The following is a 255,850-nucleotide window of genomic DNA, read 5'->3' on the forward strand; positions in this document are numbered from 1 at the left end:
CTGGTGTCCCGGCCACGGCCGATGGTGCTATAAATGTAGTGACGATGCCCACTGCTCAGTGCCCATCTCCACTTATAAGCACAGCCCTTAACACAGGGCTCGCGCCCATAAAAGTGACTCAAGTCGATCGCGCGCACTGCATAGTAAACGTGCCCACTCCTCAGTGCCCACAATCACTATGTCACACGCGTCATGTGGTTTCTGTAAAAACGAAACCCGTGCACGTTCGTCCGGCCACAGCCGATGGTGCTATAAATGTAGTGACGATGCCCACTGCTCAGTGCCCATGTCCACATATAAGCACAGCCCTTCACACAGGGCTCGCGCCCATAAAAGCGACTCAAGTTGATCGCGCGCACTGCATAGTAAACGTGCCCACTCCTCAGTGCCCACAATCACTATGTCACACGCGTCATGTGGTTTCTGTAAAAACGAAACCCGTGCACGTTCGTCCGGCCACGGCCGATGGTGCTATAAATGTAATGACGATGCCCACTCCTCAGTGCCCATCTCCACATGTAAGCACAGCCCTGCACACAGGGCTCGCGCCTATAAGATAGACTCAGATCGGTCACGCGCTCCACATAGTAAACGTCCCCACTCCTCAGTGCCCACAAACACTATGTCACACACGGCGCATGGTTTTCTGTAAAAACGAAACCCGTGCACGTACGCTCTGCCCAGGCAGACAGCGAATCGAAAGCAGTAAATGTGCACACTTGCAACCCACAGTTACTCGCAGACATCACGAGTCCCACGGGACCCGCTCAGCCCTCCCTCAATCGGTTAAGCACCGGGACGGCGTCGAGGAGGAGCGATCTGCCCGCTGTGATCAGCGCGCTCCCCACCTCAAATGCCACAGCCGTAACGCCCATGTTACAGCACACTGAAGCGCCGCCGTTGCTCAGTCAACAGAGCGTGCTTCGCATCCAGCCCTTAGCCATTCATGCAGATGCATGTTCAGCGCTTCCAGGGGTTTCGGATTGGGTGCTAGGCATTATAAGAAGAGGCTACTCGCTACAGTTTTTTCGACGCCCTCGGCGCTTTTTAGCGCGCGTCGAAACCACGGTCAAAACAGAAGTAGCACGCATACTTCGGGCCGAAATATCAAAACTGTTGAGCAGAGGGGCTGTAGAGCCTGTGTCTCAAGCTCAAAGCGAGGGGGAGCTGTACAGCAGATACTTTCTAGTGCCCAAGAGAGACGGGGGTCTCAGGCCCATACTGGATCTAAGACAGCTGAACAAGGCATTGGTGAAACGCAGTTTCAGAATGCTTACGACCAGGAAGCTCCTCGCGCATATTCGCAGAGGGGACTGGTTCATGTCAATAGATCTGAAGGATGCGTATTTTCAAATACAGATGGCGTCAAGTCACAGGCGTTTGCAGTCCTGCCGTTGCCGAGGATGCTGGGTCTCATGGCCTCAGCATCTCCGGTTCTGCAGTTGGGCCTGCTCCGCATGCGCCCCTGCAGTTCTGGCTGAAAGCGCGGGTATCTGGTCGACTGCGTCTCAAGGTCAATCAGGGCTGCGTTACAGCCCAGAAACCCTGGACAGCAAACGACTGGTACCAATCAGGTGTAAGCCTGGGGACTTCCTCGAAAGTGAAGATGGTGTCGACGGACGCCTCCACTTCGGGATGGGGAGCGCTGCTCGAGGGCAGACCGTCCTTTGGCCTGTGGTCAGAACGGGAAAGGCTCCAACATATCAACTGTCTGGAAATGCTGGCAGTGGAGAACGCGCTGACGCGATTTTGTCCCCGAATCAAGGGACACCACATCTTATTCCGTTCGGACGACATGTCTGTGGTGTCCTACAGAAATCGCCAGGGCGGTCTCGGGTCCCGAAACCTGTGCAGGTTGGCAGAACGCCTCCTGGTTTGGGCTCAGCGCAACTTGCGCTCGCTGAGGGCAGTTCATGTGCCTGGGCTACAGAATCTGGGTCCAGACAGGCTGTCCAGAAGCAACATTCCCACGGGCAAATGGTCTCTACACCCGCAAACAGTCCGGCTGTTGTGGGAGAGATTTGGCAGGGCGGAGGTGGACCTCTTCACGTCCCACGAAAACGCTCACTGCCCAGCGTTCTTTTCCAAGGACGAAAGCGCGCTGTCACGGAGATGGCCGTGCTGCCCGCTTTATGCTTTCCCTCCCGTCTCCCTCCTTCCGCAGGTGATAGAACGGGTGAGAGAAATGAGATGTTCAATACTGCTTGTAGCACCTTTTTGGAAGAACCAACCATGGTTCCCAGATTTGATGCAGTTAGCAGACATCGCCCCGTGGCCAGTGCCGTTGAGAAGGGACCTCCTCTCGCAGGCCAGGGGCTTGATTTGGCACCCTCAACCGGAGTTGTGGTCCCTCCATGTGTGGGCGCTCAACGGTTACCCGCTGATCTCTCAGTGGGAGTGCTAAATACCATCAGTCAGGCTTGAGCTCCGTCGACACGACGGCTGTATGCCTCGAAGTGGTCGGTGTTCTCCAGCTGGTGCACGGCTCGGGGATGTTCACCCCTTAGTTGTGAGGTGACGGAGGTTCTCTCCTTCCTACAGGAGCTGTTGGATAAGGGCAGAGCCCCATCCACGCTCAAAGTTTATGTGGCGACCATCACAGCGTTTTCTGAAACAGTGCTCGGTCAGTCAATAGGAAGGAGCGATTTGGTCATCCGCTTCCTTAGAGGAGCTAGGAGGCTGAATCCTCCCAGACCTCCGTCAGTCCCTATATGGGACCTCGCGGCGGTTTTGGAGGCCATGAAGGGTCCCCCTTTTGAGCCTATCCAATCGATTAGCCTCCAGCATCTGTCGTTCAAGACAGTATTCTTGTTGGCTCTCGCTTCAGGGAAGCGTGTGGGTGACCTGCACGCACTCTCGGTGAGCCTGTCGTGCTTGGAGTTTGGGCCTAATGACTCAAGGGTCATACTCAACCCTAGGCACGGTTATGTGCGGAAGTCCCTCAACACGCCGTTTCGGGCTCAGGTTATTGCCCTGTCTGCCCTGTCGGTGTCAGGAGAGGATGGAGACTCGAGTCTTTGCCCTGTTAGGGTTTTAAGAGCTTATGTGTCTCGCTCCGCTGTCTTTCGACAAACTGAGCAGCTGTTTGTCTCGTTCAGTGGACGTTCCAAGGGAATGGCTGTTTCGAGGCAGACTCTATCCAGATGAATAGTTGATGCCATAGCGTTAGCTTACGCTTCCAGGGGCCTTCAGTGCCCACTGGGCGTCAGAGCACACTCCACAAGGGGCGTCGCCTCATCGTGGGCGTGGTCTACTGGGATCTCCTTGCAGGATATATGTATGGCGGCAGGTTGGGCCTCGCCGTCTGCATTTATCAGGTTCTATAACTTATCAGGTTCTATAACTTGGAGGTTCCCACCTTGCAAGCAAGGCTGCTGTCGGTATAGCCGAATCAGGGCCCTGATGGGAATTCTGAGTTCGTGAGCATTATGCGCTGCCGACTGTTATATGGGCAGTATTGCGTAAGAATCGCATTGCCACATTGGTCAGGCCTTGCCTCGACTGTGTGATGTTATATTGCCGCATCTACGGGTGCTGCTAGGTATGGGACGGAGGGCTCCCCCCCTCTCCTGTCCTGGACTCTCTGTGAGTCCCTCGGGTGACTGTGCACTGTAAATCCTGGGCGTTGCTTCAGGTTTATTGGTGTGTGATCCCTGCGCGCACGGCGTTTTACATGGGGTTCCCGTAGCGTTTTAGCTAAGACGCAGTACGAGAGAACTCTCGTAAGAGAACGTACTCGGTTACTAACGTAACCTCGGTTCTCTCTAGAAGAGGGAACGAGTACTGCGTTCTCTGCCGTGCGTACGATTCACTCTGGTTCGCTTCGGCGATGAAATAAATCAGGTGAGTCAGCCTTTTCAAGCTCCTTTTATAGGGTTGGGCCACACCCGTTTCGGCGGGAAGTGGCATGAAGGGCGCGAAGCGCCCTTGTTGGTCTGATATTGCATCAGCTTGCGCTCGATAGGCTGTGCACTTGCCGCAGAGCAGCCAATGAGCGAGCGAGCCATCTCGCCTATGGCTGTGTACTGCTGCAAATGCGCTTTACAAAAATTCAAAATTAAGGATAATTTTTTGCTTCAGTATTTCGTGAAAAGAGACTTTTCCCGTAGCGTCTTAGCTAAGACGCAGTACTCGTTCCCTCTTCTAGAGAGAACCGAGGTTACGTTAGTAACCGAGTACGTTTTCCATCTTTCTAATCACATTTGGGAAGTCTTGTCAAGCAAAATGCTTTTTATGACTTACTTGATTTGCATAAACACACCTTTTCCTTAGAAAAAGTGCTGTGCAATGCAAATCTCCCAAATACTGATGGATATTTTCTGCTAAAACACAGAAAACTGTTCTGCAGTTATGACCCAGTGTTCTTTCCTAAATGCTGGCGTGTAAATTCGAACACCAGCAGGGCGGCGCCTACGTGCACAATGAGGGAGCGGGTGACTGAGGAATCTCCACACACACACGTCCACCAGCTGCAGCAGGTTTGAAGGAATGCCTTCTCTTTCATTAATGTTCAGAGACAAACAGACACAAGCACCAGAGTCATGCTAACAATTTGGCTAATCTGATTATTCTACTAACAAAAAGAATACAGCAGTAACATTTGACCATGTTTAAAAGCCGGCACTTGTTTCAACAGAAATATGGAACACTTTAACCATGAAAATTTAGAATACAACTCTGTGGACAAGATGAGTCAACAGTATTTTTGGTTCCATTTTCATTTTCCTGGAAGAAAAATATTAACATTTAGAATTACTCTAGCATAAAATAAAAATTTCCTGTAAGAACAGGACTGTATATTTGAATATGTATATATAAAAGCATTTTGTTTACTTTTAACATATTTACACTAGCATATGGATGACCAAAAAAAGCTTAAAAATGGCTAAACATTTAATATTATTAAAACAATTCTAATATTATATAATTTGTTTATTTATATACAATTATTATTAAAAATTATTACACATATATATACACATTTTAATGGGCTCTAAAATGGATTCTGTACATAAAAAAGGCAGAAAATGTTACAAAAATGTTAAATAAGTCTAACTATCACTCATCCTGGAAGAGACAGACTAATACATCTACTAAAACTTACTTTTGTTAACTGTTATACGTACACTAGTATATAGCTGACATAGTTCAAATTAAAAAACAAAATAAATTCAAGTAAAAATAAAATAAAACAGTGCTGGAAAGTACAGGGTCTTAAAATATATTCTGTAAAAATGCAGAAAATGTGGAAGTCAGTAGTGCTGTTTAGGCCTGCTGCTCGGTGCAGGGGTGCAGACTAAACTAATAAACCAAACTTTTAAATAATAAGTCTGGTTTAAACTGCTGCTCAATAGCTTTGAATCAGTGGGATAATCAGGCATAATAATGCAGTGATTCACACACCTGCTGCGAACAAAACATCAGGTGGCTTTACTGCCTCGAAGTCAAATGACTCAGCAAGAACAATGATGTAAACTACACAGACACACACACACACGCTTTCAAACACACCTTAATTGTGATTTATATACTGAATCAGTGCTGTTTCATAACAAACTGTATGACAAGTTGATTATGAACACAACATGGTCAACAAAACAGCTCTCCTTGAGAAAGCTAATGTTAAATTTAGCTTTTTTTATAACGTAATAAAAAAGAAACCATTTCAAAGTAGCTCGGCATTAAATATTCAAGTATTCACTGCATCAACAGCTACTGCAAAATGTGAGATTCTGCTCCTTTATTGCTCGCTTGTGATGATCACTGCAAAAGCATCAATGATCTTAGACTGACTAATGGTTGATGCTTGCTATATTGTGCAAAACAAAAGAAAAATCAAACAATCAAATCAAATAACATAGAAGCTGCTACATCACTGCTCTCAGACTGAATGATGGTTGATAGTTGTAGGTGTAAATTGTGCATTATGTTGGGAGGTTTTGCTGATGAGCGCTCAGCATGTCAGGACATGCACATCTCTATCCTCCAGCAGTATTCTGAGGTGAGGAAATCTCACGGGGAGAGACACACCAATTAACCTCATATCGTTAAACTGCACTGCCAACCTCCACTGAGAAGCTTCTATTTTCACATCCCTTCACAAAGACTATCCCTATGCCCTTCAAAACAAGTCATCAAATCAAAGACCACTTGTTTGTGTGCTGTTCTAGTGTTCATTGCATTAACAAAAACTATGATGACAAATGTTCGTTGACAAGCTTTTTCCCCCTGACTAAGATGAGATGACAATTAGGTCAATAAACAAAAACTAAGGCTATATCAACATACAATTTAATTCACAAAATAAAACGAGACAAAAAATGCATGAAAAATGTAAACTTTACTAAAACTACTTGATCAACTGGCCGCTAGAGGGCTGGCTCCTAAAGAGAGTCACTCCCATAGACCTCCACGTTAAAATGGCAAACTTTACAGCAGAATAAAATGTGTTTACAGCCTGGTACAAAAAGTGGTTTTGGTCTATATAGCTAATTTTCCCTTCATTACAAATGTGCGGGGAGTGAATTTTTTTTTTTTTTTTTTTTTTGTAACTCATCTGATTAAATTATTTTAAGCCCGAAAGCTCTACATAATTAAGGGTGTGGCCACTTGAGTGACAGGTGGTTTACCACTACTGTCACCATCGTCGAACTAGGTGGGCATGGTTCCGCCTCTTTGCCCTTAAAAAAAAAAAACAGAACAAAAAAATAACAAAAACCAGAAGAAAAACCAATCCAGGATTATTGTAGTAAAATAGGGCTGAGGTTACTTGAAGTAAAATAAACATTATCAGAAATAAAGATTTTAAATTCAGCTAGTTACCAAAGCAACACTTGTCATTTACATTTTTAAGGGCAGTCATGGCCTAATGGTTAGAGAGTCAGACTTGTTGTAACCCAGGTTGTGGGTTCGAGTCTCATGTCCGGCAGGAATTGCTGGTGGGGGGAGTGAATGTACAGCACTCTCTTCCACCTTTAATACCACTACAGGTGGATTTCTGCTGTTGTCACCACTGTCGAGCTCGGTGGGCGTGGTTTCAGCAACCAGGTTACACATCTTTGCCCTTAAAAAAAAAAAAAAAAAAAAGCAATCCAGGTTTATTGTAGTAGCTAAGGTTAATTGAATTAAAATAAATGTTATTGAAAAATGAATAATTATTGGCTGCCCACTTCTCCAGGTGTGTGTTTGTGTGTGTGTTCACTACATTTACATTTTGGTTTAACCTAGTAGTAGTAGGAGGCTTTTCTCAGCAAAAGTGTGATCCTGTAAACTCTGGCTGTTGGATGTTTGCTCCAAGCCTATTACCTAGCATCCATCTCTCTTCTTCAGCTGCAGGAAATCTGACAACTCAGCCGGCTTCACCTGGAAAATGAAAGCATATAATGTGAAATTTCTGACCGGCTTCATTAATCTTGACAGATTCAATCAATGTACTGCTCATATTCTATATCTCGCTCCACAAAACCGGGCTAGAGCTTTTGACGGTTCTGTGTAGTGTGTATATGGCTGATTTAATGCACGATTATGATAAAAAACATCTCTAGGCTTGTTTCAGCCCACACTCAGGATATATGAGTATGAGTATTCCAAGTATTCCAAATGGAATTGCAATCTGTTTGTTTATGCAACATGAATTTATGAAGTCAGTTTGTGGGAAGAGTTGGCAAACAATGTATAGCACTGAAACTTGTATGAAGGAAGTCACTATTTTTTGCAATTCTGATTGGTGTCAGATCAGTCAGATTTTAAGCAACAGATATATTCGTTAGGTCATAAATGCACACACACCTCCAGCATCGGCAGCCACAATTCTGAAGACACACTAAGGGCCTGGAACTGTTTGTCATTAACATGTCGCCGACTTTCCAGAACCAGAGCTTTGGGCCCAAAGATCTCACACAGAGATCTGGAACAGACACACAAACACTTGTAGTTAACAGTAACATATATTAAATTCATATAAAAATGGATGCCTTAAATTGATAAAAAGTGACAGCCAAGACATTCATATGCTGTTCTTTTCAACTTTCCATTCAGCAAAGAATCATGGTTTCCACAAAAATTTTAAGCAGCACAACTGTTTTCAACTTTGATCAGAAGAAATGTTTCATAAGCAGCAAATGAGCACATTAGAATGATTTCTGAAGTTATCATCATGTAAAATTAAAGTAAAGGCTGCTGAAAATTCAGCTTTTCAATCACAGGAATAAATTACATTATAAAATATTTAAATTGCAACAATATTTACCGTATTTTTGATCACACACACACACACACACACACACACACACACACACACACACACTAAATAAAAAAATAAGACCAAACTTAAATTAGATCACAGATTGATACACCGTAAAATCCATCTCAGAAAGGAGAATGAAGGCCATCACAGGATGTGTTCTTGTGTTGAAAATCAGTGGATGGAGCACAATGCAACTGAACAAAAGTGCAAAGATAGGCAAGTCCAGCACATGTACATGGAACAACAATAAAAGCGACTGTGATAAAACGGCCAATCATTTTTATTGAAAGGGATAATAACAGTAACAATACTACTATTGCTACTATGTTAAAAATAGGAATTTATTAATATGACTTCCAATAATAATAATATATGTGCATTTTAATGTTATTTCATTTTTGTGGCATTCAATGAAAGCCAACAATTCATTTTGTTTATAATTTGATTATGGTTTATTGATCATAAAACAGCTTGACTGATAACTCCCTTCAACTATATAATACTACAATACTACTAGTCCTTTGTCTTACCACCCATATTAGTGGGTTTGTCAATGAGAGATGCGACCACCAGAAGTAGGTTGCTGGTGAGTTTGCCCAGGCGTGCTGCTCTCTGCTGGGCAATGAGCTCAGGCTCCTGCTCCTGGAAACTCAGCTTCCACTGGGTGATTTTCAACTGAACTTCTGCCCAGTGTTCTTCCTGCTCCAAATCACCTGTCAGACATAAAACTTTTGTGTTTGCTTAAATTTCAAATATTGTATTGCTCTCTCTCTTCTCTTAACAAACTGAACATGAGAACTGACAAGACAGAGAAGATGGTCTTGTTCAGCCCCATCTCACCAATGTTTATGGAAACAAGGAGAACAACTAGATTTTTTCACAGTTTCCCACTGTGATGTGGTTCCAGTGCTCTGCTGCCCTCATGTGGTGATTACCTTTGTCCTGCTGGATCCAATCATCAGCAAGGCACCAAAACTCTCAAATGTCTATAGTGGAAGCCAATCATTTTCCACAGGTTCTGGATCTGAGACGGGTTCTGGTGGAGGGCCAGGATCAGGGTCCACTCTATCAGATACTTGAAAGATGCTTGGATGCTGCAGAACCCAGCCTGACACACGTGACTCAACACCCACTCTGACACAAACACCTGTGACATAATGTCAAAATAGACTTCTGAACTCGACATTGTGTACATAGAAAAGTGCATTTACCATAAATGCAGGGACAAACTGTATTACTATTTCTATTTCTATTTAAATTAATTCTAATGATTTAATCTATTTCAATATATTTAATAATTCATTAAATAAATGCATCATATTATATTTTACCAACAATGACATTTTAACAACCAATATTTATCTTATTAAGACTAAGAACCATAAAGCTCAAACATCACTGCTGGTGAGAACATGCAATAATAATAATTTATTATTATTATTATTATTATTATTATTAAATATTTTTTAATGGAGCTTTGGTGTACCAACTGTTTCCCTTTTGTGATTGGTTTTTGTGGTTGAACAGGCATATAGGGCTTTTTGCCTCCTGGAGGTTCATAGTTTTTATTGATGCTTTGTTGAATAGGCAATATTTTGGCTGTGTCAAGTAGCAAGATTTGTATTTAGGTTTTGTATATGTAACATTCTATCACAACTAGTAAAAACATAAATCATTTAACATTTAGAAGTAAAAACATTTTAGCAGCACAAATATAACAACCACTGTAAAGTCATATTAGATCACATAAAATGTTTATTTAATTATTATTAATTATTTATTAATAATATTAATTATTATTATTGTTTGCCTTTTTATGGCATGTCTTACAATGCAGGCCCCTGCATCCAACAGATGATCTAAATTTTTCCTTTCTCTTTGGAGTGTTACAAGCTCTTGGTGCATGAAGAAGATCTGTTAAGATGCAAAGAGTAAAGTCTCAAATCCAAAGAGATGCTCTTTATCAAAGTTAAGACTCTGCCACACCGACCAAAACAGCTCATTCAAACGAGCCCCCACATGCAACGATGTGGAATTAAATATTTGCGTGATGCCGCCCAAATGTTCATACAAAGAAAGAAGGTGTGGTTTCGTAACCGCAGTTAGTGTTGAAGCAGCCATGTCAGGGAGATGCTGTGTGTAACTGGGCGAATGCAAAAGCACTTTATTTGGCCTTCTGAAAGTAGATGCATTTAGGAATCTTTAAGATTAATTACAACAGAACAGCAACGCATTTTATGGATGAGTGTTTCTTGAACTTAGGAGAGGGGATAATTCTGACTTTGCTACGACAACCTGGTGCTTCTGAATCAGCTACTGTAAGTATGTTTTTCTATTAGTTTAAGTATTTGCTATTGAATATTCACATTTTTTACATTTATACAGAATTTTGCGCATCGCATATGTGTGTGTGAGATAGGCAGGGCATAGAGGACCTACAATAATGTACAGTATTTGAAAAATAATGTGTTTTTTGAACATTAAAGCATGTCAACATATTCTGTTACACCAAATGGTGTTTTAAAAAAGCATCATATGACCACTTTAATATAACTACCTCTATAAAATAGTCATATTAGATTCATGTTTATTTATTTAATTATTATTTACTACTAATAATAATTATTATTGTTATTTGTTTACAATTTTGGCCTGTTACACAGATTCAAATCTAGGGATATTCCGGTATCAAATTTTCCTGTTGCGGTTAATTGCTAATAGTATACAGTATTATCACGGTATTGAAATTTTGTTTCAAAAAAGTATTCATAACACTGTAGAACAGGTTAAATGACTTTTTTCTTATAACAAAAATAACTGAACATTTAAATACAATACAGCAATACAGAAAAATATATAAAGTTAAAAGTTTTAAAGTGCAAAAGAACTATAAAGAAAATCGGTATCACTTTACAATAAGACCTCATTAGTTAACCATTAACATTCACAATGAGCAATAGCTACATTTGCTACAGAAGTTATTAATCTTTGTTAAAAAAATACAAGTCTTAGTTCATGTTTGCTCATTAACACAGCTGCAACTTTCAATTTTAACAGTGTGTTATTAAATATTGGAATACCTAAGATTAATGAATGTTCAAAATATTTTAAAAATTGGCAGTTTATGTTAACTAATGAGTTAACTAATGTTAACTAATGAAGCCCTAAGTACTGGGTCAATATAAATATGTCTATAAAATAGTCATATTAGATTAATGTTTATGTAATAATTATTCATTATTTATACATAATAATTATTAGTGGTGGGTATAGATTATTTTTATTACTGTAATCTTGGAATTAATCTAGATTAAAATGGCTCATTTGAATTCTGCCGAAGGCATTCAGAATGTGTTTGCTACCCAAAAAAAATAATGACTAAAAGTAACGTTAAGTCTTTTAGAACGGGTTTCTCAAGACAGGTGGTGCATTAGACCAGGGTCTCATCTCCTGTTTCCAAAATGCATCACAAACTGCTTGAGAAAGCTGTAAACTAATTCCACCTTGCACAAGGTGCAAACAACCTTACGCCTGTTTCACACATACTCCGTCTGCAGTGCATATGTGTTTCGTATTTTTTTTTATGCACCCATGTTAACGGATTCCAGCGTTCACGCGTTTGCGGTCTGTCAGTGCGTTCCAGGAGCGTTGCGTCTGCAGCAGTGCAGCGATCATTTATGTACCGAGTAGCGGACTGCAAACGCGTCCTGTGTGAAAGCACAATGAGTATGAGTCCATGCTGCTTCAGCACCACATACGAAATGCACACGGACTGCATACGCACTGCAGACGGAGTAACGTTATGTGTGAAACAGGCATGCGTCTTGTCGAGGTTTTCATTTTTAAAGCTTCTTTAAAAAAAAAAATTCCCTAAAGCAAACCCGGGAGCATCTTAGCTGCATCCATGTTAGCACGTCACGTTTGATGTGGTAATTTCACAGTAGGCATACACACAGGTTTATAGACTTGTTCTCGCCCCCTACAGATTCGGCTAGGTATACATCCGTGCTAAAATATCAAGGTGAAAGTCATCATAGCTCGCCTAGTATAGACCCAGCTCTTAACCCAACTTTGAGAATAAATTAACGGCGATATTTTTTTTAATTGCCCGATAAGAGTCTCGCGTTAACGCAGCACGTTAATGCCGATAACGTCCCACCACTAATAATTATTCATTTCCATCATTGCACGTTTTACAATTTAGGCCTGTTACACATCCAACATATTCAAATCAGTACCATTCAGTGGAAACAAGTTAATATAACTACCTCTTTGTAGGGATGTAATCACACAGTGTTTATTTAAAAGCATAATTCAGAAGCAACACAGTCATCTGACAATATCAGAATTTCAAACGGACCAAAAACCCTGAAATCAAAGCATCTCTAGTAGTAAAGTGGATTAATATGCATGCATGTGTCTAACCGGTCTGAGTTTATGCAGTAACAGTAGCAGCGTCTGCCACGCACGGTTCTTCACTTTGTGCCGGATGGAGTTGCTATAGTAACGCACTTTGGATTTCGAAATCTTGACATCCTAAGGGATAGGAAAAGAGACAAAGGAGGGAACTTCAATCTAAAACACATGCAAAAACCATGAGATGGGACATTCAAAACAAAATCAATTTCAAACACGCTCATTGTTTTCAGGAAGTGCTTTCGTTAAGAATTAAACACCCAGTTTCCAGTAAGAGCTGTAGTTAAGAATTGAACACAAACCATCCTCAGTAGGCGGCGCACGAGCTCTTCCATCAGATGCTGGTGGAGCTGATTAGATGGATTCAAGCGGCAGAGGAAGGCCAGGAAACTAATCATCCCTGTTATCACTAGAAACAAGATTCCAAATAATACATGTATTTGAACACGCTGTGAGTAAAACATATTCTGATTCAAGTAGTTTTGTAGCACAAAAATAGTCCATTTGCAAAAGTCCACTATGCTTAGTCAATAGCTATGTTTCCATCCACATATTTTTACACGCATTTTGGGAAATCGCATAAAAAAGGCTGGATAGAAATGCCAAGATGCGCATAAATTATATTATTATTATTATATTTTTAATAACCCTGTTTAGGAAAGGGACATCATAACTTTCAAAAAATATAATTTGCATCTTAATTTTGCAATGAAAATGTATTTAACAGTAATATATATTTCCATGACAGGGTGAACATAATGTGTGGTAGGATCTCAGCTAATATGTGTCTATAGTACTTGACTGTCTACTATTTATTTTATCTTTCAGGCGTTTTCCCTGACCTCTTGTGTGCAGGCTGTGATTCTAGGGTTCAGTTCCTCCATGAGCTGCAGAAGGCTCTGGTGTAAAGCTAAGCTCACAAATCCCTGCAGTGTGGACCAGAAGTCCTGAGGGTTTGTGCTCAGAGCCTGAACCACCTTCCATGAGGCACTTATGGCCTCAGTGCACAGAGATTCATCACTCTGCACCATCTGGTGGAGAAAATAGACCCTACAACTAAACACAAGCTCACGTCACACACACACACACACACACACACATATATATATACAGTACAGACCAAAAGTTTGGACACACCTTCTCATTTAAAGAGTTTTGTTTATTTTCATGACTATGAAAATTGTAGATTCACACTGAAGACATCAAAACTATGAATTAACACATGTGGAATTATATATGGAATTATATAAATAACAAAAAAAATGTGAAACAACTGAAAATATGTCATATTCTAGGTTCTTCAAAGTAGCCACCTTTTGCTTTGATTACTGCTTTGCACACTCTTGGCATTCTCTTGATGAGCTTCAAGAGGTAGTCACCTGAAATGGTCGTCCAACAGTCTTGAAGGAGTTCCCCGAGAGATGCTTAGCACTTGTTGGCCCTTTTGCCATCTGTCTGCGGTCCAGCTCACCCCTAAACCATCTCGATTGGGTTCAGGTCCGGTGACTGTGGAGGCCAGGTCATCTGGCGCAGCACCCCATCACTCTCCTTCTTGGTCAAATAGCACTTGATGCCTTCAGTGTGACTCTACAATTTTCATAGTCATGAAAATAAAGAAAACTCTTTGAATGAGAAGGTGTGTCCAAACTTTTGGTCTGTACTGTATATATATATATATAAATCCAGCACCGGCAGAACAAGAGGACCTGGCAGTAACACCAGAGCATCCACAGCAGCCCTCAGCACCTCAGCACCTCAGGACCTCAGGAGCTTCAGCAGCCTGAAGGGTCCCAGCTGACTTCTGCAGGAAACTCAGACACGTCCACTGATCTCGAATAAACTGGCCCACAATTCACCCCAAGTCCTTCAGAATGAGACTGTCCACTGAATCACTGGAATAAACACATATAACTCAGAAATCAATATGAAAGGAAAACTTATTTTGAACAAATATATAGATTTTAAATTCCAAGACAATTAATTACAGCAACCAGTTGTTTTTTTAAGAGCTCGAACAGACCTGACTGTCACAGTTGTGGGCTTCAGTAAGGTACGGTTGGGATGCTGAGATGATGAAGGTGATGAAGGGTAGAAGTAGTTGGTCAGTGAGTGACCATTTCTTTTTTTTTTTACTATTATTTCATATGACTGGCTTTACAGTGGTAGCTACCACATCTGTCAGGCAGAGAGCAGCATGGAGCAGAAATCACTGTGAAGCTTCTCTCAGAAGAACCTGCTTAGTGATGATCTTAGTGCAGCGTAGAGCTTCTCTGAGAACAAAAACATGAGCAGATTATGTGTATTACGAAAACATTTATTATTGCAACAAATAACAAATGCACTCTCACCAAGTGACTTATCGTTACAGATGCCAGCTTTATAAAATCAGTTTGCGTCACAGGCTGCTTTTTTAAACAGCACTGAAGGAGCTCAAATGTATGCTGGACACTTTTTGGCTGCTTTTCTTTCACTATTTGATTCAACTAATATAAAACAAATTACATGTATTTCCTTTTTTCAATTTATATTTGTCACTGCAGAAGTATTTAGTAAGGATAATGCAAAACAAAATGATGTAAAAGACTATATGCTTTATTATAGATAAGTGAGTATCTCTTCTTTAATTTGCTATTAATACTCACTACATTTCTCCAAATGTGGGATCATTTGAATCAGCTATTAGTTTGTACCTGAATGCATGAAGTCCATCAGATCCTAGTAAAGGACAGGGGGACCGACAGGACAGGGCCTGGGACAGAAAGAGCAGTGGGACTGCGCACCAGTGCCATGATCCTATCTGCTGAATGAGCTGCAGCAACACTGAACCTGATCGCAACAACAAAAACAACAGTATGAATTCTGCTGTGAAACGACACATTACAGACCAGTATAGCAGTGTACCAGTATCTTTATAACAGTATAGCAGACAACTTTTCATTCATTCATAGAAATATCAGTTGTCTGTGCGTTGTTAGATAGTTTGCAATTCTAAAAGAAATTTCTCGGTTTTGTGAATCTGAAACAAAAGGAACATGACTTACCTTCTCAGCTGCATCATGATTCTGACAAGTACTACAAAGAGTCCACAGACAGCACTGAGCAGATCTTTACCTCCATCATCTGCACTGGAAATCGTTTGCATTAGCAGCATGCATTGATTCCATATCACTAACTGCACTTTACAAATAAAGCGCTCTTCTTGTGATTTATTAGAAAGCACTTAGATCAAAACACTTAGAGCTTAGCTCTTATCTATATGTCGTGGTGTGTTGTGCTTGACCAGTACAAAGTATTGAACAAATTCTCAGGAATGGGACAGTGGGACAAAAGGATGTGTATCAAAAAATTAGACATTTCCTGACTAGCCCTTTTAAGTTAAAAACATCCACAGCTTTAAAATAGCTAAAAATTTTGTTCAATGCTTTTGCCTGCTACACACACACATGTGAACCGGTTTGTCTACTTCCTGAAATATAATGTGACCGACTGACACATGCACCGAGTGAGATGAGGCTGCTTAGGCCTATGTGGTTTTAAAAAAAATGTATATTAATTTTCAGGGCTTGCTTGGGTTGTTTTATGGACAGGTTGTATATGGATGCCAGTAAGAGACCATTAACTACTCCTCATCCCTTTAATTACACAAATGCCTCGTTAAAAATGTCAGCAGACTAAGATACAATAATTCTAGTCAATAATACACAGTAAAGGGTTAAAATGTATTTCTATGTAATGAAAAACACATACACATATTGTACTATTGAATTTAACACCAGCTATGTTTATTCATACTATACATTTTTCCTTTCACTGAAAGGAACACATATATGGGCATACTTTTAATAGGATGTGTGTTTACAATACATAGATAAAGAAATTACACCCACCATTATGTACACAACCTTTGACGGCTTGATGTGTGTTTTGTAATTATTGAATTTTAAAGAGCTCCATGTATCCTGAACAAACAAACATGATCTGTCTTTGTACTTATTGTTCTTTTAAAAGATCATCACAGTTCAACATTACTTGTGTAGTAAAGAACTATGTGATTTCAAGATTTCAAGATTTCAAGATTTCAAACATTAAATGGAACTCCAAGTTTTGTTTAAAGGAACGTTTGGCATGTTTTTGTCTTCTTAGTGGACTTCCTGCTAGCTTCTATCTGTATTCATAATGTAATTCAGGGAGTGTTCCTCGAAGTTTGACATTCTCAAGCCATTTTAGAGCAAATGTGAAATTTTAAATTTAAATGTTTACTTCCTTAAACAAACTTGGACGTTACAGCATGTCCTAACTACAGTAGGTGTGAACCAACAGGTAATTTGTCTGGCCACAAAGAATGTGAAAATGTTTCGTTTTGATGTTTAATATACAGTTCAGCCACGCAGAAAAGGATTTGGACCAATGAAAGTTTACTGTGGGCGGGGCCTCTTGTTGCTCATTGTATTCAAAGGTGGCTAGAATTTAATTGAGAGAGAAGGTTTTATAACTCATTTTATCAAGGACACGGTTTTAGCAAGGTAATGCCCGATTCTTCTAAGATTATTTATTAACACATTCTGTAAAAAGTTCTAAATGTTGTAGAATCTGTAAAACAACCCAAAATTGTTCATAGTGTCTTGTTATTGATCAGCATAGAAACACATCTGAGCGTTGATTGAGTGTGGACAAAATTCCTGATGAAAATGTGTCCTGTTCAGACAACAGGAAGCTGTAGTCTTTCTCAGTTCCTTAAAGGACAAGCTCAAGTGGCTGATTATCATCCAGCAGGTCCAGAGATAGGCAGTTCGTGGAGCGCTGGACACAAAATGATGTATTGTCTGGACACAGGCTGGTTGGGGAATGTGGAAGCCCAAACGTGTAGCTGACAGAGGTGTCTGGAACCGATTGCGTTCCCAAAGGGAGAAGAGGGGAATACAGTCGCACGTCATCCAGACTCAGACTGTAGCGGTCAGCGGGGTTACGAGACTTCTGATTTGAAACCTGTAATGGATAATGAGCAATTAGTGACATGATGAAGGAATGAAAAGGGAAAGATTGGAGAAGACAGAGACGGCAAACCTGTTTCATGCTGTCTGGATCACAATGGTCCACTTGATCGTTGACTGTAACTGAACTCATTTGTAAACCTAGAAACAGACGTTACAGTAAACAGGAGCAGATTTATATTCTCATCAATGATTGATTTACTGTATTTCAAATTTTTCCAAAAAAATTAGTCCTAATGCAGTAATAAGCAAATATGCATTAAAGTGATCAAAAGTGACAGTTTAGACTTTTAAATTTTTAACAATAAATAAATGAAAATAATGCAAAAATCGTAAAAAAAATTAAAATTAACGACAAGTTTTCCACAAAAATATTAAGCAGCACACTTAGTTTCAATAAAAATGTACCGTAATTAATTTCTTCATTAATCGGAATATTAGAATGACTTCTGTAGGATCACGTGACACTTAACACTTGAAGACTGAAGAAAATTCAGCTTTGCGATCACAGGAATAGATTACATTTTAAATATATTAAAATAGAAAACAACTGTTTTGAATTGTAATGTAATTTTTCCCAACATTCGTATTTTTTCTGTATTTCTGATTAGATACATTCAGCCTCGCTAAGCACTTGTTTTAGAAGTATTTTTTTTTTTTAAACAAATAAACATTAATTGCATGGCAATTGCTAAAAAAAATATAATAATATATCAATCTATAATTAAAATAAATAATATAATAATACAACATAAATATAATAATCACCATGATCATAATAAATATTAATACCAGTGGTATCCGTTCTCCATGTTTTACACATTTAGTAATGTTATTTTTTTTTTTTAACAAATGAATCGGAAACAAATTAAATAATGTAGATAAGGTTTGAAAGTGCCCTAAATCAGATTTTTTTGAAAAATCGTCATCACCTTTGAATTCAGTGTCTGATTGGATGGTGGGACAGTCGACGGACATGCCCTCCAGCAGCTCAGCCAATCGTAAGATATCCAAAGGATCATCCACAGAGACCTCCCCAGGTTCCTTCACCACATCCTGCAAATCTACATTCAGATTTCATCACAATCTGTGCTTAAACTTATCGTAAATCTAATGTGTTGTGACACTCTTTCACCGTCAGTGCGAACGTGACATTTTGAATGTCAAGCTGGCAGAGCAAATAGACTAAATAACTTCAGAATAACCTTTACAGCTTCATCTATGTCTTTTCACCACTACATATGCAAGGAATCCTAGCAATGCCTATCTGTCAGCAGACCATGTCAAATTGTTGCAAAACAACTGCACAAGTATTCAAGCCCAGCAAATGATATGCGATTCTAAAGCTGGCAGATGAGTTTAGAAAAATGTTGATTATAAATATAGTTGTATATATTTTTTAATACTGATCATGACTAAAGTTGTTTGACCCTCACCTTCCTCCTGCCACTCATCTTCATCCATCCGAGCTTTGCTGCTAATGTCGATGCCAGAGGTGTGTGAGGAGCCGTGACTGACAGCAGAGATGAAGGACTTTTCCTTCTCCTCCATGGAAACCATCTCTACAGAGACACTGTTTTGCCTGGTGTCCGCTTCAATGCCAGAGCTGCTGGTGGAGTGTCGAGACAGACGAGGACTGCCCTCGCTGCACGGATGATCCAGGTCCAGCTCATCACTGATGTACGATTCACGGTACCTCTTCTTTTCTGGATCCAAAAAAACATGACATGGCAGAAAATTTATTTTACTAATAAGGGTGATTCTCACAAATGCTTTAACGTATTTAAGTCTTACTTCAAAAAATAAATTATATTTTTAAACTTGGCAACCAGACATCAATGTTTTCAGGTCAAAACAGGGTGTCTAAAAAGTAGTAATTTCTGTATACAACATATTCACAGTTCACAGGAAATATTAAATTCAATAAGAAAATATATGTTCGATACAATTTTATCTCATTTATTTATTTTTCTTGTGATGTGAAAGTCAGAATTTTGTTACAGAATTTTTTTGAACGGTTTGCTCTTTGAAAGGGTTAATGTTTACTGTTTTTCATTGTTTGATTTGCCAAATTATATTCATTAATGTGCTATAATAGAACCAACTCCACTGAGAAGAAAACAAAAACCAAAATCATACTATAAAAGCAAGCATGAGGTACATGTAAATGAATATCATTTGGACACACACCGTCTGTCTCCTCCAGCTGTCGCAGGTGTTTGAGCGCAGGTTGCAAACTGAGGTACAATCGGTGACAGGAACTTAAATGCAGCAGAAGATGTCGGGAACGAAAAGCAGAACCCGTGTAGTATACCAGCTTCCTCGCTGAGGGTAAACCATCCGGCTGGATCTCAAACTTCTTGCCCTGTGCAGAGAGCAGACATTTTTAAAAAATTAAATACCTTTAATGTTAGAGCACCACAATTCAAATCACATCACAAACTGAGGTCTGGTGTGATCTGATAATGTAACAGGCAATAACATTAAATATTACCAGGAAGGTGAGTCGTCCCACATGAAACCAGGGGAAGTCGTACAGCAGATCACGCACATTGTTCAGCTCCTGCAAATAAAAGAAACATGGCCTCTATCACATGAAAAGGGTCAAATCAGAAGAATGGGATTTGTTAGAAAATTTAATGACTCAGATTCTGATTCCACTAAATGGGTCAGGTTCCATTATGATTCAAGTACTGATTCTTTTCTTTCTTTTAAAAAAGCCAAATAATTGGTCCTATGGTCCTTGGTTTATATTTCATAAAACTTGTTTTTTAAATAGAGCATTTAGATTTTTTTTTAAATAGGTTTTATATTAATATTACAATAATATTTGTATTAGATAACAAATATTATAAGAAGTTCATTCCAAGCCCAAATTATTCAGTTGAAGTAGTTTCCTGAAAATGGAACGAATATTTTGATCTCCTAACCCTACTTGCTACAAAACCCACTTCCACAGATCATTTGTTAATATAAGTTTTAATTGCAGTGTGAGAAAGGAGTAATATATAAATCCTGTTCTTTATAAAAGTAGAAAAGGGATCCCCATTTAAGGTTGGGGTTAGGGCCTCGCCACATATGGTCTTTGATCTCTTAGACACAGGGCCCTTAGTTTAATCCAACCCAGACGCTTTAATGGGCAGACCAGAGGACTCAAGGGAAAGGCATGCACTCCCAAACAAATCCCTGTTTATGGACTGAACCGTCTAATATATGCATTCCAGTCAGGCCTGTCTGGAGAGCTCTATCGTTGTGATTGGCAATATCAAAGAGGAAACACAGAACTGCGCTGAATCATAGAATGATGCAAAATGAAGTAGGCCATTACATATGCTTTGCAGTGAAAAGCAACCAAAAGTCTGTCATTTTCAATGAGGGCTGGTGATTTCAGATAATGTGCAACAACTACTGTTCCGATGTTGCTGTGTCCGATTTTTGCACTGCTGCAATTTATATACAAAAAGTATTTTTCCCTATTTTTAATGGCAAGAAAAACACCTCATGCATTCACAAACACACACCTGATACACTTGCATTCCTCGTAAAGTGAGTCCAAGGAGCGCTGAACCTTTTTCTTCTTTCTTGTCCTACAGGAAAGAGGCACAGGCTTATTAACATTAATGTACAGTGTATAGCATATATATATATATATATATATATATATATATATATATATATATATATATATATATAAAAACTTTAAAATATTATTAATATTACATATTAATACAATTATTCAAATCTATATATGTATATAGTATTATATTACATGCACATATAAAACTGAAAGTTTAGGGTCCGAAGAATTGTGTATTCCTTTTTTAAAGAGGTCTGCTATGCTCACAAAGGGTGCATTAATTTGATCAAATACAAAGTAGAACAGTAATATTGAAATATTATTACAATGAATGTATCCTGTTATGGTACAGCTACATTTCCAGCAGCTATTACTCTAGTCTTCAGTGTCACATGATCCTTCAGAGATCATTCTAGCACTGGCTGAGCTGCTGTTGTAATATGACTCAGTCAAGCACACTGCACTTCCATAATGTGCCACAAGTAGTGAAGAAATGACTTCACCTTTAACTTCTACTTTGATGAAAACATTTTCAAAAGCTCCCTACATTCCACAGAGAGAATGTCTTGACCTACAGCAAGACATGCTGATAACCGTGCGTGACCTCTGACCTTCTGTAGGCGATAAAAGGTGACTGGGACATCCTCCAGACGGCAGGATTCTCTGATAAAGAGCAGGACAGCGTCACACGAAGACATCCCCCACAGCTCTTTATGAACCTTGGGCCCGTGACACAGCAGGTAGTCAATTCCACGTTTCGCAATTATCTATAAGAGAGCAGACACGGGTCATGCGTGATTATGAAAGGAGTATGGGCACTCACCATGCTTTATTAGACTTTAATTAAACTTTAATCAAACCTCTACTGTAAAAACACAACAAGAATTTGCTGGTTTGATGCTTTTCAAATAATGCTAGTCAATGCTAGTTGTCCAAAAAGTCTTGATAGTTAAAAACGCTGGGGAGGCCATTAGCATACGCACATCCAAATACCACAAATACTGGACTTTACAATTTAAACCCAATCTTACTATGATTGAAAACAAAGTAAGCACTTCTTGCTTGGATGCAAATCTATGTGATTGTATTTTATAAACTCGAATGAGGATTTACCCAGGGTGGAAAGTATTCTTTGGGTTGGAAATACGCAGCGTGTCCCTGACTGTGGCTGTCTGAGGGGTGGTCAGAGTGATCGGCCTGTAGGGCGTATCCTGCTAGCTGGAAATACACTTCCTCCTGCTGTCGGCATTCTGAGCGCAGGACACGTTCCCGCAGATCATAGTAGTACAGTTTTCTCGCTTTACGCTCACTGAGAACACAGAAGAAAAAAAAATAAGGAAAACCTGCATGATAATTTTTTTTTAGCAAGAATGATTTTTTTATTTATAATCCTATTTCCAATAAATCCTGTTCTTTTGAACTGTCTATTTATTTAAGGTTTAGTTCACTTTGATCAAATCCGAGAGCTTTCTGACCCTCCATAGAGAGCAGTGCAACTGAAATGTTCCCAGACCCATAAACTTAGTAAGGACATTTGCAAAATAGTCCAAGGAGGGTCAGAAAGCTCTCAGATTTCATTAAAAATATCTTAATTTGTGTTCAGAAGAAGAACAAAGGGGTATGGAATGGCATGAGGGTGAGTAATTAATGACAAAATTTTCATTTTTAGGTTAACTAACACTAAAGAATACTGACACAGAAGACTGGAGTAATTATGCTGAAAATTCAGCTTTATCATCACAAAAAATAAATTACATTAAAAAAAATATTAAAATAGAACGTGTTATTTTATATAGTTATAATATTTAACATTACTGTTAAATAAATGCAGCCTTGGTGAGTGTGAGACTTCTTTCAAAAGCATTAAAACGGTCCCTAAACTGAAAAATGTAATGTTTGAAATTAAATGTTTCTAAGGAATTCACATCAAGCCTAATTTAAAACTTCAAAATAGAACAAAATAAATTCTGCCATCATTTTCTAATTTAACTATATTAATCCTGCAAAACTAAATATGACATAAATTAATTTTAAAATACATTTAATGAAAGACTCTCCTCGGGCTCTCTGCAAAATACTCCACTCATTTCCCACATTCAATAAAATCTAAAATTAGGCTGAGTTTCATTAAGCAGTTTTTATTTATACACTCAAACTGGCCTCAGACCCTGGTGGATTAAAACTAGTGAAGGAAAGAGGCCAAGGAGAGCATTCCTCCCTTCAAACATTTGGGAATCTCTGGCCTGTTTCTTACCAGATGAGTCTGCCATTCTCCACATAATACTGGACCTTCAGACAGAGCAGGGGAGGAATCGACCTCCTCTGTGAACCCTGCCGAGAGAAAGAACAGGCTTGACTAGGTTACTGTGGCAAACCCCCTCATTATGACGTCACTCCCACATCCCAACCGGCTTACTAGTGTTTATCTTTACTATCATACTGTAACCGCCCTGATGACCACAGGGAACACAGAGCACATGGTACAGTGATACTGTCATGGAATCAGTAGAATCACAACACATATTTATATGACTATAACATTGATGAACCATGGTATTTTACAGATATGTAAAAGAACACCATGGAACTACTGATAACGATGGAGGACCGTGTTAGCTCACCTTCCCCGAGTCCTGTTTCCACTCCTTAGGAAAGTACTTAGCAAGTTTCTCTTCCAAGTCCAGAAAAATGTGCTCATTGTCTAAAATAGCCCAGAAAGGACACACAGGAAACAAGCGTAAATGCTTTCGGCATGCAAACAATGGCATCATGAATTCATGCATGAAATCTGCCCAACAATGACCTCAATTAGGAAGACGGCTGGAATGAAAAGACCCGTTGAGCCATTGGTGAACGCAGGGCCCAGTATGCAACAACCCCAACTGCAGACAATACTTACCCCAGTAAAAACTTGAAGTTTCATGCCAGAGCGATTGTGATTGCAAAAGAATTCTAGCGCTTTGAGTAAATCGTGTAAACACTTCTAAAAAGGAGCTTGTGCAAGAATGGAATTAAGATGGTTTAAATAAATGTCAAAATAGAAAATGAAAGAAGATTTAGCTAAGACCAATAAATAGATGTTAAATGTTTCAAGCACATTCTTTTCATTCAAGTGATCCATGTGATTTATTTCATTTGCCAACGTGACCTCTTAAGTATTTGTATGCAATACACATAAATTATCATATGCTTGAATAGGCACTGCCATGCACAATAGCAATTAATTTAGATTATTTTTTCTTCATTTTATCTTTTCAAGTCATTTTATTTTTAAAATATGCAAACATAAGACATCATTCATATTTTTACTCTATTATATTCATATATAAAGTCTATATACACTACTCGTCAAAAGTCTTGAATGAATAAGATTTTTTTATGTTTTTAAAAGAAGTCTCTTATTATGATCGGACAATATTTGGCCAAGATACAACTATTTGAACATCTGGAATCTGAGGGTGAAAAAAAAAAACACCTAAATACTGAGAAAATCGCTTTTAAAGTTGTCCAAATGAATTATTAGCTATGTATATTACTAATCAAACATTAAGTTTTTATATATTTCCAGTAGGAAATTTACCAAATATCTTCATGGAACATTATCTTTACCTAATATCCTAATGATTTTTTGACCCATACAATGTTTTTTTTGCCTATTGCTAAAAATATACCCAAGTGGCTTAAGACTGGTTTTGTGGTCCAGGGTCACAAATATCATTGCAGTATTGTACTTGAATATATTTTATAATGTAACTTATTTCAGTGATAGCAAAGTTTTGAGCATCATTACTCCAGTTTACAGTTTCACATGATCCTTCAGAAATCATTCTAATATGCTGATTTGTGGCTCAAGAAACACTGCTTTTCATAAGAAACTTATTTTTTATATTAATGTTGAAAACAGTTGTGCTGCTTAATATTTTTGTGGAAACTAAGATACATTTTTTTTCAGGGTTAATTTAATGAATAGAAAGTTCAAAAGAACAGAATTTATTTTTGAATTTATATATATATATATTATATAATATATATTTATATAATATATATATATTACATTGGTTTGATTACTTTTGATCAATTTAATGTACTGCTGGATAAAAGTTTTTAAAAAAAGAAATCAAATTCAACTTCTGAATAGTAGTGTATCACAGTTTACACAAAAATATTAAGCAGCAAAAACTCTTTTCATCTGTTTTATACACAGGGTAATTCATATTAAGTTTTAGATTCTGTCAGAAAGTTTATATTGTGTGTTATATTGTGTGTTATTGTGTGTTTTAGTATCTATACAAACAGAAAAATGAATGTGAACACTTTATGTTTTGTTTTTACAAGCGCAGGTTCACATTCCATTCAGTTTATCCATCCTTTATCACTGCTAACTTCGCATCACTACCTCCCTCACTAAATGACTCAAACTCTTTCTGACTCATTGTCTCTTTATCTGAGGTTCATGACGAGAAGGTTGTGACCCTGCTAAATGCTAAGCCAATATCAATTGCTCTCTCCTGCTGCCTCTCTGCAGTGAAGTGGTGAATCATGGTGAATTCCAGGCTTAAAGTTAATATAGCTTGATTCCAAAGCCTCAGGGGTCACCAACCCTCAAATACACAAAAACAAAGATGCTCTTGTCCAAGAGAAGAGTGATGCAAAATATCGTAAAAAGGTATTGAAGGGAAGAAGAAGCTGGAATGAGGCTTTTGAATGATAGGTTCAAAATTAGAGCAAAAAGGGAACAAACTCATCTCAATAGAGAGACCCTGATTGGAATGGCAAAAGACAAGTATTAGATGCCACATTAGTTTTAAATGGATTGTGCAGTTCATACATTGCTTGAATTGGCAAACAACTTGAATGCCTTGAGCTGTAAGTATTTGGATTTGAAAGTCTTCAGTGAACGACAAATAAAACAACTTAAATGTGGTTACAATTTTCATTTACAGTAGATACAAAAACACACGTCCTTTAAGATTCACATACACTCTAAAAATAAAGGTTCTTTTGCATCTATGGTTCCATGAAGAACCTTTAACATTAATGGAACCATTCCATTGCACAAAAGGTTTTTAATAATGGAAAAAGTTCTACAGATTATTATAATGCTCTTTACACTAAGAAAACAATGGTTCTTTTAAGAACTGTTCACTGAAAGATTCTCTGGTGAACTAAAAAAGATTCTACTATGACATCACTGCAAATCCCCCTGTTGCAACCTTTAAATGAGTACAGTGTAATTGGGAAAAATAAATTCTTACTTTTGACTAAAGTCAATCCAAAGTAGTGCAGCTCTTTAACCCCAAGAAGCTCACAGACACGATGAAACACATCTTGACCCGTTGCTTTTAGCTTGGAGGAAAAGAAAAACAGATTTGACAATTAATCAGGTACAAAAACATGATTTTAAAATGCATTCTGATTCTAAATGCTAGCATTCAGCTCAATAAACACACATCTGCACATTTTATATACTGTATATTACAATATAAAGTGCAGCCTTCCTCAGGTTATTACTTTTTTGTCATTTGTCATTGCTGCATATCAAAATATGAAATATTACAAGAGCTGAATATTTACCCCCACTGTGATGTCCAATGTCTCCTTGGTGGGCAATAGGACACAGACTGTCCTCTTTAGTTTGGTGGGGACAGACATGGCCTATGAAATCTCATCCACATACACTCATGTGTACACACACATACACTCACACACTAACACTGGCCTCTTTCTCTTCAAGATGCTTTGCCTACAGGTATTGGCTCCTTCATTTTGAATATCTGCAAAAGAACACAAACAACCAGACTCTGCTTCAGTGTAAGTCTATAGAATTGTATGCCCATTTTATTGTCTTCCAGGAGGAAATCATATTCTTGAAAAGTAATAGGACACCTCTCCTCAACAAACTTTATGATATGAGATACCAATATACAGGTGCATCTCAATAAATTAGAATGTTGTGGAAAAGTTTATTTATTTAAGTAATTCAACTCAAATTGTGAAACTCGTGTATTAAATAAGTTCAACGCACACAGACTGAAGTAGTTTAAGTCTTTGGTTCTTTTAATTGTGATGATTTTGGCTCACATTTAACAAAAAAAACACCATATCACTATCTCAACAAATTAGAAAATGGTGACACGCCAATCAACTAATCAACTCAAAACACCTGCAAAGGTTTCCTGAGCCTTAAAAATGGTCTCTCAGTTTGGTTCAATAGGCTACACAATCATGGGGAAGACTGCTGATCTGATTCTGTTGTCCAGAAGACAATCATTGACACCCTTCACAAGGAGAATAAGCCACAAACATTCATTACCAAAGAAGCTGGCTTTTCACAGAGTGCTGTATCTAAGCATGTTAACAGAAAGTTGAGTGGAAGGAAAAAGTGTAGAAGAAAAAGATGCACAACCCACCGAGAGAATCTCAGACTTATGAGGATTGTCAAGCAAAATCAACTTAAGAATTTAAGTGAACTTCACAAGGAATGGACTGAGGCTGGGCTCAAGGCATCAATAGCAACCACACAACTGGCTAAAGTTGTTGTATTTCTCTTGTTAAGCCACTCTTGAACCACAGACAACCTCAGAGGTGTCTTACCTGAGCTATGGAGAGGAAGAACTGGACTGTTGCCAGTGGTCCAAAGTCCTCTTTTCAGATGAGAGCAGGTTTTGTATTTGATTTGGAAACCAAGGTCCTAGAGTTTGGAGGAAGGGTGGAGAAGCTCATAGCCCAAGTTGCTTGAAGTCCAGTGTTAAGTTTCCACAGTCTGTGTGGATTTGGGGTGCAATGTCATCTGGTGTTGGTCCATTGTGTTTTTTGAGAACCAAAGTCACTGCACCCGTTTACCAAGACATTTTGGAGCACTTATGCTTCCTTCTGCTGACCAGCTTTTTGAAGATGCTGATTTCATTTTCCAGCAGGATTTGGCACCTGCCCACACTGCCAAAAGCACCAAAAGTTGATTAAATGACCATGGTGTTGGTGTGCTTGACTGGCCAGCAAACTCACCAGACCTGAACCCCATAGAAAATCTATGGGTTATTGTCAAGAGGAAAATGAGAAACAAGAAACCAAAAAATGCAGATGAGCTGAAGGCCACTGTCAAAGAGACCTGGGCTTCCATACCACCTCAGCAGTGCCACAAACTGATCACCTCCATGCCACGCCGAATTGAGGCAGTAATTAAAGCAAAAGGAGCCTCTACCAAGTAATGAGTACATGTACAGTAAATGAACATACTTTCCAGAATGCCAACTAAGCACTAAAAAGGTTTTTTTTTATTTTATTTTTTTTTTTGGTCTTATAAAGTATTCTAATTTTTTTAGATGAATTGGTGGGTTTTTGTGAAATGCGAGCCAAATCCTCACAATTAAAAGAACCAAAGAATTTAAACTACTTCAGTCTGTGTGCATTGAATTTAATACACAAGTTTCACAATTTGAGTTGAATCACTGAAATAAAGGAGCTTTTCCATGACATTCTAATTTATTGAGATGCACCTGTAGTAACTGAAGAATGAAGAATGATTAGTTCTATGTTGAAGTATCTGCCGATATCTTTTTTTATATCTCTTTTCTCATATTTTAAAACAAGGCAAAAAAAAAAGAAACACTGGGGTAATTAAAATGTCTAGACTTTCCAGTAATGTTGATGACGTCTGTGGTGGAATATGAGGTTTTATCCTGCTCTCATATTTCATGCAAACTCGCATGTTTAATCACTCACTCAGTTTAATCACGCAATCAAAGCTCATTACATTGCATAATCTGCCCATTTGAGTGTGTCAGATTATGTAAACATCTAATTATGTAATGATGAAATTAATGCTAAACAATGATTCTAGCAGATCGTGTGGTAAATTTTATTAGGTGATCTTATCGTGTTTGTGGAACTTCACTTTTCCTATAATGTAGATAAGCTCACCTGTGAAAATATCACAGGCAGCAGATGCATTCCCCACATGTTTTGGCTAATTCCACCTGCTGTATGTTTTCACTGAACTGACATACCTCAACATTGTCCTGTTGATACAAAACTAACCCTATAATTTGTCCTTTTGCATCCGTTCTATAATGCTGTGCAATAAATGTATTTGGACACTTAAGTCACAATTAAAAATATATTTTTTTTAACCAAAAATTATTTTCACACAGGTGTCCTATCAAAGTACCCTCTCCCTCAGGCTATCCAAGATGGTAACATATCTGGCATATTTTAGAAATTCATAATTTGTTTACCAATGGATCCTCTGCAGTAAATGGGTACCATCAGAATGAGAGTCCAAACAGCTGATAAAAACATTGTTTGTAATAAACAACGTTTTTAACTTTAAATAATTGCCTCCAGGAAAAAACTACAGGTCATCTATCTATAATATTGCTTTCTCCAGTGAAAAAGTCTTCTCTGGTTGACAAATATGCACAGATCATGCAATGTTTTATTTCAAAATAGTTCTAAACAAATATGTTTGTGGATTTCGATGTGAGAGGCCAACAGAAAACGGATACTTTTTCACTGGAGGAATATTATAGATTTTGGACAGTATATGGACAGTGTTTTGTTCAGAAGCAATGGTTTAAAATTAAAAAATTTACTAATGATGGATTTGTTTTTTACAAACATGCAGCTTTACACTTCATAAGAAGTTAATTGATGGACTGGAGTCATGTGAATTATTTGTGGATTATTGTGATTTTTTATCAGCTGTCTGGTCTCTCATTAACGGCATTCATTCTTCACAGCAGAGGATCCACTGATGAGTATAATGCATTCTTTACGATAAAGAAATATACTCATCTACATTTTGAATAGCCAGATTGGGAGTGAACTATTTTGGATAAACAATTCCTTTAACATTTAACAACCACAAAGTGGTGGATTTAATCCATTACAACATGTAATGCTTTTCTTAGAGTCTGAACCTACAAATGGTACTTACGTTCAAATACCATATGTATTTTAAATGTTTAAATAAAGCTCTGTATATTAATTAGCTATTGGCTGTAATTATGCTGTTTCTCTCTCACATTGAGTTTACAGGGGTGTGTTTAATTTCAGGTGATTCAGAGCCACAGTGATGTCAGTCCATACCTGTGAATCAAGACAATATATATACTGTTAACCGCTACAGCCTCAGGGGAATCCAGCTGGCAGCTGCTAGTTGAAGACTGAGATATGGTGATAAAGGTATAGGCCTAGATAACCCCCAAAAAAATGAAGATTCTGTCATGTTGTTCCAAACCTGTTTGACTAAGTTTCTTCTATGGAAAACTACGGGAGATGTACGTTAATGACAGTCACATTTCAATGAAGGTTGACCAAAGTTGTCTTTCTGCCTTTTATGCTCCACAGAAGAATCATCACTTACAGACAAGACCAACATCCAAGTCAGCAATTCAGCCAGTGTCTGGTCGTTTTGAGGTTATTGTGATCAATTAACATCAGCATTATTTCTCCCTTCATACACACTTCTGTTGGATGGCATGCAGTGCAAAACATTACTTAGGCTTATTTGTTTGATGCTTCCGAGACTATTACAACTATTACAACTCTTCTCACATTTTTGAAAAAGCCCAATCTAAACTAGCAAACAAACAGCTTGTTAACCATGGTGCCATTATAAAATCACTGCAAAAACAATGTCTGATACTTCAAACAAAACCAATTGTATAAGTCTATGAATGCCTTAAAACCCAAGCACTAAGCAGTCAACAGTTTTAAGTTGTAACAGTTGAAACTTAAATGTTTTTGCCCAAATCATCTGAGCATGCTTATTTTTGAGCCCTCGCATATTTATTTACATCCCTGTAATGAATTAAACCTTGCTAATCATCGGGAAGAAGGAGGCGGGAACCGGCGGACAATCCAACAACATTTTAATAAAGCAAAATAAACACAAAACAGCGCACCAGCCCCTCACGGACGACTGGTGCGCAAATAAAAACCAAAACACAACTAAAAGCCCAGGCCTGGTCCTCTCTCGTCCTTCACTGTCGTCGCTCCAGTTTTATATCCTTCCATCTCCTCCATGGGCCTCGAGACCGGTGGGTCGAACAGGTGTAGCTCATCTCCAATCACTCCACCGGCCTCGCTCCCATGTCCCTCGGCCCCGCCCCACTCGTCACAATCCCATTTGCTATAATTAAATTCTATTGTCAATATCATACATACCAGCATTAAATCGGCACCAAATATTGTCAAACTGCTGATAATGCTTTTAGAGAGATATCAGGAAACTTATAAACAACAAGAATTGAAAGAAATTTATTGGCAGTTTAAAACTTTACACCAACTCAAAGCCCACAGTCCTGTTTGTTCAACCTGTAAGTGAATGAGACATGAACGCCTCCACACAGTCCCAGGAGGAAGAGTGTGAGGTCAGAGAGAGACTTTGCCAGTGACCACATCTCCCGACAGAGCTCCAGGTGGTACAACTCTCTGCCGGGTGGGATTTATGGGGGTTTATCTTTAAATCGATTAATCAGATTAAATCTGACCCGTCTGGAGACCTCTGCTCTGAACCAGTTTAGAGCTGAGGGGGCAAGTGCAAGACCTCTTATAGAAATAGATCAGAAAAATGACATTTCTGTCATCATTTACTTTACATACCCTCGTGTTGGGCAAAACCAAGGTTATTATCACAACTAAAACTAAAACTATTAAAAAACATTTTTGGTAAATGAAATCAAGCAATAAATGAAAAACTTAAACTAAATGAAAATTAGAAATGCCTTGGCAGCTAACTGAAATAAGTTTAAACTGAAGCACTAAAAATTATTAGATAGAAATAAAAAAAACTGAAATTTAAGTAATACAAAACTAATAAAAATGCCAAATTACTAAAAAGAAAAAGAAAACTGAAAAACACGTCTAAAAAATAAATTGTAACACAAAAGCGGAAATTATAAGTACTGCTTTTCACTGTTTTCAATTTATTTTTACATTACATTTACATTAAGTCATTTAGCAGACGCTTTTATCTAAAGTGACTTACAAATGATGACAACAGTAGCAATCAATCGAAGCTAATCCTAACCCCAACAAATTTAATTACAAGCTTCAATTTCAGTATTCATAAAAGCATTTCATTCATATCATTTCAACTAAAGTATCGATTTTGTGTAAGAAACAGAATATTAAGTCATTATGCACTGATAAATTTCCACTCCAGTGCTGTTAGCCACAAATCAAATGACTAAATCAATGAGCTGAATACAAGAACCAAATCCATCAGTTTGTGAATTAAATCATTCAGACACGGAAGAAACAAATTCAAAAGATTAACTGAAAATATCCAACTCAAAAGTATGATTGGTACCTGTCCATCACACAAAGATATTTTAAGGCTTACATTAAAGCCAACAAGTCATTTAGGCTTTATTTATAATCATTTTGCATCCTTGCAATTAAGCTTAGTTGTAGCTGCAAGAAAAAATACTTGAACAGTCTTGGAACAAATGGGTGAATAAATGAAGACAGAATTTTCTCTAACTTTGATTTAATTCATTTTTTTTTTTTTTTTTTTTGGTTTGGCGGAAAAGTGTTACTCTAAAACAAATCAAACTTTCAGGCACACAAGCCTCTCTGAGAACAACAACTGTAAATCAATCTTCTTCTAGTATGCATCCTTCAGACTGGAAAAGCCACTTACTCTGCAAGGACAGATAAAGGAGGATCACTCGAGCCTCGAAGCAACAACAACACCAACAGACTGCGGCTATGTGCTTAAGGAGTTTTCCTTCCTATGTCACGATCCCAACACCTCCGAAGACATGCAAATAAGCACTGTGTGTGCCAATTATAGGACAATTCCAGTGAAAATAGATTCAGATAAGCCTCAGGGCAACAGGTACATGATGAGCTTGTTTGTTAAGGAAAAAATTTGACCAGTGATGGTGCAATGGTGCATCCAAGCATAAAGCAGGCACTTCAAGTGAAATGAGGTTCCTACAGGACAGCACCTTGAGTTATTGCACAATGCCAATCACAAAGCTTTACCAACTACTAAGATCTGAGAACAAGTCAAAAGCCGGTTTTCCACCTTCCCGTGGCTCTGAAAAAACACTCATCATCTTGTCATGAACCATCATACCTCTCTGCCCGTTGAATGTGCATTCATGTTTAGACCTGTCAGAGGGTGAGTCTGTTATATCCAATTGCTTTCCTTTCTGTACCGTTCACACAGCCAAGAAGTTCAATTCAGCTATGTTTAATATGATCAAAGACTATATATTTTTTTCATCTATGATCCATATTTTGTAGTCTTGTGCATTAAATCCAATGAATTACAATGTATTTATATAGCACAATTAATTACAACTTCAGCTGACCAATGTGCTTTCCAGCAAGTCATCAAAAACAGAAAAAAACATAACAAACAAACTGAAAAGTTATAAAATCATACAAATATCCCACCAACCATATTCTTTAGAAAATAAAAATGTCTTTAGTCTGGACTTAAATATATTAAGAAAAGAAGCTTGTATAAGGAATAGTGGCAAGGCGTTCCAAATCCAGTTCATTGTCTGAACTGGTGTCCCCATACACCATTATCTCACTATTTAAGAAACAACCTGCAGAACAACTTCATGGGTGGTAAAGTGTAGAAGTTTCAGTATCACTCAAGAAATCACAGATAAGTTAAAATAGTTAAGACAGTTAAAATAGATATCAATCTTAAATCTGTTAATGACCAATGAAAAGTTAACCAAAGGTTTTGCACTAGTTTTATATCGTCAACAACAGTGTAGTGGCAGTTCAATTCTCAATATATGCAAAACAATTATGAAAGAATTAAGGTTAAAGGTGGAATATTTCTAAAAAACAAAATTGGGAATAATAATAATAAAAAATGCTTAATTGTATTATTTGTAAAATTGACTATGAAGAGAAAAGAATTGCAAAACGACCATTCATTAATTAATTACTTGGCAAATATTGCAGAAGGAAAACAACAGCAACAAACAAACAAACCAATTACAGGACTCCATAGGAATTAAGGAACCGAAGTGTGATTTGTTCTTATAACTGTAGCTAAAATTATTATGTACACATACTGAACTAACTACAGTACCACTGTCCACAACATAATAACGCAACTACTAGTGCATTAGACTTTCATATATAAATAAATGCTCTTAAAAGGTAACAAATGAACTTACCGCTAATTAAAATCCCGGGTGTGAGTTTGTTTTGAGGGTTTGATGCTGTTGTGGTAAAACTCAATTCACATTAAGACAGCCTCGCGCTCACTGACTGACTGACTGATGAGAGTCTCGTAGCTGTGGATCGGACTGAACCAAATTATCACCGTGAGGGGGGAGGATTCATCACATCGCACTAACAACCAATACATTACACTGATTTAAATAGGTAGGATTTTTCAGCGAGAACAATCAATGCACAATAAAAATGAAATAGTGAGGGAAAACTGTAAAATTATTGCTGTTCGTAGTAAAAACCTACATAAACAAACCCCCCCTGCACAAAATTCTTTAAAACCGATACACCCTCCTTTAAACCGATACACAACAATGACAGTCTGTGTGCGTGTGTGAGAGAGATGTTTAACTGTATGCGCTGCATTTTGTCGCGGTGATGAAAGAATCCAGTAAAGATCTGTATAAAGTGTAAAATGCATTAATTACTCTAGGTTTCTCTAGAAACTTGTTTACTTGTGATGCAGGCCTTGTAAAAACACGATGCTGAACTACAAAAAAATGTATCATGAATAAAACTGCTTTCGCCTAAAAATGTAGTTAATCCTCGGAATTATTTTTATTTGGTGAAACTGTGGGAACAAAGCCCTTACTGTCAAAGAAACAGTTTCATAAAATATTTACAAGGACCATGAAACCTTTTCATAATTATTATAGAAAGAAAGAAAGAAAAGAATGAGAGCTAACAATGATTTTGTAGCCTTATTATAGTCATAAAAATAATGAATGTTTATGGCTATAATAAGATTTTATGACTATATTATGGCTGTAATCAGAACAAGTTACAACCTGACAAGGATCCTCAAACCTTTCTAAAGTAATAAAAAATAATAATAAAAAATAAAAATAATTTCAAAGAACAAGAAACCTTCTCAAATAAAAATATAAATAAAAAGTTAACACAGATCTCGTAGCCATCTTATTGTTGTTAGTTGTCTTTTCATAAAATAATATGAAAAAAATGTGTTCATGACTGTAATAAGCTGACAATTCTGAAACCTTCTTACCACAGTCATAAAAAATAAATAATATCAAAGACCATGAAACCTCTAACCATAATAAATACAATTATGAAACTTTACACTGATTTAAGGAAAGCTCATGTTTTTAAAACAGTAACAATATCTGTAGTAACAAAGGTCACAGAAATTAGTAGGGATGTTAGGGACATGTCCCTACCATGTTCATAGATTTTTGTTGGATGAATGAAAATATTTACATTTACATTTCTTCATTTAGCAGACGCTTTTATCCAAAGCCACCTACAATTGAGGAATACAATAAGTGATTCATGATAAAGAGGCAAATAAACACAGGAAGTGCTTGCAATACAAAGTTTCAGGCATTGTTCAGATTAATACAAGATAGACAAGGAGAGATTAAGGAAAGAGAAAGAATTTTTTTTTTCTAAGATTAAGTCAAATGGTAAAGGAAGAGATGAGTTTTCAGGTGTTGTTTGAATATTGTCTGTGATTCAGCATTCTGGATAGGGGTGGGAAGTTACAGTAATTCCACAAGCCAGGAACGGTGAACAAAAAGGTTCTGGAAAATTTGCCTCTCTGTGATGGTACCACGAGGTGTCGCTCACTAGCGGATCTCAGACTTCTGGAGGGGATGGAAGTAGGCAGGAGCTGAGCCTGTGGCTGTTCTATATGCAAGCATCAATGTCTTGAACTTAATGCAAGCCGCAACTGAGAGCCAGTACAGGGAGATAAAGAGAGGTGTGACATGGGCCCTTTTGGGTTTGCTGAAGACCAGCCATGCTGCTGCATTCTGAATCACTTGTAAAGGTTTGATAGTGCATGATGGAAGTCCAGCCAGAAGAGCATTGCAGTAGTCCAGTCTAGAAATGACAAGGGCCTGGACAAGAAGTTGTGCAGCATGCTCTGTTAGGAAGGGAAGGGCCTGATCTTTCTGATGTTGTGTAATGCAAACCTGCAACCTGAGCAATTTTTGCAATGTGATCTTTGAAAGTCAGCTGGTCATCAAAGATTATACCAAGATTTCTGACTGAACTTTTAGATGAACCTAGCTGGATGGTGAAATCATGCTGTAGATTTGGAGTTGCAGGGAAGACACAAAGCTCAGTCTTTTTCAGGTTGAAATGTAGGTGATGTTCTTTCATCCATGCTGAGATGTCTGCCAGGCAGCTGAGATCTGTGCATCTACAGTTGGATCATCTGGTTGAAATGAGAGATACAGCTGTGTGTCATCAGCATAGCAATGGTAGGGGAAGCCATGTGTCTGTATGATGCGACCCAGTGATGTAGTGCAGTGGTTCCCAACCACATTCCAAGAGGCCTCCCAAAACTGTACATTTTGCAAGTCTCCTTAATCAAGCACGCCTGATTCAGATCATCGGCTCATTAGCTGAGACTCCGAGACCAGAAATGGGAGTGTCAGATAAAGGAGACATGGAAAATGTGCAGTGTTGTGGGGGCCTCCAGGAACGTGGTTGGGAACCACTGATGTAGTGTATATAGAGAAGAGGAGGGGTCCAAGAACAGATCCCTGAGGAACCCCAGTGAGCAGTTGATGTGCTTTGGAAACCTCCCCTCCCCAGGTCACCTTGAAAGACCTACAAGGGAGATAGGATTCAAACCAGTGAAGTGGAATCCCTGTGATGCCCAGTGAGAAGAGGACGTACAGGAGGATTTGATGATTGACAGTGTCAAAAGCGGCAGATATATCCAGCAGAATGAGAACTGATGATCTAATAAGCTTTTACAATATGCAAGGCTTCAGTGACTGACATTAATGCCGTCTCAGTTGAATGTCCACTTATGAAACCTGATTGGTTAGCAAAAAATGACGATAAGGATATTTTATTTGTAAACATCATTCTTGTTTTTACTTATTTCTGTTAATGACATTAGTTAGTCACTAGTGAGTTAAGCCAGTATTAGTACCAACAGTGTTGTGTAAATGTTGCTGAATGGGCAAAAAGTGAGGAACAGACTGGTACCAGTCTGACTGATTCAAATTCATGACTTCAATCATTCAGTTAAAATGATTCATTAGCAAAAAACAAATCAAAATATTTAATTTTCAGATTTTGACATCACTGAATGATTTTAAAAAGCACTTAAAGTGATGGGTGAAACTGAGCTTTTCGAAACTCTGAATCAATTAAACCATCATAAAATGATTAACTGTTTCAAAGCGCTCCAACTGGATAGCATATAGCGAAAAAAATGATTAAGATTGGGACTTCGAAGTGGATTTGTGAATCATTCAATTTTGGAACTTTGCGTTTAGTGATTTAGAACTTCGGAGCGAGTTCATGAATTTTTTGATTCAGATCAGAACTTCAGAGCTCAAAGAATGAATCATTTGATTCCGATTGGGACTTCGGAGTGAGTTCACAAATCTTTCGTTCATGAACAGGACTTCAGTGCGGGCAGAGGCGTCGTGCCCATTCGAAGTGATTTTAAATGCAGCTTCCAAAAAAATTGCAGAATAATATTTTTTATATATTTGATACAATCACAGCGGTGTGATTAGATCGTTCAGTGCACAGCATCAGCTGCTAAATTCAAATATGCTTTCGCTGGCTGGCGCTGAGCCAGAGACAGACGCGTTCGCATAGACATGTATAGAAAGGCCTTTCTATACATGTCTATGCGCGTTCGTACAACGCTTCATGATAACCAATCAGAAACTATTCTGTTGCGCTTATGGATGCAATGGCCAATCAGAGACGTCCAGAAGAGTCATCACTGAAACGCAGTGTTTTGTTCACTTGCTCGCTGACTGAATTATTTAGGGAATACTCTCATCAGAAACAACAAAAAGTGCAGATGTGCGTACGAATATAAGTAAGATATTCGTTTCATAATGTAAAGTGCTTCAGTGATTTTAATGGGAGTTTTTGAGAGTGCCTGAACTCTGGCTAGACTGAATGAAAATGTTTTTTGATAATGTAAATGTTCTTTACTCTCTGTAAAATGAAAGTGTTAAAATAAGTATCTTACAATATTATTATTAAAATTTATATTAAATGCAAATTCAGTTGTATTAAAAATATTTTATGGCATGATATGGCACTTAAGTAAAAAGTCAGGTTTTTATGTGTAGTTAATAGATTACACTACATTTCCATATATTGATCAAATAGCAATCTATAAAGGTGCAAAACGCGTTTACCTACACATATTTGAGAAACTAGATATTTCCTGATATATTAAGCATGTTTGGAATTGTTTTGAATAAAAAGGAAAAAAAATAATAAAAAAATAGCCTATATCAGTTATACAATGCTTTCGTAGAATGACTTATACCCCCGACACCCCCCCCCCCCCCCCCAAAAAAAATGTGCCCCCTCAAAAATCATGAATGCATGACGCCCCTGAGTGCGGGTTCATAAATCATTGGTTTTAGATCAGATCATTTATCGCGAATCATTTGATGCAGATCAGGACTTCGTAGTGTGCATGGCAAATCTTTTTTTCAAATTTCCTTTTTTTATGGTTTTATGATAGTAAATGTGTAGGAACCATTTCGTTTTTTTGTTGTTGTTGTTGTTGTTGTTTTTACAATTTTAATGGTTAAACTATGTTTACTGGGTACAAAACCAAATTTGGTTATTTTGTTACCATTGTTTAGTAACCAAGGGTTTTTTTTTTTTTACCTTAAGAGGACATAAGATGGAGATGCAGTTTTTACTGCTTTTGGATTAACAGAACTTTAGATAGTTTCAATATACTTGTTTTGATTAGTTGATTAGTTTCAGGAGAGACTCTGTTGACCTTCCCTCACTGACCATCGACAGCTCGACTGTGGAGAGAGTCCTGGGGGTGCACATCACAGAGGATCTCACCTGGACCACCAACACCATGTCAATCTCCAAGAAGGCACAACAGCACCTACACTTTCTCCACCACCTGAAAAGAGCAAGTCTCCCTCCACCCATCCTCACCACATTCTGCAGAGGAACCATAGAGAGCATACTGACCAGCTGCATCACTGTCTGCTATGGGAACTGTAATGCAGCAGACTGCAAGATCCTCCAGTGGACAGCACAACTGCAAAGATCATTGGTGCCCCTCTCCCCTCTATCCTGGACATTTTCCTAACACAATGCTCCAGCAAAGCCAACAGTATCATGACAGACCCCACCCATCCCTCCCACAGTCTTTTCCAGTTCCTATTATCAGGAAGACGGTACCGGAACATAAGAGCCTGCTCCGCCAGACTGCTCAACAGCTTTTCCCCCAGGCTGTGAGAGCCCTGAACTCAAATCACCCCGCCCTCCTCTGAACAGAAATACAGGAACTTTTGGAAACACGAAGACATAAAAACATACGATTGCAACAATATATAAAGAGTTCAGATGCAAAAGCCTCTAAGTGCCATCTGAGATTGTCATCTAAAATTAGGATTTTTATCAAGCTCCTATGCTTAGGTTGAGTCATTTTACTTTAATGGCAATGTGCAGGTCCTTTTCCAGGCTATTAAAGTGAAATAACTGAACATAAATATAGTAGCCTGATAAAAATCCAAATTTTAGATGAAAATCTCAGATGCCACTTAGAGGCTTTTGCATCTGATCTCTTCATATGGTTTTTCAAGTCATCTCCAGCAGGTGATAAATAAAGTATATGAACAATGCAGTGCTAATTGACATAGAATTTTTTACAGATTAGATTAGATAAAATTAGATTAAATTAGATTAGATCAGATTAGATTCAACTTTATTGTCATTGCACATGTTAGGTACAAGGCAATGAAATGCAGTTAGCATCTAACCAGAAGTGCAATAAGCAGTAGTACAGGATACAAATGTACAATAAATATACAGATAAGGCTATGGACATCATTTACAGATTTTTAAATACTATCTGCATGATATACAGATAGGTGTACTATGAACATACTATACAGATGGATTATGTAATAAGTGTATCTATAAGCAGAAACTATGAACATATGAACATCATTTACACTACTCCAATGGACAGTAAAACAGTGCATAGAAAAATATTCCAGTGAGTATTCAGTATTCTGGATAAACAGACAGTGCAAGTAATAACAAGTGAACTGTTTGTTTGTTTATATAGAAACTATTATTATTGTAGATTTCTAAACCAGTTAAAAGCTAGAAATTAAATTTGCCTATAGTATCCACTACCAGTCAAAAGTTTTTGAACAGTAAGCTTGTTAATGTTTTTAAAGAAGTCTCTTCTGTTCACCAAGCCTGCATTTATTTGATCCAAAGTACAGCAAAACAGTATAATTATGAAATTGAAATTAAAATATTTCAAAATGTAATATATTGAGATTTCAAAGCTGAATTTTTAGCATCATTACTTAAAAAAACACTTATGATAATGTTGAAAACAGCTAAGTAGAATTTTTCAGGTTTCTTTGATGAATAAAAAGTTCAGAAGAACAGCATTTATCTGAAATAGGAAATTATATCTTTTGATCAATTTAAAGAATCCTTTCTAATTAAAAGTATTCATTTCTATAATTTATTTTCCAAAAAAATAAAAATTATGCTGATTCTAAGCTTTTGAATGATATAGTGTATAATGTTGCAAAAGCTTTTTATTTCAAATAAATGCTGATTTTTGGATCCTTCTATTCATCAAAGAATACTGAAAACATTTTACTCATTCATAAATGTACTGTTTTAAATATTGATAATCAGTAAATCAGCATATTAGAATTATTTCTGAAGGATGTGACACTGAAGACTGGAGAAATGATCCTGAAAATTCACCTTTGATCACAGGAATAAATTACATTTTGAAAATATATTCAAATAGAAAACAGTTATTTTAAATAGTAAAAATATTTCAGAATATTACTGCATTTGCTGTACTTTGGATCAAATAAATGCAGGCCTGGTGAGCAGAAGAGACTTCTTTGAAAACATTAATAATCTTACTGTTCAAAAATGTTGACTAGTAGGCTATATAGATTACAGAAATGTTATATTGTAATGTTTTATATTATATTGTATTGTTATATTGTAATGTTTTATATTATATTGAAATGTTATATATATATATATATATATATATATATATGTATATATATATATGTGTGTGTGTGTGTGTGTGTGTGTGTGTGTATGTATGTATGTGTAATTTCTGTCCCCCTCACTTCTGAAAAGTTGGCTATGCCCTTGCCCCAAACACTCCCCACCACATCACAGAAAAAAAACGTCTGAAACAATTTTGTTGTTGTTGTTGTGCAATTCAAATCTATTTTTTGCAATTATCCTCTATGCGCAATAGACACTTTTCACACACATCGCTGTATGTACATAATCCCACAAAAGACTCAGTAAAATGTGTTTACATGTTCATGCACTACAAATCATCTTGCACTGTTTCCCAGCCAGCTGCTTGACTTACGATGTTTCTCTTTGCACATGTAGGCTACAGTATTATGTGAAGCATTAGTCTATATATTTTTCTTTTTCAGTCTATGTATCGGTAAACATTTACATATAAATAAATGCACAGACACTATTTAACTTAACAGAGATGACATCAATGAATTCAATGATGAACTGCCTTTAACTATCATTTTGCATTATTGACACACTGTTTTCCTAATGAATGTTGTTCAGTTGCTTTGACGCAATGTATTTTGTTTAAAGCGCTATATAAATAAAGGTGACTTGACTTTACATATAGTATATTTAAAGCCAAAATCTGTCAGTAGGTTAGTTGTGTATAAGTTTATACTGTTTTACTTCATTGTTGTATGTCTGTATTTATGTAGGACCGTGGTCCTGTGAAGGACGATATTTCGTTCGACTGTATGTCCACACATGTAGCGGAATGACAACAAAGCTCAACTTGAACTTGAAAATGTAAAATTAAGCAAGGACAAAACAAATTAGTTACTTGTTTTAATTTCTTATATTTATCTGTTACATTCAAATAATCATATATATATATATATATATATATCCTCACATTTATTCTGTATTCTTTTTTCTTCACTTCTACAGGGCTTCTTCTTCTTTGGGCAAAAACAATGAATTCTCTGGAACTGCCTGGGTCCGACTAAATCCATAACAATCAGATTACTGATCAAGATCAGCATTAACCTGTCTGAGATTACACTAATTCAGTGCAGTGGAGACCATTGCCATTCCACAATTAACCTAGTGTGATCAGAATGCAAAATTATCAAATCAAACAATATTTAAATCAAATGGTGATTTGGCAAATAAAAGGAGTAAAAAATGACTGTTATTTCAGCAAGAAAACAGGTGTGTATGTTGAGCGTGCTGTTTGTGTGGGGTGATTAAGGATCGGTTAGGGGGCATGACAGGCCATTAGGTATTATCTTCTGCTTCCATTGTGCCAAAAAGATGTCCGCTGTCTTGCCAATTTCAGCCTCTTAAGTCTCCAGGAAAATAGCTGTGTGCTATTTTCAACCCCTGGCCCCTGCTGTGATCATATTCACATGACCTTCGATCCCTGGCTTTTCCTCATGGCATCATCCCGCATCACCGTCCGGCACTCTGAAAGGGAGTCTGGAGATCTGGGGGTGGTGCTGCTCAACAGGCTGCTTTTATTCAGGTCTTTAAGGTTTCCATGGTGACCCCACATTCCAAAGATCAGCTGGTTTCAAGAGGCCACATGCAGCAAAACACTAGGAGCTAAATAGAGGGGGAAACCATTTTTATTATACAGGATCATTCCATGCACACACACACACACACACACACACACACACATTATTTGTTAGACTAAAACAAATAGGATTTAATAATTCACGATAAAATGTTGTAGTAGCAATGAAATTCCAACTTTTTCATTCCAAAATAAAAAACTAAGTACCAGTTTTTAAGTTATAGTTATCTAAAGGAAAATAAGAAAAATAAAATAAACATCTTATTTAAGCTAATTGCCAAGGCAACATTTCTCATTTTCATTTAGAAAATTTAAATTTATATTTAGTAAACATTACATAGACAAAAACACTAAAACAAATTAAAAAAGAACAAAATTATTATAACTAAAAAACCCATTAAAATAATTTCAATAAAACATAAAAAATAGAACATATAAAAAAGTAAAATGAATGCAAAATATTAAAAACTATAATAGTATCTCAAATGATACAAACAATAACACTAAGTACAATATGAAATGCATCAAAAGTTTACCAGCAATAAGATGTCTTTCATTCCGAGATCTAGTAAACAGTGCCATCTAGAGAAGAAAATGTGTCAATGAGCTAACGTTCAACTTTTTTTTTTTCATACAAGGACAGCTTATAGAAAGACCAAAAATACAATAAAAGTACCATAAAAGTGGTATGTTTTATAAGAAGTATTATATTACCTTGTATTAATGTGCCTTACACAATGCTTTTGTATGACTTTAGAATACTCATGATAAAACACACAAGTCATCTCTTGAAATCAAGTCACAAGTGGAAGACATAAAATTACAAAACTAAATTTACAACTGTGAGATTGTAATGACCTATCATTATGGAAATAGCCTTCCACAGGTTTGGAACTATTCCTTTAATTTAAAATAAATACAGTAGTCCATGAAAACAAAGCTTCTATAAAAAAAAAAAAAAAAGAGGACAAAAAGATTTATTGCGAATACATTTAATGAAATGTGGAGTTCATGTTACAAAACCATTTTAACAAAAACAGGATAATTCCAATGTTTTATTTAAAGTATTTTGCACACAAGCATCAACAAATTCCTCCATAGGAAACCGAACATAAATACTTTCCCACAACTATGTGATCCTATTACTAGTATTTGTGCTGTTTTAAACTGACTAACCCTCTAGCCCATACACCTGGCCCACTGTTCATTTGTTAGCTGTATCCCCTGTAATAAAAAGTAAATACTAACATGCTAAGCATGCATTTTCTCCACCCAACTCCAGGCTGGGGTTGAGACTGTGCATGAGAATGCAATGGGCATCAGAGACATCATATAAAACCAACACGCGGTCCAAAGCTGCTTCGTTTCAGCTACAATCATGTTCGTCTAGGTTAAGGAAGCCTTTGACGTTGTAAAAAAAAAAAAAAAAAAAATTTTTTTTAAAATTGTGTAGTCAAATGGCAATTTCTTAATAGAAAATATGTTTTATGCAGTTCAACAAGCCAAACCTAGATACCAAAGTGTTCAAGTGAACATGCTTTTACCATGAAAACGACCTGGATTTCCACCCCGAATAAATAGTTCATTCTTTTTTAGCAGCTACACTTCCAGTTCAGCATAAGATCGTTTCATAGAATGAATTGTTAAATGAAATGGTAAAAATTTAAGTTGTACATAAATAACAATGAAAAAAATAATACCACAAGGAGGGTTGATTTTCTTAATAATGAATAGACGATAAAAAAAAAAATGGCAGTTGAAAAATAAAAATGATAAGTTCCACATTCACAACAGACTAAATAAAAAACAAAACCAACAACAAAAATAACACTGATATATTTTGCTTTACCTCCAAGAGCATACTAAAACCGTGAGTAAAAAAAAAAAAACGTCGTTTGAAGTGAGGTATTCGCTTCCGATCTAGCAAGGCTACTGAAAAAACTTGAGCCCTGCCACCAGGAAGAACTTCTCCAGGAAAATCTCAGAGTCCAGGACGGCGATGTGGGCTGCCCGGCCAATCAGGGAGTTAGCGGTGTTGGGCAGCGCATGGATGACATCGTAACGCACCAGGTTGCAGTCTTTGTTCTGAAGCACAGGGAGAAGAAGGTTCTCGATCATCTCAGCATACACTGGACCTGATCACACAAGAAGATAAAGGAGAGAAATATATTGTTAGAAGCAGTAAAACAATCTTAAAACCTAAGATCTTTATCCTTGCCAAGTATTAACTTCAATTTAATTGACCTAAAACCTTTAGTAGTAAAAGTTAAATGGGTTTGGAATGACATGAGGGTAAATAAATGCAATTTATTAATAAACTCTTCCTGTAATTCTCACCAGTCTGTTTGTCCTTTAAGGCTGTTTTACACATCTCGATTCGAGCAGAGTGATAGGGGACGTATCTGTCCTGAAGAGACCCCACCAGCACCACGTTCTTAAAGAACTGAAGACCTGAAAAAGAGTTTGAGAGTTTGTATATGGAGAAAATCGAACTAACATCAACATGCTGGTCCCAAAATAACATCACACTCACCTGCTTTCTTGCTTAGCTTATAGAGGAAGGTCTGGCGTGGGTCAGAGTGATCGCGACAGGTCAGCTGCAGCAGAGAGCCAGATTTCTTCCACTTCTGCATAAACCACAGCCCTGACACAGAGAAAAACGAGAGAAACAGTTTAAAAATGAATGGCTCGTAAACGACTGTCTTCAGAAAACTTCATGAGGAGGGTTTACCGGTATTGACGAGGGCTGAGCTGTTGTACAGCGTGCCAAGATGTGGTCCAGACAGAGATAGAAACGTGTGTAGTCTGCTGAGATAACACTTAAACCTGGGCCTCGTCAGCACCGAGCGCACGATCAGATTTCCCAGAGAGTGACCCACAAAACTGAGAAAGACAACATAGTGATTCTGTCATCCTAAGGCTAGATGCGTTTTACTTTTGACAAGCTCATATTTTCAAACCAGGTCAAATTAAAATTCAATTTAAGATCCAGTGCAAACTGGCATACTTGGATTGACCTCCATTTGCACATCTGTAAAATTCATTTTAAATTCAATTTATTTGTCTTTTTATAGTGCAAAATGGTGCTCATGTGCGCCCCCTATGAGGCCCGAATGTACCACGATGCACTTTGGTTAAGACCTCATAGTCTTGGAAGAGAGGGAAGGGGTGAGGGATTCTTTTGGGACAAAGTCGGGGTCAAAAGTTTACCAAAGGTGAGGGCAAAACAGCCTCAGTATTTCAAATGTCCCTGTGGTGAATTTGTGTATGTTTTTTAGTCTAATGTTTTGAAACCACAACGATATTTAATTTATTTAATAGGAATATGCAAGCCCTCAAAATCAACTGTTGTGAAATGTCACACTAGACAGGGCCACTAAATATGTTGTGTGAAATAACACTGTGATGATTTCTCATATCTGAGTTTTACTTTCTCATTTATTTGAGTTTGATGAAAAGATCTTACCTTATCTTGGAAACTGTGAGGTTGAAGATTTGTATGTACTGCACAATTTCATCCAAAAGTCTGTCAGTCATGGATTCAAAATCAGCAAATGTGTCATTCTTGAATAACAACCAAATATAAAGAAGGTTAATATTTTAAAATATATCACATTTTATATCACATTTATCTTCCAAGCCTATTGGATTTTTATCAGCGATTTTACGCATACTTTATACCTTTCAGAAGCACTTATTATTTATTTTTTTACATTTGTATAATACACAATTTATTCATTCTAGAAACAGCCAAAACCCAGTGCTTGTTCTGCAGTTTACCTGATTGCGTTCTGACATTAGGAAATCTATACGAGCTCCAGGCAAACCGAGCTCCAAATAAGTCTTCACTAGACGCAAATCTGCACTGTTACCTAAAGAAATGGTTTTTATTTTAAGAAACATTGATCTGAATCTGTACATGTAGACTCAGGGTTATATATATATAAGATTTAACAACGTTAAGACTGTGACTGCTTACCATCCAGACCATGTACACAAACTATTAAGTGTATGCCCTCATCAGTGTTTTCATCCTCATCCATGCTGAAATATGGCACAGTGGAGGCCAGATGCGCCACCTCGCTGTACAGGAAGCCTGGCAACTTTAGTTGCTTCAACTCCTCTTTTGCTTGGGCAAACCTAAAGATTGAAACACTCCATCAAACAGTGACACAAAAAAGGAACCTACTATCAGGTATAAGTTCATGCATCTGCAGTCTGCAGCAACATGAACTCATTTAATGCTTCTCCTTTTTATGTACTTCTAATAAATGTCTTAATGCAGAACCAGAATCCCAGCTAACAGTCAATGTGAAGCAGCATTTGAAACATTTTTATCTACAGTTATTTGCTGTAACATTTATTATAATAATTTGCATTAAATTGCTGCAAAACATTTTGCAAAGATTATTTAAAGATGGCATTACCTAGAAAAGTAGCCTAAAATAATGCCTTAATAGCTAGCTGGTTATCATTACAATTCACATTAACATATTAATATAATATGCCTTGTGTGACCTAGATGATCTCAGGCAAAAAGGCAAGATATTTAAGTTTATTAAAAGACTATGAAGGCAAAGACACTTCATTGTTTGAAATAGCATACACTGGTGTTCAAAGGTTAGGGGCCAGTACTTTTATTGAGGAGGGATGCATTAAATTAATCAAAAGAGGCATTAAAAACATTTATAATGTAAATTTTAAAAATTTATATTTACAAAAAGCAGTTCTTTTGAATTTTCTATTCAAACAATCCTGATAAATTGTCTCACAGTTTAAAAACCTTGACCTCAATATACATATTTTTTTTTGTGCATGAAAAACTCCAAAACTAAAGGGCAATGGCAAGAAACATAAAAAAAAGAACACTCACGCCGTCATCTGAGCAGTGGGGGCGCTCTTGTACCAGCATAGGTCGTTGCTGGTTGGTGCTGGTCCAGAAGGCCGTGTCTCCTGGCCAGCTGAGGGGAGGTATGTTTCCTGGAGCTGTTCCAAACCCAGGTGATCATAAAAAGGGGTCCTTCCCTCTGCTCCCTCATCCTCACACTTTACTTCATCCCCTGGGAGTCCATTAACATAAACCAGCCCATCTGTCTCCTCGTAGTAACCGTTCTCAATCATCTCATGTTCCTGTTCTTCCTCCTCGTCCTCTTCATCATTAGCATTAGTCTGAATCCCCAGCGTGACAGCTGCAGTCTCCAATGGGCTGATCTCAGATACATCAGTGCTGGAACGGGAGCCAAAGTAGTTCTCCACAAAGCCTTTCTTCACCAGATCCGTGCTGCTTGTGACCGATGTACTGGAGTGGGCAGCCGTCTGAGGCTCACTACATGCTTCTGGCCCCAAAGGTGCACCACCTGGAACATCGGTCTCATTAGATCCCGCCAGCCTGTCAGGATCATTCGTTTCACAGCGGGGCTGAAGAGCAGGGTCCTCATTGTAAGAGACCAGCCTTTCTCCATGACTGATAGAGGCTTTTTGCTGAGCTAATACTCTAAAGCTCGATAACGGGAGGCTATGATATTCTCCCGAAAATATGAGGCTCTGTTCCTGCACCAGGATGCTGGACTTTCTGCTAGTGACTTCCGTCTCTACCTCATCATCCGAGGGGAGCGAATTAATGGAGGTGAGGGAAGACTGGACTCCACTGATGCCGCTGGTGCTCTCTGGATTGAGACCCTCCAAGGTGGTGGCTCCTCTGGAGGCAGGGCTAAGCGGAAATGGTCTCTGGTTGGCACTCTGTTGAATGGGCTCTGTAGGTGCCTCCAGGCAAGTATTAGCAAAAGGAGATGGAGAAACTGGTGCTAACTGTGTTGCAGAGCTGGGCTCGCTCTCGATTCCGGAATCTGAAAGCCTGGAGGAAGCTTGAGGAACACATTCACTTCTCAAAGCGGCTCCACAAGCTCTGATGAACGTGGCACCTTCCCCAACTCGACTCTTGAACTCAGAGAAATCGGTCTGTGTGATCTCTGGAACATCCCTCTTGGCAGTCGGATCTGAGTGGTGCCGTAAGAGAATGGTGACCTTATCGCCCTGGTAGGGGTCCTTGTCGCTCGGTTTGACATCAATATGTCTGAGCCCAGCGGGTGGATGTGTCGAATCAATTCTGCCAGCTGCGCTTTCTCCGGCTTCTGCTCCAGTACCTGCCTGGGGCCTAGCCTGCATTTGCAAACTCAAAAGACTGGAAAAGCTGTCACTCTGGATACCGGCGTTGCCTTGAATGTCGCTTGTTGTGCAGTGTTTAGCATTCGGAGCACAATGCATGGTTGCAGTTTCATTCTGGTGGATGTATTTGCCTACATCATCTAGCTCGTCTTTCGGATTGCACTGAGTGTCAACTTCTTTGGACTTGGTGGTCGGTTCACCATGAGGAACCTTCAAGTTCTTGTAGCCTGTGAGGACCACAGAGTCTTTTGAGCTCTGCCTGATAAGCTTCTTTGAATTTTCAGTCTTGGCATTCTTCTTTAGCTTGATAGATTTGGCTTTGGATTTGAGGGGAGGCTCATTCTGTTCAGGCCAAGCCGTGGCAAGGGCAGCTTGCTGCTTATCTGGGTACGGGCCAAGGCCTCCCAGTCCACTAGCAATGCAGTCCTTTGAGTTGGACCTGTCTGATTTAGTGGACACAGAGCTGCTCCTGGTGTTGTGAAGACCAAGCCATGGACCATCACGATCTTCAGGGCAGAAGAAATATGTTAAGTAGTAGTTTAGCAGACTATTTATCCTAAGTGATTAGTCACTTAACTACAGGGACTGTTTCCATAGTGCAATCTAACATTAAAGGGATAGTTCACCCAAAAATAAAAAATATGTATGTGATACCAAAATGGCACCAAAGAGACCTAAAGGAGATTGATTATTGAATAAAGTTATTTTTGTCTTCTCTGCGCTTAGGATCCTTGCTGCCTATGGGACGAGCAGAAAGCTCTTGGAATTCATAAAAAATATCTTAATTTGTGTTCCAAAGATGTACGAAGGTCTTACAGGTTTGGAATGACATGAGGATGAGTAATTAATGGCAGAATTAAAATTTTTGGGAAATAATGGTGAATTGCCTCATAAAGGGTCTGAACCTTTAAGTGTTTTATAACCAAACCACTAAGCCACACCTAGTTTATCTTAAAGAGTATGAACTAGCACAAAATCTGACATTTCAAAGGTCTTGTTCCTTTTCACTACATTTAGTTCAGGTGTGTCCAGTCCTGCTCCTGGAGGGCCAAAGTCCTGCAGAGTTAGGCTTGAACCCTTATAAAAAAACATAACTGAACCAGATAGGTTGGAGTTAAACTATCTGTGAGGGTGGTCCTGTTTTTTTTTTTTAAAACAAACTTTAAATCTTGCACAAACCTTGAACACTTTCAAAATCTAATTATATATATATATATACATATATATGAGCTGATGGTTGAAATGATAATCAAACATTACCTTCAGTAACTGATTCCAAATATCTATCCTCAAAGATGATTGGTAGGGAGTTCACATCCCCATCAAGATCAGCACATTCAACAGGAAGAGGTGGCAAGCACAAGAAGTAGGAGGAGTTCTTGATAGCTGTGGTCATCTGTTGGTGACTGTGAGCACTGTTGAATAAAGTAGTTCATTTGAATTATCATGATAATTCAAATCTTTTCCGTGTGCTAAATAACTACATTACAGTAAAGATATTTGAAGCCGTACTGCAGTTCCTGGTAGGCTAGTGCACTCTGTCTTGGGTGTTCAAGACAAAAGAAAGCTTCTGCAAATCTTTGCACCTAAAAATTGTAAATACAACACAAGTAAAGCCAGAAATGTACTGTGCACAAACACTCCTAACTATGCAACATCAATTTCATGCATTTTTGTGATACAAAATCTTTCAGAATGCAATGCATAACACAATGAAAGTATGCGGTTAGAATATGCATATAATACAAATCTCAAAACTCACCCGTAGTGTATGGTGCTCCTGGACCAAGAGGGCAGAGACCCGCTCATTCAGGGACACCACTTCCAGGAAAGTCCCCCACAATGCCATGAGCAGAGAGCACAGCTGTGCCAAATTCATGTTCACCAGTTCTGCCAACTCATCTGGGCTTTCTGCCCTTTGCTACAAGATACATACACACCATCATAGATATAAAAGAGTGTAGTACAGCATCATGATACCAGCCAATCAACAACCAGAGTGGTGGGAGGTATGACCTTAACTTATGAATTGAGAAATGTTACATTACAATAATGATATATCTCACAGTATTTATTTTAGCCCCAAATTCAACAAAAATGATTTATAAATCAAATTATCAAGTTGTAATGCCTATTTTTGTACAATTCAGTGAGTTAAGTCATTGAAAATTGATGGATGCAAACTAAAACATACCATCATTATTCAAATTCATTTTATTTTACATTCATCTGATTTGTTGATTCAAATTTCAACCTTTTGGCCTATAACTTATAAATGAGCAACATTGCTCATAAACTGTAAAATAACCAAATTCTGCTTTACAGATGTAGTCAGATGGTAACAAGACCCTTCAATAAAGTTCTATAATATTCTTTAAAGTTGAATAAAGATATTGACTTGTTTGGGACACATCCTTCTCTGTATTTTTTGTATTAAATGGTACTAACTTCCATTGACATACCTTGACTTGTTCACAAAGCTCATTAAGTCGTGCCTCCACATCAAGTTCCTCTACAAAAAAAAAAAAAAAAGACAGCAGAGTGAAAATGTTGGTCCTGTAGCAGCAGTATGGAGTGAATAAGAGAGAAGGGTCTGTCTGAAGAGCCTGTGATTGACAGCACATGAGAGGGATCTAGAGGATCAACAGCACAGGAAGTAGGAGTCAAAGGACAGAGAATACCAGCAACCTCCAAGCAATAAGACTGATCCCAAGTCAGCCTGAGATCTGAGATACTACTAAAGGAAAGGAGGACTAAGTTGAGTTAAAAACTCCTTCACTGAAGGGCACTTGCCAAACAAGTGACAAATGTCCAAGGTACAGGGAACGAAAGAAAGAAAGCTAAAAAGACAAGAATGAAAGGCAAGAGGCATGTGGAGCAATTTTGAGGGTCGGTTTTGGAGGGACATACCTATGTAGACGTGCCTTTGGCCTCGAGGGTAAGGTCTTCTGAGAACTCGTTCATAAAGGACCTGCATGCTGGGATTGGCTAGTGGTGGGATTGCACATATAGGCACGTTTAAAACTTTCACTCTACACTTTTGCTGTTTGAGCTTAATATGAACCCGTAAATACATGCAATTTCAGTCACTGTCAGAAGCGGAAAGGGGTGAGTAGTTTAGCTTTGACTGAGTGAGTGAGTGAGTGAGTGAGTGAGGGTGAATGTTCTGGAGGGAAAGACTTGTTATAGACTAGTTCTGAGGTCCAAACACACAAAAATAGCTGATTTAAGCATCCACATGCGGACTCATACATAAGAGAGGGCAGAGGCATACACTATGCAGTTAAATAAACATTAACACGTAAATGTCCAGAACAGCAGTCCTTAAAAAGTCACTAAATAGATCTTCAAGTAAATGGTTGCATTAGTGTAAGTGAGTATTCAGTGATCTGATGGGCTCTGATGAGATTAAAACATATATATTAATATGTGAACGCAAAAGATCCAAAGCATATACAACAAAACAGATATACAGACATATATAACATACATATATACATATGCAATAAGCAAAAATTTTTATTTTATAAAACTTATATAAAATAAACATTTATATATAAAAGTTTAAATGTAAGAAATATTATCACTTAAAAAAAAACACTGAAAACTAATATATATATATATATATATATATATATATATATAATTTTTATTTTTTTCCCAACAAGATCTTTTAATTATTCTCCCTACAATTTTAATTTCTACCACACTAATTTCTTATGGTCTTCTGTTCAAAATGTTTTGGATTTTTCCAAATTTTTTCTCTTTTGCTCAACAAGGATGCATTTATTTGGTCAAAATTAAGTAATTATTGTAATATTGTGAAATGTAAAACTGTAATATATTTTAAAATACAATTTGTTCATGTGATGGCAAATTTTCTGTAATAATTACTCCAGTCATCTGTGTTACATGATTCTTCAGAAATCATTCTAATTTGCTTATTTAGTGCTCAAGAAACGTCTTTTTTTCTGTTCTTTTTTTTAAATCAATGTTAAAGACATTTGTGCAGCTTAATATTTTTTGTGGAAACCATGATACATTGTTGGATTAATATGAAATATAAAGTATATTTAAAATATTTAAAACATGTTTTTGGTCACGTTTATGATCAATTTCTTAAATCCTTTCTGATAACAATGCATTACAATTTTACAGTCCCCAAATTTTTGGACAGTAGTGTATATTGCTCACCCCTAGAACACATACACACACTGAAGCTCAGCGATTAAACTGGCTTTAGTAATCAAAGTTTGTTAAAATTACACTCTGCAAAGCAAATTAAACCAAAACTTCATGACAACCAGCCACAAAAAAAGCTTTATACAAGGTCAAAGACTGAAGTGCAGTGTAAAAATGTTTTAAAATAAATCATTTCAGTCATCCAACTCAGGTTGGAAACAAGACTTTTATTCTCTCAGCTCTGACAGACTACATACCTAGCTCTATGCGCTGAGATGCGGGAAGATTCTTGGTTAGGGAGGTTAAATAGAAGAACAGGCCCTGATATGCCTGCAGCAAGCTAGCACACATGCTCTGGTGCAGGCTGATGGCGTGCTGTAGGCACTGTTCCGACACCAGGAAGGTTTTGCCCTGCAAATCATGAAAGAGAACTTCATGTTTCACTGATTCTACATCAACAGCAGGAGCATTAAAAGTTTTTGCATTACTATAATACCCAATTCCCTTTAGTGATACAATCTTTTGCATTTGAGAGAAAAAAAAAAGAGCATTTAATGTGAATGAAACTTGTGAAATTAATACCTAATAGGGAAGTGTCTAGACATCTTCTCTTTTGCACATTTGGTTGAGTAAGGATATGTGTGTTTGTGTGTGTGTGCACGCGTTTGTATTCTTACATCTGGGGACAGCTGCTTGACGTAGGTGGTGCCGAACACCACAGACTCTAGTGTTGGGATGAGAGAGTCTTTGCTCTGTGCCGGAGCGTTACGATTCAACCAGGTGCTTTTGACTGGCCGTGGGAAACTGAGGGGACAAACACTGCAAGTCAAATACAGTATTACACATTTCTACTGCTTTTAAAATAAAGCCACAATTTTGATAGATCATATTTACCCCCCCACACACACTGTAAGTTTATTTTATGTCCTGAGAAGCACAGCAGTCTACAGTCTCCACTTGTGACATATTCAAAATGACTACTAGTCCAGTTCTCAGTGTACTGCTGACCTGATTAGAGGCTGATGCAGGGCCACCAGTGATGCATGGATTGTGGCAGAGATGACAGACAGGTGGAAGTAGTCAAACATGATGTTGACGTGCTGGTGGATGCCTCGGTGAAGGCTAAAGTGCAAACGCAGTGTTCGACTGCTTATGCTCTGGAGAGAACTTGGCTCCTCGGGCCTGAACACAGACAAAAACAAACACTTTTATATTTGAAACCACTCTTTTACATTTAGTCTTTTAGCAGACGCTTTTAAAGTAACAGTATAATGATTTTAGGTAATAGTGTTGTTCAAATCCCTAACTCAAAATATAAGCAACAGTTAATTTTTTTTTCTTTCTGTTATTCTACATACGAGTAGTCGCCATCGGTAAAGAACAGGTCCAAAGACAGCTGAAAGTCCATTTCATTTAAGGAATCTTCCACCTGCAGGGGAAAAAAAGACTATCACCACCCACTAGTGATGCATACAGAGGCAGATTTTATCACTGAACCCTTAGTGTGCGTGTTGTTTGAGTCATGAGATTTGCTTACCTTCTTTGCATCTAGCAGCATCATCACTTTGAATACGAGGGCATCGTTGACTACAATCTCCTCGTTTTTATAAAGTATCTGAAAGGTTTTGCTGCAGACCACATCATCTTGAACTGATGCTGGAAAAGCCAGATCTGAACCTGTGCGAAAACACACATTAGCAGGGCTTTACAAAGCTTAGAGATACTTGCTATTCTTCCCCATAAAAAAAACCCATAAAAAACAGCCAATTAATTTATCGGAAATAAATATCTGCTGTTATTTTTTCCAGTTTATACCCTTCTGTTCTCTGAAAATCTTTCCGCCTTATTTGTGTACATGCAAATATGACGTGACAAAGTGCACCAACACAAGTTTGACCAATGGAGTCAATGTCAAATTTATTTAGTGTGCATCTGACTGTTACCCATGTTTATCAACATTACACATGCTTTTCAAACACAAAGCTAAAAGACTGCCCTCATACTTGTATTAGGAAAGAATTTGAGGAATCACTGGACAGATAATGATGCTTCTCACCACATTTCACCACAGGGTGCAAGACATTACACACTCCAACAGACACAGAGCCTGTTAGAGCACAGGCAAAGATTCTTTCAACCCACTGTGTCAATCACTGTAAGCCTTGAGGTGAATGTTGATGTAATCTTAAGAGAGCCGAAGGCTAAAGCTGTGAGAACTGTTAGAAAGGGAAGGTAGGACATTTAACCCTCATAACTGAAGATAAGCTGCATTCCTTTGAAATATGCAGCCTAAAGAAATCTCTGTAGAGATAAGACTGATAATTTACCAGGCTGAAACATTTTATTTGTCTTTAGAAAATACAGCCTCAACACATACTGATATCTCATTCCAATGGCAAATTGGAATGAGATATCAGTAAAAATAAATTCTCCCAAACAATGATACAGAAATCATATGATAGCATTTTATGCATTGCAGCATGTGTGCAGTTGAACAGATTGTATGCACAACAAGTTTCATACTCAATTAATCTTTTTCTTAAATTAATACATTTACATATTGTAAATTAATATTATAAATAAATAGTAACTTTTTAAAACTATTATTATATTTGTAATATGTTATAAAATAAATTTTGTTACTAAATAACCAAAATCTCAAATGTCAGCTTTAGGGGCTGGTCACATATTGCGTCTTTGCGTGCTCAAGTTTGTTATTTTAAATGTAGTCGCGTGGCAGGCGCGCCCTTTTAGGAAGAGACGCAGCTGCGAAGCGGACGCGGTGGTGCGACGCACTCATTTTTTCCAGGCGTGTCCACACCGCATCGAGATAAAAACATTTCATCATGTGACAAGAACCAACCAATCACTGAAAGCTCAGCCAAGATGAAGGAACAGCTGATCATAGCTTTACAGGGATAGCCAGTTTGGAATTAATTTAGTAGCAGAGCTACTGCAAGCGATTTTTAGTGCTGCAACTGAAACTTCTGCTCTTCATGGAGAGCACAGGTCATGGTTGCTTAGCAATGGCAGATGCCTCCGGAGCGCAAGCGCCCGAACGCTTTGGAAAAAAAAACAGAAAGTGGCACACCTAGCATTTTTCATGCGTCTTTAGGCCATTAAACAACACCTAGACATTTTTAGACAAAAAATAAAGCAAGCACATATATAACATTTTATGAAGGTTAAATACTAAAAAACTGTTTTGTACGAACTAAGGAATTGTTTTGGTTCCTTGATTTATATTTCTGTGGTATCGTGACATGACAGGACATGTTCATTTGAGATGTAGAAGTGTTTTTACCTATGGGATGCAGCAGACTGGCTTCCAGCCTCTGCGGGATCCGTGGTGGCACTTTCATACTGGCTCGGATCTGATAGAACCTGTCATAACATACAAGAAAACAAGAGTGTTCATAAGCATAAGAATTCAAGACAAGCATTATACTTCTTACAGCTGTAAAAATGTATGCCTGCTTTATTACTAAATCAGTTGAATTTTCAGTTTGTTGAATCAATTTTAACCTTTGCTATGATCTGCTGGTTTGGCTATTTGAGCGTAACTAACAAAAATAGATTGGGGAAAAATGTAAGCATATGTCGGAAAATAATTGGCATTGATCTTAACAGCATTGAGCATATATATGAGGCCAGAGCTACACAGAGGGCAATGGCCATTTTGGTTGACATCACTCACCCACTACACTCTGAATTTTGCCTCCTACCATCAGGAAGGAGGTATACCTACCGAAAACGTGCCAGATCCAACAGATATTTGAAATCATTTGTACCATTAGCTGTTGGGTTTCTCAACAAACTATAGGTACATGTGTATTTATGTTTTTATTTACCTATTCCTTATGGTTTTATGTGTTTTTGTGCGAATGTGTACGTGTTGGCTACTTGTTGTGAACCAAATTGCCCCTTGGGGACATTAAAGATATTTCAACTTCAACTACTATAAAAGCCAACACCAGATTTTATTATGGACCGCTATCTAAACGACCCTTTTTGATGATATTTTTCTTCTTACTGTGTGTAGTCCATGTAAGAAAAGCCTGAAGCCCAGTTCAAAGACTTACTTTATGTAAAGGTATAGTAAGGGATTATAATCTCAAATAATTTAACTATACAGAGTCTAATTCTATTTAATTATTATTTTTTAGAGAGTTACATTACAAAAGTCTTGTATTTCAAATAAATGCTGTTCCACTGTACTTTCTAAAAGTAATTTATTACTTTATCCCAGTTTCCTTAAAAACACAGCTTCATAACTGTCAGACACTAACAATAAATTTTCTTGAGCAGCAGAGAGATAGTAAGTAACAACATTTACTGTTTTTAACGTATTTTTAAACATGAGAATGCAGCCTTGGGGAGTAAAAAAAACACAAAAAAAAAAACTTAGAACAAGAAAAAATAATGAATCAAAACAGACTGATTTATGTAGTGATTCAGTGAGTCATTTTAACCAGTGAGTTTGTTTGGTGAGTCACTTTGGGCGATACAAAATTATTCAGAACACATCATAACATTATCTTTTTTTTTTTTTTATTAATATCGCAGTGCCTGTTTTTCCCCTCATAACGATACATTCAGACTACAACTCAGCTAAAGCGTCATTTCTTTTGACCCCACAGATTTAACAATGCAGAAAAGGCTGTCAGAATAAAATAATTCCATATTCAGCAGAGAAAAATTCAGAAAACACAACCAAACTTCTTGAAAAAAATTTTTTTTTTTTTTTTTTTTTTTTATAAAGAAACTGGTCAGCTTTTCTCCTTACTGCAGTTCTTAGAAAGGAAGAAGCTGCTGTGACATTCAAATACATTTCACAAACCACTCAGTTCCTCATTTCTACTCATCAGAGCTCGGCTGAATAACCCGGACACACTGATCTCATCACAGAGCTCCAGCACATGGCTGTATCCAAACAGCTCATATTTATATCCTGTGCTTCATCCTCTCGTGCATTTGCAATGAAAGACGACGTTCAGGCAACCAAAATAGAGCTGCAATTTTCCTTCTGATAAGAATATCATGACATCAAAAGCACACAGAGGCACTTATGTGGGAGCGAGAAGATATGCAAGAATATAACCGGCTGGCCGGAACACAGATCTGGGAACAGGAACAAACGACTAGTCCCCCTGCAGGACCTGAAGAGGAGAATGACGGTTGCGTTGTGCTTCCTGTCACACAGCTGAGCAAACTCAATGGCTCTGTGTTTTAGTTAGACCCGTGGCGACAATGTCAGCAGATGTGGAATGTTAACCTGAGAATGCATACTGCTGTGTTGACACCAAACAACCCTACTGAGCACTGACCAAAACGTAGTGTTTCTTCCTTTGCTTTGAAAACGGACTCTTTACATTGCAACATAGAAAGTGTAACGCTGCATAAACGTATGACTACCTTAAAGGGATAGATCATCTAAAAATGAAAACCCTATCATTATTTACTAAACTGTATAATCTTCCACGGAACATAAAACACATTTTAAAGAATGTTGGCATCCAAACAGTTTCAGTTCCCACTGACTTCCATTTTATTTTCTATCCACATAACAGAAGTAAGTAGTAACTGAGGCCATTTGATCACCGACATACTTCGATATATATATATTTTTTATGTTCTGCAGAAGAATTTGTGTAATGTAGTTCCCTGTGGCTCAGTCATAGAGCATTGCGTTAGCAGCGCAAAAGGTCATGGATTCAATTCTCAGGGAACACGCATACTGATTAAAAAAATAAATAAAAAATGTATAGCCTTAGTGCACTGTAAGTCGCTTTGGATAAAAGTGTCTGCTAAATGCGTAAATGTAAATGTAAGAATTTAAGTTAATTTAAGTTTGGAATGACATAGGGTGAATAAATGATGACGGAACATTTCGTTTGTGGTAGACTATCCCTTTACACAACATATTTTACCACAAAACAATTTGGATATCCAGCAAAAAAAACTTTAAATGCTAGCAACGTCCTGTTTTATACTTATACCACCCACCTCTAGTTATATCTAGTGACTGGTTTTGAAATGTGGGCAGCACTTGTAACTTAACTCATACCTGTGCCGAATAAAACTGTGGCTCTTCATAGTGCACAATGGCCTCTATAGATCACATAACAGGAATGGGCCATTAGCAGAGGTGGGTAGTAACGAGTTACATTTACTTCGTTACATTTACTTGAGTAATTTTTTGGGGTAACTAATACTTTTCGGAGTATATTTAAAGATGTGTACTTTATAATTTTACTTGAGTAAATGTTTGGGGAAAAATCTGTACTTTTACCTCCTTACTGTGGGCGACGCTCCTCTCGTTACTTTATCTTAATGCAATAAATGTTATAAATGCTTCAGTTTATTCCAAACGCGCCGTCTACTTTTCTCTGGGCAATGAGCGATGCCCATTCGTGAACGATTCATTCTTTTGAGTCAATTCTGTTCAAAGGCTTGATCAAACCAATTGGCAAACGAGTGAACTGGTTCATGAATCAGTTTGAATGATTCGTTCAGTTCCCTGCCACGCGCGCTGAGCGTCTGAAGTGGTTCACTCGGAGTTGTAACGTTTAACATCAGCAGCGTTGAAAACGTGGCTGGAACTGCATTGAATTGAAAGCAAATCTGCAAAGGCTATTATTTGCTAGCGATGGAGATCCTTATTAGATGAACACCGCGTGTGCTGTCTACTGTTTAACAGGTAATAACTTGGGCTACATTCGATTACAGTACACGATACCACTGTGACATTAGTTTGTTGTACGTGTGTGGCTTATAACAGAGGGGAGTCAAGTTGAATGCAGCTTCCAAAAAAAATCATGTGTGTGCATTATTCACACATGATTCTTTTGAGCTTATTAAAGCATTGGCCAATCAGAGGTGTTCCGATGAGTCATCGCTAAAATGCCGGTGCTTCCTTCACTCACTCACTGACTGAATACCTCTTTCTGGCGAATTCTCTCGTCAGAAACAACAAAGTGCAGATGTTTGTACGAATCTTTAATTAAGATATTGATTTCAGAGTGTTAACAGTTTCAGTGATATTAATGGGAGTTTCTGAGAGTGATTGAAATCTAGACTGTCAGTGAAAATGATCTTTAATAATGTAAATGTTATTTGCTCTCTTTCTGAACAATGAAAGATTAGTAGCAATATTTATATCACATTAACTTTCAATGTTAAATTCACATTTAATATAAAGTCAGTCGTATTAAAAATATGTTATGGAATGACACCTATATCTGTTACTTAAGTAAACAGACAGGGTTTTATAATAAATTACATAAATTGGAGTAAAGGCTGATGAAATATATACATTTATACACGCACACATACATTACATACATTTTATCTATATATCTAAATAAAAACAGGCTCAGTATATATGACCCAAAGTAACTAGTAACTAACTACTTGAGTAGATTTTTTATCCGATACTCTTTTACTCTTACTCAAGTAACTATTCAAGACTAGTACTTTTACTTTTACTTGAGTAAATATTTCTAGAAGTACTTTTACTTTTACTTGAGTACAGTTTTTGGGTACTCTACCCACCTCTGGCCATTAGGCTCTAGTGTGTTGAAATGCCTATGTTTCCATGCTTAGATAAGACTAGGTATGGAGTGTTCAAATACCTGTACCATATGCTGGGTCATTTCAGGTTTATGGCACATACTGAAACTGGTGCAATCTGGAGTTAACCTCAATTGTATTCTGAGATTGTCTGCTAATAGAAATGGCATCCTCATGTTAAATATGGAAACGCATTTATTTTGTCGACATCTATGACCTATGCTAACTTTGTGTCCTGCACCATTTGTGCTATAGACATGACTGAAAACTCAAACTCTACAGGCTGGTAAAGGGACAGTTCACCCTAAAATGAAAATTCTATCATTAATTACTCACCCTCATGTCATGTCAAACCCATAAGACCTTTGTTCATCTTTAGAACGCAAATTAAGATATTTTTGATGAAATCCATGAGCTCTCTGACCCTGCATTGGCAGCAATGCAACTGAAATGTTCCCAGGCCCAGAAACATAGTAAGGATATTGATAAAAGTCCATGTGACATCAGTTTTTCAACCGTAATTTTGCAACGCTATGAAAATACTTTGTACTTTGTTCACAAAAATAAATAAATAAATAAAAATAAAAAACAACATTCAACAATTCTTCTCCAAATCATTATTGAAAGTTCCACAAGCATGCGCATTGCTTTCCTTTGCACATAAAGACAGAGAAACAGCGATGTATTTTGAGGTGTCCCTCTCTGCTAGCCAACTCCGGGAACAACATTAAACAACCGTACAAGCAGACATGTGTGACATGCCTGAACAAAAATAATTGTGAGAAGACTCCTAAATTATGAATTCTAAGAAAAGATGGTGCACATTTAGATTAAGAAGCTGAGACTTGTGCCAGCAAGCAATGGCAGGAAGGACAACGAGACTATAAAGACTATAAAAGAGCACTACATGTTATTAATATCAGTGAAGATGATCTCATATAGATTGCACGAATGAAGACGAGAGCTGCAGGCTACAGGTTTCTGTATTGAATTTTACTGTAAAGAAAACAGCTTTATAACGAAACAGACGTCAAGAACAAAACAGGGTTTACCAGTTAGGCTCAAAATTAATACAAAAACTAAGACCAAAAAAGCGATATACAAAAGGAATGTGAAACATTTATACCCTTGCATGAATATCATTTAACTATTAACTTCCTTATGTATCTTACTACAAACACATACCACAATTTGTCTACATAATCTAGACAAACTTTGTCCATCCTACAGAAAAAGATTCATCTTGTTGAGGAGCAGGAGCTTGATAAAACCTTGCCACACTTATTCAAAGGTTTCAAAATGCAATTCATTCCTATTCCTGTTGTTTTAGTCATGGCTTCTAACCAAGATCAACCTTGAAAATATTTTATTTGTGTATGCAACCCAACCTGGAATGACACTTTATCCGGGATAAGAACATGTTCTTACCCTCTTTGGAAGAGATCCACATTATAGAACTTGTGGAGCTCCACAGAGAACTCCACTGTGGCCTGGACCTCCGTCATGCTGGATTCAGGGCTGGAGGAGGGCCTGTCTCAAACGATCGGCAGCAAAACTGTGGAAAAACAGATAAATGGATTGAACCGTCATGTCGTAACACGTTGAAGAACCGGAGAAGAAGTGGGAACATTTCTACACTGAAATATAATAAATTTTTTTTTTAAATATTTAAGAAAATATATGCATACATGTGCAACCAAATGTTACTAACAGAATAACATACTAACTTTTCCAGTTTTGTATGAGAAACATATCAAATATACATTACATGTTCAAAGTTTTTGGGTCAGTTAAAATGTTCATGTTTTTAAAAGTTTTTTATGTTTTTATTTGATCAGAAACACAATAAAAGACAGAAATATTGTGAAATATTACCACAATTTTAAATATTTTATTGACAGCAAAGCTGAATAATATTCTAATAAGCTGATTTACTGCTCAAGAAACATTTCTTATTATCAATGTTGAAAACAGTTGTGCTGCTTAATATTTTTGTGGAAATCATGACACATTTTCAGGATTCTCTAAATAATGGAAAGTAAAAAAAAAACAAAAAAAAATCTGTTATATCATATGTTCGTCATCATCATTTTATCAATTTAAAGATTTAATTTCTTAAAAAGAAAAAAAAATTCTACCGACCCCGAACCCTAACAGGTTTTATTATTTTTATTTATTTATTGCATATACCAACTATACCTATGTAATGACTTGAACACAAAACTGAACAATTTCTAAAATGCACAACTTTTAACAAATCTCAGAAGAGAACAGAATCAGAAAGTGGCTTGTAAGATTACCATTAAGGCGGCAGAATTTTTTTTTTCCAAAAGACACCTCATGCACTCCCACTTCACTAAGCAACTCTGACCCAAGTTCATAAGATGAGTCTCACTACCTCTTGACATTTAAACCCCACAAATATAGCAATGACATTCACATCTATTCCTACAGTTTATTCTCAATGCTCTTCACCATAATATCTTTAACCACCTATGCTTGTTTTGAATTACCACAGAATGCTTTCACACACCCCACAGGTTTTCAGAATGATTCACCCTTATTTGCAAGTCACAGTAACAGTACTGAGGTGTGATGCAAGATCCTGACAAGTCCAGCACACTTCGATGCAAATACGGTTCTTCCACTAATGCTGGCTACTAGTCTGCCCCGCGGGGGTCTCTGGAGGATTTATTGAGCTTTGTGGCATCATCGGGGGTTTTAGCTTTCATTAATACAGATTAGATACCTCAAATGAGAGGCAAGCTGCAGTCGTCTATCACATGTAAACCACAAAGTCAAATCAGATCCACCACCACAGTAAGATTTTCCTTCCAAACATGTGTTAAGCTGGCGATAAGGGCACAAGAGCCCCGTCCCACTGTCTAGGCACAAATACAACTAACAGAAAACAGGCATTATTTGTTTAAGGGCAGCTACTTTCCTTCCTCTGAGCAGTGCCTGTAAAAATTAAGTTGGGATATCAGTGTTGCCCTATACTGCTTGGCATATGTTCATGTCCTTGAATGTCCTACTGTTTTTTGTGTTCTTCTGCTCACTCTCTCAGATTCAATGACACACGGGTCAAGATCTGAAGTTACCATTAATTTCCTTCAAAGTGAAATAGTTTTTAGCAATAACAACTATTTCGAGATCTACCATGAGCTTCTTCTGCTCACTCTCTCTCAGATTCAATGACACATGGGTCAAGATCTGAAGTTAGCATTCATTTCCTTCAAAGTGAAATAGTTTTTAGCAATAACAACTATTTCGAGATCTACCATGAGCTTAGTGTGCCATATGTTTCTGTACAATCCAAAAGTCTGTTATTTCATCCTAAATATTGTGCTTATCTGCCAAATCCTTAAGATCACAATTCATAGAAATCATTTATGTACATTCTATTGTACCTTTTTCAGACTTTTTGGTCTCCAAACCAAATGGCTTCATTTTAATCTATATGATTTAATAAAACGTTTTCAAGCAATCAAAACAATGAAAGTTCAATGAAAGCCTCTATGTTTTTCTCAAACATTAGAATGTGTCCTGTTTAATTTACATTTTTTTCCAAGCAAAAGAATTATGACTGTCATACATTTTACCAAGACTTATAGAAAAAAAAGTTGTCTTGTATAACAATATAACAAGATATATTGTCAGGCATATTTAGAACAAGAATCATTAGATGACAGTAAAAAGATCACAGTGAAGCCCTAAAAAAACTACCGGTAATTTGAAATCTTTACCAAACTTTGCTTTATCCTTCAAACAACTAGGTTGTACACATTTGTCAGTAAGAATGTGTGAGTCATTTGAAATATACTAAAATGTTGTATACAAGTACAGGGCATAATAAGTATATTGTTTCATTTTTATATAAATATATTTGTCACACAGTGATGTGAGACCGTTATTTCACCCATACTTTTGCGTTTTATTTTCACAACTTGTTTTATATAACGTTAGCTTATACACACATTATTACATATTATTATAAGTGATTTGATAACATTATTAGTGCAAACGACTCACCCGTCCTTACTCGGTTTTGTATCTTCTCTCCTCATGTCAACTGATAAACACAACCCTATATAAAAAGACATAAAAACAGAATAACAATTAAATAAAGTTTCTCAAATAACACATTCATACATGCATTCGATTACATTTGATAATGCAACTAAACGTTACTAACGTTAACGTTACCCGTTTTAATTTACTATAAATTATATTAATGATCACATTTAAACATTATGTGTTGACACAGCTTTTGTTTTTACTTAATGTCGTGTGAATGTACGTCCTAAAGAGCAGTTAGCTCTAGCGTTAGCTTGTTTTGCTTGTCAAATGACCAGCCTTCACAAACATCACACTATTTGCGTAGGTTAACGGATGTGTTATTAAACCTACAATATGAAATGCAGAAAGAAAGAAAAACCGTTATAGTTTAACAAATATCTGGCTGGTATATAATTTTAAAATACGTACATGTATCCGCTCGGGAATTTAGGCCTTAATCCGCGGGTTCGATTTCAGAGCAATCCAGCCCTCGATGCTCAGATCACCAGGCTACTTAATTCCCCGGCATGCCGTTGAAAAATTCGCTTACGCCCCGTCTTCACAGCAGACTTAAAACAACAGATCGGTCAGACTGGATGGGGGGAAATGAATCACATCTCCACACGGTCAGCGGTGAGAGTCGTAGATCGTAAATATTGTCCAAACTTGTGTTTTGTGTGTTGTAAGAGAGCGTTCAAGGGAGGCGCTCACACAAGCCGGTACAACACCGGCTCCTAGTAGGCTGTATGATTCCTGCACTTATTATTTATTGAAAATGTTATTCACTTCCTTCCTTATCAAAATGATTCACTTAAGACATTTTAGTTTTCTGAAGGTGCAGGAGAAGACAGATATGTCAAATAAAAATATTATATAAGAAACGATTGTGTTATAAAAGAAAACAGCAAAAAATTGTTATAATTTTATTTTATTTTATTTTTTTGGTCCCTTGCTGGTCTTGTGCTGGTCTGGACAGTTGGGACCTGGTTTAAAGTAGTTTTGGCACATTTCAGCTGACCAGACTAATAATGACCATAGCCTACGGGAAGACCATAAACCATACTTAGACTAGCAGACCATAACTGGCTGTTTATTGATTGATTGATTGATTAATTGAAGACTTGAAACTCTTTTTTTCTATATCATTATATTGTCAAATAAATATTAATAATTAGTCGTGGTGTTCTAAACAATAGATAAAACAAGATAACAACAAACTAACCCAATGCATTCACCCAGAATATTTTAAAAGTATCAATATTATGTGCATTTCTTATTGTATATTAAGACTGAATCTGAAGTCTGAGTCTTTGTCCAGTTTTAAACCACAGACAGGACACACACATTGCATTATTTGAAGTCTTGGGGATATAGTTTCACCGCAGTTCCTCTGCAGGGGTATTCAAATATCACCAACTGGTTTATCTGGTTTTAATTTAACATCATGCACAGCTAACTCTTAGCACAAAGCTGATTCTCATAGCAATGCAAATATTACATTTACAGGTGGCTAAACATACTAGTATAAACTAAATTAGCAGCTGGTTAAAAAGACCGTCATTAGGAGTGAGACAATCCTGTACTTTCTGTTGTGTTCTTTCAAACCTTTTATTCACACGCACATTTAGCAGATGATTTTACTGATCTGCTATCCCACATAAGAAGGAAGCAAATGTCATGAAACTGCCAAAAAAAGAAAAGTCATAAGTTCTTGAAGGAGCCTGTGGGTACACCATATGTGCTGCCATATGACTCTCCCTCTCTCTCTCTCTCTCTCTCTCTCTCTCTCTCTCTCTCTCTCTCTCTCACTCTCACAATGCAATAAGAACATTTCTATAAGCACAGTCAGGTTTAATTTAAAAAATGCTGAAATGGAGCAAATCCTGTCAAATTGTGATCCTCCTAGTTTGTTTTGCATATTGTTTACGTCTGTGGTGGCAATTACCAGCAACACTTGTGGGCAAACTTTCAGTTATGTATCCTGTAAAAGATGTTCTTTGGATGCCAGAGCAAAATAGGGATCCCAGTGCAATATTAATATTTAATTTTGTGGTCATAAATTATTGCACAGATCTCCTATTTTGCAAGTCATCAATTATGCATATTATTTAAAGTATTTATTGTTATTGCAATGTAGTGTTTCGAACCAGAAGAAGACACAACATTTACTGGATAATAGAACACAAACAGCCAGTCAGGTGTGGCGACCATTTGTGTACCTCTGCAGGCAATTTGTGAAACTAGACCAATATGAAAATTTTCCATCCTCATCTGAGACATCTGTGACATTCTATTCAGCCTGGATGTTACCAAGGGAACTGCTGTGTTTTAAAGCAATTGATTGTCAACAGGATTTTCACAGTTAAAATTCAAATAGCTAATCTGGTCTCAACCATCAGACGTTCATCAATAATTCTAAAAGTACAAGATGTCACACTTTATCTTTGATCATCATTAATTGAAATAAAGGACCAGTTCCCTCCTCTAGGACTAATGAGTAGCAGCATCATGTTTGGGGTTGTCAGCTGGTCCTCACCTTACTGGACAGCTGCAGATCATGTTCAGTTAGTTGGTTTGGTGACATCTGGGAGGGCTCTTCAGATCAGAAGCCTCCTGTGTGAGACCAACATCTGTGGGAATCCGGAAAAATGATCTGGAGGTAATGCACAACATGCTTCTTTAATTTTTGCATGTATTGGATATTTCAAGAGGTTCATTCAAATAACTTTAGTTATAATTGGATACCTAAATGCACAAATGTATTTATTTACATTATATTTATATGTTTGATACATACTTAAAAAAAGTTATTGCTGAATCACAGACAATTCATATACTTTTATTTTCTAGGGAAGTTTGTCTCTACCTTTTGTGTAATGTGATCAAACGATGCTTCTGCACTGGTCTTCATGCACACAGTAAGTACCTTCAATATAAATGATTTAGAGCTAGACGTGATTTTGGTGGGTTTCTGGTTTGGTATAAAATAAGATTTCAGAACATTAAGATTTTAGCCAGACTTGGGGGAAAAATGTGAAAACAATAAAATGCGAGAACTCAAAGGAGACAAGGTGGCTCAGCTTTTCAAACACAGGGTGATTGTATTGCTCACACAGTCAACACAGATCTCCCACAAGCAATGTGTGTTCATCAAACTCACAAACACAGGGAGGAGGAGTGAAGAAACAAAGGGAAAGACTGAGCAAAGCAATAAAGGTTTCATTTGTTATTTAACAATAATGCAATTTTTTCAAAGTCATGCCATTTTCCAGTATGAGTCACCTGCAGATGGACCAAACTCTGTGTCCTCAAAATAAAGATGAGAATGGCCAATTTCCAGGTAAACATCTAAAAAACATTACATAAATTTGGACGAACTATTAATGTTGTTCCTAACTTATAATATCCCATAGGATTTTACATAATGACTCAGTTCAACATTGCGGAGTTGGCCAGGAGAGGGACGGTGAAGAAGGTGCCTGGAACAACATCTCAGCATATTGCATATAAGATTGGCCCAGAGTTCAACTTCAGGATAAACACCAGGTAAACACCTCTAACAGAGACCCTCCACCGGGGGGAACAGTGAGATATCCCAAAAGGGAAACTAGAAGCTGTTTAACCTGAATGGTGATTTTGTGTGGTAACAGTAGCGTTTGCATGACATATTCATTTTGGATAAAGCTATATTTAAAGTCAGCTTCCAAGAATATATGTGCTTTATAAGAAAAGCCAATTAAATATTGCAAAAGGTTTGATTAATATAAGGACTTGGAACAGCTTCAAATATGACTGCGAGTGTGATTTTGATTTACTTACAATAGTGCAATAGACAAGAAGTTAATTTATATAAAATATTGCCAGTTACACTACAATCAAAGTCAAAGAATAATCAATATGAGTGTCTCTGAACATCACAATTGCTTTCCTGAATTAATAAGTGATTTTGAATGGATGAGCAAATGATTACTCAATCATAGACATTATATCAGGACTCTATGAACAACTGCCTTGCTAATTACATTTGAGAAATAGAATTGGTGTGGTAGACATGGAATAGTAAATATATATATATATATATATATATATATATATATATATATATATATATATATATATATATATATATATATATATATATATATATATATATATATATATATATATATATATATATATATATATATTATTATTTTTTAGACATTTGGTGTGTTCAGGTTTACAGCACAGCCAGCAGTCAGAGTAGCTTATAAGACTCACCAAACTGACGGTTTAGTGCAGTGGTCCACAACCTTTTTAGCTCCAAGGATCCTCACTGGAGTGGCAATACAGTAAAATAATTATATAAAAATATTGTAAGTAATTTAAATAAATTAATTCCACAATTCCAATAAATAAATGTCCTGCATGGTTTACAATTTTTATTACCAATGACTTTACATTACTTTTCTAGTCTGTGATAACATTATTATTTACTCACACATAGCAATTTCTTACCTAATAAAATATTAGAGAGCTTGACTACATTTATATAAATACTTAAAAACGTGTCATTAATTATGACAGAAATATGATTCCTGTTCAAATTTTAATTTTAGTTGTGTTAGCTTATTTTAAACCTGATGTTGTCTTTAAATAATTTTAATTTCTGTGGAAGTGTGCTGAGGCCCCCTAGCGGGCCTTAGGCCCCTGATTGAGAGCCACTGTTCTATTGCTTTCCCCAGTGATACAGACTCGGTGTTTGCAATTTCTCCCTTATCAAAAAATCTCTAACCCAGTCACCAGGGCAACGCTTGCAAATGACTTGTACTGTTGACATGTGGCGACATCTACTGGGCATTGATGGAACCTCCTCTGTCCATGGTGCTGAATTAGAAAACAAAATAATTGGCATAATTATTATTATAATATTTTAAATGAATAACAAACCAATACAAAAATATTGCATCATTCCATGGATCATTGCAGCAGTATTTTAAAAATTTCACATTTTTTGAAGACTGAGACATAATATGGTACATGATTACAATAATCATTCAGTGCCATGGTGTGGTATTGCAATATCACAATTCCATTAGAACCACTACAGTGCTTTTTGTAGATAGTAACCATGCTAATAATGTTCAGCTTGGTATGTTTCAATGTCATCTAAATATTGTAAAATATGTTATTGACGATAAGTCCAGATATCATTTCTGTTCGTAATCTGGTTTGATTTATTCAGAATGAGCTTTATTGCCAGGTATGTTCACACATACGAGGAATTTGTTTTCGTGACAGAGCTCCGCAGTGCAACATAACAGCGACAGAACAAAAAACACAATAAGGAATAAAAATACAAAAAAATACAAATAAGTGGGTAAGGATTGACAATATACAAATTGACAATGTATGGCAGGTATATTAAAATGAGCATTTATGTATGTACATGTATATTATGTGGAAAAGTTTTAACTGTACGCTAAGTATGTGTGTTGGATAAATAAGTGTATGTGTATATAAATATAAATATAAGTAGTGTAGTGTGTTCCATGTATGTACATGTATATTATGTGCAAAAGATTTAAGTGTACGCTAAGTATGTGTGTTGGATAAAAAGTGTAGTGTACATAAATATAAATAGTGTAGTGTGTCCCACAGTTATTATCAGCTGTTCATAAGATTATCAGCTGTCCATTCTTGATATTGTTCCTTCAATCAGATCTGCATTTCCCATGGGGCTGCCTGAGGAATTTGCATTTTCTGCAACCTATCGAATGAGTGGAAATACACAGAGTAAGAGTTGGAATTTGTGGCAACTGCAAGATCTGAATGGAAACGAACAGCTTGCAGTCAGACTCAACGGGGAGGCCCTGTCTGTGGAGTTCTCCTACAGAACCCAAGAGAACAGACAGATGACGGCTTTATTCCCTTACCAAACCCTCCTCTTCAATTCTCAGTGGCACGAGATTTTATTGCTTGTCAAAAAAGGTTCTGTGAGCCTGATAACAGACTGTACAGCAACAGATTCACAGCAGCTGGCACCTAGAAGACAAGTAAACCTAGATGGATTCACGCATATTGGAAAACTGAGGGACAATTCAGCAGTAGCTGTACCGGTAAACTTTTCTTTCTTATCCATATTTACACATTTACAAGTATATTTATGTGTTTCCATAAGGCCTTCCATTACTGATTTAGTACCCTGATATTTAAATCTTCCTCATAGCCCTTTAAAATATACAATATGTCCAAAACATCATGTTATAGGCACATTTTCTTCTTGAGGTCACAAGGCTCAGTAGCAGACTGTCTCTTTAAATGGATTTGGATTTTGCCGAATACATTTCAGCAGATACGTGGGAATTCTAGCAGTGAGGTTCTAGTCGGACAACTGGCCTGCTTAAAAAGTCAGATTTTTTCCTCACAGCAATATAATTTGCAACGTCTAGTTAGATGGGAACAAAACATCTGCACTTCTCTTTCTTTTAGCCTTATTAGAACTTGTATGTCATAAAATCAACAGTCTTTAAGGTCAATATTTTTAGAAATATACATTTTGCTCTATATTTTTGGTAGAATTATTTATGTAGCTGTTTAGAAACTTCATTGGATATAATTTGCAAGTTTGCGGGTAACTGGTGCATTAAAGCATATTTTGGCCACAATTTTTTTATTTATTATTTTCAATGTACACTGCCATTCAAACATTTGATTCCTATAAGTGTTTTTGAAAGAGTAAAGACTTCCATCAAGGCTGCATTCGATCTAAAATACACTAAAAACAGTATTATTGTGAAATATTCCTTATTATCCTATTATCCTAATTCCATATTCCTATGCTGGCAAAGCTGAATTTTCAGCAGCCATTACACCAGTCTTCAGTGACATTTGATCCTTCAGAAATCCTTTTAATTTACATTTATTCTTATTGTCAATGTTGAAAACAGCCTTGCAGCTTAATATTTTTGTAGAAACCATGATACATTTTTCTCAGGATTCTTTAATGAACAGGAAGTTGAAGAGAACAGCATTTATTTGTGAAACAGAAATCATTTGTTACATTATAAATGTTTTTACTGCCACTTTTGATCAATTTAATTCTTCCTTGCTGAATGAAAGAAAACTTGAAAAAAAAAAAAAAAAACTTTCTGACCCCAATTTTTTAAACGGTAGTGTAAAAACTTAGCATGTATATTCATATTGACAGGCACAAGGTTTGTGTCTTCCTTAAAGTAATGATCTCAGTAACTTTTGTGTAACTTTTGAATTAACTGTCACTGAATGATATATTCACATATTATGAGCTCAATCTACCACTACCATCAACAAGAAAACTCATTTAAATTCATTGTTCTGCAAAAATAATTTTCAACTAAAAGAACAAACATTAAAAAAAAACATTATTTTTTTTAACAAAAAAATTAATCAATCTCTTTTTGAACATTACGCATTTTTGAACATAATAAGCCAATGATAAACAAGTCAATATACCCCACAGGCTCACATTATCATGATGCTTTTTGATGGTTGTTTCAGTTTGAGCTGCAGTCGATGCTGATACACTGCGACTTATTAAACATCCCGCAGAGAGACACATGCGGCGACCTTCCTGCAAGGAGGGAGGTGAGACATGTCTAACATCACAATTTTAATCAAAGAAACTACAGCTCTACTATTTCCCAGCATTCCCACTCTGTCTCCCAAAGACCAGTTAATGTTTGTTAACAAAGGTCAAATGTCACCGTCTAGTAAAATTTCCCGCTGTCTATTCGAATGTCTGCCGGACTCCTCCTCTTATTGTGCCACTGTCCTCCAATAACAGACCCAGAACAAACCACCTCATGCATATGTAAAAGCACTCTGTGGTTATGGTCTCCCTTGAGTTCAGATAGCTGAAAGGGGATTTAGTTGGGTTTCTTGGTCGGGGGATCTGTCAGCCCAACTGATCCCAGAAAACAGTCTTCAGGGAAATTATGGCTCACGCTGCAGGAGTGCGCGGGCCCCTTTTACTGATTTTGTTGGAGATAACCATCATTTGCACGGCACAGGTAAATGCAACCCTTCTTTGTTCTTTTTCTTTTAGATATCTGAAGCAGAGTTTCAGGTAAGCACTTGTATTTTCAGCATATGTGAGAGAAAGAAACTATATGCATTCATGAATAGAATCACAAATGTAGTAAGATACTGTAGGCTGCACTGCATTTTTGCTTCTGTATGACTCATATGTTGTAAGATGCAAATGCACACCTGTTGCACGGCAGGTGTTTGAACTGTTTTCTAAAACTTTTTTTGCATGCTTAAACTTAAAATGATTTGTGGTATATTTTTACATTTTAGTTTTCATATTGCATGAATTTGTATTAATGCATGTAAAACATGTGACCTTACTGTAGGAATATGACAGCATTGTTTACTTACTGTTTTTGAACAGAGGGCTGGAGCCGGCCCTCCTGGTCCTCCCGGTGTGCCAGGAGTAGATGGTATTGATGTGAGTTGAATTTTTTAAAATGTGAATATAATTTAAAATATAAAGCAATTCAGTGACCAAAACATTATGCATTATGGAACATGTTTTTCTTGCAGGGCGAGAGAGGTGACCCCGGTGAAGATGGTTCGGCTGTAAATATCAGTGTTCTTGTGTCATACATTGATATTATAATTTGCTACATTTAGGATATTGTTGCCTCTTACACACTGTCATTTGAAACCAAAGGGTCCTGATGGAGATCTTGGAAAACCAGGTTCTGCTGGACTTCCTGGACTACCTGGAGCAGATGTAAGAAAACGCATTAAAACATCTTTTGGATTCTCTTTATAACGTTAAAATTGACATAGCATTCTATGGGAAAACAAACCTCAGTTGCGCAGAGTTCAGTCAATAGTGGGCGGCACTCATAGACGGGTCAAAAATGCAGGGAATTTCTCATGCTGGACTGAAGCAAAGTCCAACATACAACAGGGTTTTTGTCTAAGCACGGACACCCGAAGCCTGGATTTAATTAAAGTGGATTACCTATGAAAATGGAAGTAGGGGTCAAGAAAATATCCACACTGGTTTGAGACGAAAGGTCTTCTAAAGGTGTTGAATGACAGGTGTTTTTGTTTTGGCATCAAATTCTGTGCCTAATTAAGTAGTCACTGGTTAATGGTCAATTTTTGAAACTTCAGCTTGCAAAGTGACCAAACAAAGTTTCATGCATCAAACCCTGCCCTAAAACATCCTTTTCAATTAAAATCTGTTCTCGTTTGCTGTTGTAAGAGGTAATAATGTAACATTTCCCCTCTGTGTTCTTCAGGGATTGACTGGCCCCATAGGAGAACTAGGCCCCGATGGCCTCCCAGGACAAAAGGTGAGCGTTTAATGAGCTTCTCAGTTTTCTGCTTCAGTAGGGACCAGAGCTCAAATCAGTGTTCTACTGACTGGCCTAGCAGAGGGAATTATAAGTATTTTCCCATGACCACTAGATCCTAATCCTGTCTGTGTGCTCAATGATCTGTGCAGCCAGAAGTCAGATTCACTCACTCAACGATGCTCAAACATAGTACCTAACTCTGCCTGTGAAGATTCTCTTTATGTGAGGCTTTATGTGACTTTCAGAACAGTAATTGTGCAGCAATGTGATTTTCTGAGACTTTCAGAACAGTAATTATATATATATATATACAAGTTGTGTCCCAAATTATGCAATATGCACTTTGTACTCAACTGTCTAGTGTTTGAATTATATAAGGTTATTTTGTCATCCAACATTGGAGTCTGATAGCTCCTCCACCTCCAGTACATAATTAAAGATACGAGTGCATTAAGTGTCCAACATTTTACACGTCGTTTTTTTGGTTTATTAAGTGCATCATTGTTGCATTGAAGTGCACTTTGTCTTTTTGCCTGAACACACTAATCACACTGTTTATACTAAAAACAACATAGAATAGTGTGAATTGGGACACACTTTTATACAGTATATAAAATGTAATTATGTATAATTAAATGATGTTTAAGTCTAAAAAGTGACTTTGTGTAATTATAACAGGGAGAACCTGGCAATCCGGGACCCAGAGGAGGGGCGGTAAGCCTAATCTTGCTATCTTTCGAAGTCTTTGAAGCCCTTGTATTTAATAAAAACACAATTGAGCAGATAAGTAGTTGTAAACAGACTTAAAGCTGATATGTACCCAACACTGCATTGTTGCCTTAATGCTGATAGCTGCTAATGAATCAAAAGAAACCTACTTTTTGTATGTTACATATTACATATATATAAATTATTTTTGCATAAACATAACTCAGAAATGGGAAAACAATATAATTAGATACATCTTTTCTGTCTTTTTAGGGTGTTGGACCTGATGGACCGATTGTAAGTGACTTTTGTTTTGATATGATAACTAAAAAAGCAGTGTGTGGAGTTGGATTTTTGTTGGGTGGTGGAAACAAAGGTTTAAATCTGATACTTGTTTGCACAGGGACCACCAGGACCAGGAGGACTTCCGGGTGAGCAGGGAAAAGTGGGACCCCCTGTAAGTGACTCCTCTGATTGGTCTCTGGGTTTTTCCTTGTTATTTGTTAATGATGTAAACAAGCAGCAACAAGTAGTCTTTCCTTTATTTTTATACTTGATTTTACTGATTTCTAGGTGAAATACAAATCAAATGGGTTCTTCACCATGTTCACTCAAATAGTGCCATTGCAAGAAATAGATTTTATGATATATATATATATATATATATATATATATATACACACAAAAACTATAAAAAAAACTTAAACAAATAAATAATACTTAAAAATCAACCTTTTTTCAATAAAAATACCCATTTATTTTGTATTAATGATGTATAGTTTTAAATATTTAAATATGCATTTTTCAAATTTCACACTGTCCATAAAAAAAGAAAAGAAAAACGATGTAGTTAATTGTGAAGGCACAGAGCTGAACCTTGAACCTACTTCCTCTCATGCCAGGCAAAGTTATGAGATATTTTAGTTTCATAAAGAACTTAAAGTTTCATTTTAGTTTCATTTTATTTAGCTATTTATTTTGTGGTGAACTTTTACTGTAGTATTTCTCTCAAACTTGGTATTTTGTAATTTTATTTAAAAAGTGAGCAATCTAAATTCTTACAGTTAAAGATTATTCTTACATCAATTAAAGTGCTTTTCTCTGTATAACAGGGAGCCATGGGAGTGAGAGGGCCACAGGGACCCCGTGGACCAACAGGCCCCCGTGTGAGTATTGCTGTGATGTTTCAAGAGTTACACAAGGGCAGAGACTTTTCATCCGTTTCTTATCTTGGGAGAAAAATATGAATCATGACTTATCATGAATTATCCTGACTTGATTATGTTACACAAACAAAAAGTCATTTAAAAAAGTCTGATAATAGTAGAAATAAATATTATGTTAGATAATATGATTATAAGGTAGATAATATAAGGTAAAAACTGTACATTTTCAGTTTTAAATGTATGACTGAGACATCAGTATACACAGACTAATTAGGAACATCATGCAGAGCAGCAGTTATAATTATGGAACAACAGGGTGTCCAAATTGCTTCCTTAATCAACTAATTGCCCTTTATTTCCTTCAAAATGGGTGCAAACGGTTCTAAAGTGAATCTGTTTACAGGGTGCTGCAGGGATGCTGGGTGGAACAATGGAACTGGTAAGAGGAAATTTGACTAGTGCTCCATCAAACCATTTGTTGCAAACCATATGAAAGCCATATTGTTTTCAACATCCACATTGACATATGTTGTGATAAACAATGTGTTTTAGTATTGTTCTCCAAGACGACTATTAGATATGGCTGGACTGAGTGACATAAAATGACCCTAAATTGTTTTTCTGATGTTAAGTGCTCTGACGCATGTCCACATGGTGCTCCTGGTCATCCTGGTTTGCCTGGAATGAAGGTGAGTTTTCCTGTAAATAGTATTTCAAAAGGAATTGATATAAATCAACATATAGTAAAATGTAATGGTTATTAATTATAATAAGTTAAAGTAAATACAATATAAATTATACAGTAAAAATATACATTTTAAAATATTACAATTTTTTTTTCTTCTTCTTAAATAATATGTTTTATAAACTGTCCTTCTACTGTCAGGGTCATAAAGGGGTGAAAGGAGAAGCAGGAGAGCCTGGTAAACAAGGACACAAAGTAAGAACTTTGTACAAAAATTGTACAAAATGTTTCATAAACTTTACAAAGCAGGAACGAGAAGCATCTGGGTTTTGTGTGCATGTGTGTTTGAATGCATGTGTTTGAGGTCAGCATGTGTCATGAAGTTCTGCAGAGTGAATTTGAAAATGAATTAAGCAATAGGTCTGTTGTAATGGGAAAACATTGCGTTCAAGACATTTTTTCTCCAACTGTGACATTTTCAAGATTATTACGGAGCTTCATTTTTAATTAAGGACTGATGTTTGGGCTGTATTAAGGCGCAGGATGTATTTAAATACTGTCTATTAAAGTCGCGTATAAGAATTACACTCCACTGGTGCATGAAGAATAATGAGGGATTTGAGTGTTGTAAGAATAAGTTAGTGTGGTGACATTTAATTCACTATTGTCCTCCAGAATCAGCATTTTTACACATCATTTACCTCAATCAAAACTTTGCAGTTCATTTTACAGTATTAAGCTGTCTGTCTGTTCATCGATCTACTCATTGTGTATTTTGAGTATTTCAGTGTCTTAAATAGCTTTCTTTCTCTTTTTAGGGAGAGGAGGGAGATCAGGGGGCATCTGGAGAGGTCGGAGCTCAAGGCCCAATTGTATGTGCTTTTCCTGTTTATTTGAGCAATCCACACTAAATGACTAAACTGATCTAGTATCTATATCTTGGTCTGGTATTAAAGTCTTGTTTTGATTATGTGCTCTCAGGGATCGCAGGGAATTCGAGGTGCTACTGGTATGATTGGCTCCAAAGGAGAAACGGTAAGATTACGATTAAACAGTCGAGGAATATAATATTTTGCCTGTACTTTTTCAAATATTCAGGTAGCTCTAGTTTATGTCACCACATAGTAAAAGCATGTTGCATAAGGGAGAGGGACATTCTCATTCTAGCGAGCATTTGATTGGACATATATTAATATACAGCATAGTGCATACAATATGAGAAATAATTTTTGTCCATTTCCATGGAAAGGAAAGATTAAATTTGTAAATGCATTTATAGAATCTAAAACGTATAATCAATTTTTTTTATTTTATGGGTTTACTATTTAGATACTCAAAATGCTACTAATTAAAGAAACAGTTCACCCGAGCATGTTGTTCCAAACCTGCATGAGTTTCTTTATGTTAAACATAAAATATATTTTGAAGAACCAAACAGTTGTTGGTCCCTACTGATTTTGGGAAAGAAATACTATGGAACTCAATAGGGACCATTAACTGTTTGATTACCAGCATTCTTCAAAATATATATTTTTTATGTTCAACATAAGAAAGAAACTCATGATGACAAAATGTTCATTTTTGGGAGAACTATCCCTTTTTTATACAAAAAAAAGAAACGTAGAGTAGCATTAGATGGTACGCTGCAGCACTGCAACCAACATAAAAAGCTGATAATGGAGAAAAAAATATATAATACAAAACACAGAAAATAAATAAATCTGAAAATAAGTAATATGTTGTTATTTTTTACAGGGGCCTCGAGGTGTTGATGGGGACCCTGGACCTCAGGGTGTTGCAGGAGCCACGGTAAGTTCTTTAATCTTCTAATCTAAAGCTGTAAACAATCATGAAACAGGAAAGCAGTCTGTTTCAGCAGTGGGCATGACTTGAAGTTGATGTCCTGAGCCTTGGGTGTAAATAAACAAATCAATATTAGCAGACATCTGTGATGTGTGCTTCTTTTTATCAAGGGTGATCGAGGCCAAAGAGGATTAATGGGAGAAACTGGCCCTAAAGGCGAACAGGTATGTGCATAATTATAATTATAACAACAAAAATCACACAAGAGGTTTTTGTTTATTAAATTAGCATTTGAGAAGTTGCCCATGATAAAATAGATCCTAAATGGGATTTAGGCAAGTAGGATATGATGCAGGATCAGCATCCTTGTTAGTCCTGGAATAATATTCAAACACCCGACCAACGTTAATCCAAGAACATGCCCTATTTGGCTATATGGTAATATGCATCGATTTATATTAATCAGATTTAATGTAATGATATCTTTCTGCAGGGACCTCCAGGGACAAGAGGCAACACTGGTCTTCCAGGGTCAAAAGGAGACAGTGTATGTGGTTTACCATACAAATAAACTTTCGCTTTAATGAAAATGTGGGAAAATGTGGCTGGTACCAAGATACGGTGATGGTGTCAGATGGTAACAACATGAAAAATATGGCATTATGGTACTTTTTGTCAGAGTAGATAAAAGGATTTACTTAAAGACTTGCTTGTATGCATCCAAACAGCACCAATCTGTGTCTTTCTCCAGGGTTTGCCAGGTGTGGATGGACGTGAGGGAATTCCTGGCATGCCAGGTGCCAAGGTATTTCAAAATCTGGCTTTCGTCATTCAAACATGGCCATGTAAAAAGAGTGACAGTGGTAATAATGGCGTTTTTAAATAACTTATTACAGGGTGCTGCTGGAAAACCTGGAAGCCCTGGGGAAGTTGGCCTTCAAGGACTACCTGTAAGTCTTAATGTAGAAATAAAGAAATGCATTCAATATATGAAAACCCATAATGACTGTGAAGAAGGTCAAGAACAAGGGAACCAAATTGCCAGGGAATAATAAAGTTTAAATACAGCGTGCAAATGTTCAAAGGTTTGAGCTCAGTAAGGTTTTTATGTGCTTATTTAAATATTTCACCTTATTACTGCATTTTTGATCAAATAAATGCAGACTTGGTTAGCATTCTTTCAAAACCTTAAAAAGTTCACTTTAAATGGTAATGTATTCTAACTTTCATCTTCGTTCTACAGGATGCAGCACAATGAGTCACTTTTATTTTATCCTCATCAGACATGCATAATTGAATTCTGAATTTTTTGTTACAATCTCATGTTCAACCTGTCTCCTTTAAAGCTATTAGGCAGATCAAAATGTCAATAATTTATTTTGATTTCAAATTTGTGCTGCATTTCATGGCAGGGCAAGATTATAAAAGACTTCAGACTTTATCCAGCATGATGTCAGGTTTTCATGACTAATTCACATCATCATTAATTTTCAGACTGTTCAAATCAATCCCTTGGATTTGTCTTTGACCTAACAAAACAAAGACAAGGCATTTTACTTCCTTCAGGAGGTGTAGCCTTGACAACTGCATTTTGATATTTAGTGACTTTTATTTCATGTCTGCAGGGTTTACCAGGAAGCCCAGGACCAAAAGGTGGAGGTGGAGAGAAGGTGAGAGAAGTTTGTTAAATTTATCTGTGCTCGGTGCAAAGTCATCACATTTTTAACACCCTGAACTGAAGTACAAATTTTCCATATGTCTCAGAACCACATGCTGTTAAAGCTGAAGCTGCTATTTTTATTTTAAGATGTTTTCTCCCATCTCAGGCTTTATATTTAAAGAAAAATTGTAGGTTGGTATTAGCATTATGCCAATATTAACATTCTGGCTGATACAGAGACTCTGATAATTATTTAAAAGTTATGGCTGATAACTGAAAAATGGCTGATATTAAAATACTTTTTGTCTAAAAACATTAATAAAACACTTAAATCTAAAATCAACCATTTGAAGTGCAAAAGTGGATTTTGGCATCACAAAGTTATAATATATGGTATATAATCATTTTGAAATTTGTTAAGGATTACATTTAAGTGTTATTTTATCATTTAAAATATTAGTTTTTTTAAAGATTTTAAAGATTAGTGTGATTAAGACAACAGATTTTTAAATAGGCATAAATTAGCGTGGAAAACAAAATATCCAATATCAGCTTATCCAACATTTGCCAATAAAAAAATAAAAAAATTGTATTATCAGCCAATAACTGATATAATAGCAATGTATTGCACATCCCAAGTTGTTTTTTTTTCCTGAAATGTGTGACACTGTGGCTCATTTAGCATTGTTTGTTTCAGTGGCCCAAAACAGAAACATTATTTTTTTTTCATTATTTTAGCAATTTTCAATTTGATGCCATTTTAAGCTACTTTAAAACTTTAAGCTACTATGTCACACACAATCCTACTCTGCCTGTAGGTTATTATGAACACTATATGATATACTTGCTCTAATTACAGGGTAATGCAGGACAACCGGGCCTCATCGGTACTATGGGATCTGTAGGTAAACAGGTAGGTAAACCATCCAATGACTGTGCCATTAGTGTGCAGGAATAGATTATCTGACACTAAATGTCTCTGTTCAGGGAGAACGTGGAGAACAAGGAGAATTTGGACCCATTGGGCCTATTGGACAACCTGTGAGTACCTAATGCAGTATGAATAACAGCTAATGTACAGGCTGGATGTGTCTGTATTTACTCACTCAGGAATATTTCCCAAATGATGATTGTTTCCTTCTGTTTAGGGAGACCGAGGAGAGCAGGGGCCACCTGGGCCGTTGGGAAAACCAGGAGCCAGAGTAAGTGCAGAATCTGTTTAATGATATGGTTGTGATTTCAAAGCAAGCATCTTCCGTACTTTACTTTCATCATGCAAATTACTGAACAAAGTAAAAGAGCTTGCCTGTAGAGACATGGGGGTCCTAAAGTTGCCTTTGTTGCTCAGAGGTTTCTCATTGAGGCTCAGCATAACACCCAGTTTTAGATGTTTCTCCTTAAAAAGAAATAAAAAGAGACACAAATTATATCAAATATTTGTTAGCTGTACAATTGATGTGGATAGTTTAGTTCAAATGATTTGCTTCTGAAAAAGTTTGAGAAATGTTGGAGTTCAAATTGAAAGGTCAGATTTTATGTCCAAGAAGTAGTAGACATGTTCCACATGGTTATATATGTCTTAACGTTTTATCTACACTGCAAAAATTATTGATCTCAATCAGTATTGTTTGCCTTTTGTCTTTTTATCATAACATCCATAAATCAAATTCATTTTGACTGCGAAGTGAAATATTATTATTATTATTTTATTTTTAGCATCATTGGTAAATTGTTGTTTCTTGTTTTAAGCATGAAATATACTAAACTTATTTATTTCTAAAAAGTTTTGCTTGTCAAGTAAATTCCTCTTGTATTAAGAATGTTTAGATATTTAGTTACTGGAAAATGAGACAAACATACTGAATAAGAAAATGATTTTGTGCTGTGTTAGAGAAACTACTTACATTAAAGAGATCTCATTTACAGTTTTTCTTTCCTGAAAGCTGGCAGCAAACCCAAGGTTCAAAACAAGTCCTAGGCAGTACTGCATTTAAATGAGTCTATTATCCCTGTGTTCAAAGAGAAAGCAAGTCGTTTTGACATCCACTAAACTCAATCGCTTTTACTTATTTAGAAGGTTTGGTGCGCAGTGAATTAAAAAAACTTCTCAATAATAGTCTTTTAGGGGGATTCATGACTTTTATATTATGCTGATTTGAGGGTCAAACCAAGGCAAATATTCATAGTACAGAAATGCAGACACTGCGGGTAAGAAGGGAAACATCATGCTGTGGCCCATGGAAGAGATTGGAGCCAGCGGTCTCTCTCTTGAATGGGATTTCACAGTAAAGAGTAAACAGACAAAAGAATGTCTCACAGCAGTGTCTCTCAAATGGCCTTCTGTTCCCCTGCCATTCCCATGAGCACACACTTATCTACACACACAAACACTCACCATCACACCTCAAATATTTAAACATGATTAGGTCAATATTTTAAATAATTTGTTACTTTAGAATATTAAAAAAAAAAACACACACAGGGTTTCAGCATTTTTTACAAAGTTAAAAAGGGAAAATGAAATTGAACACACAATGTCTTTTAGTAGCAACAGCTCAAAGTTTGAAAATACAACTTTCTATAGATCTCCTATACAAAAAAAACAACAACAAAAAAGTGCATAAAGTGATGTTTTTCATGTTTATATATATATATATATATATATATATATATATATATATATATATATATATATATATATATATATATATATATATGTGTCTTGTTTTCCATTTGCATTTACATGAGAAAATGACATGGAATAAGCAGTCTTGTCTCATGAGAAATTGATCAAAATGAAGTGAGTTTATGATTATAAGAAAAACAAATATTTTCCAGTGGGCTCATTGCATAACCATTTCCAATAACAATTGTTACATTTCTTAGAAAACAAGACTTTATTTATTCCTTTTGTATCCCAAGTAAATGTATCTTGATTTAAGCATGTTTAGATATTTGGTAACGAAACATTTTAGATAACAAAAATACAGAGGAAGAATATTTAATGCCACAACTTGAATTTGACACTTTCTACTTAAGGCCTTAAAGCTGCAGTAGGTAACTTTTGTAAAAATGTATTTTTTTTTTTACATATTTGTTAAACCTGTCATTAAGTCCTGACAGTAGAATATGAGACAGATAATCTGTGAAAAAAATCAAGGTCCTCTGGTCCATCCCAGTGGTCATATTGCCATTTGCAGAAATACACCGCTCCCGGTAAGAAACAACCAATCAGAGCTGCCGTCCGTAACTTTTTTGTGCTCAAAATTTTCAAAATATACATAATAAGCGAGTACACCATGAATCCATTTTCCAAACCGTGTTTGTAGCTTGTCCTGAATCACTAGGGTGGACCTATAATAAGTGTTTATATTCGGACTATTTTAGATTGCTTCGGGGGTACTGCGGCGGAGTAACCTGGTACCTTTGTGATTCTTCACAGACATAAACAGAAAGAACTAGCTCCGGCTACAATCTTCTTCCGCAAGACGCAAGCAGTTCTATTTATTAACCGCTAGAGCGCCAAAAGTTACCGACTGCAGCTTTAATTGGTGGAATTAAGACTTTTTAATAATCTCAGAAACCGTGAAATATCATCTCATGACACAACTTTAAAATGTGGCATTTACAAACATGTATTCAAATGTACAAATATATATCGAAATGCTACTGTAGGTTGAATCAGCCGTGCAGGAAACACTGGTGTACATCCACATACCACATTTATCAGCATTTGCCACTTTGTCCTGACCTTGCTTTTTCTCAGACCGCACTCTCTTTTTAAAAATGTATGAGAGTGTTTTTGCAGGCGAACTAAAGGATTCTGTGGTCTTTGCTCTTTATTGACAAAGGTATTTGAACCTTTCCCATCTGTTTGGAAATCCTGCAGTGGGTCAGGATGGAATAAAAAAAGACATCAACTAGAATTTTATAATAAATCCCAGACTCAGACTGCATGTCATGTTACATTGCTTGTCTTTTCAGGGTCCTAAAGGTGACTTGGGCTTGCCTGGACTTCCTGGACCACCGGGCCTGCCAGGAATAAAAGGAGATAGGGTGAGGATGTCCCTGCCTACCACATTTGAAGAGATTTTTTGCTATTTCAAAATATCCCAAAATAATCTCTTTAAATTGCTCTTAACTTTTTTTAACTTGATTTTGTTCCATGGTGAATTGATAAAAACCTGTGCACCCTGAGCAGTCAGGAAATCTGATAGGTGTTTGTATCCCCAATTTAATATTTATTAAGGAACAGCAAAGTGTACTTTGAGTTCTGCTACATAAATATCCATGTAACCATTACAAAACAAATCTTAAAAAAAACAGCTAACCTCTTTATATTCTCTGTTCTTGCTCAATTAGACAGTGAGGGGTACTTTTCTAGCCTTTAAGGCACTGCAATTAGTATGTGCTCCCATTGGTGTTTTAAAGTTTAAAAAGCTTTGAAATTACAATGAGGCTTTTGAAAATCAAATTAGACCATTTTGGACTCAATGACTTCCTTAGAGCATTAAAAAAAAGGAACTTGAGCACCTCTAACAGATGTAGGATTTATAGAAAGAGCAAAATGCTGAACATACATTATTGGAAGACACATACTTTCAGTTAAATATTCAAGGGAATTAATTTCTGAATGTGATATTACACAGGGTGAAGCAGGAGAACCTGGACCAAAGGGAGAACAGGTAAGAGCATGATCCACATTATCAGCAGATACTGCATTGCAGAACTAAACTGAATACATCGGATACCTTAAAAACTAACTTAAGAAAGACTCAATTTATAACCAAAACTATCCATTCAAGATGCTTTACAATAACAACCTATACATATGAATTGATCTCCCTCACTGTGATGTGTTATTATTTTAGGGCGCTCAAGGTGACGAGGGATCACCAGGAGACAAGGGAGATGTTGTGAGTAGCTCTGAACTGCATAGCTAAAAAAAAAATAAGAAGAAGAATGCAGAAAGCTGATGTACACTGAGATTTTTGAGATATTGTAGTGCACTTTATTTCTCTGGCTGTTTCTACACTTAGGGTGACCCTGGCCAACCAGGAGCTAAAGGCGAAGTGAGTTTTTGATCAGTATTCTTTCTTGAATATTTATTAATTTTTGATGACGTTCTATTAGGCGGTTGGCTCTGATTTCAGATATGCGTGAAAATATTCTTTGGCTTTATCTCAGCTCACTCTAGCCCTCAGATATGACACTGTATTGAAACACTATATGAAGACACTAGTATTACATCTATATATGTACACTTACATCTCTGGTGTAAATTCAGGTTGGTAACCAGGGGGATCCGGGTAATAGAGGACCAGAGGGTGCCCGTGGGCAGCCCGGCATTGAGGGGCCTCCTGGTAGTGCTGGACCACGTGGCATGCAGGGGAACAGAGGAGCTCCAGGACCTCGTGGCACTCAGGGACCAGCGGTATGTTATCAACCTTTCTAAGACAGAGGGATTAGCAATTACAATTCATAAGCCAAGACTGTCTATGGTTATATAAAAAAAAATCACCCAAATCTCAACTTTTCAATCGACATGGTTATATTGCTATTCTCTTAGCTTATTCAATGTGTTTTTATTATGACATTTTTAAATCTATATTATTCACATGTTCACATTTTGACACCATGATCAGAGAAAAAAATATTTGTATAGGTACAGGGTTCATACAGTCACTGGAAACTTTTAAACATCATGAAATTTAAAAATATTCTGTAGGTGTCTATATTGACTATAATTTTATTCGGTTATGCTCAAGTCAAAACCTTTTTTTTTAATTTGCTAAAAATGCTGTTTGTGAGTGCAATCATTAAATTAATATCATTACCGGTAATCCTTATCCAGTAATCATGAATGACAGGAAAGTTTTAATAACTAAAAATGTAGTTGCCAAAAACCCTGTGGAAACCCTGTAGTTTTTTTTTTTTTAGCATTTTTGTTGTACATATTACATTCAGAAAGGTATATCAAGAAAACAGTACAGCATTTAAAAACGCTTAATTCCAATTAAAAAAAAAAATTTCTTTGTTATTTTCTGAGGCAGAGCTAATTAGTGGTCTGAAATGAGATGAAATTATCAGAATACAGTCAGAATTTGTGTGATTTTCTTCCAAAAAACTCCTGTGTTTACAGGGTAAAGAACCAAGTGATCAACACATCAGACAAGTGTGCATGCGCGTTATGCAGGGTAAGTCTGGAAGCAAAGATTTTTATCATTTCAGAAATAAAAGTAATTTCCCTTTTAAGCATGCAGAGCTGCGCTTTTGCCATCAGAGAATCTGAACTTTCCAGGCAGAAGAACACAGGCACGAATCACTGAAGTAAAGAGTGAGATGAATAGAAGGAAAATTTGTGTTTTGTTTCAAAGATTCTTTTTGATTCCACTCTGATGAGCAGAGACACTTTACTGAAGTTAGCCATCAGTTCAGCGTCTCTAAGTCCTCTGGAGCGCACGCCGCCGATTCCCTCATGACTTTTTCATTCACATTTCACTGAAAGATTCATTTTCGTTTCAGCTGATCTGCACTTTTGCCTCATGGTGATGAGTTTCCTCCTTCAGCCTCTGCTTTCCTCCACCGAACCCTCCCTGAAAAAGCTCAGTCAAGCATCATGCTGCATACATTTTTGGGATGTTTTCTAACTGAAAGTTGAAATTTACTGTACCCATGCTCTTGATCAATGGCTCAGGGTCTGGGATTGGATTCTTTGCATCATGAATAAATCGTTCTGCCCTTTTATCCCTTCACACAATGGAAAAGGAAGTTATAAAAATGGCAGCAATGCTCTTCCTTTATGCTCAATTTCCTATAGCAAATTGAAAACGTACTAGAACACCATTCAAAGGATGAATGAGGACAAATGAAAGGAGTGGGCTTTAACAGCATTCGGCGACACAGCTTTTAGTGAATGTTGAAAGCTGGTGAATTATCTGCTTATTCACATCAAAATATTAGAGCTATGAGAGCTAAAATAAAATTAGTCTAGGGTCTCATTTTTTTTCCAAAACATAAAGCAACTTACAATGTGTGCAAAAAAAAAAGTTAGAAATGTGGCTTCTTTAGTATTGCACCTGATTTGACACATTTACACTTTCAGCACTGATCCAAAGTGATATACATAAGGTACACATTTTAGCCTAAATTACAGTACTGAAGGTGTTAAGTATGAAACAACTGCAGTGCTATAATGTTAAGGGCAAAAGAATTAAGTCATGAACAATCTTAATAATTAATTAGGCCTAATCACGCGCTTTGTAGGCTACTACATACTAGTGTCTAGATTCGTAAAAAAAAAATCACAAATCGTTTGTTTTCAGTCAGTGCTTCAGAGCGCTTATAATTAACGACAAGTCAAGCAATTTCATGAAACGAGGCTTATGTCATATCGTTTATTACTTACGTTAATAAAAACATTTTATTTACGCACAGCAGATGTCATCAGTGGGCCGAGTTTCTTACCACAAATATAGTGGATCTACGTAGCGACATTTCCACAGTAATGAATGCTATTAATGCTTGTTTGTTGAATCTGACACTCAAGTGATCCTCCAAAAAAAAAAAAAAAAAAATTCTTACCCTCATATCGTTTCAAAACCATATCACTTTCTTTTTGTCTGTGGAAAAAATATACATTTAAAAAAATAAAATCAGGATTTATTTATGTTTGGTCTACACGATGGACTTCGATGATAATCAAAACTGTTTGGTTATAAATGCTCAAAATATCTTTATGTATATAATACCTATATGTTACACACATAACCATGGGTTTACAACTGTACCGTGTGAAATATATATAACATAGCATAATGTAATGTAGCATAATTTCCAAATAACGTTGAGGCTGTAAAAAGCACATGAATGAGGCAAGCAGTGAAGCACTTACATTTCTCATTGGTTGTTTACTGTTAAACAACTGGTCATAACATTTCAGCATTTCATGGATTTCTAATAAACCAGGATTAAAAAGATCTTAATTATTATTTAAATGAAGATTCACCTTATATTCTAAATGCATGTTTTAGATCTTATTTTGAACAATTTGTTGGTACATGAATTGAACTCGTAATGTTTTGTTCAAATATCATAACTGGATCTTCCAGTGAAATTACAGATTTCTCTCTGGTGATGTATGCAGGATTTATCCAATCATATAATCCGTTTAAACCCCACCCCTGTAACCTCACAGTCGTCTGCCCCATTTGGGAGTGCAATTCCTTTTTTTACTTCCAATTAGCAACCGATGCATAGAACAGTCCCTGGCCTGCATTTTTTCTGTTTTTGATAATCCATTTCCCATAAATGTACATCATAATAATGGAAGAAAAGATCTGTGGCTATTTATGTTTCACTGTCTCTTTAAGTGTATTGTAAAGTGAAGGAATCATGAAAACAGAACAGGAAGTCCTCAAGGGGGCGCCCTTACATTAGTACAGAAACACAGTAGACAAAACCACAAAACGGTTGTTGTGCAGTGGTAGATGACTCTAATAAGTGAGTGCAACTGCAAAATCAATGGATAAATGAAATAAAAATGAGCAAGGGGCTGTTCACACTCATTAGTGCATTTGGTCTTTGGTTTTTCAGAGCAGCTGGCCCAGTTGGCTGCCAGTCTGAGGAGACCAGAGTCTGGAGCGGTCGGACTGCCAGGCAGACCAGGTCCCCCTGGTCCTCCCGGACCCCAAGGCGACAGCGGCTTCCCTGGGCATGCTGGTGCAAGAGGTCTCCCGGGACTCAAAGGGCCTCTGGGACTGTTGGGTGTCAAGGGGCTAAAAGGTGAGTCATTATGGGACTGTGTGTTCAGACTGCTTTACTAGAGCAGGGTATCCCAAATGGGAGTTCATGAATTGATGAAAAGCTAATAATTCAATTGAATGCAAATGTAAAATAAATATGAATAAAAACTTAATAAAAAATATCAAATATTTGTTTACTTGCATGTGATAATTAACCAACATCAGAGCAGTGATATTTAAGTTTCATTCAGAAACTAATAGCTTTTTATCAATATTTTGAATCACTGTTTTTTAGTTTTAGGTCCAGTTTAAGTTTTAGTTATAACCCTGCATGCAGAAAACATGTGTGAAGTTAACTTATTTATTTTTTTTATATTAACTTAAATTTTGGGGTGTACAAATAAAGTTTGGAACCCCCTGAACCAGAGTCATGGGTGTATAGGCAAAGCCATGTCAGTATTTCTATTACTGAACTAATGTGTGTGTGTTGCAGGTGAGATGGGAGACAGAGGGGACAGGGGACCTACAAGTCGGGGACCCAAAGGCATGCCAGGACCTCCTGGACTACCAGGTCAGTTCTGACTCAATCTCATATCCTACTTCCTCTTGTCAAAGAAAATCATAGTATTATTGCATAAATGGAAGGGGCGTTAATGAATATCATCTGCAAACCAATTTAGTCTGAAACAACTCAATTTATTTCTAAAATGATGTTAGAGATATATTTAGCTCCATCCTGGTAATAGACTTTTGAAAGCAAAGTTAAATTGGTGTTAAATGAAGCTGTCAGATGTCTGATGAATTGGAGGTATATGAAGTCTTCTGTTGTCTTTGTATCTGTGTCATTGGCACTTACTGTCATTTGAATGGAGCTGTCTGAAACAGGAGTTTTTCAGCTTTATATTTGTAAGCCTTTATTTCTATGGCAAAAAACAAGCATTCATATAATTCAGTTAAATGTGACAAGACAATGAAAAATACAAAAAAAAAAAAAAAAGCCATAACAGTGGTTATTTGACTTCTATGACTCTCAAATCTCATTCCCATTTTTGTCCATGTGGAAATGCAAATGATTATGACCTTTAGCTTTGGCCTTTTGCAGTCTAAATGAGAGATTTTAATGGGAAACGTAGTGAGCTTGAAGATGACTGACCCGTTTCTGTCTTTCAGGTGAACCTGGAAAACCAGGCTACGGTCAAGATGGGCGTGATGGAGAACGGGGTCCACCTGGTACCCCGGGTCAGCCGGGCGTTCCTGGACCACCTGGTTCAGCCGGACCACCCGGTTACTGCGATCCTTCAGCCTGTAATCTGAGCGCAGGTGCCGCCCACCAGTCCCTCAAAGACTCAAGCATGAAGGGACCAGGCGGAAACTAAGAACCTCACTGCATAGACATTCAGAGAGACTCCGTTACAGCTCGAAGAAGAGCACAAAACGTCATCGCCTTTGCAGATAGTTTTACAGCTGTAATGCCTAAAACACTTTACCAATTCCTGTGTACAGAAAATGGCAACATTTCTCAAATCCCAAATAAATGATAATTTTCTTTTTTTGCCCACCTCAACCTGCTGGTGCAAATGAACTTTCACAGAACTTATTGTCCATCTAATGTTCTCCTGAAAGCCATTTCCTGTAGACTTTAGAAATGTGTTTTTTCTCAGCTCATACTAAATCTGCTCTAGGAAGTAAACCAGCATCAACGTAGACTTCAGACCAGAGGCCTTTTTAATTTCTGTGTGCCAAAGATAAACCTGCCAGAAATATTGACGGTGCTGGAAGTTCATAACCAAAACCGCTGCAAAATACCTGCTGTCAGAAACAAAAACAAAAAAGAGAGAGGATATATATATATAGACCTGCTGCAATGTATTATTTACATCTATGTAAATGATTTAAATGTGGTTTTGCAAGAAATTCACTTCCCCTGCTAAATAACATTGGTGTGACTTATTGTTCCAGGATTGTAGATGCATGACCCTTTTGTGACATTTACACACAAGAGAAATGCAGATGTGTCGTTTCATGGTATTTCTATTTATTTTACATAGGTGTTCAATGACGATGAAGTTTGTACAGAGATCCAAGGGAAACACATTTAAATAAAAATGTGATGTGTTTATAGGAATTCAAAATAAATGTAGGTCTCAAACATTCTTATGCCTTTTTCCCTTTCAAGTAACACTTCCTTGTTGAATAGCCCGGCTGCACTTATCACAGCTTTTTCCACACTCTTTCTCACTTGAAGAACTCATTACATGCCAGAGCATAAATGTTGGCACAAAGACATTTTGATTGCCCTTTTAGATACTAATTCAGAGATGCAGGCAAACCGAAGTCAGCAATAATCAGAAGCGAAATCAAATGAGGGAGATAAGTGAGAATTACGTACATAAAATGCAATTCACTTCAAATTAAAAATTAAAACATCAGTACAGCCAGACAATGGTTAAGCATTAAGTTAATGCATGTTGAATTAATTTGAATGTTAATTAAAAAAAAGAAATTTAATTAATATATAAAGTGGCCTCAAAGAGCAGTTGGACACTATAGGCATGCCATTGAATTAGAAAACAAACATTTCACAAAACAAAGTTATGTTTTAAACAATAATTAATTTAAAGGAACAGTTGAGCCAACAATGAAAAAGTGCTTAAAATGTACTTATCCATGACATAGATGAGTTTTTCTTCATCAGAACAAATTTGGAGAAGTTTAGCATTATATCGCTTCCTCACCAATGAATCCTCTGCAGTGAATGGGTGCCGTCATAATGAGAGTCCAAACAGCTGATAAATACATCCCAATAATCTACAAGTAATTAACATCTTGTGAAGTGAAAAGCTGTGTGTTCTTAAATACATTAAGGCATTTTAACTTTAAATCAACGCTTCTGGCCAAAGCAAGTCATTCCCCTGTTGTCGAAACACATTTTATAACAGTTTTAGACTGTTCTTGCCTGTAAACAATGCTTGATCTCTGCATATTTCTCTCCTGATTCAGATAAGATGGCTTTTTTCCCTGAAGAAAGCAATATTATGATAGAGGACTTGTATTTTAACTGGAAGCAACAGTTTGATGTAAAAAAAAAAAAAAACTCATAATGATGGATTTGTTTATAACAAACATTCATCTTTTCATTTCACAAGACATTAATTGAAGGACTGGAGTCATGTGGATTACACTGTGGTGTTTTTATCAGCTGTTTGTACTCTCATTCTGACGGCACCCATTCACTGCAAAGGATTCACTGGTGAGCAGGTGTTGCTAATTTTCTCAAAATCTGTTCTGATGACGAAAAACATCTACAGTATATCTTGGATGCCTTGAAAGTCAACCCTTTTATTTATTTATTTTAAGCAAATGTTTATTTTTGGGTGCACTATTTCTTTAAGTGCCAAAATTCTTTCTGAGGCCACTGGTCATATTCATATACAATGCACTCAACATTCTAAACAATAGCAATGTAAGTGGAATGCTGAAAGACTGAACTTGAGCATCTTAAACAATCTAATGCATACAGTTAACAAAATAGCAAATCTTTGTCCAGTACATAATCTAAGCTAAAAATTAAAGGTATTGCGATTTGGCATAAAGTCACACAAGCATGAAAAATACTCAATACAGCTCAATTAATATTAACAAATATTATACATTACACAACAACAACAACAAAAAAAACAAAATACAAACATTTCTCAAATCAGGCATCTACCTCTAAAATAATAGTAATGAACCAAACATGTTAGTACATTCATAGTTTAATCTACAACAGTCTCCAATGGCAATAGTTCTCAACTTTTGCCTACCATTTAAACCGAACTGATTGACCACATTTCACAATGGATTGTCATTAAGTCAGAATAATACAGTTGCATATTGAGACACGTAAGACACTACTGTTTCCCAATGAATGTTAAATTAAACATTTATTAAAACAATGTACAATTATATAAATATGCAAACCAAATTCATTTGCAAAAGCACAAAAAGGCAAAGCAACTGAAAGGATGTGTGATACTATATCTGCCCACAATGAGAAAAGAAATAAATTGAAAAAGAATCATCTTCCAGATATTCCATCAGGTGATGCAATGCATATCAGGTAGATGTGGAGTTTTGTCTTAAGACTGTCCTTCAAGTAAGTCCACAGGTTTAGCCCTTGAGAAGAATATTGTATCCATGCTACATGTAATTAATAGACCATTTCTGTAAATTAAACATCTGTGGTTAACGGAAAAACAACACCTATATCTCATGATAAATAAAACAGATAAAACAAGTTAATATAAAGGAGACAAAAGATGCTTACTTGGAAGGATTCTCTCTAATGTGTGTTAAACATGCAGTTCAACAATCTCTCACAAGAGTCTTATGTCCTGAACCATCCAAAAAAAAAAAAAAAAAGTGTTTAACTCTCAGCAGAGGTAATCTGGTACATTACATAAAAATAAGAAGCATAAAAAGAATGAATAAAACGGCAAAAAAAAAACACTTAAGAGTTTGCTTTGTCACACTTAACTGTTGGTGCAGTAGAAAGAAAGAAAGATATCTGCAGTTCTTAAAAGTCTTAGTTTGACCTTCCATAAACTGAGGCCTAAAAAGGTCTTAAATCGGAGCTTAAATCATCAAGTCATGGCTTTAAAATTTGACACGCTTAAAAAAAATCTATATCTTCCTCAGAATTTCTGTTTAGATTTCCAATCCAATTATTTAAGCATCCTTAAATCAAGATGGATTACTTTGGAATCAGACTGAACATATCAAGTCTTGTCTCCTGAGAAACTGAACAAAAATCTTGATGTTATGCTTAAAACTAGAACAAACATCTGTCACTGGGGTGTGAAAACTTGTTTTTCCCATTCAATTAAGTTTGTCTGAGCCCACTAGCAGTTATTTTTCTTGTTTTAATCATTAATTAAATTCTTCTGATCAATGTCTCATAAAACAAGACTTCTTATTTGATGTAATTTCGCTTGTCAAGTACTGTAAATGACCTTTAGACATTTGCACAGGAAATCCCTACACCCCCCCCCCCCCCAAAAAAAAAACTGAAACCTTTCTGCAGTGTGATCAGAAGATAAAGTCAAATATTCAGTAGCATAGGTATTCAAGCCATAAGCTATTGTTTGTTTGCTTGTTTTTGTAAAATGAATTTAAAAATCATGGGGATCTATTAAAAGTTGTATTACAAGAAAATATTGACATACTGTGTTCCGTTCGATTTATTTGGTTTTCTTCTATACTTGGTCTTAAATGTACCTTCATAAAAACTCTGGGGGAAAGGAAGGAAAGAGAGAGTTCAAGAAAGCTGTAATGGAGGAGGACTGGGAAGACTGAGATGAAAAAGAAAGCAGCAGAAATGCACCAAAAGCAGAACGTCACAAACTGTCATCCGCCCACATGACTCCAGCAACCTTCATCTTCACAACAGAGCCAGAAGGATGAAGTCAAAAGATTCAACGACTCGTATGCGCCTTCAGTTGATGCTGGATCAAGACATTACAGATATCTATAAAATAAATAAAAACTCAATCCAGACTGCAATCCTAAACTTGTACACAAATAAATAAATGAACTCAATTACACAGAAACATGGTCTTAAGACACATCGCTGCCCATGAAAAGTAAAACATACAAAGTTTGATGTGAACTGGCTTGCCATTTGTTAAACTGTTGAATATGAAATTGACAAAGACGTCATCTTATAAAAAATATTCAAGTAACATGGAAGGACGCTTTCCATACAAAGCAAAAGAAACTAGAGATAAATATATTCAAATGCAAATAAAAAGCACAAAAACAAACCAGGTACACAAAAAAATATACATACAACACCAGTATGAAGGTGTTCTTACATACATCTTATTGTATTAATGTCTTATTTTCCTGTAAACAATTAAAGCTTATTAATATCATGAACCGTTTTCACCTCACCAGCACTGACCAACACCGCAAAATCAATACAATTATTTCATCATTCTTTGCTGTGTTTGTTTTTGAATTATGATACCACTTTGAATATCTGGGATTCAAAATCTATAGAACATTTACTACTTGAGTTATGCTGATTACATAATTTGTAATTACAAATATTTGTGAATATATTTATTTATAATTCTTAAATAAATAATGGAATACTACAGTACAAAACAAAATTAATTCAAATTTAAGAAATTCAAATTTATCATTATTATTTGATAATTTACTGTGAAATATTACATTGAACATTTTTATGGTTTCTAATTTTACTAGTGGTCTCACGTTTCAATATGCATCTGAGGTGATAATCATGATGATAACTTCCTTCTCAAGCAATGTTCCTCACACAGGGCTGGAAAGTACACTTATTGAAATATTTTTCAAAATGACATGTTTAAAAAACAATTGCAATGTCTGTTATTTACAGTAGCTTAATATTTGTTATCATACTCTATTTTAGATTGCATAGAGCCATCACAAATGAATCAAAACTCAACTTCACAACAAACTGAAGAAAATAAGCAAATGTAAATTCTCATTCCACCTGCATTCGCCATCAACTTGTCCGGTGTGATTAGTGTAATGATGAGATTTGAATTCTCACGTCATACCCACAAAACATGGGAAATGAGTGCATTGGTCACAAATATGGGAAATGAAACGGAGATAAATGATGAAATGACATCACCAGTAATGGCTGCTCTGTGTGGATGACGTTTGCGTGTTTCTTCTCCTCCAGCAGTGATCCTATGTTTGTTTCAATAGGATTTAATGCTTGTGTAGATGAGCTGGTTCACAGGTTTCCAGGATCGAATCGGGTTTTGATGAGGATGCGTCAGATCCTACCCGTCCCGCCTGGCGTATGGATGGAAGCAGTCGCTGGGGTTACATCTTCCCTCTGGCCCTGGATCACCTTTGGGACCCTGGAGTCCTCTTCCGGGTGAGCCTGTATAATCAAGATTTCTATGAGCAGTAATAATAGTGATCATTTGTAAAAAAAAAAAAAAACCTGTTATTTAAAGGCACTTTTACTGTACAGTGATCATGACAAAACAGTGCAGTATATAAACACAATAAAACTTCTTTTTATGGGCTCGTTACCCTTTAACTGCAGAGGATGAGAGAAATAGGGAAATCAGAGCTTGCGCTGATAACAGTGTGCTGTGCAATTATAAAGAACCCCCAGTCTCTTTTGTATTTTTTCATTTGAAGAAAAATCAGTGAGCACTTTGTACCTTTATAAAAGAGCAGTTCATTAAAGAATGCCGTAGTCATTAGTTTGGTGCCATTATCTCCCTGTGCTTTTTTAAAAGTAAAACATTAAAGCACCAATTTGAATAATTGCTTCTGTCTGTATGTTGCAGATTTTAAGAGTGTCAAAATTCCAAAGAACGGCCATCACAGAAATGTATTTACAAGCCTTTCTGGCCCCCAACAAAAACACAAAGCAAGGTTTTTTCTTTCTTTCTATAGTTCTACATGAGTTTGAACTAGCCTGTCCATCTTTACAATTCAAAAAACACATGCTATTATATAACAGATAATGTACTTCTCACTCTTAAAAGCAATAACCAACAACAAGATCCTTAGTTTTTTATTTTATTATTATTATCTTTACTCATTACGTGGTGTCACGGCTCATGTATTAAAGGAATGTTCTGAGTTAAAATACATCTTAAGGTCCAATGGTAGTATCTGAGGCATGTGGTCCAAGAATTATTCAATTTACTCAAAGCAATTCTATGGAAACCTACAGCCAAAGACACCATGAAACGTTTAGAGCAGAAATACAAAGGACTTAAAGTACAATTTGTATAATTTGTAAGATTTTTGCAGTAAAATATCCAAAAACCACTAGGCTAGTGTTACATATTTTGTCCAGCTGATTACTAACAGTATCTCTAATGTTTACAACTACTTGTAAATCATGAGATAATTCCCATTCTAAACAGTGACACGGGGCAGTGCAGTCGCCTGTCAATGACGTTAGTTACCCTTTATGACCGCCTTTACTGACAGAAACCACATGACAACAGTGTCGTGGACAAATGCGGAAGTAGCTTCGTGACAAATTTCAACTGGAAAGAGATGCCGATCTCGCTTGTGTTTTACTCGACAGGTGAGTTGTTTTGATACGTATCTTTACAGAAAACGTTTGCTATTATAACGATCAACAAGATTAGTATTATGGGGCATACACACCAAACGCGGGACATCGCGTCTCTAGATCTGCGCGAGGACACATCTGATCCATAGTCTTATCGTGTCTTTGCATTGACTTTGTATGTATTCTACTCGCGCAAATCGTTGAACTCGTGTTAAATCCATGATTTATCTTTCCGTCTGATTGATGGACATCAGCTTGGTGCCATCATTCCACGCTCCTTCTTAGCGTCATCAAACCACGCGATTGTTATTGTTTTGGTAGTGCGCCCTCTCATGGCAGGTCCTACAACCTGTACCTTTAAGAATAAAGTTTGGGGTCGATAAGATTTTTAAAAATGTTTTTGAAATTCTCTTCTGCTCACCAAGACTGTATTAATTTACAAAAGTACAATAAAAACACTTGATACTGTGAAATATTATTATAATTTAAAAAGCTGTTTTTTATCTGATTATATTATAAAATGTAATTTATTCTTGTGATAGCAAAGCTGAATATTCAGCTGCCATTACCCTAGTCTTTAATGTCACATGATTCTTCAGAAATCATTTTAATGTAATGATTCAGAACTTAAGATTCAATTATATCAATGTTGAAAACAGTTGTGCTGAGTAATAGTCTTTCTGTCATCTTTTATCAATTTAATTTATTTGTATTAACAACAACAACAACAAATCATACATAAATTCGAAAAATATTTTTCTGCGGTAAATAAAAAGCAACGTCACAGATAGAAAGTCAACTTTAAAATGTTCATCCAGAATTACCTGGTGGGCCAGTGGGGCCTGGAGCTCCTGGAAGTCCTAACCCCATTTGACCTCGTTCTCCTTTCTGCCCTCGATACCCTGCAGGGGTAAAACACATAAAAATGCAATTTCAGATATACAGAACATATAAAATCCTTTATACAATCTATGCAGGCAGGAGTAATTATGAGAAGGGAGAGTAATTGTCATAATGATTTTATTATAATTGTTTGTACTGTATTCCATTATTACCACCTTTTACTAACAGGCAGAATTTAGCATCACTACACTATTTAATTAGTACTTTGTTAAATGATTAAATCACTGGCATACTTTAACGTAACAGTTCAGCAAAAGTGCTAGGTGGAAACTTTACATAAGGCCCTGTCCAAATCTCCCATATTAAACAACAAGACTCAGATCCTTCAGTTTTCTAAGCCCTTCAGGAGTAATGACAAATCTATCTATCAGAAACACGCTTTTAAAGTATTTAAGGAGCACCACAAATGCTGACAGTGCTGGACGGCATGTCACACACAGCGGGCAGGCAAACGAACAAACAAAAACACATTAGCTGATGCTGATCTTTTAGTCTTGTTTTCACACACTCAGTAAGAAACCAATCTTTATAATGGCATGCAGAAGACTGCCTCCAGTCAAAATACACATGCATTAGTGATGTGTTTCCTCTGAGGCAGACCGAGTCTAGCCTGAAAGAGAAACACTGTAGCAGTTAATAAACAAGAAAATACCCAAGAGATGCCAAATAATGCAGTAATTGAGAGTGTCACCAGTACCAGTTTTTGCATGTGCAACTTACACAAGCAAACACACTAACTGACAAACTAACTAAAGTGTGTCTGGACACCTTCAGATGCATTCATCCAATGCAATGACATTCCACGGACGGACTGCACTCTACCTGCAGCATCATATCACATCATGGCTTCCCGTGGCCGCTCACAATCGCTGCATTTCCACCCCTGCTTGAGGGGGAGTTCATACTGCACATTTATTACAGGAAAAAAAAAGCGGCAGGGGGAGCTGCAATACAATACTAGCCAAATGCAGCCTGCTGCAGCAACATCTAAGATCTTTCTAAGATCTTAAATTTAAAATAGTTTTTCATACTCAGAAAAAAAGACTAAACCTTGTGGAGGAAGAAAAATGAGAATGAAAACATGAAATATTACATAGAAATAAATGTTCATTTAATTAATCTTAAAACGGCTTTGCACTTCCATAAAATTTGCATTTTTGCTCATAGAAACCAGTAGCAAATGTAAAAAAAATCTTAAAAAATGTTGTATTGAGATTATTTAAATCCTGGTACATTTCTCTGCATAAAATTACATTATTTGACATTCATATAATATTGCACACACAGCATAATAAGTATAACTGGGTATGTTCTTGGCATGCAGGAAAATATAGTTTAAAATATAAATTAGATACATTTGACTGAAACCAAGTTAGAGGATTTCATCACCCTAGAAGATTTAAATACAAAAAGTTACAAAGGGATTAAAAAAATGCTATCCCCAAAAAATTGTTACAGAAAAGCATGGCTGATTACACTGCGAAAAAATAGTTGCATAAGTAGTTGTTGCATAAGATGTTATGATGTTATATGACTCTCAAATTGCACGAGAAACATCAAACTTGATACAGTAAATCATTTAATTTTAAGAACATTTTCAAAAAATTAATAAGCAAAGATAAAAGGCACAAAAATCACATAAGGCAAAAGCATTTAAATTCAAGACCAGCATTTAGAAGCGTTTGAGGAAACCACCTCTTTCGGGTCACAAGAGAGGATACAAAGATGTATTAACGTTGCCAATTCTTATTTAGTTTAACTCCAAAGAAAACTGACCCGAGTGGAATTAATGTGACTCAGATGTGTAAAGCGACCGAGATTGCACAGATATTTTTCTTCATTTTAGCACATCACGTGAAAAAAAAGTGTATAAATTGAGGATTCCAAAGGAGGACAGACTCCAGCAGAGGATGACGAAAAATAATGAGGAAATATTACCCACAAACTTCGTCATCAACATCTGACAAAAAAAAAAAAAAAAAAACCTGCTGATTTTCTGACTAAGCAGGGTTTAAAAGTCCTGTTTTTAATTTCTTCCTGATACCACGCATTGTGGATAAATGTTCCTTCTCCATCAATCTCCAAAACAACACAACACAAAAACACTGTAAAGTAATACAAAGTGGCTTTTCAGAAATTTGCCTGCTGTTAAAAATGCATCGACACAATCTGGATATCAATAATACAATGTACACAACATAACATATGTATATACACTCAAAGTATGTTTTCTTTGCATGGACGTCACTTATTAGAGTTCAAATGTACACAACAGTCTTATATCTTGAAAAACATCACAAGAACTCAGACAGAAGCAGCAGAACCAAACTGCAAGTCATTACTGATGAGAAACGTTAGAGGAGAAGCACATTAGTTGCCAGTCTTTGATGAATGCTCAGAATTGCTTATTTTCTCACTCCCCTTCGTTTTTTTTGGCTGGGCTTAATCCAACAAAGTGAGATATTGCGTGGCTTTTTCCATCTGCTCACTTCTTCTCTTTATCTTTCTTGCTCTCACAAGTCTGTCCAGGGCGATATTACATTCTCCTATTCTGGGTCGGTTCTTCATCCGTCTTCATATGTCCCGCCAGGCTCTCGGCACCATATGCTACTTTGTCATGCAGCTATCTGCTTTCCTTCTTGTCTGACGTAGCTAGCAAGATTCCTGTGAACGCCTTACACCCGATATCACAGTCAACGGCCATTTTTGCATGCATTTAGTGAGGACTTTCTTGCTCATTTGCTAGGTTACTTTGAACTTGAGGTTCAAAGTTTGACTTGGCCTAAAGAGCAAAATAACCTCAACCTACTCAGTTCAGAGTAACTCAATTAACAAGAAGCAATTGACGCAGTACAGCTAACTAAAAAACACACACACATAAACACTATTTTCCACCAAGAGAGAGAGAGAGAGAAAAACAAAACTGGAATCCTTGAGAAGAAAGCAAAAAAAACTTAATACTGGGGAAACAGGAGTCATATAAATAATCACAGTCTTGTGCTTCTGGGTTTTTGTGTGAGATGAAACCATCATAGGAGCAGCGTAAAGAGGTACGTAACATGTTTAGTCTTTTGGGTTTTGACTCCTACCTTGGGGACCTGGAGGTCCTGGCTCTCCCGGGGGTCCTGGGGAGCCATCATTACCAGGTGGCCCTGGAGGGCCTTGTCGATCCGGTGCGGCTAATATAGCTGCTGGTGTCTTCTGTAGCAAAGCATAACTGTCTGAAAATAACAGATTTAAGAATATGAATTACACTATTGTATATATAACTGTTAGTTAACAAAATTCCAATTTATCCCACAGTTTGCAAAAAAAACATTAGATAGATGGGAAAATAATATCAGAACAGAGCTGTCAGTTAACAAAATTTTGATTTGTCCCTTAGTTTGTTAATAAAATAAAAATGTTCAGATTTTCGGAGCCCTTTGGTAAAGAGATAATTTGCAATACTGTTAATGTCGATAACTAATTTTATCTATCCATTCATCTTAAATTAATGAAAAAAACTGAATAACAAAATAATACAAATAATATTACAAATTGTAAAAAGTGTACGTTTTTTGTGTGTGGTAGTGGACAATAAAACACAAGCTGGGTACACATTATAAGTCACTAAACTTAATATTAAACTGTTGTTATTTTTGAAGTCCCCTGGTAAAGAGCGTATTTGCAATATACTTAAGTGTTGATTGTCGTCTTTTAAATGTCTTACAAAGTTCCCGTCACACATGCACGGAAAAAAACTTAAAGCCAAAAAAAAATCCTCATCCACCGGTGGAGACCACAACAAAACACCTCAGCAGTGGCAGATGATGTACCTTTAAATACACGCAATACTTCATTTCGGATGAATGTTTTAATTTCCTCCAAGGCAGCTGTATCACCCTGCAAGAAGAAATGAAAGGAGAAAAAAGAAGGCAGAAAGGGAAAACAAACATCAGCACAACATGATTTGAAGATTAAAAAGTGCAGCTACAAAATTGCAGCAATTCATGTTTTATTCATGCTGAGAAATGTTGGCGTTCTCAGAGATAAAGGGATGGATGACACATAATGGCGTAATCACCATCTCTGCTCAAAGCATCTTGCCGTTCATGATCACTGCTCCGCACAGGAGGAGGCCGGAATTTTGAAGAACATCTCGTAGGAAAACAAACACTTCCTTCTATTCAAAAACATACCTTTCACAGTTCAAGGTCATTCTTTCAAACGCTCAGAGGCCCCTGTGACACTCAGGCTGCAAGCGCAGCATCCTCACATCCCTCACCTGAACGCTTGTGGAGGGTTAAAAGGAATTGGGCTAATGCATATTCAGAGTTTGGAGATTCAGCGATCAGTCTAAAAGCCCTTAATGTGACTCATGTCAGGGCCTTAACATACCTAATAACACAAGCGTCTTTCGCCAATTTGACATCCACATGAAAAGCTTGCAGACAGTGTCACAGAAGGGCGACTTTACAAGGTTGCTAGGTAGCAACAGTGAAAAATTTAAAGAAAAAGTGAAAGTGAATGATTGCATGCATTTAACCCTCGGAGGTAGATAAACGAATCAGTTTGTTTTTTAAAATCCCCTAAAGGGACTTGGATTACTTTGTCAGTTTTGATAGTACAGATAAGAGCAATACATCAATTGAATTTGTAAAGGGTCTACTTTTATTTGTATACAAACATAACAAGCACCTTGTGCTTTTGTAAAATAAAGAAAACCAACAGGGTGTGCTTTCTGCCGCCTTGATCTCTGTGATCTTCATTTAGAAATGCGTCAGCGCAGGGGCTTGGTCACATTAGATATAATGAAGGGAGACATGAAAAACAGACATAGCGTTGTTTTCATATGGATTACTTTATCAAAGAAATTCTGTTTTCGGCGGCACTTGTGTAGTTTAAAAGTAGACATGTCAAGCTTTCTATATTTATCTCTCTCGTGTCTCTTCGTTGAGTATTCACGGAGTTACAGTTCATTTTAATGACGTGTTTGTAAATAAAGATCAGCGCAGACAAAGGCTGAAGACAGCACACCTTGTTTGTTATCTTTATTTTATAAGTGCACAACGTTTTGTTGTTATTATGTCTGTATCCAAAAAAAAGTAGACCCTTTACAGATTCGATTGATGTATTGCTCTTATCTGTACGATTAAAACTGAAAGTGTAATTTAAGTTCTTTTCGGGGTTATCAGGAGAAAATGACTCAAAACGCGTATCCGCGTTAATCGACTTCAAAGGGTTAAGCTTGGAACAAAAAGTCCTAATAGTTGCTTTGAGATGGTCTTGGTGAGTCTAGCATCAATTTCTGTTTGTAAACTATTAAAGTTGTTATTCACTGAGAGAAATAAAATCTCATCTTGGCACTTTCATAAAACTTTGAGGAAGCGGTGATGTTTGATTCATGAAATAAAAGGTACTTTTATACAGATCTTTTCAATGATTCAGTTTATCCACTTCACAAAATAATTAATGACCATGGCTCAAAATTTAGTCTGCTCCTCACAGAAAGTTGTCATACACTACTTTTAAAAGTTTAGTGTTGACAAGATTTGTTAACATAAAAATAACAATACTGGCTGCACTTTATTTGTTCAAAAACAAATAAGACATTATGAATGTCTTTTCTGTCACTTTTGATCAATTTAATGCATCCTTGGTGAATAAAAGTGAGTGTTTAATTAATTTTTACTGACCCTTAACTCATGAATAGAAGCATACAGTAATTAACTTTATGCAATTTTTATTGTGCTTTTGTGTTTTTTTGAAGCTTAGCAGCCCTAGTTCTCATTAACTTTCAATATATAAAAATCAACTAGGATATTATTCATAAATTCAGCTACTGTGTCCAACAGAAAAAAAAGTCTGTCATACTGGAACATGACTTCATTTTTGAGTGAAATATCCCTTTTAAACTATAACCCCTATCATCCTTTAAAGAGCATTAAGGGCTAGTTCACCCAAACAGTTGATGATAACCAATGACTTTCATACTAAAAAAAGAATGGATATCATCAACTGTTTGGTTACCAACATTCTTCAAAAATATGACCTTTAAAAAAAAAAAAAAGAAAAAAAAAGAAAGAAATAGTTTTACGTTTGGAACAACTTGAGGGTTCGTAAATGGTAATGTTCATTTTTGAGTGAACTATCCCTTTAATGTTTGTAGTTGTGGTTTAGAGGTGGAGTTGCGTAGAGCTCCTGCCACTACTATATCCTTCCACCCCTGCGACACACACAATACACTCTTAATGGTCCCTTCCTGAGTGACATGGCTGTGAGTTTGTTTGATTGGGAGCGAGAGCGTTGGATATAGGCCTCGCAGCGGGCGGCTCATTGCTGCAGACTGTGCTTTTCAGAGGCTAATGGGTTTGCCAACACATGTGGGTAATTATTGTTATGCAGAGATCCTAATGATTTATTCTGAAGTGTTCATGGGTGTGTTATGCACAACAAAGCAATCAATGATGGTTGCCCTCTGAATAGTGTGGGGTGACCTGCGGTTATGGATCCAGGACGGGGGCCAGGAGGCTGGTGCAGATTGGGAGAAAGCCAGCAACTGGATCTTTTACGGAGGTCAAAGATGTACTCCACCTCCAGAGGACTATGCAGTCACTGTAATCTGGAAAGGGTTCACGCTGACAGTGATTTTATTGCTGGAGGTTATCGAGTGGCTGTACAGTTGATTGTAGTGGGTGTTCATGCTGCTGAAGGCCCTATACGGTTTATTTGATTGGCTGTGCCTCTGGCTGTGCTCCTGAAAATCTCAAATGGGCTGTATTGTTTGACACTGAAACCCCTTTCTTGACAGAAATATTATGTAGTATAAATATAGTACTAATGTAATAGTATATTATGCTCATGTACTGGTGATGTTGCTTCAAATTCCTTTAACCGTCAACTGGCATTGCAAACCAATGATTGTTGGTTGCTTTATTGCTGTAAATCTCTGTTGGTGTGAACATTCTTTAACCCTGTAAAGCCTGACACATGAAAGTTGTCAGTAAGAGTTTTTGAACAAAGTCTCTTATTCTCACCAAGACTGCATTTATTTGATAAAAAATACAGTAAAACTGCACAAGATTTTTTAAATATGATCATTACTTAAAATAACTGTTTTCTATTTTAATATATTAGAAAAGGTAATTTATTCCTAAAATTGTGAGGTGAATTTTCAGCAGCCATTACTCCAGTTTTTAGTGTCACATGATCCTTCCGAATTCATAGAAGAACAAATCTGTATGCTTATCTGGTGCTCAAGTAACATCATATTTTCTATATTGAAAATTATTGTGTTGCTTAATATTTTTGGATATTTTTCTGGATTCTTTAATGAACAAAAAAAACAATTGAATTAGTACAAATATATATTACAAATTATTTCTGTCACTTTTGATCATTTAATTTTTCCTACAATTTTTTTAAAAATACCAAAAAAATAAATAAATAAACCTTTCAAATGGTAGTGTACATATGTTGGTCTCAGTATTAGCAGGCCTGAAGAAACCAATCCAACTTCAGAATTTTCTGAATGTGTGGTGAAGTCGAAATGGAAAGCCTTTTAGAACAGTGATTTAACATACTACATCCTCTCTTTATGGCTTGTTTCTGTAGGATTATTTACATACCAACAGACTGACAGTCCCTGGTGTTGTTAAAGATCCAGGTGTGCCTGGTTCTCCTTTCTGTCCAGGCTGTCCCTGAGGACCAATGCCCCCTCTTTCTCCAGGTTTGCCTCTTTCTCCCTGTACTCCTCTCTCTCCTGGAATCCCTGTATCTCCCTGCAAAGCCAACACCAGAATATAAATAACAGAATCTAAACAACACAAGCTGACTATTGTGAGCTCCCGCAACTTCAACTGATAATAGCATATGGCTATATTACATTCAATGCACCATATAAATAATCAAAACCGCTACCTGGAGATTAGAGATTTGTAGTCATTAGTGCAACATATTTTAATATTATTATTTTTAATTATTGATATGTTTAATGATATGCTTTCTTCTTTGTATTTCTCCTTTTATAGCTTTCTTGTCACAATGAAGAAATGGTTTCTTTCATGCCATTTACACAACAGTGACATTGATTATCACACTGACCCTTTTATAGTGTATGCAATCCATCATAACGAAATATGAAATCTCACCCGTTCTCCTTTAGTACCTCTGTCTCCAGGTCTGCCTGTGGCTCCCTATGAAAATACATAAGAGGAATCTGAGAAATGAAGGAAAAAAAGCATAAAAGTATATACACATGTGTGTGTGTGTGTGTGTGTGTGTGTGTGTGTGTGTGTGTGTGTGTGTGTGTATGTATGTATGTATGTATGTATGTATGTATGTATGTGTATATATATATATATATATATATATATATATATATATATATATATATATATATATATACAAAACCATATTTTATTATTTTTTTATATTTTACATTTATTTTATTATTTTTAAGGAATAATTTTTGGAATAATTAAAAAGCCCTCTGTATGTCTCCAAAGGTTGGTTTTGTCAGATCTAGCAAATGTCTAGGCACTTTTTTTGGGGGGGTCCCTGAAGTAAACCCTCATACATACAGATGGCTAAACTGCGCTATTTTTCATAGACCGCTCCCAAGCCGCATTAGAGGAATAAAATTATTTGGCTGCTTTAATGGGCAAACTTTTCCAGTTATTCAGTCTAGAGCAGAGCGAAAAACCTCGGTGGATTTACAAATGACCATTTTTTCCCCAAACTCATCAAAGCCGTGAACCTATGTATCTCTCTTTGTCGTCTTCCTCTCTCTCCCTCTCCTCTGAGACCGCTATGTAGAGAAACACCTCTCATTGTACTCCAAAACCACTCTTGCATTCCTCCCTCCCCTCGCTTTCCCATCTATCTCTGCTCCTCTCTCGCATCAGGGCTCCCACTAGTTCCTCGGGGAACATCTCGGTATCAAATTCTCCTGTTGGATTACAGCAGCCGAGCAAAAAAGAAATGCAATCTAGCCTGCGTTTCTAAAGCGGGCGGCACTTTGTGAAAGCATCCTCAACCATCTGCTTTCATCCACACCCCCATCAATGTCTAACAATCTCTCTCCTCCTCTCTATTCCCAGGCTCCTGATGAGGAGAGCTTAAAGCCATCACTGTGCCCACTGAATTGTGTTTCCCTCAGCCCCTGCCATAAAAGAGATGGAAAAGAAAAAAGAGAGGACCGAAAAACTCCCTTCCTGCTAGATGGCACTGTTACACCACCGAAAGAGACAGACGGCCATCCATGAACGAAACAAGGAGGGGGAAAAGAAAAGAAAATAGAGGAAATCTGTGTGTTAGAGTGGTGCAACACCCCGCAAACACGCAGTCGTGCCATTTGAGAAGATGGTGACGTGAATGAAAGTGAAAATAAGGCCAGTGAACTTCCTCCAGATGATCCAAACCCATTTGAACCTTGACTTATCTAGGAGAAAGTATAAATGGGGGAAAAGGTGAAGCGCTTGTTGAAAAATCATGGTTTCAAATCCAGCTTCTTGCTGCTCCGTTCTGCTTGAGCCAATCAAGTTAAACAAATACAATGCAAGTTAAATAAAAATAAAGCTAACAACAACAACAACAAAAAAAGTGTTATTTGAGCTATACTATTATAGTTTGTTAATATTTTGAATTAGATTTTATTTTTTATATTTTTAGCTTTCACTTTAGTTTTAAAGTAGTATTTTTGTGCATTTTACATATTTTTTATTATGTCTATAAAGGTTTATTTATTTTGAGTTATTTATTTCAGTACTTCAAGATAAACAACAACAACAACAAAAAAGATGCCTTGGCCACTAGCTGAAATAAAATACATTGACATATCTAAAATAAGTTACATTTTATTTTTATTTTCATTTAACATTTATTGTAAGTAAAGCAATTGTTTAAATGGGGTTTAGTTTTAGTTTAACCATAATAACTCTGAATTGAAAACAATCTGAAATAATAGACTCTTGTTGCCATGTCAGATAACAAATAAAGTTTGTGCTAAAATTACTAAAACTGTGGTTCACTTTAGAGATTGAAATAAATCTGAAATAATATAATATAAATAATATAATAAAACTTATGAAATTGAATTACTAAATTAGATTAAAATACTTAAAATATATATAAAAAATTATATATATATATATATATATATATATATATATATAGATTAAAATAGTCAAAAAATAGAAACATTTAAATTAGCAATTAAAATGTCACCATGTCAGACAGCAAATAAAATTAATACTAATATTACTAAAACTATAGTTACTATAATAACTAGATTCAGATTAAATTACTAAAACATTATAAAAAAATTAAAATGAGATATTAGAATATTAAAATTAGAAATGTTACAATGTAAATAAATAAAATGACAAACTAAAAGAAATTAATAAATGGAAGCTTTAAAAAAGAAAAGCAAAAAAAAACACTAAAGTAATATTCAAATGAAAAGTGAATATTGCAAAAATCTATTTCAAAATATTATTAAATACTATAACAGTTATATAAATAATACTAAAATAAAATTGGTCATAATTATTACTGCCTGATGTTGCAGTTATAACATTGACCAGTAGAGGCAAACTGGATCAAGTTAATCAGCTAAACCTCAAAACCTTGTCTTACTCCGATACAAAATAGCTGACCTGGGCGTTAGCAAGATGGTCAACGAGCAAACTGACTTCTGACTCATCCTCTGCTCCATCTCGCTCACCTCATTAAAATCTGCAGATGCATGTTGCATTTACAGTGTTCCTCTGTCTGTGACTGAGGCGTATATTTGTGAGCTTTGTGTTGGAGGCTCTCTGATGTGTCTGCTCGCTGCTGTAAAGTGCAAGTGCGATATGTCACAGTTCTGCTGAAGATATGCATTCTGTTGTGACAAGGCATCAGAGAACAGAACATTTTTTGTTTGACGTGACAAGGCTTCGAAACTACAAACTCTGTTTGTAGGGGACATTTAATTAGTGATCGCATGCATTATTCATGATTTAATGGCTCATGAGCAGGATTTTATCCACACTGGAGAGCATTAGCAGTGAGTAAGCGGTCCTATTATTGAAAACTTTACAAGACTAATGACTGGTGTTGGGTTTTTATTTGCTCGGGAAAGAGAGAAATGAAGTGAGACAGAGATAAATGTAGAACAGCACGGATCCGAGTCTAACCGCTATCCACTACTCGCTGGCACAAGTTATTAGATGCTGCAGGTATGAAAGTAAAAGCATTAATTTTCTGCTAACATTACCATATTAGGGATACAGTACAGCTGAAGCCAAAGCTCTGTCATGCATATACTGTACACACATACCGTATAGCCTGGAATTCCATCTTTTCCCGGCCTTCCCTGTGGAGGAGACAGAACATTCCCATCAATCTTTGCAATCAAAACAACTCTGCATTGTTTATAATATCCATACATAACTAGATGGGGTCCAATGTGCACAAATGGTTTGAGATGCTATTACAAAACTACTTTCATAATGTTCTTTTAGAAGTGAAAATGGAAGAAAATTTATTCCATCCATCCATTTTAAAGTGTATCAAAAGTATCCACACTCTTCTGGGTGCTACTCGTCATCACATTACACAAGTAAAATGTGTTGCAAACACTGGCAACTTTGATGTAGTTTAGTTCGTACTTGTAGTTAGTTAAGTGCACCTTGTTCTACTAAGGTTAAGTGTGAACAATTAGGACTCAAGCTACATAAACTAGGAATAAATCGCAAAATAATACCTGAAAGAAACAGGAATTCCCAAGGGGAATTCTGTGTATTCAGCGGAGGTTCTGAAGGCATTACGGCTGTGAATAACGAAGCAATTATATGAGACCCGTACAGCCACTGTACTCCTTCACTGAGACAGCCAATCAAACGTTTACCCCAGTGACTGCACTCATTACCACAGCACAAACCAGCCGGGTTTAACACCACAGTACAGAGAAGAGAAGTACGAGGAGATTACTCTGTGCTATGAAGTGAGATATTACAGCCAAAAACATTTGCTCTGGTTTGTAGAGAACAATCTGACACAGAGCTCTGCTTTATGCTGCTATATCACACTATATTTGTGTCAATCATAGTAATTCAGCCAATCTAAACCTCTATGATTCCAATTGTGTAATATATCTGACGCTTGTTTACAGTGATTTTTAGCATTCTGAGATCTCTAATTAGAAACAGCCCAGACTCAATCAATCATGAATCATGAATCAAACTACAGGCCAGTGAGCAGAAATCAAGAACTGAAGAAAAATAAACTCCAACAGAATGTTTGTGCCAGGACTCTGAATTCACAGCGAGTCAAACTGTGAATCAATCAGCAGACTAATCAGTTAATTAAATCTGGTCTGCAATTCAAGGATGGATCAAACGTTGGATCAATCTGTTATAAGATCACAGAGTTGAGAACAGAAGACAGAAACTAATGAGAACTAAATATTACTATTTAGGGTGTAGATCACAGACAGGTGCAGCATAAAAGGTAGATTAAAGGTAGATCCAGTGACCCCCGGGGCCACAAAGGGGACCACAGAAGATCTTAATTATAAAAAAAAAAAAAAAAAAATGCATTTGTACTATTTATATGGACAGCCTCAGTAATAAATAAATAAAAAATAAAGAAAGAAAATAAAATGCATACAGTTATATTAATATCAAAAATTATTTTAATAATTTGAAATCATTTGTAATTATAAGTAGCATTTATTAATATCAATATTAAAAACAAACAATACTACTCATAATAGTATTAATACTAATAATTATAAATAGTGCTGGACAATGATTAATCGCTTTCAAAATAAAAGTTTTTGTGCACATAATATGTGTGTGCACGGTGTATATTTATTATGTATACAAACGCACACACATGCATTTATATATTTAAGAAAAATGTTATGTTTATATATTAAGTATGTTTATATATATATATATATATATATATAATATAAATTAAACGAGTATAAATATATACACATACACGTAAATACATTGTAAATAAACATTAAATATATCATATCATAAATAACAATAATTATGTACACAAAAATGTTTATTTTGGTTATGATTAATTGTTGCCCAGCGCTAATTATAAATAACTATATTTTCTGAATATATTTTAATAACAAATCTGTAAATAAATAAATAATGTGATTCTGAAAATATAAATAATAAATATTATTATTATTAAATATAATTTTTCCTTGCATAGTATATATTGGTTTATATAGAGATATAAATATATATATATAAAATATAGAGAGGCTTTTATATTTTTTTAAGATGACCCTCACAAGAAGTTTCAAATTTTTGTGGGTCTAATCATAAAGACATCTGAAAACCGCTGCTGAAGTTTACAGACAGGTGTTCATTAGTGTACACTGCAGATTACAGGTGTAATGAATGCTACGATTGCTCACAGGGGATCCAGGAGGCCCTTCAGGTCCAGGGAAGCCAGTCTCTCCCACAGGCCCTCGTTCTCCCTGTGTGGAAAGACAAAAGAGGGAAAATGGGACATCATCAGTCTCGCATGATTCTGTTGCCAAAACCTGCCGTATGATTGACAGCTGCTAACAAGCAAGAAAGCAAATCTCACCGGCTCTCCAGGGATCCCTGGCTCACCACGTGGACCAGGCTTTCCCTATCAGTTACAGGAACGACAAGAAGGAGTTAAACCTCAAACCTGGTGTCCATCTAAACCACCCGTAGGCTGAGAACATGGCTTAAACATCCACTACTTTTATCTAAAAATCCATACATGATATGAAACCTTTATCTTGTGACAGACCACTAAACCGTCACAGCTTCAATGTAAGAAAATCCCATAGGAACTGTGGCATTAAATATGCTTATCCAACACAACTAAATAGATGATATCAGTTATTTTACAGTCCAGTATTGTACATGTCAGAGACAGAAGTATATCTTCTAGCTTATAATATAGGGTTGCACCAATACAAGTAAACATGAATTAATGAATGTATTTGATTCTAAATAAAATTAAACGTTAGAAATACTGGAAACACTGGAAAACACAAAACACTAGAAAATAAATTACTAAAAAATAGTAAAAAAACAAAAAAAACTTAAAATACTTTAAATGCTACAAGTGAATTTTGGCATTACAAAACTATAATGCATAGAATGGAAATTGGACATTTATTTTGAGATTTATATTATTAGTAGTTTTATTAAATTATTAGTATTTAATTATATTTATTGAATAATATAAAACTCAATATAAAAATAAGGGAAACAAGCAAGAGCAATATTCAACATTGCTCGATGGGTTAGACTTCAATTTTACAATCAAACATTATATACTAACTGAATACTAACTGAAAATCTTTATTCTATGCAAAGTATGGCACTTCATGAATTTACTTAACAAAATAGTGCTTTCATGAACATTTTTGCCATTCATATTGTGAATACTGACTATAGTAAATTCTTAAGGGGTTGCAGGTTGTGTATTGTGCCATTCACTTATTAACTCTCTTATTTCTTGTAGCTTATTTCCTAAATAATATTTAATTGTATGTGTAGTACAGTGATTTGAAAGCAGGAAAATAACAACAGAATAACTTACAGTAGGACCAGGAACACCAGGTGGACCAGATAGGCCAGGATCACCCTTGCAACACACAAACACACACATGTAAGACGACGAATCTACTGCAAAACCACCTGAGAACATATTGTCAGAAAGACACAATGATTGCGTTTCTTTCTGTTCTCAAAACCAACTGTGCTTGACAAGTCCTCCAGAATCATTCTTTCAGTTTCTCTGGGTGAGTGTGTGAGCTGCTCTCTTAACTCCATATGTGCTCTGCTGGCTTCAGGAATTAATGAGCTGCTTTTAAGTTTTGGGGCACAGCATGCAAATAAACAGCTTGAGATCAGGCAGCCTTGTGGCTGTTGTGGAGTCGGCAAGCACGCAAAATGCTAAGACTACATCTTGACAAGTCCTTTCTGGGAAGAGTGGGCGAGTTTGATGCCGCTCAAAGGAGGAAGCTGCTCTGGCAGACAGACGGAAGAGAGTCTCCATGCACCACACTTTGATACGTGCAGTTCGGGGGGGTCTGGAGCATTCTGTGGGCTCGATTTAATGAAGCCTATTATTTCTACCCTCTCTAGTATTCTGGTATTCATGGTCTTTCTCTTGAATTCTCGAGTGCTTTGACTAAGCACTGCGGTGAAATTAGAATACTAACAATGCTTGAATCAATTATGAATGGCTGTGCACCACCCTCCATCTCTGTGTCTGTCAAACACACACACTCATACACAACAAAACTGCAATGTCATGTCAAATCGTGAAGGCACAGAGTGGAATGGCTGGTTGAGCTGTTGAAAGCTGTGTGTAATCTGGGACACTCAGACAGGGTGAGAGAGCGTCCAGTGACACGATTCATTCAAATGCGCTTACCTTAGCACCTGGCAGCCCCTCTAGACCTGGTAATCCCATCAGCCCCGGCTCACCCTGGAATAAAGGAAACATATTCCAGCTCAGCACGGACACCTTCATGCATGAAAGTCTGTGTGTGTGTGTGTGTCTCTCAGAGTTGGGAAGTGAAAAGTAAAAGTGACAACGCAACTAACTTCACTACATTTTTTCAGAAAACTAATACCCTTTTATTCTCTAATGAAAATTGAAGAATTTTAGATTGGAAGTCACTATTCTGTGTTTAAACAGAAATGCACAGATGGCGACTGAAAATGGTTCACCACAAAAACATTTGTGATATTGAAAATGAGACTATGTTTAATAGCATTACATTTTTTTTTATTAGGGGTGTGACGGTACATGTATTCATACTTTTGGTTTGGTACGCATGTGTATCGAATGAACAGTTTTGTTTTGTTAACTGGAAATTCAAATAATAAATGGTGTTTTGACCCTCTTTAATGTGACATGACAGATCGCTGTATAAACGCCTCGGAGAGCTGCTTCTGGGATGGTTCAGAAACATGCTGGTTTAATCCCAACACAAGCACTGACTAGAGCGGTCACAATCAGCTCTGGATCTGATGTCTGAGACGTGACGCCCCGCAGATTTGTGTGGAGCACGAGTGAACGCGATCATTCCTTTCTCTGTACTACTAGTTTTAATGCGAATAAACATGACTGAACATCTCATGCCTCATGTAATTGCTCAACCAGTGTTTAAACCATGGAAAGACATCAGCAATACAGCGTGGAAATAAAATGTCACATAGCATTTAATTTACCTCAGCAAATTTTTAAGGAGGTTTTTTCAGCTTCTGAGTCCAGTTGTGACCGCCATAGATAATAGTTCAGTGGTCAATGGGGTGGTACCTAGTAATTTCAAACATGCTACAGTACAGCCGTTGCTAAAAAAAAAAAAACTCACTTATATCAGAATGACTTGAACAACTATAGACCCATCTCTTAACTGTCTTTCATTTCCAAAGTTCTGGAAAAAGTTGTTTTCCATCAGATATCTTCATACTTGAGTGCTTTTAGTATTTTTGACAAATTTCAGTCTGGTTTCAGGGAGCTACATATTACTGAATCAGCTTTGTTGAAGGTTTTAAATTAAATCTTACTTACTCTAATTGGAGGTTCTGGCTGTCTTCTTGTCCTGTACAATGCTTCAAGATCCTTACGTTCTTCCAATCAACTACTTTTCTCACGTTACAAAACTAAAGGTGACTCCAAGCATTCTCAGTGGCTGCTCCCAGACTGTGGAACAGTCTCCCTTCTCTATATTAGATCCTCCCCTCCCGTTTTTACTTTTAAATCTTAATTAAAAACTTATCTGTATTCTTTATGTTTTGAATGACAGTGTTTATATTTTTACATGTTTTCTAGGTGTTAATTCTGTTTTAGTATTGTTTTAATACCTCTGTACAGCACTTTGGTTGCAACTTCTGTTGTTTTGAAATGTGCTCTATAAATTAATAAACTAAACTTAACTAAATCAGTGTCCACAGCTTGTTAGTTCACTAGAGAAATGAAGTCTAGAGAGGAGCATTTTGCGAAATATTACACCATATACTCATATTTTAATAAACCTGCTATTCTTAATTATTAAGTGTGTTTAAATTAATATGTTATGAAACATTCTATGACAGCCATTGGGTTAATTTAAACATGTTAATTTAAAAACTGCATTATGTGCAATTTACATGTTTGCACACAATTTATTTATTTACATTTTTTTGAGTGTTGATCATCTATTTTAAAAGAAATAATAATTACATTTAAGTTTGGGTGAAGCTGTTAGTCCTAACTGTAACCTATAATGTAAAAGGGCTCCCAACAGTTTGAAACAAACTAAGGTAGATTTTTATCACTAAGTAAATTTGAACTGTAACTGAATGTATTTAAAGAAAGAGCAACTTGTTCAGTTAGCTAGAGAAATGTGCACTGTTTAAATGTGTGTGAGGAGTGTGGAAGCTGAACAGTAGCTCACTGTAGGACAGATGGAGGTGCCGGTGTGCTCACTTTCTCTTAAAATACTCAATTTTTGGTCATGCAGATAAGAGTAATACATCTTTCAAATGTGTAAAGTCTCTACGTTTATTTGTGTGTAACAACAACAAAAACACGCTTTTGTAAAATAATGAAAGCAAACAGGATGTGCTTTATGCCGTCTTGGTCTCTTTGAATCTGAGCACGAAACTCTGTTTATATCTTTGCCTTACAAACATAAGAAATCCAATCCCATCCCAAAGAAATCCAAAATTACAGGACTAAATGACTACAGGCCTGTAGCTTTAACGTCTGTGGTCATGAAGTCATTTGAAAAAATTGTGTGTGTGTGTGTGTGTGTGTGTGTGTGTGTGTGTGTGTGTGTATATATATATATATATATATATATATATATATTGTGTGTATGCACAATTTGTGTGTGTATGCACAATTTGTGTGTGTATGCACAATTTTATCAGATTAAAGATGGATTGCAAATGAGGCAGAATGTAAATAAATGAAACTATCAGGTGGGTGTGTTGGGGTCGAAATGTTGGCATAAATAATTGCTATTATACAATAACTCCTTCACATAATACTTTTATATAATATATTTCCATTTTAAATTAAGTCTCTTATGCTGACCAAGGCTGCATTTATTTGATTGAAAATACAGAAAATATTAAAATAAATCATAAATTAATCTGTAATATTGTGAGATATTTTTTAAATGAAAAATAACTGTTCTCTTTTTTAATATAGTAATTTATTTTTTATATGACAAAACAATTTTCAGCAGCCATTACACCATGTTGCATGATCCAACATTTTCACACAAATATTGAACAAGTTTATTTCTACTTTTATTTTATAATCGTTTTAAAATATATTGTAATTTTTATTCATTTTATGATGGATTAGCTGGATATTCTGGCTCTGGGACATAAGTAAAACAAGCAAATTTATACATAACGGCATTGAAAAGTAGTACAACTACATCGTGAAGGCATGGTAAAAAGTTTCCAAATCAAATTTAATATTACCTTCATATATATATATATATATATATATATATATATATATGTATAAATATGTATATTGTTTATATATGTATAAAACAATTAAATACATACATGCATACATACATACAGTACAGACCAAAAGTTTGGAAACATTACTATTTTTATGTTCACAATAGAACATAGATAACGTAGCAAATGTTTAAACTGAGAAATTTTACACCTTTATCCACTTAATTAGCTCATTTAAAATTTAATGCTTGCTACAGGTCTCAAAAAAGTTGGCACGGGGGCAACAAATGTCTAAAAAAGCAAGCAGTTTTGAAAAGATTCAGCTGGGAGAACATCTAGTGATTAATTAAGTTAATTGATATCAGGTCTGTAACATGATTAGCTATAAAAGCTTTGTCTTCGAGAAGCAGAGTCTCTCAGAAGTAAAGATGGGCAGAGGCTCTCCAATCTGTGAAAGACTGTGTAAAAAAATTGTGGAAAACTTTAAAAACAATGTTCCTCAACGTCAAATTGCAAAGGCTTTGCAAATCTCATCATCTACAGTGCATAACATCATCAAAAGATTCAGAGAAACTGGAGAAATCTCTGTGTGTAAGGGACAAGGCCGGAGACCTTTATTGGATGCCCGTGGTCTTCGGGCTCTCAGACGACACTGCATCACTCATCGGCATGATTGTGTCAATGACTGTAATGATATCACCTTTCATATTCATCCGGAAGAAGGAGGCGGGAACCGGCGGACAATCAAAAACATTTTAATAACAAAATAAACACAAAACAGCGCACCAGCCCCTCACGGACGACTGGTGCGCACAAAATGAAACCAAAACCTAAAATAACGCCCCCAGGCCTGGTCCTCTCGTCCTTCACTGTCGTCGCTCCAGTTTTATATCCTTCCATCTCCTCCATGGGCCTCGAGACCGGTGGGTCGAACAGGTGTAGTTCATCTCCAATCACTCCACCGGCCTCGCTCCCATGTCCCTCGGCCCCACCCCACTCGTCACATACCCCCATCGCCCCTCGCAGGCCGGGGGGTACTCCCGAGACTGCGCTCTACTCCCCCCCCCCCCTCCCTCCGGGGGGGCCGCTCACGGGGACCTGCGGGAACCTGGGGGTAGGACAGACGAGGCGAGAGAAAAGGAGGAGCGACAGAGATGAGAGAGGGGAGAGAGGAAAAGCGAGCTCGCTACCGGCCGCCCACGATGTGGAGAGACGGCTGCCGTCCGTGAGGGAGCGGAGGAGTCGGCGCCGTTCGCCAGGTGGCCGGAGCCTGCTGCCATCCGCCGGAACGGGGAGGAGCAGGGAACGGGGGACTCCTGCCGGCTGCCCAAAACCGGAGGAGCCGTCGCCGTCCACCGGGCGGCGGAGGAGTGTCGTGCCGTCCGCCGAGGGCCGTCCAGTGCCACCGCCAGGCACCGCGGAGGAGATCGCCTCCGCAAAAAAAAAAAAAAAAATTCCGGTTCCCAGACGCACCGCTGCTCGGCCCTCCACCAGCTGGGCGATCTCCTCCGCGGTGCCTGGCGGTGGCACTGGACGGCCCTCGGCGGACGGCACGACACTCCTCCGCCGCCCGGTGGACGGCGACGGCTCCTCCAGTTTTGGGCAGCCGGCAGGAGTCCCCCGTTCCCTGCTCCTCCCCGTTCCGGCGGATGGCAGCAGGCTCCGGCCACCTGGCGAACGGCGCCGACTCCTCCGCTCCCTCACGGACGGCAGCCGTCTCTCCACATCGTGGGCGGCCGGTAGCGAGCTCGCCCGTCCCCGGCAACTCGCTCCAGCCCACCGCCTCGAGCGTCCATGGCGGCACACTCCTCGCCAGCTCGATGGCACCGCGGATTCACCACAGCGGCGAGGGATCTTCAGCAGCGCGTCCCTCCTTCTCCCGGGCTTCGGCACCACTGTAACGATATCACCTTTCATATTCATCCGGAAGAAGGAGGCGGGAACCGGCGGACAATCAAAAACATTTTAATAACAAAATAAACACAAAACAGCGCACCAGCCCCTCACGGACGACTGGTGCGCACAAAATGAAACCAAAACCTAAAATAACGCCCAGGCCTGGTCCTCTCTCGTCCTTCACTGTCATCGCTCCAGTTTTATATCCTTCCATCTCCTCCATGGGCCTCGAGACCGGTGGGTCGAACAGGTGTAGTTCATCTCCAATCACTCCACCGGCCTCGCTCCCATGTCCCTCGGCCCCGCCCCACTCGTCACAATGACATTACTAAATGGGCCCAGGAATACTTTCAGAAACCACTGTCGGTAAACACAATCCGCCGTGCCATCAGCAGATGCCAACTAAAGCTCTATCATGCAAAAAGGAAGCCATATGTGAACATGGTCCAGAAGCGCCGTTGTGTCCTGTGGGCCAAGGCTCATTTAAAATGGACTATCTCAAACTGGAATAGTGTTTTATGGTCAGACGAGTCCAAATTTGACATTCTTGTTGGAAATCACGGACGCAGTGTCCTCCGGGCTAAAGAGGAGGGAGACCTTCCAGCATGTTATCAGCGTTCAGTTCAAAAGCCAGCATCTCTGATGGTATGGGGGTGCATAAGTGCATACGGTATGGGCAGCTTGCATGTTTTGGAAGGCTCTGTGAATGCTGAAAGGTATATAAAGGTTTTAGAGCAACATATGCTTCCCTCCAAACAACGTCTATTTCAGGGAAGGCCTTGTTTATTTCAGCAGGACAATGCAAAACCACATACTGCAGCTATAACAACAGCATGGCTTCGTCGTAGAAGAGTCCGGGTGCTAACCTGGCCTGCCTGCAGTCCAGATCTTTCACCTATAGAGAACATTTGGCGCATCATTAAACGAAAAATACGTCAAAGACGACCACGAACTCTTCAGCAGCTGGAAATCTATATAAGGCAAGAATGGGACCAAATTCCAACAGCAAAACTCCAGCAACTCATAGCCTCAATGCCCAGACGTCTTCAAACTGTTTTGAAAAGAAAAGGAGATGCTACACCATGGTAAACATGCCCCGTCCCAACTATTTTGAGACCTGTAGCAGAAATCAAAATTGAAATGAGCTCATTTTGTGCATAAAATTGTAAACTTTCTCAGTTTAAACATTTGCTATGTTATCTATGTTCTATTGTGAATAAAATATTGGCTCATGTGATTTGAAAGTCTTTTAGTTTTCATTTTATTCAAATTTAAAAAAACGTCCCAACTTTTCCGGAATTCGGGTTGTATATATTATTATAATTTTTATTTTATTTTGAACAAATGCAGTTCTTTTTAACCTTTTGTTCATCAAATATATTAGACAGCAGAACTGTTTCCAACACTCATAATTAATCAGAATATTAGAATGATTTCTAAATGATCATGTGATAGACTGGATGTTACATGTGACACTGAAGGCTGGAGTAATGATGCTGAAAATTCAGCTTTGCATCACAGGAATAAATTTTTTTTTTAAGTATATTCAAATAGAAAACTATTATTTTAAATTGTAATAATATTTCACAATATTACTGTTTTTTCTGTAATTTTGATCAAATGAATGCAGGCTTGATGAGCAGAAGAAACTTCTTTCAAAAACATTAAAAATAGTAATGTTTCCAAACTTTTGGTCTGTAATGTATATATATGTCATGCTGGGACATTTTCAGGAAATTCAAAAAATAGGTTGTATGTAAATTTTTTGTGAAAATTAGGGTTTCATTCAATTATTATTTTATAACATCTTGTCTATCATCTCTATAAATATTTTTGCAAAAATCACTTGTTTAGTGCAGAAAAATAACGATATAATGCAGCAAGCAGAAAAGGCTTTGTCTTTCTCTCATGTTAAGAACACGCTATGGAGGTGCTTTCTCTTAACACCACAAAAATCTAAATAAACCATGTATCAATGCACATTTCTCACCAGTCCTGTTTAAACTATTGCATGCAAAGCTTTATTTATTTATTTTTTAATATGGTGAGATGGCGGAGCACAAGAAAACAACGCAGTCTGAAGCTGCTCACTTTTTAGACGATCTTGTTCATCTCAGTCTACTCAATCATGGTGATATCAGTGCCCTATAAGATATTATAATGGACTATTTCACAACCAGAGATGAAGAATCAGATGATGATGTTACTAAAGAGGAGTAGTACGATGACAGTATGCTATATGCAAAGGTGCGCTCACTTTTCTAACTACAAGGTAGGCCTACACTATTCGTGCTATCCAAACATATAAGGGGTGATCAAAAGTTCAGAGACTATGCCCATCATGATAAACAACAGAAAACTGTCTTTTTCAGTGTAACATTAGTCTGTTTGTGTAATGAATAGCACTCCTGAAACCCATCTCACTTTAAACCCGTTTTTCTCAAAATTCTATTCAACTTCAGATAGCCATAACTTTTATTATGTTTTGGAAAAGGGCTTGAACGCAGCTTTTCTTATGGTATCAATGGTATTACATATATTTATATATAATAAAAGTCAACCCCTGAGCCATAAAAGTGCCAGAAGTTAAAAAAATATATTTCACAGCAATAGTTTGAAATGGAAAAAATAACTTCTTTAGAAAGCTGTAACTTTCCGGTTTCCTTCAGTGGAAACTCAAAATGTATTTCCAGGTCAAAGCAACTGATGAAGCAGATCACAACAGTGTAGCTAGCTAGCAAACTGGTTGTGTAATGTTTTTTAGCAACTCAACAAACACCAGACAACATTTTTCAAGGCATGTCACTGATTATTTCAATTAAAACCCACATATTTATCTTCGCCCTGACAAGTGCGTCGAGTTAACTCTAATTCTGTCGCATTACCATCCTGACAAAGCATTTACTTTACTCCTTCCATTCTCATTTAGCCTGCCGTGTTAATAAATCACATGTACTCTGCTGCAAAAAGAGCAGCTCGTAATTCACCCCAAGTGATTGGCCGCTTCCCCACACCGAACCCATCCACGGAGTGCTGAAAAATCTGCGCACAAGCATCGTATATCACGTTCGTCTCACGGCTCAGTCGCTATTGACGGACAGCAGCAGGCGCCACATTAACGGGCCTCGCCACCGAGGCAGATTGCAAAAGTAATTGTCGCACGTGTAGACTGCCATGTATAACAGAGCACAGACCTACATGGGACCAGAAAGAGGATCGACTGGAGACAGATGGGGGCAATTCTAGCACGGTGCCGGAGACTGCTGGGGACCATTTATTCAAATGTCAAATTACCATGCTGCTAAAAAATGGTTTTGCAAAAAAAAGAAACCACAACAAATATCAAAATTGCACCCGTGAGAACAGGAAGTGCCAGCTTTTTGGCTGCCGGAGCTGCATTGTTGCTATTGTAGGGCTCTGTCGCTGTCGTGCATGTGCTTTTGTTTGGGGGCTGCGCATGTACCGCGTTTACAACATCTCCCACAGGCAGAGAAATATGCAGCGACAATTTGATTTAGGCGCCGTTCCTGATCACTCCTTTTGTTGTTGAGAATGCTGTGTGACTAAACTGTCATGCTCGGCTGCTCTCGGGCTACATTTGAGCCAGGAGCTGTGATTAATGGAGACTAGCCAGAAAGCCAGTGCTGGCTAGAATGGTTTCTCGCAAACCAGAGGCATAGAAGGGCAGAGGACCATTAAATACAAATCAAAGTGAAGCAACACTCACCATCCTTCCTTCATCTCCTTTGGGCCCCTGGAAAAGAAAAGCACAGAATTATCCTGTGAAACTGACCTTATGGCTTTGTGTGCTATCAGTTAATCAAATCTGTGTAATAAGCTGGATGACGTCTGCCTAGATTTGCTGTCAAACAGTTACACAATCAGGTGTCTGTCATAAAAAAGAGCCACGAGGGAATTATGCTGAGAGAATTCTGTTCCAAAGCCTAGTGAGCTATCCATCTAACCGGGTAGAGCACAATTCAGAATTTAAGAATCAGCTATTTTGCATTTCATTAGTGTGAATTTTGAATTGTTCCGGCAACGAACCCCAGGAAGTTTAATTTGTATGATCGGAAGTAGAATTTATTGATATTCCTTGTGTGTGTAAGAACACTTGGCAACAAAGCACCTTCTGATTCTAAATTAATATATAAATTGAATGTATAACATATATTTTAATTTGAATTCAAGGAACTAGAACTAAAAGGAAGCATAATTAAACTTAAAGTGTTGCTTTAAGCAAAAAATTTAAAACTTAACTGATATTATTATTATTATTATTAACATTAATTTTAATTGATTATTTTTAATGTAGTAACACTAAAATGCATAAATGTATTATTCACACATAAAAGCTGCACTTAAACACTGAATTTTGCTTATATTTATTTGCAACGCCGCTTCCACTGCAACTCCACTGTCACATATCTTCTTTTAAATGAGTCTACAATTAGGCATGTAATGCAAAGGCTTCATTAACTAAGGTTAACAAGTTAAATTCAAATTATAACTTGAACTAAAACTAAAATTCTGAATTCCCATTTCCTTAATTTAAATACAGTAATTAAATACGATTTTTAAGAATCCTTAAATTAATTCTGAATGGTGCATAGCTCTATGTATCTAACAATTAAAGGGGTGGTTCGGGATTTTTGACATCGGACCTCATTTTTAAGTCAGCCTGGTTGTTATTCATCAGTGGAGACATTTTTTTTTTTTTAATTATCCAGTCTTTATATTTGGATAGATAGCCGGTGCTAGGCTAGCGCGAGTCAATGGGTATATGTTAGCCAGCCATTAAAAAACGTTTTACCCGCTCCACAGTGCACCAAACGCAAATCAATTATAACACTAGACTATCGATGCAAATGTCCGTTGATAGAATAATGTTAGAAATCAAACTTACCTTTCATCACATTGCATTAGTTATAATTTGTTCCCTGTAATCATAAGCCTTGTCGACAGCAGCAGCGGAGTGATATTGATTACCTAGGCAACCGAGTGAGCTGGTTAGCTGGATGTAACGACTGTAGTGCGCTTCTGTTCTGTGTTTACTTTTTGCCGCATTACTAACCGGAGCAAAGTAAAATTCCGCAGCGGCTGAGAAACTAGTTCCTTTAGGATCATTGAGATGAAAGGTAAGTTTGATTTCTAACATTATTCTCTCAACGGACATTTGCATCGATAGTCTAGTGTTATAATTGATTTGCGTTTGGTGCACTGTGGAGTGGGTAAAACGTTTTTTAATGGCTGGCTAACATATACCCATTGACTCGCGCTAGCCTAGCATCGGCCAACTATCCAAATATAAGGACTGGATAATTTAAAAAAAAAAATGTCTCCACTGATGAATAACAACCAGGCTGACCTAAAAATGAGGTCCGATGTCAAAAATCCCGAACCACCCCTTTAAAGGCATCATGTGGGCTGTGCATGACTTACTGTTTATGCCTATGTAGCATTTTAAAAGGGGTCATGAACTGATATAAAAATTCTCTTGAAAATTTGATATAAATAAAAACATTTTGTAAGTTTCAGAACTCAAAACTTTTAAATTAGTATAAAAACAGCTTTTATTGAATCCGAAAACGACAGGCTGTGAAATGTGCCACTTTCTGACATAATATTGTGGCTAAACATCATCTCCCTAGAAGATCATCAACGCCTGATTCTACATCGCTGCCTGTTTTGCCCTGCCCACTGATTCGTGCAAATAGTATGTAAATGACAAGAGTCAATAAAGTTTTCAACACACACATATATATATATATATATATATATATATATATATATATATATATATATTAGTCATATATTTCTTTTTTATATATATTTATGTAAAAATATTGATGACATAAGCTGACCTCAGAGAACAGAACAATATAAAAAACAAATACAGTTCACAACCCCTTTAAATCATTCACTTATGAGGTACCATGATGCCTAGGATGCTGAGTTTGTAGACCACACACAGTGACAAAGCATGCTAGGCTTGGGAAAACAGCCTAAACAGAGCTGCATTGGACATAAAATATAAACACCAATTCACAAGTGAATTGAGGTAAATTGAACCACTTTTTGAAATGACAGTCAAGACGTCAAGAGTGCCTCTAATTTATCCTATTTCAAGACCGAATATTACATTCGAAAGCTAATTTACCCTTTAGCACAAAAGTGAGCTAATATATCATGACTCTGCAGGCTAACACAATCCCGTCACATCAAACGTTCTCCCAATCACAAGCATATTGACTGTTCAAATGAAGTTTAATCAAAGTTTAAATTTGTTTCGTCTAAGTGTGGTCTCCTCCAGCTGAGGCACGTCAACAGGAAGTGTCATGTCCCACTTAGAACAGGTTCAGCTGAGGATAAACTGAAATAAAGCACCCTGGGGGACTTGTACGCAGCTCCTTGAGTCAATTGCAGTGAAGAGGGAGATTGGAGAGAGTCCTCTTTCAGACCTGCTGATAAGGCTTTAGCATTTTCAGAGTTCTGCGCGGTCTGGTAAAGATGGCCCAGGAGGGAATATACTCTTGTTTTTCATGGAAAGGAAGGACACATTACATACAGACTAGATAAGTGTGCGTGTCACTGTGTTGATAAGCTAATCGGATGATTCCGGTAGGGCAGAAAAGCTCTTTTATATGTATTTCTCTTTTTTTCCTATTAAAGCCCTGCATTTCAATTACCTCTTCTTTACAAACAGCTACTTTGTTGACTATGTGTAACAGGTTTGTTTTGCCCTTCTCCCTTTGGGCTGCTGTCATTGTCTGAGTTTCAGATTTGTGTCTGTGTGGCCATGAGCCGTCCTTCAATTCATGCTGTGTAAAACTCTTGAAATCAGTGGCGGACATCAGCGAAACCGAATACAGATTCCCAAATCAATGTAGCTTCTTTGTGTATTGACATTTAAACTTCATTAAAAGTGCAACAACCAATTCCCTGTGGTGGGTTACGTTCAAAGAACTATTTATTTTATGTGGGATATAATAAAAAAATATGACACATACCGGGGGCCCTGGTGGTCCGGGCTGACCTGTGGGCTGACCTGTATTAGCCGCTCCATTCTGTCAATAATATTAAGGACAGTTTAAAAAGTTATAAACAATATGACCAATATAATTACAATGTAAAATATTGTGTGTTTTAGTATCAGGTGAAAGTTTTACCTGAAGCTTATAGAGACTGCTCATTCCATTTCCCTCTGCATATGGGACACCCTACAAAAATCAGATTTTAGCATGTTGCTAGGTGGCTGCTGATAAGCTAAAGTCAAACTAACCTGCACAAAGCAATATGATATTCTAAATTCCAGATATGTCACAGGTTCTGCCTTCAAATACACTTCAATGAGATCTTTCTCCTTATTTATGACTCACCAGGCTATAAAATATATGGGAAACAAACTAAATTTTAGTCTAAAATTGCAGTTTTAATTTTATTTCTGGGGCCACTGATGTGGTAAATGAAATTATGGCTGTCTATTTAATGTATTAGAGCACTGTGTACTGTATAAATTTTTCATTCCATTATGCTTGTTTGAAATGAGTTGGAGTCTTGAAGAAAATTGATTTTGCTGGCTTGAACCTGTGCTGTTTCCTTATTGAACTTTTCTAAAGCCTGACATTTGGAATCCAAATGTCAGAGAAATCAAATCTTCTTTTTAAAAAAGTATATATATATAGCATACCGGACTGTTTCGGTACAGGGCTTTCGATATGGTGCACGTGTGTACCGAATGACCGAATGCAATATTTTGTGTGCGGAACATAGGTACATTTTCGTGTTTCCAAACGAACATTAAGTGGCGGAAGTCTCCGTGTTCAGCGCAAATCACGCCCTGCAGCTGATTTTTAAGGCCGGTGACACACTGGCTGCGTGGTGTGAGTGTGGCGTTTCTGCTGCGTGACGGCTGCTTTGCGTTTTCTGTGTCTTTACACACCAGAATCGTGCCTGACGCTGGCGCGCTGCTGCTACTGTAGGTGACATAGAGGGAGGATTACATTTACATTTTAAAATTATTATTTATTTATTTTTCCACAAAATTATGTATGGGCAAGTTGCTTCAGTCCAGAAAATGTTAATCTTGAAATATTACTAAGAATATAAAAGTTATTCTGAAATCAAAAGTTACTATGAATACTTTATTTAAAAAAATAAATAAAAATAAATAGTAATTCCACATATACAAACACCTGAAGAGGAACTTTTGAATTATACTAAAAAGTATTTTACATTCTAAAAAACATGAACTATCAATCAGACGACAGAAGGCATGAAGAAAATTGTGTGCAACAGGTTTTTCAGTTCTGATCAAGTTAATAATTAAGAGGCCTTAGAAGTTGATGTATCATGCAGGCTTTATAGGATTAATTGCATTAAATCGTTTGGGAGTACGAAGAATTTGCTATTAAAATATCAAAATTCCAAATCTGTAAGAAACTGCAAAAACAAGTTTTCAAAAGAGTCTACCTGATATAGTACATAGATCTATAAATATATATATATATATTTTTTATCAAATATGAATCTCACTTGTGCTTATATCATTATCCAATTTATATATACAATTTATGTAAGATAATTTTTCCCCATTCCATCTAATATGCAGAGATAACTATGAGACAACTATAACTAATAAACCACATGTACAGTCATGGCCAAAAGTTTTGAGAATTACATAAATATTGGAAATTGGAAAAGTTGCTGCTTTAGTTTTTATAATAGCAATTTGCATATACTCCAGAATGTTATGAAGAGTGATCAGATGAATTGCATAGTCCTCCTTTGCCATGAAAATTAACTTAATCCCAAAAAAACCTTTCCACTGCATTTCATTGCTGTCATTAAAGGACCTGCTGAGATCATTTCAGTAATCGTCTTGTTAACTCATGTGAGAATGTTGACGAGCACAAGGCTGGAGATCATTATGTCAGGCTGATTGGGTTAGAATGGCAGACTTGACATGTTAAAAGGAGGGTGATGCTTGAAATCATTGTTCTTCCATTGTTAACCATGGTGACCTGCAAAGAAACGCGTACAGCCATCATTGCGTTGCATAAAAATGGCTTCACAGGCAAGGATATTGTGGCTACTAAGATTGCACCTAAATCAACAATTTATAGGATCATCAAGAACTTCAAGGAAAGAGGTTCAATTCTTGTAAAGAAGGCTTCAGGGCGTCCAAAAAAGTCCAGCAAGCGCCAGGATCGTCTCCTAAAGAGGATTCAGCTGCGGGATCGGAGTGCCACCAGTGCAGAGCTTGCTCAGGAATGGCAGCAGGCAGGTGTGAGCACATCTGCACGCACAGTGAGGCCAAGACTTTTGGAAGATGGCCTGGTGTCAAGAAGGGCAGCAAAGAAGCCACTTCTCTCCAAAAAAAACATCAGGGACAGATTGATCTTCTGCAGAAAGTATAGTGAATGGACTGCTGAGGACTGGGGCAAAGTCATATTCTCCGATGAAGCCCCTTTCCGATTGTTTGGGGCATCTGGAAAAAGGCTTGTCCGGAGAAGAAAAGGTGAGCGCTACCATCAGTCCTGTGTCATGCCAACAGTAAAGCATCCTGACACCATTCATGTGTGGGGTTGCTTCTCATCCAAGGGAGTGGGCTCACTCACAATTCTGCCCCAAAACACAGCCATGAATAAAGAATGGAACCAAAACACCCTCCAACAGCAACTTCGTCCAACAATCCAACAACAGTTTTGTGAAGAACAATGCATTTTCCAGCACGATGGAGCACTGTGCCATAAGGCAAAAGTGATAACTAAGTGGCTCGGGGACCAGAATGTTGAAATTTTGGGTCCATGGCCTGGAAACTCCCCAGATCTTAATCCCATTGAGAACTTGTGGTCAATCCTCAAGAGGCGGGTGGACAAACAAAAACCCACCAATTCTGACAAACTCCAAGAAGTGATTATTAAAGAATGGGTTGCTATCAGTCAGGATTTGGCCCATAAGTTGATTGAGAGCATGCCCAGTCGAATTGCAGAGGTCCTGAAAAAGAAGGGCCAACACTGCAAATACTGACTCTTTGCATAAATGTCATGTAATTGTCGATAAAAGCCTTTGAAACGTATGAAGTGCTTGTAATTATATTTCAGTACATCACAGAAACAACTGAAACAAAGATCTAAAAGCAGTTTCACAGCAAACTTTTTGAAAACTAATATGTAATTCTCAAAACTTTTGGCCACGACTGTAGACTGATTTTCCCAAAATGGATAAATACTGTTGCACAAAAATTGCTTAGTGTTTTGCAAAACTCCAATGTGATGCTCTACTGAAGCAGAACTATCTGTTTAGTGACCACTGAAAGACAGCGGAAAGTGTTATGGAAACCTGTAGGAAAGCATTCATTATATTTTCAATTATGTTTGCTATTCCTAGTGGTGTAGAAAATGCACACTTTAATTCAAAACTTACAGGAGGTCCAGGAGGGCCGGGTCTGCCTTGCACTCCATCGCTGCCCTGGAACAAAACGACATTTCTTTTCTTTACATGCATAACACAAACTGCCTCTCCAAACAAAGTTTAAGATTGCATTGAGAGTCAGGGCCAACGCCACACTGCAGTGTTAGCAAATGTTGTGAACAATAACAGGTTTCAGATAGAGCATTTGAAAATTTTGAGGATAGATTCAATGCCCCTTGGCTCTATTGGGTTGGCTCTCAGTGGAACCGATCAGCTGATGAAAACCAATTAAAAATGCCTCTATTCACTTTCTAGTGTATATCTGCACACTGCAGGACACACCACCAGCTCGTCGAACACACTGAGCGGCATATTTGCTTTCTCCTGCTAACTTTTTGTGAGGGTATTATTTCAACCATTTATCAGGCAGTGTGTGTGACTCATACAGATACAGATGGGTCAAAGAACTATACTGCTGGGAAAAGTGAAAGAGAGAAAAAGATGTCCCTTACTAGTTTTAACTTGTTAATAACTTGGCAAATGACCATGGAATAAGTGAGATAATCAACGGCTTGTGTCTGTGAAGGCCGTCCTTCAGTTCCTCCGCTTCGGGTTCTTTGCCTCCACGTCGTGCATTTAAAATCTTAATGCATGGCAAACCATTGATTATCTCTTACTTACACTATGCCTGGGTCTTTTTTAAGGGCCTTAATATTATTTTAAAATCTTAAAGCAGAAATTATCACTTGATTATACTAACCCGTTCTCCCTTTGGTCCTGGGGGTCCAACAGGTCCTGGTCTGCCAATCAGTCCCTAAATGTAGAGGTATATTAATAAGGATCATTTTACAAAACAAAACAAGAAAAAGAAAAAAATATTTCCAAGGAACTAAACTAGCCGCCATTTAAAAACCATAAGATCATGACAATAAGAAGTTTCTTACCTGTGGACCCATACGGCCTGTGGATCCAGGCAATCCAGGCACACCTGGGGACCCCTGGAAACAGATTAAAACAATTGTAGCTATGATAAATAATTCATTCTCTATCCCTAAAATTTAAATGAAAATCCATTGGTCCATTGGACAATATACTACTCTATTCAATGTCAGCATTGTTTCAAATGTGAATGGGTCCAAAACAAAAGATGTTTATTTAAATACCTACAGAAACGGCAATCTACTCAAACAAATAAAATCACTTAATTTCAGATGCACGGTTTGGTAAATAAAGTGTCTGGAGCAGCAGTATAGTAGTCATCTATGACACATAAGACAAGCCCACTAACTGTAACAGGATTAGTTTAGCTTTGTCATATAATTTTGATAACTCACCTCATCACCCTTATCCCCCAATGGACCAGGAAAGCCTCTCTCACCCTTCACTCCCTATATGAGACAGATGGACAACCGTTGAGACAGAAAGAACACTCTCTTGATTTAGTTTCTCTCTTATGATGCTCTTACACATTATTAATGCTCATCTCTGGCCTCAATTCTCTCATTCATGCACTCTAAAGGCCCGTTCACACCAAGCACGATAACTATAAAGATAACGATAAAGATATAAAGCGGAGTCCACACCACAACTATAATGATAAAGACAAAGAGAAACGATATCGTTGAAATCACTTTCAGAACGATTTTTTTTTTCTGATGAACGATAAAAACATTGCCAACCAATGAGAATCAATCCTGCTGTAATGAGCTTGAGAATTTAAAGCAGCAGACGCGCGTCCGCTTAGAATACACAGACAATATCGTTCGCTGGTGTGGACGCTAATATCGTTATCTTTATAGTTATCTTTATAGTTATAGTTCTTGGTGTGAACGGGCCTTAATGTAGAGTATGCAAACCATTTTTTTGCTATAATTGTTGCACCATTTGTAATACATTTGCCCTGCTATGCCTTGTAACAGAGGAAATGTACTTCCAGAATTACAGCTAAAGGGAAGACTGTGGATATATCAGGGGCTCATGTGTCTGGCCAATCACACGATTCTCTTCTCTAATCTCTGAATTAGGACGTTTTACCTTCGGACCCTCTTTTCCGGGATTACCAGCTGGGCCTCGAAGTCCCTGATCCCCCTGTCAAGGCCAACACAGAACGTAAGGAGCCAGGTCCACAGGACAGACATAAGAACATACAGTGGCTCAGGAAAGTATCTGAACACTTAGGCCACAGTTAATGTCCTCATGTGTTTAAAAGATCAACAAACTGGAACTGATTTTAAAGAACGAGAAGACAAGGTCATACAGTATTGCAAGTAAAACATTTGAAGTACTCGTAATTGTGACCCAGAAAAGTTAGTAAAATTTGCTTTTTCTGTCAAACATCATTGTTTGTAAGTGCTGATTCATTTGCAGGTTCTGTGGTTATCGAATACAATGATACGCAAACTCTTTAAATGCTTTTTAAAGCCCTTGTATAGCAAATCTTAAAAACATTGTTATATGCTCATGCATTTCAAATAACTGGACTGCAGAAATGTCTGGTGTATTCTAAACAAATCATTCACTGCATCAGCCAGAAAGGATGACCGCAATCAGTGCTAGAAAATCTCAGGTGGAGGAACAGAATTTCAATTAGAAAGGAGATTAAACGTGTTTGCAGCCATTTTTACCTTTTCTCCATCCATTCCTGGGATACCTGGAGCTCCAAGGGAACCTTTTTCTCCTTTCTGCCCTGGCAATCCTGGTACTCTGGTCTGACACACACTGCAGGCATTCTGCCAAAATCACAAACACACACAATGTAAGGTGCAGAAATCCAACTTTCTCTATTTAAATCTCTTTCTCCCTCCGTTCAGATAAACCCAGGATGCAACACATCTCAAAATGAACCTTTTTTTTGGTTCGCATATCCAGAAATATATACTAGCTGCCTGAGATTAAATGATTAGATGAGGATTTTCTCATATGCTGAAAATCAAAGCATATCAAACTATTTGGCAGGTAAAATCAGTTTTATTTAAAATGCAAAGCTATCTAGTTTTAAAATACATCTTAGTAATTTGCAATGTATAAAACATAGTAAATTATTGATCTAAAAATAATTAAAACCAAAATATTTTAATGGACTAAGTTGCAGTAACAATACAATTATAGGTTTGCCACAGAATACAGGAAATGTTAATATACAATATATAGTCCTTTAGTAAAAATGTGAATAATATGCAACAAATTACATTTCTGAAATAGTACTGTGCATTGCAAATCATTTTTTTTCTCATTTATCTTTATATTTTCAGTTAAAATGGTTTAAAAATGATCACGATTCAACTTACACCTTGACATGGATGAGGTTTTGTTATTTTGAGAAGTGATATTTCTATTATTGTGTCATAAAAGCATCCTTACAAATGTATAGTAGATATTCAAAAATATTCTGAGGAGGATTCATTTTACCTCCATCAAATTTTTTCTGAAAAAGACAACTGAAGCAAAACGAGGCACCGTTTACATCACTTTTACAGTGGAAAAACAGTAAACAGACTCAAGCATCCTTATTTGTGTTTATGAGCTCTACACAGGTTTATCTGCTTCTGTATTGCATCGGTGTAAGATTCATGTTTCCCCATCTGGATGTATGCTTTTACCAGCTTGCAGAGACTTTGCCCACTGCTAAAAATGCTAAAGGTCAAACCCAGGCATATAAACAACTCACAGGCAGAAAAATTTGATAAAAGGCATACATTAGGGAAGTAAATGTTTTTTTCCAAAACCTTTTTTCACAGATTTTAACCTTGACAGTCTGATGCATTGACCCTTAATACATTTGCCCACTTATACAGCAAGAAACAGGAAAATCAGAAGTGAAGGTGCTTTCAAAAGTGGTTTTGAAACTCAGGGGCTAAGTAAGCAACCTTTTTCTTCCGCTCTTTTAGAGTGAAACTGTATACCCGTGAAGCGTAATCAATGGTTTACCGCAGTTGGTCAATAGTTTGCGTTGACATTTCACATTGGATGCACTTGTACCCAGCACCAGGGTGTCTCTGAAGGTAGCGATTTACCAGTGCATTAGTCTGACCTGCTCAATAAGTGCAGGGTGATTGAGGAACCACATTTGTATTTGTATCCTTTGACTGACAATTAACAAATTGAATGTGACCGATATAGCAGTAGAGGTTTAACATTGGAGGAGAAAAGAGGAAATTCGTGCACAAATTCAAAGAGAGTCAGAACACATGACTTAAGTGCTTTGACATTTTTAGATTTCGACATACAAACTGTGAGCTTAATTTAATAAACAGCATTAATTTACTTAAAGGAATATTTCACCCAACAATTAAAATAGACAGAATGTCAGAGCTGTTCTATAAACAGTGAATGATAATTCATAGTGCAAAAAGCTGTTTTTTATACAAAAATACAAAAGTAAAATGTAATGTATTTATTGACATGACTCAATCTCCAATTCAAACTCTGCAGAAATCAGTCACAAACTTGCCTGTTCTTTTGACATTAAAATATGTTTTGATGCATTCCCCTTCCTTTGTGTATGAAGACACATCAAATCCAAACCGGAGATAAATTACAGTACATAAGCTACTGTAAGTAGCTCTGTGTGTTGTTATGGTTGACAGTTCAGTCCTAAGAATTTCACCGCGTCACTTTTTGAGCAAACAGGCATTTATCTTGTCAGAAGTTTCTTCAGTCCTATAGAGATGAATGCATTATGCCCAAACAGAAACATAAAGAGCAGTGGAGGAGGAAGACAGAACAGAAAATACTTATAAGGTGGAATTAAAGAGAAAGCTAAGAGTGAAAGTTAAAAGAATGTTTCTTTTTCTAAGTGCTGAATATATATGAATGTAAAGAGTTTGAATGAGAGCAATAGAGCAGACAATGAAATAATTTATAACAGTTGTTAATTGCAAGTTTAGATAAAACTGGGCTTTATATTACCACTGGCTATATTCTGTCATTTGTGGTTTGTTACTAAACAATTGTGTGTAATAGGAAAGGCAATGTTTTAATGAAAGGGGAAAAATGCTTCCTCTAGGTTACATCTGGTAAGATCTAGGTTACACAAGGTAAGATCTGTCTTAAGATCCACACACAATCTGACTGAAGGGAACAGAGTTTTAAATAAATTTTTTTGAACACCCGCGGTTTGAGATGTCAGGTTTCAAAGTCTGCAAAAGTTTTGCTGATAAGCATCTCAAGGGAAACTTTGTGGGTACAGACCTAACTGCAAATTCAGCATCTTTTATTAATAATAATTCATACTATTAATAAAAATGAATAGTATTAATATTTAGCATCTGCTGCAGTGAGAACAGATAGCTAGATGAAACGGTACCTTTAGTAACATCCCCATGTCTCCAACAATAGGCAGTGCTGTCTGAAAAAGAAACATTTAAAGCAGCAGTAGGTACAACATTAGAAAATGACACTCAATACAAACACAAGTATGTCTTTTATTCCCCATGGAGTGCTATGTCAGTATCATATTCCAACTATTTTAAGTAGCAGAGCAAAAATAAACCAAACAACTGTACATATTGTATGTAACTGAATATTAACTTTACACTTCTAGGAATGTCAATAAAAATAAATAATGTTAAGGACCGGTTCTCCAGGGGGTCCAGGGGGTCCTGGTCTGCCTTGTGGGCCTGGAGGTCCCTTTCAGATTAAGACACATTGAAGATATTTAAGAATTATTTATATAAAATAATGATATTTTCACCTTTTGACAAATTTGGACTCAAAGAAATGAAAACACTTCTCACCATAATCCCTGGTGCTCCAAGTGGTCCTGGAGGTCCACGAGGACCCTGTGAAAAAAAACACCATCATGTAAATTCACTTGCTTCAACATTTTCAAAACAAAGAGTTTTAACTTAGAACTAATAAGATCTTAAAAAATACAATATCAATGTGTAAGTATATTATGCACAATAGTATACTATTGGCATGCTTGGTCTACATGTAAAGGCTGTTTTTAGGATCTGAAATGATCCTTTACCTGAATTCCTGGTTCTCCTTTAGATCCCATCAGACCCTATATAAAATAAATAAATGAACAAAAATCTTCTTTTAATAAATACAGGTGTCTTATAAACCTGTAAAAGCTCAGTTTGTCTTCATAAAACAATGTAAGATATTTTGGATGAAAACCTTGAGTCTTGAGACTGTCCCAAAGACTGCCAAGTAAATAACAGTGTCAAGGTCCATAAAAGGTATGAAAAGTTGTTTTCAGAAGGATGCGCTGTTTCTACGTGTATTTAGCTTTGATTTGAAATAAAACAGCGCATCCTTGTGGCACAGATGACACAGAAGAGCATATGCATCATGGTGATATGGAGTGACACAGAGGAGACCGTTGACAAAGGAATTATTGAATAAGGCTGTTATTTTTGTTTTCTTCGCTTATAAAAAGTGCTTCCGTCGCTTCATATAACCCAGATTACACGTCTGATGGTAGATAGAGTATTCTGATGACAACTTTTCATACCTTTTATGTACCTTGACACTGTTATTTACTTGGCAGTCTCAAGCCTCCAGGTTTTCATCCAAAATATCTTAAATTGTGTTCCGAAGACGAACAGAGCTTTTACGGGTTTGGAACGACATATGGGGAAAGTGATTAATGACAAGTTTTCATTTTGGGGTGGATTAACCCTTTAAATGACTATTTCCTGTTTTGTGTGAACAATCCCTTTAAATGAAGACAATGTTTGTGAAGTTACTCTAAAAAAGGTACATACAGGGGGTCCAGTGATTCCAATACCAGGTTCTCCTTTCTCTCCAGCATCTCCAGGGACTCCCGGTACACCTCGCTCACCCTGGTGGAGAGCAAACAAGTTCATTCGTGCAAACTAAATTAACTCCAAAACTCACAAAACACAGTCAAGCAGTGCCAGTGTATGTAATAAAGCTTGGCTGGATAATTATTGCATTTTAAAATGAATTTGTTGCCATAGCAACATCATGAACCTCTTCAGTCAGTATGTAGTAATGTATTTAAAATCAAACCCTTACAAACAGATGCTTACACAGCAGTAAAATAAGAGCTTTAACGAAGTGTTTCGCATGGAGAAATCATTTTATGACAGCATAAATTTTCAGGGTTTAATACAAGTTTATTTCTACTACCACAAGACAATTTCAGCTGTATTCCACAATTTTACCTTTGTTTTAAACTTCTGGAATGAGTCAAAATGGTTTTAGTGGTAAACGACATTAATGCCACAGATGCAATTGGATATGGAGTTCAACTTGAACCCGAAAGGTTCCTTTAATAATTCACAATACTGACATTTCTTATCACACCATAAAAAAGTGGACTAAAAGACAAAGCACAGCTCAGGGAAGTATGGCTGATATGAACTCAGGGGATGTTCCTTTACAGCTAAACTTCACAAGCGCAAAATTTAATACTTTAAAAAAAAAATCTCTCACAGCAACCTACCTTAGGGCCCCGCAACCCCCGAAGACCAGACACGACCTCCTCCTAGAGATGAAATACAAACTCAAATGAAGACTGTGTTCTTAAAACTTAAATAAGACTCAATTTCAGCCAGAAACTTTTATAGGAAAAGTCTGAAAATCAGTGTTTGTGAATGCTAAAGTGGTGATGCTACTAAAACAGTGTTAAAAGAACAGTGTAACATTTGATATAAATAATAGACTTTTTATTCAACAATTTAAATTAGTAGCTTGTAACTTGACCAGATACAATTGCAAGCAGCGTCCTCAATGTCGCTAAATATTGCACGCTCTGTGATTTGCAAGTGATACTGTAGGAGCCGACAGTGTGAAAGAGTTACAGTAAGCATTATTTGCTATACACCACTGATGGAAAATTGATTTTTGTGGTCAGCAAGAATTAGATTAGCAAGTAGTTTTCGCATTGCAGAAGCTGTCACAGCAGGTAGATAAAAATACTTTTTGCATCCTATGAAGTCAAAATACAGGATACTTAAGTATAATGAACCCGATTAAATGAACACAGCAATGCCCTTGTGAGAAGTTGGACTGAATCAAAAGGGGGTATTAAAAGTGGTGATAATGGGAACAACTAAATTTATAATAAATATAAGAAGAAAAAAGCAGAATGAGACAAGGAGTGTATATAAATGGCGTCAGATTTGATTTCATTCGTTTACTTCACTAGTGTAAATTTCCCTGTCTTTCTCTCTTCCACTAAATCAGAACTGACAAAGGTGGCTGATGGCTTCATGCTATATTGATTTCAGTCCAGGAAACCATCATTCAACTGGTCAACAAGTGCTCTGTCTGCCCACCACCCATCTGTCTATATGGCTTAATGCTGGATGACTCGCCACCTTTACAGTTAATATGCAGTTTATCTCCTTGCCTCGCAAACAAACATCATTTCTTAAGTCAGAGTTCAGCTGGCACCTAACTAGCATGAAATAAAACACAACAGCAAACGACGACGATCCAATCAATTTCCAGTGTGTGAAAAAAAAAAAAAAATCAAGGTCAGCCCTACATTTGATCTTGTTCATGAAGATGCTTCAGAGACATTTGTTACAATAGGAAATTACATTAAACCCTTTTTTATGGCCAATTTTAGTGTATAGAAACTATAAATGTGACCCTATCTATAACATCCCAGGACACCTAACAGGTGTACCATTAGGATGAAACAGCAAAGGTGTTTTTAAAGGTAGCTTTACCAAAGCAGTATATTAGCATGAGCACTATTTCATTGTCAAAGCTGAAATCAATGAGCTATCAGTTTTTTCTCATTCAAAAAGCCATTTCACATTGATATATGTCACAATTGGGACCAAAAGACTACTTCCGTTTCATGCCAACTTTAAATAGTGTTGATGCATATAGAGAAGTGACCACATCTACAACATCCCTGACTATTGATCTAAAGGTTTTTCTACCAAGATGTTTTTTATAACATAAGAAAAAATTAGACTGCTGTTAAAAATATGTAGATGGATATAGGTACAGGACCAGACGATGGTTCTGAATGAACAGGATGAGAATTGTGAGATTTCTGACAGATACTAGTATCTTGGCCAAAGTGTGAGACATTGTTGAGATTTCTTTTGAAACTGTAGATGAAACCTTGAGATAAGTGTTGATAAGTTGTTGAGAAACAACAGAGTTATTTTGCAGATCTCATAGCTCATAGCATAGATTTTTCTTTCTCATGGCTTGGACAGCTGACCGGTTTACCGTAAGGACGGCACAGCAAACGTGTTTTTAAAGACAAAAGCGGTGAATTAGCATGAACAGTATTTCATTGTCAAAGCTGAAAACAAGGAGCTGTCATCAACAACCCAGCTACTGGCGGAAGAGAGGCAATGTGTGCGGCAATGTGTCACAGATTTATAGGTGCATAACATCATTGTCAGTGTGCCTCTTAAATCAAAGCTGTCATCAAAGTGGTGGGATGTTGGATAAGTGTTGAGTGATATTCTGTTTATGTCTTAATGGGGTGCTAAAAGAGAAGATACTGAGTGTGGAACATGAAGGTGAACTGAAGAGGAAGATAGGAATGGGGTTGTCTACCTACCCCATTGCAAGGTCCGACAGAGCAGGGCTCACCAGGTTCACCCTTGAGGCCCGGGGGGCCTATGGGTCCCGGTGCTCCGCCTGAATCACCCTGCAATCACACACCGACAGCTGGCATTTAGAGTCGCCGTCACCTCAGGTTTGTCATTTGATAGTTTGAGGAGCACCACACAAATGCACACACATGCCTTCCTTCTCACGCACATACAAAACAATGGATGTAAATATCACAGACATCTAGGGAAAATGTCACCAACCTAGAAAACGCCTCACGCAGCTTCAGAGGTGAGACGACGAGAGACTTAAAAAAGCAGTCTAAACATCTGCTATGCTGAACATGCTCCCTCTATTAAAGATTATTTTGAGTGACAGTCGACTTTCTCACAATAACTTAAATTTAGTCATCTGAACAAAATATTTGCCATTTTAAATTATTATTGGGGGAAAATAAAATGTAGTTCACGCCCCATCCTACCATGATGCAATACCTACTAAAAATAAGACCAGTAAAACTGGTAAAAAAAATAAAAATAAAATAAGACTAAAATAAATAATATAATTAAAAATGTTTTCAGCAATTAAAACAATTTAAATATTGGACGAATGTTTAGTTGAAAAGGGCTTGATAAAAAAAAGGTATTTAAACTAACACTGAAATACAAAAAAATAAATATATACAAACGCACAAAAAAAAAAACTAAAATAAAAATATAAAAATAAAAAATTCAATTTAAAATATTGAAGTACTACTACAATAGTATATAAATAATTATAAAATACATTTTATTGGACTTTTCTATTAAAAAGGCTATTTTACTTAATCACTCATATTGGTTTTAATCATTCTAAATATTAAATTGTTACTCAAAGATGAGGACAATTCTGGAAATTAATTAGCAAAGTGTACAGCCATTCTTTAGTTCTCTTACGAGAGCTCTCTCGTACTGCGTCTTAGCTAAGACGCTACGGGAAAAGTCTCTTTTCACGAAATACTGAAGCAAAAAATTATCCTTAATTTTGTATTTTTGTAAAGCGCATTTGCAGCAGTACACAGCCATAGGAGAGACGGCTTGTTCGCTAATTGGCTTGTTCTGCGGCAACTGCACAGCCTATCGAGCGCGGGCTGATGCAACATCAGACCAATAAGGGCGCTTCGCGCCCTTCTTGCCACTTCCCGCCGAAACGGGTGTGGCCCAACCTATAAAAGGAGCTCGAAAAGGCTGACTCACCTGATTTTTCATCTCTTCAGCGAAGCTCACGCATCGCTGGATCACGGAGGAAGCAAGCGCCGTCTGAGAAAGCATATCAGCAGGACGAGCCATTCTGAAGCTCCTGGCATCGCCGCCTTCCACTGCCGTTCCTGCTGCGCTATCCGGCGCCTATATCCTTTCAATTCTGTTATATCCAAGCTGTTCTTTATGTGTGTGTGTTCGCCCTGCAACACACACTCGTAAAAGAGCTCGCGTCTTTTTTAAGATGCCTTCCTGTGGCTCGTCAGAGCCCCACTCAGCGAGGGAGACCGGTACGTCATCTGTGTCTCCTGCCTGGGTGAAGATCATGCAGCGCTCGCGCTCGCTGACGGCGGATGCCACCACTGCGAGCTGTTGCCATGGTGACTCTGAGGACTCGCCTGGCCTTTTTCTCTGAGCCTGCATTCTCCGCTGCGCTGAGGCGCCGTAAAAGCATCACTTCCAGCAGATTCCGGAACCGTCTTCAGCTCAACCGAGCTCGCCGGTTCGCCCTGCTTCACCGCCCCCCCCTGCATCACTTCCCGGTCGCAGCGCCCGCTGTTTGCTGGCGCGTCGTCCGAGGAAGTCGATCTCAGGGCCGCGTCTGGGGAAGAGGACACGCACTCTCTGCTAGCTTCGGGCAGTGAGGGCTGGGCGAGCTCCGAGGATCTCGCACCTTCTGCTCAGAAGCCCAGCAGACGAGCTGACATCGAGAAGGAGCCGGGGCGAATGCTCGTGTTGGCCGCGATGAGTCTCGGCCGCGAGTGGTTTGCACCAGCGCCCCCCCTCTCGTTCCCGGCTGGATGGTATTTCCCTTTCGGATGAGCGTACTTCTCAAAGCCCGCCTCATTTCTTCCTGAGCTTCACGAAGAGGTGGCGAAGGCTTGGAACGCTCCATATTCAGCGCGAACTCGTTCGTCGGTCTCACTAGCATTCTCCACACTGATGATGCTAAAAACAGGAACTACCACTCACTTCCGCCGGTGGAACAGGCGATAGCGACGCACCTTTGTCCGCCCTTTGCTGGACGGCGGCAAAAGCGGTGTTGCCATCTAAAGCCTGCTGTGTGTGATGCTGCGTCGGCACTACTAACGATGGCTGCTTCATCGAAGCGCAGGTGTACGAGTTCCGCTGTGGCCGAGCTCTCACCTAAGCGCACCGCTGTTTCAATTCCAGAGATTGTTACTGTTTCAGCATTTTTTGCAATGCACAAGCCTGTACTGTTGCCCGCTTGCCTGCACACGAAAACCGTTATCACGGCTACCCAGATATTTCCCGAAAAAGGTGTAATTTCTGGTGTCCCGGCCACGGCCGATGGTGCTATAAATGTAGTGACGATGCCCACTGCTCAGTGCCCATCTCCACATGTAAGCACAGCCCTTCACACAGGGCTCGCACCCATAAAAGCGACTCAAGTCGATCACGCGCACTACATAGTAGACGTGCCCACTCCTCAGTGCCCACAATCACTATGTCACATGCGTCATGTGGTTTCTGTAAAAACGAAACCCGTGCACGTTCGTCCGGCCACGGCCGATGGTGCTATAAATGTAGAGACGATGCCCACTCCTCAGTGCCCATCTCCACATGTAAGCACAGCCCTGCACACAGGGCCTGCGCCCATAAAAGCGACTCAAGTCGATCGCGCACACTGCATAGTAAGCGTGCCCACCCCTCAGTGCCCACAATTACTATGTCACACGTGTCATGTGGTTTCTGTAAAAAACAAAACCCGTGCACGCTCGTCCGGCCACGGCCGATGGTGCTATAAATGCAGTGACGATGCCCACTCCTCAGTGCCCATCTCCACATGTAAGCACAGCCCTGCACACAGGGCTCACGCACATAAGATCGACACAGATCGGTCGAGCGCGCCGCATAGTAAACGTGCCCACTCCCCAGTGCTCACATACACTATGTCACATACGGCACGTGGCTTCTGTAAAAACGAGGCCCGTGCACATACGCTCTGCACAGGCAGACAGCGAGTTGAAAGTGGTAAATGTGCACATATGCAGCCCACAGTTACTCGCAGACATATCGAGTCCCACGGGACCTGCTCAGCCTTCCCCCAGTCGGTTAAGCGCCGGGACAGGGTCGAGGAGGAGCGATCTGCCCGCTGTGATCAGCGAGCTCCCCGCCTCAAATGCGCAGCACACCCGAGCGCCGCCGTTGCCCGGTCAACAGAGCGCGCTTCGCATCCAGCCCTTAGCCATTCATGCAGATGCATGGTCAGCGCTTCCAGGGGTTTCGGATTGGGTGCTAGGCATTATAAAGAGAGGCTACTCGCTACAGTTTTTTTCGACGCCCTCCGCGCTTTTCAGCGTGCGTCGAAACTACGGTCAAAACAGAAGTAGCACACATACTTCGGGCCGAAATATCAAAACTGTTGAGCAAAGGGGCTGTAGAGCCTGTGTCTCAAGGTCAAAGCGAGGGGGGGGCTGTACAGCAGATACTTTCTGGTGCCCAAGAGAGACGGGGGTCTCAGGCCCATACTGGATCTAAGACAGCTGAACAAGGCATTGATGAAACGCAGTTTCAAAATGCTTACGACCAGGAAACTCCTCGCGCAGAATTGCAGAGGGGACTGGTTCAAGTCAATAGATCTGAGGGACGCGTATTTTCAAATACAGATAGCGTCAAACCACAGGCGATATTTGAGATTCGCCTTCGAGGGCCAGGCATACCAGTTTACAGTCCTCCGTGGCTCCCCGTACGTTTACGAGGTGCATGGATGCAGCGCTCGCTCCTCTCAGACTCAGAGGCATACGAGTGCTGAATTATTTGGACGACTGGCTGGTTTTGGCCCGATCACGAGCGGAGCTCGTGGACCACAGGGCCGTTTTACTTGATCACCTCGAGAAGCTCGGCCTCAGTGTCAATTGGGCGAAGAGTTCGCTGAACCCCAGTCAGACGATCCTGTTTCTGGGTATAGTTCTGAACTCGTGTTCCATGACGGCGCGGCTGTCACCACAGCGCGCGATGGGCATTCAGCGCGCAGTGAGTTCTTTCCGCTGCGGCGCGACCGTGTCGCTCAAACACTGTCAAAAGATTCTGGGTCTCATAGCCTTAGCATCTCCGGTTCTGCGACTGGGCCTGCTCCGCATGCGCCCCCTGCAGTTCTGGCTGAAGGCTCGGGTGCAGCGCAGAGCGTGGGCGTCTGGCCGGCTGCATTTCAAGGTCGATCAGAGCTGTGTTGCGGCTCTAGCACCTTGGACAGCGAACGGCTGGTACCGATCAGGTGTAAGCCTGGGGACTTCCCCGAGTGTGAAAATGGTGTCGACGGACGCCTCCACTTCGGGATGGGGAGCGCTGCTCGAAGGCAGACCGTCCTTTGGCCTATGGTCAGAACGGGAAAAGCTCCATCATATCAACTGCCTGGAAATGCTGGCAGTGGAGAACGCGCTGACGCGCTTTTGTCCCCATATCAAGGATCACCACGTCGTAGTCCGTGCAGACAACATGTCCGTGGTGTCCTACATAAATCACCAGGGCGGTCTCGGGTCCCGAAACCTGTGCAGGCTGACGGAACGCCTCCTGGTTTGGGCTCAGCGCAACGTGCGCTCGCTGAGAGCAGTGCATGTGCCTGGACTGCAGAATCTGGGTCCAGACAGGCTGTCCAGAGGCAATGTTCCTACGGGCGAATGGTCTCTACACCCGCAAACAGTCCGGCTGTTGTGGGAGAGATTTGGCATGGCGGAGGTGGACCTCTTTGCGTCCCACAAAAACGCTCACTGCCCCGCGTTCTTTTCCAAGAACGAAAGCGCGCTGTCACGGAGATGGCCGTGCTGCCCGCTTTATGCATTCCCTCCCGTCTCCCTCCTTCCGCAGGTGATAGAACGGGTGAGAGAAACGAGATGTTCAATACTGCTTGTAGCACCTCTTTGGAAGAACCAACCATGGTTCCCAGATTTGATGCAGTTAGCAGATGTCGCCCCATGGCCGGTACCGTTGAGGAGGGACCTCCTCTCGCAGGCCAGGGGCTCGATTTGGCACCCTCAACCGGAGTTGTGGTCCCTCCATATGTGGGCGCTCAACGGTTACCCGCTGATCTCGCAGTGGGAGTGCTAAATACCATCACTCAGGCTAGAGCTCCGTCGACACGACGTCTGTATGCCTCGAAGTGGTCGGTGTTCTCCAGCTGGTGCACAGCTCGAGGTTATTCACCCCTTAGTTGTGAGGTGACGGAGGTCCTCTCCTTCCTACAGGAGCTGTTGGATAAGGGCAGAGCCCCATCCACGCTCAAAGTTTATGTGGCGGCCATCGCGGCGTTTTCTGAAACAGCGTCCGGTCAGTCAATAGGAAGGAACGATTTAGTCATCCGGTTCCTCAGAGGAGCTAGGAGGCTGAATCCTCCCAGACCTCCGTCAGTCCCTATGTGGGACCTCGCGGCGGTTTTGGAGGCCTTGAAGGGTCCCCCTTTTAAATCTATCCAATCGGTTAGCCTTCAGCATCTGTCGTTCAAGACAGTATTCTTGTTGGCTCTCGCTTCTGTGAAGCGTGTGGGTGATTTGCACGCGCTCTCGGTGAGCCAGTCGTGCTTGGAGTTTGGGCCCAATGACTCAAGGGTCATACTCAAACCTAGGCACGGTTATGTGCCGAAATCCCTCAACACACCGTTTCGGGCTCAGGTTATTGCCCTGTCTGCCCTGCCGGTGTCAGGGAAGCATGGAGACTCGAGTCTTCTTTGCCCTGTCAGGGTTTTAAGAGCTTATGTGTCTCGCTCTGCTGCCTTTCGGCAGACGGAGCAGCTGTTTGTCTCGTTCGGTGGACGTTCCAAGGGAATGGCTGTTTCGAGACAGACTCTATCCAGATGGATAGTTGACGCCATAGCGTTAGCTTACGCTTCCAGGGGCCTTCAGTGCCCGTTGTGCGTCAGAGCACACTCCACAAGAGGCGTCGCCTCGTCGTGGGCGTGGTCTACTGGGATCTCCTTGCAGGATATATGTATGGCGGCAGGTTGGGCCTCGCCGTCTACATTTATCAGGTTCTATAACCTGGAGGTCCCCGCCTTGCAAGCAAGGCTGTTGTCGGTATAGTCGAATCAGGGCCCTGAGGGGAATTCTGAGTTCATGAGCGCTATGCGCTGCCGACTGTTATATGGTATTGCGTAAGACCCGCATTGCCACATTGGTCAGGCCTTGCCTCGGCTGTGTGATGTCATATTGCCGCATCTATGGATGCTGCTAGATATAGGACGGAGGGCTTTTTCCCTTTTCTGTCCTGGACTCTCTGTGAGTCCCTCAGGTGACTGTGCACTGTAAATCCTGGGCGTTGCTTCAGGTTTATTGGTGTGTGATCCCTGCGCGCACGGCGTTTTTACATTGGGTTCCCGTAGCGTCTTAGCTAAGACGCAGTACGAGAGAGCTCTCGTAAGAGAACGTACTCGGTTACTAAACGTAACCTCGGTTCTCTCTAGAAGAGCGAACGAGTACTGCGTTCTCTGCCGTGCGCACGATTCACTCTGGTTCACTTCGGCGATGAAATAAATCAGGTGAGTCAGCCTTTTCGAGCTCCTTTTATAGGTTGGGCCACACCCGTTTCGGCGGGAAGTGGCAAGAAGGGCGCGAAGCGCCCTTATTGGTCTGATGTTGCATCAGCCCGCGCTCGATAGGCTGTGCAGTTGCCGCAGAACAAGCCAATGAGCGAACGAGCCGTCTCGCCTATGGCTGTGTACTGCTGCACATGCGCTTTACAAAAATACAAAATTAAGGATAATGTTTTGCTTCAGTATTTCGTGAAAAGAGACTTTTCCCGTAGCGTTTTAGCTAAGACTCAGTACTCGTTCGCTCTTCTAGAGAGAACCGAGGTTACGTTTAGTAACCGAGTACGTTCTTAATACCATCTGCAAATCAGTTTTGCTGTAGGTCAAGTTTTCAGAATAAAGGTAGTTTGTTGTGCTTCAGACTAGATTTCCAGTATCTCTACAGACATCACATTTTGCCTTCTAAAGGACCCTAATAAATAAAAAAGCAGTACTTCTTAGATCTTAACTATTTTAGCATACAGCTTTTTATCTTCTTACAGCTGGTGCAAACTGTCAAGATGTACCAGCAAAACAGCTCAGTGAAGTCTGATGTGAACAAATTGTCCTGAACATGACCTGGTGCTTCAACATATGCCAAAACAAGGAAAATATCACACTAGAAACATTCAGCCCCAGCCACAGAGCTTTCTTGCGTACCTTTTCTCCTTTCATTCCATCTTTTCCAGGCAGTCCTGTTTGACCGGGAGAGCCCTGGAAAAATCAGGAAGATCAGCTTTATCTGTTCCTGCTTTATTCATTTTAATTTTATCCCTAACATCCCCCCCATCCCTGTGTTCCCATCTTTTTTGGAATAAAGGCAGATGCTAATTAGCAGAAGCAGGTGCCGAGAACAGATTGTGATGCTGATTCCTCCCCACACGTAGAGAACTCAGATGTACCCGTCCCTGCAAATTAATTTTCAGATTACCGATTGATTACTGATTGTCTGTGCAACAATTTACATCCTCTGCATCCTTGTTTTTCTCACCTCTGTTATTTATACATGCATTGTCTTTTTCTGTGTGTGAGTGAGCAAGTGGGAAAAACAGTGAATGAAAGAATGTGGAGTTCGTGACTAGAATAAATCTAGATTTTTACATTTTCATGTGGTGTTTCCCATGCAAAAGTCTATGGTACTCTGAAGAATTTTTTAATTGCACAACAGGCTCTTCATGGCGTTCTTTAGAATATCAAAATATCCTTCATACAGAGGAACCCAAAACTGTTCTTACATGGCATTACTGCAAAAACTCCTTTTTATTTGGAACCTTTATTCATAAAGGAAGAGTTTGAAAATTTGCTGGAAATCTACTCAGTCTCAGGCCTTGCAAGATGAAGATGATTTTATTTCTTTCTTGTATCTTACATTTACATTTATTCATTTAGCAGATGCTTTTATAGCGTCTATATATTTTTTTTACTAGTACATGTATTCCCTTGGAATTGAACCTTTTGGACTGCTAACGCAATGCTCTACCACTGAGCCACAGGAATCTAGCATTTTATATCACTTGCTCACCAATGGATCCTCTGCAGTGAATGGGTGCCACCAGAATGAGAGTTTAAATAACTGATAAAAAAACATTACAATAATCCAAATGACTCTTAGTAGATCAATGAATATATTGTGAAGTAAAAATCTGTGTGTTTGTAATAAACACACTAAAACCATTGATTCCAGCTAACATGTGAGTCCTCCATTCATACTATTGCACACCCCAGTGAAAAAAAAAATTATCAGTGGAGAAATAAGCATAGATCAAGCACTGATTTACAGTCCAAAATTTTTAAAATCAAATATATGGATGGTTTTTCACTGGAGGAAGCATCATTATGGATTACAGACTTACAGTTTCAAGAAGCTCTCATTCTGATGGCACCCATATACAGGATAGGATCCACTGATGAGCAAGTGATGTATAAGAGTGTATAATTTTCTGGTCTCAAGTTGCCTCATTTACAGTAATTTAACATGCATTTTATTGTTTGCCTGCCAAAAGTGTACTTTTGATCAGTTACAAATTTTACCCAAGCAGTGAAGGAGGAGATGAGAAACTAAAAATGTTTCCTGCTTACCGGATCTCCTGGAAGACCACGGAGGCCAATGGGACCAGACGGACCCTGCTTTCCCTGTAAAAACACAAACACTTGTTGAGATCTCTTCATATGAGCAGCATGAACATATTTTGGGTTTTAAAAAAATGGTTTGGACAATGTGAAATCAGTTTGTGCCTAAACATGCTTTGGAAGCTCTTGCTTCAGGGACTCTTGATTTTATACCAGCTGTGTAGCATTTTAACTGCTTGCTATTCTGAGAGGTCCCTAAATATGAACTGAAATGAAGGCCGCGATCAGATTCTTTTTGCGACCTTGGTAACATGCCACAACCCATTTAACCCAGCAAGAACCGACTGCAATAAGCCACCCGTAAGAAAGCTTTTGGAACTGGTCAGTAAATCAGAGATATCACGGCAGAGCTGCTAACCTACTGGTCAACCGCGCTGACAAGGTCCGCAAAAATTCTATCACACCAAAGCAGAGAGACTTTAATGTTCCTTCTATCTTGGTTAAATCATAAGATGTCAGCATGAAGGGTTTATGAAACAGGAAATTCATACCTCAAGTCCTGGTGCCCCTGTCAATCCAGGCAATCCAGTATTGCCCTTCATAAGAGTAAAAAAAAAATAATTATACAACCCGAATTCCGGAAAAGTTGGGACGTTTTTTAAATTTTAATAAAAATGAAAACTAAAGGAATTTCAAATCACATGAGCCAATATTTTATTCACAATAGAACATAGATAACGTAGCAAATGTTTAAACTGAGAAATTTTACACTTTTATCCACTTAATTAGCTCATTTAAAATTTAATGCTTGCTACAGGTCTCAAAAAAAGTTGGCACGGGGGCAACAAATGGCTAAAAAAGCAAGCAGTTTTGAACAGATTCAGCTGGGAGAACATCTAGTGATTAATTAAGTTAATTGATATCAGGTCTGTAACATGATTAGCTATAAAAGCTTTGTCTTAGAGAAGCAGAGTCTCTCAGAAGTAAAGATGGGCAGAGGCTCTCCAATCTGTGAAAGACTGCGTAAAAAAATTGTGGAAAACTTTAAAAACAATGTTCCTCAACGTCAAATTGCAAAGGCTTTGCAAATCTCATCATCTACAGTGCATAACATCATCAAAAGATTCAGAGAAACTGGAGAAATCTCTGTGCGTAAGGGACAAGGCCGGAGACTTTTATTGGATGCCCGTGGTCTTCGGGCTCTCAGACGACACTGCATCACTCATCGGCATGATTGTGTCAATGACATTACTGAATGGGCCCAGGAATACTTTCAGAAGCCACTGTCGGTAAACACAATCCGCCGTGCCATCAGCAGATGCCAACTAAAGCTCTATCATGCCAAAAGGAAGCCATATGTGAACATGGTCCAGAAGCGCCGTCGTGTCCTGTGGGCCAAGGCTCATTTAAAATGGACTATTTCAAAGTGGAATAGTGTTTTATGGTCAGACGAGTCCAAATTTGACATTCTTGTTGGAAATCACGGATGCCGTGTCCTCCGGGCTAAAGAGGAGGGAGACCTTCCAGCATGTTATCAGCATTCAGTTCAAAAGCCAGCATCTCTGATGGTATGGGGGTGCATAAGTGCATACGGTATGGGCAGCTTGCATGTTTTGGAAGGCTCTGTGAATGCTGAAAGGTATATAAAGGTTTTAGAGCAACATATGCTTCCCTCCAAACAACGTCTGTTTCAGGGAAGGCCTTGTTTATTTCAGCAGGACAATGCAAAACCACATACTGCAGCTATAACAACAGCATGGCTTCGTCGTAGAAGAGTTCGGGTGCTAACCTGGCCTGCCTGCAGTCCAGATCTTTCACCTATAGAGAACATTTGGCGCATCATTAAACGAAAAATACGTCGAAGACGATCACAAACTCTTCAGCAGCTGGAAATCTATATAAGGCAAGAATGGGACCAAATTCCAACAGCAAAACTCCAGCAACTCATAGCCTCAATGCCCAGACGTCTTCAAACTGTTTTGAAAAGAAAAGGAGATGCTACACCATGGTAAACATGCCCCGTCCCAACTATTTTGAGACCTGTAGCAGAAATCAAAATTGAAATGAGCTCATTTTGTGCATAAAATTGTAAACTTTCTCAGTTTAAACATTTGATATGTTATCTATGTTCTATTGTGAATAAAATATTGGCTCATGTGATTTGAAAGTCTTTTAGTTTTCATTTTATTAAAATTTAAAAAACGTCCCAACTTTTCCGGAATTCGGGTTGTAATATATTGATAAAAAGAGAAGAAAATGGTGCCATTTACCAGTAAATTTCAGAATAAATTTGTATAACTTAACACCTTTTCATATCCAAAGTAACAAGGCCATAAAATTAAATATATCTTATATCTTTAATTATTCCATTGTAATAGTATACTATATTATATCATTTATATTTTTTTACTTTTGCATTACACATTGTTATGATAAGTACTGTTAAATGATGTGACAATGTTCAGAAACCTGTGCACATACAGTATTACACTATTCCCTTGGAATGGCCAAAATAAAGATGGGTCACTTTTTTAAGCTCATATATTTTCAACATTGAATGACATGGATGCTGTTCCTCTGATGTGCACTAATGTAAAAAAAAAAAAAAAAAAAAAAAAAAAACCAACCCTTACAACATCTTGTGCACTTTATTTACCTGGAGACCTTTTGAGCCTTCAGAACCTTTTTCACCCTGGTGAAAGAAGAGAAAAGGCTGACTGCAATGCATTAAATCACATTTTCAAGAGGACCTACAATTGAACAAGAAAAGGTCGAAAAATATCTTTTTATGTGTCCACCCTTTCAAAATGTTTCCTTTTAAAGGTCCCTGCTTTTAAAACCTTCATGTCTCGACTAACATCTGACAGATTAAAGAGAGAGCCAGACAGCATTTTGATTGACTGTCCATTGTGTTGATTCAGCACAGCTTTCATATTTTCCTTTTCATTTTAAGATCAGGCTGATTTTTTAAAAACCTTTTAATGATCTTACAGTCTGTTGCGGATGCATGACAAACGACGCTAATGAGTGGCTACTAACCTGGTCTCCTTTCTCTCCTTTCTGGCCTTTTTCACCTCCTTCCCCCTCATGGATTATTGGGAGAAAACAAACAGAACAATGGATAGAGATTATTCATGGAGGAAATGCATGGTTACATAATAATGATAATAATAAAAAAAAAAAAACAGTGACCGTCAGTTTACTATGCATATGATGTTATTAAAACGGCACATCTGACTGAAAATAATTTCCAAATGCATAGCAAAAGCAATTCTAGGACTAATGTAATTAAACATTGAAAGTTTAAGGATTTAATAAGAATCATAAAGATGATGATAAAAATATTAATACTAATTATAATGTAATGTTATGATGTAAAATAAATATTTTCACTTTTTATTTTTATAGAATTTTCTGTCTGATCATTTTTAGTCAGATTTGCAAAAAATAGTATAAAAATAAAAGAAACAGTGTTCAACTAAAATCAAATTTTAATTATAAATGCAAATAAAAATATCAGAAAAGATATATACAAAAAAGAAGCATTTTCACCAGTGGTTTTAAACATTTTTATTTTTAAAAACCTTGTATTTTTAAACGGCATCTGAACTTACAGATCCAGAAAGTCTCAGTCCATGTGCTGTCATCACCTTAATAAATAAAAAAAGACTATTTAATATTGATGTTAGCTTATGCTGTAATAAAAAACTACCATGAGACTGCAACTGCAGGTTACATGTATTAAATTGAGCCTAGGACCATCAAAAAGAAGTTGGTGTTGAGTTTTTAGTTTGTTAAAGGGAAGATCAGGTGAAATGCTCATTAGAAAGACCTTATCAGTTGTGCTTTAATCCTTTCTCATGCTCTGCTCTTAGATCTCAGTTCAGTGATAACCTCAACATATCCACACAAGCATAAAACAGAAGCTTCCTCTCTCGTTCTCAACTGTCTGGATGGCCTCTATATGTGAGAGATTACCATTAATCCAGGGTTTATGGCATTTAAAATGGCAAGAGCCCTTTAATGCAACAAGAGGCCTGCAAATATAGACCAAAAAAGTGCCTCTTCAAGACATCACTGTCTGCCACATAGAGGTGGATTCAGCATGCTTTACGGCTTTCCATTTTTCCATTAACTACCAGCTGGTTTAATAGCCTGTCAATCATCATGACGGCTTTCAGTCAGCAGTGAAAGACAGATCGTTTTGCACGATGTATCCGTGGATTCATCTAGTGCATTTCATGAGCTGTAAAACAGAAGTCTATGAATAAAGATGAAACAACAGGAGGCCTGACGTAACTTCAAGACAAAGTTGGTGTAGAGAATGAATAATAGAATTTTTCCTGTTTTGTACATTTATTCATTGTGCTGAATAAACGGGTGGAAATTATATGAGCTCTGCTCCAAAACCTATTGAGCTGCCCATCTTATTCTCTTCCTAGGGAGTTGCCTACTAATACATCATATTAGGTGAAAAGGACCTCACAGTTGAATGATCTGAAATACATTTAGTTTAGTGTTAAACTGTCGATTATCACACAATACAATAAACTGAAAAATATAATGCACAAAAATATAGGTTCAATTCATACACATTTTTTGTTAAATATACTAAACATTTGAATTATGTTTTTTCTTAAATGCAGAAAAGTAGTGTTTATAAGTGTTTATATATGTTTATCATTCAAAGTTTAGTTTAACTAAACTACAGCCAGACTGTATTTACTTGATTAAAAAAGCTATTTAAAATAAAAGTTTTTATTGAATATACTTTAAAATGCAATTTATTCCTGTGATGGCAAAGATGAATTTTACTCCAGTCTTTAGTGTCACATGCTGATTTTGTGCTCATTAAAAAAATTCTTCTTATTATAAATGTTTAAACCAGTTGTGCATATTATACTCCAGCTGAATATTAATTTTTTTTCAAATAAGGTGCTATACATTAATCATATATATATATTGCATTGAGAAAAATTACAAATCCTTAATTAAGAGAGAAACAACAACAAGCTTCATTCAGAGCAAGAGATTCACACAGCAGGCGGCATCGATTGATTTTGTGCCCTGCTGTCAAATCGCACCTTTCGTCTCCCTCTTTTGATTTAATTGACACGGTCAATGCAGTTCCAAACCTGCAAATTTTGTGCTAAGTGCAACCAAAAAGGTTTTGGCTTCTCAGCTCTCAAAGGTTTTCTTATTAGTGAGCAGTCAGCAGAGATGAAGCCGATGAGCAGTGCTGCACTAATAATGCAGTACACTCTCCACTGTCAATACGCCAGAAGTTGTTTGTGGTGGTAGTTACTGTAACTTCGACTTTGACGATCATAAAATGCAGAACAAACAGGGAATTTGTGGTCTTCCTGAATTTTAAAACCTACACTGAAGTTAAATCAAATTTAGAATTAATACAAAATAAATAGCTTTATTTGATTGGTATTAACATTTACAATTGATCGCAACAGGGTTCTTGTCAAAGAAAGTATTTCAGGTGATGTATTTCAGGTGATGTGGGTAAGTATCAATAAGCAGAATTATAATTAACAGGCATAATATACATTAACTCAATGTATTTTTTACATTAATTTGATCAAAAATGACAGTAAAGTCATTTATAATGTTACCAATTTAACATTTATAAATGTTGCCATTATTTTTTTTAAACAAATGCTGTTATTTTGAACTTTCTATTCATCAAAGAATTAAAAAAAAAAAACTATGAACCAGCTCAATTGCTTTAGAATAAAATAAATTATTCTTAACAAATCAGCACTTTAGAATGATTTTAGCAAATTTCTGTGACACTGAAGACTGGAGAAATTCCTGAAAATTCTGAATCAAAATGCATGATTGCCATCATGAATAAATTACATTTTAGGATATGTTACAATATAAAAATGTTATTTTAAACTGCAATATTATTTCACACTAAGAGCAAATTTAGAGCAAATAAATGTAGCCTTGGTGAGAATAAAATGCTTCTTGAAAAAATGACCGACTCCAAAATTTTTAACAGTAGTATATATAACGTTTGCTACCTGCAGTAGCTCGGACTCATTTATTGGACTTGAATCATCTCAATGGCGTCGTTCATGGCATGAATATCATAGGTGTGTTTATCAAAGATATGCAAGTTTCCTGTTTAAATAGATGTTCTGCAATATGTAGAGTCTCATGTGTGTTACTACTGTATGTGATATATTTGTATGCGTCAGAACCTCTGACTGAGAACCTCTAGTACTCACGGGGCCGGGCAGACCTCTGGTTCCTTCCTCACCCTAAAGGAATAATGATTAAAAAACACACAAATAAAAGTGAATCAAATGAACCACAGAATTGACTGAGTCTGAACCTCAGTTACAATCAAAAGGTTTTCTACACAAGACTATGATTTATTAGACAGAGCTGGTATTACAAGTGAACAGACTCACCTCCTCCCAGCACACAAACTAACAAATAAAACATGCATTACAAACCTTTTGCCCCTTCGTTCCACTGGCTCCCTCCAGGCCAGGCAAACCCTGTAGAGTGAGATATTAGAAGAGACGAAAGTATCATGAGGTAAATAAGCAAACAAAAACCTGTAATGGGATTTTTTAAAAATCAGAGCTCTGCGATGTTACATACAGTATCCCCTTTATCGCCCTTCTGTCCATCCATTCCTGCGACACCCGGGTCACCCTTCATACCCTGAAAAACAATAATAATAATCACACAATTTATACAACATTTGAACACAGATAATACTGTCTAGGGGTGAATAATCTGCACATGGCAACCACTGACATAATAGATTCATTTTAAAATGTAAAATATAATAAAAAATTATATATATATATATATATATATATATATATATATATATATATATATATATATGTTCAAGTATATTCAAGTTCTTGACCTTGATTTTACCTTTCCATTCCTTTATAAATTTTTTTCCAATGCTTGTTGATTATTGCCAAAATTGACCAAAATTTTCAACACGGACACTTCCTTGACCTTTCTCATTCCAGGAAACCACAATTTACAACAATGACTAAACTGCAATGATGGTGAAACTCAAAATCACATCACATTATTACACAAGTCAATGGAAACAACACAATGAAGATGTAACAAGCATGATTCAATCGTGCTGTGATGCATGCTGGGAATCTAGCATCCAGCGGCGCACATATCAGACTTCTTTTTATTTGGTGGTGTTGATGTGATGTGGCACAGCGAACCACATTTAAATGTTAAATGTCAAACCAGTCTGTGAACCTTTATTTAATCCATCTTCCATCACACGAATGTGCCCATGTTTGCATACATCACACATGCTGGTGTGCCTCTTAATTACAGCCACTAAACATGAAATCAATGATCTGTAAGTCACCATAGCACATCATTTCACGCAGACAGGACAGGAATTCATCAGCCAATAGATGGCACTTTTGCACTGAAGATAAAGTCCTGTCTCACTCACTCTGCATCCATTTTGAGTCCGGTCACAAAACAATACAAACTGAGCATCTTTTATACTGGCAGGCGAGAGGCTGAGCATTTGAGTCTGGAATCCATTTCTGCTTTCAGAAACTCCGATACACATGGATTCAAAGCTAAACAATGTAAAATTATGAAAGATTTAGAATTGAATGTTGAGTTTTCTTTCAAAACAAACATCACTGAGAGGAAGTATTGAGGAGAGAAGGGACCGTCACAAAACATCCCTGTGGTGATTTTAGTGGTGTCAGACTTGACTGAATGCTGTACGTACATTAAAATTCCTGAGGGGAATTATGTGGAGAGGTAATACAATTTGTCTACTCAACCTGGAAAAGGCAATTCCCTCAAGTTGTACAGTTTTTTTTTTCTTTTTCATAATATTGCTTACAAGCACAACAGAGTGCAGACAAAAGATAGCAGTGTGTTTGGTCGAATGCCAAAGCTCACAGTCTCTGTTCCTCTGTAATTGCCACCTCCCAAACCATCTCCTGAGTGATCAGATTGCTATCTGTTTTGATTGCATCTTGGAGACTCTGCAATATAGCAATCCAATCAGTCAAAAAAATAAACAAAAAAAAAACACCATCAAAAGTTATTTTAAAAATTATATTTCAGAAGTTTTCACAATGCTTCAAGACAAAGAGACAAAAATATTTTGGTATTTCATAAACAATAATGTGAGTTTTTTTTCCCTCTTTCTGAATATTTTTGAATTTCATGATGCAATTTTGAGAGAAATCCTGAAATAACAGTTGAATAACACATAAGAACTTCATTTAAATAATCATTTTGTTGTTCAATTCAAATAAATAATTTAAAAACGCGTTACATCTTTGGATTTTACGGTCTTAAACATGATTCACAGGAAAAATCAAATAGTAAATTCACACTACCTGAGATTTAATAATTTTTAATAATATTTTAATGATTTTTTTTCTGGAACAGCTAATTTGACCTGGGATTTCGGACATCAAGAACTATTTTAACTAACGTTTAGGAAAAAAACAAAGATTTAATTAAGAATTAATGATTTTAGCATTTCAAATGCATTTAAATAAAATTCTAAATAAAGAAATGAATAAATGTGAATGCTAATTGTTAGCAACAAATGCTAATTTAAATGATCCTGTGGTGACATGAATTAAAAAAAACTATAATTTTTTTTTTTGCACTTTTCAAATGTTATTATAGTAATTGCACTTGCAATTTTAATACCCTAATATAAATACTTTAATAAACATTTGTACTTTTAAAAATTAATTAATTTGCCACTCCACAGGACCATTTTTCCTGTACTTCTCAGGCTTCTTTCTTTGTTTCTATCTTATCTATTTTTATTTCTTGTCATATACTTTATAAATAATTGCACATTTTTTTATGAAAAAAATTATGTTTTTAATGTCATTCGAGGCAACATGCACTTAAACATGTCCTCAGCCAAACAAGTGACCTATTATACAAATAAGTGGTAATGATGTAGGTAACCCTGCTTTCTGACTCATTCGCAGTAGAATGCTAAGGTCAAAGTATGTTAACCACACCATGTGTATTGACCATGAACAATTCCCTAACAAAGAACAGCATTTACTCAGCTTCGAACTCTTGTAGCGCGAGTCTGTCAAAGCTCTCTCTTTGCACTATCAGGACAAACGTATGCAGAAGTTACACAGCCCTCTCACTGTTCTCAGTGTCCAGTCACAGTCCAATGCCTGTGTGAACTGGTGGAGACGACACACACACAAAGCTCTCACAAGAGCAAATTGGAGCACTGCATACACACTCTCCTTCTGTCTGAGCTCAAAGGTGCACTGAAGCAAAAAGCCTGTCCCTCTGGTCCTCTTTGTCAAGCATCAGCTCTCTCGCCAAACCCCTGTGTAATCCTGAATCCCTGCGTGAAGATTTATAGGAAATGTTCTCGCTGAGGGAAGAGAGTGTCTTTTACGGCCAGCTGATGATAGACGGTCATTCGTGATCAGTAATAAAAGCCACACAGAATGGACAGAGTCTGAATAGCTCTACTAAGAGCTCGACCGCACAATTGCTCTTCTTACTTTGGCCTCTCCTGCTGTTCCTACGGGCCAATGGTCTCTAAACCCGCAAACAGTCCGGCTGTTGTGGGAGAGATTTGGCAGGGCGGATGTGGGTGGACCTCTTCGCGTCCCACGAAAATGCTCACTGCCCCGCGTTCTTTTCCAAGAACGAAAGCACGCTGTCACGGAAATGGCCGTGCTGCCCGCTTTATGCTTTCCCTCCCGTCTCCCTCCTTCCGCAGGTGATGGAACGGGTGAGAGAAACGAGATGTTCAATACTGCTTGTAGCACTTCTTTGGAAGAACCAACCATGGTTCCCAGATTTGATGCAGTTAGCAGATGACGCCCCGTGGCCAGTACAGTTGAGGAGGGACCTCCTCTCGCAGGCCAGGGGTTCGATTTGGCACCCTCAACCGGAGTGGTGGTCCCTCCATGTGTGGGCGCTCAACGGTTACCCGCTGATCTCGCAGTGGGAGTGCTAAATACCATCACTCAGGCTAGAGCTCCGTCGACACGACGTCTGTATGCCTCGAAGTGGTCGGTGTTCTCCAGCTGGTGCACAGCTCGAGGATGTCCACCCCTTAGTTGTGAGGTGACGGAGGTTCTCTCCTTCCTACAGGAGCTGTTGGACAAGGGCAGAGCCCCATCCACGCTCAAAGTTTATGTGGCAGCCATCGCAGCGTTTTCTGAAATAGCGCTTGGTCAGTCAATAGGAAGGAATGATTTGTTCATCCGCTTCCTTAGAGGAGCTAGGAGGCTGAATCCTCCCAGACCTCCGTCAGTCCCTATGTGGGACCTCGCGGCGGTTTTGGAGGCCATGAAGGGTTCCCCTTTTGAGCCTATCCAATAAATTAGCCTTCAGCATCTGTCGTTCAAGACAGTATTCGTGTTGGCTCTCGCTTCAGTGAAGCGTGTGGGTGATCTGCACGCGCTCTCGGTGAGCCAGTCGTGCTTGGAGTTTGGGCCTAATGACTCAACGGTCATACTCGAACCTAGGCACGGTTATGTGCCGAAATCCCTCAACACGCTCAGGTTATTGCCCTGTCTGCCCTGCCGGTGTCAGGAGAGGATGGAGACTCGAGTCTTCTTTGCCCTGTCAGGGTTTTAAGAGCTTATGTGTCTCGCTCTGCTGCCTTTCGACAGACTGAGCAAGGGAATGGCTGTTTCGAGACAGACTCTATCCAGATGGATAGTTGACGCTATAGCGTTAGCTTATGCTTCCAGGGGCCTTCAGTGCCCGCTGGGCGTCAGAGCACACTCCCGAAGGGGCGTCGCCTCGTCGTGGGCGTGGTCTACTGGGATCTCCTTGCAGGATACATGTATGGCGGCAGGTTGGGCCTCGCCGTCTACATTTATCAGGTTCTATAACCTGGAGGTTCCCGCCTTGCAAGCAAGGCTGCTGTCGGTATAGTCGAATCAGGGCCCTGAAGGGAACTCTGAGTTCGTGAGTGTATGCGCTGCCGACTGTTATATGGGCAGTATTGTGTAAGACCCGCATTGCCACATTGGTCAGGCCTTGCCTCGGCTGTGTGATGTCATATTGCCGCATCTACGGATGCTGCTAGATATGGGACGGAGGGCTTCCCCCCTTCCTGTCCTGGACTCTCTGTGAGTCCCTCAGGTGACTGTGCACTGTAAATCCTGGGTGTTGCTTCAGGTTTATTGGTGTGTGATCCCTGCGCGCACGGCGTTTTACATTGGGTTCCCGTAGCGTCTTAGCTAAGATGCAGTATGAGAGAGCTCTCGTAAGAGAATGTACTCGGTTACTAAACGTAACCTCGGTTCTCTCTAGAAGAGCGAACGAGTACTGCGTTCTCTGCCGTGCGCACGATTCACTCTGGTTCGCTTCGGCGATGAAATAAATCAGGTGAGTCAGCCTTTTCGAGCTCCTTTTATAGGTTGGGCCATACCCGTTTCGGCGGGAAGTGGCAAGAAGGGCGCGAAGCGCCCTTATTGGTCTGATGTTGCATCAGCCTGCGCTCGATAGGCTGTGCAGTTGCCGCAGAACAAGCCAATGAGCGAACGAGCCGTCTCGCCTATGGCTGAGTAATGCTGCAAATGCGCTTTACAAAAATACAAAATTAAGGATAATTTTTTGCTTCAGTATTTCGTGAAAAGAGACTTTTCCCGTAGCGTCTTAGCTAAGACGCAGTACTCGTTCGCTCTTCTAGAGAGAACCGAGGTTACGTTTAGTAACAGAGTACGTTTTTGTGGAAATCAACAGTATGTCACAAAGGCTGTTGATAGTCCTTAACCTGCTTTTAACCTAGAATGTTCATTTAATTACACCCAAGCCTGAATTATTTGCCCTGAATTAGATGTCAGGTGGGATGGTCTGGGATCAGGTAAACGATGCTCCTGGTTACACTGTCCATTTGATTACGCCGAAACAGTAATTACTGTCATTTAGAGGAAATTAGGAAAAATTATTTTGATTTAAAATGTCCGCTAACAGCAGGAAAAAAAAATTCTAGTGATTAGACATCCCACCATCTGAAAGATAAAATTAACTCGCTTTAATTACTATACTTGTCAAACTGAGGGACTTGAAACAGGTTGTATCAAATTGACTGGAAAAGAAAAATGTAGGTTATAAAACATCTTTTAATTAATGAAGGTATCCAGGCACAATTCTGGTGTGATATAAACTCATGAGCATGAAAAAAAAAAAAAAAAAAAAAAAGAGATCCGTAACACTGGGTAAGGAACAGCACAGCAAAAGATCATTTGATAAATCAGTAGTTCCATAGTAGAAAATAAAACAAAATAAATATATACAAAACAATCTCAATTTACTCAAGACTGCATAAGATAAAGACTTTAACCATTTATTTTGGATCCCACTACCAAATAAATGTATTTTATTCAGGCATAAATCCAAAAATAATATATGAAGGAAGAAATTGACCATGGGTTAAAAAATAAACTTACATTTTGTTTTGCAAATCAGATTGCAAGCAAACAGTTTAACTTATACAGGTGTAGTTACTTTATGAGAATAAGGTTAAAGGTCAGACAGAGGCACTTTCTGCCCTGAGACCTGACTGTGCGTGTCAGCTGTGAGTGTGAACTGACAAGTTAAGGAGCTGCATGTAAACACTCACTCATGCTCTGTTTAATATATATATATATTCATACACTGCCATTGCCCCTGGTGAAATATTACACCCCAGGGCTTCATGAAAATTATTGCAGACCTTTTGCAAAAGCACTGTTCATAATTACCATCTGTCAGGCTTGAGACTGAGGGGTGATGCAGTATGTGTGTGTGTGGCTGTTTAACATGCTGAGCAGACAGCCAGCGTTTGACTGAGGGAAGTCAATCAGTAGGATGCGAGCGTGTCCTTCCCTCTCTGTTCTCAGGAGGACAGCACTGAATAAATGCTTGATCTCACCTTACCGACAGACAGACAGCACAATGTGTCTTCTAGGTCACTGACAGTGGTGCATGTGTTTGCACTGACCTCACAACAACTCCTATTGAAGTCTATTGAAGTGTATGTTCAGAATGGGGTACTAGCTTACTACTCTCCAAATACTGTGCAGTATACACTGTTTCCTATGTACTATTTTTTAAAAATAGTAAATGAAGCAATTACATTATTCCATGATTAATAAAGAATGCTACATTGTTGCCATATTATGACCTGATCAATTTTCAATCATTTTGAAAAAAAAACTAAAACTTATATTGTTTTTAATTTTTAGACTAAACTAATAAAAATTCTTGACTAGATTTTGGAAAGTCTAAAAATAGTTTACTAACATGCTACTTTTACTCGTGCATCAGTATGTAGTATGCATACAGAGTGCACTGCTCCTAATACACTTAATATGTCACAATGTAATGCGTTAAAATTTACATTTACAAAGGTACACAAAGCTGTCACTATGGTACTACACTAAGGTATAAAATGTTAAATTGTACTTCTTTGTATCTTATTTACTGATAAATGGTACAAAAGCACCTTAATGTACATACTGTATTAGTACTCAAAATGCATTTGATGATATTTTAGTACCGCCTAAGTGACAGTTTGTACCTCTATTGTAAAGAATGAAAGTAATGGTGGTTTTGATTTTTACCATCTGACTCTTTCAGACTCCCAAAAGTCTAGAAAAGTCAAAAAGTGGATACTCCCCAAAATGGTGCCAGGGTGATGCAAAGGAGATGAACTGTTGCATAAAGTTGCATAATTTTTTTTTTTTTTTTTGCACACAAAAAGTATTCTCGTAGCTTCGTAAAATTACGGTTGAATCCATGATGTCACATGGATTTCTTTACTGATGTCCTTACTACTTTTCCGATCCTTGATTATGTTAGGACACTTGCTGTCTGGGAGGGTCAGAGAGCTAACGGGATGCATCAAAAATATTAGAATTTGTGTTCCAAAGATGAACGGAGGTCTTACGGGTTTGGAACAACATGAGAGTGAGTAATTAATTAATGACAGAATTTTCATTTTTGGGTGAACTAACCCTTTAAATTACACGGCCTTTGATAATAAAAATATTCAACTTACAAAAAAAGTAAATGTTTTTTATACATTTAGTGTTTTAAGTCACCAAACAGAACCACATAAACAATGACAATTTTTCAGTCAGTCCTGAACACTTCCCGGTCTACTTCTGATAAAAATAATAATAATAATCAAAATGCCACAGTGTTTACACTTTTCTACCTACGAATGGCTTACTTAAAGTGTTTTTGCTTGTAAAATATTAAATGATCACATATCATTTAATGTTTGTTTGTTTACATCCATTTTTAATGAGTCTCTTGCTACATCTGTGGTTCCCACCTCATTCAAAAAATCAGTCATCATCCCTGTGCCTAAAAACAATAAACCCTCTTGTCTGAATGACTATCGTCCAGTTGCCCTCACATCAATAGTCATGAAGGTCTTTGAGGGACTGGTTAAAAACGTCATCTGCTCCTCCATACCGGATACTTTGGACCCTTTTCAGTTTGCCTATCGCCCTAACAGATCCACTGATGATGCCATCTCTCACATCCTGCACTCTTCTCTCACACACATTGACAGCAATAACAGGAACTATGTAAGGCTGCTATTTATTGACTATAGCTCAGCTTTTAATACTAAAGTCCCCATAAAGCTAGCTTCTAAACTCATAGACCTCGGCCTGAATTCTTCACTCTGCAACTGGATTCTTTATTTCCTCACCGGCAAACCTCAAGTGTAGAAACTAGGCCAGTACACCTCCAGCTCCATCACCCTGAACATAGGAGCCCCACAGGGCTGTGTCCTGAGTCCCCTGCTCTACTCTCTCTACACACATGACTGCGTGTCTTCGTACAGCTCCACATCCATTATCAAATTTGCTGATGATACTGTGGTTCTGGGCCTCATTCACAACAATAATGAGATCGCATACTTGGATGAGGTAGAGAAATTGACATCATGGTGCCAGGACAACTGTCTCTTTCTGAATGTGAGCAAAACTAAAGAGCTGATTGTGGACTTCAGGAAGAAACAGCAGCAGCCCTATACTCCTCTTATGATCAGCGGGACCCCTGTGGAGAGGGTGAGCAGCTTCAAGTACCTTGGTGTAAACCTCTCCGAGGACCTGACTTGGACTACTCACATTCAAACACAGGTTAATAAAGCCAGGAAAAGACTGTACCATCTGCGACAGCTGAGGAAATTCAGGGTCTCACCAGCAATCCTGAAAACTTTCTATTCTGGGGCTATAGAAAGTGTATTGACTCAGTGCATCTCAGTGTGGTATGGGAACAGCTCCAGTCGAGACTGCAAAGCACTGCAGAGAGTTGTGCGCTTAGCTGAGCGCATCTCAGGGTCTGCTCTCCCCTCTCTACAGGACATCTACCTCAAACGCTGCAGAAGTAGAGCTACTAAAATCATCAAGGACTCCATCCACCCTAGTAACCATATTTTCACTTTGCTGCCATCTGGTAAGCGCTACCGTTGCCTGATGGCAAAAACCGAGAGACTCAGGAGGAGTTTCTTCCCCCAGGCCATCAGGCTCCTAAACTCTTAACCAGCACCTTAACTTCCTCATGCCTCCACTTAATGTTCACTTCTTTTTCATTTTATTCACTACCTCACATAGACACACTGACAGTGTCACCGTGTTTGCACATTTGCTTCTTGTACATTCTTGTGTATCTTATATTTAAGACCACAGTAAAATGCATATATGCACATTGTACATCCCTGTACATCTTAATATTTAAGACTACAGTTTACGTTCATGCACATTATTTTGCGTTCTATATTAATTCTACAATATACATCTTTTTTATATTTTATTCTTATATTTTTATTGTTTACTTTTATTTCATTCTTACATAGCTATATTTATGTATATTTTCATCTGTGTTGTTTTTATTTAATAATTGCACTGTCCATGGAGCGGACCTGACTCACATTTCACTGCTGGTTATGTATGCTATATATAATTTAGTATGTGACAAATAAAAATCTTGAATCTTGAATCTATACATTTTCAAAAACAGCTCCATCTTACCTTAACAGCTTCAGCATCGCATGTTCCAGGTGGACCCTGTGTTGAAGAAATAAATCTCAGTATAAGTAAATCAAATCACTTACACCTGCATTTGGAAGCTCATTTCAAAATGTCTTGGGCAAGGAAGCTTATTTGATCAAAATCCATTTGCAAAACAAAATGTAAATTCAGGTTTAACTGACTGACCCAGCAACCAGGACAGCATTCGCTGCGTATTAGCCTCTGTCGCCCACGACTGGAGCAACAACACCTGTGAATGTCCTTGACAAAGGTCACTAGACACATCAGCTCAACTAAACATCCAGATAGAAAAGGGCCTCCTGGACCGCACATGGCATTCCTCGACACCTCCAGGCTGGGGGAGGATGTCTGTGCTGCCCAAGGCCCTCCTCCTCCTCCCAACCACCACTGACAACAGGCCACTCATAAATGCCAGCTCCCGAGGACAGAAGCAAGGTTGGCACATGCCATGGAAATTATCGAGACACTGCGATTAAAAAATGTCACAACCACTTCCCTCCCGAACCTTATGACTGTGTCCACCACTTTATAACTTTCCTGTAATGGAATGTGTGAAAGTAAACGGTGAGACACTGTTAGTATGCAGAGCAGATCAGGCAGTATTTGCCATTCGTTTTACAGCTTAGTGAATCTTTAAAGATACAGCTGAACCAAAAATGAGAACTCAGCCATATTTGCTTTCTAGAAAATGCAATTACAATGAACTGAGTCTAAAACATCATATAAATGATACATTAATGTGTTCCATAAGTTCTTCTGATTCAACATAATGGCTTTGTGTGAAAAACAGACCCAAATTCTCAACATCTGGCTCTGAATGATGACAGAATTGTCAACTGTAGAAATGTTTTAAAGTTTTCATTATTGATTCAAAGCTTTTTTGATTCACAAAGCCAGTCTTAATGATTTCGTTCACAAGTCAGACTCATTACAGTAGTGAACAATCACTCGGAAAATTTATCAGCGAATAACTACTTCAAAGACACTCTGTTCCTTACACAAAGCTATCGCATTACTTCAGAAGACTTACTATAGTTCACAAGTCAAATGAACCACTTTCTGATACTTTTGCTTAAATAGTTCCTATTTATAAGAGCAACCATAAAGTCTTAAAAAAAAGAAAAAAAAAAGGTCAAATGGTTTTAGAATGCAAGAGAGAGCAAATAATGCCAGAATTTCCATTTTGTAGAGAAGTATTCCTTTACATTTTCATTCAGTATAGCAATGTATTTATCGCTCATTTTCCACTTAACTTACCCAGTTCTACATATGTGGGTACAACCACAAAGGCAATGTAAAAATGCCAGAAATTTATGATGCAACATAGGTTTCAAAGCCTGAAGAGCGTGTGTGTGTGATTTTTATGTCACAGACATTTCCATACTGGAAGAGATTACTATTATTCAAGCAGTAAAATAGGGCCCCTTTGAGAGTCTCATTAGGATCTTCAATAACACTTATGCATGGGACTGCTCTTAATATGGCCCTCTGGGCTGCTTGAAATCGTAATTTGAGACGTTGAGCTAAACACCGCATGTGATGGAGATTTCAATTGAACCAATGCATAAACCAAGAAAACTCATCTGGAGGGGGATTAATATAGCAGCAGGTATCTGTCCATTATGCACAATGACAAATTTTGTTTGCTTTTGAAGCAGATTTATGACAACAGTTATGCTTTCTGAATCTGAAACGAATAGCAGGGGAAGGAAATGAGAAATGATATAAACTAAATGGTAAAAATGAGCTGCATTTCATTTATATCAATTTAATATTTATTTATATTCTAATTCCATTTAATTAAAATGAACCATTTAAAACAGTATTTGGGAACAAAAACATTTCTAAACTTGAAATACTTTTGGCCATCTAGACTTTACATTTCAAGTTCTAGGAGAAATTTGCAGAATGCTGGAGCATGGATTTAAATATGGTAAAATGGAGTTACTACACTTGTTAGTAGCTGAAATATCGCAATAAAAACTAAACTTATGAGAAAACACTCAGGGTTTAAAACTTTTTGAATGACAGGCATAGAGATATGTGGAGTTTTCTTCCGAGCTTTGCAGCTACACATATTCTGTGTGGGCTTGATATTAATGCTCATATATATAAAAATATCTGGTATCAAACTTGAAGTTATTTATTTTTTTATTTAATAGGGATTTTCTGCACTACTTTAACACAACTAAATCCTCAGAACCAATCCACTCCGTTTATTATTTGCTAATGCTGATCAAATCAATTCCTGAACTGTAAAAATATCAAAATGTATCTAAAACAATATGCAGAGCCTCTAAAGAGTAATAGGACACTAGAAGCCATTTATGAATTTCATTGTATTATATAATAAAATATCAAATCAGGCAGGCGGGAATAAAGCAAATGCACACTTTTAGAACAGAGATAGAATTATATAGCAATACATTGTGGGGTCTTTGCAAATTCACTTAAAAACTGTTAGAAAAATAATAATAATGTTGGATTAGAGAGAATATATTTTGAATTAATTTTCATTTTCTTCTCCTGTTGCACTACCAAGCTCATGATTGGTTGGAAAGGCAATTCAGCTTTTCAAAGCGACCAGGTTTCACTTCTGGTAATTTTCTTGTCAAATGTTACACATACTATAAACTGTAATTATTACCGGTGGTCCTGGAGTCCCTGGTTCTCCTGTCTTCCCCCGTCGACCCTGCAAGAATGAAAATGATCGTGTAAGAAAAGACAGAACATTTAAACAACAGGTTCATGTTCGGCAATGCTGGTTGGCAATTAGGAGAAGACAGCTCCTCTTGTTGCAGTGACTAATTTGCTTTTAATTAACAGAACGAAAACAGCTTAATTGCAGAGCTCTGTGTGGTGCATCGCTTTCTTTTTACCACCCAAGTCTACCACCTTCTTTCCAGCTGTGACAAATCACAGCCATCCATCAAAACAGGCCCTGTGTGACAAACAGAACGGGCCCCTGAGCACGGCCCCGAATACTTGCCTGGACATAATGGACTATTCACAAATATAATAAGCGCCTTCAATTCGTATGCTCGAAACACACGAAAAGGCAAAGTGCATGAGGTGGGCTCAATGAAAGCCTTCAAAACTGCCAGTCACCGGTTTAATTTTCTGTGCACAGTGATGACACAAGCATATCGGAAAAACTGACATAAAGACAGCCAGTGTGGCAACCTCGGGGAAATTAGTTTCCACATTGTCCCCTGATAAATAAGCCGGACGTTTCTTTGATGGCTGCGTCGTCTTTACTAAATTAATTTTATGGAGACGTTTTATATACAAGTGCAGGGTGCAATTTCAGCAATATGTATACCATTATTAAGAATTCAGCAGGGGAAGGTTTTTTGTCTTTTTTTTGTCTGTGTGGGGAGTGTTTTTGAGATCACTGCACACAAAAGCCAGTGGCTCCTCAGAACTGTTCATTTACATTCTCTGTGATACAGTGATGTCGAATTTGCCAGTGTTTGTTATTTTCATTACCTGTAATATAAAGAACTCCCGATGAATAAACTGCTGTCATCATCAGTCCCTGTTTGAATGGATGTCTGTATTTATTTGCTGGTTATTTCAGAGCAAAAAGGGAACATTAACCCTAATGAAAAAAAGGAATCTTAGCAGATATTTGTGTAGGACATTGTCTGAGACTCCCTGATCAGATGGTTTTTTTCCCTTCTTGATGTCCTTGGGCAAGATTCAAAGAACACTCTCAAGAATAAAATAATTAATTGCTGTTCTTATTTCAGAAAAAAAAAATTATAAAAAATACTGCCGTTTTTACCCCTCGTAAGATTGCAACAATTCAAATCATTAACAAGAGTCTTCCTAAAAAAAAAAAATACTGTAAATAACTTTTTCAAATTACCACCAGCTTGTGTAAAATTGTGTAAAAAAAAAAAAAGGTATTTATTCTGTTGATTCAAATATTAAGCTTTACAACATAACACTAGTTATATAATATATTTCAAATATTTTTCAAGAGGAAAATGTAGAAATTTCTTAATTTCTTATGAAGATTTTTGTGAATCAACCCTATGGCCTTATTCTACAGTTGTGGCCAAAAGATTTGAGAATTACATAAATATTGGAAATTGGAAAAGTTGCTGCTTAAATTTTTATAATAGCAATTTGCATATACTCCAGAATGTTATGAAGAGTGATCAGATGAATTGCATAGTCCTTCTTTGCCATGTAAATTAACTTAATCCCAAAAAACCTTTCCACTGCATTTCATTGCTGTCATTAAAGGACCTGCTGAGATCATTTCAGTAATCGTCTTGTTAACTCAGGTGAGAATGTTGACGAGCACAAGGCTGGAGATCATTATGTCAGGCTGATTGGGTTAGAATGGCAGACTTGACATGTTAAAAGGATGGTGATGCTTGAAATCATTGTTCTCCATTGTTAACCATGGTGACCTGCAAAGAAACGCGTGCAGCCATCATTGCGTTGCATAAAAATGGCTTCACAGGCAAGGATATTGTGGCTACTAAGATTGCACCTAAATCAACAATTTATAGGATCATCAAGAACTTCAAGGAAAGAGATTCAATTCTTGTAAAGGAGGCTTCAGGGCATCCAAGAAAGTCCAGCAAGTGCCAGGATTGTCTCCTAAAGAGGATTCAGCTGCGGGATCGGAGTGCCACCAGTGCAGAGCTTGCTCAGGAATGGCAGCAGGCAGGTGTGAGCACATCTGCACGCACAGTGAGGCCAAGACTTTTGGAAGATGGCCTGGTGTCAAGAAGGGCAGCAAAGAAGCCACTTCTCTCCAAAATAAACATCAGGGACAGATTGATCTTCTGCAGAAAGTATAGTGAATGGACTGCTGAGGACTGGGGCAAAGTCATATTCTCCGATGAAGCCCCTTTCCGATTGTTTGGGGCATCTGGAAAAAGGCTTGTCCGGAGAAGAAAAGGTGAGCGCTACCATCAGTCCTGTGTCATGCCAACAGTAAAGCATCCTGACACCATTCATGAGTGGGGTTGTTTCTCATCCAAGGGAGTGGGCTCACTCACAATTCTGCCCAAAAACACAGCCATGAATAAAGAATGGTACCAAAACACCCTCCAACAGCAACTTCTTCCAACAATCCAACAACAGTTTGGTGAAGAACAATGCATTTTCCAGCACGATGGAGCACCGTGCCATAAGGCAAAAGTGATAACTAAGTGGCTCGGGGACCAGAATGTTGAAATTTTGGGTCCATGGCCTGGAAACGCCCCAGATCTTAATCCCATTGAGAACTTGTGGTCAATCCTCAAGAGGCGGGTGGACAAACAAAAACCCACTAATTCTGACAAACTCCAAGAAGTGATTATGAAAGAATGGGTTGCTATCAGTCAGGATTTGGCCCAGAAGTTGATTGAGAACATGCCCAGTCGAATTGCAGAGGTCCTGAAAAAGAAGGGCCAACACTGCAAATACTGACTCTTTGCATAAATGTCATGTAATAGTCGTTAAAAGCCTTTGAACCGTATGAAGTGCTTGTAATTATATTTCAGTACATCACAGAAACAACTGAAAAAAAGATCTAAAAGCGGTTTAGCAGCAAACTTTTTGAAAACTAATATTTATGTAATTCTCAAAACTTTTGGCCACGACTGTAGTGTGGATGGTTGTGGATAGTTGCTTAGGTGATTCTAGGTGGAAGTTTACTGTCTGACCCTATAAGAATCTATGATAGGCTAGTTACTTTATACGGTTTAAGACCCTCTTTCATGGTTTGAAATATAGTAACTGATTATAGCTGGTTTATTGTGGTTTTTGGAAGATGGTGGGTGGTCGACCAATCAATGATAATATCCAGATTGGACCTGCTAGAAACAGGAAACCAAAACAATTAAGCAGGCTTTTCCATTCAGTTTTCTCACCACATTATCTGTTGCCTTTGATTCAACAAACAATTTGAAAGTACTGTTCATGTCTGTAGCATCAACAGTAAAAAGTAAAAATGAGTAACTTAACACTAATTCATTACAATCCAACTGAAAGTAATAAGAACATCCTTGATGACTCCTACTCATTTACAGCTACCGCATATTTTTTTGTAAAATATAAATTACTAAAGTAGTTCAGTAATGCCATTGTATTTTTTTTCGCTAAGTGAGGCATTATTATTCATGGAGAATGTGGGGGAATGTTGTAATATGCAATTCTCATGGCTCTGAAAGTTTAAATCCATCATCTGATTATGCTACTCAGAAAAATGTAAATCAAGCAGGTTGTTATCTGCAGTAATGATACGTTAACATTGCGTAGAGTTGGCGAAATGGGTCAATTAACAGTTTGGTCCTGTTTCAGTCTGTGGTGTCTGAAAAACACAAGACAACAAAAGTTATATGAATTTTTTTTTCATAATTCATAATACTATTAAACTAAACTAATGATGAATAATGTATTTTCTTATCATTTTCCTTTTGCCCCTAAAATATATTAAGCTCTTATGTGAATTCTAATATCTTGGTGGCTGTAAGATATGCCAAAACAGACCTCATAAATTTTAGAAAATTGAGAATAAAGTGTTAAATGGGAGTCAAAATATGTAAATTACAACAATACCGTGATTCTGAATGTTAAACATTTTTTTATAATTTAAGCAGAAGCTTTAAACACATGGCATATTGAAATAATGATATGGTCTGAAATTGGGGCTTACTTCTACAAAACTCACTAAACACAATTCTAGGATGAAGGTTACTTATAAAAGTAATAAAAGTAATACTAACAATTATTTTTTTTTGTAAATTAATTTTACTATGAATTAAAAGAAATATAATTTGTATTTGTAAATATTTTAAAAATAAATATTCTGTTTTAAGCTACAAATAAATATTATAAATTTAAACAATTTTAATTTAACATTTTTCAAATCAAAATTAATAATTTAATATACTATGATATAGAAGTAAAACCTTCAACAAACAAAACAAAACGTACAGATTCAATGGAAGAACATTACTATGGATGGAAAAAGTTAAGTTTGAGTTGTTGATGATACATTTGATAAGATTCTGAAAAATGGCTACAACAGCTTTGGAAATTGCCATAGAATGCTGAAAGATAAAACTGCTCATAAATATAAATAAATAAATAAAATCCTGTGGTTGTTGGCTGACCTGGTCAGATAAGGGCATTTCTGCATGACCGAATGAAAGAGATCAATTCTGTGACACTTCAGCCTTTTACACAGAGCTCGGATCACTCACACACAGCATCACCTCTCTCTCTCACTCAGTGTTGCACTGCCTGTTGCTATGCAACACAGAGTGGCCTGTAAATTTCACAACATCGGAGGCCTTGATTATTATTTGAGTTCTTGCGAGGGCCAAGTTTAGGTCACAAATATACATTAAAGAGCAAACAGATGTGGGGGATGTGGAAGGTGTGTGTGTGTGTGTGTGAGAGAGAGAGAGAGACTGAGAGAGTTAAAAAGATACAATGTGATTAATGCTCGTTTATATAGATTTCCAATTCAAATAAATTTATCCAATTGCAGAATCTGGAAGAACTTTAATGAAAACTGTAAACTCTAATCTTAACAAGATCTTTGTGTACACAAAGAGTCAATGGGAATCATATGAGAAACAAATCTGGTCGCAATTCTACTACATTACACCACCATATAAAAGTTGTGGTACAGTAAGAATTTTTTTTATTTTGAAAGAAATTTACTTTTATTCAGAAAGGAAGCATTAAATTGATCAAAAGTGACCGCAAATACATTTATAATGTTACAAATGATTTCTCATTTAAATGTTCTTTTAAACCATATATTCCAAGAATTCTGAAAAAAAAGGCATCATGGATTAAAAAAAACAAAAAACAGACGTTTTCAACATTGAGAAATGTTTCTTGAGCAAGATATCAGCATATTAGAATGACTTTTGAAGAATCATGTGACACTGAAGTCTGGAGTATTGATGCTGAAAATTGAGCTTTCCCATCACAGAAATAAATAGCATTTTAAATTGTTTAGTTACTGTAGGCTTGTTCAAACGATAACTACGGAGTTCAACGAAGACTCATTAAAGGGTTCATGAACTGCCTTTTTTTTTTTTTTTTTTTTTTACTGTTCTCTGAGGTTCATTTTCAAGGTTTTTACATCTAAAACAATTTAGAAGTAATAGGCCATTTTCTGTCCTGTTTTGATCCCCTTCAATGAACGCTCTGTTTGAATAGGCGTAGCTATTGTAGAAGTAAACGCCCACTGCTATGATTGGATAATAGTTGTGTATGTTTGACAGCCTACATCCATCATAAATGGATGCTGTTGTCATTTAAATTAAAAACGCATAGATACCCAGTACATATAAAACAATCGGTAATAACAGACAAAGCAATAGTGATAAAGTAATGAAAACAGTTATTCACACTTGTGTGTTGTGACATTATTGCCAGTGAGGCTGGGCAAACTCACATCCAACACCCTGGGCTTCGTTCTATCCCCACTGCTCTTCTCCCTGTACACTAACGATTGCACGTCTAAGGACCCTTCTGTCAAGCTCCTGAAGTTTGCAGACGACACCACACTCATCGACCTCATTCAGGATGGCGAAGAGTCTGCTTACAGACAGGAGGTTAAAGAGCTGGCTGTCTGGTGCACTCTCAAGAACCTGGAGCTTAACACACTCAAAACAGTGGAGATGACTGTGGACTTCAGGAGAAACCCCCCTGCACTCCCCCCACTCACCATCATGAACAGCACTGTGACTGCAGTGGAGTCATTCAGGTTCCTGGGCACCACTATCTCTCAGGACCTGAAGTGGGACATTCTCATTGACTCCATTGTGAAAAAGACCCAGCAGAGGTTGTACTTCCTTCGCCAGCTGAGGAAGTTTAACCTGCCACAGGAGCTGCTGAAACCGTTCTTCTCCACCATCAGTGAATCCATCAACTGCACCTCAGTAACTGTCCGGTTCAGCTCAGCTTCAAAATCTGACCTCAGAAGACTACAGAGGGTAGTCTGAACTGCTTAGCGAATCATCGGTACAACCCTCCCTTTTATTCAAGAACTGTACTTATCCAGAGTGAGCAAAAGGGCTAGTAAAATCACCCTCACATCCAGCACTCTCACTCTTTGAACTGTTGCCATCTGGTCGACGCTACGGAGCACTGAGCACCAGAACGACCAGACACAGGAACAGTTTCTTCCCTCAAGCAATCCATCTAATGAACAATTGATAATGACTACACTATTTATATTTATATACACATACACTTATTTATCTCACATACTTAGTGTACATCTAAATTTTGCACATAATACACCTGTACATACATAACTGCTTTTAGTAATATACCTGCCATACAATTGTCAATTTGTATAGTCATTCCTTACCGACTTATTTGTAATTTTTGCATTTTATGTTATGTTTTTTGTTCTGTCGCTGTCATTCTGTTGTACTGCAGAGCTTCTATCACGAAAACAAATTCCTCGTATGTGTAAACATACCTGGCAATAAAGCTCATTCTGATTCTGATTCTGGTATTGTCGGAGTTAATATAGCTGGCAAAGCATTGTCTTTTAGCTTCAATCTTCGAATTGTGCCTTGTTTGTAAACAAATCTGTGGTAAAATGAAGTTCACAAAGGACCACATACTTACTCCATTAAAAATAAAGTTAATCAAATTAAGTTTATTGTTTGGTTTGTTGTTTTTAGACTAACGAGAAAGTTTTGAGTTCTGAAACTTACAGAATGATTTTGAAGCACAATGACCTCATATATGTCAAAAGATCAAAGGACTTTTGATTTCTCAGTTCTTCACCGCTTCACGAACAACCACCTCTTATGAGTAATTTGTTCAAGATTTAGACTACACTGATCTTGTTGTATGAAAAAGACATCTATTTATTGCGTTTGTATTATTGTGAAGCTTCTCATTAAATTTAATTGAGATTTCAAGCTCACAACTCTAAGCTAAAATATCATTCCTGTTGCTGTGGTACAGAAGATTCAAGCCTCTACTTATCAGCAATGGGTTCACCATTCAGTGGAGGAATTCAGATGTTACAGAAATGCTAATAGAACCCAACACGAGAGATCTCCACATTCAGGACAGAAGCTGGCAAAGCCTTATCTGACGGTTTTACCGCATGCTTTAATCTTTCAGTTCAACTGTGCCCCACACAGACGGGCCTGGAGAATGCCAGCGTACCCGCTGGACGGAGTACACGGAGATGAAACGGGTTGCTTACATCTAACCCACTTCTGTCTCGCCAGGAGCAAAGCAAACAAACATCAACCTGGGTAATCTTTAAAGCAGCGCTCTAATCCTGATCTGAAATGTCAACAGTCTCACTGAGACTCTGTGTGGGTCAGGTGCCATGGATTACAGAAAACATGTTAAAGGGACGTATGGGGGGCGAGGAGGAGGGAATGACGGACAAAAAAGGAAGATCTAGCATTTCAAAAGCTCCAGTAATCTGCAGTGAACACACACTCTCCTACCAAGAAGAGGTCAGATGATAAGCCAGAGAGACCCTGTAATGTCTGTCATTAAAGCGTCTAATCCTCTATACACTCAAATATATATATACATATATATATATATATCAAAGTTTCCCATGAGCTGTTATAGCAAGCTTGGGAAGGAAGCCTCTTTTACCCTCGCACTGCATATTCCTCAAATCATTTTTCTGCTGAGATAATTTTTCTGCTGATCAATCGACAAACTAACTTTAGTCCCTTTTTCCATTTGGTACGATGTAATAGATTTGATTACCCTGTTCCAAAACATACTGTAGGAGTCTACAAAACCTTAGCAGCATAAAAATACATACATAAATATGTACAAATTCAATACAATTTAAAGGTTTGACGTCAGCAATTTAAATAAAAGCAAGGAACCATTAAATATCAAAACTGACACTAAAGACATTTTAAAAGATTTTATTTTTCCATTCAAAGAATCATGAAATTTGCGGTCTCCACAAAATAAGCAACAGATCTGTTTTCAACACTGATAATAAATAATGCTTCTTTTTTTAAAAAAGAAAATGTATTTTAAAGTCTGAAACTTTTTTAAATATTATCTTTTTAACTGTATTTTTTTTATCAAATAACTGTTACTCTTAATTTTAGCATAAGAGACTTCAAAAGCAATTTTACACTGAAAAAAAATATTTTTTCCAAATTATTGGAGTACTTAAATTTTTCTTTAACTCAATGTGTTACTTGCCATTTCTTTGTGACGGGTTGTAAAGCACTAGCAATTCCTGAGTGAAAATTGTTTCTACCAAATGTTTTCCAGTGTACTAACAAAACTACTGTATGAAACTTAAGCACTATATTTATAACTTAATATTACATTCTCAGAAAAAAAGGTATAAATTACTGAGCCAACAATCTTTTGTCCCTTGTTTACTTCTAAAAATGCATATCATTACTACAAAATTACATAAAGTAAAGAGTACATATTTGTACCTTAACGGCACCTATTAGTTCCTTTAAAAAAGTAATGCCCCAGTGACAGCTTTTTTTTACCTTTTCTGAGAGTGTACTTATTGCAGTGCATTTTGGGATCACCTTCTCTGCATACAGTTCTCATTCAGAGTTTTCTTTATTTTCATGACTATGAAAATTGTAGAGTCACACTGAAGGCATCAAGGGCTATTTGACCAAGAAGGAGAGTGATGGGGTGCTGCGCCAGATGACCTGGCCTCCACAGTCACCGGACCTGAACCCAATCGAGATGGTTTAGGGGTGAGCTGGACCGCAGACAGAAGGCAAAAGGGCCAACAAGTGCTAAGCATCTCTCGGGGAACTCCTTCAAGACTGTTGGAAGACCATTTCAGGTGACTACCTCTTGAAGCTCATCAAGAGAATGCCAAGAGTGTGCAAAGCAGTAATCAAAGCAAAAGGTGGCTACTTTGAAGAACCTAGAATATGACATATTTTCAGTTGTTTCACACTTTTTTTGTTATGTATATAATTCCATATATAATTCCACATGTGTTAATTCATAGTTTTGATGCCTTCAGTGTGACTCTACAATTTTCATAGTCATGGATATAAAGAAAACTTTGAATGAGAAGGTGTGTCCAAACTTTTGGTCTGTACTGTATAAAGAGATGTTTACAGTAACAGGCATTTGCCTTGACAAAGCATCCAGAAGTAACTTATTTTCAATGAGTCTGCAATTTCTGATAATAACAGCAACTGTTAACAATTCAACAAAGGTTATGTTAATGAGCAGCCATGAGACTACAACAACAGAATTGCCGTCCAAGTGTATGCACCTTTCAAAAGTGGGCACAACAAAGTATGACAGATGGAAACAATGTTGTCTTTTATATCCAAAGACTTCTTGACCACACGTATGATGCCATAAATACAGTCGTTTTTATATGTAGGCAGCTCACTAGGTTTAGGAGCAGAACTGAAGAACTACCAGGAAAGAGTAATGGCCTGTTTACTTCATTATATTTCCATGCAGTCGTTTTTTCTGCACTTTCTTTTTCCACTCATAGTCAAGCTCAGAACGTCCTGGAAATAAAGTGGCTTCTCTGTAATTGGTGTAATTAAAAATCTGCACAACAAGCAGCTAACAATAAAACCTCACACAGTTTAGCACTTATCACTCATTACAGTTCACCTACCGACCATATTTTGAGAGTGTGTTTGTATAAAGACACCATTGAAGAGACCTGACTTTACATTCTTGGTCAAGGAAAATTATATTTTTGCAGTGCTCAAATTGAATGCCATACATCCATGAAACCAACACTACAGGACATGACAGCCACTAGCCAGTGTCTTGTCTCCATGACTACAGGTTGCTCTTCTGGTAATGTCTGACGAAATGAAGTCTCTTTTGTGCCAATTGATCCTGTGCTCCACCACTGGTGTCACTGTGAGTCATTCTGGAGGAGCACAAGCGCTTGTGTGTGCTGCCCATTCACACTCAACTGTCTTAGCTACAGACCCCCACAACAGATTATACATTTGAGATGTACACATATAATGGTACACATTCTGTCCGAAACAAATGTTTCTTCAAACCAAATGTATATGGAAAGACACACGACAACCTAGAGAAGAACCACTGAGAAAAAATACTACAAGAGCCATAATAAATACCAGTTACACAGCACTATTTGATAAAGGTGTTATATGACACCTTAAAGATATATGCTATATAGAACTTAAAGTTGTTTCTCTATGATTAAGAGCCACTTAAACACTTTTAGAGCTATTTAGAACCATTTTTGTTCAGAGAGTGTATTGATATGATTTTAAATAATAATATATTTTTATTGTATAACTATAACTGTTGGGGGAAGTCGTGGCCTAATGGTTAGAGAGTCGGACTCCCAATCGAAAGGTTGTGAGTTCGAGTCCCGGGCCGGCAGGAATTGTGGGTGGGGGGAGTGCATGTACAGTTCTCTCTCCACCCTCAATACCACGACTTAGATGCCCTTGAGCAAGGCATCGAACCCCCAACTGCTCCCCGGGCGCCGCAGCATAAATGGCTGCCCACTGCTCCGGGTGTGTGCTCACAGTGTGTGTGTGTGTTCACTGCTCTGTGTGTGTGCATTTCGGGTCACCATACTTGGCTGAATGTCACTTCACTCACTCACTATAAAGTTACACACATACATACACAAAAAACTTAGATAAAATACATTTAGCTTTTACCCTTTGGAATAAACTACACATTAAAATATAATAAAAATTAATCTGTTAATCAGGTTTTTTTTAAATTGTAATAATATTTCAGTAATTATATTACTGTTTTTACCATAACTCAATTTTATATTTAAGTATAAATAAATAAATAAATAAAAGATAATATAATAAAAAAAGTAAATATATGCAAATCTAGTTTATATTATACATATAACACAATAAGAATCAGGTAATTGTGGTAGGTTTTTTTAAATAAGTAGTTCATTTTTAAGTTAATAAAACCAAGTTATTTGAAAAAATGTAATAATACTTCACAATATTAACGTTTTATATCATGTAGCTAAATTTTATAATTTGCAATATAAATCCAGTTGTAATTTGTAATATTAAGTAATTATGTATAATTTGTGTGGAATCTATAGTTCATTATCATGGTAAGAAATCAAATACTGGACACACACAATATAGCTTACATAGATTATAACATACACATAAAAAATGAGGATGTCTCTCACAAATGCAAAGGAATGCACACAGCATTCCAACTGGAACTGATATCATAATTTGGAACCAATTTCAAAGGAATCAAGTAAGAATCTTCTAAAATTAAACAAAATCCTACTGGATAAAATGTCAATTCCTACAAGATTTTACGATCCTTATTGTTTGATTCTTATAGTCTTATTGGATTTTGCGCAATCTTTATCAGAACCCTATTGGTAATGCAACACAAGAAACTTCAACAAGGTCCCGCCATGGGACAGTCAAAGGAAATTGTTCTGGGAGCTGCTGCAGATTTAAAACCGCTGAAAGATTTTCCTTTATATTCATTTTGATATCCAACAAGGGTTTTTATCCTATTAGGAATCTTAACAGTACTGTTAGGAAATAAGCTTTTTAATATAAGAAAATTCATATTATGATAGAATTTCCAATAGGATTCTACAGCACATTTTGTGGTATACAAGATCACACATTGGCACACACCCACACACACATACAAAGCCCCTTATATAACTCAAAATAATGCAGCTGATATGGACATACACATATATGAGCAAAGAATAAAGCATCACCTCACAGCATCCCAGCAGTTGCCATGGCATCCTCCCTATCTGGAACTGATGCGACTGATGTCTGGCCTTTGACTGATGAAAAGCCGGCAAGAGTGAGACGTTCCCAACACATGCCTTTGATCAGCCTCTTGGTCAAACCAGGATACAAGACGCTAACCTTTCCCATCTCAACATTCATTATTGCCAGACACTTGCGATTACCTCAACCGTCTACCAGCAGCAGGCAAACATAGGTAATTCATTCTGTAATTAAGATTAATTCTGAAATGTCCTCTTTCCCCACTTCTGCAGATATTTCTTCCCAGAGAACATTTGAGCTGTGCTGTGAGCACACCTTTGGGGTAGTGCGATTTTTGACAAGGCGAGCAGATGATTTAGTTCTGATTTGTGCTCTGAATGTGCTCTTCTCTGAAACGCCGAATTACAGTCAAATAAGATCTTGTTATGTCCAACACAGTTAAGTGTTTTAGCAGACACCTTTTTATCTAAAGTGACTGGAGGGTTCAGTCCCCCTGGAGCAACCTGAGGAGAAGTGACTTGCTCCTAGCACAGTAATGTTAACAGCACTGCTTTAGTTCATGAACCACACTGTTTAGTATTCAAACTGAACTGAACTTCAGATTACAAGACACATCTTAAAGCACTAAAGTACCAACACTAATATAGAACCATTATCTATGAGGCTTCAAATTCACTGTATGATGAAGCATTTGAAACTTTATAGTTAGCAAGGCTGGAATGCACTACATGGTTTTTAAAATCTGAGCAGAGTATGAATCACTAGGCAGCATGCACTTGCCGACAACATCTGAAATCCAGCTCCTGTGTCAGCAGCATCACATGCATGGGTCATGGTAAGCACCACAAACTCCACAGAATTCACAGCTGAATTCACTGGTTAACGCAATAACACAATCGCCTGTCAATAAACATTCACACTTCAGAAAAATCATGGATGGATCCATCAATCAGTGGACAGAATCAATCACAATATACAATGTCTTATCAGTGCTTTATTAAGGTTAGAGTTTAGGTTTGGGGTTACTATTTGTTTGTTCTAATTGTCGATGTTGTAAATTAATGTTATTGATCTTATTCATCCTTGCATTTTTCATTAAAAAGAAATTTGACCTTGTAACTTTAATTAAATGTCACAACATCATCTTCCAGTTAAATTTCTCTCTGGTCATGTATGTCAGACATTCAGTCAGTCTTTCTTACAAACACTGCAGGATCACATTCACATCTGCCTTCAACAGCTGTTCGAGTCCTGGCCTTCATTATTCTCTTTTTAAATAATCATCTCACTTGGAAACGTGTATAAGAAAAGATAGTACAGGTTTACAGAGAAAAAGAGCTATAGTGACTTGAACTATAGCGGATCACCAAATGTACTCTTTATCCTGCAAATGTCCTGGCTAGAATTTACAAACTACCTAAAATGTCTGGGTTTTGGCTTTGTTTTTCTACTGACATGCTCTCTACAGTTTGCACTTGTTCGACCGTTCTCTGTTGATGCCACCTTCTCGCATGCCACGATTGGTTGATTACATGCTATTGCTATTGCATATATCATATGCTATAGGTTAAAGTACTTTTCAGTCATTACCTTCAGCAAGTATGAAAAAAACAGGAAAAAAGCCAAAACCTGAAAATTTTATACAATTTAGAAATCTCATCAGGACGTATTGTCTCCCTATATGACACTAGATTGTTACTAAGCTAACTATGAGATACTTTAATATGCATAAAAACACATAAAGCAGTGATTATTTAACTATACTTTTCTGTGTTGGATGAAACATACATAACATTCATAATCAGAGTTTTTGGACTTCACTACTATGTGTGTGTCAATGTCTTTCGCTTTGCTTTCTTCTCACACAGAGATAAAATAATAGTAAATTACAGCAACAAAATTCACTAAATACAAGAAATATTGTTAAAAGTAAAATCAACAGTACATTTAAAATTTAATATTTAACTCAACACGCTTACGCTACTAATAATGCTGCATGTGTAGAGCTTCCAAATCTTTCACTAATGAGGTTCCAAATTGGTTGGGATGCTGCTTATGCATGCAGTAGAAAACAAGGCAGCTCACAAGGATTGGAACAGAGCCACAATGCAAAAAAAACAATATATATATATATATATATATATATATATATATATATTATTATGGGTGTGACATCACGAATGCATTAACATTTACATATCAATTCCTACTCATTCAGCAACTTAGATGGTTCTGATAAACAGTTGGCTTCGGCTTAGTTCACAATCAGAACAGTGGTCGTTTAAAGACAACAAAAAAGGCTCTAACTAAATTACTATATTTTCGTGCAAAAAAAAAAGGGAGAGAAGGAGAGATAGGAGAGAAGGAGAGAGAGATAGTTAGCTAGCGCTTAAGCTGACAGCTGCCTGGCAGCCTTACAAACGCAGCTTAACGTTCACCCTGTTCTGAGTGGCACACAATGTAACTATTCAACCCTCCAAACATCTATGCCCATTGCCCACACGCATAAAGAGACGCCTGACATTCAAGAGCAGAGCTTCAGCTCACTCTGGCCAAAATGGAGCTCCAACATTTCACTCTGTTTTGTTTGACGTCCTCAGGCTCAATATGGATGGTTTTTGTCACCCTCTGATCCATTCTACACTGATTACTTCAGGACGAACTGGAAAACTGTTCCACTGATGGCCACTGGATGGAGATCTGGTTCCATGACTAGGTTCTGGGAAGAGTGAATGAAGCACACTTTGGCAAGCCAAAGAAAAGGACACGCATGTAAAATTAGAGGTACGTGAGAAGGAGCTTGTGTACAAGCTTTCCTTGATTGTAATGTGCTGATGATTTAGAGCTCTGAAAGGTTAAAAACACAACCATAATATACAAATGGTAAATAGGTGTGGAGAGATGGACCAGCAAGAGTGAGCCTTTTCTGTGCTGTCCATGAGACAGGAAGGATCTCTAAAAAGAAATTAATTAGCAACATTTCTGATTAACGTCCAAAATAACCCCTTTTCAAAATACAGCAATACGTACTGTTTGTTCGTACCCAGAATGGGTTCTAATGACAGTTTTAAGAAGGATATTACAATATCTAAATTAAGAGCTCAAAGTTAACTTGTTTAACTTCATTATGCAAATTTCAATTTCCCTTCTCCTCTTCCCTGCTTAGCTATACTTCTGGGACAAAATGTTCCTCTAAAATAAGCAAAAAATGAAAAAGCATCCAGAGACATTGTGGACGATTTTTATTGGTCAATATATGAACTGATCAAGCATAATCATAGTTATTTAACTATTATAAATCATATGTATTTGCCTGCACCAAAACCCCCAAACTTTGAGACTGATTCCTCACAGCATCGGCAGAAGCCACCACAACATCTTCAGATACAAAATATGGAATAATAATAATAATAATAATATATCAGCCATTACAACATTCTTCAGTGTCACATGATCAAAACATGATAAGATTCAATGTTAAAAACAGTTGTGCCGCTTAATATTTTTGTGAAAACCGAAACAGTTCAGGATTTTTTTAAATAGAAAGTTTAAAAGAACAGCATTTTTAATATAAAAATACAATTGTACAAAATATTTTGTAACATTATAAATGAAAAACATTAGATTTCAATAATAATTTTGGTGCACTAATAAACCTTGTTTACATGCATTCATACCACCTCTGTGCAATGATGGCATAACACAGCTAAGAAAACTTGTACAAATACATGTGTGCATGCACGAACGTGAGAGTTTTGAAAATGCTTTCCTATCTTAAAGCAGGCCATAATCAGTCATGGCTCTTAGAGATTTCACAGGCGGATCTGTTGTGCCCTTTTTGTGAGATTGGTTCTCTTCTAAACTGACTGGGTGCCAGAAGCGTAACCCTTTAGTGCACTTTGTACAAAAAATGTAGATGATTGACATACAGCAAAGCCCACTGTGCATCTGAAAGACCACACTTTATGAATTCAGATTCAGTTCAAATTACTAGAGATTTTCTCAAAGCTCTGGATGTATTGTATTCCAGGTCTTAAGCGAGCGGATGGGCAGGGTAGATTAAAGCAGAGCACACACACCATCTGGGAAACGTCTCACGCCAGTCAGTGGCATGCCGCTTAAAGCACAAATGCACAAATGTAAACTGGCATTGGACCAGTGAAGTATGAGGATGAAAGAATCCAGCAAACTAGTAGGCCTAAATCCAATAGATCCAATCCAACATTTCTTCTGCAGTATATCATTTAATATACTAATACAGTGGCATGAATGAATGGCTATACTGGCTACTTTACAACTTGATAAAAACGTCAACACACTGAAGTGTTGAATTCTGTTCATTGACCTCAAAGACAGGTCAAGGAAAGAGCGAACACGGTCTACACCAATCCTGCCTTTCGCAAAAGGGTCCTGACTCCTGTTTGGACGTCATCAGCCCAACACCGCATGCCCAGACGCCACACATGTTCATAGACATCAGAAAGCATGGGGGTTCAAAAGTATTCAAACCCCATGTCGGCACTAGAAACCATAATGAGGTCACATCGTTCTACCCCTTGACCTTACCGGACAGCAACTGGACTGACCTGCAGACCAAAGATTGGTGCCACTGAAGCGCTCGGTCCAGGATTCCTGCCTCGGGAAACTTGAACAAACAAGGTCAGGCAGTGGAGTCACAGCAGGCTAGTGTGACAACTGTTATTTCAGTTTGTAATCAAATAAGGTCCAAATGCTCAATGAAAGAAGACTAAATGCTAATCAGGCAATTTGCTGTCATCTATCCAATTAACTTCACTGTATACTGTACAAACATCAGTCAGCAAATGTGCATGACAGCCGAAGTGTAAAAATTGCTGCTCTTTAAATTGTTGTTCTTTTCAGCAGCGCCTCATTTCATTCTGAGTTAGTGTTTTAAAGAGATAGCTAACCATGGGTTGTTCCAAACCAATATAACCTTTTTCTTCCATGGATCACAAATAGATTTTCTTTTTAGAATGCACTTTACTTCAGAATGCACCTTTTTCAGTATAATGAAAATGGGGGATCAGAGCTTTAAAAAAAAAAAGGAAGGGATGCACCAATATCAATATCGTGGGCAACAACAATAAGCCAAAAATTACTGGCAAATAATAAACTAAACTATTTTTAACAATAAAAAATTATAAACATTACATTTAAGTACATTACTTACATTTAAGTATTTTTAAATTAGTAAATGAGTGTCAAGTTAGAGATTAGCGTGTACAATTAAAAATCACATACAAGTGGTTCTCAGGTTTTCAATAGGGACCACAGCAAACAAGGGAACCACAGGATGACTTGAAGTCATTGAAATAAGAAATTATTACTGATATTAAAAACAAAGTAATGACAACTGTTTGATGATTGCCCCCTCAATGACAACTGTTTTATTAAAGAACATGCAGTTCTTGTAACGCATGGAATCACAAAATGAACTGTGGTTAATTTAATAATCCCAAAAAAGTCTGAAAACAAGCAAATTCAACCCGGACTGCATCATGGCCATTGAGCAAGCCTCCTTCTCATTTAAGCAAGATGCTTTGGCCTACATTACCCATCAACAGTATCACAGAGAGAGCTCATTTCACCACACATCCTTCTAACATACACACACATCCTGATTGCATACTGTATCTAGTCCGTAACCAGCAGAATCAAACCCTCAAGGTCTCAGGTCACCTGTGCGGCCCTTTTTATTAACTGGGCGCTTAATGTGTTTATCCCATGCAAGTGCAGCTCTTGCTACACCAAGGCACCCCTGGGAACAGGCTGAGACAGTCAGATAAATCATCACTCGACACATCTGTCCCTAGTCACGGCCATCCATCCTCCCTCTCTCTCCTTTTTCCCTCCGTTTCTCCTCATCGGAGACTCAAGCAATTCTTTTCCTTCGGGTGAGGACGTTTGTCTCTGTCTTCCTCTTCCACAGGCTGCTGCCATAGGTTAATATTACACACTCAGATCTATTGCTCAGATAATAGCACCATACAACAAGGTCACTGCACCGGGTTCTGCAATGTTAGACCACAAATAGTTAAATGAAGCCAGCCTACCTGTGAAGGGCATAAATCTAGGATTAAACTCCCGCTGTGAGAGCATCAACTCTTGAAATCTCCATACGGCCTGGTTGTGTTTTATTTACCTTAAAATGAAAATTATGCTAACACAGAAAAGAGATATACCAGTAACTGCATATAAATATAACCCACCGATATGCATTTAAAGGGCAAAATTAAGGCCAATCTATATACTAATGGCGTAGGATTGTTTTTGGATAATGTACTATGGTGCAAATATCACAGGAAAGGGAGATGATTGCTAAAAACTGCAGTTTCACCACCACCACCAAAAAACATCTAAATGTTTTAGAAGACATTATCAGTTTTCTGGGCATGTACTACGCTAGGAGTACTGTTTTGTTTATAAGTATCTTGCAGTGCCAAAGTTACTATGTTATATGAATATGGTAATCATTCATTCCCATAGTGTAAAACAGAAAGTACATGTTTTGCTCCAGTTGCTAGCATCCATATAATACAAATTCATACACAAATATAGAAACTGGAATAAAGGAAAGTTTGAGATGCTAATCTGAAGGACAGAGACATAAACACCAGACACATGTGTGTACCTCTTACAACATAAAGAATAGATGCCCGGAAAACTGAATGTGCTTAGGGTATTCCAACAAGGATATAAATAGAGAAGGTCTTAGACAATGTCAAATCCACCAAATTAGGTGCTGAAACAATGAAGATAAAACCGGCAAACACACATGCCGTCTCCTGCTTAATGCATTATTTCCATTATAAGATACCTCACTGATAAGACAGCTGAGGTGTTTTTATCCAATGCAGCAAAAATGTATAAAATAAAACAGTTCTTCGCATATATACATATGTATGTGTGTGTGTGTGTGTGTGTGTGTGTGTGTGTGTGTGTGTGTGTGTGTGTGTGTGTATGTATATATATATATATATATATATATATATATATATATATATATATATATATATATATATATATTAGGGGTGTAACGGTACGTGTATTCGTACCGGACCGTTTCGGTACAGGGCTTTCGGTACGGTGCACGTGTGTACCGAATGACTGAATGCAATATTTTGTGTGCGGAACATATACATTTTCGTGTTTCCAAACGAACATATTAAATGGTAAATGGTAAATGGACTGCATTTATATAGCGCTTTCAACAGACCACATGGCCATCCAAAGCGCTTTACAATTTGCCTCACATTCACCCATTCACACACTCATTCATACACCGACTGCTCGTCCGGGAGCAGCTGGGGTTAGGTGTCTTGCTCAAGGACACCTCAACACTTGGTCAGGTGGAGCCGGGGATTGAACCACCAACCTTCCGTTTTGTAGACAACCTACATGAACCACTGAGCCACTGCCGCCCCATATTAAGTGCCGGAAGTCTCCGCGTTCAGTGCAAATCCCGCCCTGCAGCTGATTCTAAGGCCGGTGACACACTGGCTGCGTGGCGTGAGCGTGGTGTTTCTGCTGCGTGTCAGTTGCGTGACGGCTGCTTCGCGTTTTCTGTGTCTTTACACACCAGAATCGTGCCTCCTTTTGTAGGTGACACAGAGGGAGACCGCCGACAGACCAGGATCTTGTCTTCACGACAACATCTATACTTCATGTTGAGCATAAATATAAAGCCTACTGATAAAGGACACCGTCAACAGTATTGACGGCAAAATAGACTATGTTTGACAGGTGCAATATGCCAGTGTGTCACCGGCCTAAGGTTTTCAAAAGGCATCACGCGAGTGTGAACATCACTACAACTAGGAAAAAAAAACTATTGTAATTCAAACGCAGCTCCCGTCGGCATTTAAACAGACCTTTGCTCATAATTCTGATCGGTCCAACGCAATTACGAAATCTGAGCATGTCTAAAAACTGAAACTGTTGATGCTGCACTTATATTTTTATGAGTTATATATTTTTTTACTTATATATTTTTAAAATATGAGCAGGCCTACAAGCTGGGATTGGTAATGCTGCACTGTAATCATAGTTTTTTATGTTTCATTATATTTTATTATATGATACTGGTTTGAGACTGAGACTATTTTATTTAGTGGAGAACTTTGCAGCAGTATTTTATTTCCTATTCTTTTATTTTATATATATTTTATTAAAAAGTATATTTAAAAAAGTGTAAACAAATTGTTAAAAAAAGTTTATAGTAATAAACAACCTGCAGTTTAAAGTTTGCATTTCTTTCCCTTACTATCCCGAAAATGAACTGAACCGTGACTATAAAACCGAGGTACGGACCGAACCGTGATTTTTGCATACCGTTACACCCCTAATATATATATATATATATATATATATATAGACACACATACATACACACACACACACACAGGCATTCGAAAGTTTGGGAACCCCTTGCAGAATCTGTGAAAATGTGGATAATTTTCAAAAAATAAGAGAGATCATACTAAATGCATGTTATTCTTTTTTTTAGTACTGTCCTGAGTAAGATATTTTACATAAAATATGTTTGCATATAGTCCACAACTACAACAACAACTGCTGAAATTATTAAAATAACCCCATTCAAAAGTTTGGGAACCCTTAGTTCCAAATAGTGAGCGCTGTATGACTGATGCATCAGTTCAATTCAACTTTACTCCAAACATATGAACTAACCTGTTTTGAATAGTTTATATTTAACGTGTCCATTTATGTCCAATACAGTATTAATGTTAAACTGTTGGACTTTGAATGAAAGGTACTATTGATTTTCACCGTTGACTGATTTTGCAGAACATTCAGACTGATAACTTCTGTGCACTAATGCAGAAAATTTGTCACAGGACGTGCGATATGACACTTGCGTCTGACTATATATGAACTAGCGGTTTTAAATACAGTATTTATATTTTAAAGTTAGTTTATCAGTATGTTTGAAAGTATATTTTTTTGATTATTGGTGATTCCATAGGCTTTCAAAGTCTACAAAAGTTTTGCTGATATGAATCTCAAAGGAAACTTTGTAAATCTCATGCGCACCTGCGTGGTTTAAAACACCAAATAGTTATGCTATGGCAAGAACAAAGAGTCTCTCTCTTGCCCCACCATGCACGTATCCACCCATGATATCGTGTATCGTCGATCTCAAGGGCTGACGATATGACGATTTGAAAAATTACCATATCACCCAAATCTAGAATACATCCTAAAATGAAACAACTGTAGATATGAAAGCAATATTCATCATTATATTGCTGAAAGTGCAAGCAAGTCTAAAAATATCTAAAAAAAATTTGACTGCTAAAATGTTTTTATCCAATGAAATAAAAATTATATATATATTATATATCACTTAAGAGAAGTCTAAAAAGGTTAAAAATATACTGCAAAAAAAATACAATTAAGGTAAAATAAAGATAAATGTTAAAAAAGCTAGATTCAGGCTTTCAACTTTCAAATATGCACAATAATGTTGTGACATAACTATTAGCAAAGTACTATTTATATGGAGCAAACTCCATCCACAGAAATGTTTATGGTAATTGAACACACTACTTAAATCAGTGGTCCCATTTATTGTAATCTGTAACCACCAGTGTTAATAAATGTAGTCATAGAACAATTTTACAGCTCAAATAAATCACAAATTTTTGCATGGAAGAATTTATAACTAGACTAATGCCACATATACTATTGACAGAGTTTAACTTGCACCGAACCCAAAATATTCCTTCAATATTACACTTCAAATTTCATTCCACTCATACCAAGATAAAATTAACCAGCGTTTACACAGGCTTAAATATCTCTTGGCCATCCTCCATGCATGTCCAGACAGAGAGGGGTGCAGACGCATCAGGAGTCTGCCGGCCAATAACCTCACCCTACAGGTGCCCATCGAGAGGTCACTGGCATGCGTGCAGCCTAATCTAACACAGCGAGCCAATGAAAAGCACTGCCAAGTGGTCCATATCCCACTGGTATGTCTCATACTCCTGCTGTCTGTCTTTGACAGGACACACACACAGCAACGCACATGCGGAACGGTCCACAAGGCACCCATTATTAGCAACATCAGTGTTAAGACAAATGCTGCTGCTTTATATACTGTCAAAGCTTGGTAAAAAAAATAAATAAAAAAAAAAAAAAAAAAAAAAAAAATGAAGTGTTAGCAGTATATAGATTTTAACTTGAGGTTTTATGTAAATCCGAGATCTGATGCCTGACCACATAGCCCAGTTGGGTGGCACTGAGTGTTAAGAGATCGTCATGACATGAGGTTTCGAAAAAGCTAATCGCTGTTCTGCCTGCGTCGTCGCAGACTTTGCAAAGGCGTGAGGAGACTTACAGAGGAGGAGGACGGTGACCTTGTGTCACCTTTTCCGCACACACAGAGTTCAGAAGATATGGAGAGGTGGAAGAAAAGGGAAAAACATGCATAACGCTTGTTATTCTGTAATGTGAGGCTGTAGCTATCATCTCATGAAGGGAAAAAGCACACTGGAGAAACATGTCTGAAAGACAGCCGACATGCATAAATGTCTACATCGTGTATGAAAATATTGGAAATAATCCAACACTGAATGCATTATCTAATCAGTAAAGCTTGTTTATATGCTAGCATACTAATAAAAGTTGAAATTTTCTCATCTAGCATAATAGAACAAAAATATTAATTATGACTCTTATATTGATGGGCGTGTTCTATTAAATGCACTTCCCTAAATTGAAAATATCACTATGCAACTTGCAAATGCGAGTAGGAAATCATAGTTAGATAATAGATAGAAGATAACAGACACAAAGTTAAAGCCACAAAACTCCAAACTGGATTTCATGGGGTCTAAAAGAACAAAGTGTGTGGTTGCAGAAACTATGATGATCAGCTTTTACTTAAGTAATGCTAACAGAGAGAATCATTTGGAAAAGTGGAAACCTGAAAACAAAAATGACAGTTTAACTTAAATATAGCTTTGTGTGGAAATTTATCTCTGTAGCTGCAGTCTCCAGCAGGAGCTGTCACTAGAGAAACGGTCCCCTGGAAAACGTTTGTGTCAGTGTAAATATGTACAATTACCATTCATTCTCTCTCTTCTACAAACAGCAGGGCATCCACTTTAAGTTAACCTACAGTTTCCTTACTATATGCAAATTGCTTTTCAGCACCACTCGAGATAGCATTGTACGTTAAATAAGAGAAAATTGTTTTGCCACCGGTCTTCACCATTTACTGTCTGGTTATATTGTAATCATTGACTGAGAATAAAATGCAATTACTTGCTATTGTTTAGAAAACACATGCAATATGTTATTTAATGACAATACCAAATCTGTGATGCTTTACAGAAATGTCTGGATGATTGCAATCCATTTTCACAGCATGCTAAACTGTTAAAATCTGCAGGTCAAATGACTTATACGATGAAACCATCTGACAATGGCCATCCGCTCTGCACATCGCAGCATGAGATTCCCATCAATTATTTAAAGGGAATTACAAATTGATATCACTGCTGCTGGATCCTCTGATTACAAGGTAATATACTCTTACAGCGGTCATCTACCTCTAACAGCTGGGAAAAACTTCCATGACATGATAGAGTGACGCACTCACTGGTTTATGCACTACTCGCTCTCATTTCAATACCTCATGTTTTATAGCAAGTATCACATGGCTAATCGTTTCTAGGTGCCTGCTGATGTCGCATGAGGTACGTGGAGAACCGGACACATGCCATCTGTTGGAGCTAATAGTATGCTTTTGGGAGTCATGGGGAGGCAACATAAATTGTTATTAACATAACTAAGCTTTTTTTAGGAATAGATAAAAAATTCCACTCCAAGTCATTTAAACTACAAGTAATAATTCAAACTGAGTTAATTTGGCAGTAAACTAAATTTGTCAATAAATAATGTAATTGTAAGATTTAGGAGGTAACAAATAGTTGTGTAGTGAACAGCAGTCAAAATGGCAAGACTCATTTCCACAAAACACGTGGAAATTTATGTTCTGATCGAGTTCAGGCTGGTGGACAAAAAAGGATGCTTTTTGTTTAAACATAACACTACTTCTTGTGGTGGGGGTTAACATTAATATACAGCAAACCTAGGTTGCAATAGGTGCTAAGTGGTGTGGTCGACCAGTTGCTAAGACCTTGCGCTAAGATGCTAAAGCACTATAAGTTGCTAAATTAGGTTCTAAGGAGAAACAAGGAAGTTCTGCAAGTAGCGAGTTTGGGGAGTTTGGAAACTGCCACAGCAACAATAACCACAAACTTGGTGCCCCCCAATCTTCTGCAAGACTTCAGAATCTTCTCTTCAGTGGTCCTCTGCTTGCGAGTTCCAAACTGCCAGGATCTTCTCTAATGACTTCAGAAAGTCAATGTCAATAATCCTACCTCGTGTTTCAGGTAGTCTGGATCTCTGTACAGACTTCAGAACCTTCATGGCTCCAGATAGCATTTTCCAGACCAAAGAACCTTCTCGGTTCTCAGAAGTTCATCCTCCACCAATGCTTTGTGTTCAAGACTGTGAGACAGATCCAACTACTTTCCTTCCACTGCAACGACAAGTGGAAGACTTTGCCTCTCAGACTCGGCACATGATCAGGCGGAATGTAAATATATCACTCATTCCCAACCTCTTTCAAGAGACTGTTGGCATTAGTGTATTGTCAGTGATATCAGTTTTATATAATCTAAAGAAAATTAGAAAATCATACAGTTAATAACAAATAACCTTTCAGTTTATTTGTTGAAACTAGAATAAGGCTTACCTTATTACTTCTAGGAAACTTCAATGTGCCTTTCCATAAGATATGTCCATAGTAACATCCAACTCAGTCACTTGCATTTATCTATCTTTTGCATTTTATCCGTTCATTGTATCCATTTATAGTTGTTCGTTACTCTTGTCTATCCCTTTTGTTAATAAAACCCTTTTTATTGAATTGATCTAGCAAATGGAATACAGAATTTGTCAAATTCAAATTTACAAAAAAGGAACTGAAATAATAATAAAAATGTTTTTTTAAATTTCAAAACTTTCATTTTAAAATGGAAAAGACTGTCAAGATAAACTTTAAATATTGGTTTGACAAACAATTAATAAAATGTAAAAAAATTTAAGGTTGAATCCCATAAAATGTATAAATAAATGGATGGCCAAACAGCCGGACATGTTCTTTACTTGTGCTTGAGTGAACTCTAAATCAATATGGGGAGTTAAGTGTTAATATTACATGAACTAAAATTAAAATTCATCCAACTGCAATAAACAATTTTACAATGGCAAAGGTAAAAGACTGTCAAGATAAACTTTAAACATTGGCTTGACAAAAACATAAATAAGCAAAAATGATGAAGGTTGGAAGGTTGTAATGTATATTAATCTCATTAATTAATTAATAAATGAATGACCAGACAGGTGAACATGTTCATTACACTTATGCATGAGTGAACAAGAATCTAAATCAGTATCCGAGGAATGAAGAGTAATCAACTATACTTCAAACTGATATCGGATTCACATTTCCAGAGAGAACAAGCTTAAATGGCTATAAAATGGTATATGGTAACTTCCCATAGTGCTTTGGTTTTTTGGCTGAACATGTCAGGACATACAGGCGACTAGAGATGAAAGCCCAAACGAATCACTGCCATTGAACAGTATGGATGAGGTATTACAGCACGTTGCAAGATACAGTAACGGCTCATTTTCTACACCTGCAGTCTTCAATCTTCATTAACATTCTGACTCTACTACAATTAGCGCAAGAGTCACTAATTACATACATCACCACAATTAGTGGATTCATTATACTCCTTTTTCTCTGAGTAACACTTTTGCTAAGATAAAAGGAGCAATTATGATGCCTGCACCCACTGCTCTAGCCTCACAGCGGAAAATACACGTCGGTATCTCCGTGTTTTCTGTGCACACAGAGAAAGTCGCACACAGTCCCTCTGCTGTGTTAATGGAGAGGGGAATAAACCTTAAAACCTTCCAGTAACTTAAATGGAACGGCTTGGTGCTACCAAGACCAAAGGCATGGGGTTAAAACAAACAAAATAAAAGATAGTTTGATAGATAGATCTATCAGTCCTGCACAGCGGCCTGCAGGAATTTTGTATCCCATTCATCAGTACAGAACCACTTCAACTTTGTGATGTTGGTGGGTTTTGTCCTATGAACTGCTTGCTTCAGGTCATTCCACAACTTTTCAATTGGATTAAAGTCCAGACTTTGACTTGGCCATTCCAAAACATTAATTTTATTCTTCTTCAATCATCCTTTGGTTGAATGACTTGTGTGCTTGGGGTCGTTGTCTTGCTGCATGAACCATTTACTGTTAAGACTCACGGACAGATGTCCTGACCAAAATTTTTATTTTGGTTTCATCAGTCCACAAAAATTTCTCCAGTAGCCCCCTGATTTCATCCACATGATCTTTAGCAAACTGCAGATATGCGCAGAAGAGCAGTGGCTTCCTCTTTGAACGACCATGGATTTGCATGGTAGAGTTGCAGTGTTCTCCCAATGGTGGACTCATGAACATTAGCAATGTGAGAATTGCCTTTAGTTGCTTAGAAGTTATCTTGGAATATTCTGCAAATTCACAGACTAGTACACATCTTGCTATTGGAGTGAACTTTGTTGGTCGACCACTCCTGGGAAAGGCAATAGTGGTCTTGAATTTCCTCCATTTGTATGCAGTCTGTCTGACTGTGGATTTGTGGAGTCCAAACTCTTTAGAGATAGTTTTGTAACATTTGAACAGCATCTCTTTTTCTGAGATCCTCAGAGATCTCTTTTGTTTGTACCATCTGCACTACACCTAAACATACCCTATAGTATGGACAAAAGCCAATGTGACGTAAAAACATTTAAATCACAAGATTCGTACCCAATGATTCCGCATCCTACTTCAAATGAATTTGAAAAACAAACTGATATTACATCATTTCGAACAAAATATCATCGTCATCGTCATTTTGAGTTTGTTTCGGCAGTTCGAAACAGCTGACCAAATCAAACTTTCTAGGGCAGTTTGTTTTAGCCCCTAAACACCTTTGAGCTTCCACTGGTCCATGGCGGTTACGCAATCGGTGGATGTGTTCTGAAACCACCTACAGTACTTTACTCCTAAGGGTTCACAAACTTTCAAGCAGCACTGTGTTAAATAAATAAATAAATAAATAAATAAATAAATAAGGGGTGTAACGGTATGTGTATTCAAGACAATGCTTTCTTTTGCTTTTACAAAATAGATCCAAAATTATGATTTAATTATAATTTTAGCTCAGGTGTTCATTACTGCAGAAAAAACTGATTTGTACATTAGACAAAAGTGAGCTCTCCACGTCCTTAGCCACTTAGTGAAGAGTTTGAAGCTTCTATTTGATAATACTCTGTATCCCACCAGCTAAACGACCAACAAACACCATTATGTGTGAGTGTGAGGTGAGCACACACTGAACCCAAACATGACTGTACACCAGCCAGGGCAGCACTGAGCGCTGGAGAACTTGGCAGAACATTAAACGGGAACATGCTCTGTGTATGTTCTGGCTTAGGGGCGAGCGCACAGTGATACACAAGTGTGGGCTGCTGCTTTTCTGTCTCTAATAAAACCATAATAAAACCATCTATTTACTGTGGGTGTATTACAGAGGTTTGTGCCCTTTTTGTTTACCCAAGCGCGCGCACACACACACACAAAAACACACTCCTACACACACCTGCAGCACAAGTAGTCGTTCTCCAACTCAATTCTGACTAATTACGCAAATGTCATCTGAAGTTGCCAGTTGACTATGTGTAATGTAAACTGGCAGTCTCATTGCCATGGCAAATGCTTTTCTGCGTCCTGTAACGCAGGAAGCCAGCAGCACAGAGCTTTGCACCCCATTCCAAGCACTGATGAATATTTCAGTGTGCCGCCATCGGGAAGAAGAGAGATCTTTTTTTCTGCTGGTGCTCCTCTGCTTCCTGTTTGATCTCTTGTAGCATGTCACATGGTCCCAAAGACCTCCAATTTTGCTTATCACGCGGTGTCAGTGCCATCCATAATGGATAAAAGCAAGCACTTTACATTACTATTCATGCCTTTTCTTCTAGTGCAATTCAGTCGCAATGCATTATTATTTAAATCAACCTGATGCCACTCGTTCAACACAAACCGACACGTAAATAAACGCACTCAGGCTCATTCACACACACACGCAAGCACATGTAAACACATACCAAACTGGTCTCATTAGCAGGGGTGTCGCTACACTTAAATAACATTGGAGGCTTAGCCCATTAGCGCCATGCTGCAATGCAAAGCTGCCAGCAAAGTAAATTATTAAAACTAGAGAGGAAAGCAGTTTTCTGCTACAATTTGGTTCCTCAATAAAGCACAATAACAGCCAATCAGATAAATAAAGTCAAGAGGAGTGGGACTTTGGACCAATTAACCTGTGTTGTGGGCGGGGCTTCCCAACAATACATAAAAAGAAATGTGGACAGTTCTAAAAAAAATAAAAAAAAAACAATTGTGTGAGGTTTATACTTAAAAGAACAAAGAAAAAAGAAAAATACTCAAAATATATTTGTATGAAATCTAGCCTAATGTAACTTCAAGTTCTTAATCTTATTTAAACAGTGTTTGGATATTTTCTATAGAAAACTTGAAAATAGCAATTAAATGAAATGATTTTTTGCAGTGCAAGAGCACTCCTGCCCTCGCTCTGATCTTCCATCTCATAATTAACATGAGCTCTTATCCCATGGGAGCTCAGATCCATTTCCATTCTTATTTTGGTGTCTTTTAATGCTATATGCCTGAGTTATTAAAGATATTGACATTCAGACATTATTAACTAAATTAATCGGTCAGATGGCAGGAGGGCTGACTCTTTTGACCCCCCTTCACCAAGAAATCTATGACAAAGGCTTTCCGGCTTGCTTCCATGAACATTGATTTAGCCCGCGTGTCTCAAATTTCCTGAATATATTATAAAAGATATTGTATTTGCTTAATCAGTGAGGAAGGCAGGTAACCGTAATGTGATCTCTTCCAATAACTCTGAACTATTAAAGGCTAAGGCCTGTATCACCCAGCATGCATAACCAGCACATTAGTGTAAAGCAGAAAAAATAAAAATTATATATATATATATATATAGATATATATATATATATATATATATATATATATATATATATATATATACACACACACACATACACACACACACACGCACACACACACATAAAGAGAGAGAGAGATGGAGACAAAAACTTTTTTTTAAATAGAAAAAGATGCATTCAGAACAACTGAAAAAAAAATGTTAAGACAGAATATAAGGACAATAATTATATATAATAATCTTGAAAAAAGTTTTTTTTTTACCCCATAAATACAATACAATTTAGCAAGGTTTCTGCTTAATATAATTTATGCACATTAATCTGACTTAAAGAGTGTATATATATATATAATATATATATATATATATATTCTTATATTAGAATAATTTAGAATACATTTATGTTTATCTTTACATATAATATCCATTTATAATAAAAAATACTGATTAAGAAAATTATTTCTGCAAAGGAATATATCGCAAAAGATGTTGTAAAGAAAATAGATTTATATGGCATATTAACAACACTTTCTTTTGATTTCTGAGCTAAGAAAAAAAAAAGGCACCAAAATTGTACATGCAACTTGCATCCCTTTTAAACAACACTGCGCTGCTTACATGTACATTGTCAATACTGTAAACTCTTGGTTGGCTAACAAAATAAATACAAATAAATCCTAACACTTGACATGTGACAAAGGCCAAAGATTTATCCTTGCTAGCAGTGAAAAATTCACTGCCGCAAAGATGGCAGCCGTGTATAACTGATAGCGGTGTGGAAAATGAGAGCTGCTAATTGGGTGAGAGTCTCTCACCAGCAGAGGCTCGTCTTCATCTAAGGCTAGTAAAAACGACCCATGTCCCTCCTTTCCCCAAATAGCCTCCAAGATTGCAGAGCGCCGCAGTCCTGCTCAACAAGTTACCTGGATGCATGTGACTTGCCAAATATAACCCAAAACCTTACCACATCCCTGCTAGCTGGGAAGCTCTAAAGTAATCAAAGCTAAAGTTATTTATAGGGCCAAACAGTGTCTTTTGCAACAAAACAACATACTTGACACTGATTTAAATGGCAGCCGGAAAAGAATTCAGTCTAGGTAAGTCTTTGGGCAAACTACCTTGTGCGGGTGGTAAACGTTAGCGCGATCCCTTGCGAGTGCAGAGAATTTAATGAATTCATGGGGTGCTGACCACAAGATCATTAGAACACAGCGTCTGGATCCTAAACAGCTTTTTTTCTGTAACACCAACCAATTAAAGAGGAATCATGTTGGTAGAAGCTGACATTATGTTCGGAATTTTTCACAAAAGGTCATGGGCTTGTAGGGGCCTTTTAATCTTACAGAAGGTAGGAAAACAACAACACTCTGCTCGTTGCAGAGAAGAGTTTATAAAATGTTTAACTGACTGTGGAAAATGTGGATGGGTCATTGTGCCTTCGAAAGTACACTTCTTGATTTGGTCTCCGGGAGAGACAGAACTATCCAAGAGTGGCCTAAAAGAGATTATTTTACAGAACAGAACATTGTACTTTGAAGGAATAGATCCCCCTTCCTCAAATCTTGCACTGGAGGTCCAATGTGCTGCAGAGTTTAGCTACAACCCTGATCCAAGTCACCTGCCTGTGATTTTCTAATGATCCCAAAGACACTGATTGGTATTGATAGGCATGCTCAGGTGTGTTTGATTAGGGTTCGAGCTAAACTCTGCAGGAAAGTGGATCTCGAGGTAGAGATTTGAATCTCTGCAATAGATCATTCAAAATTGAAAATTCTGTAATTATTTACTCACCCTCATGTCACTCCAAACCTGTATAATTTACTTTCTTCTACAAAGTACAACAGAAGATATTCTGTAGAACACTGAGGTCCAAACAATACTGGATCCAACTGACCTATAAGAACTATATGTCTTATGGAGGGCAGTTATACAGGTTTGGAATAACAAAGGGTGAAGAAAATTTTTTCCTTCTACTATATGAAATGCTACTGAATTTTGGACTGATAAAAAGTTCTAGTTTCAACCAAATTTTCACAAATGAAAAATTTATATTTTTAATTATTTCATTATAGTTTTCAACAAAATTGTTTTAATGAATTTATTTAGATTTAGACAGCTGTATAATTTAATTTCTATTAAACTTATAATATATATAATATATATATATATATATAAAGACATCCTCCATAGTTCTCACTGCTGCACAGTGAAGACACACACCAATTGTGAACTTGAGCAAGGAATTAAACTGTCATCCCGAGTGGAAACACTCCATGTCCAGATGTCTATGGTACGGTGTATCACTCAATCCATCACTGAACTGAAAATACCCAACAGTGTCATGATAACACTCCAGTGAACACCATTACGGAGAATAATAAATATTCATTCATTCATTCTGTTGAATGGGCTTAATGCTGCTCTTACAGTCCCTGCGGCAGACACAAGTATTCTCCTCATCTGAGTGACATGCATTTTTAATACTTTTTATCACATTCAAGGGAGTTGAGAAACAACTGTATGCCATTCAGGATCATTAACCACTCGAGGAGCCAAGATAACATTTGCGTTAACAGGTGTTAGCGCGCCTCCAGTGAAATGGCTGAGCGGCTTAGGTAAATCAAATAAGCGGAACGCGCAACTGCAATTTGTTGCAGGCAGTCAAATTTCACATAAAGCTTTCATGCCGTAGGCAGACTAACAATTTAACCCTTGGCCGGTGGCTATGAGAAACAAAGGATAAAATCAATAATGAAACATCATCGTTTTCTCAATACGTTCGAGCATGTCACGACTGAAGAGTAAATCACCCTTGAGATTGTTTCCTGATGGGGTCGGCCACACTGTCAGTCTACGATTGACCTTACAGTTGAATATTCAGTCATTCACATGAGACCAGGCCGACACAGAGCTCCCCAATCTTTCTCTCGTTCCAGCTGCTGCCGTCTCGCTGATGGCTCAGTCACACAAATACTTATACGCAATATGGATCCAGCCCACACAGGCGGCAACCTGCTTCGGTTCACTCACCCTTTTGCCCTCTTTCCCTGGCGCTCCTGTTTGACCTGGCAGGCCAGCGTCTCCCTGGGGATGATGGGTAAAGGATCAGGGTTTCAGTTCTCAGAAAGCATTGCAGTACATAAAGCAGGTGCATCCTGTATCTAGGTTTCCACCTGTCCATGGTCATTAATGCTCTTTTAAAAAACTTGATTACATCCAGAAGCAAGATTAATGTTAAATATGAAGACAAAGCAGCTGGCTCTTTTACATGCCGGCACTTACTAAAGTGCTGAGAGACAGAAGCATATTCACAGCACATGGGTGAACTTCATTAAGGAAAACCAAAAAAAAAAAAAAAAATGATTAAATAAATTCATGAAAATGCTGCTGAGGTAATTACCTTTTCTCCAGGAAGTCCTGGGGGACCCTGCCCCCCCCCAAAAAAGAAATACAGATTCTCTGAATATTTGAAATCATCCAAATTGGTCTCTATTTAAGCAACATTTTTAGACTAAGTTTCATTATCCTAATTTATCTTTGCACTATCATTCAAAAGTTTGTGGTATGTAAGATGTTTCTGATAGATAATAAAGCTCACAAAAGCTTTATTTATTTGATAGAAAATACAGTAAAAACAGCAAAATTCCGATGTTATTACAAGTTAATTATTTTCTATTTTAATATAATTTAAAAAGTAATTTATTTCTGTGATTTCCAGCAGTCACCATACCAGTCTTAAGTGTCTCATGGTCCTTCACAAATCATTCTAATATGCTGATTTGATACTGAAGAAACATTTCTTTTTCATCAATGTTAAAAACAGATGCTTAATATTTTTGTGGAAACCATGATACTTTTGTCAGGATAAAAAAAAGCATCCCTGCTGAATGAAATCATTTCTTAATGAACAGAAATCTCTCAAACTTTTGAATGGAAGTAAATAAATAAAAAATCTCTTGTGTAAAGTCACTAATTAAATTTGGAAATGCCAGTGATTGCAATGAAGTAAGTTTTAGGTAAAGTTAGGTTTTATTGAAGTGCTGCAGATGACACGCTGCCATCATATGCTCAGCACATTTGGTTTAATGTTGTCCCTGAAAATGAACCATACTATCTTTCAGAAAATAGATTTGGAACTAGATAGGAGAGATTGATAAAAAATATATACAAAAGTATTTATTTATTTTTTACATTACATTTGCACAATTAAAGCTGTACGTTATGCAGTTCTGGCTAGATTAGCTGCAAAACGTTCCGTAGAAGCATTAGCAGACTTTTTCTAATTGTTTAATTTAAAAAAAAAAAAAAAAAAAACTGCACAGGCTTTCCCTATGAAACATCAAAAATGGTAGGAAAAGGTGGACATAATTACTGAGTGCTGCCTAACAAGAACTATAATGCAATTCTGCAAAAAAAAAAAAATTCAGTCAAATCTGCACTGCTATGTGCTGAAAGACACAAAACCCAAATATGATTTTACCTGGTCTCCTTTTTGAGCTTGCTGCTCAACCTAGGAGAAAGCAGAAGACAGATCATCACGCGTTTCATCAAACAAAGACAGCAATTAAGTACAGCTGTTAACACTGTTAGAACAAAGGTCAGGAACACCTAGCATTACAGTACATGACCCATTGAAAGGACAAACTGCAATACCCGTCAAATACACACAAGACGCACACACACACACAGCCTTTCAGATGCAGAGTAAAACAGTGTGGAGTCATCTTTCAGCTGGCATCCTCGAAAATACTAACACATCTCCGAAACAGCTGCAAAAATAGCCATTCGCTCCTCGTGTTCAGTGAAAGTCAGAACAAGAGTTTTAAAGGCTCCTAAAACTGTCAGAATGTAACAGGGGAGAGACAGCCTGTGATGTTAGAGGTCATAAAAAAAAAAAAAGAGCGACAGATGTCTACAACACCAACACCCATAACACAATCGAAAAACCTGAAATGTCAAATTTGCTATTTGATTAAACATCAAGAATTTCAGCCACTAAAGCTTGAGAATGTTTTTGTCTTGCATGATTTACAGCTCGACTACGAGAAGGAGTGGTGATATGGCAAGCGTGTCGTCGGCTCTCACGTTTGAATCCCTGGTATTCCTGCTTGTCCTCATAAAATGTAAAATTAGCATGAGTAAATAACCGTTATGCCCTGATATAGTGCCGCTGGGGTTAGTTTAATGTTTATGTCACATAAATGGCCAGAGCTGCAGTACTATATCCATACACACAAAAGAACATACATCCCATTCTGGTGTCTTATGAGCTGTAGAGGACGTGTCCCTCATATAATGTGTGGAAATATTAGCTCTCTACTTGCAGGACACGTCTAACCTCCAGTCTGTCCACACTGCTGTTGGTTGCCCCTGACTGAGCATGTGTGGGCTCTTCTTTGCTTTTTATTTTTTTATTAAAAGCAATTTATTCATTTGATTCAAAGCTGAATTTTCAGCAGCCATTACTCTAGTCTTCAAAAATCATTCTAGTATGAAGGATTGGTGGTCAAGAAACATTTCTGATTATTATCAACGTTGAAAACAGTTATGCTGCTTAATATTTGTGTGGAAATTAATTGAATGAATAGAAGGCTCAAAAGAAAAGCATTTATTTGAAATGTTATTATAAATGCCTTTACAGTCCGTTTCATCATAACTGAATATATTAATTGCTTTTACTTTTGAACTTAATCAGACTTATTTTAGAATAAACCAGTAAGTTAAAAAATAAAAAAATGTGACAATATTTGCTTCATCAGGAATGGACTGGATCAGAGAAAGTGGCCATACTCAAATGCGGCCAAAGGTGAGGTTAATAAAAGTAATTATCTTTGTTTACCTGTCTTTCCTACTGTATAAAGATTTTATGTATCATTACAGCCTGCTTGAGCAATTTTATGTCAGCAATTAGTAGTCTTAATCATTTCCTTGAACCTTAGCAATGACTTTCCATAAATCTAATTTCAGTGCTTAATGCATATCATTAATAATGCAGATCATGCTTCATGATTGGTTTGATTTCAAAATAATTTTACATTGAGCTAGGAAATAACATGCTGGGTTGCTGGAGGATGATGTAAGATACATACCGAGAGTTTTTCTGCACCTGGCAGACCTGGTTCCCCCTGCAACAGAAAGACAAAATTCAGGAGTGATTACTGTACACATAAAAACAAATCATCCAAACAATAGCATTTTGTTCCTAAAATATCCAGAGATGAGTAGAGGGTAATGTACAGTTAACACATCATTGGCACATTATAAATCCGGTCTATTTATATAGTCTGTTTGGTATAATGATCATAATATCCCACTTATTACATAGTTCAGTGGCAATTAAATCCAAATATCTGACCACACACTTTTGTGAATGACCAATCAGAATCAAACATTTCAGAGAGATGTGCTACACTTAGAAATTATGCAAATCCAAATGTCAGTCATTTGCCTAAACTAATCACTCAAAAGTTAAAAACATTGTTCTACATTTTAACTGTGTTTCATAGAAAGGACTCCTGTGTTCCTCAGAAGAATGAAAGTCATACAGGTTTGGAACGACAAAATGTTCATTGTCAGGAAAACGATTCCTTTAAGAATAGTTCTGAGAGACATACCTGAAAAAATGACTGGGCTGTTCCTATATCTGTGCTTATCTGCTATTAAATGAAGGACTTTAATATATTCAAGGTTATGAAATGCGAGCGGAGACATCATTTTAAGTCAAAACCCTTGATAAAAACACGCAGAGCCTTCCTCAAATTCAATTTAAATCCACAGAACCTCCACATCAAAGTTCGCAGAAATATAAAGTTGTGAACCCCTAAAGCTGCCCCGTTTGAAGATATTCCGAGTCATTCTATGTTTGAAGAGCGTGACGTGTCTTTCCCAACTGTCAGTTTCAATCCGAACTAACGGTTTTCCTCCCTCCCTCTGTCTGGCTGGGAGATGAGATGAAAAGAAGCTGGTTATTCTCTGCTCTAACGCAGAGGAGCTCATCAGAACTTCAAGGCTTGAAAACACTGCATTCACAATTACGTGTGCATGCAGGCACACAAAGAAACCACAAACTGTAAAAGACAAGGGGTAATATGGAAGCTAATTAGCGAATAACATTGCTCTGTTGTTTGGAAAGCAGTCCCACAAGTGGTCTGTGTGTAAACGCGTGTGTGCACGGGCGGTTGGGAAAGCAGATATCAGAGCAGGAAGCTCTATTCTACATTCTGTTTCATTGAAGTCACATGTGAGCTGGAAACTCTGGGAGGCATTTTAAAGGAAACTTCCAGATAAAATGCGACCTGTGTTCTACCAACAGCATCTGTGACATGGTCTATTACCATGGCAAATAATATGTTTGTGAAAACAAGCAAATATGATGTTTACGGTACATTGATGCACTTAAAATGAAAGTGTTTGGGGAAAGGCGTTTTGAAACGCGCATCTCTGGATTTGGTCTTGAGTCATTCTGATGAAAATGTGTCATCTGTGCCCAAATTATGTCCACATTGATCACTACTGATATAAATCGACAGGAAATTAAACTACATATTATTAGAAACACATTTGATATTTTTATCTTGAAATACTGAGAAATTGAATTTAAAAAAAAATAAAAATTCGTAAATGCCCCAGATTTTTTAACCTTAGTGTAACACTTTTTACACAGAATATCAGCTAATAAATATCCCATTTGCAATTAAATTTTAACTGATCATATAAAATAAGAATTGACAAATATTTAAGTTTAAATATAATTTCAATATGTTCATTTTTCCCTGAAAGTGTTATGCAGCTTCTTATAAACTGCAAAACTCATGTTCATCCCTCATCATTTTCTGTTCAATCCTACTGTGCAGACACTTCCTCCTTTAAATTCTGTAGTTTGACCTTTCTGACGTCATATTTGAGCTCTAACATATAACTACCGACATTTTGCAAGGCTGTCACCACATATATATGATTGGGTATGTAGCAAAGGTCTGCCACTGAGAAAGCAATATCCGTTGACCGCTAATCTGAATATTGGTCAGGAGGAGTCTCTGGTAGTAATGTCTTGGGCCTGAGATGGGGAAAATATTGTTAAAGTTTAGCAGTGACATTTTCAAACTTTAAAATGATAAAAATAAAAGAACCTTGAAAATGTTCAGACAAGTATGATTCGCATATATGGACATCTGTGGGTTTCTATATACTGTATAGAAAAATTATGGAAAGCTCACTGACTGAAAAACATCCCTAAGATCATAGAGACTAAGCCTCGATCTCTTTCTGTGCTACAGTTTGTAAAGGTTGGTACAATAAATCAAATTGCAGGGCGACTTACTTTATCACCTTTGAGACCAGGTAGGCCTTGAGGTCCAGGATCTCCTTTCAAACCCTGAGGAGACACAAAGAACAAGAGCCAGTTTAAATCACAACATCCTAGCAGGACAACTTTCCAGTCAGCAGACAATGTATCAGTTTGACTTCCCCCAAGTTAGGAATTCAGCTGGGAGCCGCTCCAGCCATCATATAGTGAAAATCATGTCAGTGAAGCACAGCGGCTTATCTCACTGATGGCGAGAATGAGTGTCTCAAGGTGTTGAGAGAGACTCATTTAAATGACAAATCTGTTTTCTCACTTCTGTGCTTTTTAGTGAATGATTTGCACAAATTGCACACCCTAAATACACACACACAAAACCACAGACTCGTTTTCTCAAGCCTTCCGGCTGGAGCCGGGATTAGGATTCCCATCACCTGCCTGCCAGGGCTTTGTGAGAGGGATTCTGATTGGAGATAAGGCAAAACCACAGGCAAAATCAAAACTGCTAGTGCAGCAAAGCAAAAGAGAAAGAACAGGTGGGGTGAAAAAAGGAATACAGAGCAGAGGTGGCTGATAAATGAGTCCTGACACGTATAGACAGGCTAAATTCACAGCGGCTCTTGTTAGGGGTGACACATCAAGACCGGCAGCTACACAGAGAGAGATTTCTAAAATAAGTCAGAAGGTACTTAGAGAGACCGGAACACTGGCCCTCAAAATACAGCAATTTGTCTTAGTTAAGCTTACGAGTGAGGCTATTAATACTGAATTATATTAGGGCCAGATGAGTGGATTGCCCTTTTTTAATAATGTCTCCAAGTTCATGGATAGAGATGCGACTAATTTACTCTTATGATGGCAAGGCTTGTCAAGACAGTTGAGTGACAGCTTGGATTTGAGAACACTAATCTGGAACCCTTCTCCATTAAACAAGGTCAATACAAATAAGATGCTTAGAGACTCCTTTTTGTGAAAATTATGATCGTGAGGGCTTCATAAAAAAATATATTGAATAATATTTTAGATATGTAATTTTAGCAGTTACTATTCACTTGCACTCTTCTGAACAATGATTAATGAGACTGCAAGAGAGCACTGTTGCTTGCTTACTAATTAGGACCATGCTTACACCTGCCACCTGGTCAGGCAAAATAGAATAGAATAGAATAGAACAGAACAGAATAGAAAGTAAATTACTATTAAAATAGATTACTTTCTACACCTATCGTTCTACACAATTTTTGACTGAGGCTATCAAAGATAGATGCAAGTAGGAATCAGCACTTGATCAGGATTGCTGTACTGTGAAAACGCAGGTGAAGGGAAGCTTGCATTGGGATGGTATGATTGAGGTAAGACCTTGACTGCTCTTAAATGATGCATGTTCAGAGGGGTCTTTGGAGAGAGCACTCCCGTTCTGCTTTCAGCACAATTGAATGACTCCCTGAGGGAACCAGTGCACCTTTCCTTTGTTGTCCCACCTCCCCAAGAGCAGCCCCAGTTAAGAACAGCTGCATTCACCCTTTTCAGAGGGACTTGATTTGAGCTCCAGGTCTACAGGCTGCTCCGACCTCAGGAGTGAGGATGGAGACACTGCCTACATAGTTAGCCTCTGCTCGCCCTGGGCATTTCAGCACAAGCTGGGAGGTGAAGGATGGGTTAAAATCAGGGCTGTGTCCCTCTCTGTCTCTTCACGCCAGTGTGAGGTCAAAATGCCGCAGGGATCTCTGCTCACTTGTCTGATAATTATGTACTGCACAGCGCGTCCTGGCTGCAGAACAGGTCAGGTCACAATACAATCTGGCTACTTCCCAATACAGAGGCCCACACACACAGTGGTTCCAAGAAGTGTTTGGACACTGTAGCAGCACTTAATATGAATAACGTCACATCAAATTAAATATTAAATCAAGAGGCGTTGATTTTCTTTTAAAAGAAATATAGCACAATTAAAACATTTCACAAAAAGATCTATGGAAGCAGGTTTCTACCTCATAGTAAAATTTGTTAATTCATTACATTTTTTACTTATTTAAATTTTTATTCAATTTCTAAGGTTGCAAAAGGCTTCCATAGGTTTCAAATTCCAAAACAATAAGTTGAAAACCTTGGGATTACTGCTAGGACACCTGTAAAAAACAAAATGAAATGAAATTAAACAAGATGCAGTGAAACCAATTGGTTAAAATAAAGGCTTCCACAGGGTTCAAATTATAAAACAACAGATTTATAATTTAGTGGAAATATTGTTATTATGATAGGACACATGTAAAACTTCATACACCAACTCAAAACAAAAATAAATAAATAAAACAAAAACCCAGACAGACAAAACCAAACAAAATGAAAACAAATGAAACCAGAAGGAACCAAATGAAGTTGAACAAAACTAAAAGCCAAACGAAACCAAACCCAGATAAATGAATCTGAATAAAAAAACAAATAAAAACCAAACCAAACAAACAACACAAAAAAAATCACATTGACACCATTTGTTTAAAATAAGTTAGTTCTGAGATAAGCTTTAGTATACATTTGTTTGGAGATGCCAGATGATTCAGTATTTTATTAAGCATGACGTAAGTATCCAAAAGTGTGCAAATCTGGCTAATGTAAGCACACAGATACTTGAAGACTTTTACAGACATAAACATCCAAAAACATAATAAACTTCCTACAACACCTCTCAAATACACATTTAGTGTGCAGCAACCGATTTCCACAGCTTTTTTTCAGCTGCTGGTTGAGATAAAATTTAAACTAAAATGAACACAGCCCATCTCAGAGGTATGCAGGTTTTAAGAAGAGAGAACTGTTGATATGCTGAATGGCAGGCCTTCAAAGACCTTTGGAACAAGATCCAGTGGAGTAACAGAGATATCTCAAGCACTGGCCACAAATGCCAAGGGGGTTACGCCAGGAAATGCTTTTTGTGAGTTTCCATTTGCTCAGCGATTCATTGCCACAAACGTTTGAAGTAGTAGAGCTCAGGATGATACTATTTGAATCAAACTTTCACTTAGGAAAACATGCTGAGCTGCTTCACCATTACCACTGAAATTTCATAATGAAATCATAAATATCACTGAACTCTAGATTTCAAATAAAAATTGTAAGTATGTCACATGAAAAATTCTTTCTTCTGCTAATCATGTATTGGAAAAACAAATTTGCATCTTTTCATAGCTCAGGACATCTAAATTAGCGCTACACGTAACCTGTCATATTCTGAAGGATAGTGTAACTAACATGCCATGTTATGCTCTGAGCGTCTCAACAGACAAGTGATACACGGCGTCATGCACATTCCATTCGAAGCATTCTCATGTAACCCCTGTGGGTATCAGATATCAGGTATTGACTTTAAAAGACTTAAATTAGTCAGCCATTAGAACGAACTGACTCAGGGTGGTGACTCTCTGAGGTACAGTAGATTAATCAAATTCTTACATCTTTCCTAGGTTATCCCACAGGAATGGCTCTCCAGCTGCTGCCTTTTCACCCTTGCAATCAGAGTAATGATACACCGCATCAAAACGCACACTGAATCTACAGTGCCGTGGCAAAAGAAGGTGACATTCTAGCAGTTGTGACCTTGTAGTCTGAATGTGATGAGACAAAAAGACTGGGTGCAACAAAATACTACCAAGACAATAAACTAACAATTTATTAGATCATTAGTCAGACACCGGCATTGTAGGCTACTCTCACAGGAAATAGTCCTCGTCGTCTGTTAAATGCCCTGCACACATCTGAATATTTGGGTTGAACAGTTCTGGAACAGTGTTGTAAATACAACTTAACCACTGCTTTCTTGTTGTGTCTTCTTTTGGAAGGCCAAACAAAGTAATTTCGCTTTCAAAACTAAATACACAGCGTCTCCACAACATGGTAGGGGCGGCAACAGCAAAAATAAAAGTTACACCGCCTTTCTTTGCGTGAACATTTGGGCAGCGTTATGCAAATCTTCCCACACTGTGACATAGACATGTGGGGGCGTGTTAGAACAGGTTGTTTTAGGTAGGCTTGTTTGACTATATGTGACCATGGACCACAAAACCAATCTTAAAGGCAGGGTAGGTAAAAAAATATATAAAAAAAACTTTTTCCAAATTTGTTTAAACTTTATTTATATATCAATACATAATTAAAATGTAAGTACTCTGAAAAATAAGGTAAAAATCGAGTGTCTGTAGACCTCTCACGACTGTTTTAAAGACAGCTCATTATTTCCATTCACTCCACCCCCTCCATTCTGGGCTCCTATAGATTATTTATCGTCTCTACTACGGCTCGCTAAGTAATGTTATGTTAGCTATATTACGCAGCTACCTGTGCTAATGACACATGCTTCATGAAAAAATAAACAAAAAAGTATGTATGATCAAAATACAAAAAGAAAGATTTACCTGTCCAGCAGAAATAAAGCCATCAAGGAGTCACTTTTCAGCCCCTTGAGTTCCCTCAGTTCTCGCCATCGCTGGAAAGCCACAACTATATTAACTCACGTTTTATTTCTTTGTTTATCCAAAGACTTTTTGTTCATTGCCTTTTCTTGTACTGTTACTGTCTTCCTTTTTTTGCCTGGTTTGCCTTCACTAACTGCAAAGGCTGGTACTGTGAATTTTGATTGCTGTTTCTCTGCCATTGTTTCGGTATTCCTAGGATCCGTGCCTGTTGAATTCCTCAAATCAAACGTACTCGGTTACTAAACGTAACCTCGGTTCTCTCTAGAAGAGCGAACGAGTACTGCGTCTTAGCTAAGACGCTACGGAAAAGTCTCTTTTCACGAAATACTGAAGCAAAAAATTATCCTTAATTTTGTATTTTTGTAAAGCGCATTTGCAGCAGTACACAGCCATAGGCGAGACGGCTCGCTCGCTCATTGGCTTGTTCTGCGGCAACTGCACAGCCTATCGAGCGCAGGCTGATGCAACATCAGACCAATAAGGGCGCTTCGCGCCCTTCTTGCCACTTCCCGCCAAAACGGGTGTGGCCCAACCTATAAAAGGAGCTCGAAAAGGCTGACTCACCTGATTTATTTCATCGCCGAAGCGAACCAGAGTGAATCGTACGCACGGCAGAGAACGCAGTACTCGTTCGCTCTTCTAGAGAGAACCGAGGTTACGTTTAGTAACCGAGTACGTTCTCTTACGAGAGCTCTCTCGTACTGCGTCTTAGCTAAGACGCTACGGGAACCCGATGTAAAACGCCGTGCGCGCAGGGATCACACACCAATAAACCTGAAGCAACGCCCAGGATTTACAGTGCACAGTCACCTGAGGGACTCACAGAGAGTCCGGGACAGAAAAGGGGGAAAGCCCTCCGTCCCATATCTAGCAGCATCCGTAGATGCAGCAATATGACATCACACAGCCGAGGCAATACTGCCCATATAACAGTCGGCAGCGCATAGCGCTCATGAATTCAGAATTCCCCTCAGGGCCCTGATTCTTCTATACCGACAGCAGCCATGCTTGCAAGGCGGGAACCTCCAGGTTATAGAACCTGATAAATGTAGACGGCGAGGCCCAACCCGCCGCCATACATATATCCTGCAAGGAGATCCCAGTAGACAACGCCCACGACGAGGTGACGCCTCTTGTGGAGTGTGCTCTGACGCCCAACGGGCACTGAAGGCCCCTGGAAGCGTAAGCTAACGCTATGGCGTCAACTATCCATCTGGATAGAGTCTGTCTCGAAACAGCCATTCCTTTGGAACGTCCACCGAACGAGACAAATAGCTGCTCCGTCTGCCGAAAGGCAGTAGAGCGAGACACATAAGCTCTTAAAACCCTGACAGGGCAAAGAAGACTCGAGTCTCCATCCTCCCCTGACACGGTGTGTTGAGGGATTTCGGCACATAACCGTGCCTAGGTTTGAGTATGACCCTTGAGTCATTGGGCCCAAACTCCAAGCACGACTGGCTCACCGAGAGCGCGTGCAAATCACCCACACGCTTCACAGAAGCGAGAGCCAACAAGAATACTGTCTTGAACGACAGATGCTGAAGGCTAACCGATTGGATAGGCTCAAAAGGGGGACCCTTCAAGGCCTCCAAAACCGCCGCGAGGTCCCACATAGGGACTGACGGAGGTCTGGGAAGATTCAGCCTCCTAGCTCCTCTGAGGAACCGGATGACTAAATCGTTCCTTCCTATTGACTGACCGGACGCCGTTTCAGAAAACGCCGCGATGGCCGCCACATAAATTTTGAGCGTGGATGGGGCTCTGCCCTTATCCAACAGCTCCTGTAGGAAGGAGAGGACCTCCGTCACCTCACAACTAAGGGGTGAATAACCTCGAGCTGTGCACCAGCTGGAGAACACCGACCACTTCGAGGCATACAGACGTCGTGTCGACGGAGCTCTAGCCTGAGTGATGGTATTTAGCACTCCCACTGCGAGATCAGCGGGTAACCGTTGAGTACCCATACATGGAGGGACCACAACTCCGGTTGAGGGTGCCAAATCGAGCCCCTGGCCTGCGAGAGGAGATCTCTCCTCAACGGTACCGGCCATGGGGCGACATCTGCTAATTGCATCAAATCTGGGAACCATGGTTGGTTCTTCCAAAGAGGTGCCACAAGCAGTATTGAACATCTCGTTTCTCTCACCCGTTCTATCACCTGCGGAAGGAGGGAGACGGGAGGGAACGCATAAAGCGGGCAGCACGGCCATTTCCGTGACAGCGCGCTTTCGTTCTTGGAAAAGAATGTGGGGCAGTGAGCGTTTTCGTGGGACGCAAAGAGGTCCACCTCCGCCATGCCAAATCTCTCCCACAACAGCCGAACTGTTTGCGGGTGTAGAGACCATTCGCCCGTAGGAACATTGCCTCTGGACAGCCTGTCTGGACCCAGATTCTGCAGTCCAGGCACATGCACTGCTCTCAGCGAGCGCACGTTGCGTTGAGCCCAAATCAGGAGGCGTTCCGTCAGCCTGTACAGGTTTCGGGACCCGAGACCGCCCTGGCGATTTATGTAGGACACCACGGACATGTTGTCCGAACGGACTACGAAGTGGTGATCCTTGATATGGGGACAAAAGCGCGTCAGCGCGTTCTCCACTGCCAGCATTTCCAGGCAGTTGATATGATGGAGCTTTTCCCGTTCTGACCATAGGCCAAAGGACGGTCTGCCTTCGAGCAGCGCTCCCCATCCCGAAGTGGAGGCGTCTGTCGACACCATTTTCACACTCGGGGAAGTCCCCAGGCTTACACCTGATCGGTACCAGCCGTTCGCTGTCCAAGGTGCTAGAGCCGCAACACAGCTCTGATCGACCTTGAAATGCAGCCGGCCAGACGCCCACGCTCTGCGCGGCACCCGAGCCTTCAGCCAGAACTGCAGGGGGCGCATGCGAAGCAGACCCAGCCGCAGAACCGGAGATGCTGAGGCCATGAGACCCAGCATCTTTTGACAGTGTTTGAGCCACACAGTCGCGCCGCAGCGGAAAGAACTCGCTGCGCGCTGAATGCCCATCGTGCGCTGTGGTGACAGTCGCGCCGTCATGGAACACGAGTTCAGAACTATACCCAGAAACAGGATCGTCTGACTGGGGTTCAGCGAACTCTTCGCCCAATTGACACTGAGGCCGAGCTTCTCGAGGTGATCGAGTAAAACGGCCCTGTGGTCCACGAGCTCCGCTCGTGATTGGGCCAAAACCAGCCAGTCGTCCAAATAATTCAGCACTCGTATGCCTCTGAGTCTGAGAGGAGCGAGCGCTGCATCCATGCACCTCTTAAACGTACGAGGAGCTACGGACAAGCCGAATGGCAGGACTGCAAACTGGTATGCCTGGCCCTCGAAGGCGAATCTCAAAAACCGCCTGTGGTTTGACGCTATCTGTATTTGAAAATACGCGTCCTTCAGATCTATTGACATGAACCAGTCCCCTCCGCGAATCTGCGCGAGGAGCTTCCTGGTCGTGAGCATTTTGAAACTGCGTTTCATCAATGCCTTGTTCAGCTGTCTTAGATCCAGTATGGGCCTGAGACCCCCGTCTCTCTTGGGCCCCAGAAAGTATCTGCTGTACAGCCCCCCCTCGCTTTGAGCTTGAGACACAGGCTCTACAGCCCCTTTGCTCAACAGTTTTGATATTTCGGCCCGAAGTATGTGTGCTACTTCTGTTTTGACCGTAGTTTCGACGCGCGCTGAGAAGCGCGGTGGGCGTCGAGAAAACTGTAGCGAGTAGCCTCTCTTTATAATGCCTAGCACCCAATCCGAAACTCCTGGAAGCGCTGACCATGCATCTGCATGAATGGCTAAGGGCTGGATGTGACACGCGCTCTGTTGACTGGGCAACGGTGGCGCTCGAGTGTGCTGCGCATCTGAGGCGGGGAGCGCGCTGATCACAGCGGGCAGATCGCTCATCCTCGACCCCGTTCCGGCGCTTAACCGACTGGAGGGAGGCTGAGCGGGTCCCGTGGGACTCAATATATCTGCGAGTAACCGTGGGCTGCATGTGTGCACTTTTACCACTTCCAACTCGCCGTCTGCCTGTGCAGAATGTACGTGCACGGGCCTCGTTTTTACAGAAGCCCCGCGCCGTAAGTGACATAGTGTATGTGGGCACTGGGAAGTGGGCACGTTTACTATGCGGCGCGCTCGACCGATCTGTGTCGATCTTATGTGCGCCAGCCCTGTGTGCAGGGCTGTGCTCACATGCGGGGATGGGCACTGGGTAGTGGGCATCGCCACTGCATTTAAAGCACCATCGGCCGTGGCCGGACGAGCGTGCACGGGTTTCGTTTTTACAGAAACCACATGACGCGTGTGACATAGTAATTGTGGGCACTGAGGGGTGGGCACGTTTACTATGAAGTGTGCGCGACCGACTTGAGTCGACATTATGAGCGCAGGTCCTGTGTGTAGGGCTGTGCTTACATGTGGAGATGGGCACTGAGGAGTGGGCATCGTCACAACATTTATAGCACCATCGGCCGTGGCCGGAACACCAGAAAAAACACTGTTTTTGTGAAACATCTGGGTAGCCGTGATAACGGCTTTTGTGTGCAGGCAAGCGGGCACTCGTGCAGGCTTGCGCATTGCAGAAGACACTGAGGCAGTCGCAACTCTTGGAACTGCAACAGCGGCGCGCTTGGGTGAGAGCTCGGCCGCAGCGGAACTCGAACACTGGCGCTTTCCCAGCAGTGCTAGGATGCTTTCGGGGCTTCTGGCTTCATCGCAATCCTCTGCCGCGGCTCCCGCGGCGCGGGGCGACGGCTCGAAGAGCGAGAACGGGGTCCCGAGCTGCGTTGCTGACGCTGTCGTGATGGCGCAGCAGGAGGCGGTGGGCGTGACTGAGAGCTCTGTGGGGCCGGTCTAGAGCGGCTAGCTGCAGAACTGGAGCGCTACGGCAAGAAGTGCTTGAACGCCTGTGAAGCTTTCTGGTCCTCGGCGAATCTCTCCACAAACTCGTTGACGGAAGATCCAAAGAGGCTGGCAGGAGTTAGCGGAGCGTCAAGAAACGCAGCGCGCTCAGACTCCTTGATGTCAGAAAGCGTCAGCCACAAATGCCTCTCAGCCACCGTAGCGGAAGCCATAATTCGTCCCATGGCCTGTGCAGCGGACTTAGTAGCACGGAGGGAGAGATCCGAAGCACTCCTCAGATCCGCGAGACAGATCGCTTCAGGTCCCATCTCATCCAGCTTGCGGAGAAGATCGCCCTGGAAAATCTGTAGCGTCGCCATGGTGTGTAACGCAGACGCAGCCTGCCCAGCAGCAGAGAATATCCGTCATGCGGCAGGCTTTGGATGGCAACGCCGCCTTAGTCCGCCGTCCAGCAGAGGGCGGGCAAAGGTGCGCTGCTATAGCCTGTTCCACCGGCGGAAGTGACAGGTAGCCTCTGTTCTTAGCACAGTCCAGTGTGGAGAATGCTGACGAAACAGATGAGCGGATTCTCGCCGAGAATGGAGCGTCCCAAGCCTTCGCCACTTCTTCGTGAAGCTCAGGAAGAAAAGGGCGTGTTTTGAGCTTGAGGAAGAGCGCTCATCAGGAAGATAGCTACCATCCAGCCGGGAACGTGAAGGGGGCGCTGGTGCAGACCACTCGAGGCCGAGGCTCGCCGCGGCCAACGAGAGTACACGCATCAGCTCCTTATCGATATCCCCCCGTCTGCTGGGCCTCTGAGCAGCGGGCGCGAGATCCACGGAGCTCGCCCAACCCTCACTGCCCGAAGCAAGCAGAGAGCACGTGTCTTCTTCCTCCAACGCGGGCCTGAGATCCACTTCCTCCGATGACGCGTCGGCAAGCAGCGGACGCTGAGCATCGGGAAGCGATGCAGGGGAGACCGGCGAAGCAGAGGGAACCGGCGAGCTCGGCCGAGCTGGAGGCGGTTCTGGTAGGCGCTGCGAGCGGCGCTTCTTACGGCGCTGCGGCGCAGCGGATGATGCAGGCTTCGAGAAGGATGCCAGGCGAGTCCTCAGAGTCACCATAGGCATCAACTCGCAATGAGGACATCCGCCATCAGCGAGCGCGAGCGCTGCATGGTCTTCACCCAGACAGGAGACGCAGATGACATGACGATCTCCTTCGCTGAGCGGGGTTCTGCACGAGCCGCACGAAGGCATCTTTAAAAAGACGCAGCTCTTTTGTGAATGTGCGTCGCAGGGCGAACACACACACAGAATATCACAGAACAAGGATTATAAAGGATATGGGCGCCGGATAGCGCAGCAGGAACGGCAGCGGCGGTGCCAGCGGCTTCAGGATGGCTCGTCCTGCTGATATGCTCTTCCAGACGGCGCTTGCTTCCTCGTGATCCAGCGATGCGAGATGAAAAATCAGGTGAGTCAGCGTTTTCGAGCTCCTTTTATAGGTTGGGCCACACCCGTTTCGGCGGGAAGTGGCAAGAAGGGCGCAAAGCGCCCTTATTGGTCTGATGTTGCATCAGCCTGCGCTCGATAGGCTGTGCAGTTGCCGCAGAACAAGCCAATGAGCGAGCGAGCCGTCTCGCCTATGGCTGTGTACTGCTGCAAATGCGCTTTACAAAAATACAAAATTAAGGATAATTTTTTGCTTCAGTATTTCGTGAAAAGAGACTTTTCCCGTAGCGTCTTAAGCTAAGACGCAGTACGAGAGAGCTCTCGTAAGAGAACGTGCGCGCGCAAGTGGGCAGGTCATGTGTGGCAAAAGGGTGGTTGCCATGGTTGCGAGAGAGTGACAGTCGCCTAAGCCAATCCTATGTTTCGTCCCGAAATGGAAATAATGAGCTGTGTTTAATACAGATTAAACGGTCTAGAGTCACTCGATTTTTATACTCTTTTTATCAGAGTACTTACATTTTAATTATGCATTGATATATATAGAAAGTTTAAACAAATTTGGAAGAAAGTGGTTTATACATGTATTACCTACCCTGCCTTTAAGTCGCTGGGATATATTTTTAGCAATAGCCAAAAAAAACATTGTACAGGTCAAAAATATAGATTTTCTTATATGCCAAAAATCATTAGGATATTGAGTAAAGATCATGTTCCATGAAGATAATGTGTAAATTTACTACCGTAAATATCAAAACTGAATTTTTGATTAGTAATATACATTGCTAAGAACTTCATTTGGATAACTTTAAAGGTGATTTTCCGCAGTATTTAGATTTTTTTTGCACTCTTAGATTTTCAAATAGCTATCAATGGAAAGCTTATTTATTCAGTTTTCAGATGATATATAAATCTAAATTTTGAAAAATGTACATTTAAGACTGGTGTGGTCCAGATGTTATCTACAAAATTATTTAATAATAGTTGAAGTATAGCAGTTATAATCATAAAGGACACTCCAAGACAGCAATTAACATAAAACTATAAAAAGATGCGTCAAATTGCATTGCACATAAATTATTGAAAAGGTTTTTGAACCCAATTATATGGTTAAAGTTAAAGGTATCTGAATCATAATATTCATAAAGTTCCATGTTCTTTACAGTATATGAACATAGCGTATTGTGTATCCTATATCTGTTTGCACCAGCTTTGCTTGTGTGTTTTAACACTGGGAAAGTTCAACAGCTATCTACATGCAGATGCAACAAAATCAGTGCCCATGCACATTAGCGGTCTGGCTGTCTGCAATCAACATAATGTACAAAACAAGGCCACAGCTCAATTAGTGTGTGATTTGAAAGCACTTTATAGTTAAGGTAAGTATGGAAACTGGAAAGTTCTGACTTTTCAACATCAAGGACAATCATATTTAATGAGGGAAGTTTGGAAAATGCCTCTATTATGTTAAGAAAATGCAGCAGATTTTCAAAGAGCAGTTGATGGTGGCTTTGTTGAAGATTTATCTGTTTTGCATATCCACTCAAGCACGCCTTTTTCAGAGGAAGTAAATCGAAAGTCTCAGCCGATGCTATCTACAATTCATCTGCCCATCATGTTTATGAAATAGCCATTCATTGCAGTAAGGATTTTCCCAAGGAAATATCAAAGTATTCTTTGTCTCTCATATCTGATATTGCACACTCACATTCTTAAACAATTGCAACTCTCACACTGACGTCATGTAAATGCCACTACAGCGAATACACGCCTCTGCCCAGATTTCTCAAACCGTATAAAAAACTGGCACAAAATGCTCATCTCACAGCTGTGAACTAAGAAGCGATGATAGATGTCTATTTTCAATGTCTAGTAAGCGAAGCAGAGTAGGTTGCATCTGCCATAAAGCATTTCTAAGGAAAAAAAATATGAATGTATTTACAAAGATAAAGGACTGTTAACTCACAAATGCAAGCTAACTTCATTAATAAGACTAATAATTATGTACAGCAGATTCAAACCAAGTGTGCAAATACTGTGCATGAATTTGTTTGTGTTTTTATATTTGTTTTATGCATGCACATAAATACCTTCATTCTAATATTGATGAATGTGGATTATTTTGGATAACCAAGCGCATACCTGCAGCTAGAAATTAGCATATTGCAACCCAAACCATCTCCATATAAGTCAAACTCTATCTTTGAACAGCTATTTGTCATATAGGATATATGTATTCAAATAAATAAATAAAAACAGACGGAGCACAGTAGAACAGACTGCAGGGTGCTAAGATGCATTTTTACATTTTATATACATATACATTTAAATTTCACAGTCATTTAAAAATGCTGAACTCGGATTAAAAAACAAAATGAAAACCACAGAAAAACACAATGCATGTAAATGTTTAATACTTGAATAAGTATAATAATTTAATACAAAAAGTAAATATTAGTAAACAGAGGAAGAAAGAATAATGGATCACAATGGCTGACCAACAACAGCGACCTCTACCAATTGCTGCCTCATTTCCACATTGCATTACAGATAAACAACAACCAAACTAGAAGGGCCCCCTAAAGTAAGCAATATACTTTCATCACAAGAAAAATGTAAACCAGATCTGACAATCCATACCTTCAACCATTTTTTTTTTTTGTACTGAAGCAGAAATCAGAGTTCTTGCTTACAGTCAGCTAAAATCTCTTCCCACCATTACATTATTTAACAAGAACAGCAGACTGGCAAAAAAAAAAAAAAGTTTATTTTCATATCAGAATTGGCCACAATGGGTGTTTCTGAGACACTTTGATGGCCAGCTGAATGACATGGGAGGCTGTTCAGTCTAAACACCCCCCCCAAATGTACAGCTAAATCTATCAGACGAGCTGTAAAACTGCCTGTCACCACAGCAGTATAACCAAGGATGGGGCCACTGTACCCTTGCCAATGTCCCTGGCTGGAGAGAAAAAACTGACAGTCTCCAAAATAAAAGATGACAACCATTTGAAGTTTCTCATTTGATGAATAGAAATAAAATTATAAATGAAAAAAAAAAAAAACAAGAAACCATACAGTACCATGGAGAAGAAACCATAACCCCTTTTCAAAAAGCACTAGGTATGATATTTGTATTTATATCCTGCAGTAAATGTCTGTGGAAAACGAGAATGCATTAAGTGTTATTGTTTTATCAGCACATTAATGATTCAGTGAGTTAATCTTTTCAAATTGCACCTGTACTTCGGTGTGATGCTGACACTTCTGCACACATTTTCCACAAAAATAAATAAATTAATAAAATAAAATAAGATATAGGCCTACAATGTCCAAAAGAAAAGCTCAGGAAAAAGGGTGGGGGAAAAAAAATTCTAAACCTACAGCTCTTCATACATTTATACAAAGTTTGCTAATCCAATTCTCAAGTGTTGAAGTCTTAAAATATTTGATAAAAAAGAAGAAAAAAAATGTTGTAAGTATTCATTCAAGAACTTGTTTCTATTAAACGTCAGAATGTTTTTCTTTTCTTTTTCTTTTAATTATTAAAAAAATTTAATAAAAAAAATCATCATAGCCTGGAGTCTTTGGAATGTTTGGATGATGAAAAATAAGATATGTCCCCTATAAGACTTCAAAACTCACATGCAGTGCTCAGATCTGTCAAAACAAAGCAATATAAAATTCAATATAAAATACCCACATTTTATAGTTTTTATTCTTACTGTATCTCAATAGCCTTCTTTGCTTCATTCTAAAAAATACAGGACAACAGTGTATTCTGTGAACTTACAATTGAAATAGATGTTCAAGCATGTACTAAAGGATCAGATGTGCTTAATGGTCTAGCAGGTGAGGCTGACAGCTGCGTGTCGGACCTCAGAAGACGCTAATATGTGACAGCAATGAGAATGGCTGAGAATATGTGCACCTTGCTGAGCATCTGGTTTCTACAACATGTCACGGCAACTCTCAGTTACGTTTGATTCATTGGAGATCCAATCCAAACTATTTGGTCTCTGGTCCCTTGTGCTGTGTAACAATGCAGCTTTACAAACTGCCAGTGGAAGGATCTGACTGTTCATTACAGGGATGGGCAGAAAGAATGTGATACCTGGCTGCCCTTCAATCTAGGAGTATGAATTGAAAAGCTGCATAGGATGCCAAAATTGAATTTTAAAATTGAAATTCATAATTTTGAAAATCATAATTTGCATCAATTTGGACAGAACTCATCTTTGCATCTAAAAGCGCGAGATGCAGTGCTCAGGAATGGCTTTAAAAAGTGGGCAGCACAGAATGTTTCCATCAAATAAAACTGTTGCTACTGTAAACAAGAGCTTGCTCTGCCTCCAGAGTGTTTTGATTGGTCCACTGTTTTGGAACTGACATTGATAAGCAGCGCTGTTTGTAAAAGTTAAAAATACTTAAGTTGACACGGCTTCTCAAAAATGTGACACTGCAATAGACGCAAAACGTGAGCGCAGCGGTTTTACACAACTGTTTAGCATGTCTCTACATAGTAAAACAATGGAAAATTAGTGCATTGGAATAGATAAACATGTTCTGCGTGGACGGACCCTAATTCTGCATTTTATACTCTGATATTGTCAAACTAAAATTTTTGTAACATCAATAATTCAAATTGCACCATATTGCAACACAAAATCTTGACCACAATGTTCCCAGGTAATTTAATATCCATAATATATGGACATCAGAATTGGAGTCTATAAATATACTATAACTATAAATTTAATTAGAGCATACAAAGAAATGCAATTCCAATAAATGTTTTTTAAAAAAGTTTCACAATTTCACCTTTACAAAGAAACAGCAAGTAACACATTGAATTAAAAGTGTAATTTTGAAGTAGAAAGACTGAAATAATATTTTCTTGTAAAACCTAGACCAACAATCTTTTATTTACAACTATGTGTGGTTAATATAATGAAATGTATTTCTTCTCATTAATAAGAAATTTAACATCATGTTTCCAACAACACACCATATGTTGTACGATACAGCTCAACTTGTAATGGTTCTAGCAACATCTAGTTCACAGTGGATAATTCTGCTTCTTTACTGTAGGCCTGTAACCTGTTTACATGTTTACTAAAACAGCCTATTGTTCCCTAATGAGATTCAATTAAACTGTTTTATTGGTTCTGCATCAGCTCATAATTACAGTTCAATCTCTGTGATGCACAAAGTGCCACCCCATGCTCTCCAGGGGCCAAATAAACTCTTTCTGTCTACAAGTCAGTTTCGTTCTCTTTGGTCTGATCATGGTGAGATGATTATGATTTGGACATTCTTAATTATGGCATGTTAAATTGCCCATCTGCATAAAGGGATTTATATACACATGATGCAGTTCATTGTAAACTCCTAACAGAGCTGCATTGGTTTCCAAGCCACAGCAAGTTTATGCAAATGTGTTTGGTTTATTTGCTTGTAACGTAGGAGAAAAGAAAGAGTTTACTTTTTAGAAGTACTGACAGCATGAACCTAGACTCCACTATAGCCGTGACTTTGCAGCTAAATCAAATATTAATAGCGCGAAATGGGAATCAGAATGTGAATTCTCATAGAGCTCAAGGTAATAAACTGAAGCTGTTTACCTCTCCACCTGCAATGCTCTGCCTTCCCATCAGGCCAGGTTTACACCTTCACCAGAAGAAAACTAAACTAGACTCACTTTTGAGGAAAGAAATTGCCCAGTGCTTGCAAGACAATAAAAGAACAATGTTAGGACAAAGTTTTGGATCTGCATAAATTTGTAAAATAAGTGCGATTGAGAGTGACTGAAGCTTACAATGCCATGGTCATGGTTTTGAAAGTCTGCAGGAAAGTGGAAGAGAATTCAGGGCTTTTTAGCCAAGTTTATGAAATCTTAAAGTAAAAAAAAACATGAAAAATTATATGACTTTTACTTAACGGTATTGTCTGTATTTGTTTTTCACAGGTGTTTAAGCTGTATTTTGAATAACATTTATTCTTTGTGTTGTGTTTTAGAGTTGAAAGATGACCATAAACATAACGGAAAAGGTCATTTTCAGCCAGGAAATGATCAATTCCTCAAACTTTTTTATTTTTATGATTATTATTACCAATACAGTAAACAAATTCAAAATTTATTTTTTATGCCACAATTAAATGTGCATGTTTAACAGTTTAGATGTGGTCTCAAATATTGCAAATGTAATTATTCTGATTAATGCATACTGTCTAATCAAGCGCTTTTTAATATAAAAATGTGCAAAACACACATTTCAAAGTCTGAAATAATCTGAAAACATTACAAATTCAAACTCAATAGAAATTTCAATACAGTGTTGCCCTGCAAATAAATTATTTGTACTGAACAAAAGGCCACAATTTAGGACCTTCATTTTTTGACAGCCTAAACTCAGTCAGAGTCTTCTTAAACTTCACAAAAACTGTATAGACCATCTCCAGCAGCTACAGCAGTTCCAGTAAGTAATTCCCTTCAATCAAAGCCTTTATTCTTCCACAAAGCAACTCTCCGATTAAGACTACAGAAGTGAACAGCTCAATTCGATACAAAGCATGTGAAGCCACGAATCTGCACAGTTTGTCCCCTGTGGTCTGTCAGCATCTAATCCCAACTGACTGATGGAAATGATCCCATCGCAGTAATCTGATTTCAGTTCTCTCAAGACACCACAGGATAAAATAAACCTTTCTAGCAGATTATATGCATCTGGTGAAGATCCACTGGCAGACAAAAAAAAAAAAAAAAAAAACATGCTTTCACAAAATGCCTCCTCAAACAGAACGGAGCAACATTGTGAAGTGAGCTATATGTGAAGAACCATTTCAGAAACTCTATTTGGAAACCACTTACTAGTTGTAAGATGCTGTTCAAAGTCTTCTAGACAACCTACTATACTCTCCTCAACAATTTATAAAACAGCATTTATTCACACAGACTTACCTTGCTGTCAGAAAAACCATCCAGATCAGGAGAGCCGGCTAAAGCCCTGACACCCTGAGGAAAAGACGACGACTTCATTTCCAGCAGAAAACACCAAATGTTGGCCATATCTGACAAACACTGCTCTTACTGTTTATTAGTGATTGATAACGATGTGTAAAATGCTGCTTGAAATTTACAAGTCTGAAACGGAGAAGATTTGTATTAGCATAATTAGGTAATGATGTCTATCATAAACTAGGTCCATGAGCTACTTTTCTCTACAGAGATGTCTTAAAATTTACAATAGCAATAAAAGTCGGGAATATGTGTCCCTTCAGCTTCAAAGCTATTATAAGCTTTTAAAACCTGCTTAACTTTATGTGACTTGTGACTCTCTCAATGAACACTTCAGGTTGGTTTCAAAACCTAGCGAACTGCCTCACTGTATTACGTCTATGTTTTACTTAAATATAAACTCATAAATGACTGATTTAGTAGACTGTACATTGGCAATTATTTAACTCCACTCACCACACTATTGACTATATAGATTGGTGTAGAGTTTGATGGCAGATACGCAATTTCACAAATAATTGCAAAATAGTAACAATGAATTAAATAAACATGCTCATAAAACATGCTCTAATAATCATTTGTTTGTAATTTCAAAACCCCCACAATCCTTTTTTTTGCAACTTTTACACTGTAAAAAGATTTTTTAAGAGTTGTGAAAAATTTAAAACATTTTATAAGATACTATTTTAGTCTTTCTCCTAAAAACTTTCATTTTTAATTTAACATTAATTTCTATTTTTAGTAATTATTTGTGAAATTAACTATCAATTTCTGAGTGAAATTTGTGTATTTTTCAGTGTATTCTAAATGCATACAACTTTCTAACAAATAAAATTAAAACTTGGTAAAACTACTATTTTATACTATTATTCAAAAGGTTTCAGTCGGAAAATGTTTTTTTTTCTTAGATAATATTTTTATTCAGCAAGGATGCATTTAATTGTTTGAAAGTGACTGTAAAGATATTTATGATGTTACAAAAGATTTATTTTTTTCATTCAAAGAATCCTGAAGTAAAACACATACATACACATACACACACATATATATATACATACATATATGTACAGTCAGCACCAAATCAGCATATTAGATTAATAATGGTTTTTGAAAGTTCATTTTTGCCATCACAGAAATAAAGATATCTATGTTACAAAATATATTTTATCTATTCAAAGAATCCTGAAAAAAAAAATCACTGTTAAAAAAAAATATATATGTATATATATATATATATATATATATATATATATATATATATATATATATATATATATATTTATGTTTTTTGAAAATTCATTTTTGCCATCACAGAAATAAATTACATTCTAAAACATTCAAATAGAAAACAGCTATTTTAAATATTATTATTAATAATAATAATAATCAGCCTTAGTGAGTTCTTAACGAGTCTGCTATCCTGGCAGTTATATTTTTTTTTAACCAAGCTTTTCCAATGCAAACTGGAATTGCCATAAGCAAACAATACTGGGTCAAAATAAGGTCTTTTTGCAGCACTGACAAGAATATGATGCCTTAAAATACTGTCTAGGTAGGTAGTCCACAAAATTTGGTAGTGAAAAACGTACTCCGTTACTAAACGTAACCTCGGTTCTCTCTAGAAGAGCGAACGAGTACTGCGTCTTAGCTAAGACGCTACGGAAAAGTCTCTTTTCACGAAATACTGAAGCAAAAAATTATCCTTAATTTTGTATTTTTGTAAAGCGCATTTGCAGCAGTACACAGCCATAGGCGAGACGGCTCGCTCGCTCATTGGCTTGTTCTGCGGCAACTGCACAGCCTATCGAGCGCAGGCTGATGCAACATCAGACCAATAAGGGCGCTTCGCGCCCTTCTTGCCACTTTCCGCCGAAACGGGTGTGGCCCAACCTATAAAAGGAGCTCGAAAAGGCTGACTCACCTGATTTATTTCATCGCCGAAGCGAACCAGAGTGAATCGTACGCACGGCAGAGAACGCAGTACTCGTTCGCTCTTCTAGAGAGAACCGAGGTTACGTTTAGTAACAGAGTACGTTCTCTTACGAGAGCTCTCTCGTACTGCGTCTTAGCAAAGACGCTACGGGAACCCGATGTAAAACGCCGTGCGCGCAGGGATCACACACCGATAAACCTGAAGCAACGCCCAGGATTTACAGTGCACAGTCACCTGAGGGACTCACAGAGAGTCCGGGACAGAAAAGGGGGAAAGCCCTCCGTCCCATATCTAGCAGCATCCGTAGATGCGGCAATATGACATCACACAGCCGAGGCAAGGCCTGACCAATGTGGCAATGCGGGTCTTACGCAATACTGCCCATATAACAGTCGGCAGCGCATAGCGCTCATGAATTCAGAATTCCCCTCAGGGCCCTGATTCTTCTACAGCCTTGCTTGCAAGGCGGGAACCTCCAGGTTATAGAACCTGATAAATGTAGACGGCGAGGCCCAACCCGCCGCCATACATATATCCTGCTAGGAGATCCCAGTAGACCACGCCCACGACGAGGCGACGCCTCTTGTGGAGTGTGCTCTGACGCCCAACGGGCACTGAAGGCCCCTGGAAGCGTAAGCTAACGCTATGGCGTCAACTATCCATCTGGATAGAGTCTGTCTCGAAACAGCCATTCCTTTGGAACGTCCACCGAACGAGACAAATAGCTGCTCCGTCTGCCGAAAGGCAGCAGAGCGAGACACATAAGCTCTTAAAACCCTGACAGGGCAAAGAAGACTCGAGTCTCCATCCTCCCCTGACACCGGCAGGGCAGACAGGGCAATAACCTGAGCCCGAAACGGTTTGTTGAGGGATTTCGGCACATAACCGTGCCTAGGTTTGAGTATGACCCTTGAGTCATTGGGCCCAAACTCCAAGCACGACTGGCTCACCGAGAGCGCGTGCAAATCACCCACACGCTTCACAGAAGCGAGAGCCAACAAGAATACTGTCTTGAACGACAGATGCTGAAGGCTAACCGATTGAATAGGCTCAAAAGGGGGACCCTTCAAGGCCTCCAACACCGCCGCGAGGTCCCACATAGGGACTGACGGAGGTCTGGGAGGATTCAGCCTCCTAGCTCCTCTGAGGAACCGGATGACTAAATCGTTCCTTCCTATTGACTGACCGGACGCCGTTTCAGAAAACGCCGCGATGGCCGCCACATAAACTTTGAGCGTGGATGGGGCTCTGCCCTTATCCAACAGCTCCTGTAGGAAGGAGAGGACCTCCGTCACCTCACAACTAAGGGGTGAATAACCTCGAGCTGTGCACCAGCTGGAGAACACCGACCACTTCGAGGCATACAGACGTCGTGTCGACGGAGCTCTAGCCTGAGTGATGGTATTTAGCACTCCCACTGCGAGATCAGCGGGTAACCGTTGAGTGCCCATACATGGAGGGACCACAACTCCGGTTGAGGGTGCCAAATCGAGCCCCTGGCCTGCGAGAGGAGATCTCTCCTCAACGGTACCGGCCATGGGGCGACATCTGCTAATTGCATCAAATCTGGGAACCATGGTTGGTTCTTCCAAAGAGGTGCCACAAGCAGTATTGAACATCTCGTTTCTCTCACCCGTTCTATCACCTGCGGAAGGAGGGAGACGGGAGGGAACGCATAAAGCGGGCAGCACGGCCATTTCCGTGACAGCGCGCTTTCGTTCTTGGAAAAAAATGCGGGGCAGTGAGCGTTTTCGTGGGACGCAAAGAGGTCCACCTCCGCCATGCCAAATCTCTCCCACAACAGCCGAACTGTTTGCGGGTGTAGAGACCATTCGCCCGTAGGGATATTGCCTCTGGACAGCCTGTCTGGACCCAGATTCTGCAGTCCAGGCACATGCACTGCTCTCAGCGAGCGCACGTTGCGTTGAGCCCAAATCAGGAGGCGTTCCGTCAGCCTGTACAGGTTTCAGGACCCGAGACCGCCCTGGCGATTTATGTAGGACACCACGGACATGTTGTCCGAACGGACTACGACGTGGTGATCCTTGATATGGGGACAAAAGCGCGTCAGCGCGTTCTCCACTGCCAGCATTTCCAGGCAGTTGATATGATGGAGCTTTTCCCGTTCTGACCATAGGCCAAAGGACGGTCTGCCTTCGAGCAGCGCTCCCCATCCCGAAGTGGAGGCGTCTGTCGACACCATTTTCACACTCGGGGAAGTCCCCAGGCTTACACCTGATCGGTACCAGCCGTTCGCTGTCCAAGGTGCTAGAGCCGCAACACAGCTCTGATCGACCTTGAAATGCAGCCGGCCAGACGCCCACGCTCTGCGCGGCACCCGAGCCTTCAGCCAGAACTGCAGGGGGCGCATGCGGAGCAGGCCCAGCCGCAGAACCGGAGATGCTGAGGCCATGAGACCCAGCATCTTTTGACAGTGTTTGAGCGACACAGTCGCGCCGCAGCGGAAAGAACTCGCTGCGCGCTGAATGCCCATTGTGCGCTGTGGTGACAGTCGCGCCGTCATGGAACACGAGTTCAGAACTTTACCCAGAAACAGGATCGTCTGACTGGGGTTCAGCGAACTCTTCGCCCAATTGACACTGAGGCCGAGCTTCTCGAGGTGATCGAGTAAAACGGCCCTGTGGTCCACGAGCTCCGCTCGTGATTGGGCCAGAACCAGCCAGTCGTCCAAATAATTCAGCACTCGTATGCCTCTGAGTCTGAGAGGAGCGAGCGCTGCATCCATGCACCTCGTAAACGTACGTGGAGCTACGGACAAGCCGAATGGCAGGACTGCAAACTGGTATGCCTGGCCCTCGAAGGCGAATCTCAAAAACCGCCTGTGGTTTGACGCTATCTGTATTTGAAAATACGCGTCCTTCAGATCTATTGACATGAACCAGTCCCCTCTGCGAATCTGCGCGAGGAGCTTCCTGGTCGTGAGCATTTTGAAACTGCATTTCATCAATGCCTTGTTCAGCTGTCTTAGATCCAGTATGGGCCTGAGACCCCCGTCTCTCTTGGGCACCAGAAAGTATCTGCTGTACAGCCCCCCCTCGCTTTGAGCTTGAGACACAGGCTCTACAGCCCCTTTGCTCAACAGTTTTGATATTTCGGCCCGAAGTATGTGTGCTACTTCTGTTTTGACCGTAGTTTCGACGCGCGCTGAGAAGCGCGGTGGGCGTCGAGAAAACTGTAGCGAGTAGCCTCTCTTTATAATGCCTAGCACCCAATCCGAAACCCCTGGAAGCGCTGACCATGCATCTGTATGAATGGCTAAGGGCTGGATGTGACACGCGCTCTGTTGACTGGGCAACGGCGGCGCTCGAGTGTGCTGCGCATCTGAGGCGGGGAGCGCGCTGATCACAGCGGGCAGATCGCTCATCCTCGACCCCGTTCCGGCGCTTAACCGACTGGAGGGAGGCTGAGCGGGTCCCGTGGGACTCAATATATCTGCGAGTAACCGTGGGCTGCATGTGTGCACTTTTACCACTTCCAACTCGCCGTCTGCCTGTGCAGAATGTACGTGCACGGGCCTCGTTTTTACAGAAGCCCCGCGCCGTAAGTGACAGTGTATGTGGGCACTGGGAAGTGGGCACGTTTACTATGCGGCGCGCTCGACCGATCTGTGTCGATCTTATGTGCGCCAGCCCTGTGTGCAGCCGGTCTAGAGCGGCTAGCTGCAGAACTGGAGCGCTTCGGCAAGAAGTGCTTGAACGCCTGTGAAGCTTTCTGGTCCTCGGTGAATCTCTCCACAAACTCGTTGACGGAAGATCCAAAGAGGCCGGCAGGAGTTAGCGGAGCGTCAAGAAACGCAGCGCGCTCAGACTCCTTGATGTCAGAAAGCGCCAGCCACAAATGCCTCTCAGCCACCGTAGCGGAAGCCATAACCCGTCCCATGGCCTGTGCAGCGGACTTAGTAGCGCGGAGGGAGAGATCCGAAGCACTCCTCAGATCCGCGAGACAGATCGCTTCAGGTCCCATCTCATCCAGCTTGCGGAGAAGATCGCCCTGGAAAATCTGTAGCGTCGCCATGGTGTGTAACGCAGACGCAGCCTGCCCAGCAGCAGAGAATATCCGTGCAAGCAGCGATGACGTCATGCGGCAGGCTTTGGATGGCAACGCCGCCTTAGTCCGCCGTCCAGCAGAGGGCGGGCAAAGGTGCGCTGCTATAGCCTGTTCCACCGGCGGAAGTGACAGGTAGCCTCTGTTCTTAGCACCGTCCAGTGTGGAGAATGCTGACGAAACAGATGAGCGGATTCTCGCCGAGAATGGAGCGTCCCAAGCCTTCGCCACTTCTTCGTGAAGCTCAGGAAGAAAAGGGGCGTGTTTTGAGCTTGAGGAAGAGCGCTCATCCGGAAGATAGCTACCATCCAGCCGGGAACGTGAAGGGGGCGCTGGTGCAGACCACTCGAGGCCGAGGCTCGCCGCGGCCAACGAGAGTACACGCATCAGCTCCTTATCGATATCCCCCCGTCTGCTGGGCCTCTGAGCAGCGGGCGCGAGATCCACTGAGCTCGCCCAACCCTCACTGCCCGAAGCAAGCAGAGAGCACGTGTCTTCTTCCTCCAACGCGGGCCTGAGATCCACTTCCTCCGATGACGCGTCGGCAAGCAGCGGACGCTGAGCATCGGGAAGCGATGCAGGGGAGACCGGCGAAGCGGAGGGAACCTGCGAGCTCGGCCGAGCTGGAGGCGGTTCTGGTAGGCGCTGCGAGCGGCGCTTCTTACGGCGCTGCGGCGCAGCGGATGATGCAGGCTTCGAGAAGGATGCCAGGCGAGTCCTCAGAGTCACCATAGGCATCAACTCGCAATGAGGACATCCGCCATCAGCGAGCGCGAGCGCTGCATGGTCTTCACCCAGACAGGAGACGCAGATGACATGACGATCTCCTTCGCTGAGCGGGGTTCTGCACGAGCCGCACGAAGGCATCTTTAAAAAGACGCAGCTCTTTTGTGAATGTGCGTCGCAGGGCGAACACACACACAGAATATCACAGAACAAGGATTATAAAGGATATGGGCGCTGGATAGCGCAGCAGGAACGGCAGTGGAAGGCGGCGGTGCCAGTGGCTTCAGGATGGCTCGTCCTGCTGATATGCTCTTCCAGACGGCGCTTGCTTCCTCGTGATCCAGCGATGCGTGAGCTTCGCTGAAGAGATGAAAAATCAGGTGAGTCAGCCTTTGAGCTCCTTTTATAGGTTGGGCCACACCCGTTTCGGCGGGAAGTGGCAAGAAGGGCGCGAAGGGCTGCGCTCGATAGGCTGTGCAGTTGCCGCAGAACAAGCCAATGAGCGAGCGAGCCGTCTCGCCTATGGCTGTGTACTGCTGCAAATGCGCTTTACAAAAATACAAAATTAAGGATAATTTTTTGCTTCAGTATTTCGTGAAAAGAGACTTTTCCCGTAGCGTCTTAGCTAAGACGCAGTACGAGAGAGCTCTCGTAAGAGAACAGAAGTGATCAAACGGGTTACTTCCACTTCTAGAGATATTATTTTCAAAAGATTTTGTCTCACTTGTTTTGCACTACCAAAGTTATTCATGAAAGATCTTCATAACATCTGCAGAGAAAAATCAGGCTTCATTTACCACCTGTCACACAGTACAGTGAAATTCACAGGAATGCCTTCACAATTTCTGCAGCTATCCTCCTAAAATGCGTTTATGACACCCCACATGTTATGCCAAAAGTCTAACAGTGACGTTTGCAGACTGTGGACCTATTATTACCCATGAAGACACTGGAAAGAAACTAATGATACACTAATGATTTCTCAAGCACGTTGAGATAATACAAATCTGTTAGTGTGGCATCAATCTTACAGCAAGATACAGCTGAGCCTCTGTTTACATATTCATATCACAGCGATGCCACTCAAAATGCCATGCCTTCTCTCCTGGTGCAACGGCCAGTCTGTCTTTTCCTGAATCCCCCCCGGAGAAGACATGGCAGATGGGCATGTTGGTGGACAATCCCGTATTGACACATTAAGTAGTGGATTTTGAGGTCTAGTGCTCTGAACTCCCGCAGCACCATTACAGCTGTCCAGGGCTCTTTGTAACACACTGGTCAGCAGCTGCAGAGCTGGATAATATTACTCGATAATTGGGAGACTACACGCTGAAGACCCGCAGCAACCTTGTTTGACGTGCCTGAGAACATTAGAGTCAAGGTTAATAGAGTAAAACCACTGCAAGTCTACTAGCAGGGATACTCTGAGGGTGCCTTGATTTCGGGATGTTGTCTTGAGCAGGGACCGATTACAATATATATATACAAATAAATAAATACATAAACATAATACATAAACTAATATACAAAGTAAAATAAATAAAAACTAATGAACAAATGCAAACTAACACACAAAACACCAACTAATAAATCTAACTAATATACAAACTAAAATAAATGATACAAACTACATAAAATACTACAAAAATATAATTTAGTAGTTTAAGATTTTTTATTAAACTAATTAAATTAAACTAAAAAAATATATACAATATATAAACTAACACGCAAACTAAGACTAATAAATATAGCCATAGTTCATGTATTATATGTAATTATTTTAATTTGCATATTAGTTTGTATTAGTTTTTTTATTGTTTTTATTTTTAGATTGTTTGTATATTTAGATTTTTTTTAAGTTTGCTTTAATTTGTATTAGTTTCATTTAAAAATCCTAAACTACGAAATTATATCGTAGTTTTTATTATAGATTTGTTTGTGTATATCAAAATTTTGTATTTACTATTTTAGTTTAATAAATAAAATCAAACTAATAAATAAGCTGTAGAAGTATTTCATTATGATTTTATTTATTAGTTTGTTTTAAAAGAAAGAAAGAAAGAAAGAAAGAAAGAAAGAAAAAGATATTACGAAAGTGCTCAGAATTATTTTCCTAAATATAAAATTGTATAACTGAATATTTAATTAAATAAATACAAATGCATAAATATACACATTTATTAAACAATGGAAGTATTTCACTGAGAGTTGAACTGGGAGAGAAGAGGAGAATTAACATTAAATAACATCATAAATACACATTTTAATAAAATAAAACAACTTCCTATTTTGTTATCAAACCACTCAATCAAACCAGAATCACGCTGTCACTTTCACCTAAAAACAACCTTGAAACTCCCTAGATTTTAATCCGTTTACAAAGAATAATACAGGGTATGATTTAATGAACTGCGAGGCCATTAATACAACTACTTCAGTTCATAAATAATTCAGGCATGTCGGAGATCTCTGAATTCAGGTTTGCTGGCCAAAAATCACTCATGTCATTTTGGTTTCTAGTTGAATATTGGATTAGAAGGAGAGAAAGCGAGCTCTTAGGAAGGCAGTGTGGTTAGAGAGTACATCTCCATAACAACAAAACCAGCCCAGGTAATTGCATTTTGGACGTGTTGTGCATTGGCTAGTATTGAGGATCTAGAAACGCTGGTTCACTCTGAACAGAACGCCTCAATGCGATTAATCCCGCTTCACTCAATCCATGAAACACGATTGAGACAATTTTCATCGCTGGGTACAAACTCTTTCAAGAGACTCGTTCGAAGTGATCTACAAAAGGGGTTCTTGTGCAGGTCACTGCCATTAACCTTTAAGTGACACTCTGTGAGCTTAATAGCTTAGAACACTGTAATGGTCACACCCTACCTTGCAAATTGGCAGCGTTTTATACTTTCTCTTCTGGGGTTAAGAGGTGACCATGTTCACGGTCAAAAACTATGACTCACTTTATGTTTCAAACAGATATAATTTACACCACTAATTTTGTCCAAAATACACAGTTTAAACAATTGTTTAAAACTAGTTAAAGTTGAAGCATACATGCAAATTCAAGGTAAGTATGAGAATCATGGATGATTTATTTTTGATAAGATAATGAGAATAATAATAATATAAAAATTATTCAAAACAATTATATTTAATGACAAAAGTTATAAAATAATATATAACTGCCATGGAGTGCACATACATATATATATATATATATATATAAAAATAAATAAAGATTCATATGCATGTCTCTCCCTTCCTCAATTACTTTGCATTCCTTTCCTTAAAAAAAAAAACAAAAAAAAAAACACATGACTAAGAATGGTTTGTCGTTGACAAATTACATTGTCAACATAAAACTTTAAATGATACCCAGTTCGCTTGTCTATGATATTCAAATGTTTCTCTAGCAATAACAGAACAGAACCAGCGGGAGACTCTGAAAATATCACCAGCAGTAAAATGCATGTTCTTCTTTATCTGTAATGCGTTTATGGTTTCCAACATTCATGAATTCCCACATAGCAGAAATGTGGGTCATGCTCTTAGATGAGCCTTGTGGCTTAAGCGTAACGTCAGAAACATGGGGCTTAGATTGTCATGAGCTTTTGTTACGAGTTTAATGTAAATGTGACAAATGCACACAATAGGCTTATGTAACCACGACTTTCATCTACATAAAGAAGCCATGTAATAAAAATCTAAGTTTTGTGGCTTTTAGTTCATGTTTATTAGCGGATTAGATTAGATGACAAAAACGTGGATATGCAAAAAACTAAAGTAAAATAAAATGGACTTTAGAGGGACCAAAACAAATCTTTATTCAATAAACTGCTTTCAAGAATGAGACGGTCATTCCCCATTACATCTAAAATTGGCCAGCATTAGCAAATAGTAGATGGTTTTCTACTAAACAAAAGCTACTGCCTATAGTATATCAACAGAAAATATGTGACAGGAAAGAAAAAGGCATTTGTCAACGATTGTATGGGGACTTGAAAAATAAGTTGTTAAAATGAGCTTGGACTGAAATTGATTATAATGTTTACAAAACTTAACGCCCACTTAATCTTGTGTTAAATGAGTTTAAGGCCTATGACAATATGACTAGAAAATGATAGACTAATTATATCAACAAACTTTCATGAAATCACCATTTTCATTGCGGTTTAAATCGCAGTAAACATTCAGAAAAGCCTTAAAACCAGATCAAGTACTAATAATATGGACAACAAATTAAGTGTCCAGCATTGTTTTGACAGTAAACATTGATTAATGAGCAGCAAGACAACAGCCAGAAGAGAAAAATGCAAGAATAACTGATTTTAGATGACAAACACTAACAAAATAAAACCCCATGCAATTAAAAATCAGAGTCTTTTACTCCATATCTGTGGGCTCTGAGGCCAGACAAAGCGGATCATTGTGTCCATAGACAAATATGGAAGAATATTTGACTTTAGATGAAAATGCCATCAAAACAAGTCCCTCACGTAATTAAAATACACCTAAAAGTTGACAAAAATGCTTTTACCAGATGGACCAAAATGACTTGTTCACTGCAGTCTTCATAGTTTCTTTATCCAATAAAATGCTTTGTAGAATGAGAATGTCCCTTTGCTTAATACTATCACTTACATGAGCTACAAATGAAGTATGTCCAGACAGTTCTGACATGAAGCGCTGATTAACAACAGCATTTCCGTGACAAGACAAAAGTCAGAAGATAGATACTAAAATAGCACAATGGAAGACAATTCGCTGTGATGACCTATTGACTTTAAACTACTGCAAATGGAGATCTGACACTCTGACAAGTGTTAAACCTGATCCCATGGGATTGTCCACTTATTCCACGGTAGCTGTGTAGAATTCTAGCCATGACAACATGAACAATCATTGACACCCTTCACAAGGAGGGTAAGCCACAAACATTCATTGTCAAAGAAGCTGGCTGTTCACAGAGTGCTGTATCCAAGCATGTTAACAGAAAGTTGAGTGGAAGGAAAAAGTGTGGAAGAAAAAGATGCACAACCAAACGAGAGAGCTACAGCCTTGAGGATTGTCAAGCAAAATCAATTCAAAAATTTGAGCGATCTTCACAAGGAATGGACTGAGGCTGCAGTCAAGGCATACAGATTTGTCAAGGAATTTGGCACTCCTGAACCACAGACAACGTCAGAGGCATCTTACTTGGGCTAAGGAGAAGAACTGGACTGTTGCCCAGTGGTCCAAAGTCCTCTTTTCAGATGAGAGAAAGTTCTGTATTTCAGTTGGAAACCAAGGTCCTAGAGTCTGGAGGAAGGGTAGAGAAGCTCATAGCCCAAGTTGCTTGAAGTCCAGTGTTAAGTTTCCACAGTCTGTGATGATTTGGGGTGCAATGTCAACTGTTGGTGTTGATCCATTGTGTTTTTTGAAAACCTGTTTACCAAGAAATTTTGGAGCACTCCATGCCTCCTTCTGCAGACCAGCTTTTTGAAGATGCTGATTTCATTTTCCAGCAGGATTTGGCACCTGGCCACACTGACAAAAGCACCAAAAGTTGGTTAAATGACCATGGTGTTGGTTTGCTTGACTCATAGAGAATCTTTGGGGTATTGTCAAGAGGAAAATGAGAAACAAGAGACCAAAAAAAATGCAGATGAGCTGAAGGCCACTGTCAAAGAAACCTGGGCTTCCATACCACCTCAGCAGTGCCACAAACTGATCACCTCCATGCCACGCCGAATAGAGGCAAAAGGAGCCTTTTGAACTATTGAGTAAATTTACAGTAAATGAACATAGAATATCATGAAGTATTCTACATTTAAGATAGTAAATTGGTGGGTTTTTGTTAAATGTGAGCCAAAATCACAACAATTAAAAAGAACCAAAGACTTAAACTACTTCAGTCTGTGAGCATTGAATTTATTTAATACACAAGTTTCACAATTTCAGCTGAATTACTGAAATAAATGAAATTTTCCAAAACATTCCAATTTATTGAAATGCACCTGTACGTAAAAATAAATAAACTATTTTGGGAGCAACTGTATTCTGTAGAAAGTAAAAAAAACCTCAGAAGATGGTCCTATAGGAGTACATGAGGTCCTATAGGATGTATTGGCTGCTTGTTCTAAAAGTATTCTTAGTTTATACCACAAACTAAGCAAGTGGTACTTGTCAAGAAATGTCTCTATTCCAAAACACAACAAACTAATTAGGCAAATGATCTTAAAGACCATTTGTCCTCAACAGACATATCATCAGCTGTTCATTTGTATGGATTCCAATCATTCTTGTAGTTGCTCGAAATCTCAATTAAACTCAAGGGAGAGAACATGGCTATTTACTGCTAAGATACTTCACAGAAAAGCCAAAAATCACTTTAAATATGCAATATTTAAAATATGCAAATATGCAACCCATTCCTTACCATGTCTCCTTTATCTCCCTTTTGTCCAGAGTGTCCTGCCAAACCTGGAAGCCCTTGATCCCCCTTTCAAATACACATAAGTCACATTATGCAATGTTAATATGCTAAATCGCCTAGCTGTATCAGTCCTAGCCTGAACTCTGGCTCTTTGTACTTCAGAAGTGATTAACTGAACATCACCCGCTGATGAAGTGCATGTCTGTGCCCAAACACCCCCTTATTTGTGCTAAATTGCTTCTAATAAGCTTTTATTTCTGCCTCTGGCTGTCATCCAGGTATACGGACTGGCATAAATGTGCTTTAATTGGCCATTTATTCTGTATGTGACATTACCTCAGGATCCATTGTTGAGTGCTAATTCGCTCATTTAAAGAATGCTTTCATGGTTTCACTTTACCTTCAGAGAGGGACAGTGGCATCGGTCACTGGGCAGCTGGGCTGGCATGGACAGCATTCTGTGGAGGTATCCTGTGACCAGGGTGGCCGCTGTGGGGTTGTGGGTCACTACAGGTTCACACTGGTTAGATTACAAAATAAAAGCTTGGATTAGTGTTAAATGATTAAAATGTAGACCAAGATAATCAATTATCCACTTTCATTTGCATGAAAATGGGATTCGCAGGGATTTTCTACATTATGCATGCATAGTACATACAGTACATCATCTTGTGAAAAGCATAACTCTGAAAACTCAAATTGAGCTACATAAAATATAGTCAGTCATTTTAATATGATCAAAGATGTGGGCAAAAAAATTAACAGCATTCAGGTTTAATGTAGATGATTCTGGGAGCAGCATTTGCACACTTTCTTCACTATTATTATTTAGTTACTTGTAGTGAATCAAAACTGAAAAAAAATTTTTTACGACAATAATTGCACAAATACACTACTGTTCAAAAGTGCAAGCAATGCTGAATTTATTGGATTAAAAACAGAAATACTGTGAAACATCAAAATTTAAAATAAGATTTTATTTTAATAATTTTTTTACTTTAAATTTATTCCTCTGAAGGCAAAGATGAATTTTCAGAATCCATTACTTTAGTGTCACATGATCCTTTAAAAATCATTATAATATGCTGATTTATTGATCAAGAATTATTTCTTACCATCATCAATGTTGAAAAAAGTTATTGCTACTTAATATTTTATTGGAAACCTTTGTGTTTTCATTAAAAAAAAGGTTTTTTTTTTTTTTTTTTACAGACTCTTTTGATCAATTTAATCAGTCCTTTCTAAAAAAAAAAAAAAAAAAAAAAAAAAAAAAAAAAAAAAAAAAAAAAAAAAAATATCTTACTGACCCAAAACTTCTGATTGGTAATGTTCAAATAACAGTTTTAATTAAAATGATATAGAATTATAATATTAAATTAAATTACTCTTATCATTTGTCAATGTAATTTGGTTTCTTTTTCTTTTTTAATTTCTTCAAATTCACACAATAATTTTTATTGACCCATGGAAGGAACCTGAATTGTTAAGAGGAATCAAAACTGTAATCTTAATTTGTCCCATCCCTAGTCATACCCAAGTAAAATTAGCTGTTGCCCCTCAAGAGCTGATGCCCTAGGCAATCATCTGTGTTCCCTAATTACATGACCGACCCCACTGGCCACTTGGACCATTCCATTTCCATGTGGAAAACACTAAGGAAACACTATCCCAAACGCTGAGATGGGGATTAGCACACAACTTTAAAGACCATGTACCAATTACAGCATTGAGCAGGTATGAGGTTTTTCTCTAATCCAATAATTTAAGACAGAATGTTGCCTTTAATTAATCGGAAATTATTGACTGGAGCAACTCGAGCTAAAAGAATGCCCCTCATGCTTTGTCCACAGTGGAAACAATGGGTCCAAGAACAATACATGGAAATCACTATGGCTCTGTCTCAAAACCAACATCTTTGCCTTTGCGGACGGCATTTTTAAAGTGTTTCAAATGGGTAAAATATTTTTTTGCCCAAATTCTGTGGCAGAATTGCATGCATGAAAAACAATGGAAAATAGTAGGTTAAACAAGAAAATTATTATTATAAATAATTCACTTAATACTGAGAGATTTACTTAATACTGATGCCTAAAACTTAAGTCTGCTTCCCAAACAAAACTATCATGTGGCCTCAGAAAATATGGAATAGAATGCAAATAGACTACTTTTTCTGTGCTCTTTTGTGAACCTGACTAATTAAAAATGGACTATTTCACCCAATTTCTGTGCACTGTGTAGTTTTCCACTCATCAGTACATCACATCATCAGCTTAGCAATATGTTCACAATCTCAATTGTGAGTTGAGTTCGTAATTGATCAGTTGTGCCAGGAGTATGACACACACGGTTGCTGCCTATGTAGAGCATTCCAGATCGGTCTTTCGTGAGCCCTTATAAGGCAGATGTCTATGTAGGCAGGAGACAGCAAGGCAGCTCACTTGATTTTGGAACTCTTTGAAAACTAACTAGACCACACTACAACAACAAAAACAACATGCAAAGAAACACAGTTCCATTTTCAAACATTATCTGAATGATTCATGTTATTCAGTAAGCAGTGCTGAAATGTGACTGGCCTGATTTAATTTGATGAATGTGTGAAGCCCCTAATTTTAGTGCAAAATTATGGGCTGGGTTTACAATCATTTAAGAAGGATCATTGAATCTGCACCATAAACCTAAACATCCTACCGTAACTCCAGGAGAATCGCAGCATCTGTCCAGGTCGGCTATTCTAGCATCACAGAAGATCAGAATCTCCTGAAGTTCAATCTGTGAAGGTACATTTACATTTAAGGGCATGAACACACATACCTGACAAACTAATCCAACAAATTTGCAGCAAACTACTAAATTTTAACCTGCATCAGGTATCGAAATCAGGCATGAAATTAGTCAAGTTCCCTCAAACTATAAGTGGTGTCCACCATAGTTTGATGGAGCTTTAACAATCACTAAAAGTACTTAGCTTCGCCTTCATATTCAGATTTAGCAAGTGATGAGAACCTCAGTCCACAACTCACATCCACTGGACGTCCATCCTCCACTCGGGTGGTGATGAATGTGCGTCCGCTCACGTTCATGCCAGATCTTTCAGCGGTTACCTGACGCTCAATCAACTCACAGTCCAGGTAGATGGAGACAGCATTGCTCTCGACAGACACACCTAGCTTGTGAAAATGTCGATCGAAGAGGGCATGCAGGTCTCGGTTCTTAAACACGTAGAGGAGGCTGTTTTTTAGAAAACCCTGAGCCAAAAACTCAACTGTTTTTTTAGCTCCATCCACTATTAATGACACCTAAACGAAGGAGAGAAGAGATAAACATTAGCAGCTCATTAAGACAGTTAATGAGATAAGCTGACTGGAGTCTGAAGCGACTGCAGTGTGCAAAAGAGTGCCATTTATATAATGATCATTTTGCCAGTCTTGCAGGAGTTATTGGTTTTGAATATACTCTGATTGATCAATGTCTTTTTTGTGGATCTAAATAAGGTCTAGGATTTTCCACATACCTGTGTATCTCCACCTTTATCAAAGATCTGCAGAACAAACCAGCGATCTTTCTTTGTGGTTTTTCTGAGCCGGAACGTGGCAATAATGGAGTACTCATGAGAAAGTCCATTTGGGAATACAGATCTTTAGAAAAGAGAGACAACAAAAACAACATCTACAATTAAAGTTAACAAATATATGACTATTTACCAATTAAGGGTGCATTTAAGTCACAATAAAAGCATTTAAAAATAGTGAAATATTACAATTTCAAATTACTGCTTTCTTTTTACATATATTTTAAAATGTCATTTATTCCTGTAATGCAAAGCTGAATTTTCAGCACCTATACTGTAATCTTCAGTGTCATATTATCCTTCGGAAATCATTCTAATATACTGATTTGCAACTCAAGAAAGTAGAAAACTGCTGTGTTAAATATTTTGTGAATACTGTAATGCTGTAAAAAAAAAGTCACTTTTAATTAAAGTATTAATAAAAAATAAATGTACCTGAACCAAATTATTTAAAATGGTAGTAAATAAAATGAATAAGTGAATTGCTTTTGAACTGGTACATGAACTGTCCATACAAAATGACTCCGTAACTGAATCAGACTTCCAAATGCCACATATGTGAGAACAAGGATGTTCTAGAAAGGGTTTAATTACTGCTTTAGTAAAGCAGTAACATGCTATTTTCACTTAACAGACACTTCGATTAAAAGCTTCAATAAGCCAAGTGCATTGGCACCAATCTTCTCATCTGCATTTTTCTCTTTAGTCTTCCCTCTAAGATTAATCAGATGAATTTAACACAAAACACTGTAAATGTGTCCTTCATAAACTGAGATCCTTCTGTCTGTCCGGCTTTTTTTTATACCACTGAGATGTTTTCACTCTCACTGTATCTGTGTCTTGAAGCAAACTAATGCTACAGTACAAGAAAGAATGCTAAAAAAAAACTTTTAAAGCTTCCATCCGGTTATTAAAATTGTTGAAAGAGTTATATAAAATTTTTGAGCGTATCTCATAACACTGTTACAGAAAGAATTACTCCGATCTTCCTTTTTCATTTCTTTCACACGCTATTTGGTAATTTACTGGCACTTCATCAAACACAATCATCAGCAAAACTGACAATGAGAAAATCTCATGTATGAATACTTTAAAAGGACAGAAGAGAACGAGACAGAGAGAGAGAGAGATCAGACTTGCAAAAGACAGACTGAAAATGAGTTTCTTCTCATTCTCTGTTCTCTCTAGGCACGTCTGCATAGTGTGTCTCCTGCTTCCACAGGCACAGTGGGGAAAATGCACATTATTAAAATGATATATATACACTCTTACTTTACATGCTGGCAAGATCAAATGCTTTTGAATAAGAGGAAGACACAGGAGAGGGGCTTATGTGAAACTAGTACAGATGCATTATAGGACAATGGACGGAATATTACTAAAACTGACCACAATTTTTTTTCTTATCTACTCAAAATATCCCTCAAGTCATCACATACTCAGCCTCAAGATACAGTGGAACACAAAGTAAGATGTGTGGAAGCGAGAATGAAGTTTCAACAATTCAGTAGATGTATTATCAGTCAGTCTTCTTGGAACGGCTTGAGAATTCCATAAACATTCAATCTAGCATTTATCTAGATATTAGGAGGCAATATAAGTGTTCAAAATGAGAGAATAAAGACTTTTTGTAATTTCTGGGCAATTTATTTTATGAATGCAACCCTAAATTATACTTGATAAGGCCAGCCGGTGGAATGGACTTGTGCCAAGTGAGACCTCATAAATGAGTGCAGTGTTTCGGAGCGCACCAACCTGGGCACTGTGACATCAATTCACTTCATCACTGAGCTGTTAAATAGGGACATCCGAGGCCATATGCCAAATATGATGGGATGTAACACTCTAATGCAGCCCATATTAAACTAATCTCGGAACATGCAGATTAATAAGCAAACAAATGGTACAACTGCCAACAAAAAAAAAATAAATAGGCCAAAGTTCATTCTATATTATATTGTATAATATTTTTTTTTGTATGCATGTATGCATGTAAATGTGTATATATGTGTGTGTGTGTGTGTGTGTGTGTGTGTGTTTGAATTACAAATATGTATAATTTATATTTTTACCAAAAATATATTAAATTATATGTTATATTATACATTTAACTGTTTTAATTAAATATAATAAAACATTCACGTTAACAAAACAAAACAACAGAAATGTGTGCACTTATAGTGGCACGACACATTTACATTTATTCATTTAGCTGCTGCTTTTATCCAAAGTGACTTACAATTGCTATATACTGTATATGTCAGAGGTCGCACGCCTCTGGAGCAACTAGGGGTTATGTGCCAACAATGGTGCAAAAAGGGTTTCATTTTGCCCATAGTCAAAAAAAGAAAGAAAAAAAATGTACTCAGCCACATTGAAAGAGTAACATTTAAGCAATGAAATGAACAAATGTAAAGTATTCCTACTTTATCAACATCCTCCTTTCAACAACTCAATTAGAACTACCTGGCAAGCAATATGTCACACAATTAATATTCATGCGCAAAGTTCATAAGCTTTATATTGTGCTTCCCGCAACTCTTTTCAGATCATTCCCAAGCTCCCTTGCTTCTCATAAAAATGAATACCAAACATGCAATTAGCACATCTTAGCAGAGTCATCTGTGAAACAACTAATGGAAAATAGTCTAGAGGAGTGGAGCCTTCTCTTTCCATGTGACCGTATCAACTGGACGATGGGGCCCGGCTGCATTTCCTGCGTGTAAAGTGAGAGATGTTTGGAGTTTGTGCTGGGGGCTCTTTGACCCCCTTCTCCACCCCCTGACACATCCAGCTGACTAACGCCATCACCTGTCAGAGTTCAGCTTAATTGAGGTCTGGCGGTGTGTGTGTGTGTGTGTTTGTGTGTGTGTCTGTGTGGAGTTTCAGGCAGACAACTTGGCATTCTCATCCCTCAGAACTGCACTCCACCTCCAGCCAAGGAGACTCACAGTTGGCCCCTGAGGGCCAGTCTGAGCAGCAGATAGAAGGCCCCACAGCAGGCCTCTGACCACCAAGCATCAGATAGAGCAACAGATCGCAAATCATCTGACCCATGACTCCATCAGGGTCCCAGGGAGCAAACAGTGTGTTTACAGTTGTATAAAAAACACTAAAAATATCCCCCTTTCCCTGTGCAAATGACTGGGTTTTATTTTTCACTGGTGAAACACGTGGAGGTACAAGAGAAGTCCCCTGGGTGCTAAATCAGCAGGTGTGCTTGAAACCAAAGAGAATAATCAGTTAGACTGAGCTAAAGACTATGATGAAACACAAAAGGAACAAATTACCTACAAATGTTAAACAATATACTGCCCTGAAATCTTAAGACACTTAAAAATGGATTCATCTTATTGCTTTAGATAATATATATAAAATAATAATAATAATAATAATAATAATAATAATTATTACGCCAGACCTTTTCTCAGAACCTCTCCTGGTGATTACATTTAACTAACCGGTCCCAAGGACATTTTAAATGGATTTATGTAGTCAGCTCTCCTCAAGTTTACACAGATGTAGCTCATCACATTAACTAGGAACATACCGAAAGCAATAAGCAATAAGTAATGAGATGCTGTGTGTTACAGCGATTTTAATCAGAGGAAAGGGAAAAAATAAATACCGTTTAAATCAGTTAATACTTTTATTCAACAGGGTCACATTTAATCAATCAAAAGTGACAGTAAAGTAATTTACAGTTTAACGTTACAAAGGATTTCCATTGCAAATAAGCACTGCTCTTTGGAACTTCCCATTTAAAGAATCCTTAAAAATGCAGCGTGGTTTCCACGGTTTTCTTTTCAACATCGATTATAAGAAGAAATATCGCTTGAGAACCAAATCAGCATATTTGAATGATTTCCTTTTTTATTAGTATTTAAATACATTTAAAAACTTTTATTGGTTTGACTGTATTTTTCACATCTTGCTGAACAAGGTTAATCAAAAACATAAAAAAATCTTACTGCCCCAAACCCTCAATCTTCAACAGATTGTAATTTAGCTTCTCATTTAGCAAATGTATCCGCCTTTTACAAATGTAAACAACATTTACATTTTGCTTGTGAAATGTTCCTGTGCTGTAATTCTTAAATGGATTTCACTAGGTTTGATACATTGTGCCCAAATACTGTACTTTTTGGTACTACTGTCTATTTGGTCTTGCTATATATATAATATAGCTATATATATATAGCTATATATATATATCTTACTTAGATCATATCTGCACAATTTGATGTAATACCCAAGACCATGGCAACAAAAGTGCTAAGCAATTAGAGAAAAAAACCATTATGAAATAATTCAGAAAACAATATTTATAGTTAAATAATATGAAACAGTCATGTTCACAGCATCACAATCAAAACAAAAAGTGTAAACACGTCCCATTTCAAACTTTCAGTTAATGCATTTTCTGGTAATCAAATCCAAGACCTAGGCAGTGCTAGTGTTTTTTTTTTTTTTTACTTTTTTGTCAGATGTTTATAGTGCAAGCACCCCGCTTTTATGTTAGTCATAATTATCATAAGTCATGCCACCACCCTATTTTGTTTACATTTTATGACGTACGACTGACTTGAACGCTTTGAGGTCAGAAGTGGAGAATTTCAACTCTAGTCTTCCCACCTCCGACAATTCCACCAGCTTTTCAGCAAAATACAAAAGAGTTCTTTTGAGCATCAATTTGAACTCTTTGGACTCATGAATATGATGTGGGTTCTCACGGTTTGGACAGCTGACCTTGACTGAACACAGCCTACATAACTCTACATGTCCAGGGCTGTTATACGTTTATAAATCATACCTGAAAAGTCACACAGAAGCCTTCTTTGAACTTGGTGTCACCCTTGAGCTTTAAGTTATTAAAGTCATTTTATAGCAATTAATACACAGGACATGATTCCCCATTACTGCTTGATTTCTCTTCTAGGTGGTACTCCATTACAGTCACCTCTCTTTCTCCTTGGTCGAGCCCACTGCCCACGGTCTGCAAATTAATTCTGTCCAAATTATTCAACATGTCTCACGGCTCACCTCACAGTTTATCCTTATTAGCCAATGCGAGGGGAATTATCTCAGCAAGCTCGTGATATCTGGGTCATTCCATGTCAACACACCATTAAAAGCATACAAGACATCTCCTGAGTTTTCTACCGGATATCGGTTGAAGTGAAAGCAAGCTTACACCATGAGAAAACACTGGTTTGCATCGCAGAAACCCAATAACAGCCTGGCATAATTTCAAATCTTAAGTGGTGAAAACTCATGCCAACGACTCAGAGAACGCAGTGGTTCAGCAAGGCAACCTGTGCTCGGTCCCGTCAAGAGATTTATACGAGAAGCTGTCAGAAAGGCTAACCAAAACACGCAACATGTGGATGCGGGCATCAATTCAAACTACCATCATAACATGCTCATCACAGCAGTGATTCTACAAGGAGCTGTCCTACTTTCTGCTCTCCAGATGCTAGAAGATTCTGCACATCGTCGATCACGTCCAAACTACGTAAACATCCATATGGATATGCACATTTCCTGCAATAACTTCCAGCTTAGCCGTCACAGTTAACATTGTTTTCAGACAAAACAATCCTCTGAATGATGTGTGAGCGGAAAACAAATGGCATAATATCAATACCACGTCAACATTTGCAGAACTTACTCTGTTGGTTTAAACAAGGGTTTACTCCCCAGTCTCAACAGCAGCCTGTTGTCCGTCACTGTGCCTTTTCTGAGAAGAAACTTCTGAGCTAAATCAAACCCTGTAAACAAGAGATGAAAAGGACAAACACACATTACATATATGCATTCACCAGACACTTTTATCCCAAGCAACTTACATTGTGTTAACATTTTGGGAATTGAAAACATGACCTTAACGCTGTTAGCACCATGTTCTGCTAAAGGAACAACATTAGCTTTAGGCTAAAGACATTTTTTAGCAAATGTTGTCCCGTACAAACTGTTAAACACACATTTGTGGTCTTTCTATCTGGAATGATCAACTACTTTAAACTAGAATTTAAATCTAACATACATTGATGATGGTACTGTGGTTTTTGCAAATCAAATAATAATTGGTCTCTACTTTCTTGCTTTTGATATTTTTAACCATTACAGTCCCAAAGTTTGATATTTTTTAAAATACTTATTTATTCAGCAAGGATTGATCCAAAGTGAAAGTAAAAACATTTATAATGTTAAAAAAGAAGATATTCAAAATAAATGTTCTTTTCAACATCCTATTCAACAAATAATCTTAGTTTCCACAAAAATGTACTGTTTTCACCATTGATAAGAAATGTTTCTTGAGCAAATCAGCATGTTAGAAAAATTTCTAAAGTGACACTAAAGACTGAGGTAAAGGCTGCAGAAAACTCTGCTTTGCTTTCCCAGAAATAGCCTACATTTTAAAATATACAAATGTTATTTTAAACTAATAATATTTCATGTTATTACTGTTTTTACTGTATTTTTACTCAAATAAATGGAGGCTTGTTGAGCATAACAGACTTCTTTCAAAAACATTTACAAAATCTTACCAACCCCAAACTTTTGCCACTTTACACAGTGACCGTGATTCTTGTGTGCAGCCAACAGATAGCAAATTCTCTGACACTATTTTACAGAACCACATTTTAAAAACTCAGCTTACCTACAGCTTTGACACTATTCTTTGGATGGCTTGCAAGAACTGGCATTTCCTTCAGGAAATGCAAAATAAGCTGTATTAATTGCTCTGTCAGCTTCAGCCATGTGCAACATTAGGGATGTTTTAAACAGCCAGTTTGATGTTTAACAGCACTTCGTGGACGAGCTGTGCATGAGTTCTGTTTGTATATACAGTATTCTTTGTTTGTACCTGTGAATTCTCTGTGAATGTTCACATTGGTATTCCATTTCTCTTCCAGCTTCATGGGCGGACATGTATGATCTGCAGAGGAGAGGAATATCATGCGTTACTGAAGCAAATTAATTGATTTTTAAAACTGGTAATGTTTTAGGTTATTCAGTATAGAGGAGACCACAGCTAATGGCACAGTTTTTACTCAACTGAATATTTCTAAAGGTAGGTTTGTATTGAAAATCTATTTTTCTAAAGTTTCTAAATGTACCTTAAAGTCTATCCTACAAAAAAAAAACAAAAAAAAATCAACAGTTAGGCTATTGCATATGAAAAAAAGATACAGTTCACTGAAGTGGGTACGTTGTCACAATGGGAATCTAGCATTAAACAGCCTATCCATTTGTTTAGTCGTGAGTCATGATGTATGAAATACTGTTTCCAGGTCCAAGCTTCCACTCCACTTTCAAATGAGAATAATATTATAAGCATTATTCACCAATATTTTATATATACACCAATATTTTATATATACATAAAGCATGTCATGAATAACTGAATATAAGAATCTTATATTTCAATATTTGAATATTTCAAATCTCTGATTGGCAGGGATTTTTTGCAGAATTATGGGTAATGTAGTTTTCTTCCAGAAATGTTGCTGTTAAACAATTATTTAAAAAAAATGAGTTATAATAATACAGGCTGATGTTTACAGCAGAAACGTATAGTGTACCATTAATTATCAACCTTGTATTGACAGTATAGTTATGTCTTTAACAGTTTATTAATTATGGTTAAAAATCTATTCCTTTACAGATAAAAAGAATGGGATTTTTACATCCAAAACCAAACTGTTGCAATCTATTATAGCCTTTTTTGCAAAACCAAAGCTATAAAATAATTATGAAAAAAATAAAGATTTTTTTAAAAACACTGTTTGTCCTGAGAACACAAATATATATATATATATATATATATATATATATAAAATTCACCTTGATTAATAAAATCAGGGGGAAAATCTAAAAACTTTATCAAGCAAAAATGACATTTTTGTAACACTGGATGGAAACAAATAATGGTTTTATTTCAAAAAAAGCCTACTAGCTACTGAGATCCCAGTGAAACAAAAAGCCCCAGTCTCCCCTCCCATGACATTTGCAGGCTGATATTGCTGAAGGACGAATTCTGCTTCATCAACAACAATTATCACAAATAAAAAGGACGCCTACACAGACAAAAATGCAAAAACACACAAACATATCTACATCCACAGCCACAAACCCACAAAACAGCATTAACAGGATATTCCAAAAATCAGCACATCTGCTGGCAAACTGCCGATGGGACACATGCTGTAAATCCTCTCTAAATCTCTTCCTGGATGTCACACTCGCACAGTGGATCACAGGAGATAGCAATTCACTCAGCTGGCAAAAATATTGCTTGCCTGTTCTCTTGTCCAGAGGACTCTCATTCATGGGCATTTACACTGTGCAATAATATTCCTTAATCGCCTCAGGTTAATCTGAATGAGGCCAATAAAGCAATTCTATCGGACACATAACACCAGAGCAGATGAGTCCTGGTGGCTTCTGACTAATGCCACCCAGGTCAAGGGCTTGACGGCATTTCAAGAGTCCCTGCTTCGTAAAGGAGGGCGCGATGTCTTTCATCACGAACAATTCATTTGCATACAAGGATTCCAAACAAGAAAGCTTAAACAGAGCGCTAATTAAAGGTGATGACAGCGGCGCTCTGCAGCAGAGCGGTGAAGTCAACATTGACCTCTCACACGGAAACGAACAAGGCTCAAAAAACCAAACAGATGTAATCGCTTCTAATCAAACCTTCTGTAAGCGGACAAGAACAAGCAAACATCTTGGTGTGGACCTTTAGGTGACCGACAGCATACATACCTATTCTCTCATTCACTGTCATTCCTGAAGTAAAAGGAATGGGATTTACGACCAACAGGAAAACAGTCCATCTGAGACAGTGAATCATGTCGTCTTTGGCACATGAGAGAGGGCCCCTTGAAAACCTAGAAATAGAAAACAACGTCACTTTTACAGCTCTTTGATGCTCTTCGGGGTAAAGCAACACCACTTGTTACTGCCTGTGTGATGACTGATTGCATTGACTTCACATTTTAGTTGCTCTTCGATATGTTTTACTAATAAATAACTGATTTAAAATTTGTAATTTAATGCCCTATATTCAAGTATATAGTTAATATCAAATGAAAATGAGCACTGTTATAGAATGTTTTTTTTTTTTTAATCCGTCTAGCACTTCAATTATGTGGTGAAACGTCCTTAACGCAAAATGTCGAGTGTGACATTTCGCTCCTCAGAATAAACTCCAGGCCAGAGTAAGTTTCAAGCATGAGGTGCTTCTGGGGACCCAGTGCCAGATTCCTGTAAACCAATACGATCCTTTACCCACCGCTGACTGTTGTTATTGAGCTCTTAAGTAACAGCACAAACAAATTGCGCTAAATAATTAAACACCGGTGCTATGGAGTTTTGAAGCACATGCAGTTTTGTAGGCTTCAATCATTAGTGCATCTCTGCATATAAACATGCGGCAAACTGGTTTGCTGTAAACTTCAAACTCATGTTCAACGTCTGACTTTCAAATAAATGACAAAGTGATATAAAAAGCAGTTTTTTTTCTAAGATTTCAAATTAAAGCTAAAACCTGTTTTGTAAATAAAATATTGTATTAAATGGGTGGTATAAGTTACATAATGCCAAGGAAAGAATGAAAGATTTCCTCCCACCAAAAAAATAATAAATAATAATAATACATTTTTAGGTAAAATTTAAGTTTCACCCTGCAGCCATTAAACTTTTCAACCACTTTTAAAGGTTTTACTGATTATTAAAATTAAGCTGAAAATTTATATCAAGCAAAAATTACACATTTTGTGGTCAAAACTGATGGAATCAATAATGCCTTTCCTTAACTACACATGCACGTCTAATTGTGATATTTTTCCTACTTTTAACAAATTTATTCTCAAGATGATGTGTACTTGAAGTGGTTAAACTGACAACCCTAAAAACCTGATTATCAAAAAAAATAAAAACTAAGTAATTTAAATGAAAGAAACAGCATAATTATATCTAAGCATGTATTTGATATAAAACTGAACCTGTTCAAAGTGTTCAATATTTTATATCAGCATGTTATTCCATAAATATCAGTGCTGAAACGCCACGTGCACTTCAACCAGATCGTTTAATATTAAATATATCATAATTAATATAATCAAAATCGCTTTTTAAAACTTCATCCAAACTGACTAGCAATAAACAACAATAAAACACAACATGATCTCCTTAGTGTGTGTTTGCGAATATTTAATTTACATGCACATTGACACAAGGTACTGTTTACTGCAATTTCTCTGTGTGCAGAATGATGATAAATCAGCAATCTCTCTCTCTCTCTCTCTTTCAAGCACGCGAACGCCGACAGCACAGGACTCACAGTGGCGTGTAAAACTCAGATGACATCAAACATGATCATTAAAAAATTACACCGCACACATACTCTGCAAAAACACCTACAAAGTCACAGCAACCGAGACAGATGAACACCGGCTACTTACATTTGTCGAGAAAGTTTATTATTCCAGCGTGAACACACAGCACAAGCAAATCCTGTTTGGTTAATTAGCTCATTTTAGGCAGCTGTGAGTCCAAAGCGCACTTGCAAATAAAAGTGAGAATGAAAGCTCGTGCAGGAACTGTGTCCTTTTTTGTCGCACTGCCTGACCCTCCCTCCCACCCACTCATTAGAGTAGCACACATCAGGACGGACAGGACACTCTTCAGGGGCTCCCTGTGGAACGCGCTACAGTACACTACTTGACCAATAGCAAGGGTACTAACTTTTCTTTCAATTTAGAGGTCAACATTTAAAGACAAACTTCTTATAAAAAGAAGAAAAAGTGCTTAAGTTTTTCAAATTTTTAATCAGTTGTATACATATTTAAAATGATGGCATGCTGCATGCATAATGATTAAAATACAATTAAAATACTTTTATTTGCATTATCAAAATTTTTGTACTGTGAACCGGTGATTTTGCTTGGCTGTATATTTCAGTAAATATTGTACAATTAATAATATAAATATTATATTATAGTGTAAATATTATAATATCATTATACTAGCTACTTAAATATTTTTCAGGATGGGTTTAGACATGGCTACTACAAAAGTTGTTAGCTAAAAATATTTAGCTAAAAAGTTAAACGATTTTTGACACACAAAAATGTATAAGCTAACATGGAAATATAAGCCAGTGTTTTATATTATTTATTTATTTGAGTTAAGTCTTGTCTTTTATTTTTTAAGTGTATATAGTAGTTTTATTTTTATAGTTTTATTATTATTATTATTATTATTATTATTTTGAATATTGCACTGTAAAAAGCAAATCTGTAAAATTACTGCTTATTGCTAGGACATTTTCAATTAATTTGACAAATATTTCAACATAGTGTGATGCAGTGTAAAATTCTAAATATAGATAAAAGAAATAAATAATTACTGAAAAATATTTTAAATTAATACAGTACAATGTACCCTATTTTTATGGATTTTTCATAGTTTTCTTTTTTTAAATTTATTTATTTATTTTTGCATGCAATTTCTTTTTTGTTAACTTTTTGAAATGTTTTCTATTGGTTTATTAATCCTTTTGTGTCTTATCAGATTTGTATAGTCATTGTTTCATTTGTGCTTGTTATCTTGTGTGTATTACTCTATAAATACCAATGGGAAAAAAACCATATAGAATTATTATAAAAATGAAATGTGTTTGAATATGGCATATTGGGAATGCTTGCAAAAAAAAACATAGAATTGCGTCAACATATGGGAACAATATATGGGAGATTTGTGGTATGTGTTACTTAAGATATGAATTCAAGCACTGTCTATAAAGAGTTACGTATACAGTATGTCCACAACCTCTTTATTCCTCTGAATGCTTTCATATTAATCTACTACTTTTGAAAGCACTATTTATTTGAAGCAGGGATCTGCAGCACATTGCGATGTCTCACCTGACCATCTGACTCTTGACCACCACTTTTGTGTTTACACAAGGTCCTCAACACTGATGAATAACGAGACACATTTTTAGGATTGTGTTTGTATTGGCCTTATTAGTGTGTCTCCACATTACCATGCACCCCCTAACCCAGCTGCTTTCAGAACAGCTGTTTCTCAGACAGGGAATCAGTGAGACTTCTCAGCTGTGATTCACTTCAGACTTGCATTTCTGCTACGATAGCATCATAATGTCCCCTGTGTTCTGTTGAAGAATGTCCCACCACTGAGACACAACCACCTTAAGCTTGCAGATGGGAAGTTTAGCATTAGAACAACATGCTGCCCATGCTGACCCAGAATCAAACTTATCTCTGCAGATGCATCCATGTGAAAGATCACTATCTGTCGCATCTTTTCCCGTTGTAAGGATGATGAAAATTTGAGGATAAGAGTTTTGTTAAAAAAAAATGCTTCTATTATGTGTTCTGTTTTATTTGCAATATACATTATATTTTTTTTCTTTTTTAATATTATGTTATTTTGAATATCTGTATATTGTGTGTATACAGTACAATATATAATTTATTCCTGTGATCTCGTTTTCATATGATTGTGTAAATGACCATACAATGTTATGTCATTCCATATATATATAATTTATTATATATAATTAATTTATTAAACTTTTTTTTTATCCTGCATTCCATTTAATATCAATCAAACTGCAGTTGGGTTATTTTGATTAAATAATAATAACTAAAAAAAACAGCTTACTAACACAATAAAACACAATAAAGACATGATAACACAATAAAAAAAAAACTTGATTTATGAAAATTTATAAAAATTGAGTTATCTGAGTTGCAAATAAACTCTTCGTGTGTATGTATATATATATATATACACATGCACACACACACACACACACTTTCAGTTTTCTTTTTTTTTTTTTTTTTTAAATAAAAAGGGTTTACTGTTTCTGTTGTCTTTGGGTTTTTCAAAGCCAGTTCATCTGTTTCAGAGCATTTGGGCCAAGAAGTCACACAAAAAACATTTACTTGTTTATGCATGCAAAGACGACCAAGGAACCTGTTAAAAATTAAAAAGCGCAATCATGTATGATTTATCATAATCCCCCAGTAACCCCTTTAAATCTTTATACACATGTATTATCAGCAGGCAGCATGTTCATCTCTAGTCTGGTGATGTGTTTTACAGTAATGAATTCCCTTTCAGACAAACTCTTAGTACATGGATTTTAAGATCCTCTCTTATTGCAGAGGAATACACAAACTCCTCTTCTGCTATACTTTCTTATGCCATTTGGTTAAAAAAAAACAGCACGTTTTGTGTATTCTTTCACTAGAAACTTTCTCGAAGGCTGTTTTCCTGGCAAACAAACATCCCAATCTGCACATGATCTCAACTGATATCAGACGGAACACCTGTTTTTCCAACACAACTGCTGTTAAAAGAGACACACTATTTACATTCTCCTCAGTTGTTGCATATTTCTCTCTATTGAAATGTCTGTTAGCTTAATGCATTACCCCGTGTATGGGTTAAATTACTCTTTCTTATTGCCATATGGTTTGTATATTTTGTACACAGGCTTTGTTTCCTCAAAATGCTTCTCAAACAATAGTTCTATTCCTGTATCTCATGTTGCTCCAGTTTGCCAGTCAAAACAAAATAAATGGATATTGCAAACAACCGAGAACAAGAGGTCCTAAAAACCTCATTCACTTTGCTGCAGCGGTGAGCTCACATGCCCATTAATGCAGGTCTAATACAAAAGAAGAAAGACTAAACGCAGCATGTCAGTGTTTGGAAAGCCAAAGTCATTCAGTGGAACTGAATGTAAAACTCTGTGAGTATTAATGTAAAAAGCTCCCATGAAGCACATGGCTAATGATTTTCTGGTAAACCTGAGATGTTTAGACTTGTATGAGCAGAGATACATTACGTTTCAATAATTTCTTTAGATTTAGATTTAGCAGGTCAAAACACATATTATACTTTTGGGTTTGAGACATTCTGGGAAACAGATATAAGCAGGTATATCATATAATAAAGCTGACTCACAAAATTAAAGAACGTTGCAAAAGGCTACTTATTTAAGGAGTCACTTATAGTTCATGCTGCGTTTAAACCATTTCAAATTTCCATCATGCTCTCTGTTCTGTACTTCCGGCTTTTCCTGTCAGGTTATTGTAGAAAGGACAAATGAGATTGATAAAACGATGGCAAATGTGACCCAGAGACTAAATGAAATTAGGGTATTAGATTTGGTATCTCACCGTATCTCACAGCTAATGGAAGTTTCCTGGTGCCTATCAGTCTCCTTGAGACTAGACAATGCAGTCTGTAGTGCACTTATAAAGGGAATGAAAGTGTATATCAGTGCTGAGTGTGCATCCTGGGAGAAATGAACCCCTCAGATATTATATTTCAAGAATAAATTGATAGAAAAAAATATTTTTTAAAGAACTCATGTCTGCATGGTTATTTCGACCAGCAGCTACTGAACATAAACATCAGTATTGTGATAGTATTAGTTGCTATTTTTAAACCTATTTTTAAGTTGCTTTGGACTTACAGTATGTGCCAAATGCATAAATTAGAATCTTGAGGCTACAATAAATGTTCAATGTTGCATGTCATTTCCTTGAGGCACAGTTTGCATGAGGTCTCATGGTCAGTATCATATATCGGTGATTATCCTGTGGCCACTTGCTCTCCTGCCTGATCACTTTGCACTGGTCTTTAATCACTATAGCAACTGTTTGAATGTGCCAAAGTGTGTAAAGTGATGCCATGTTTATATAAAGTCCAGATACCTGAGCAGCAAAAACAACATACATAACATACATTAAAGACATTATTGGCTTTGTGACATGAATGCAGTATCCTTTTTCCATATTAATATGCCTGTATTCAAAACACTGATACTTTGAAATTTTGTTTTGAATCTTTTGTTTTAAATCAGGGCTTGGAAGCACATAAACAAGTCACGTTTTTAGCAAACAAGGCTTCCTTTGAGATGTTTCACAGTAGGCCAGTTGTTTTTTCCTAATAAGCGAACCAGTTTTAAATGTAGGTATGGTTGTAGCTTAACTTAAGCAAGTTTTATAGTTTTAACTCATGGATTTTAACCAACATAGTGCGACAATTCGAGTAGTTTGAAAAAATGGATCATTTGCGAAGCAATAAGTTCAATCAATTTGAATATTCAGATAGCTTTGCTTCTACCATGACTAAATAATTTAGGCTACAGTACTTTCTCTTATCCCAGCTTAAATGCAGACAACCACATTTTTGCCATTTGTGAGTTTAACAAAGAGTAACACCATGGTTCTTCTTCTTCTTTTAGTTTTTTGGCACTGTGTTTCCACTGTGGCATTTGCTTAAAAATTTAGACCATCCCAAGTCCGACAAAATATCACTGCCTTGAAGGAGAATGCCACCGTTTTTCCATATTCCACTATGTTCTTCCCTTAACTTAGACGAGTTGATACGTACCTCTCCCGTCTCAGTGCGTGCACTTAATTGCTGTAGCACTTGATGACACTATGCTAGCGTTTAGCTTAGCATCATTCATTCCTTAGGATACGAACAGGGATGAATTTAGAAGCTACCAAACACTTCCTTTTTTTCCCTATTTAAAGACGGTTACATGAGTAGTTACACGAGTAAGTATGTTGACACAAAATAAACAGCTGTGATTTCTACAATGTATGGCAGAAGAGCACTTTGCAGCACTTTGACTTCGGCGCAGTAATATCATCACTCCTTAACCCCCCCAACCCCCAAGTAAAAATAAAATACAATTACATTAAAAAAAACGGGTACATACTTGTTAAACTAAATGGTCTGATGTACACAACAAAGCAAGGACAAGTATTTCACTTGCATTATACATTTTACATGGATGAAATTAAATTTAAAGCAGTCTTTAGCAAATCTCGTGTTAATTTCAGTAGGCCTGAAATCCCACCTTTCCTGTGGTCCTGCCCTGCTACATATATTTATTTATTTGTTTATTTTTTTTATTTTTTTTTGTGGACTACAGCTTTTGGTGTGGATTATCGCTGAGAAGAAGGTTATTCATTTGCACCTTTTACACTGGTAATTATCCTCATTAAATCAAACCGGATTCATTCTCCTGATGTACAGCCAAGCCATTTGAGGAGATAAAAAATTAATTAGAAATAGCGTTTGATATGTTTGATGAATCTCAATGAAAAGAAAAGCTGAGCTAGACATTTTCTAGCCAAAAGGGAAATCTTAGATTGGTGGTTAGGCTTATCATCTGGTGTTAGAATGCTGTTTGTGTGTGTGTGTGGATAATTGATGATGTCTGTGCTTTATTTGGAATAAACTCAAACATGATTTATGGTAATGCACTTAATCTATAGTTAAGACATATTCATTGTTCAGAAAATGTGAAGTGGTTTTGTCCGACTGATTATAGGAAAATCTTTTCTGTCATAGATCACGGTGTGTTTGTTTAGACACACATTGTTTTTGTGTGGTCTGTTTAAAATCCAGATGTATGACAACGATTATGTATTTCTTGACTTCTTTGTTGTACTTTAAAAACATACAGTGGAGTCCTGTTTCAGATCACTGTTCACCTGCGGCTGACCTCTAGAGTGAGATCTCCACCTCTCTCCATCGCTGAACAGCACTGAGTCTCTGCCAATCATCCGTGTGGTAATTAAACTCAGAGGTTCAAAAAGCTGGCACTAAATGGAGGTCGGTAATATTAGGTAATTGGTTCTGAGGTGTAAGGGATGGAAATAGTGTTGATTACATTAAGGGCTTAATGGCTCCCAATGTGTCACTCAGTCAAAAGTTGGCAAGCAGGTGCACTTGAAGAAGATCCACCACTTATCACCAAGGAAAACTGGATTATGAATTCATACATGGTGGATCTCAAATAAAGAAAAGGGAAATTAAAATTTAGCAAGTATCATGAATTATTTCAGAGACACTTGGGCTAGATTAAATATAAGAAGAGTGTGGATGAATAGTTCCAGTCAAAACATTCACACTGTCCCAGCAGAAGGGCTAAGGGATTTTAAGAGATTAAACTTTAAATCTGGAAAGCGATTTCTTTCTCATGAGGCAAGAATCAAGACAGATGGGCATTTTGTTTTTGGAAATTCACATTCTCGTTTTTTATTGCATGTCCTTAATTCTTAAATGGCTGCCAGCTCAAAGAATCACGCACAACAAAGGTGGTTTTGTCATCCATTTGTTATTTCCCTTTACTTTTTATTTGTTTTTTATTATATTTTATTTTAGTTTTTATCGTTGATTTGATTCATTATTGATGGTATAATTATTTTATTATTATTTTTAAATAATTTTTATGTTAAGAACATTGAATTAACATTGTGTATAAAATGTTACTTGATAAAAAGATTGATTGATAGCCTGAATAAAAGCGTTTGCTAAATGCATACATTTAATTTAATTTAATTTAATAATATAATATTATATTTTTAAATATATATATAAATATATATACATTTTTAAAAATATATATACACACACACACACACACACACACACATATATATATATATATATATATATATATATATATATATATATATATATATATATATATATACATACATATATATTTATATATTTTAATATATTATATATATATAATATTATATATATAATATATAATATTATTGTTATTTTCAAACTCACTAATTTATTTTTAGTGCATAATATTATTTTTGCTTTAGGTATTTATTTTTGGACTAATTCAACTCAGACTTGACCAGAGTTCACTAAACAGAATGATTTGGCAACTGTTGAAGGTAAATAAAATAAAATAATGCTTTCCATTAATACCAGAGTCATCTTGGTAGGGAACAAAACATGACACCTGCTGTTTCTATTTGAAAGCCGATATTTTATTTACTTGAGAGTGTAGTCCA

The 255,850-nt window shown here is 38.0% G+C and overlaps 7 protein-coding genes and 1 pseudogene across 10 annotated transcripts; 2 read left to right on the forward strand and 6 right to left on the reverse strand.

Annotated features, from left to right (window-relative positions):
• Nucleotides 1-4,348: 4,348 nt before the first annotated feature.
• Nucleotides 4,349-15,719, reverse strand: LOC132157563 (probable methyltransferase TARBP1; annotated as a pseudogene).
• A 1,072-nt stretch (nt 15,720-16,791) lies between these two features.
• LOC132156813 (FERM domain-containing protein 6-like) lies at nt 16,792-34,506 on the reverse strand. The gene is made up of 14 exons (XM_059565847.1): nt 34,387-34,506; nt 26,804-27,003; nt 26,485-26,575; nt 23,851-23,930; nt 23,484-23,560; nt 22,343-22,538; nt 21,841-21,996; nt 21,174-21,239; nt 20,147-20,215; nt 19,843-20,017; nt 19,089-19,358; nt 18,585-18,716; nt 17,726-17,793; nt 16,792-17,647 (listed from the first exon to the last, which is right to left on the reverse strand). The coding sequence occupies exons 2-14, from the start codon at nt 26,879-26,881 to the stop codon at nt 17,396-17,398; spliced, it is 1,710 nt and encodes a 569-aa protein (XP_059421830.1). The 5' UTR covers nt 26,882-27,003; nt 34,387-34,506; the 3' UTR covers nt 16,792-17,395.
• Nucleotides 34,507-44,019: 9,513 nt separating this feature from the next.
• Nucleotides 44,020-65,746, reverse strand: fam135a (family with sequence similarity 135 member A). Of its 3 annotated transcripts, none has more exons than XM_059565849.1 (22): nt 65,451-65,746; nt 65,005-65,049; nt 62,391-62,517; nt 56,695-56,774; nt 54,928-55,067; nt 54,749-54,819; nt 54,399-54,572; nt 54,068-54,194; nt 53,648-53,801; nt 52,119-52,196; nt 51,671-51,720; nt 50,971-51,129; nt 50,721-50,794; nt 50,469-50,623; nt 47,917-49,714; nt 47,023-47,183; nt 46,824-46,915; nt 46,510-46,607; nt 45,775-45,926; nt 45,577-45,687; nt 45,381-45,494; nt 44,020-45,178 (listed from the first exon to the last, which is right to left on the reverse strand). In XM_059565849.1, exons 3-22 carry the CDS (start codon nt 62,465-62,467, stop codon nt 44,973-44,975), a joined length of 4,071 nt encoding a protein of 1,356 aa, XP_059421832.1. In that variant the 5' UTR covers nt 62,468-62,517; nt 65,005-65,049; nt 65,451-65,746; the 3' UTR covers nt 44,020-44,972. The 3 variants fall into 3 exon arrangements, with proteins under 3 accessions (XP_059421832.1, XP_059421831.1, XP_059421833.1); XM_059565848.1 differs by having other exon boundaries at nt 64,995-65,049; XM_059565850.1 differs by lacking the exon at nt 52,119-52,196 and having other exon boundaries at nt 64,995-65,049.
• Nucleotides 65,747-66,904: 1,158 nt separating this feature from the next.
• LOC132157564 (collagen alpha-1(IX) chain-like) lies at nt 66,905-72,641 on the forward strand. The gene is made up of 6 exons (XM_059566933.1): nt 66,905-67,680; nt 67,872-67,939; nt 68,278-68,361; nt 68,435-68,567; nt 70,723-71,119; nt 72,540-72,641. Exons 1-6 carry the CDS (start codon nt 67,670-67,672, stop codon nt 72,639-72,641), a joined length of 795 nt encoding a protein of 264 aa, XP_059422916.1. The 5' UTR covers nt 66,905-67,669.
• Nucleotides 72,642-72,891: 250 nt separating this feature from the next.
• Nucleotides 72,892-90,513, forward strand: col9a1b (collagen, type IX, alpha 1b). Its single transcript, XM_059565852.1, has 32 exons — nt 72,892-73,051; nt 73,435-73,491; nt 73,587-73,622; nt 73,717-73,779; nt 74,300-74,353; nt 75,035-75,070; nt 75,338-75,361; nt 75,468-75,521; nt 76,177-76,230; nt 76,634-76,669; nt 76,863-76,919; nt 77,117-77,170; nt 77,734-77,787; nt 77,897-77,950; nt 78,671-78,724; nt 78,889-78,942; nt 79,212-79,265; nt 79,470-79,523; nt 79,615-79,668; nt 80,344-80,388; nt 81,238-81,291; nt 81,366-81,419; nt 81,527-81,580; nt 84,363-84,434; nt 85,028-85,063; nt 85,250-85,294; nt 85,418-85,450; nt 85,666-85,812; nt 86,521-86,575; nt 88,974-89,162; nt 89,616-89,693; nt 90,293-90,513. The coding sequence occupies exons 1-32, from the start codon at nt 72,977-72,979 to the stop codon at nt 90,496-90,498; spliced, it is 2,046 nt and encodes a 681-aa protein (XP_059421835.1). The 5' UTR covers nt 72,892-72,976; the 3' UTR covers nt 90,499-90,513.
• Nucleotides 90,514-94,311: 3,798 nt separating this feature from the next.
• LOC132156818 (collagen alpha-1(XIX) chain-like) lies at nt 94,312-150,878 on the reverse strand. 2 transcript variants are annotated; one of them, XR_009437501.1, is made up of 34 exons: nt 150,832-150,878; nt 150,257-150,301; nt 149,874-149,909; nt 147,769-147,813; nt 147,227-147,280; nt 145,808-145,861; nt 138,396-138,485; nt 136,305-136,346; nt 135,601-135,678; nt 134,859-134,894; nt 134,623-134,667; nt 134,462-134,515; nt 134,193-134,234; nt 131,512-131,616; nt 130,922-130,975; nt 130,222-130,275; nt 129,832-129,885; nt 129,648-129,701; nt 128,900-128,944; nt 125,641-125,691; nt 125,482-125,538; nt 122,199-122,225; nt 113,535-113,588; nt 112,695-112,739; nt 111,702-111,746; nt 111,526-111,588; nt 109,417-109,452; nt 106,244-106,288; nt 105,722-105,874; nt 101,930-101,996; nt 101,201-101,332; nt 98,033-98,110; nt 95,790-96,047; nt 94,312-94,631 (listed from the first exon to the last, which is right to left on the reverse strand). XR_009437501.1 is itself a non-coding variant. In XM_059565853.1 (33 exons), the coding sequence occupies exons 1-33, from the start codon at nt 150,862-150,864 to the stop codon at nt 95,944-95,946; spliced, it is 1,977 nt and encodes a 658-aa protein (XP_059421836.1). In that variant the 5' UTR covers nt 150,865-150,878; the 3' UTR covers nt 95,304-95,943. The 2 variants fall into 2 exon arrangements, 1 of the variants encoding a protein (XP_059421836.1); XM_059565853.1 differs by lacking the exon at nt 94,312-94,631 and having other exon boundaries at nt 95,304-96,047.
• A 2,658-nt stretch (nt 150,879-153,536) lies between these two features.
• LOC132157565 (complement C1q subcomponent subunit C-like) lies at nt 153,537-163,565 on the reverse strand. Its single transcript, XM_059566934.1, has 5 exons — nt 163,435-163,565; nt 163,249-163,284; nt 153,845-153,907; nt 153,694-153,738; nt 153,537-153,602 (listed from the first exon to the last, which is right to left on the reverse strand). The coding sequence occupies exons 1-5, from the start codon at nt 163,531-163,533 to the stop codon at nt 153,537-153,539; spliced, it is 309 nt and encodes a 102-aa protein (XP_059422917.1). The 5' UTR covers nt 163,534-163,565.
• A 24,024-nt stretch (nt 163,566-187,589) lies between these two features.
• Nucleotides 187,590-248,580, reverse strand: LOC132156497 (collagen alpha-1(XIX) chain-like). Its single transcript, XM_059565478.1, has 15 exons — nt 248,435-248,580; nt 246,735-246,859; nt 244,831-244,902; nt 243,631-243,730; nt 237,903-238,026; nt 237,412-237,687; nt 237,080-237,160; nt 234,789-234,908; nt 234,392-234,454; nt 203,490-203,543; nt 201,259-201,294; nt 199,650-199,679; nt 198,570-198,596; nt 198,200-198,253; nt 187,590-188,126 (listed from the first exon to the last, which is right to left on the reverse strand). Coding segments are annotated over exons 1-15 (1,176 nt in total). The 5' UTR covers nt 248,437-248,580; the 3' UTR covers nt 187,590-188,114.
• Between the last annotated feature and the right edge of the window lie 7,270 nt (nt 248,581-255,850).

Source organism: Carassius carassius, chromosome 14 (genome assembly GCF_963082965.1).
Source record: "Carassius carassius chromosome 14, fCarCar2.1, whole genome shotgun sequence".
Lineage (NCBI taxonomy): Eukaryota > Metazoa > Chordata > Actinopteri > Cypriniformes > Cyprinidae > Carassius > Carassius carassius.

What these genes read in the sequence shown, in the direction of transcription:
- LOC132156813 (XM_059565847.1), bottom strand. Translation starts at nt 26,881, where the DNA reads ATGTCTGTCCCCACCAAACTAAAGAGGACAGTCTGTGTCCTATTGCCC. An exon ending in AGATGAGTGGCAGGAGGAAG is followed by an intron (nt 18,717 to 19,088) that starts GTGAGGGTCAAA and finishes ATCTGAATGTAG; the next exon opens with ATTTGCAGGATGTGGTGAAG. An exon ending in ATCAGACACTGAATTCAAAG is followed by an intron (nt 17,794 to 18,584) that starts GTGATGACGATT and finishes GTCTGTTTCTAG; the next exon opens with GTTTACAAATGAGTTCAGTT.
- fam135a (XM_059565849.1), bottom strand. Translation starts at nt 62,467, where the DNA reads ATGACGGAGGTCCAGGCCACAGTGGAGTTCTCTGTGGAGCTCCACAAG. An exon ending in TTTACCGATGGCGACTACTC is followed by an intron (nt 54,573 to 54,748) that starts GTATGTAGAATA and finishes GTCTGTGTTCAG; the next exon opens with GCCCGAGGAGCCAAGTTCTC. An exon ending in CTCAGCCCTCGTCAATACCG is followed by an intron (nt 45,688 to 45,774) that starts GTAAACCCTCCT and finishes TCTCTGTGTCAG; the next exon opens with GGCTGTGGTTTATGCAGAAG.
- LOC132156497 (XM_059565478.1), bottom strand. An exon ending in GACAGTGAATGAGAGAATAG is followed by an intron (nt 244,903 to 246,734) that starts GTATGTATGCTG and finishes TCTCCTCTGCAG; the next exon opens with ATCATACATGTCCGCCCATG. An exon ending in ATAAAGGTGGAGATACACAG is followed by an intron (nt 237,688 to 237,902) that starts GTATGTGGAAAA and finishes TCCTTCGTTTAG; the next exon opens with GTGTCATTAATAGTGGATGG.
- LOC132157564 (XM_059566933.1), top strand. An exon ending in CACTGGTCTTCATGCACACA is followed by an intron (nt 67,940 to 68,277) that starts GTAAGTACCTTC and finishes ATTTTTTCAAAG; the next exon opens with TCATGCCATTTTCCAGTATG. An exon ending in AACTTCAGGATAAACACCAG is followed by an intron (nt 68,568 to 70,722) that starts GTAAACACCTCT and finishes TCCTTCAATCAG; the next exon opens with ATCTGCATTTCCCATGGGGC.
- LOC132156818 (XM_059565853.1), bottom strand. Translation starts at nt 150,864, where the DNA reads ATGACAGCACATGGACTGAGACTTTCTGGATCT. An exon ending in ATGGAATGAAAGGAGAAAAG is followed by an intron (nt 138,486 to 145,807) that starts GTACGCAAGAAA and finishes GTGTGATTGCAG; the next exon opens with GGTGATTCAGGCGGAGCACC. An exon ending in CAGGGATCCCTGGAGAGCCG is followed by an intron (nt 111,589 to 111,701) that starts GTGAGATTTGCT and finishes CTTTCCACACAG; the next exon opens with GGAGAACGAGGGCCTGTGGG.
- LOC132157565 (XM_059566934.1), bottom strand. Translation starts at nt 163,533, where the DNA reads ATGTGTCTAGTGACCTTTGTCAAGGACATTCACAGGTGTTGTTGCTCC. An exon ending in AATGCTGTCCTGGTTGCTGG is followed by an intron (nt 163,285 to 163,434) that starts GTCAGTCAGTTA and finishes TCTTCAACACAG; the next exon opens with GGTCCACCTGGAACATGCGA. An exon ending in AGGGCGATAAAGGGGATACT is followed by an intron (nt 153,739 to 153,844) that starts GTATGTAACATC and finishes CTCACTCTACAG; the next exon opens with GGTTTGCCTGGCCTGGAGGG.
- col9a1b (XM_059565852.1), top strand. Translation starts at nt 72,977, where the DNA reads ATGGCTCACGCTGCAGGAGTGCGCGGGCCCCTTTTACTGATTTTGTTG. An exon ending in CAGGAGTAGATGGTATTGAT is followed by an intron (nt 73,492 to 73,586) that starts GTGAGTTGAATT and finishes TTTTTCTTGCAG; the next exon opens with GGCGAGAGAGGTGACCCCGG. An exon ending in CAGGGTCAAAAGGAGACAGT is followed by an intron (nt 79,266 to 79,469) that starts GTATGTGGTTTA and finishes GTCTTTCTCCAG; the next exon opens with GGTTTGCCAGGTGTGGATGG.